Genomic DNA, 254797 nt, shown 5'->3' with positions numbered 1-254797 from the left:
TTAACCGACTGAGCCACCCAGGCGTCCCAGGAAGTGACGCCTTTTAAAGAATCCCGGCTTTGAGGACAATCCATGCAGAGGCTGATTTTATAAAGAGGAAGGGGACCGCTGATCTGCATTCCTGCGGATTTTGTGGATTGTTGGAGCACAGCCCGCTTCACAGGCTCGGGGGTTTGGAGACCCAACCGCCTGTGCCTCCTGCAAGACATGTTGTGGGGAAAGAGCCTGTGACAGGTGGGCCACGGGGAGACCCAGGAGGGCGTCCATCTCCTCCCCAGTTAGTCTAGACTACACCGGGCCTCCCAGCATACTCCCAGGGTGACCTTGGAGTCCCTCCGGGAAGCGCAGACCCTTCACTCTCCATTCCTGCTCAAGGAAATGAGCTTGACACAGTGCTGTTAAAGGTAATGTCAGCCCTGAAGGTAGAGGAGCAGGTGAGGGGGTGAGGGGGGCGCCTCGGCGGCTCAGTTGGTTAAGCGTCCGACTCGTTTCAGCTCAGGTCATGACCTCAGGGTCGTGGGATCGAGCCCAGCGTCAGGCTCCCTGCTCATTGGGGAGCCTGCTTCTCTCTCTCCCCCGGCCCCTCCCCCTGCTTGTGCTCTGTCTCTCTCTCTCTCAGATAAATGAATAAAATCTTTAAAAAACTAAAATAAAATAAATCTTAAAAAAAAAATGCAGGAGGGGGACTCGTTCTTCGTGTGGCCCAGGGCTTCATTTTGTTCTTGATGTCGATGTATTGGACAGATTTTTCTAGACAGCAGATCAGATCCATGAGACCCAGTGGCGGTGGGGGCATGAAACACCATGCCAGTGAACTTCCCACTCGCCTCGGGGTCGACTTTGCCCACGGCTGTGGCCAGCGACCGCAGGGGTGAGCACGGGAGCCTGGTGTCCAGAGCTAGAAGCAGTGGTGCTGAATGTGGTCACGAGTCGCTCCACCTTGCCAAGTATGTCCTGGATGACCTTGGCCAGGGAGTGGACAGCGTCATGTGCTGTCCAGATCCTCCTTCACGGAAGGCCTTCTTGTCTGTGCTAGGGATGCAGTCCTCAGGCGGCCCTCAGCTGTCTGCCCCTTCAGGATGCCTTAGCTACAGAGCGCCACCTTGCCCGATGTCACACCCTTGCCCGGGTGCCCACATCCAGTGACTGGTCTGCACCGAGGTACAAAGGGCTGGCCATCTTGGTCCCAATTCGGGAACAAACTAGCTCTAAGGGTTACAGTGGGGTTGCCACAGGCTGTTTGGGGGCCCTCGTCACAGCTAGACATTTCCCTCTGTCCGATCCTCATTCCTTCTCCATCCTTCCATAGGCGTAGATACCAAGAGAACTCTTTAATATAAGTTCTGTTCATTACATTCTATTTCAGAGTCCGCTTCCCCCGGGAAAGCAGTCTGTAGTGTTGGGCCCGGGTGCGGTAGGAGATCACAGGTGCTGACCTGGGGTGCGGGGGCTGGATCACCCACTGCCCGGTTGGCAGTGGTCACCGACGGGAATCGGTGGTAGCAGGTGGAACAGAGAAACCCCCGGGTCAAAGAGAGGGGGCTTCCAGCGTTCGCATTTGCAGCAGAGGTGAGTGGGGATGGTACGCCGGTGGAAGGGGGTGCACTGGATGCTTTGTCCTATCGAGCTGGGAAAAAAAAAAATGCTAAATCTAAGAACTGGAACATAGAAAAGGAGGCTCGTGCATGTGCCCCCCGGGAAGATAAAACCTCAAGGCTAAGAGACTGATTTTCCTGATTTATAGAAGATTGATCGTGTTGCAATTTCCTTGGATGATGAGGTGTTGGTCAGAGGTTGTCCCATATCCACCGTGGGAAACTTTGCTAGAGGCGTGACCCAGAGGTGATGCAGGTCAGTTTGGTCTCACAAAGTGGGCTGAATGGACCTTTGTTTGTGTGGCTGGACTGGTTCCGTCTGCTCGGGGAATTTTCAGAGCTGGTGTCCGTCATGTGCTGTCCAGATCCTCCTTCACGGAAGGCCTTCTTGTCTGTGCTAGGGATGCAGTCCTCAGGCGTGTCCTCAATGTGACAGTCCTCATTGATTGTCACAGACCCTCGCTGAACTGTCCCCTCTTTATGTTCCCTGCCCATCAATACAACCTACCCAAACCTGTGACCCTACTCGCCTGCAGCTTGCTTGTCCTGAATTGCAATCCCTCTGCTATTCCTGAATAAAGTTACCCATTTTGAGCTTGCTTCCGTTTACTTCTTTATTTAGGGCAGCAAAGCATTTGAGAAAAGTGGCAGAGAGAATAAATCCTGGACAGTGGGACCGGGTGGCTATGGCTAAGCTTAATGGATGCTTTGGGGAAAGATAATAAAAAGCAGAGAGAAATTAGTTGCCAACAGAAGGCCAGATATGGGAGAGTATATGCATTTGGGACCACTCCCCTGCACTACAGGATTGTCACCCTGACAAGGACACCACGAGCCTGGCTCCTCTGAGCATGGGGTGTGCGAGGGGAGGAAAACCCTCTGGGGGGCCAGCAGGACACCCGAGGCCATCCCGTGAGAGGACACCAGCATCACTAGGAAGGTCAGTGTTGGCTCTCCTCTGCAGGCGGGGCAGAGCTAGGAAAACTTTTATAGATCTACATTTGATCATTCAGTCATTCAACAAACATTCACTGAGCACCTACCACGGGCCATAAAGGACTAGAACGGTCAGTGGCATCAGGATCCCCGTTTTATAGAAGGGAACCCTGAGGCCAGGGGGTGGGCTTCGGGGGTCTCTCTACAGGGATCTCTCCCACCTCCACAATCCGGGCTATAGTCTTCTGTTCACTGGCTACTTTGTCCACCAAAGATTCCATGAGCACCTGCTCAGTGCCTGGCTTGGTACTGGGTGACCGGGATGAACAGGAGAACACAGACCGATGGGAGATGGACAGACAGACCAACAGACGTCTAGAGAACGCATGATGTGGGACCAGGTCCTGGGACGCCTGCTCTGGTCCAGTTTCCATACATTTGGTTATTTATCCCATATGCATTTATGGGGCACTTACTGTATACCAGCCACTTAAGGACACAGACACAGAGAGACAGTTCCCCTTCATCTCTGTGGGGACCGTGACATACAACACAGGCCCCTCGGCAGTCACTTGGGGGGATTCTCATGACTGCCCCATGACACTCAGATGCAGGGGACTGTTCTCCAGTTTATCAGCACACACACATACACACACGGTTCTCTGAGAACAGTGGGGATGATAGGAGCCCCAAACGAGAGAGGCCGGGGGATGGCACTCAGTCATCAGGAGCCAGGGGGAAGCAGTCACTTAGCGTGCAGTGAGGTGGGGTGCACTGGCGGCCCCTGAATCGCAGGTTATATGGAGATAATGAATAGAATGTGGCATCCCCAGGGGCAAAAGAGATGGGCCACCAACAAGGGTCCTACTCAAAGAAGAAGTTAAGGATGATCAGGAGGCTTAAGTCAGTTGCCCCAATAGAATATCACAATCCGGGGACACCTGAGTGGCTCAGTGGGTTAAGCGTCTGCCTTCGGCTCAGGTCATGATCTCAGGGTCCTGGGATCGAGTCCCGTGTCCAGCTCCCTGCTCAGCGAGGAGTCTGCTTCCCCCTCTCCCTCTGCCCCTCCCCCACCCCTGCTCATGCACTCTCTCTCTCTCTCTCAAATAAAATCTTTTTAAAAAATAAAATATCACAATCCATCCCTTGGCCAATATATGGATCCAGAACTGACCAGCTGGAGACGAGGCCAGGTCTCCAGGGGGAGAAACTGACCACCCCAGGGCAGGTGCACATGCCCACGGTTCCCTAGTCTGTGTCCCAACGGACCTGCAGCCGCTTGGACTGTCCATGTTCCAGAAGCGCCAGAAGGGGCCAATTTCCCCGGGGGGCCTTGGTTAGAGAGCCTTCACTTTCTTGTCCTGTCCTGCCCCCTGGGGAACAAAGCCTGGAGACCCGGAGGCCAATGCTCAGCCCGGTGACAGAACACCACTTACGAGGGCTGCCCTAAATCACAGCGCGGGCAGAGTGATACCTGGTTGTCCTGGTGGATTTTTCAGCACCACAGTTACCAGGAGAATAAAGCAGAAATGCCAGGTGCCCTCGGGACACAGTTCCCTTCAAATCAATCCAAACAGCACTGCAGACTCAGGCTGCCAGAGACCCCCAGCCCAGGCCTAGAGTCATGTCTACACGTCCACGCCACCACGTAGGATCGACAGCCATGAAAAGATATACAAGATAAACAGGACAGCAAAGCGCCAGGAGGCTAGTTTTAGCACCAGGAGGTGGGTTCATGTTTCATCGTCCAAAGAAAAGTGTTTCCACGAACTTCCAATAAAATGCTAAATCTCAACCCCCAGAAGGAAGTAAGTACCTTGAGAATATATTGCTCTATCAGCCACAGGGATAGAAAAGTAACAACGTGTACTACCGGTTAAAATGTTTCTTGGGACGCCTGCATGGCTCAGTCGGTTGGGTGTCTGCCTTCGGCTCGGGTCGTGATCCTGGGGTCCTGGAATCGTGCCCCGCTTCGGGCTCCCTGCTCCACGGGAAGCCTGCTTCTCCCTCTGCCTCTGTGCTCTATCTGTCTCTCAAGTAAATAAATAAAATCTTAAAAATAAAAATAAAATAAAAATAAAATAAAATGTTTCTTAAGAGAAGCAGCATGCCATGTTTGAATGGAGTGACCATGGCCTTGGGAATCAGAAAGATCTAGATTGGAGTCCCTTGCTAGCTGTGGGGACTCCCATGATGTTCTTAACCTATCGACGTCCTTACTTTTCTCCTTCTGCGCAGCGGACACAGTACCTTTCATAGTGTTCTACTGGCTGCAACATTTACGACTGTGCGCTCTGGGGCCAGCACTGCCTGGGTTCGAATCTTGGCTTTCCACCGCTTCGGGCGAGTTGGTTGAGCTTTCTGTGCCTCAGTCTCCCCGTCTGTCAAATGAGCGCGGGGAAACCCCTACGTTGGGCAGGGTTGTCGGGAATAGTAAATGAGCTCAGTGAAGCCCACAGGTGGGTGTCCGGCGGGTGACACATGATTGTTTACTCTGAGACACCAGAACTGGCTCCAGTTATTTTTTTCCAGAGTCTAGCTGGAGAGCAGAGCCTCGCTCTCCTCCTCCCCCAACCCCTGCGGCCTCGGGTTATCTGTGTGGGGCAGAGGCGGGAGTGTGCGGCCTGCCGGGGACAGGGATGACGGGTGAGAATGTGCTGTCCCCTCCCCTGCTCCATGCCACCAAATATGTCCATGCTGTCCGATGCCTGGTCAACGGCCACCCCGGGCTGCTGTCCCCTGGCCAGACCTGGGGCTCACCGGCTAATTTTAGAAATGACTCGTTGGCTCAGCTGCTGCCATCAGATTGGCGCAGGGGGGAGGGGGAGGGAGGACGGGGAGGAGCAGTCAGGGAAGGGGATGTGTGTGAGGGTGTTCCTGACATTTCTCCTTCGCCCCTGCTGTCCGGGCTTGGTGGGGTCTCTGCGCTGCCCCCCGGGGAGATCTCTCGGGCCTGTGTGGCTCCCGTGACCTGTGGCCTCGTGCGCAGAAGGTACCGTGGGACCAGGTTTTACGAGGGGCACCTTGCGAGCTGATGGGTATCATTTTCCAGGATGTGCTTTTGGGGGCTGGGGTGGCGCGTGTCCCGACCTGCGGTCTGTCGTCTTGGGGCCTCTCTGGCTGGGCGGCCTCCGGCAGCCCATATGGCCCGCTTAGAAAACACGAGTCTTTCATGGAAGGATTTTTTAGAACAAAATGCTGGGGTGAGTGGACTCTTCTAAGGATCCCCTTTGTCTGTCGGGCCCCAGCCGTCTGCTAATCATTTTTAAAATTACGTGCAGAGTCATGGATACCCTCCAGGGTGGAATCTTAGCCGACCCATGTTCGGGGTTTGTATTTTTTCCTCCACTACCAGTGGTTTCTGCTTAACGGGGTGTCAGTTTGCGGTCAGGCCGCCGACTCTTCCTGTCGCCAAGTTCCCCACCCTGATGAGGACAAGTCTTCATGGTAATGGCCTTTTATTTTCAATAAGCAGGTGTGTGGTGGGGGAGGGGAACGCCGGGTTCACAGACAAAGCTTGGATTTCATGCGGCGCTGACTTGATCCTCCCTTGGTCCCAGGAGGTACCTTATCTGGCTCCCCAGTTACCAGGCGCCTGTTTGAATGGAGAGGTTTCACAGGCCGCCGTGGGTGGTGGGGACAGGGAGGGGGCCCGGCCCTCCCAGAGCCTCTGTGCAGGCTTTCTCCTAGAGGCGGCTGGGGGGTAGAAAGCCTGGCTGGTCCCACGCCGCCCCGTCTGGCCCTGACCCGGCAGAGGCCTGGGCTCCCATCCCACCGGGCCTGGAAACCTGGGCTCTGGCCTTTTCTTTGTGGCCGGCCAGGAAGACGCCCGCCCAGTTCGATGCACCAGCTCGCGGAGGCGGAGGGGCCCACGCGAGCTCCCCTGTGTCCCACCTGGTGGTGGTCTCTTTGAGTGTTGTGTTTGCTGCTGGCCCGAGCTGTGTTCTGTCTCTGGGAAATAGGTCAGGGTGGGCTCGGGGAGGGCCTGTGTCCAGTCGGCTGTAGATGAGTTCTCGAATATAACAGAAAGAGGAGGCCTGGGGGTGGGGAGAGAAGGACGAAGAGGAAAAGCAGAGGCTCTCAGTTGCCTGACTTCCGAGGGGCTGCCTGTCACCAATGAATAAATATTTGGTGCCACCTGCACGCAGGCCTGGTCACCTTGAGTAGCCCAGCTCGGGCTCTGCTGACTCTGTGACCTCAGACAAGTCCCTCCCCGGCTTCGGTGTCTCCTTCCAAACCTGAGGGGGGTGGGTGGCCCTATCCCGGAGCTGTCTTCCGGGACCCAACCTCCGGGGCGGCCTTTCTCCAAGTGGGGGGCATCAGCCTCCCCTGGGGGCCTTTCAAACTGCAGAGTCCCCGGCTCTCCTGAGACCTACGGAACAGTCTTGGGGGCAGGAGCCCAGAAACCCACAGATTTCAAACCTCACGGGCAGTTCCGGTGCCCACCAAAGCTGGAGACCCACCTTTCCTCGGGTGCGAGCCAAGAAAACACAGAGGGGGCTGCTCAGGCCTGATTATTGCAAAATATCCGAAGGCCGGTGTCACCCAGGGGAGAAAGACCAAGCCCTTCTGGCAGCATTTTGGGATGAGAACAGAAGGCCCCAAAGCCGAAGAGACTTCCTAACGGTGCCAAAAGAACAGGAACTCTAGCTGTTTCTACAGGCCATGATGAGACAGCCCTTCAGTGGGGCCTGGCTTACCTAGTAGATAAAAACAACTGTCTGAATGGTCCTTTTTTCTTTTTTTAAAAGATTGATTTATTTGTATATTTTAGAGAATGAGAGAGAGAGAGGGAGAGGGCATGAGCAGGAGACACAGAGGGAGAGGGAGAGAGAATCCCAAGCAGACTCCACACTGAGCACAGAGCCCGACATGGGGCTCGATCTCACGACCCTGAGATCACAATCTGAGCTGAAACCAAGAGTGGGACGCTTAACCGAGTGCACCACCGAGGCACCCCTGAATGGTCCATTTTAAGCAGGTGGTTAGTTGTTGTGGTATGTGGCCTCTCCTTGACTTTTTTTTTAGGTTTTTATTTTAATTCCAGTTAGTTAACATATAGTGTTATATTAATTTCAGTTAATTTTTTTTCGTTAATAAACTTTATTTTTTTAGAGCCATTTCAGGTTCATAGCGAAATTGAGGGACAGGTACAGAGATTTGCCATGTATCCCGTGTCCTCACACATGGATAGCCTCTCCCCACTATCCACATCCCAGGCCAGAGTGGGACATCTGGCCCAATGGATGAGCCTACATGACACATCATCATCACCCAGAGTCCATAGTTGACATTAGGGCTCATTCTTGGTGGTGGACATTCTAGGGGTTTGGGCAAATATGTAATGACATGGATCGATCATTGCCGTATCATGAAGAGCATCTTCACTGTCCTCCGTGCTCTGCCCGATCATCCCCCACTCCTCCCCGACCCCTGGCAACTGCTGATCTTTTTACTCTCTGCAGAGCTGTGCTTTTTCCAGAATGTTGTATACTTGGAATCATACAGCATGGAGGCTTTTCAGATTGGCTTCTTTCACTTAATGACATGGTTTATAGTTCCTCCATGTCTTTTCATGGTGCCCTTGTACTATGCGAAACTCTGTGAAATTGAGTTGTTCACAAAATAGAGAATGGTCAAAGTGTGTTTCAGACAAGTGGAGGGCCCCTGGGTGCTGTCAGATCCAATCGCATCTGTGGCACAGAGAGGGGAAGCAACTTGCTCAAGGACACACAGCTTTGCAGTGCCAGAGTGGGCTTAGAACAGCCCCTGCCCTCAAGGCTGGCATTGGGGACCAGCCTAGGGCTCCTCATTTTGTGAATAGTAGCCCTATTTTCCCTATAACCCCCACCCCAAAAGCCTTCTCCATCATCATCATGCAAGCCTCAAAGGAAAGGATTAAATCTTGGGTCTTGTGTCAACAGAGGCAAAAATATGATCTTTATTCACCAAACAAGGTCTTTGGGATGATAGCTTATGGCAGGTGGTGGAGGGGTATCACATAACTATCAAGGCAGATGTCTGTCTCTGTCTGTCTGTTTCTCACACACACAGACACACACACACACACACACACACACACACACACACACACACACACACCATTCAGTCTGAAGGATCCAGGGGCACCATCTGAATCATCTCCCCCCAGACCTGACTCACCCAGCTCCGTGATTTTCCTTTTCTGTCCTGCTTCGCACTGAACCTCTCCCTAATGCTTCATTCCCTTTAAGAACTACACTTTCTGGCAATGAAGCAAAGATCCTGGAGAATTGGCAAGGTGGGTTCACCAAATACCTGGCCAATACTCATGCTCAGGGAAACAGGAATTTCGGGGGCCGGGGTCCCAAGGGAATTTTTCTCAGCCCGTAAAAGACTGAATGCGTTTTCAGCTGTTTCGTGGGTACCAGCTGGGGCTTGAGTTTCAATTTCATGGAGGGCAACCGGATTAGCTGTTGAGTTGAGAGAGAGACAGTTGCTCAATGGGATTAAATGTCTCATTGGTGCTGGATATTCCTGTGAGTTGGGGCATGAGTTATTAGCCCCATTTTACAGATCAAGAAGTGAGATTTCGAGGCTTAAGTGCCCCCAACGTCATGCAGAATGAAATGAGACCAGGGTTCTACTTTTTTGAGTAGACTCTCTGGAGACTTTATCTTTAGTGTAATAAACAACAGGAGCTCAGCTAGTAAATTACGCCGTGCTGTTTCACACCTACGGATAACAAAGCCCATTCACACTCATGACCTCATTGAATCCATTGGTAATCCTTTGGAGGGGGGTATTTCAGTTTTACTGACGAGGAAACTGAGAATCAGAGAGGTTTAGTGACTGCCCAAGGGCACAGAGCTGCTAAATGGTGATGGATCCAGGAATTTCTTCTCTTCTTTGGTCAACAGTGGGTCAGCTCCTTTTCTCAGTTTTTTTTTTTTCCATTATTGTTCTTTGCTATTTATTATTCAAAGCAAGACTATTTTGCCCTTGTTTCTCCCTTAATGCTTCTCTCCATTCAATGTGGATTTTTTAGAGCAGGGTGTCTTGACCACCCCACTATTTACATTTGGGTCTGGATGATTCTTTGTTGTGTGTGGTACGGGGTGGGAGGGCTGTCCTATAGGATGTTTGGCAGCATCCCTGGCCTCCACCTGCTAGATGCCACTAGCAAACCCCCCCCCCCAACTCCAGTTGTGACAACCAAAAATATCTTCAGGCATTGCCAAACGTCCATTGATGGGCACAATCACACCTACTGAAAACCACGGATCTAATCCAATGTGATCCAATAGAACTTCGGCAATGATAGAAATATTCTGTATCTGTCCTGTCCACTATGGTAGCTGCTGGCCAAATGTGGCCGTTGAGCATTTGAAATATGGCTGGTGTGACCGAGAAGGTGATGTTTTAATTGAACTTCATTTAAAATCTTTTAAATAATTTAAATCACATGTGGCTAGGTGCTGCGCTATTCGACAGCATAGCTCTGGATAGCAACACAGCAGGGGTAGGAAGATAGCCCGTTGTGGGGTACTCAGACCCTTAAAGCAGTCAGGGGAGCCCCTGCAGCAGAAGTATGACCAGGTTCTTGCTTCACTGTGGCCAGCAGAACACCAGACGGCAAATGGCAAATACTTGGCAGAGGCACCACCCCTAACCCTTCCTGTGCTCACGGCAGGCATTACTAGTCAATCACCACATGCTTTTCCGCTAATGCGGAATCATTCTTAATGTAACACTCCAGGCAGTTCCCAACTGCAGATCAGCTGGTGCTGGCACGAGGGAGAAACAGTATTGGCCATCCCTGCATGAGGCCAGGAGGCCCATCTGTGAGGTCTAGCATCTCATCAGGCTCTACGGCGGCTGGCAGGGGCACGTGGCCAGCCCAGGTCAGTGGGGCAGCCACAGATATGGAGAGGGGAGTGGTGATGTGCTGGAGGGACCCAGACTTTTCTCTCATCATTTCTCCAAGAAACACTCACTGCTTGATTTGGGGATAGAGGCGAGGGATGGGGGGCCGGTGGGTGCTGGTTTGTCAGCCACTGAGGTGCAAACTTTTGCAGATTTTAATGGACCTGGGTGCCATGTTCAGATGACCAAAATATATTTCTCGGAAATATTTGGTTTTCATCCCATTGTTCAGAGCTCATAGCTCCCCAAACCCTTGGAATTCCCTAAGCGTGAGAGTGATAAAGGTGGCTTTTGTTATGTTAACACCATGAAACTTTTGAAACCATGTTCCGTTAACATCATGTTAACTTTTGAAAACCACCTAAGGGTGGGGGCTGGTCGCCAGTGGAGCCAACCATGGGATTAGCGGGTTGGAACCCACCCCTAACCCCTGAAACAGGAGAGGGGCGAGAGTCTGAGTTCAATCACCAATGGCCCATGATTTCATCAATCGTACCTATGTAATGAAGCCTCCATAAAAACCCAAAAGGATACTGTTTGGAGAGCTTCTGGGTTGGTGAACGTATGGAAATTTGGGGAGAGTGGTGCCCCTGGATCAGGCCTGGGAGCTCCCCACCCTTTCCCCATCCCCTGCCCTGAGCTTCTCTCCCATCTAGCTGTTCCTGACTTCTATCCCTTCATAATAAACACGTGATCGTCTGGGGAGTGAAATGTTTCTCAGAGTTCTGAGCTGTTCTAGCAAATGTATCAGACCCAAGATGGGGGTCATGGGAACCTCTGATTTATAGCCAGAGGTTGTCAGAAACACAGGTGAGAACTCGGGTTCGGGACTGTGTCTGAAGTGGAGGGTGGTCTTGTGGGACTGAGCCCTTTACCTGAAGAATGTCATGCTGTCTCCAGGTAGATGGTGTCAGAATTGTGTTGAATGGAGTTGATTCTTGATCACCCTGCTGGTGTTGAGAACAGCTTGGTGTTGTGTGGGGAACACCCCCGCTGTTGGAATTGGGTCCAGGAACCTGAAAGACTGGAACTTGACTGGGGACAATAGGAGACAGCGCTGCTGGGAAAGTCCTGGCTCGCAGGTGTACAGAGCATCCAGTACTCCCACCACTTTGCGAAGTGGACAAGAAAGGCCGGTGCCCCCACTTGACAGATGGGGCGCTGCAGCCCTAGGAGATTCAACAGAAGGCAGGTGGGGCCCAAGCTTAGCTGTGAGACCCCCAAAGCTGAGGTCAGCCCACTGAGGGATCAGAGGTCCGCTCTGTTCACCCCGGTCAGCCTTTGTGAATGGAAGTGTCCACTGTTGCAGAGAACCATCTAGAAAACTCCCAGGGGACAGTGGCCGGCATTCTGAAGGATCTGGGAGCCATGAGAAATTTCTCACCCGAGAAATGGTTGAAGGCTTCGGGTGAGAAAATGGGGGGAAGACCCCACACGTGTCACATGGAAAACCTTATCTGTTGCTCCAGAGAACAGAACTGGGGCCTGCGTGTGGCTGTCCTGACAAGGCAGCTCTGTGGGTAGGAAGAAAAAGTGGCAGACCCGCGGGAACAGGGAGATGAGGACCCTGGTTCTGTGCCGGGATCGGAGAAGGTGGGTTCTGTGGCCTCTGAGGGCTTTGTAGCTCTGGTTCCAAAGAAGAAAAGCACAATGAATGCCTTACTTAGTAGTGAGCTCCCCATTGCTGGGTATGACCAAGAAAGGACTCATTGATTTTCCATCCAGGAAATTCCTTGGAGCGGGGCTGGTCCTCTGAAGCTCTCTGACAGTGGACATTGCATTCTCCACCCCTGCCTCCCTGTCTTCTCCATCAGTGCCTCCCCTGCTGTTCCCTCACTACCTCTCTTTCCTACTGCTAACTTCCCTGCTCTTTTTTCTCATTCATCCCCTCCCCCACCACCCCCTTCTCATCTTCTAGGATAATGTGGGTTTTTGCAGGTGTGGCTGAATCCTCAGCTACTTGCTAGCTGTGGGCTTCCCTTGCTCTGATGAGGCGAGGGTGTCTCTGGATTGGGCAAAGTCTCTTTTCATTACTATGTGGCTCTTTGGCCATCAAACTCAAGGTCTGGGTGAGCTTGGCTGGATCATGCATGAATCATGAGAGTCACTTCGTCCATTAAACCTATAGCTGGCAAATAGGCAGCAATGGTGTATATTTCCCTCTTTCCACTCCCAGGGCAGACATTAATAATCAATCAGAGCATTCTTTTCCACCGAGCCCAGATAAAAGCTCAGCGTTGTTCCCATATAACACTCTGGGAGGCAACTGTCAGAGTTGATGCGTGAGTTGAAACCTCCTTGCCCCCTGGCTGTATTGGGCAGGGTCCTACTCGGAGACAGCACACCCAGCTGGTAATGTGGAGAGACTTCTTAATGAAGGAACACTTCCAAGAGTGTGTATGGGGTTAACGAAACCAACGAAGCAGGAGATGAGCAGTGGTGGGTTACTAGCCTTGGGCCTGATGCAAGGCAGAGAAGATTAATAGAGGAACATGAGGGCTAACTGCGGTCCGTCCCTGGAGAGGGACTGCTCCAAGGGACTTAGGGCTGTAGAAGGAGAAACACAGCCTTTGCCAAAACTGGGGCCCGAGATGGAGGAAGCAGGGCAGGCAGGGAGATAAATACCCTACCTCTAGTTCCTCCCATATGCAGGTCTCGTTCCAGAGCCTTCCACTGACCAAACTCAACAGGAGGCCAGAGAGCCAGGGAGCCCTGGGGACAGCAACCCTAGTGGTCAGCATCCCGGAGGACAGAGCAGGCTAAAGAAGGAAGCGGGGCATTAGGAAGCCCAGAAAGATGAACCAAGCCTCCACTCTTCCCTCCCCCAGCAACCTGCATAGACCTGGGGCCTTTCCATTTGGGAAATGGCCCCAGACCTGGGTGCTTGGGAAGAAGGGATGAGCAAGGAGAGCCTGAGGGCGGTCCTCAGAGAGCACGCGGCATGGATGTTGGAGCCTTGACCTCATCCTTCCCGATTTGGCCAGAACCAAATCCAGCTTTTGGCCTGGTTTAAAAAATAAAGTTGCGTTGAAACAGCCGCACCCCTTCATTTGCATATCACCCGGGGCCTCTTCCGGCATGCAAAGGCGGAGCTGAGTAGTTGCGAGGGAGAAGACCCTGTGCCCTCAGTGCTTGACTGGCTTCCTATCTGGCCCTTTCGAGGAAACTTTGCTGACCTCTCCTGAGTGCAGCATGCTGGGACCAGCAAGAGTAGGAGCCCTTCTTTCCTCCAGGACTGAAGAGGCAGAGGAGGGAGCCGCCGCCAGGACAGGAGAGGGGGCTTCGGGAGGGTAGCTTCGGTGGTGGGAGGCAGCCAACCCGTGGCCACCCAGCAGGGAGAGCCGAGAGCGCAGGTGCCCTCTGATCTCTGCCAGCGGGTGACTCCCGTGAGCTTGAACCCACCTGGAAGCCGGAAGGTGAAAGAGGTGGAGGATGGGTCTGAAGGGGCAAATGGACGATACCCAGCTCAGGGGCATCTTCCTCTCTCCTGCCCCACCCCCACCGCGTCTTCTGATCCCTGCATGCCGGGATGCTGTCATGGCCATGACCTCTGAGGTCAGATTGCGTGGGTCCAGCAGGCAGCTCTGTCACTTCCTGGCTGGAAGCAAGGCACTTGCCCTCCCTCTGATATGGGGTGGCTCACAGAACCCACCTTAGGATAGGGTGCCTGGTGGGAGTCAGTGACATGACCCCTCACGTTCTCAGCACAAAGCGGTGCCCAGACCTTTGCGGGGCTATCGTCAGTGGTCTAGCTTTTGGTTGCCTCCCTTCCAGGGTCGAAGGGCTGAGATCTCAGGCTTGAGCAGAAGGAGCAGGTTGGGCAACCAGGTCATCCACATTCCTTCCCGTGTGACCTTGAGCGAATTTGTTAATCCCCTTGATCCTCAAACTACGACAGACCCAGCACCGTGACTAACACCCAACAGATACTGACCAAATAGGAGAGCACACCCCGTGTTACCCGCGAATGTACCTATTTGAGCCAACTTCCTGGGCTTCCGCAACATGCTGCCAGGACATAGGGTGCCTCCAAGCCCCAACCTGGCAGCCCCAGACTGGCCCTTGCTTATCACCACCAGCATAGGGCTGAGATGAGAGCAGAGCATGGGTGGGAGGAGTGGGATGCCCCGGGGGGCAGATCTCAGCTTGACCTTTTTGCTGGGTGACCCTGGGCAAGTGCCTTAACCTCTCTGAGTCACTGTCTGCTCTATGGGAGGGATGCCAGCCACATGGTGCTGTTGTGGGAATGAACATGAAAACAACTTTTAAAATAAATAAATTCTAGGTCTGGTAGGAATTTAAGGGGAGCTGGAGGCAATTTGGGTGTAAGGATCTATCTCAGTGCTAGGCACATAGTAGGTTCTCCCTGAATGTTGGAGAATTATCCTGGGCTGGGCCCTGGGCTGGGTTCTGCAGGCCAGCCTTAACGCATGGAGTCCAATAAAAATGAAAATATGACTCAGAGCAGTTATTGGTGATCAAAAACATGCTCAGTATGGGGGTGTTCTAAACAAAAAACAGAATCTAAAGCATGATGGACAGTGAAATAGCCATAAATTGCGGTGGGGTTGGGGGAAGAACAGGATAAAATGATGGGCGATCCCTGGCTAGGGTGGGGTGGGAAGGATGGGAGCTATGCCTCAATTTAAACAGTGAAGCCAGGATCAGTGACAAGATGAATCTGAGCAAAGACTTACCGTGCAGAAGGAAAAGCATTCGGAGCAGAGGGAACAGAATGTGCAAAGACCCTGAGGTGGGAACCTGTGTAGAAGGTGCCTCCAGGAGGTCGGTGTCACTGCTGAGGAGGAGCAAGGGGCAGAGGCGTTAGGGCAGATGGTTGTGAGGGCCACGTGGGCCTCTATCAAGACAGGGGAAGTCACTGGAGGACTGACCGCTGCATCAGGACTGGACGTTTTGGGGGGTGAGAGGGAAAGCCTTGAGGGCTCTGTGGGGCCGCTCAGATCCAGCATGTGTTCATGAAAAACTGTTTCAAGCTGTCCCTGGCTTTGGGGATCACCTTTCCTTTCCCCAGCCTCCCCCACCCCTAAGCGGTGACCGAAGACGTTATACCATGAGTTCTGAGCATCTGGGGCCTCCTCATGGCTTACAACAGCAGCTGATGCAGCAGGTGCGTGTTTTAGGCCTGGAAAGGAACGTGGTGATAAGAACACCTACTTAAATTAAGGCTTGACAAAGCCTCCCCAGTGGCATTGGCTTCTGGCCCTGGGTCACTGGGACTGGCCTGGTGCCTCCAAGGGGCAGGACGCGGGGAGTGATGGCCCCACGCGGAGCTCCCTCTCGTTGTCCCCCTGTGCTGTGGGACCTCTGGGCAGGCCAGCAGCCCCGGCTGAGGACACCCCGCACTGACAGCCAGGTTTGTCCCTGGAGCCTTGAAGCTGAGGGTGATCCTTGGGAAGCAGCCGCTGGGCTGGCCAGGCCTGGGCTGGATGGGAAGGGGGGTGGGCTGTGGACAGGGCGGCTGCCTCCCATCAGGCCTATTCATAGCCTGGGCTCTACTTCCCAGGCGCGTAGCAGTGCTGACTCTGGCCATGAGCCACTTGGGGGCCTCCCCAGGGTCTCCCCTCCCCGCCATCCCCGCCGCCTCCCTCCCCCCCAGGGATCTCACCTTGTGCGCCCTCTCCAGCTTCCTCCGTCTCTGCGAGCTGGGGAGTCCACACGGTGGGGAGTTCTTCCTCAAGGCAAAGACTTGGCTGTTCGCACTGAGACATGTTCCCAGGGTCTCGTCATGGGCTCATGAGCTCATCAGAGCTGAAATGTCCTTTCTTGGATCTTTGGATCTTGAGATTACCTCTTGGCCAGGCCCCCCCAGGGGTGCTGGGGTCTCAGCCAGTCACATGCTGGTAAACACTTAACCGGGCAGCTCCTGGAACCAAAGCCCTGATCTGACGCATTTGCCGGTTTCTGGGGCATAAACACTCCCAGAGCCAACTTCTTGGCTGTTAAGGTGACGCCACAGAACACGGAGCTGGAAAAAGGTGGCCCCAGCGGGCTCCCATGAGATGGTGGGAGCCGGCTCCAGCGCAGCCCCGGCCCCCCTCCCCCCACCCCCCAAGGTCCGCCTCTCCAGCTTCTAAGATAGGCAGCGGGTGGGATCGCCTTGAACTCTGTGCAAGTCATCTTCTTATGGGTAAGTGCATAAGTCGCTGAAAGTGGCTACTCACAGGCCAGCCAGGCCTTTGGAAACTCTGGGATGATGGGGAAGGGGGGCATCTTCCAGCACGGAGCTGGGAGGGGTCGGGGAGGGACACCGCTCCGCGGGCAGGCCCAGCACAGAACTGAGAAAAGTCGGAAGAAGGAGAAGACACCCATCCCTTCACTCATGACCGCCTCCACCAAGACCTTGGTGTATTTCCTCCCCCTCTTCGCCTTCCGTGGAGTGTTTTGGGTTTTGCCCGGTTTTTTTTTTTAAGATTTTATTTCTTTATTTGACAGAGAGAGACACAGCGAGAGAGGGAACACAAGCGGGGGAGTGGGAGAGGGAGAAGCAGGCTTCCTGAGGAGCAGGGAGCCCGATGCGGGGCTCGATCCCAGGACCCTGGGGCCTAAGGCAGATGCTAATGACTGAGCCACCCAGGCGCCCCGGTTTTGCCCGTTCTGGGTGGTGTAGTGCGTGCAGGGTTGCGCTCTGCCTTCTGATCTTCACCAGACGACGCGAGCACCTTCCCGTGTTTCGGTGCCCGCTTCCCCAACAAGCCTCATACAGGTGCAGCCGCTTGGGAAAACAGCCTGGTGGTTTCTTAAAAAGTCAAACACGACGTGACCCCACGGCTTAGCAGTGCCACGCCTGGGGATCCACCTAAGAGAAATGGAAGCATATGGCCCACAAAGATTTATGGGACCGTTCAGGGCAGCGCTTCTCATCGGGACCCCCATAAACAAGACACGGGCTATGCGTGCGATGGCACGTCAGTTAGCAACAGAGAGGAATCAAGTGCTCCCGTACACAGCCATGCGGATGAGCCTCAAACACGGTCTGCAAAGTGGGAGAAGCCAGACACAAAAGATTGCAGATGCTGGATCCCATTTATAGCCAACGTCCAGAAAAAGCAATCGATAGCAATAGACAGAGATTTAGTGGTGGCCCGGCGCTGAGGGAGGGAACAGCTAGGGGCTGCAAATGGTCTGGAAGCGTCTTCTTGGGGTGATGGGATTGTGGTCTTGGTTGCAAAACTCTGTAAACTCATCTAGGGATGTCACGCTGTATGCTTACAAATGGGCGGATCTTACGGCTGGCCTTGGAAATGATAGCTCCGTGGAGCTGTTTCAGAATGTTTCCTAAATACCGTTCTTGATGGATTCATAGTGTTCCCTCAAGTTAGGTGGGCTGGGATTGATTTGACCTTGTCTAGTTACCACACACCGGGGTTGTGTCTCTGGTTTGGGTGCTATAAGGGACCCAGTGATAAAAGTTTCTGTTTTAGGATCACTTCCTCAAACTTGTTTTCCAGAAGAGGCCTTTCTAGGGCAAAAGTTATGAACGTTTGTCAAGACTTTCAATCTGATGCTGGGGATGTTGGGGGAGGTTGAGTTGGGGGATTCTTTTCTAAATTTTTTTTTGTACGTTGGGAACAGTGACAATAAATGAGCCCCCCCCCTTTTTTTAAAGATTTTATTTATTTATTTGACAGAGAGAGAGATAGCGAGAGCAGGAACACAAGCAGGGGGAATGGGAGAGGGAGAAGCAGGCTCCCTGCCGAGCAGGGAGCCCGATGTGGGGCTCGATCCCAGGACCCTGGGATCATGACCTGAGCTGAAGGCAGACGCTTAACAACTGAGCCACCCAGGCGCCCTAAATGAGCCCCCTTTATTAAAAAAAGACTCTCAGGATGATGCTAAACCTGCTAAATCGTTTCCCCCCCCAAAGCACTGGGCCAATGAATAGTTTTGGTTCCTGTCTTTTCCTAATGCGTGGTGTCAAATTGTGGTGTCAACTGCCCCCTCACAAAAGAAAACCACACTATTCTGTGGTATCAAAGTCAGGACAGCGGTTGTCCTCTGGGGGACAGTAACTTAAGAAGGGGGTGTGAGGGAGGGTCGGGGGGCTGGAATGTTTTGTTTATTTTTAAAATTATTTTTCGAAAGAGAGTATGTTTGAGCAGGAGTGGGGGTGGGGTGGGGAGGGAGGGGCAGAGGGAGAGGGAGAGAGAGAATCTCAAGCAGACTCCCCGCTAAGCACAACGCAGGGCTCGATCTCGCGACCCGTGAGATCATGACCTGAGCCGAAACCAAGGGTCGGACACTTAACCAACTGAGCCAGCCAGGTGCCCCTGTTTTGTTTATTTTTGAATTGAGCTGTGATTGCCATCCAGTGAATTAATTGTACAGCCGGGTGAACTTTTACATGTGATGCACTTGTGGGGCCCTCTCCCAGATCAAGATATAGAACATTTCCATCACCCCAGGAGGTTCCCTTGTGCCCCTTTCCAGCCCAAAGCTAACAGCTCCTCTGACCTTCAACACCATAGATTAGATTGGCCTGATCTTATAAATAAAGCGATGTTTTTTATTCTTCATCAGGGTGCTGGTTAAATAGATAAGGTCTTTGGGTGAGAGCCGCTGAGCTGTATACTTCTGTATTTTCTGACATATGTTATATCTCAATGACAAGTCAAAGTGTGGGGTCAAAGGGAAAAGGATTTAGGGGCACTGTCCACCCGGCCACCAGCGGCCTCCATGCTGACTGGGGTCCTCCCCGTGGGCTGCGCCTAGCCGTGTGACCTTGGTCTGTGGCGCTGGTGGGGGGTGGGTGGGAGGAGGGCTGTGTCCAAGAGCTAACCTGTATCTCTCTTCTCTCCCCCGCCCCACCCATGTCTCCATCTGTCCGTCTCGTGTGCTGTGTGCATCCATAAAGCCACATTTCGTGCTGTCCAGCAGAGAGCTCTGTGTCATCCCGTCTCAGCCCTGATACCGCCTCAGCATGGCCATCTCATCACGCCTCGCCCTGTGGGAGCAGAAGGAAAGTAACGTTCAGGGCTCAGGCTACAGCCCTGGGGCCGACCGCCAAGTCAGAGGACAAGTCAGAGCATGGGTGGCCCAGGCTGTCCCCTCCCACTTCAGGCGAGGAGTCTGGCATCCAGCGCCTCCCTGTGACGTGTCCAGGCACCCCCTCCATGCCCTCTCAGCCAGCTCTGGCTAGCCACAGCCTCTCCAACCCAGTTCATGATCCCCTTGAGCTCCTCCCATGACTGCCGGGTCTCTTCCGGTTCCTCAGTAGGCGGTGGGGGAATGAGGGTAGACCAGCTGTCCTGTCCGTATCGTCATGGCCACTCCCATGAGCATTGGGCTTGTGTGGGCGGTGGGGCAGAGACAGAGCTGTTGGCTGCCAGACTTCTGCCTTGAGGATGTGTTTCCGTGGCTCCTGCCTTCTGTCACCGTGGAGAACTGGAAACGGGCCCTTCTTCCCAGTTATTCTTTTCCCCTTTTGTATTTTCTCACAAGATACCACGAAGGGCCGTCTCTTTCTCTGATGCCTCCTGTCTCCACCGCACATCCCACCCTCATGTGTGGTTTGATGCACGGGAGGCTGAGGGGTGGGTGGTTGAGAAGTTCTCTCTGGCTCCCTCCTGGTTGCCTTTGTTCTCCCGGGCTGATCTGGGTGTAGCGTTGTGAATAATGCTGCAGGAAGAAGAGGCTGACACCTGCTGAGTGGGCCTTCAGCTTCACTCTGTCTTATGACATGGCTTTCAGTCCCCATCGAGAGGGAGAGGCGTGGGGTCCACGGGAGCCCAGCCTCGCATGCTCCCTGCTTCTCTCTCCCTGGATAGAGGTCTGCATTAACCGGCCTTAACCCCTGGCCTCTGCTTTGTCTCCTGGTCTCTCCTATCTCCTTTGGATTCCCCTTCTATCAGCTGGGCTGCAGAGATCAAGTCTTTGCCAGCCACACATGAGGACCTTGATAAGGAGCTTATTTTAACCAGTGTGTGGCTCTGCCGTAGAAAGCCCTGCAGATTTATTTTTTCCCCCTCATGGGTGGTCACAGTGATGCTGGTTAAAGATACAGCCCATTGGCAAGAGCAGGTCCCATTGCCTCAATCCCTAGGTTGTTGTGGTCCAAGCAGGAGTCTCAGCTACACGCCAACTCCAGCCAGCTTGGGTTGAGGCCATGCTTCTAGTGTAAAATGCCAGATTCCAGCCTGCCAGCCTTAGGATCCAGTGTGGGGAGCCCCTGGCTGCCCGGATCCTTGTTTAAGGACCATCAAGAAGCCACAGGCCTGGGTCAGTGGAGTAGGCTGTTGCCAGAGGGTTGGACTTTTATATAAACCATTCCTTACCCTCCCATGTTCTTGGCATGCCATAGGTGAGTAACTGACTAATCTGTTATTTTAACTGCAAGCTGAGGCAGAGAATGTGCATGGTTCCCTGGGGTCCATCCCCTTTTGGAAAAGCTCCTTACAGACCAGGTCCTCCCAGAGTCTGTTCCATGCCAAGGAAGGGAACCGATGGGCCAAACTCACATTATGAGGAAATTCGTTCTAGGCAGAAATCACATTGACAGGTCGGCCTCTGCGGCTCAGGCATTCCATTTCCATGTGCTGCCTCAAGGTGTCCCAGAGCCCCGCCCAACCTCATCTGCTTCGCCGCGGCCTCTCATACATGCGCTTGGTCATGTATGTCCTCCTCAGCCTCCTCCCAGGCTCCACTGCAAACTTTTCAAAGGTCCGCTTGCTCCCACTGGTTCACTCACTGAGCTTTCTCTTTCTTTGCTTCCGCAAAAACAGATTCGGGAGGAGGACAAGAGCCCTCCACCGTCTTCGCCCCCTCCCCTTTTCTCTGTCATCCCAGGGGGCTTCATTAAGCAACTGGTCCGGGAGACTGAGAAAGAGTCCAAGGAAGCAAGGCTGAAGAAAGAGGCAGTGCTCGCCTCTCCAGAACAAGAGGTAAGTGGCCCTCCAGGAAGGGGACTGGGTGCCAGTCAACACCTACCGTCCTGTCCTATGGACCCCCTGAGTCACTCACCATCTTGCCTTTTCTCCTGCTCTCCTGGCTTGGAGGAATGTCGTTTCTTCAGCTGATCTACCAAACTCCTATGCCTCCTTCAAAACCCAGCCCAAAAAGTACATGTCTGAAAAGCTCTGCCATTGCCTTCCGTCCTCCGACTCCCACAGCACCCTCCGTGTCTGCCTTAATTGTGGTTGGCATAGTTAAATATTTGGAGCGCCTCCTGTAGAACTTGGCCCAGAGTGAGTGCTCAGCAAATGTTTGTTTAATGAATGAATGAAGGACATCAGCTCATGTGCAATTATGGGGATCTTTTTACCCCTACTTTTGCAGAAAGAGGAACCTAGATGTTAGCTAAGGACGTGGAGTTGGCTTACTTTACATGGAAAAGATATTGAGTGACTGGTTATGTTCAGTTGTTGGTGATAGGTGTATTGGTTGTTAAAATATCAAAACCTCTCCATACCAGGGGGCAAACAGGTGTGACCCCAGGCCCCCCCAGCGCCCTCCAGCTGCCCCTCCCCTGAGTCCCTCAGAATGGCCACATGCCAATAATTAAAGGGTTAATGCTTGGCACAAGTAGGGACCTCAGTACCCGGCTCCAGTTGGCATCATTTTTGATGGGTCGGTGTCCGCTAAATCCCCTAATTATTCTGAATAGTGCCGTGGGATTGAAGTCCTTGGACAAGATACACCCCCTGTGCTTTAAGGACTTGCAAATTTATCCCTGATGGTGGCCAGTGCTTGCCTCCGTCCTTTCCCCCAGGTCCTTAGCCAGGGAACCCCGGGCAAGATGATGAGGCTGGACACCAGGCAGGTGGGCTTGGGTGTTAGCACTTTTAGATAGACAGGGCACCTCCTTGTGTCTCTCCAGCGCCCCCTTGCGGTGGAGCAAATACTGCAGTGATTGGGCTGAGTGATCTGGTGGCCCCTGGGGCCTGGAGTTGGCTTGGGCCTGGTGAGCAGCCAGGCTCTGCCTCCCACCGCCCTTCAGCTGTTGTTTGCCTGTCCGGTCCCCCGCGGGCCCGCCCCTGTCCAGTTACAATGGTTTCACTGCATAATGGCAGCAATTGTAGAAACATCCCGGCCAAGTCTTCTGGGGGAGGATTACGGGGAGAATGGACTGTGTCCCCACCCCTGCCGGAGCCGGGCGTAAGTGGGGGCCAAAGTCAACCTCCAGAGGCTGTGGTTAGGTCATGATGCTATGTGAGCGTGTGCTGTTTATTACTAGACGAGGTCCACTTTGCTGCTCACAGGCTCCCTTGAGCTCCTCTGCAGCCATGGGGTAGATGGGATTATACCCACTTCTCAGAGGTGGAGACTGAGGTTTAGAGAGGTCAAAGCAACTTGCTCAAGGTCAATGAGGCCAGATAGAGGCTGAGGCAGGGCAAGTGTCTGTGTGTTCTCTGCTCTGGTGAGCTGCCTCGGGAAGGGCCAGTCTGGGGAGCAAGGTGGCTGATGTGGCCACAGAGGCCTGGGCAGGAAAGTGTTCCACAAGGCTGCAGACCACGTCAGTGTCACGGGGCACAAGTTAAGAAGCAGAGCTGAGCACAGGATGGGGACAAACTGTCACCCCAGGGCCTAGGCAGAGACTCAAAGCCAAGCCACAGGATGGACAGGCCTCAGACCACAACAGGTGTCTGGACCATGGGCCAAGATGTTCCTGGGGCGGGAGCACGGCAGCCTCGGGACATGTTTCTGCGAGGCAGTGAGCCCTGGCTGGTTCTTGCCAATTTAATTTTCTTGTCCCAATCGGTAAATAACTGGATTCTCTCCTTAACCCAGCACAAGGTCCTCGTGTAATCCTTGCAAGGAGCCATTAGACTCTGTCACCAGTTTGCAGGGAGTTAAAACGAGGCTCAGAGAGGTGACTTGGTTTTCCGAAGGCCAGGCAGCCGGTGAGACAGGGAGAGGCTGGGACAACCCTGGGGCAGAAAGGGGCCCATATCGAATGTCAGGAGAGCTGGGTTCCAGGCCCCATCACTCTGTGTGGTCCAGGCCTTGGTGTGCTCATCTGTAAAATGGACGTGTGGGAGTTGCCTCTTGGCCTCAGTGATTCTAGAGGTAACTCCTCCCCCGTCTACCGAGAAGGCCACAGAGCGGACTGGGGCTTTGGTGACTAAGAAAATCCAAAGGAGGAGAGTCCATGGGTGGGAGGGAGGGAGGGTAGAGTTGGGTTATCTTGTTTGGCTCAGATCCATGTTACTGTCTCTGCTATGGTGGTTTGGTTAAAAATAAGGCACTGACTCACTTTTCAAAAATGGTACAGACAGTGGTGATGTTTGCCAAGTGCAGCCAAGCCCCTTTCCAAGGCTAGGTCCTGCTTGGCTCCTGGTCAGACTGAGCCACTAAGCCGTGGGCCCTGGAGCTGGGGTTCTGAGTCCTGGCTACACAGGGGAAGCACCTGGTGAGGGCGCCACAACCCAGATCAACTCCATCCGACTCTCTGGGACCGGGACCAGAGCATCAGTATTTCTGTAAAGCTCCTAGGAGATCCTGGTGAGTCCTAGGGACAAGTAAGGCTGTTAATATGCATCAGTTAAGGGCACTGACTTTAGCGCCACAGACACCTGCCTGACTGTACATTCTGACTTTGTCTCTTGGGCCACCTGATATCCTTGTGTTCCCTTCTTTATCTGTAGAACGGTGGGGGGGCCATTCAGAACCTACCTCACTGGGTCCTTACTGGGGTTAAGTAGGATATGATGGCGATGTAGGGCCCTTTGCAAAAGGGATCTGTGTGTGGTGGCTATTATGACTATCATCATCATCATCATCATTACAAAGCTGTAGATAGAGACTGTGTCCTTGAGGCATCCACCACCTGAAATGGGACAGAAACACATATCGAAGCTCGAATGGGGCGCAGACTGTGATCATCGCTGCGGACGGTGCCCCGGGGCCTCCGGGGTGCGTGAGACAGGTTCTGACTGAGGTCTGCAGGCGGAGATTTGCGGAGGGGATGGCATTTGAGCTGGGTGTGGAAAGATGAGTGGAGCACGGGCTGGTGAAGGCAGAAGGAGCATTCCAGGCAGCAAGCTAACGGGAACAGAAGCGCGGAAGCAGAGAACTGCCAGGTGTGGTAGGAGATGCCCCCATGTGGCTCAGGCATGGGGACAAGCAGGGACAATAAGACCAAATGGAGGGTGGTGACTCCTTGTTGAGGGCTTTGGATGGCAGAGGATGGTATGGAATCATTTTCCCGTAGGCTAGGGGCCGCTGCCAAAATCTTTTGAGCGGGTTTAAAATAGTTGGCAGCAAATCGAAGGGACAGCAGTCCAGACTATGACAACAGCCCAGGTGAGTGTGGAGCCAGGCTTGGGAAGGGAGACACAGGGGTGAAGCCATGCAGGGTGGAACCAACATGGTCCTGGGGCTTTGGGTGCAAGAGGAGGGTGAGAACCCAGACCCCCAGGTCCAGGTGTGTGGGAGGCCAGGGTCAGTATGGTCCCTGATTGCAGAACCCAGACTCAGGCAGGGGGTGAAGCCAGGCATCAGGGCAGACCTGCCCCCCGGGGTTCTTTCTCTAATCGGGGCGGGAGGACCTACTCTGTGCTGGGCTCAGTTTCCTATATTGTCATGAATCATAATGCTCGCCCTTTGAGGTGGGCCATGATGATCCTCATTTTATTGAGAAGGAAACAGGCTCAGAGAGGGGAAGTAATTTACCTAAAGCCACACAGCTAACCAATGGCAGAGTGAGGAGCTGAATTTGGGTCTGTTGGGCTCCAAAGTCTACTCTCCTTCCACTCTTGTCACTTGGTCTTGAGACGCCAGGCCAAGGTCCAGGGTGTTGGGGCTTGGCTCGCTGCCTGGCCCAGTGCCTGTCAGGTATCAGTGCTTGAAGGTCTTTGGATGGATGAATGGCTGGGTGGACAAAGGAATGAGTGAGTGAGTGAGTGAGTGACCGAATGGCAAAGCCGGCTGGTCAGCAAGCAGCTAAGTGTGGTTGTGGCCTCTCTCCTAGACCCCAGAAATTTCCACTAGCCAACCCAAGAGCAAGTCCAACAGTGACACCAAATCTGGAAATCAGCAAATTTGCCAAGGCAACCAGTCAAGCTCTCCGCAGAACTCAAACATTCCAGGCAAGGAGAGCAAGGGGGCCGGCCCCACAGACCCCGTGCTGATGACCAGCATCAATGGTGAGAAGCCCCAGGAATCAGGCCCCAGTGGGACACCAGCCAAAAAACCCCTGCCCTTCAAGAGAGGTGTGAGACGGGGTGACGTGTTGCTGATGGTAGCCAAGCTGGACCCAGACTCAGCCAAGCCGGAGCAGAGGACCCAGCCCCATGATGCCCCTGCCTGCAAAACCCCACCCCCAGCCACAGACCCTGGAGGGGAAAAAAAGGGGGGGACTCCAGGGACTGCTCGTGGCCTTCAGGCCGGCACTAAGGACACAGCCCCAAAGGCTGAGAAGACGCAGACTGAGGGTGTTGCGGACCCAGGAATGGTGCTACCAACAAAAGAAGGTGCAGGGGGGAAAGGGGGCAGGGCCCCCCAGACCAAAGGGCTGCAAGGGGGTGGGCTCCAGGGTAGAGAGGGGCCAGGTGAAGGGGGGTGGCAGGAGACAGCAGAGAAGGGGGAAGGGGACCCCCCAAACACGACGGCGAAGGGGAATCTCTCCAAGGATGCAGGTGAAGGGAAGTGGGCTGGGGCCCAAATCCAAGTGAGAAAGTGGGGAGGCTCCCTGGGCAGAAGGAGCAAGTGGGACGGTCCCCAGAGTAAGAAGGACAAAGAAGGGATGCTCCCAAGTAAGGCAGAGAAGTCAGAGGACCCGCAGATCAAGGCGGAGAAGGTGAGCAAAGGGCAGGGGAAGCCCGGGAAGGTGGGAGAAGTTCCCGGACAGGTAGAGAAAGCAGGGGAGCTTCAGAGTGTGCCTGGGAAGGCAGGTGAGCCCCAGGCTAAGGTAGGCAAGGAAGGGCAACCTCAGGGTGAGTCCGTGGAGGCAGGTAAAGCTGGGGGAAAGACAGAGAAGGGCTGTAAAGGCCCTGAGGAGGTGGGTGCACGCAGGGAGACCCCAGCAGCTGCTGGGAAGGAGGGCTGGCCAGACAGCAGAGGGCAGAAAGCTGGGGAGCCCTGTGCAGAAGCAGATGATGGAGCCGAGGCCCCGGAGACGGAGCTGGAAGGACGCAGACCACCTGCTCTGGAGGGCCAGGCAGAAAGGTCTCAGACTCGGAAGGAGAGTGAAGAGGGGCCAGCCCTGCCAGAGGGGAGCAAAGGAGGAAAGAGCAAAGACTCGGATCAGGTGAGGGGCTGCAGCCCCGGGAGTGGGATAGGGCAAGAGGGACCCTCCAGAGAGGGAGGGATGGGACAGACTTGCCCCTGGGGGTGAATAAGGCAGGATAGGAGATGGACAGGGAATCGGAGAGGGATGGCCAGCTCGAGAAGAGGGCATAGCACTTCCTCCTCGATATGCTGGGGTCTGGAGGCCCCCACTGCCCCTGTCCCGGGTTAAGATTCTCCACAGCATGAGGGAGGTCCCAATAATGGGAGATGTCCTCTCATGGTTCAGCTTACTCACCCTGTCACGTGCTAGTTCTCAAACTTGCATAACTAGATTGCTCAAAATGCAGATTCCCGGGCCCCACCTTGGAGCCTTCATTCAAAAGGTCAGGGGTGGGGCCAAGGCATCTGCATGTAAATAAGCACCCCCTCCTTGCTCTCCCTTGGGGAAATTCTGATTTCAGTGGTCCTGGATCACACTGTGAGAAGCTCCCATGTAAAGGGTTTGCAGCTGACTCAGGGTGGGGTGGGGGTGGGGCTGGGGTGGGGCTGGGTCCTCTTGGTCTGATTTATGTGATCTTTGCTCTCAGGCTCCTGAGGACAGATGGTACGAGGCAGAGAAAGTCTGGCTGGTTCAGAAGGATGGATTCACTCTTGGTAATTAAGGGTGTTAGCACCTAAGTAGGGGAGGGTCTAAGTATTTTCCTCTCGCGCCCCCTCCACTGCTAGTCGTATTTGCCAGATCACAGTTTGCGGCAGGGGGAAGGTGAGGGGCAAGGAGCAGCTGAGTCTAGGGTGGGAGTCTGTGGCTTTTGGACTGGGAAGAGTTGAGAATCATTTGACCCATGGCAGCTGGTCTACTGGGGACTGTTTCCAAAGGCAATTACGCCTTGGTAACTAACGAAGTTCATGAATGCATGGAGCATTGGTGGGCTCGAGTGTTCTTTAAGAAAATGAAGTGTAGTGCAAATGGGCAAATAGATTTCATCTCACGAGTCCACTTCTGTCAGTTAGTTGGGACCACCCTCTACTGAGAAGCAATTATGAGTCCCCATCAGAACGCAGCTGGGAAGAGTGATTGATTAGTGATGTCTGCCACGGACCCTGGAATGGGAAGTGGCAGCTGGTGTAGCATTATCTGCCATCCCAGGTCTAGATATGAGACGGGTCAGTGCACCCAAACATCAGGGTGCCTGCCCTGTGCCTGGCACTGGGCCTGATGATTAAAGCCCAAGGTGAGTCAGACCCAGCTCCTGTCCTCAAAGATTTTGGGGTCACAATTCAGAACCCTCCATGCGAGTAGACCCCCAAGGGGAGACAGTGCTGCCCCTTTCTGACCCGAACCAGGATCTTCTTTAAGCTCCCTGGTCTGGCTGCTCAGCTTAGAGCCTGTCTTTTCTCTTTGTCTCTCTCTCTCTCTCTGGGCTGTCACCAGCAACTGTGCTGAAGCCAGATGAGGGGACAGCTGACCTGCCGGCAGGAAGGGTACGACTTTGCATCGATGCTGACAAAACCATCACCGAGGTGGATGAGGAGCATGTTCATAGGGTGAGCCCTCTGTCCCCCTCCCCACCTGCTCCGCACCTTCTTTCCCCACCCCTGCAAGAGAGGTCCTTGTACCTGACTGCACATACTGGAGGGAGTTGTAAGGAAGACCATCACTGATCTCATTGTTCTGCTGGTGTTATATTGTCAGGGGGCTTTGCTCTATCCCAGTGTTCTCTTCGTAGGACACATGAACAGACGTGTGTCAGAACTGGGAGTTCTGCTTGATCCAAGGAAGTGCTGGCTTTTCATTTTATGGACATTGCAAATCATGCTACAGAGCATGTTTCCCTTTTCACCCTGGCTGCCAGGGAACTCAGAGCCAAATTTGCAGCTTGCCATTAGCTATAGCTTAGGTTTCAATGGCCGATTACTTGGGGTATTAACTTTTCTTTTGGTTGATAAGCCCAATTGTGTTTTGCATAATTTTTGTAGCACACATGAATCTTTTTGAGATTTAGAGTCTAATGATGGGAAAAATGGTCCTGTCCTGATCCTTTTCCACCTCTCACAGCATACTAATCAAGGTGTTTCTTCCAGGAGCTCCTTGTGGGTCTCATTCATCATTCCTCCTTCTCTACCTTCTGCCTGCCCCAGGCCCTCTACTCCTGCTGGTGTTCAGAGTTTGTAGTGAGCCCCTGTCCTTAAAAAAAAGGCTGACCCATGAGGAGCCTAAGCTTGACCCAAACCGCATAGCATCAGGTCCAGAAAACTCTTTGAAGCTGGAAAGAATAGCAGGAAGCTTTTTAGAATGGATGCCCCAAGGAGAAGCTGCAATCACCCCTTGCTTCTGGAAGAGTTTGGGCATATTTCCAAGGGATCAATGCATGATGGGCTATCAGAGAAACAGGGCTGTTTGGCCACTGGCCTTCATTCTCGAGTGCCATGGAACACCGGCAGGGCTCCCTGGTAAGACCCAGAGAGGGGGCAACAGGCATGGACACTTGCTCACTCTGGGCCACCACCCTTCCTGTGGTGTCTGAGACACAGGAACCTCTCCGAATCTTGCTGTGTCTCTCCGGAGCATCTCCCCTCCCAGGGCAGTGAGTGCAGGAGGGAGGACCAGCGGGAAGAGACAGGTGGCTCTCAGGATGTACAAAGGGCAAAGGAGCAGGGGTGTCCTTATTTCATTTGTAGGGTTCTGTCTCTCTCTCTCCAGAGTCTTCGCGTTCTGTCCTGGTCTGCGGCAAACAGCTCTCCAGGGACGGGGTCACGGGGGCTCTGTGTGTGTGCGTGCGCGTGTGTGTGCGCGCGCATGTAGGGCCGGGGGTGGTGGTATGGAGGCCCGAGGACACTTTGTGTGATGCTTCACAGACTAACCCCCCTGAGCTGGACCAGGCTGAGGACCTGGCCTCCCTGGTCAGCGTCAACGAATCAAGTGTCCTGAACACGCTTCTACGCCGCTACCGGGCACAGCTGCCCCACACCTTCAAGGGGCCAGACCTGATCGTCCTCCAGCCCCCAGGGCCCCCAGCGCCCTCCGCAGGCAAGGTGAGCGGGGTCATGGGGACAGGGCCAGGGACAGGTGCCTGACGGGCAGGGTGGGGTGGGGTCCCCTCTGCATCTCAGGGGAGAGCAGGGCAGCCAGAAGCCCCCTGCAAACCCGTCTGTGAGTAGCATCCTGCCAGATAGAAGATCCGGGGCATTGTGGGCATCATGGGCATCGAGGACCGCCTGAGCCCCCCTCCGTAGAGGGGAACGATGGGTCACGGCTGGAAACAACGGGGGCGTTAGAGACTGTAATAATGACAGAAAATATCGAACAAATATCAGCTCCGTGCCAGGCACTGCTTCAAGCACCTACCTAGTGTCTCAGCTAATGCTCATGCACACCTGCAAAGACAGGACCTGCTCACGCACACCTGCAAAGACAGGACCTTCACCAGCTGCCTGTGGCAGATGCAACCTGCGGGGTCGACCCTCAAGTTCCGCAAGGGGTAAGACCCAGGCCGCCAGCCTTTCTGTGCTCCGGACTCCACGCTGCACATTCAAGAGTCCCAGACACCCACATAAATCAGGAACCAGAAGCCTCGATTCTGCTTTTACTTGTTTTTTTTTTTTTTATCCTGCAAAGTGTAGAAATGGCCGGGTTTTGGCAAGACAGTCTCAGCAAAGGCAAGTTCTCAGCGCCCCCTTGTGGCGATGCCCGCAGCCACACCCGAGCCATCTGAGCCCGATGCCCTCCTGGTCCCACAGGCGGATTGAGATACTGAGGGAGGGTCTCTGATGCCGGGCGTGGGGGAAAAGAGCAGGGAAGAAGCCAGAGAAGCCTGCCCTTGTGGGGCTTCCATTCTCGAGGGGGAAGACAGGCTAGACTAGCAAAGACAACAGTGGGTAGAGCGGCTGAGTGTGGGGGAGACAGTGGGGAGGCGGGGACCAGCGGGGACTGGGTCACAGCAGGTCTTACCCGAAGTCATAAGGATTCCGGCTTTTGCCCTGAGTGTGATGCCAGCTTCTGGGGGTCTTCAGCAGAGACGTGAGATACCGCGGGTTATCAAAGACTCCCCTCGGCTGCTGGGTGGAGGGTAGGTGGAAACGGGATGAAGTGCAGGCAGGACACCTGCTGGAGGTCTTACCTGGGCGCTGTGATGAGGACTTCACAGTTGGGGAAGGCGCAAGCCTCTAGCACAGCCGCTAATGCCCCCCACCCCGGGGTGACTTGGAAAGATCACAACCTCTCTTTGGCCTCGTTGTTCTCATCTGTTAATTGGGGATGAAAAGCTGCATCTTGCCCCCTGGTGTACCATGGGACAAATCTATCCATAGCCCTCAAATGATGCTAAAGTCCATTAAAAAAAGGGCCACTGGCTCTGAACCTCCCTCCAAGACTCCTCTTCTCTAGTACACACCACCCCACCCCGTCAGGTGCTCCCCAGCCCCGCCCCCGCCCAGCCCTGTTGTCTGTGCACCTGTGCACTCTCACCTCCCTTGCTGTGAGGCCTGTGCTCCTGCTAGTACAGCCCCAGGCCTCCGAGCCTTCCAAGAAGCTGTGTGGTTCCGCTTGCTCCTTAGAAGCCCCTGGGAGATTTCGTACAGGCCCCTACAGTGAGCCAGATTCTTGCTGACCATTCTGGACTGAAGCATCCTTTGCAGAGCCTGGGCCAAGAAGCCTAAAAGTGTAGGCATGGGAACAATGCTCCGTAAGGAGGAGTTTGAGTTAGGTGATGCCCCAGAATCCTGTAACCCTGGGATGGGAGCGGGCCCCCCTCAATGGTCCAGCTTCCCAAACCCGAACCCGAAACCCCCTTCTATACTTTGGCTGAGTCACGTCTGGTTCCTCAAATGGCCACCAGGTGGGAGCACAGACCTGCGGTGAGCCTGGGCCTGGGGCCACCTTGCAGATGGGCTTGGTGGAGCCTGGGGTGGGGCTGGGGGGGCCTTTCTCACTGGGGGCGGCTGGGAGCTGAGTGTGTGCCTGGGGGTGCAGGGGTGCGTGGGTGTGAGCATGGGTGTGAATGTGCGCAGTGTGGACGGGTTCAGCTCCGTGTAACGGTGGCCTCTACCATTGTTGGGTGCGTGTGCCCGTGAGCACCATGCAAGGCACGTGAGCATGCGTGCACCTGTGTGTGTACACGGGGGCCTGGATTGGGAGGATCCTCCCTTTGCCCTTCCAGCGCCCCTCCCGCCCCCAAGGGGGCTGACAGGTAGGATAGCCTGTCCCTTGAACTTCAGCGTTCCCCGAATGCGAGGTGGCTTCGGGGCTCAGACCCCAGGGCCCTCTGCCTGCTGCATGCCCGAAGGCCATGTCCAGCCAGTGCGGGGGCGTGTCCCACCTTTGCCAGCTTTGGGGATCCTGTTGAGCCCTGGGTTTTGTGTCAGGACAGGGACTCATTATTGCGTTTGGGTGTCTTGGGCAGGGAAGGCCAGCACAGGATTGGGGCCCAAAGGTCCAGGCGAGGGGAAGAGCTGCCATACTGGCGTTTGTGCCCCTGGTCCTGCTAAGGCAGTGGAGAAGGCAGATGGGGTCTCACTGGGCCCCGGGGTCGCCTACATGTTAGGCCAGGCTTCGGATGACCTCCTCCAGCCAGGCCCGCTGCCCTGCCCATTTTGGTGCCTTTCCACTGACCACTCTGCCTCCCATCGGCCTCTTGCTTTCCACCCAAAGGCCACGCTAAGCAGACTTCTGTCAAGGTCACCAGTGGTTTCCCTGCTGCCCAAACCCATTGCCAGATGCTCAAGTCTCTGGTTTCCCCTTACTTGGCCCCCAGCAGCATTTGGCATGGCCAAGCCCCCCCCTTCCTGCAGACGCTCCCTTCCCGAGCCCCAGGACTGCCCTGTCCTGGTTTTCCTTCTGTCCCACTGGCCCTCCTCCTCAGCCTCCTTCACCCGCTGGTCTCCCTGACCTCCCCAAGGCCAGGTGCCCTGTGCCTGTCCCCCCACCTCTTGTCTCCTCCTCCTTAAACGCCCACTTCCTTGGTGATCTCATTCAGGCTCATGGCTTTAAAATGTCTCCCATGAGATCTAGTTTAATTCTTTGTTTTGTTTATCATCTGTCTCTTCCCAGCAGAAAGCAAGCTCCACAGGGCAGGGCTGTTTTGTTTTAAGTCAGATTTATTAAAGTATAATTTACATACGGTTCAATTCAGCCTTTCCAGCCTATAGTCCTGGAAGTTTCCAACACACGCAGATGGTTGTGTGACCAACTCTGCCACCAATTACAGGACAGTTCCTAGTTCTCTGGACCCTGTATCGTCCCCGTCCACTCCCATGTCCTGCCCTTGGCTGCCACTGATCTGGGTTGTTTTTTGTTTTTTTTTTTGGTCCCTAGAGTTGGGCCTTTTCTGAAAAGTCATATAATTGGAATGGTGCAGCCCATCACCTTTGAATTGGCTTCTTCTACTTCCCACGATGCATTTCACGTTCAGCCATGTGGCCCGTGGTTCTTGTACTGTGCGTGCCCTGGCCTATCCGCTCACCGGGCGACCAGTTGTCCCAGTTTCCCCAGGATGGAGGGGTTTTCCGGGACAGGGGACTTTCAGTGGTCAAACCTCGATGGCAGCTTACCTTCATTCCCTCGTTCAAAGGCACTTGGGTTGTTTCTAGTTTCCAGTGACTTCAAATATATATCCAATAAAACTGGTGCCATTGAGGGGTGCCGAATTTCATTTTGGTTGGATGATGAGCGTACATCTCACTCTTTCCCAGAGTGACTGTATCATTTAACCTTCCTACCGGCATCGTATGAGACTTCCAGTCGCTCTGTATCTTCACCAGAACTTGGTAGTGGGTGTTAAAAAAATTTTTAAGCTTTTTTTTTAAAGACATTCTAATAGGTATATAGATTTTCTTTACCCATTTTGCGTAGCGCTGTGCCCCCCCAGTGCCTGGAACAGTGCCTGCCACATAGTCGACACTCCATATATATATATTTTTAATGAAGAGTAAATGAATGGCCAAATGGATGGCTGAATGGAGTGGAGGACCTCAGGTATTACCTAAAACTGTTATGACAAATACATGGCATACATACCACCAGCTACCCCACGCCTCATTCTGTTTCCGTGGCAGACATCAGTAATCAATCTTGCCATTTTATCCAGCTGCCTCATTCTGGGCAAGTACTAGCCAATAATGAGCTAACACGAGCCTCCGGGGAGCTAGAGAGGAGACCCAGACTCGGAGTAGGCTCAAAGGCTGCTGAAGGACTCACAGTGGGTCAGGGGCAAGACTAGACCCCAAGGCTGGGCTTTTGCCAGTAAAATTCAAGACTCCTCTGACAAGGCTGGGGTAGGATGACAGGCAGGGATATGGATCTGGGTTCGAGGCTGGGTTGGGGCACTGTCTTGGAGTGCTCCCTGGGCACTGGCTGGGGTGGGAAGACTGATGTGTAGGATATCTTCCTGCAGGTGCCCAGGGGCCGCCGGGATGGCCTGCCAGCCCACCTTGGCTCCCTGGCACAGCGGGCATACTGGGCACTACTGAGCCAACGGAGAGACCAGAGCATCGTGGCCCTGGGCCGCAGTGGTGCTGGGAAGACCACCTGCTGCGAGCAGGTCCTGGAGCACCTGGTGGCAATGGCGGGCAGTGTGGATGGCAGGGTCTCAGGTACAGTGGTCTCCAGATAACATGTGTTGGGGTGGGTTGTAGGGGAGGGTGGGGAGAGTTGGAGGGGGCACTGGGTTGCTCCTCCTTATGTCCATTCAGCTAGCATTCACTGAGCACCATGTTTGCTTCTGGGGAGGGCCACCTGTGGTCTATTGGACACCCCTGTGCAAATTAGAAAAAGGTACTCCTTCCTCAAGACATTCACAGCTATCTGCAGAACAATCATCATACACTGACATTGTTAGAACCAAAAGCTTGCCTGCCATGTGCTGGGAAACCATCCTAATAAATATACAAACCTATGATTGTATGATGTAAATGACGTGCCCCTTGGAAAAGGTGTCCTTGTACAGTGCACAACCTGCTCAACTGTACAGAGGACCCAATAAGTAAAGACAGAAGGGCAGGACCTATGCTCATGAGGAGTTGACAGCCGGAAGGGAAACCGAATTTCATATATGTTCCAAACTTGAATGCTCTGCACAAAGTGCTGGCAGAGCTGGTTAGGAGAGAGGTAGGGGCAACCCAGAGGAGAGGGGAGTGGGGGTTTCCTTGAGGAAATGATGTTTCTGCTAGGTTTTAAAGAGAGAGTACCAATTAATAATAATAATAATTTTTATAATATTAATAATAACTGTAGTAAACATTTGCTGTGGACTTACGTGCCCGGTCCTATTCCAAGTATATTAACTTATTTATTATTTAAAGCAGCTTTATGAGGTAGATATTATTCTTCAAATATTATAGATGAGGCCATTAAGACTCAGAGAGGTTAACTATCTTGCCCAAGGCCACACAGCTAATACATCTTAGAGCTGAGAGTCAAACCCAGACATTCTGGCTCCAGAGCTATAGCTCTTGGGCCCGTGTTCTCGATGTTTCTTTCATTGTTGCACCCCTAAGGAGCCTTTTAAGACCTTTTTTCCCCCCAATCTTCCCCTACCAAGAAATGTTAATGCCACAGATATACCATGACCTCTTCGTGCAGTGTTTGCTTATCTGTGCTTTATGCGTTAGAAAGTAAAATTCTCCCCACCTGCAAGACTCAGCTTTTGCCCTCTTGGGGGCAATATCCTCTCCGCTGAGAAGTCACGGCCCAGGCCATGTTGCTTTTCTAGTCGTCACAATTATAATACTAGCCACACCACCTTTGGAGCATGTTCTAAACACTTCATATTATTAAAATCTTTTAGGCTGCGTGACAACTGCATGATGTAGGTACTATTATTATCCCCATCTTCAGATGAGGTATCAGAGGCATAGAGAGGCCGATTTGCCCCTAATTAGGTAACTAAGCCGAGGCAGAGCCCATATTCAAATCCCCTTAAGTACTGTGTGTGCTACTGCCTATTGGGGTTATCCCAAAGTTTAGCCATCAGCGGCTCTTCACCTGGCCCATAGTAGGGGCTGGGGATAAAATGGGGAGAGGCACCAGTCTTGGCACTCTCAAAATGTAGTTCTGCTGTGAGTGCGTGCGTTGGAGGGTGGGAGTCAGGATAGGCTGTATCCAGGTGCCTGCACAGTGCCTAGCGCATAGTAGGTGCCCAATAACTAGTTGTGGAGAGGCTGCAGGGCTTTTCAAGACTGCTGCTACCCCGTGAGCTCCCTCAGAGCAGGTCTGAGAATGTTCAGGCCCTGCACTCCTGCCTCAGGCTCAGAAGGCCCCTGTCATCGGACTGTATCTGTCCTGGCCCCGTGTGTCTCCCCTTCTTGACTCAGTCTTGCTGCCCCTGCATCCTGCTTGCAGGACACAGCGGGGCAGCAGTGAAATGTGTGTAGTTTAGTGCTGAGCTGGGGAGGTGGTGGAGAGCCTGCTGGGGCTTGGGCCCAGATGGGCCTGGACCGGTGCAGCCTCCAGTGGGGAAGGTCATCCTGTGAGAGGTGGGGTGGCAGCTCCTGGGTCATGGGTGATGCCCTGCCTCATGCCTCCAACAGTGGAGAAGATCCGAGCTACCTTCACCATCCTCCGGGCTTTTGGTTCCGTGTCCACGGGCCACAGCTGCAATGCCACCCGGGTCACCATGGTGATGTCACTGGACTTCAATGCCACGGGGCGAGTCATGGCCGCTCAGCTCCAGGTGGGTGCTCTGGGCGGATGGGAGCGGAAGGCCCTTGGGGCTGCAGTGTCCCCAGTCCCACCCAGCAGAGGCCACGCCTCCACCTGGGACCCTGGAATGTATCTCAATGGTTGTGGCCCCCAGCTCCTCCCCACCTCGCTCAGCACCCCGGAGCATCACCGGCCTGTCTGCACCTCCGAATGTCGCAGGGATGAAATATTCATGGGTAAATATGTAACTCAGCCTCTCATTAGCTGGGTCTTAAAAGCGTAAGCTGAAATTAAACAGACGCTCGCCAGCCTTCTGCGGCCCCGCTGCGTGTAACCAACACATGGCCTGTTTGTTCCTATCTCCATGATCACCCGTGCCTCTCTCCCCTTCCCACCTCAAACATGCTGTTTGAGCAGAAAATAGGATTAGTTTATTAGAAGGGTGGTTTGTACGCCGAGCTGGGATAATATCCAGGCTCAAAGAAAACTCATCAGTGCCAAATAAGTCCCTTTTCTGTCCTGGCCCTGCCATTCCCCCATTAATCACCACTTGGGTCAGGTTAGTAAGCTTCTGTTAAATATGAATATGTTGGAGATTGGCTCCATTTAATTATTATTATTTTTGGATGCTTTCATCGGAAAGAGTCTATTGCAGTAGTTGAGTCCCTGGACGGGCTCTGAATCAGTGGGATAAAGGACGGTGCAGGTTCTATACGGAGGTGTCCGATGGAGTGCGGACCTGAGCTGTTGCCCCCAAGAGTGCATTGGGACAGAGGGGCGCCCCGACGGGGCCGCCAGCAGGTGTACCCCGGGGGCTGATCATGTCCCGTCTGTTCCCGTTGCAGACGATGCTTTTGGAGAAGAGCCGCGTGGCCCGGCAGCCAGAAGGGGAAGGCAATTTTGAGATTTTCTCCCAGATGCTAGCGGGGTTGGACCTGGATCTCAGGTGAGTGACAGAACTAAGCAGACGGCAAGGACTCATTCAGGTCGGCTGTTCAGATATGACCGTGGAGTACGTTCGCGCAGAGGGCCTGGAGTAACACCCGCTCCCCTGGGTGTATGTAGTGATTCTTCGTGCCAGGGTTTCCTGGCATTTAGGAAGGGTCACGGAAGGGCAGGGAGTGCAGAATATTCCAGAAATGGGACTAGGGCCTGGGGCAGGCGCTGGGGCCATCCGGGCCATGGCGGGGAGCCCTCTGCCATGAGGACCACATGCTCTGCCAGGCCTCTGGTGTGGGCAGCCCCTCCCTGACTTCCAGTCTCTTCTCTGCTTCCAGGACAGAGCTATACCTGCACCAGATGGCAGACAGCAGCTCCTTCGGCATGGGTGTATGGCCTAAGGTAAGGGGGGGTCCTTCGGGGGGGTGTGCGGATGTCTGTGTCCCCACGGCCAGGATGGGAGCGTGATGGAGGGGCTCCCTGTGTGACTCTTCTCCTTTGCCAGTGGGGTACATGGTTGGCAAGGACGGGTCGTGTGGGGGCCTGGGCTGGTAGGGTAACTGACTTGTACACATAAGGGGGACCAGAAGGCGGTATATGGAGAGGTAAGCATGCGCGCTCTGGGCTCAAACCCTGGCTCTGACACTTATTAAATACATGTTCCAACCTCTCTGAACACTTGTCTCCTCTTCAGTCAAATAATGCGAATGGTAGTATCTGTCTCATCGGGTCGGGGTGAAGGGTAAATGAAATGATGTGCATGAAGTGCGGAGCACGGGGCTTGGCCTAGATCCATCAATCAGGTACTCTTAGTAGATATTATTGGTGACTCACATGGGTAGGGGCAGTCAGAGCTTGCTTCCTGGAAAATGTGCTCTGTGAGTAGGACCTGGAGAGATGGTGGTCACTTGTTTAAAAAAAAGTAAGGTGTTGACTTGTTTGTTTATTCTTTTATTCATTTGTTTATATCTTAACAATTTTTTTTCTGAGTCGCCCCCCACCCTACTACATCCACCAGCTCCTGTGCCAAGCTTGTGCCAAGTGCTGGGATTATGGTCTCCGTTCATGAATTTTTACTCTATCCGGAGAGATGGATGCACGTATTAATGCAGTCGTGTGAGATACAAATATGCCAGATGTTGCCCAAGATGCTGTGGGCACCAGAGGGTAGTTGAAAGAGCTACTTGGTCTCAGTCAGAGAAGGGACATTTGATGGGGTTTTGAGGAATGAATAGGAGTTCACCACATAGGGGAGGTTAGATAATTTCCACGCCAAAGCCTTTTTAACAAAGATACGATCTGGGAAATAAATAGTGCTGGAATAATGGGGAATCCTCATGTCAAAAATGGATTTCAATCCACAACCTCACACCAAACACAGAAGTGAACAAAGAATGGATTGTAGGGCCAAATGTAAAACTTAAAGCCATACAATTTCTAGAAGAAAACAAGGGGAAATTTTCTCTAGCTTTGTTTCGGGTAAAGGTTTCTTAAATATGCCACCAAATACACAGTCCATAAGAAGACAAATAGATAAACTGTATTTCATCAAAATTAAGAACTTCTGTTCTTTGAAAGGTACAGTTAATATGAAAATACAAGCCACGAACTGGGAATAAATATTTTGAAATCACACAGCTGATACAGTATTTGAATCCAGAATATGAGAGATGACTGTCTAAACACATAGATACAACCTGATAAAAAAGATGGGCAAAAGATTTCAATGTACATTTTGCCAAAGAAGACACACGGATGGTCGATACGCACATGGAAATAGGCTCTACGTTACTAGTCGTTAAAGGAATTCAAACTAAAACCACGATACGCTGCCGCTGCACAATCATGAGAATGTGTGCATTTTAAAAGATTGATCATACCAAGTGCTGGTGAGAATTTGGGGCAGCTGGTACTCTCCCACATTGCTGGTGGGGCTGTGAAAAGTATCACTGTTTAGGAAAACAGTCTCTTAAAAAAGCAAAACCTACACTTTCTGCACAATGCACTAGTCTACTCCTAGGTATTTATGCAGGAAAATAAAAGTGCGTGTCCAGACGAAGGTTTTGACGCGAGAGTTCTTGGCAGTTTTATTTGTAGCAGCCCAAACCTAGCAATGCCTAATAACCGGTGAGGGGCTGCTGGGTGTCGATGAAGATAGTAGACGAGTCAGCCATAAAAATGAATGTGCAACTGGCATATCTGAGAACATGCCGGCTCTCAAAATAATTATGCTGAGTGAAAAATCTCCAGTGAGGGGCACCTGGGTGGCTCAGTCGGTTAAGCATCATGATCCCGGGGTCCTAGGATCGAGTCCCACATCAGGCTCTCTGCTCGGCGGGGAGCCTGCTTCTCCCTCTGCCTGCCCCTCCCCCCTGCTTGTGCTCCCTTGCTCTCACGAATAAGTGGATAAAATCTTTTTAAAAGAAAAATCTCCGATGAAAGAGAGAATAACTGTATGATCCCATGTATGTGAAACTCTACGAATTGCAGACTGACCAGCAGTGATAGAAAATAGGGCAGTGGTTGCCTGGGCATTGGATGGGGGCAGGAGGAGGGGAGAAGGGATGATAAAAGGGAACTTTTGGGGGGGGTGATGGATATGTTCACCATCTTTATTGTGGTTATAGTTTCATGCGTATCAGATTATACCTTTTAAAGATGAGTAGTTTATCCTTTGTCAATTACATGTTAATGAAGCTGTCTACACACACACACACACACACACACACACACACACACACACACTGCTGGGTACTCTCCACAGAGTTAAGGATTCAGCAGGTCTGGGGCAGGGACTGAGAACCTGTATTCCTCCCAAGTTCCCAGGTGATGCTCCTGCAGCTGCTGGTTCAGGGACCCCCCACCACCACCACCAAGGACCGCTGACATGGAGCTGATTTTTGCAGTAGGAGTAAGATGATGCAGCTATTCTATCTTTAAATTCTGGGGGCTAATCCACTCTTCTTCCAACACCCCGTTTCGCTGGCAGGCATCCACAATATGGTTTTCTTCCAGACCCTTTCTCCCTATGACTGGACCCCTGACTTTGACCGTGACCTCACGGGATGAGAGACTATCCCAAGCACTGGGCTTTCCCGTTGGTGTTAATGAAGTCTGGCCAACTGTATCCATTTGAGTGTGCGAGAGGATTGTTTTTGAGGAGAAGAGCCCCAGCCTGTTCCTTGTGAGCTTTCCCCAGCCTGACTTTTTGTTAACAGTCTGCACACAGGAATGGGTCACAGCGGGAATCCGTGTCAGGCAGGCTTTTGAAGTAGATTTCTTTTTGTGTGTGTGTTTCTGGGGGGTGTTTTCTTGAGACCAGTTGATTTGTGGGGAACTGGTAGGGTGTTCCTTTGTTCTCTCTCTGCTATTTGGCAGGTATCCAGGGAAACTTTCCTCAGTGTTCTAAGAACAAAAATAAAGTCTGAAAGCTCACTGCTCTTTGATCCCAGCCTGGGGTAGTTTTCTGGGGCTGGGTGGTCCCAGTACTGTCTCAGTAAGGGCATGTGGTGGTCCGGAAATACCCCCAAGAATGGGAGTTGCTAAATACAAGCTCCCCAAGTTCCCAGATTGAGCACACAAACGTACAGGATGCCCAGAACTTCATCTTGTAAGGGATCTAATGTACAGCATGGTGACTATAGTTCATAATTGTGTTTATCGCATACGTCAAATTTCTTAGGAGAGTGGATCTTAAGTGTTCTCACCACACAACAAAAAATAGTAACTGTGAAGTGACAGATGTCTTAATTAACTTCATTGTGGCAGTCATTTCAGAACGTGTACCTAGATCAAATCATCACATTGTTGTACACCCAAAATATACAATTTTTATCTGTCAATAATAACTCAGTAAAACTAAAAAAAAATACCCCACAGGATGACTGGTTAAATTTGAATTTCAGATAAACATGGAATAATTTTTTAAGTATAATTATGCCCCAAATATTGCATGGGGAGGCATGGAGGGTTGGAGTCATATCAGAGAAGGCTGCCTGGAGGAGGTGAGCTGGACAGTGAAGTTGGACAGGGGCAGTGAGGCCAGCATTCCTGCTCTACCAGATATTGCAGGGAAATATACTAAAACGTTACCCATCGTTTATCAGAGATTCAAATTGAACTATATGTCCTGCATTTCGTCTGGCAATTCTACGGCCCAGTTCATCCCTGGCTGAGCCTTCCTCCTCCTCCTAGCCAGTCCTGCTGACTTGGATCAGTTCTGCTCTGACTTCATCTGTAAACGTGGCTTTCATTGTTCCCTGAGAATTCACGGATGACGGTGGTTAAGAAATGGGTTCTGGAGTCTGACAAATCCAGGTTCAAATTCCAGTACCAGATGGGAGGCCTTAAGCAGGGTGACTTCATTTGCCTGGGCCTCGGTTTCCTCAAAGGTAAAACTGGGATGCTAATAGCCCCCCCTTGCCCCCAAGTTAAATGAAATGAAACCCACCAAGTGCTTGGACACTCAGCTCTTATTATCATGATTATGATAATGACTCATTATTGCCTTGTATGACAGCATGGGACTTTTGTCTCATTAGTCTTTACTCTATCCTCTAGTTTATATTCTTAATATTTATTTTTAGGGGCACCTCCATGGCTCAGTTGGTGGAGCATGTGACTCTTGATCTCGGGGTCATGAGTTTGAGCCCCACGCTGGGTGTAGAGATTACTTTAAAAATATATATACACACTATATACATACACAGCAATATCCTATATATATAAAATATATATAATTTATTTTTTAAAAATTCATTAATGCATACTTCCTGTGGAAAAAATCAGAAAAAAAGCATACAGACAAAACCAAAATGAAATCACATACACTCACACAAACCAAAACACAGGCGTTTGTAACTTCGCCTTCTGGAGACATCCATTGGTAACATGTTTACAGATCTGCTCTCAGCATTTTTTCTATGAGTATTTTATACAGTTTGTAACAAACTGGATGTCACGAAAACTTTCACAAACAATATATTTAATGACCAGACAGACATTCAGACGGGAGTCAGGATTCCCCGCACCATTTCCCTAATGTTGTCCATTTACTGAAAAGGTTCTAAACCCTTTTTGTAGTTCTTAATAATGAGATGATAAATATCTTTGTGCATCCATCCTGGGCCTCTGTACCAGTGTTACCATCCCCTGCTTCCCAGCCCCTTGTCCAGGGAGAGACCTCCTGTTAATGCTTGTGTGTGTGTGTGTGTGTGTATGTGTGTGTGTGATCTTGTTGATAACAATCTCTCATCCTGTTTCACAATGTTTGCTTGCTTATTGTCTGTCTCCCCACCATCCTAAGGTTCTGTGTTCTCTTCCCTGCTTGTGTATTTTACAAGGCCTAGCACTGAGCCGGGCACACAGCAATGAACGTTTGTTGAGTGAATAAACGAACGAGCAGGCCCCACTCACCACCACTTGGCTAAAATCTCATCTTTTCAATTTTCTCAATTTTGCGGCCGTGGTAGGCAGAACTATATTAATTGCACCTTAATTTATCCCGCTGTGTCATCAAAGGCATTTCCTGGGGCTTTGGGGATCTCGTGTCTCTCTTTGGATCCATTGCCTGCGTCCTGGGAGCTGGGGTGGTTGCTGGGAATCCCAGAGGAGCCGGGAGAAGGGAATTCGAGAGTTTGGGGGTCTCCTTCCTCAGCCAGCCTGGCTCTGGGGTCCTGGAGCATGGGATTAGTAGCACCATGGGCCTGGCGCAGTGGGTGGATAAACTCTACCTCAGCGTCAATGGCTCTGATTCAGGGACACTAACCGGCAGCTCGTTGACATTGACTCATCAGTGGATATTTATTGATCTCATCGCGTCCCAGGCACTGCCACAGAGTTTTGGAGGCGGGTGGGAGCCGCCACGGCCACATCTTTGAAGCAGATCCTTCGAAGTCAGAATGACAAGTGCTGGAATCAGAGGTGTGTGTCAGTTGAGGCCAGGCTGGGAGGGGTAGAGGTGTATCAAGGAAGGCTGCCTGGAGGAGGTGAGCATGAGCTGGTCTGTTGGTGCACTGAGTGAGGTCGGACAGGGGCAATGAGGCCAGCATTCCTGCTCCACTGAGCGCCTGAGGCAAAGGGGAAGGTGGAGTGTGGCTGCAGAGCCCAGGATGAGGCCCGGGGCCATCAGCTGGAGCAGGGCCCTGGGCCGGAAGCACTGAGCCCTGAGGGATGGTGCTGCCCCCCGGTGGCTGCCTCCGCTCACTGACTGTCAGTCCCAGCTCCTGGTCCCTGCCCTGTGCCCTTGCTGCCTTCCACTTTCAGCTTTTAAATGGGACTTATTTGAGATCTGTCAGGGCACCGGGACACATTTGAAATCACAAAGCTTTCATATTATTTTCTTCTTCTCTGTAATTTATTTTTCTGCAACCTAGCCTGATTTTTTTTTTTAAGTGCCCAGCAGCAGTGATAATAATCATCATCTTTGCCTCCCAGCAGTTTGCTTCTGGCTTTTACCTTCCAGGCTTTGACCCGAGGCACATTTATTTTTTATGACCCAGTTGTCAACTGTGGAGGAATGATCTCCAAATGGGAAGATGGGGGATCCATGCATTCTTGCTGGGGGCTCTGCCCAGAGCCTTCGCTTCCTTAATCCTCCTAATGGTCCTCTGAGCAAAGGGATTTTTATCACATCTGGTTTTCAGGAGCAGTAACCAGGCTCAGAGAGGTGAAGTCACTTGCCTAAGAGCACACAGCTTGGAAGTGGTAGAGGCAGGGCTGGACCTGTCCCCAAATCTGGCACTATAGCCCGTCCCCCTCTGTCACCTCAATCCAGTGTTGTGGCTGAAGACCATGTGCTCTGGGGTTCACTGTGCACTCTGGGGTCATTTATCCTCTCTTGGACTCAGTGTTCGCACCTGCGGAATGGGTAGAGCCACACCCAGCTCCCTGGTCTGCTCCTAGCAGTGGGGGCCCAGTAGAGTATCTGGCAAGCAGTGAATTTTCTCCTCCCCAGTTGGGTGACTTTGGACAAGGGCCTAACCCTCTCTGAGCCTCAGTTTCCTCCTCTGTCAGCAGGAGACACCCACACCTACCTCACAGAGTATAAGTACCTAGTGCAGTGTAGCAAGTGCTCAATTCATGTTTCCTCTTCTCCCTCCTTAAATGGACTCCCAGTGCCCAGGGAGGATGTGAGCATGGGGCAGAACGGCTCAGGTATGGGGAGCTCCAGGCTGACACCTGTCCTGCCCTCCCCACGTTCTCTAGGAGGTTCACCCACCTGTGTGGGCACCGATATTTCTTGTGCAAGTGAACTGAGCCCACTTTCAGCATTTTCCTCCTAGAGCCCGCCTCAGGGAGAAGGTGCTCATGTGCCGCTTTCTCTCGGCCAGGGAGGCCTCCAGTAGCCACAGCTCCCTCAGAGAGCAGCTCCCAGCTGCAAACCGGGGCTCCCCACTGCCCGTCTTTCGGGGGGAGACGGGCCTGCACGACCCACCTGAGGGTTCTCGGCACCCAAGCACCACGCTCCCTCCCCCCAGCCCCGTGCCCTTCTGCTTGGAGACTCTTCCTGTCCTGCCCCCCCCAGTCCCCATGTCCCCTGGCTTATTCTGTTTGCTTCATGCACCACTACTTCCAGGAAGCCTCTGACTCTCCCCAGAGTCTCCCGCCCGTCCATCCCCCTGCAGTCACTCCGGCTGTCATTCGGTTTGCACATCTGTCCCCCTCATTGGCCTGGGAGCCTCTCAAGGGCAGGACCATGCCCAGTTCACATTCCATGGGGTGCTGGGCGTGCACTTGGGCAGCAGTGGGGGAGGGTGTCCAGGAAAGCAGAACAGCCTGGGTCAAGGCACCACGGGAGAGACGCAGCGGTGCACCGGGACCAGCATTTATTAGGCACCACTGTGTGCCGGGGCACTATGCTGGGTGCTTTACATGACTCATTTATTCTCACAGTGGCCCTGGGAGGACGGTGGGCTACGGTTTCTGTTCTACAGAAGTGGAAACTGAGCCCCAGGGCAAGGGCCAGAGATCTGTACAAAGTCACTCTGCTGGGAGCAGAGAGTCCAGGGGACGGCCAGCTCTGTCTGACTCCAAATCCAAACCTGGCCACTCTCTGCATTGAAGGAATCTCCTGGGCACTCTAAGCACAGCCAGGTCTAATGTGGAGAGGGCATTCTGGATTTTTTTTTTCCCCCTCACTAAATTACCTGCAGTCTTTGGTTGACCTTGAGTCTTTGCCTCAGATAAACTCTGGGCATGGTGTGAGTTGGCTTTCTTTTTTCATTATTTTATTTTATTTTTATTTATATATTTGAGAGAGAGAGAGAGAAAGCACAAGCAGGAGGAGGGACAGAGGGAGAGAGGGAGAGGGAGAAGCAGACTCCCCACCCAGCAGGGAGCCCGACCCAGGGCTCGATCTCAGGACCCTGGAATCATGACCTGAGTCAAAGGCAGATGCTTAACAGATTGAGCCACCGAGGCGCCCCTAATTTTTTTTTAATTGAGGTGAGACATAAAGTGTATAAAGCACACAAATTTTAAGCCTCCAACTCAGCGATGATTATCTTCTTAACCACACCTGTAGCCACACCCCAGATCGACACCTAGAACATTCCTCATTCTGACAAAGGCTCCATCGAGTCTCTCTGCCGGCAGGTGTGTCCCTCCCGTCCCAGAGTCATCACCTGACTTGTCTTACCAGAGGCTAGTTTGGCCCGTGTTGAACCTCGCAGAGATGGGAGTCCCAGGGTGCAGAGTCTTTGGTATCTGGCTCCTCTGGCTCAGCCCGGGTCTGTGGGATTCAGGCGTGTGGTCGCACCCACCAGCGGCTCATTCTCGTTCATTGCTGAGTGATCCTCCAACACCGTGCCCCGGCTACACGGCCCTTTGTTTATTCCTTCTCCTGTGCATAGACATTTGGGCTGTGACTTGACGTAGTCCACTAATTTCACTGATCTCTCCGTGCGCCACTGGGATGCAAGGAGTGGCTTGCACCCCAGCACTGGGCAGAGGTGTTTGGTTCCCTGGAAATTCAAGGAACTGTAAACATCTTCCTGATCCTAATGGTTCGGATCAGAAACATAGACATTTGTCTCTCTCTATTTTCTGTTGCAACAGAGCCGTGGGTGGGGGAGGGGGCAGGGAGGGGGGGCAGGGAGAGGAAGAGAAACAGATGAAGCTTTAGGGGAAGTTTCTCCTTCTCTTCACATGAGCTCAGTGGCAGATGATGGAGTCCGCCTGTAATTTAAAGTCAAATGCTCAGAGCTGACAGTGGGAACGATAGTAAATGTGTTGCCACTGTCCTTTTGGTGTCCTTTCACTGCTACTTTGAAATCTCATAAATAACTGAGAACATGTTGGTCAGATGCCCTCCCTCCCTCCGTGGGCTCCAACGGAGCAGCGGCCGTTGCTAGGCTGAGCTCCTGGTTGCTAGGGATTTTGTGGTCCTGTGGTGGCCCAGAAATATGATGGATCAGTGGCACATGCTTTTGCTATTAATTGAAATATTTTCACAGCGAATTTCTCAATGTCACCGCCTGCTTTGACACCGTCCCAATTGGTCGCTGATCCTTGCAGGCTTCTTTCCTGGTTAGAAGTGGCTTGAATGGAAGGGGACAAGCAGAAAGGACTGGAAATCAGAAAAGCCTGATTCCAGCTCTGCATCTGATACTAATTTGCTGTGTGACCTTGGGCCAGTGTTCTCCCCTCTCTGGGCATACTGGATTCTGCAAAATTCAAGGACCTGCCAGCTTTAACAGCCTACCGTTCATCGCCCACGCTCTGTAAGAGGGCCAAGTGCAAACCAGCTCCTCATTATCTGTTGGTGGATTAGTGACAAAAGAATTCTTGTCCCCAGCTCACTTCCTCTCAGCCCAGCAGGTTTCTGGGCTGAGTCTTCTTGGCCAGATGGTGTGTGCAGGAGTTTCAGACTCATTTTAATATTCAATCCCAAACATAATTGGGATCATAAATCTGAAAAAGAAAAAAACAACACCCTACAACCCATAAACATCAGAACATGTCACTTTCTCGTTCCTCCCGCTTAAAAATCTTGGGTAGTTTCCCATCACTTGCACTGGGAATAGCGAACGGTTGGTTTCCCCTTCAGTTGCTGGGGCAGATCAGTTGGTGTCGGCTGCAAGGGGTGGTGTCCTGAGAAGAATCGGGGACTCACTGGCTTGCAGCGGGCTCTTGATTGATTACTGATGCCTGCCACAGGTGCAGGAGTGTAGACAGGGGTGTGCGTTTGCCAGTCGTGGTTGGCATTTAAAGCCCGTGCCCTTAACATCATGGGTGAGGCCTTCACAATTGGCACCTGCAACCTGCTCAAGCTCTCTCTCTTCTCTGTCAGCCCCGCCTCCAAAAAGATCTGCTTCTGCACCCGCATTCAGAGGCTCACCTGTTGTCTCCTCAGATCTCCTTTGGTCATGTCGTTCCCTCTGCTCATCGGGACTTATTGCATTAAATTGGTCAAATGATGCCTATTCATCTTCCAAATTCAATCTCGGGTTTGTTTCGCCTTCTGTGACCATCTATTTGCCGCTTTTGGGTGGGATTCATTAGCGCCTTCCTGCCTCTGAGATCCCACTGTTCGCCACTCATACCTGGCCCCCGGTTATGTCTCCTTCCACTGCTCCCTTGAGAGGCCCCCCAAGTCAAGTGCTGGGCTTCCTTCGGCTTTGCATCCTCAGGGCCCAGTACCGAGCAGAGCCTCAAAAAAAAAAAAAAAAAAAAAACAACAAATCTCCCGAATGAACACATGGATGAATAAAAATCGCAGCGCATTCCAAAGTCGGATAGAAACGATTTCTAGAACTTTCCCTACAGTTGGAGCCCTGGGTGTCAAGCAAGCACAGCCTAGTTGTGAGTCATTTACTGCGCTAATAAAGCGACCGCACGTTTCCCCCAAGGGTGAGCCCTGAGTCAGTGCTTCGCCTTTTCTCCACCCTCACGGCCTCTTCCTCTCTCCCTTCGCTCTCAGCCTGAAGACAAGCAGAAGGCGGCGGCCGCCTTTGCCCAACTCCGCTGCGCCATGGAGACACTGGGCATTTCAGAGGGCGAGCAGCGAGCCATTTGGAGGGTGTTGGCAGCCATCTACCACCTCGGCGCGGCGGGGGCCTGCAAAGGTACGTGCTTCCTGCCCAGCTCACCTGTGCCAGCAGCTGTCTGCGGCGGCAGCTGCCACCACGAGGAGGGACAGGATCAATCTGTCATCTGCGTCGCTGGGCCTGTTCTCTGGGAGGCTGCAGGACCGGGTGCAGTGAGATGGAAATGGGGCCGGGGTTTTTCAAGGAAACCTTGTAGACGGAGATATTCTCCATCTGTGCGGTCCCGAACCAGCCCCGAGCAGCATGGGGCTATTGAGCCCCTGACATGCAGCTAGCGCAACTGAGGGGTGGAATGTTTAATTGCATTACATTTTCATTAACATGAATTTAAATAGCCGTATGTAACTGGCAGCCACAGCGTTGAGCATGGAAGCTCCAGAACACCTGAGAGATAGCTGGGTGCAAGCAATAAAGGTGCTGTGTTTCTACCTAGGCATCTTGGAGATGCTCCCCCACCTTACGTGCTGAAGCTTACGCAGCCATCCTTCTCCTCCTGAGTCTGCTCCCTGCCCTGAGTTGTCTGTTTACTGAGCATCCCTACTTCAGCTTGGTTTCCCAAGTGGTTCTGGTCTTCCCTCTTGCCCTCACCCCTCCCTAGCCGATCATTATTCATCTTGCCCTGTAGAGGATCTCTGTGACATTTCTGTCCTTGTTCCTTGTTTCTCTAGTCTTACTGTTCGCCAGTCTTTTTTTTTTTTTTTTTGCTTGGACTGTTACAGTAGTCTCATTGCTAATGTCTACATTCTTCCCTCAGTCCATCTTCGTTGTGACCCCTGGGCTCTTTTCTAAAAACTATAGGCCTATTGTGCCATCCCCTGCTTAGAATCTTCCCGAGGCTCTCTCTTGCCTGCTAACTCAACTAAAATTCCTTGACTCGGCATTCAAGTCTCCTCACTTCCCTAACCACTTTCTTTGGTCTCTTTTGGCGCCGTAAAAGGTCCCAGGGAGACATCAAGAGTAGCATGGCTCCTGCCTTCATGAGGATCATGGTGTCTTGTATCGCGATTGGGTCCTTGTCTAGCTCTTTCTAGTAGGGAGTGAATTCCTTGCGGCCTGGGACATGGAGTTGGGATTTACGTGTTGAATGAATATGTGTGAATTGAGGTCTGTCCTCTGGGGCTGTGTGCCGACTCTGGCTGACATTCTGGGTCATCTGTATGCGGGCAGCAGACTTCTGGAATATGCTGGCACATCATTCCTGCCATCCCCACACTCCTGGGCCTTGGGGTCTATTCTTTCAATTCTCGTACATGTGAGCTGCATGTATTGGCCCACTGATTTGATTTTGGAAATTTCTAGAAGTTATGCTGAGTCAGAAATAAGTAAGGTAGGGATCCCCCAGTTGGTCCAAATAAGGACAGACATGATTGACTCGGCAAAGGCGAAAAATCAAATGCCACTTGCCTTTCCAAAAATCAGTTGTGGGCCATGCTCAACACGTTGCCTACTAGGGCATCACTACCATTTTGCCTGTGGGACTGTAGGGTCTCTCTCTCAGCTTCCTTGTCACCAAGACCAACGTGGGTCATGCACACCGTAGTGTGAGAACATGGCCCCATCTCCAACCTGAGCTGCCTTTCTTTCCCTACAAAACTCTAATCATCTAGTAAAATCTCTACCTCTGCAATTGGCTTTGTCCCCAGGAAGGGTCAGCAAACTATGGCTTATAGGGCTAAATTCAGTCTGCTGTCTGCTTTTGGACAGCAATAAGCTAAAAATAGTTTTTATATTTCAATTAGATGAATATCTATCTATCTATCTATCTATCTATCTATCTATCTATCCATCTTCTACCTACCTATCTGTAAAATTTGGGGGTGTGTGAAAATTCTATGGTATTCAAATTAGAGTATCCATAATTAAAATTTTATTGGAACATGGTCATGCCCCTCATTTACATGTCTCTGGCTACATTCCTGCCACAATGGCTGAGTTGAGGAGTTGAGACAAAGATGGTGTGGCCTGCAAAGCCTCAAATAATTACTATTATATAGCCCTTTACAGAAGAAGCTCACCCAGCCCAATCCTGCACCAACCCATGCAAGATCACAGCAACTGGGGGGCTTCGTGCCTCCGAAGTGCCTAAATGTTTGATTTGCTCTGAAAAAACTCCTCCATCCCCCTTAGACCCGGCCATGCCAGAGCGAGGATGTTAGGAATCTGTCCCTGCCCCCAACTTGATGTGTGACCTTAAGCAAGTCACCTCTGCCTCTGGTCACAGTTTTATCAGATGTGACATTCTGCTATTGAGCCAGATTCGAGGTTCTTAATCTAGCAAATTTGTTTTCTGACAGTTCTGGAGGCTGAAAGTTCAAGGTCAAGGTGCCGGCAGGGTTGGTTTTGCCTGAGGCCTCTGTCCTGGGCTTGCAGAGGCTTGCCTTCCCGCCGTGTCCTCACTCATGTGTGTGTCTGCGTCCTGATCTCCTCTTCTGATTAGGACAACAATCACATTGGATTAGGGCCCACCCCCAGGACCTCATTTTACCTTAATTATCATGTTAAAGCCTTGATCAACAAATACAGTCACAATTTGAAGTCCTGGGAGTTAGCACTTTAACATACGGATTGGGGAAGACATAATTCAGCCCATAACACATCCCCATCCCTGAGATGAGCCAACATCTACTTTGTGCCCAGACCTGGAAGAGGGAGGGATATGAGGGGCTGTGAAAATTGGGCCCCTTCTTGTGAATTTATCATCTCATAAGGAGACATGAGGCTTCCTACCTGGGACCATCAGCCAGCTTTGTGAGCTGACTGGGTCGAGGGTGGGATTGCAGAGGTCAGAGCAGGAAAGCCATGAAGGTTCAGAGTTGGGACATCCGTGGGCTGGGGATGAGTTGAAGGAAACAAGCCTGTTTTACAGAATGGAAAGCTGAGGCTCTTGGTGCAATTAACCAGGATTGAACACCAGACTCGTCTGAGCTTCGGTGATCTCCTCTTTCAATGGGCAGAGAATGGGATTGATGGGAGGATCAAATGGAATACGGGTGAGGAAGCTAAACTGGACTGGGTCCCCTAAAGCAGACCCTGAGACAAAGATTTGGGTACACGTGTCCTTCTGGGAGGGGATCAGCAGTAGGGGAGGGAGATAGGGAAGGGAAGGCAGGTGGTACTTTAATGAGCACATCACCTCTGGGCAACTGGAAGCCCAGTTCCACTAGGGACCTCTGGGCGATTCTGAGGAACATGGCTCCCAATGGTATTACCCAGGAGACAAGGGAGCCGGGGTATTTATCCACCGCCTCCTCCTTCTCCCTGGTCGAAGGTTGCTCCTGGGAGGCATTAACGCCCGCACTTCCAGCCTGTCCCGAGCTTGAGCTGAGCATGTGCCTGCAGCCAGAGACAGCAGGGACGCACAGACAGGTACCCGCAGTGCCAGACCAGGGACATGCATGGGGTGGCAGGTCTGGGATGGCCAAGGCAAGGGATGGTGGATCGGTCATCAGAAGAGGCTAGCTCGAGGCAATCCTTCAGTAGAAGGCGAGTCTAGGATTTTGTTGTCGAGCCCAGCATAGGTGACTCTCCTCGGGTGGCCCAGCTGGTTGCCTCTCGGCTGCACTGAGCTGACACAGGATTGCCCCCCCCCCCCGCCCCCCTAGACACTCTGCAAGGTCTGCAGATGTGTGGGATCTGCCTCCCGATTTCCACCGTCAACTTCAACCCTCTCTACCTCCAATGCCACAAAACAGGCTAGCAGAGTCCCCTGGCCCACTGACGGGTCACCAGAGGAGTTCGGTACATGGGGTTTCTCTCCCATAGGGCACGTGGGAGGCCCCCTCTGATGTGGGCTCGGGGACCTGCCCCATACGTGGAGCTGCCTGTAACACTAAAAGGGAAAGTCACATTTATAAATATTTTATTAATACATGATTATGGCAATAATTTCTCCCAGCCTCCCCCCCACCCCACCTTATAAATTATTTTAAGAGGAGCTGCCGTCAGTCTGCCTGGGAGGCCTGCCCGATGATTTACTTACTATATATTCTGCTCTGGAAGATTTCATAATAGGTTGCTCTAAAATCAGCTATTAAGAATTTCAAAGTCATATATAAATGTCTTTGCTTTGTGTCATAACAGATCATTTTGAAATATATTAAGAATCATTTCCATTAATCAGGGTTTTTTTTTTTTTTCTCATTAAAATGATGTTCTCCTCTCAGCGCGCCTGGCTTCCTTATTTTGAGAGCCCTGATCTTATTTTTTAAAAACCAGTATCAGTCCCTGTGGGAGATTTTGGGGCTCATAACCGGACTCAGGGTTTCTGAAATGTTAGGGCAACGACAAGAGCCGCCACGAATTATCCGTTTAGTATCTGACCGTTTCAGAATCACTTGTACTTTGATCGTGCCTTTTGATCGGATTCGATTCACGCGGTAATCTGGTGAGGACCAACAGCGCCATGGGCAGGAGTCCGGAGCCAGCCTGCTGGGTGCAAGCTTGGGCTTGGGCTCCCCGAACCTCAGTTTTCCGCTCTATAAAATGGAGCCAATAGAGGCCCTGGCTTGCAGGCTCGTTGTGAGGATTAACTGAGTCAGTGCCCGAAAGTGCGGGGTATAGGACTTGGCTGGTCAAGTGTGGGCTCAGAAGTGTTCGCTGCCATGCATCTCCCTCTGTTGGATTAAAGAACAGAGACTCAGAGAAAGTCTGTATTTTACCTGACATTGCACAGCGAGTATGTGCCAGAGTACTCGGCAGGTCAGGCTCCCTGCAAATATCCCTCCGCTGTCCTCGCCTTTGCAACAGGCCGTGAGGGTTGTCTCCTAATGCGGAACGGATTTGTTTTTCTGGACCCTGGGCTGAGAGCTTCTAGACGTGGTCACTGCAGCCTTAGAACAGCCTGGGAGGGGTGAGGTCTATTATGGTGCCCATCTAACAGATGACGTTGGCCGGAGCTTCGTCCCTATCCCCCAGGGCACACAACTAAAGTCAGAGGTGGGATTTGGACCCAGGTCTGCCCAAGCTCCGAGCCCAAACTTGGGGGACCACACATCTTGCCTCTTGCCTCATGCATTGCTGCCTCTGTCCTCACAGGCTCCCAGAGGGCTGGTGGGGTCACTTTCTCAGCCGGGCTCTCTGAATTGCCTCTGAAGCCAAATGTGGGGGGCTTTCCTTAGGCCAAACAATTCTCTGATTCTCCAGACACCACCTGGGTGTCCCACAATTCAATTCAATTCAATGCTGATGCTGGAGTCCGTGCAGACCTCACAGGTTAAGGGCTCAGTCCCACAGGCCTGCCCGACTTCAGACCCCCGGACCACACATTTGGGCCACCTGTACTTCTGACCGACCAGCTATAAAGCTGGGGGCTTCCCGCCACCCCCTCGGGTTTGATGATTTGCCAGAAAAGCTCACAGAACCCAGGAAGGCACTTTACTTACCTTTATCCATTTATTATAAAGGATACAACCCAGGAACAGCCAAATGCAAGAGATGTGTAGGGCAAGGCATGGGGGAGGGGTTCCTTGCCCTCTCTGGTACGACCCCCACCCCCACCCCCAGCTCCTCAATGTGTTTACCAACCCGGAAGCTCTCAGAATTCTGTAGTTTGGGGTTTTTACAGTGGTTTTATTATTTAGGCATGATTGATGAAGTCCTTGGCCACTGGTGATTGATTACTCAGCCCCCAGCCCCTCTCCCCTCCTCGGATGTCAGGGGGCGAGGCTGAAAGTTCTAAATTTCTAATCATGCCTTGGTCTTCTCAGCGACCAGCCCCTGTCCTGAAGCTACTGAGGAACCCCCCCCACCCCTCCCACCAGACCCCAGCCATTCATTAGTGTGCAAAAAAAGCCCTCCTCACTTCAGAGATGCCAAGGGTTTTAGGAGTTGTGTGCCAGGGACTGGGGACAAAGACCAAATGTGTATTTATCCCAGGTACCAAGCCCGTGCCGCAGCCCCAGACCTGGTGGCCCCATGAAAGACCACTGAGCCCGTGTGGATGGTCCCAGGCTGATGGGGCCCCCGCCCTCAGATCACCACGGGGTCCCACCGTACTCATGGCCTCTGCTTTGTTTGAGCCTTCGGCACCTACATCATACACAGCCCCAGCATCACTCCTTCGGACTACTCTGAGCTTCCTCCTTTGGGGGGGGGGTCATATCCTGTTCTTCCTGAAGCCCCCTCAGGCCCCCTCAGGCCCCTGTGTTCCTGTAGAGCTCTCCCACCATGCCTCTCCCCCACCCCCTTCTCAATCCCGTTGGCCCCTGTGACATGGCACCCTTTATCCTGGGAGGCTGGCTGCCTGTGGGGTGGGGGACCGCCCTGTCACCAGCTGTGCCCTGGGCAGCCTGGAAGTCAGAGGCTTGCCTTCCCCCAGGATGTGGAGGGGAAAGGACACGGGAGTTTTGCCGTCAGCCAGTCCTGGTTCAGATTTCAGCTTGGCCTTTTATCAGCGGGGTGTGACCTTGGCCAAGTTATGGAACCTGCCTGAGCCTCGGATGAGGGAGGGGGAGGGAAGGAGGGAGAAAGGATGTCCTAGAGCTGTCTGGAGGCTCCCTGAAGGTTGTGATGCTAATATGCCCTGACTCTGGGCCACCTCCCGTGGACAGGCAAGGTGGCTGCTGGCTCGGTCAGTTCGTTATAAAGTGACTTGTTTGAAGAAGTCAAACCCAGCTGGCTGTGGGGTCTTAGGAAATGTGTTTTTCTGGTGGCAGAGGGGAGCTCCCCCACTCTGCACCGCATCTCCACCCCCCTTCTGTCTCTCTGCTTGCTGTCCCCTAATGGTCCTTTGGGAAGGCAGTGGGAGGACGTTCTGGGGCTGCCTCCACTTGGCAGCCAGAAAACCCTGGGTGATTCGACATCACGGTTGGTTTGCTGTTAACCAAGGCTCATGGCCTGGGCCATCCCTCGGGAGCCATCAGGAAACCATTCATCCCACCTCGTGTTTTTTCCTTTGGCAAAAAGTGGCCCATGGAACAATTAGCCGGTGCCCGTGTGTTTCGTATGGCAGCAAATGGAGGCTCTCTGGAGCTCACTTGATAAGGACAAAGTGAGGCACAAGGGAAGAGCAGGGGCCCCGGCTTTGAATCCTGGCCTCCCCACCTCCTGGCTGTGGGATTTAACTTGTGCAGTGATTTCCCCTCTCTGGCCTCAGTTTCTGTGTCTGTAAAATGGTAATAAATCCACCTACCTTCTACAGGCATTCGATAGTCAGAGACTGCACGTGTAAGACGTGGCACATGGGAGACGTTCAGCCAACTATGACTTGCTTCTCTGTGCCAAGTACTTGTGTTGCTCGGCGGTCTCTGTTGGCATTTAAGCCGGCCCGTGAGGTGGGCTGGGTGGTAGGTGAGAGCCCCTTTGGTGGGTGAAAAACATAAGCCTTTAAGAGGAGATGCTCCTCGCCAAGGGCTCACAGTGAGCCGTCTGTGCTAATGAAGGGCAGGTTCTGAACCAGAATCCAGGTCTGAACTCACAGTCCGGTGCTCTCTCCACAGCTTAGCAGAAGGTCCTGAGGGCCAAGGACAGTGCAGGCCAGTGCTCAGAGCAGCCAGGAATAATGCAGACCTGGGCTCGCATCTAAGTGGGGACTCCATCCCTTGTTAGCTTGGGGGACTGGCCCGGGTACCGTGCTGCGTAACAAATCAGCCCCAAGCCCCCACGCCTTACACACGGTCATTTTATTATCTCCCGAGGCTTCGGTGGGTCTGCAGTTTGGAGGGGCTCAGCTGGCAGCTCTGGCTGGAGGTCTGTCCCGTGGTTGCAGTCTCATGGTGGCCGGCCCGGAAAGAACAGGGGCTGGAGGAGGCGGGGACTGGCTGGGCATCCCTCTCCTGTGTGGTCTCCGGTCTCCCCACATGGGCTCGTTTGGGCTTCCTCTTGGCATGGCAGCTTCAAGTGCAAGTTCCCAGTGAGCATCCTGGAAGCTGCATCCCCTTTTCGGAGCTGGCCTCAGATATCATGCAGCATCCCTCTGCCATGTTCTATGGGTGATAAGCCTTCGGCAACTTCAAGGGCCAGGGGAACCAGACTCCACCCTTGGAGGGGGGCAGCAACAAGGTTCTAGAACGTGTAGGCGGAGAGATACGGGTGTGGCCCTGTTTTGCCACAGTGGCTTTGAGCAAGTCACTAGCTTTCTGAGGCTCAGTTTTCTGGCCTGTACAATGGGACTGAAAAGAGCAGTGACCTCACAGGTCCGCCATACAGATGGACAGAGATGCTGTATGTCAGGGGCTGAGCCCAGAGCCGGGCACATGGTAAGTTCTGGCTGTTGGAAGTTAGGATACCACAGAGCTTATAGAATCCCACAGCCAAGGCTTCCTAGCTCCCTGCTGAGGTGGCAAGAAGACAGTTCTGCTCCCTATGACTGAGCCACCCAGGCACCCTCTGCTCCCTATTTTTGTTACATCCGCCTCTCCCCTATGAGCTCCTTCTCAGCTCCATCTAATTTCTATCTGTATCTCTGTCCAACCTCCACTCCCTGTCCCTCCATCTGGAAGGTTACCCCGTTAAGCAGAATCAAGGTTGGAGAGCTCAGAATTGAGGCTAAAGGCGTGGGCTCTGGGACCAGGCTGATCCGTGTTCAATCCCTGTTTTCCTGTGTGATCTTGGCCACTCCCTTGACCTCCGAGACTCAGTGTCCTCATCTGTAAATTCGGAATAATAATGGGGCTTACGTCCCAGGGTTCTTGTGAGGCTCACGTCACTTAATCTGAATCTGTGAAGCTCCATCATCGTGGTTATTAATGCTAGTATGATTATTAATGGAAAGTCTGTCCACTTCTGGCAGGGGATGCCGGGTTCCCCAGCAAAGCTAGAGTTCGCAAGGCTGACGTGGGCTCTTCTTTCAGGATCGCTGTGGTCCTGCCACGGTAAGAGATGATGTGCACTCTCCCTAGAAAGCCCGAGACTGTCACTCTACCTGCCGTCCCTCATTACTTCACAAAAGCGACAATCATGTTCAGAATCCAAAATAGCCACAGGATGAGTGATGGCTGCCTGGATGGCCCCATTGCCTTGCTCTCCTTTTCCTCTGAAGGCCAATGGGAGGTTTAATTTATTATTCTTTCACTAAATTTGCCAGTCTACTTGCTGCTGACCCCTCTGCCTAATAGATGACACCGTCAGGCCCGTATACAACCCGAGGAGGGGCCTCGTAATAGGGTGATGATAGCCCACTGTAATAAAGACGCCAGTCCCGGAACGGATGGGGTCATAACTCGGGGAGCCCCGGTGAAGGGAGGAGCACAGGAAAGAGAGACAATAGTCGTAATGATGGAGGCCCAGCCCCCCGCCTTCTGCTGGGAAGCCTTGACTTCCAGCAGCCAGGGCAGCCCATCCAAAGATCAGAGGAGGGGGCCAGATGCTCCCCGACGCTAGGGCGAGACCCTGCGTGCAGAAGGCCGGTGGGAGTCGTAAAAGGGAATCCCATCAACCCAAAGCTGGGACTATGTGAAGTGCTTTACTGGTTTGGGTTCATAAACGACCACACACATCATACCGTGAAGCTGTCTTCCTTTGAGAAATGGAAACCACGCAGAAGAATAGAGAGGAACAAAGGTCCCTCTGCCCCCCAAGGTGATCACTGGTAATGGTGTAAAGGTGACGTTAATCACAATGGATGCGTCTAGACGGACACGCCGTTATTAACCCAAGTCCAGGGTTTCCATTCGGGCTCACTCGTGCTCCTGTGCCTTCTGTGGGTTGTGACAAATGTGTACCATCATGTTCCACCGTGACAGCATCCTACACGACAGCTCGCTGCCCTCGAAGGCTGAGATTTGTTGTTGTTGTTGTTGTTTTCTCAAACTTTTCGATTTGAAGTCATGATAGACTCACAGGAGGTTAGGGCAGGAACACACAGTCCTGTGAGCCTCCTCCAGCCACGGCACGGTCCGCAGTGGCGGGGACCAGCAACTGGGTCATCAGGATGTCCTGAACTCTCTTTGTTGACTGCAGGGACCTGCCCGTTATTGGGGGTGGGGGCTCCATATGTGTAGCCGCTCTCCTGTGGGTTGTTCAGGTTGCTTTCTGCATGTTGGTGTTCTAGACATGCTGGTAGGCAGAGCTGGTGCCTGGGAGCGAGCATTTTGGAGGCCTGGTCTCCTGGACACGGAACTGCCGGATGGAAGGGTGTGTTCAGGGCTTGACATTTGAACACGCATGGCCCGGTTAGCATCCCCTGGGCGTTACCCGGGTTGGCTCATCGAACCCTCTCGAGCCTGTGGCGTAGGCACTTCTGTTTTCATTTCCATTTGCAGGTGGGTAAGTCAAGGCTCCGAGAGGTGAAGTCACTAGCTCAGGATCACACAGCTCTAAGTGGCATGAAGTTGGACCTTCTGTCTGTTGATCCCTGTGTCCCCGGAGGGCAGAGGGAGGCTTGGTGTTTCAAAATGGACCTACTGCCTCCACTCTGGGGACACTTCCTCTGTCCACCACTCCAGTCCTCTCTGTGCTCGTCTGCGCTCACTTCTGTTTCCGTAGGTGAAGCACGCCGGGCTCAGGGCAGCCAGGCCAGGCCCCTATCTGCAGTGCCAGCTCCCTGCCCCGCTCCCCTCCCCCGACAGCAGCTTTTCCCTGCCTGGTCCACAGCCCCCACTCCCTCCTGCCCCCAAGAAGACAAGCCGCACACTTGTAACAAGGTGTTCAGAGCTCAGCGTCCAGGCGCCCCCTCTATATTTTCCCCGACAGGGATTCGGGTTGGCGTTTGGGCCCCAGGTGGCTGGAACCAGGGCTGTTCATTTCTTCAGGCTCTGGGCGAAGGGCCATAACGTCACTGAGTCGGGAGGAGCAGGACAACTGCAGTCCGGGCCTATATGGTTTCTCCCTGCAGAGAGCCTCAGACGGCAAGCTTGGCCTCTCATAGCCGGATCTGCCCCAGCTGAAGCCAGGGAGGGCATCCCACCTGCCTGGCTCTGTGAACACCCTGCAAGGGGCTGGGGGGTAAGCTACCTGCCTAGAAGGCGCTATGATCATGCCAGGCCTGAGCCCCTCTTTGGATCGGGCAGGGACGGAGGATCAGAGAGGAGAAGGGCCTTGTTCAGGGTCACACAGTGAGGCTGTGGGAGAGGTGGGACTAGAATCCGAGTCTCTGGGCTCCTGGGCCATTTCTGAGTTCATTTTGCTCGGCCCCTCCTTCTCTCCTCCCTCTGTCCTCCTCCTCCTTCTCCCCTCCTCCTTTCCTGTCTTCTCCTCTATGCCTTGGCTGCCCTGGGACACTACCCTCACTTTCCAAGACAAAATTTCAGTCTGATCAAGGGAGACCGACCCAGACAAGTGCACGGAAGATGCCCAGAGAACACTGTAGGCAGGGGACACTAAGTTCAAAGTGGTCAGCCCCACCCAAGGGGTCCTACCATCCCAGGGGACCCTTGAGCTGAATCTCCAAAACTGAGAAGAAAGTAGGGAGGGTGCTCTAGGCAGAGGACCCTCACCCAGTGAAGGCGCAGTGGCTCGAGCAAAGCCTGGGGCCTCTGTATTCTCCCCACAAGGTACCAGCCTAAGGGGCGATACTGGGTTGACACAGGGCTCTGATTAAGAGGCGACTGGGCTCTACAATCTAGGGTTTGCACTGATCTGTCCTTGGACCCAGCATCCCCCAGGCCTGTCCCCTCCTGGGCCCGTCCCACCCGCCTGCCTTTGTGCAGACACAGACCCCGCATCTCAGGCCTGCCCCAGCTGGTGGCTTGGCTCCCTGCCCGACAGCTGGTACAGCCGGGCCTATTCTGGGCCACAGGCGAGGATTTATTCTGCGTTTTCTGAGCATATTGAATTCATTCATTAAGCTGAAATGGCTGCTCGGGGATGTAAACAATTATAGTTTTTAAAAAGCCCGGCAAAACCCTGAAGTGGCTGGGGCTAGAAGGCGCTGCTCGCCGGGGGCCCACGCCTTGGGAGGCCAGAGTAGGGAGGCTGGAACGCCTGGGCAACCAGGTTTCGCAGAGGCTGAGCCACTTGCTTGCTGGGTGGCCTTGCCAAGGCCTCTCCCCCCCTTCTTAGCCTCTGTTTCCCGTAAACAATAACAGCAGCTGATATTTATCCCCTGCTTACTATGTGCAGGGCACTACTCTAAGAGCTTTGGCCATCTCAACAATTCCACAGAGTGAGTGCTATGACCCCATTTTACAGATACAGAAACTGAGGCTCAGAGAAGGAAAGGACTTGCTTCATGGGGGTAGACCAGATGCTCTCTGGGCTCTCTTTAAGCTTTGATCACCAGAGACCCTACTAACCTGTTATTGGGGAAGGCGGAGGGCAGGGGTGGGAGGAGGTGGGGGGCGGGGGGGGGGGGGGAAGAGCACTATGACTCCATTGCGCATGCCCCGACTCGCCATTCCGAGACAGCGTGCAACAATACGGAGGATAACAACCATGACCACCACGATGGACTTGTTCACTATTACTATTTACTGAGAATCCACTCTCTGCCAGGCCTGATTTACGTGCTGGTTATTCCATTAAATCTTCATAGCCCTAGATGGTAGGTTATACCCATTTTATGGATGAGTCAGTGGAGGCTCAGAGAAGTAAAGTAAGTTATCTAAGGTCGTGGATTTGGGAAGGGGAGGAGCCCAATTTTGGTCTGAGGACTTCCATCCTTGAAGCCTTCCTTCCTATTCTTTAGGCCACGTGATGTCTAGTAGTCCGTGGCGTCATCAGTAAATGCAAATCGTAATGAGACCTCTTCACACGGTTGGTGCGTTGATGAGATCACGTGCTTACTCAGCACAGGGCCGGGCACGCGGTGAGCACTCGGGAAGCACCCGCAGTTGTTGGGCTCTCCTTGGGCCCCAGGAAGCAGCCCCAGAGGGGACAGTATGATAGGTTGAACGACCCGTTCTTCTTGTCTTGCGGAGGGACACTTGACTGTAGAAACAGCATTTGACTTGGGGCCAGCCAGGGCTGCTTTGGTCCCGACTTCTGCCTCACTAGCTGTGTGGTTCAGGCAAGTGGCTCAGGCACCTGCTGCTGGCCCCGCCCCCGAGCCTTCGCTCCTAGTGTCCTCCTAGGGTGACCAGTCATGCCTTCCACCTGCCCTGCGCCTTAGCTCAGATCACCGGCTCTGGGGACATTCTCAGCCAGCTTCACATCCAGTGTCTCATTTCATCCTTCAAACAGCCCTCTGGGAGAGGAGCCACCCATTTCACAGATGCAAAACTGATGCTCAGAGAGAGGACATCTCCTACTCAAGATCGCACAGCCAGGCTGAATCTGTCTTTGGATGTCCAGCCTCTGCTTCTTTCCATAGTTCCCACCACCCCAGAGATGCCTTTTTGTCTGCTTTTTCCCTCTTGATCATAATAGCTCGGGAGACTCGTCCCCATGCCCTCTTCTCTTGTAAATTCCCGGTGCCCATCGGCATACTCTAGGTTCTGGGAAGTCCTGTGGGAATGCAGCTGCATTTTCCTTGGTTTAATCTGATGCTGCCCCAAGTGATTTGTCTGGTGAGACTTCTTTTTCCAAAACACCTGCTCGTACTCCCCAGAGCACTGGGAGTGGTCTGTGCCTTGTCTTTCAGCCATTAGTGTGTGAACAGTGACTCCAGTTGGGTGATGAGTGATTCCAGTTGGGTTATAGATGGCTTATTGGCCAGGCCTTGCAGGGAGCACTGGTTGGGCAGACAGGCAAAGGTCCTGGGGCAGATGGCAACTTTCTCCAAAGCCAGATAGGTGGAACAATAGGTCCAGGTGGGGAGGACAGGGGGACAGCAGGGACATGCAGGAACAGCCATAAGAAGCAGGAAGGGCAGGGGTGCCTGGGTGGCTCAGTGGGTTAAGCGTCCGCCTTTGGCTCAGGTCATGATCTCAGGATCCTGGGATCGAGCCCCACATCGGGCTTCCTGCTCAGTGGAGAGTCTGCTTCTCCCCCTGCCCCTCTCCCTGCTCATGCTCCCACGCACTCTCACTCTCCCAAATAAATAAATAAAAATCTTAAAAAAAAAAAAAAAAGGCAGGAAGGGCTTTGAAGTTCCAGCTTGTAAGAGGGTTGCATTTTCCATGGTCCCAACATTAGGACTTTGCCGGGCACCCTGGGTGGGGAGCTGCAGCTACGTGCATTGAGTTGGCTCCCGGAGTTTCTCTTGGTGACCCATTTGTCCCCTTTTAAGGGCAGAAATCTCAGAGTGTGATTGTCATCATAGGAGCGGACAGCTCTTGAACAGACCTCTTACTAAGCGACCTGCAAGTTGTAACCTCACTGAGGCTTCCCAAGAAGTTCATGGGGGTAGATTCCCATTTTACAGAAGAGGAAGTGGAGGCTCTAGGAGGCGGCAGGACCTCCCTGACATCACGGGGCTTTAGGCGGGAGAGGTGGGATTCGAACCCAGGCAGTCTGTCTGCCGAGCACTACTGCTTTTTCTTCTAGCGTCTATAGACTTTTAGGCTTATCTCTTCCCTGCAGGTGGCCTCCTTCTTTGCAGACATTCGAATTGGAAACCTCTGTGTGAGGAAATGTGACCCAGATGCACCAGCGTTATAAATAAGTCACATAATGCTCAGTAATTCAGCAACAGCACGGCTATTGTTGGAAGTTGTTGAAAGGAGAAATAACTTGGTTATTAATAAATGCAGGAGGCCACAGTAATTGATAGCAGTTGAACTCATGGTGCACGTGGGAAAGCAGTCGTGTTATTATTTTTTCTCTCTCTCTCGGTTTTTTTTTGGTACTGAACATAAAGGGAAAAACCTGCCTTTGCAGGTGGATTTGAGCACCTCGGAAACTGGTCCCAATACATCCCTTTCCTCCTTCCTTTCTTCTGTCTCTCATTTGCTCCTTTGTGCATCCTCTCTATTCAAATTCCAGCCTGCCTCTTACCAGCAGAGTGACCCTGGGTAAGAGACTCAGGTAAGGCAATTTGTCCAGGGTCACCTGGTTAATTGAGGGCTCTTCCTACTAAACCAGTGTTTCCTAAACTAATGTCTCATGGGGACATTAGACCTGCAAGATGCTCCTGAAAGCATTCTGAGGTCAAATTAGTCTGAACAGAATGTCCCCTTCTTGGAGATTCATCAGATATACTTTAAAGGCTCTGAGAAGTCCCGCAGTTAAGAAACTTCTTTCACCAAGCAATAACCAACTTGATACGATACAGGATTCTTCTCTGCCCACTGGCACTGATGAACATTCCATGGAACGACGGCTGTGAGGAGCCCCTTCGGGGAACTGAGCCCCAGCTGTGTGGCTGCTCTGCCCTGTTCCGTACCACTCTGCCACATGGAGAGTTTCTGACTCAGCCCTGTCCTTGGTGGTACACTGGCTGGAGCCAGGCCTCACCCCGGGTGTGCAAATGGCTTCAGAGGAACAGACAGACACAAAGAAATAACAGCCTATCAAGCCTTGGGTCCCTTTCAGAGAACCTTCCTTTGGCCTCAGTAATTGAAGGGAAATCCAAACCAAACTTGGTTAAGTGTGATCAGCCTCTCAAGCCCTCTCTGAGTCTTAGCACCTGACATGGGTCCAGCTGCTGACGCAAGCGTTCCAGGCCAAGACGGTTCCCGTGGGAGGTGATCCCAGGAAGTACTGGCAGGAAGTGGGGAAGGAAGGCTGCCACCGAGGGTGTGAGCCTCCACTGTGGGCAACTGGGGCTCAGTCCCGCCAGAGACCTCTGGGGGGCAGCATAGAGCTCGCACCCAGAGTCATCCCACTCAAAGGGTGTCACCCGCAGTCATTGGTTGAGGGCTGAGGATTTTAATTCCATGGCCCTTCCAGCCTCCCCTTGCATGAGCAAGTGCCATTAAGAGAGAACACCCTCGTCAGAAGGGAGCGCAGTAAGCCCCAGGGGTATGGCGGATCTGTCACAGCTCTGCGGCAGGCCCTCCCCCCAACCCCCATGTTGCCATCTGAAGTCTGTCCCTGTTTCCTTTTTGACTTGACCTACATATAGCCCATGTGTATGCTCCAGCTAGATCTAAAGTGGGATATGTGGCGGTACCAGAACCGCCCCTAACCCCATGCCACTGACCTGGGAGTTGGGGACCTGGACTCAAGTTCTAGGTCACCCACTTCCATGCTGGGTGACTTAGGGCAGTCCAGTATCCCTTTCTGTGTCTCAGTAGCTTCTACTATAAAATCAGGCTTAACAACACCCAGCCTGCAGACCTTGCAAGGCAGTTGAGAGATCAGCCAAGGTCACACAACTGTCCCCTCCCTCAGTGTACACGCACTCGGGTGTGCGTCCTCCAGGCCATGGTGAGATGCATGGACCATTTGTCACTAAGAATAAGAACAGACTTGGCATTTGCAAATGATTTTTTTTAATAGAGAACAGATTCAAGGGTGGGTGGTTCCTATCATACATGTGTTGTATTTATGTAAATCCAATGATGCGTGCAAAGCAAATGCGAGGCTGGAGGTTACAGGTATGTATCTTTTTGTAAGTCATGGCCCCCAAAGGCAAGCCGCCCATTTCCTTGTTCGGCCGGAGGGAAAGCTTGCTGTGCTGGACTTGTGAAGATAAGCTATAGTACTGTACGGTACGGGAAATTTGATTCTCAAGGGGGATTTTAAGGGTACTGGAGTTTTTGCCTTACTCTCTGACTTGAGATTGATACTCATTATGAGAAAAGACCCCTCTGCACAACACCACGCTTAGAATATTGAGCGCTGGGGTCAGCAGACCTGAATTCAAATCCTGCCTCTGCCCCTTACCAGCTTCATGGCCTTGGAAGGTCAGCCTGAGGTTCAGTTTTCTCATAATTCAAGGGGTGATGTTACTATTGACTTCCCAGGGCCGCGGGGAGGATTAAATGAGGCAGCAGGGTTTAGCGCTCAGCCCAGCGCCCGGCATGGGGTGGGTGTAGAGTACGTGCTGCTGGCTGATGTTGTGATATTAAGTTCGCCTTTGTCATACTGTCGAACATTTGCATTCTGATTTCTTTTTCCTGGGTGGCTGAGACAGAGGAGGGGTGACAGGTGGGCTGCCCTGGAGTGTTTGCTACTGCCCATCCCATGTCCTGTGCAGTGCTTGCAGAATAGGGAGAGGATCCCTACATAATGTGTGCGGAAGCCAGACTGTGCTTCTACCTGCCACGGGGTCCTGGTTCCCACCAGTGACTAGCAGGATGGCTGGCAGCCAAATCCACCAGCCTGAACTGATCTCTGCATTTAGCTTTGGCATCATTCTGGGCACAGGCTCCTCGTCTCCTGGTGGGTGGTGGGAAAGCACCTGGATTGAGTGTGTGATCCCCTTTGGAGGGGGCTAGAGGCAGGGGGAAATCCACAAACCCGCCCCATAAAGAGCGCCCTCCGAGCCGGCTCCATCCTGTCTCTCTGTTTCCGTATCTGTCTCTCTACCTCTCTCACTTTTGTTTCATCTTGTATTTGATCTTTCCAGTTAGAAAAGGCCATCTCTAAGTTTCAGATGGCAGGTGCCATGGGGAGAGGAGAACAGAGATTCTCTCTCCCCGGTCTTTTGAAAAGCAGGGAGGGAAAGTAGGCAGGGCTGGCCACTATCGAGAAACGTGCATTCCTTTCTTGATTCCTTTCATCATTTAATCACCCACTTGACAAATGTTTATTGAGCACTTCCTGGCTCCGGCTCTGATCCAGATAGAGCAGTGAGCATACAGACTGTGAACGAGCAGATCAGCAGGCGGCTGCTGCTCGGTCTGAGATCCGCACACGAGCCTGGGAATCCCGCTCGGCCCCTACTCCCTGTACTGCCTTGGACCAGAAGCTAGGCCTTGCTGGGTCTGTTCCCCACCTTTGAATTATCTCAGAGACTTTTGATGAGAGTAAAGGAGAAGAGGCAGAGGAAGCACCCAGCACAGTGCCCGGCACATGGCACTTGCCGATGCTTGATGGCTGTCCTTGTTCATCAAGTGATGGCTTCTTGGGAGAGGGAGCGATCGAGTACATGAGCATCACTTGGACGGGAATCTCCAACCCCAGCGGCATTCCGAGGACAGCTTTGTCCTTGGCTTTGGAATAGGTTGGTGGGAGGTGCTGAGCCAACATGTGTCCGCCTTTCCGTGGAGTTGGCTCAGAATCCCTGGGGCGTGGCCCACATCTGGAGCGCGCCGATTCATCATCCATCCCCCAAATCCTCTCTCGAAGCCACGTATAGAAAGATCTGCAGAAGGAGTCCCTGTGGCCACCAGAACGAAGCAATCCCTGTTGGGTGAGTTGTGCCCTCTTGGGTTTCACAGGTAGAGAAGGGACTAGAAAGTTATTGAAAGCCTTCTCGGGGCCAAGCACTCTGTTGGGTATCTTCCATGTAAATGTAAACACATCACCCCATCCCTTTAGCCGTATGAAGAAGTGCTTGGGGTTTTATGATTCCATTTTACAGATGACGAAACTGAGGCTCAGAAAGGTGGGGCAACTTGCCCAAAGACTGGAGCTGGGAATGGTAAGCAGGAAAGGGACTCAGATTCTGTCTGGTCCAGTGTCCATGTTCCTGTCCCTGCCTCAGGGGCCACCTTTCTCAGGCCCCATTGAAGAGGCTTTGGCTTCCACCCATGTCTGAACAAAGATAGAGGAACCCATGGGGTTGGATCTTGTGCACCAACCAGCCTTCAGGGAACTGGAAGCAAAAAGTGCATTTTCCTGGCAGAGCTCCCTGTGTGCTCCCTGGATTTCCCCAGCAAGATGCTGCTCAGCGAGCACACTGGGAAGTATCCCCCTTGTCAGGCAGGATTTAGAGTCAGGTTGAGGCCGTTCACTGCTCCTCTTTTCAGAGCCATTGCCAATTCCCTTCCTGACTTCTCCCCAGCTCAGTGAGGTACAGAAGATCACTGTAGGTGGAGGGTGGGAGGAATATTTTGGACAGTGGTGGAAGAAGGTTGACAGGTCAGGAGAGCGACAGGACATCGCCCATCTAGAACATTATCTCTTATTTAATTCCCTTCCAACCCCCAACACAGGAAGAAAGAAGTCTCATTCAGGGCTAGCCGTCTTTAAAATCTCTAATACTCTCTAATCTTGCATTTTGACAAAGAGAGGGCAGACATGGCCTGGGTGCTCAGTCGTTAAGCGTCTGCCTTCGGCTTAGGTCATGGTCCCAGGGTCCTGGGATTGAACCCTACATCGGGCTCCCTGCTCCACGGAAAGCCTGCTTCTCCCTCTCCCACTCCCCCCGCTTGTGTTCCCTCTCTGTCTCTCTCTCTGTCGAATGAATAAATAAAATCTTTAAAAAAAACACAAAAAGTGAGAGGGCAGACCTCCTGCTCCCAGATAACTGTATCTAATTAGAATCTAAAGATACTTTTGTGCTCATATTGCATTTATTTCTCCTTTCTGTTTGTGACAAGTGATAATGGTGTTGGTTTGCAAACTGGCCCCCCCTCATGGAGGGAAAGGGGAGGTCAAACGCAGACCACTCCAGATCGGTAGGCAGCAGATGTAATAAGCAAGGAAACTTACATATGAACCCTGCCTCCACTGGCCAGCCCTGTACATTTCCGCACCCACCCACAATCTTAAAAGCTTACACAGAGTCACGTAGTCAGTCCAGATGGTCTCAACAACATCTTCCTCACTCAACGATCCCTACTTGAAGATGGCTCCTGCTGGGCAAACTTGGGCAGAATGTCCGTTTCACACGGGACGGGGTGAGGAGACACCTGTTGTCCTGGGGCCAGCCTGAAGGTCAATGGGCGGTCACATTCTCTCAATGGCTCCCTCCAACAGTTGGGTTCTCATTTAAGATAATGCTACAACATTTCCTTTCACAACGTATTTAGTTAAGTAAAAAAGATAAGTCCATTTTAAAGAAAGTCTGATCTAGGGTCACAAAGATACGGCAAATGTCCTAAAAATGGTATTTGACGGGTTGATTTTGGTGAAATAGTAGTTCTAGTACTTAGTGTCCATCTGATTTCTGGTGATGTCTCTTAAGTCCATTTTCTCATCTGTAAATTGGGAATGACAAGACTGCTTTCTAGGACCTTTGTGAAGATTTCATGATGATGATGATGATGATGATGATAAGAAGTAATCACATGCAGCTACCATGCATGTACTGATTTTTTCACCTGTCACACCTGGGACTTGGATGCAGGCTTTCTGACTCCAGAAGCTATGAGCTGCACAAAGGTGACATGTTGAATAAAATAGGGTCAGTGAGTGGTGACTGCTTTCATTACCGCCATCATCACGTTCTTCATCATTTTTGCAAGTGGCAGCAGTTTTTATTAACTGTGTTACCTCCCCGAGACTCAGTGTTATCATCTGTAAAATGGGAAGCCTCTCTTGTGAGATCAGTGCTGAGTACCTGGCACCGAGGAGGATGTCAATAAGCATGGCAATTTGTGGACCCTCAGTAACCCTGGGGCCAGAGCTCCTTTCCCTTGAGTAGCGAGTCCCACATAAAGTCTTTGTCCAAATGTCCAATTTTGCCTTAAACGAGGCTGCTTCTTCAAGATATCTTCTTGAAGAACCGGGCCCTTATGACCTCTTTCTGTTGGATTGAGAAATCTGTTGGCAGTTGTGATTTTTATTTCAAAGAAGGAAACACATTTATGGGAAGATAAACAATGGGAGGAAATTCTTTAAGGATAGCACTGTTACTTGTTTTAATCAGCCATTAATTTTTTATTTGGATTACAAAATTAAGACACCATCCCTGCAGAAAATTTAGAAAATACAAAATCCCCTTACCTAGCTAGGACTGTTAATATTTGGATATATTTCCTTTTTACTATTTTAGTTATTTACTTATTTATTTAAGAGAGAGAGAGCGAGGTGGGGGTCAGAGGGAGAGAGAGAGAATCTTAAGCAGACTCCACACTCAGTGTGGAGCCCAGTGAGGGGCTCGATCTCACAACCCTGAGATCATGACCTGAGCTGAGATCAAGAGTTGGACGTTCAACCGACTGAGCCACCCAGGCGCCCCTTAGTATTTTATTTTACAACACTTTAGAATGATTTACACAGTTGGCATGATACTCTAGTACAGTTTTCTAAAGCTCTTCCTTGGTTCTTTAGGTAGCCACCTCCTTCTCACCTTTCATAACCCAGTTCAGATATCACATACTCAGATAGAGCCCTCTCTGACAACCATGGATCCACAGGGATGCTCTCAGTTTCCCTTGACCTCATCTCTTGTTTTTATCTTCTCCTTAAGGGGAAAAACTTGATAATATTATCACCTGAATTTATCTTATTCATCCGTTTGTTTACTTGTTTATTGTCTTACTCTAACCTCAATAGATCGTAAGCTCCATGAGGACAGGCACCTTGTCTGTCTTGCTCATCATTGATTTCCCAGTGGCGCAGTTCCTGTCACATAGTAGGAGCTCAACAAGCGTGTTTTGAATAAATGGGTGGGTGGTGAGATGGTTGGATGAGTGGCTGGGTGGGTAGTTGAATGGATAGGTGGGTGGGCAGCAAGGGGTAGTGGATGGGTGGATGGATAGGTAGGTGGATACGTGAGTGGACAGATTACACTTTTACTATCAGTTCCACAATTCCACATTTAGAGGGTCCACGTGATCATTTTAATTGTTCTGAAAAAGTGAACAATGCAAATTACGAGGAAGTAGGATAAGCATGTCTCTTGGGAAACCTGACCCCTGCCCAGGCCGGGTGTTGCGGCTCCCTGCTGAGGGGGGGTAGTCCAGAGGGTGGGCAGTGGTGAGACCCCTGAGGTCCTCTTGGGAGCCCACCCACTCCATTCCCAGGACTTCACCACCATACTTCTGCTGTGTCCCTCTTGCAGTGGGCCGGAAGCAGTTCATGCGGTTTGAGTGGGCAAACCACGCAGCTGAGGCCTTGGGCTGTGAGTACGAGGAGCTGAACACGGCCACCTTCAAGCACCACTTGCGACAGATCATCGAGCAAGTGACATCTGGGCCGAGCCGACGGGGCCTTGAGGAAGAGGAGACCAGCTCAGGTGCTGCTTCTCTGGGTGGGCTGGGTTCCCCCCTGGGCCAGGCCATCAGACGCTCCAACACGCCTTCACCTACTCATCAGGACCTGCTATATGTAGACCTTCTAGGTGCAAGGGAGGCCCCTGTGGGCAGAAGTGGACTTGGTTCCTACCTGCACAGGGCTTGTGGCCAGCTGGCGCTGTCCAGGGTCCGCAAGGTTCTGCTGAAACCTGGGAGGGCACCCTGTGCTATGGAGAGGGGACACTGTGAGCAGTGCCAAGGCGCCAACACTTTTCCATTGTTGAGCCCCTATCTTGTCCAAGGATGGCTGGCCTTCCAGTTTGAGGCACAGAAATAAGGCTGGATGGCTAGAGGGGCTGGGAGGCTAGTAGATGAGGCCAGTAGATGAGGGGTGGAGGGTGGTCAGCTCATGTAGGACTCTGCAAACTAGAGTTTTTATGCTCAGACCCATGAGAAACCATGCAAAGGCATAGGCAGGGAATGCCATGATTTGACTTATTCTTCGAATGGCTTAGCTAAGGGGAAGCCTGGGGAATGGGTGGGAGAAGGGAGGCCACGCAGGAACCTACACAGGTTGCCTAGTGAGATACTGGTTGTTGCACAAGGATGTGGTGGTGGAGCTGGGATGGGAGGGACATGTTCAAGGTCTGCTTCACATGTAGAGATGATAGCATGGGCCTGGGGGGGGGTGGATGGGAAAAGAGGGATCAGGACAGCTTCTAGGATTTTAGCCTAGGTGGCTGGAGGAACAGGAGTGCTTTGAATTGATGTGGGGGGAAGCCAAAGGGCTTTGTATGGCACCCGCTGGAGTGTGATCTGCCGGGTCCCAAATCTGCAGCCGCCACCAGCTAGATGCTTTGGCTGCAGGAGGTGAGGGCAGAGGGACCTCCCGGAGCCCCAGGAGTCTCTGAGAACGAAGAGTGATTGTCCCAGAGACTGCAGAGTCTGGCATTAGTCGCAGTGTTTTGAACCGTGGTTTTGGGGCTCATCTCTTAGAGGCCCCTGAGGTCCACAGAGCTGCTCCACTCTAGGGATCTCAGCTTGGTGGCTAATGTCGCTGGGAAGCCACTAGCCTTTTGTTTGCTTCTAGGTCCAGGTATGAGCTGTAGTCGGCTTACAGTTCCCCCTCCTCTCTGAAACACACGCACACGCCCCACAATCAGACACATAGAACACACACACCACATGCCCACGGACACTACACACCACACAGGCACACACTGCAGGAGACACACAGACGTGCACAGATAAATGAGCATACGTGCACTCACATTCAGATATTAACACTAATTACCTCTCAGGCCAAGGTATCAAGGGTAGTTGAGAAGCAGACAGGGGACCAGCAGGCTTAGGAGAGATGCTGAGAGGCTGTGGGTTGCCTAGCAACCGCCCAGGTTGGGGGTGGAGCTACCAGAGGGAGGGGAAGTGCTATGGGGCCGCAGGGGGCTGCCTGGAATGTACAAGCAGGACTGTGTCTCCAGCCCCACTGAAGATGTGAAAATCATGTTTCTGATTCTGGGGATGGAACCAGCACCAAAGGGTCAGGATTTCCGATCTGACCCGCCCCTCCCAAATTCTCACTCTGCTTTGTTCCATGCACCCTCATCAAGGCTGGCTATTTTAAGGGGCCGTGTGTGTGTGTGTTTAAACAAAACTGAGACCATGACTATATTAATCGTTTGTGAAGCATTTTTATTCCTCCTAACGTGACAGGTAGGCGCTTTCCCCCCGCTCATTCAGTATGCGTCTATGCCTGGCTTTAAGCGCTCCTTTGTACGGACTACAAATTATCTAACCCATTTGCTATTGTTGGATATTCAGGTTGTTTAAAAAAAAAAAAAAAGTGATTTTCATCCAATTTAATCAACAATCAGGAGAACATATGTACCCAGAAATCTTTGTTTCTCTGAATATTTCATTAGGATAAAAGCCCAAGAATGAAATTATTAAATCCAAGCATACGAACATTTTATAGCTTCTGACACAGAACTGCCAAATTTCCCTCCAGAAAGGGGGAAGAACAAACATTATCTGAGTGCCTACTATGTGTCAGGCATTGGGGGTTTGGGAGCCCATGGTCCCCATCCTCGGGTTGTTCCCAGCCTGGCGCCAGTTCGGGGTGGGGGCTGTTGTTAACAGCTAACTGCACAAGTAAAAATATACTGAGCTCAGTGCTGTAAAGGCAGGGAGGCTTTGTCCTGTGTCTGGCCTGTTTCACGTAGCCTAACGTTCTCTGTGTTCATCCACATTGTAGGGAATGGCTGGATTTTCTTTTTTACGACTGAATGGTCTACTTCATGTCCCCATTTATATGTGGGATCTAAAATAGTCACACTCATAGAAGCAGAGAGCAGAGCGGTGTTGCCCAGGGCTGAGGGGAGGGGGAAAATGGGAGAGAATGATGGAAGGGCACATAGTTTCTTTTGTGCAAGATGAATAAACCCTAGAACACCAATGAATAAGTAGACGAATAAGACAACCAGTGGATGAGTATGTCCACTGTGCAGCATAGAGCTGCTGGTTACCATCCTGTATTGTACACTGAAAATTCTTTTTAGAGGGTAGATCTTATGTGAAGTGTTCTAATCACACACTTAGGCACAAAGAAGGAGGGAGGAAACTCTTAGAGTTGACAGGCTTAGGGTATTGTTCCAGTGACCTATACTTATCTTCAAGCTCATCAGGATGTATACATTAAATAGGTAGGTACGGCTTTTGGTATGTCAGTCATACTTTAGTCAAAAACTAATTAAAGAAAAAGGAGCAAGGTAGGACTGGGAATTGGCTTAATGGGGGTGGTAATCAGGGCAGGCTCCCCTGAGGAGGTGACATTGGATTGATCCCTGAGGGATGAGCCGGAGCGCTCGTTGGAGAAGAGGTAGGGCCAGGTGACACAGAACCCGGTCAGTCCTGATAAGACACTTGAACTTGATTCTAAGAGCGTGGGTACATAATTTCAGCAGTGGAGGGATGTATGGAGGGAGGGGGTTTCTCTGAGGCCAGCAGCGATGCCTGGGGAGTGTTGTCCTTGGCCCCAGGCAAGGTCCTGACCACCAATATCCACCCTTCCCTCTCTCCCTCTCCAGGGCTCAAGATGACGGGCACAGAGTGTGTGGAGGGGATGGCCTCGGGCTTGTACCAAGAGGTCTTTGCAGTTATTGTCTCACTCATCAACAGGTATGGACTCTTCTGCAGATATACAAATGAGCCCAAGCACTGGGCACTTTAGCACAGTGGGGTTTTGGGGGGGCCGGGGAAGAGTGAGCTTTTGAGCCGGGTCGTAGTGCTGGGTTTAAATTCCCCCTTTGGCAGCCCAAGGCAAATCAGTTCAGCTCTCTGACCTCCCCTTCTGCACCTGCAAAATAGCTCTGTCCCCCAGGGCCATGGTGAGAGATTAAAAGAGATGATGTATATAAACAATTCTTCCTGATAGCAATCATAAACCACTGACAATGAAAGCGAACAATTTGGGGGTCCCCCCGCTAAAGTAAAACAATGGCTGGTGCTCCTGGTTTCACTGGTCTTGCATCATTGACTCTGCACATCAGCCCATTTTACAGCTGAGCTAACGGAGGCGCAGAGAGGTGGGGCTGGAAGGCAGCCATAGTGCTGGGCTCCCACCTCACACCTTCATGTTTGCCTGAATAACCTGCCACACCGCTCTGGTCCATTTCTTTTTAAAATTTTCTGCGGAGGGTGGGGTGCAGCCAGGGTCTGGTTCTGGAGGGAGCCAGGACGTGTCTCTGAAATGCACCTACCAGGCTGCAGCGGCCGGGAGCTGGGTGTCTATCACCGTAAGGGCTTCCCACCCTCCTCCCCAAAGGCCGGAGGCATCATGAGGCTTCCGACATCCTGTTAGCCGGGCTGAGGCTGGTGCGGAGCGACAGGGCAGCTGGGGCTCTCGGATGACCCTGGGACACGGAATCTGCCTGCTCTCCTATCACTGGAGCAATTACCATCTGAGGCCACAGACACCGCGTCTAGAAACGAAGGGGGTCATGCGTGCTTAGAGGAAGGCGTACCGGGGGTGGGAAATGAACCGCTGGCAAAAGAAGCTGCCTCAGCCCACAGAGGGCGGCTGCTTCATCGCATCCTTTAAACTGCATCTCGCTGATGCCGAACCCACTCTCCCAGCACCTACGAGCCTCTCGTAGACGCCTGGCTTTCTGAGCATTAACTGACAGTTTTCACGCATGCATGTGTGGTGGCTGATCTTCTTGGCCCCATGATACAGAAGGAAAACCTCGGCAGGTCGTGCAGAAGAGCGAAGGTTGAAATAAGCAGCCTGCAGAGCATAGGGCCGATCGTGATAATAATCATAATATCAGGCCACCTTTACTGAGCACGAACCCCACCGCCAACCTGGCCCTCGGAGCCTGGATGTCTCATCACCTCCAGCCCTCCTGGCAACCTTCTGGGTTGTGGCCATCCTTGACCCTTTCCCGGCTGAGGCCCAGAGAGGTTGGGTAGCTCTCCCAAGACACACAGGCCCTCTGTTGCAGAGGGAGGGTCGGAGCCCTCGTGGGATCGTCTCCAACAGCTCTCAACTCCTGCATGTTGATGCCAATAATCCCTTCTCTCTCCACTCTGACAGATTCATCAAAATGATGCAAGGCGGTGGGGGCTTGAAAGAATCCTCATTTAACAGTTGGGGAAACCTTAGCTCAGAGAGGTTGAGTAACTTGCCCCAGGCCACACAGCCCGTAAGTGGTGAGCCTCATTTTGGCACCAGATCTACTGGATCACCACACCCACCTGGCGTGCGGCCTCAGTTTCGCCGTATCCGCGATGGTGGGGTGGGAGGCTTGGGCCAGCTGGGCTCTAAGATTCCACGTGGTCTTGAGGCCTCCCCCATCTCTCCCCAGGTCCTTCTCTTCCCACCACCTCTCCATGGCCTCCATCATGGTGGTGGACTCTCCGGGCTTCCAGAACCCACGGCACCAGTGCAAGGACCGGGCTGCCACCTTCGAGGAGCTGGGCCACAATTATGCTCATGAGCGCCTGCAGCTGCTTTTCTACCAGCGGACTTTCGTGTCCACCCTGGAGCGGTACCGGCAGGTAGGCCTGGGCTCCGTGGAGGGCGGGAGGCTGGCTGGCGGGGGTCGGGGGGCGGGGAATGGTCAGGTCCTTCAGTCACCCTTGGCTTCATCCCGTTTGGCCCGCCACTGAACGAAACCCTAACTCCAGGCTCCCCAGCTCTCTGCTGCTCCCCTGCCTCCATACACGGCTCCCTACAGTTCTCCCAGGGAACTTGGGGCTCCCCAGGCCTCGCTCCCCCGGCTGTCCCCTCATTGGGGTGACCTGTCCCTCCTCGCCCACTTTGCCCCAGCTGAATGCTCCTCCTCCCACGTGGCTCGCATCTTCCCCGTGGAAAGCCCTTCATGCTCTGGGGGTGGGTGAAAATTCTGGATGGGAGGGTTTGCCTGGCCTTTGGATCCTGGGGTGGCAATCCTAACAAAGCCCTAGATGCACTTCTCTCCTAGGAGCTACCCTCCAGACACTGGGAGCACGAACCAGGAAACACGGGTAGACACGTTCCAGCCTTCTCTTGTTTTAAAAAAACTTAAATGGAAATATTACACTTGCCCAGAAAATGCACACACCAGTAGTGTACAGCCCAATGAATTTATCCAAATGAACATACTCACGCACCTGCCCCCCCAGGGGAAAAGTGGAATGCTGCCAGCACCCAGGACGGCCCCATCCTACCTACTCCCTTCTTTCTCTCTGAAGGGGGCTGCTTTGACTCCAGCAAGATGTTGGAAATGGTCATCTTGTTTATCAAGAAGATAATGGGTATTGAAATTATGGTCTTTTCTTTTTTTTTTTTTTTTTGGTTAGAGCTTGCACAGCAAGAAACATGAAAGCATCAACGTGGATAAATCTCAAACAAGTGACATTGATGATGAGTCCTGGGGTCCGACTTTAACTGTATCACTTATTGGCTGTGTGGCCTCAGGAAAGTCACTCACCCTCTCTGATCCCTGATTCCGTCACATGTAAAATAGAAATAGCAATATTCCTGTATCATCTATCAATTGCCACAATAATGCTAGATACTGAAGTACCCCAAAACATAGTGGCTTTAGATATTACCTTTTGTTATTGCTTACATTGGGTTGTCTGGGCAGTTCTCTGGGCTTGGCTGAGCCAGCTCTTGTGTCTGTGGGCAGATTCAGGGCGGGTAGGTGGTTCTGATGGTGCCGGCTGGCTCTCGCCTGTGTCTGGGGGTCAGCTGGCCATGAGTGGATCCAGGCAGGCCTTGGCTGGGATGACTCATCTGTGCACCAGGACTCTCCTATCCTCTAGCAGACTAGCCCAGGCTGTTCTCCTGGGGCTGGGCAGGTCTCCAAGAGACGAGCAGGAGCGTGTGGGGCCCCTTGAGTCCTAGACTTGGAACTGGTGATGTCCCTTCTGTATTCAGTGGGTCTGACAAGTCCAGGGCTGAGCCCTGACTCAAGGGGTGGGGAAATAGGTTCCACTTTTTGATGGGAGAAATTGCAAGAGTGAGAAAAAACAGAAGGGGAGAGAATGTTTTCTTTTTGGTTGTTTTTAGAAAGGGAGAGAAAGAGAGGTGGGAGAGGGGCAGAAGGAGAGAGAATCTTAAGCAGGCTCCAAACCCAGCGCAGAGCCTGACGTGGGGCTCGGTCCTCAGACCCTGAGATCATGACCTGAACCGAAACCAAGAGTCAGGCGCTTAACTAACTTCACCACCCAGATGCCCCTATTTCGCTTATTTCTGATGTTCAAAGCAATACATGTTCTCTATTAAAAAACTGGAAAGTAGGGGTGCCTGGGTGGCTCGGTCATTAGGCGTTTGCCTTTGGCTCAGGTCATGATCCCGGGGTCCTGGGATCGAGCCCCGCATCGGGCTCCCTGCTCAGCGGGAAGCCTGCTTCTCCCTCTCCCACTCCCTCTGCTTGTCTTCCCTCTCTCGCTGTGTCTCTGTCAAATAAATAAATAAAATCTTAAAAAAAAAAACTGGAAAGTACATAGAAACATCCATAAGCAGAAAACATAACCTCCTTTAGCCCCACCGCCCACAGGCAAGCACTGTGACTGCTGTCTGTACCTTATACCACTTAACTGTCCATATATTGTCTTCTCTGCAGATTTCCGATCCTTTCCTACACACGATTTTGTTGTCTACTGTTTTCCTCACAGCATCATGCTATTCCCGTGTTCTCATTCCACTGGCAACTTTTAGTAACCGTTCATTTCACGGGTTACCTCCGATGCTGTCTCAACCCTCCTTTGCACATTTGGGTGATTTCCACGATTACACTCTTGTAAACAGCACTGTGACGGACATCTCCATGCATAGCCTTGCCTGGACATTTCTGATGACTTTTGGATGGCGACTGTCATTAACCATAGCTTGTGCTTGCTGCCTCCAGCAGCCAGTGCTCAGCCCAGCCCTCATTAGTTACTCAGTAAATACAAGCTAAGTTTGGACTGAATGGTTGTTAGTTCCTGACAAAGCTCTCACCACGATTGCTGATGAGCCTGCAGGATGAGCGACGTCAGGATGTTATTGGAATGTTGGTCCGTACCCTCATCCAAAGGCTAAGGGGTGATGATACAAATAGACTAACAAATAGCCTGATTGGGAAAAAGGCAAAGGATTTGAATATAGATTTTTTTTCCAAAAAAGATAGACAAATGGCCAATAAGCACTGGAAATTTAGGGAAATACAAATCAAAACATTGAGATACCACTTCATACCCTGTAGAATGGTGATGATAAAAAAACAAAACAAAAAAAAAAAAAAACAACCCAGAAAACAGCAAGCATTGGCGGGGATGTGGAGAAATTGGAACCCGTGTGCCTTGCCGGTGGGAATATAAAACAGTGCAGCCGCTATGAAAAACAGTATGCTGTTTGTCTGAAAAAAGAAAAATAGAATTACCCTATGATCCAGCAATCTTACCTCTGGGTATCTCCCCGAAAGAGTTGAAAGCCGGGTCTTGTACACCCACGCTCATGGCAGCATTACTCACAATAGCCAAAGGGTAGAAGCGACCTGAGCGTCCATTGGGGGGATGCGAGTGTAAACAGATGTGATCTGTCCACACAACAAGCTATTATTCGGCCATAAAGAGGAGGAAATTCTGACCCATCCGCACCGTGGATGAACCTCGAGGACGTTGTAGGGAGTGCAATAGCCAGTCACAAAAGGATGAACCCTATATGACTCCACTCACATGAGACACTTAAGAGCAGCCAAATTCATAGAGACAGAAAGTGGAACGGTGGTTGCCAGGGGCTGGAGGAGGAGGAGGGGAACGGGGAGTCCGTGTGTAATGGGGACAGAGTTTCAGTGTTGCAAGGCAGACAAGTTCTGGAAGTGGGGGAGTGGTGACAGGTGCACAGCATGTGAGTGAATTTAATGCTACTAACTGCATGACGCATAAAAAGGTAGATTTTTATGCCGTGGGTATTTTACCACAATTAAAATAACATGGGGCGCCTGGCTGGCTCAGTCAATGGAGCGTGCCACTCTTGATCTCGGGGTCGTGAGTTCGAGCCTCACGCTGGGGGTAGAGCTTACTTAAAAGAATATTTTAAAAATGATAATAATAAAAAAGAAGGTTAAGGGGAGGTGAAAGTCCTCGCTTCTCTTTTCTCCTCCGAAAGTTTTCCACCCTGTTCAGCTCATGGAAGGAACTAATCTGGAACTTCTATGACTTTCCAGGAAGGTATTCCCGTGCCCTTTGATCTCCCGGAGCCTTCCCCGGGGACCACGGTGGCTGTGGTGGACCAGAACCCTTCCCAGGTAATGTGGGACCCAGCAAACCCAGGCTCTCAGACACCACAAGGCTTTGCTTTGACATCCCAGATGTCTTAAGCTGCAAGTTGTCAGTGCTCTCTGCCCTTGGAATCACCCAGGGATTGTTAAAGACCCTGAAGCTGGTGATCCGCTCCCAGCCTGATCCAAGGGTGTGGCCTGGGCAATGAATCTCCAAACCCCCTCAGGTTGACAACCCCCTCCATGCCTGATGTCCGAGACTGGCTTAACAGGCACCCCACCTGGCAGCCCACGGTGAGCTGAGGGGGCTCGGGGCCAGTGCCCAGTGCTATCTTGCCTGGGAAGGTCAGGCGTTCAGACGCAGATGCTATGTCCGCAGAGACTGGGAGAATAGGGGCCACTGGGGGATGGAGAATGGGGGGTGGTGGGGGGATCCACGCATTTACGGGCTTTAGTGTGGGGGGATACCCGAGTCTTTACTTTCCCCATCCCAAGAATCCACTGGGCCGACCCCAGACCTGCACCTCTGCTCAGCCGTCTCTCAGGACGGCCCTGAACCATTTTCCTTGACTTGCCAGGTTCAGGTCTAATGTCGGTGACTTTGAGCACATCCCTTCACCTCTCTCGGTCTTGTTTTTTTCCCGTCTCTAAAGTGGGAACGATAGCATGCCCTGGGATGGTTGTGAATGTTTACAAGATCTGGCACCCAGAGCACGGGGCATGGTGCTTGGTCCACAGGTCACATTTTTTTCCTGCCATGGGATACCCCAGGCTGCCACTTTTCTCATTCTTTGTCTCCTGTCGGCCACCCTTGGCCATCTCTTCCGAGCCTTCTCTTGGCTCCTAGAGGCCTGCACCTGTCCCTGCAAAGCTGCCTTGCCCGTGAGCCCTGCCGGTCATTGCCTGTTTATGCTTCTCCTTGGCACCCCCTCCCTGTCATGCTTCCTGACCCAGAAGAGGCAGCTGGAAGGGACGACCTGGGCAATGGGAGGATGGAAGGGCCATGGGGTCCCCTGGATGCCTGGGCAGTGGCTGGGAAGAGCTACCTTCTGAGGATGGGCTGGCTGTCAGTGTCAACCCCATAAAGAAAGGCAAGGTGAAGCCTCAGGATATCTGGGATCCGGTCCCCGTTCTGCCCCTGTGTCTCTCCATGTGACCCTGTATGTGTCCCTTGTCTTCTCTGGGCCTCTGAGGGGGGTGGGCCAATATTTCCCAGTTAGGGTGCCCAACTATTCTGGGTTGCCAAGGAACTTTGCTGCCTTCAGAGCTGAAATCCTCATGTCCTGGGAAGTCCCTGAGTCCCCGTCACCAAGGGACAGCTGGCCACCCCATGCACCACACACATTTCCTCCATAAACACTTGGTGCCATTTTGGGTGATGCCAACTCCCTGTGGGCCCTTGGACGAGCCACTTAGCTTCTCCAGGCCTCTCTGGTTGCCAGAAACAAAACTTCAGGGTTACCTAGATGGTTTCTAAAGCTCGTGGCTAGATTTCAAATTCCGTGCCTGCGCTATTGAACCAAGTTCACCTTCTCCTCTAAAACATTCTTTGGGCACTCTCCCCTCCCACCTTAAGATCTTAGTTTAAAAAAACATAGACTTCTAAGAAGTGATGCGGATGAACTCACTCCTTTGATGTTTAGCTGTGTACAAATACACACAGCCTGGGGTGTGTAGCTAGAATGTGTAATTTACAGAGTGCTTTCCCTTGTTAATTCCCCACTACCTGAGGAAGGTATTGTCAGTCTGCATTTTACATAAAAGGAAATGAGGCTCCTAGTGGTGCAGTAAGTTACCCAAGGTCACACAGGATGTGAGGACAGAGGCTGGGTTCGGACCTCCTAAACTGAGGGGTTGTAACAGTTCTGGGGTTTCCACACTGGGAGTCTGGGGGTGCGTTGGGAGCATGGCTTCGGGCTGGCGTGTCTGAGTCGTGATGCCGGGGACTCAGATGCCCCGACTCCCAGAGGTGGGAAGAGAAGCCCAGGACTGGCCTCGGTCGGGGATCAGGGCTCCACAGTGATCCTGGATTTTCTGCCAGGTCCGCTTACCAGCCGTTGGAGGTGCAGAGGACGCCAGGGGCCTTTTCTGGCTCTTGGACGAGGAGGTCCGGGTGGAGGGTTCCAGTGATAGCGTGGTCCTCGAGCGTCTCCGTGCGGCCTTTGAGAAGAAAGGCGCTGGGGCCGAAGGTAAGGGAGTCAGGTTGAAGGACGAAGGGAGAAGAGTGCTGAGTCCAGCCTGGGAGGTGGAATCTGTCCTTGTCTGCTGCAGAGAAAGCCCTGACAAGGCCTGCAAGAGGCCGGGGGGGGGGGGGGTCTGACAGATGTCTGTGCATATACCTGTGTGTGCTTTCATTCATTTACCAGCGAATGAAATTTATCAATCAATTTAATCAACTAATCAGTTATTTACTAATCATCAATCAATCATTTATTGATCGATGATCAATGTAGTCAACAAATGTATTGACAGGCTACTGTGTGCCGGGCACCATGCTACGCAGGGGCGAGCCAGCCGGATGGGGCTCACGTGCTTGTCGGGGGAGGACGTGGGGAGAGTGTGGACAAGCTAACAGATGAGCCCGTCTGTGTTTGACCCCAAGATGACAGACCCTGGCGCTTGACGGTGCGTCAGGCAGACCGAATTCCTCCGGGAGCCAGGGGGCCTGGGGGAGGGGCGTGCAGGGAAGTGTGCCAGAGAAGAGGAGACGCAGTGCGGGACATCAAAGTCGGAGATGTTGTCTGGGCGCAAACCGCCGAAGGCCCACTTGTGGGCCACACGAAAAAACATTTGTTTCAACCCTAGAGCTCTGAGAAGTCATGAAGGATTCTAGGCAGCAGGAGGCATGGTCAGATTCACGTTCTGGAAAGTTCCTGCAGGCGGTGGTGAGGAAGGTGGTCCGGGAGGTGAGAGAGGAGGTGGCCGGACTCCGGGAGTATGCACCCACAGCACTTGGCGATGGGCTGGACTGGGGGGAGGGGGCATCGAGAGGAGAGATGGAGACATCCGGATGGAACCACGAGGTTGGAGGTCCTGGGCTTTGGCTTCGTTGAGCTCCAAGTTCAAGTCCGGCTATCTGTGCTTCACCAATGGCGACGCTGAGCAAACCTCGAGTAGCCCCAGGTGGAGCGCTCACACAATGCGGGGGGGGGGGGGCTACACTGATCATCGATCAATAAATGATTGATTGATGATTTCGCCAGGATTTCCATGACAATGATTGGGTGAGAGAGGTATCAGCTTTGTTATCGGCTGCGGAGTGTCATGAGGGCTGATCGATGAGCACAGGGCTGTTGATGGCGATGAAGAATATTGTCCCCATCAGTTAAGGGGTTGGAGGAATGCTGTCCATTCTCCACACTTGGCACTGAGCTCAGAGCTTCATGTACGCTGTCTAATCGAATTCTGTCACCTGTCTGGTGGTTGGTATTCTTACCCCCCAAGGTGAGGACACTGAGCTCCAGAAAGATGCTTGTAGAGAGGTCTAAGATCACCCAGAGGGTGTCAGCAGGCAGATACAAAACAATCTCTATCTGGATTAGAATCTCTTGTGACCCACCCCCGGCTGCCCAACTCCACTCAGATGCCCTGAGGCTTCTCCGAAGGCAGATTTCGCTTTGAGATCTTCTAGGTCCCCGCTGGTGTGGCTCATTCATTCAGCAGTATTTATTGAGCACCTAACATGGCAACTGCTGTCTTGGGCCACGAGATACATCCCGAACAAGACAAATATCTCCGCCTCCGTGGGGCTGACATTCTAGCAAAGGAGATGGATGATAAAATGAGGAAATCTGTAAGAAGGTTGGGGTCCACAATTCTGGTTGAGATCACTCAGGGAATCCAGGCTGGCAGAGACAATGGCCCAGCAGTCAGCCCCGGGGCATTCCAATGTCAAGGCCCAGGGATGAGGCCAGTGACCAGGAAATGCAACCGAGGAGGGGCGGCCAGGGGGGTAGGAAGGAAGCCACAAGCGGAGGGAGGGTACCGGCCTCCCTGACCTCTCAGGTGAGGCGTGGCTGAGAAGTAGCCATTGATTTGGACATGAAGAGGTTAGTGGCAGCTGAGATGAGTGCCATTTTGATGGAATATTTGGGGCAAACGTCCACTTGGAGTAGTGTACGGGAAACTGGGAGAAGATGTGGAGAAAGACGCATGATGGCTCTCTTTGCTGCTGTCCGCTGGGCTGGCGATGGCAAAAGCCTGTACCCCAAAGGGACCTGCCAAGGCCTCTGTCCGGGACATTCACGGGGCCTTCCTGCACTCGCATCAGGACCAGATTTTCGGAGCAGAAGCAGTGGAAGCATCCGAGGGTTCCGGCCGCTTTCCCTGGAGCAAGCTCAGGGCACTGGTAGCCAAATTAGTCCCAGAGGATTTGGCCCTGCAGTGGCTGGCCCAGGGCCAACTTCGCCACGCCCAGCGCTTTTAGGGGCCCATGCAACTGTTTTAATTTTTGTTACAAGCAGAGAAAAAAATGAACTTTCAGGTCAAATACGATATATATGTATACCTGTCTATATATGTACGTGCGTATGGATGTTTATACATACGTATGTATGAATGTTCTGGGCTGACTTGGATCCCACCTCAAATCCACATGTTGCAGTCCTGGCCTCCAGAAGTTCAGAATGTGACTGCGTTTGTATTTGGAGAGAGGGTCTTTAGAACGGTCATTAAGGTTAGGCGAGGTCATTGTGGTGCGTCCTAATTTCATACGACTGGTGTCCTTACCAGAAGACATCAGGACTCAGACGTGCGCAGAGCAAAAAGGCGGGGAGAAGGCAGCCAGCTCCAAGCCCAGGAGGGAGGCCTCACAGGAGACCAGCCCTGCCCACACCTTGACCTCGGGCTTCCAGCCTCCAGAACTTTAAGAAAATACATTTCTGTTGTTTAAGCCGCCCCCCCAAGCTAGGGGACCCCCAGGTATGGCAGCCATAGCAGACTAATAGAGTGTACTTAAGTATTACTAATATTATTTGCCCGGATACCAATATCATCATGAAATATAACTTTTTTTAATCCATATATGTTTGAACGGAAGAAGGGGCCCATGAAGGCAGAAGGGCCGAGGGCCCAGGCAGGTCACGATGCAGCCCTGGACTGCCCTCACCCTGCAGGGTCCTCATGCTTGACTGGCTCCTGGCCACGATCACCTCTGTTCTCCCAAGGTCACCTCTGTTCTCTGAAATACATCTGCCTCTTGGCCGGCTGGTGAACGAGGAGGGAGGAGCAGAGAGAATGGCTCTCAGTGGAGCTCTTAGTCTGAGCCTCGGATTGTGGGTTCTACTGCACCCCACCCACAGTGGGGTCCCTGAGAAGCCAGGTGGCTTATCGGCCCTGGAGGCACCTGAGAACAGAGCCAGTGCCGAGACTGGGAGTCCTCTCCGCACAGGCCACGCAGACCCACCACCCTTCTCTGGGCTCTGAACGTGGGCCCTGTATTCAGAGCATGACCCCAGGGCGTGGGAGTGGCTTTGTGGGGCCGAGGAAGAGCGTCCCTCAGATTCACGCGACGCCAGGAGACAGAGCTATGAAAAGCTTACCCAGGCTTTGGACCCCAGAGATCTGGGCTGCATCCCAGTCCCACTGCTTAAGTGCAAGGCCTGTGGCTTCTGGGAAGTCACCTCCCCCGTCTGTAAAATGGTAATAATGGTAACACCTCCCTCAGGGGGCTTGTGTGAGGACGGATGAGCTAATGTGTGGACGCACGTCCGAGTCCTCCTCCCTCACCTTGGTGCGCAGAGGGCTCCTCCTCAGAGACCTTGCGGACCCCTGTCTGAAGCTGTCCCCTCTGCAGCCCTGCGGACCCATCCCGACTCCCTCGTTACTTCCTTCAGGGGCCTCTCGGGCTCTGGAACGTTTGGTTATCCACTTGCCTCTTCCCCGTCCCCCCGACTGCCCTGTGTGACCACGGAGGGCGCCGGGCAGGCCTCTGTCTCCTTCTCTGCTCTCTCCCCTGTGCCTGGGCATAGCCAGGCCTCCGTGGACGTCTGCCGTTTGCCCTTCCTCTCTCCTCCCTCGCTCTGTTCCAGTCACTGTTCCAGTCACACTGCTCTCTTGGCCGCTCCTCAAACCCACTGAGCATGCTCCCGCCTCAGGGCCCTCACACTGGCAGTTCCCTCTGCCTGGAATGCTCTTCTGCCACGTTTCCGCATGACTGGCTCCCTCACTGCCTTTGGGTCTCGGGAGCCTGCCTGACCACCTAGTGAAAAATAATGCCTTCTTCCGACCCGCACCTCCTTCTCCCTTACCCCTGCTTTTCCCGCCTCCCCTGCAGCCCTCACGCCGGACGGCACGTGTGTGTCCTCACGGGAACATCTGCTCGTGAGGGCAGCGCTGGCTGCCCCCCACCCCCTCCGCCCCACAATGCTCTGGTCTGGAGAAGGCTCCAGTTCATCCTTGATACAGAATAGATGAATATGGGAAAACCCCATGATCCAGAATCAAACGAAATGGATTTCTCGGACGGAATGTTTCCTGGATCCTGACTTAGGCAAATGACACAGGAGGCTCAGAAGGAGAAGGCATCAGGGAGGGCGTGGTTGGGGCAGGAGGGGGTCCGGCGAGATCCGTGTCTCCCTCTTCTCCTTCTCCTGTGAGGCCCGACCTGCCAATCCCAGACACCCTGAGAGGGATGCTCTGACGTCCGTTCCCAGGAGAGAGACCGTGATATCCTTTGTCCTGGCCCGACAGAGAGAGACCCGTTAATTCAGATATTTTGGTTAAAAAAAAAGATCTTTTGTCTCTAGGGCTTTCTGATTAGCTCTGAGTTAATGAGAATGTTCCATCAGGCAGAACATGAGGGGCTTTCTGGCGACCCCAGTGCTTGCTGTTACTTCTCCACTAAGTGTCTCTGCTGGGCCGGCGGGCCGCTCCCGAGGGACCCAGGCCCAGTGGACAGGCAGGCGACAGGCATCTGCAGGGCAGACGTAGAGGGGGGTTGCCGGGGTCACTGGGGCCCCAGAAGCCCCTACCCCCATCTGGGGGTGTCAGGCTCCTGGGAGAGGTGATGATGCAGAGTCACGAGAGAGGAATACTGGGTCAGGCTCTGTCTTCGAGCTGTTTCCATGGGGCTCCTGAGAGCAAACGTTGTCCGTGAAATGCTTGGATGAACAAAACTGTGGTTGAAACCACCTCCCGAAGAAAGGGGAGCGCAAGAGGGCCGAGCAGACCCCCTGGGAGCCTGGGAATGGTCTCCCCGGGCTGTTCCTGGGAAATGGGACGCCTCCGTGTATCGGGCCACCACCGGGGATGAACACAGGCTTCGGGTCGGCAGACCTGTGTGCTCATTCCGGCTCTGTCCCTGTATGCTATGCCACTTCAGCCAAGGGGGCTCATCTCCGAAGCTCAGTGTCACCTTCTAGAAAACCAGCCCACAGACACTCACTTCACAGACCAGAGCGGGATCAGGGGACCTCAGGCATGGCCGTGTGTCCAGCAGAGGCCGGCTGGGGCTTAGCCCACATGGACGTCCTTTCTTCTCTCTTGCCTTCGGTCCCCCCTCCCCAAATGCTCCCAGGGTCCTCATTCAGAGCCCAGCTCTGTGCTGGCTGCAAGACATAATGATGCAGGAACATGGTCGCTGCCCTCAAGCTGCTTCTAATCCAGGGCAGGGAGGCAGCCATGCAAACAGCGCAGACATCGTGTGGGCAGCGTGGACGGACGTGCCAAGGCAGGCGGCCACTTTGTCACCTTGCTTTCGTTGGAAGGTGGCCCTTTGAGGGCGGGGACTGTGGGCTCCGAAGGCCTCATGGAAGAGCTGGACAAAGGGATACTTTACTTCACCAGAAGTGTCCCTTGCTGGTAACTTCGGTCAGCCCTGGGTATTGACCACAAAGGACCTCCAAGAAGCCACACACATGGCAGGACCCATGTCCCTCACGCACCGGAAGCCCACAGACTCCCAGATGGCATTTGCTGTGTACGGAGTTCCAAGAAATGCGGCTTTCTGGTCTCCGGACTCCCTGCAGCAGAGAGGTGGCAAATTCGCATTTGAGGGAAGGACTCAGGACCCTAGGACGCGCTGGTGCGTTGACAGTAGGAAGATGGGAACTCATAGAATTGCAGAAGACAGACAAGAACCAAAACAATACTACCGCTCCCGAGAGTAATTGGTCTGGGGCCATTACTCAACCCGAGAGCATCACTGCAATTAGAGTGATGTGATTAATGACCAGGATTCCTCTCTTCCTTCCTCCCTTCCTTCCCTCCCTTCCACAAGCACTTCCAGACTCCATTCGTGTACCAGGCACCGTGCTGGTGTTAGGGATACGGACATAAACGTTTGTGGCTCCAGACACCAGCACAAGGTTGAATGCAAGAAAAGACCGTGACGCCCACTCAGGCTTACTGAGTGACAACCAAGGGTCTGGGCACTACACTAGCATATTTTACGCACATTATCTCCTTTAAGTTTTGTACCACCCTGGGAGGTACGTATAATTCACATTTTACAGAGGAAGAGACTGAGGGTCAGAGATGGAAGAGGCTTGGCCCCTGCCACACAGGGGTAAGTGGTGGTGTCAGGATTTGAACACAGGCCTGCTCTCGAAGCTCCAAGCCCCTTCTTTTCTCCTGTCCTGTCCCTTGTAGCCGAGTGTGTGTCGGAGGCTCCCAAGAGTGTGCTGTGCATTTATTTATTTATTTATTTATTTATTTATAAAAATGATTTTATTTATTTGAGAGAGAGAGAGACAGAGAGAGAGAAAGAGAGACCACGAGCAGGGGGAGGGACAGAGAGAGAAGCAGACTCCACGCCGAGCAGGGAGCCTGATGTGGGGCTAGATCCCGGGACCCTGAGATCATGACCTGAGCCGAAGGCAGACGCTTAACCAACTGAGCCGCCCAGGCGCCCTTTTTTTTTTTTTTTTCATTTTATGTCTTTTAATAATAAAAACTTACACAACTGACAAATTGAACAAAGTAAAAGTAACTTTTTCTGGCTATCTAGTAATTTAGACATGGTTTAAAAGCTTTCGCCCATCAATTAGTGTCAGCTCACAGAGCTCTGGAAAAATAAACAATCTTTGAGGAAAAGACTCATGTTCTATGCAATTAATAACCTCTCAATTTCTCCAAAGCCAGTATCATAATCCATTAAGGAAAATAATTCTCTTTTCTTTATGCCTTAAAATTTAAAGCTTATTTTCAACGATATTCTTAATAAGATTCTCATTGTGTACCAGCAATGGTAGTTCCTTAAAACACAATTTTTAAATACTTGCTTCTTTTCTGCCCATAACACAGATACCGTATTTATACGGTACCATTCAAGACAATTTTTGGTGGCACACAAATATTTGCAAAATATTTAATGATTATGTATTTATTTCCACGAGTATTGGAAAATACAGCATGCACACCCAACCTACCATGACACGCTTCTTTATAAATGGATCTTACCTGTTGGTAAGTGTTTGTCGATTTAAAAAAATATTAAGTAAGTAACAACCCAGGTGGTACTTGGGTATGGCAAAAATCGTGAAGATCGTTGCACTGATGGTATGTGGGGAAAACAGGTATCCTGTGTTTAAGAAAGCAAGGAGGACTCGGTTCTGTGTTGGAAATGATGCTCAGACATGCGTACAGGGAAGAGAGGTAGGTGCCCAGAACTGTTAGCTTTGGATCTCTGGAAACATATTTAAGTGGAAAAAGTGTGTTTTTGGCGATGCCAAGCGATTATGGAGTGTCCCTCCATGTACCCCAACACTTACATGCTATGTCCGCTTTCAGGGACCTCTGCCCTCCGGTCCTGTGAGCAGCCCCTCCAGTTCGAGATCTTCCACCAGCTGGGACAGGACCCCGTGCGCTACGACCTCACGGGCTGGCTCCACAGAGCCAAGCCCAACCTCTCGGCCCTGGACGCCCCCCAGGTGCTGCAGCAGTCAAAAAGGTGAGCCTGGCCTGAGATAGGGACCGGCCCCCCCACCGGGGCCACGCCATCCCAATGACTCAGCGAGGGAGGGTCCGCCCAGCAGCCCCATCCCTCAGATCCGATGGGTCCCTGGGGCCAGCGCAGCACAAACGCCAAAAAGCCAAGACTTCTTAACTTTGGCTGCTTGCCTTTCATTAAGTATCTGGAAGATGATGTGACTGGAACGATTTTATGGACATCCTAGGACTAGGGGGTCATAAAACGAAAGCGATAACATTTTGTGGTGTCAAAAAAAAAAAAAGCACACTGCTTTCTCTGACGGCTCTGCTCAGAAAGTGCTAGCAGCAAGCACGGCTTGTGGGCCACAGCTCCCGGAAAATGCTTCTGTGGGTGTATGCACTGATCCTCCCTGCTTCGCTGCTGGAACCATGCAGGGGCAGAGCTAGGACACCAGAGAGAAGCTGAGAGCACCAGGGAGGAGCTGGGGGGCGTGGGAAGGGGGAGGAGACACTTACTGACCACCCACGGCAGTGTGCCCATCGTCAGGATAAACGCTCTGTAAGTATCTTGCTAATCCTTACAACAACACCGCCTCCTTAGCACCATTTCACAGATGGGAACACTGAGGCCCCAGTTGGTGAAGTGGCCCTCCTTTGATCACACAGCAAAAGAGTAGCAGGACTGGGATCCATTTGGGTCTACGTACGTGGTCCTTACCGAAGTTCTCGGCACATGATGGTCCGAGTCGATAGGAAAGCCCGTATGCAGGAGGGTTCAAGGGTATACAGCTCCTGAAAGGAGATCAAGCAGGGGGGTGGGGCCGAAGGAAGGTCCACGAGCACAGAGAGGAGAGCGTGGAGAGCCAGGGGACCTGAGTCAAGTCCCAGCCCTGCCCCTCCTCACCTGGGTGACTGTGGGCAGTCTCTTTCTCTCCCTTGGTTTTGTTGGCTTGTTTGGCTTCCTTCACCATAAAATAAGTGTGTGTTGGACCAGGCTGCAAGATCGGGTGGATACTGCACAGCTTTGGAGTCAGGCAAATGTTCAGCTTCTCCTTTTACCGCCTTTAAGCTGCGAGATGTGGGCCTCAGTTTCACATTCGGAGAAGTGGGAATGATGGGGCCAGGCTTCCATGTTTGCTGTGAGGCTTTGGTGGTATAACGTAGTGGAAGGCTTATGATGGAGCCTGGTTCAGAGCAGGCCCTCACCGCACACCTGTGGTCTCATGCATCCTTGGGCTCTAACGTCCCATGGCTCCAGTCCTCTGGGCAAGAGGTGGAGGGGCAGGAGAAGGGGAGGTCAAGCCTTGTTGACCCGATGCTCTGGCGAGTGAGGGACATTCGGGGAAGAAGGAACAGCATGTATAAGGTCGTGGCCCATGGGAGTGAAAGAACACGGCAGGATTGAGGGTAAATTCCATTAGGATGTCTTGCGTGCTTGAGAGCCAAGCATTGGTGATTTTTGAAAGCAAACGGTGCTGTTTTAAAGGTGTAGTTTTACCCCCAGGAGTGCCAGATTCACCAGATTCACTGCTGGTCTAACATTCCAATTTCTGGGTCCCACCCGATCTTTTTGGGGACTTGCTTTGTCCATAGGCTTCCCTGGAGGTGCTTATGCACACTCAAGTTTCACTGCTTTGGTCCAACCCCTCTGTTCCATATGTATCAAGCTGAGACCCAAAGCAGACATGACCTGCCCAAGGGCACACCTTCCACTGAAAACCGCCAAGTCAGATCTACCCACCCCAGGGCTGGGGCAGTCCACAGATGGGGGTCAGGGCTATGGGCACAGCCTCTTCTCCCTGTACCAGGGGGTGGTGCCCACCTCCCCCACGGCCCTGACCTCTCCTCTCAGAGCTCCTGCTTCTGGGGTGGGGGCCTCCCCCAGATCCTCCCCAGCTTTTTATTTCAATACCAGTGTAGTCAAGCCATTGTGAATCTTTGTGCTCTGCCAAGCATTTAACCACTTGAAATACCTTTGGATCGTTTGGACGACGATCCTTAATAGTTTGGATAGTCTGGTGAGGCATAGAAGGAGGCAGATAGCAGGGTGGCCTGGATTGCAGAGAGTGATGGAAATTGCTTGCGTGCTTTCACTGGAGGGGGAGGGGGCCGATGGGACCCCGGAGGCACGAGGCCTTCTCTGGCTCCCAGCCCCATTCAAGGGCACCGCAGGGTCTTCCCGGCCTTCTTCGTCCTTATTGGCCCAAACAAGAAGGCAAGGCAGCTCAGATTCCTCAGAACAGACGCGGAGCCCTGGCCCTACAGCTGTGCGTTACAGGGGTGCCGAGGGAAGGCCCTGTCTGCCGCTGGGCATCAGGCCGGGCATTTCACTGATGCTATCTTGCAGGGCCAGAAACCGCCTCTTCAGCCCATGAGCTGTCCATTCTTGCATGAACTGTATAGTCTAAGCACCTACTATGTGCTGGACCCAGGGACCTACTATGTGCTGGGCCTGTTCTGGGGAGAACCAAGGTGGCTTTGCTCCCTAAGAAAGTGCAGGCTCAGTGGGATTCCCGCAGGCCCATCAGTGACGAGGATAGCCAGTAGGTCTTCTCGCTGCTCTTGCTACTCGAAAATCAGGGGAGGGAGAGGCCCGGAGAAAGAAGCTGGCATTTGCCACAGAGCAAAGGGACTGTGGATTAAAGTGTAGCAGCTAGGAGGTGTGTTTCAAGGGGCGGGTTCAGGAAGCAGGTTCGCAAGAAGCGAGGTGGGCCCATTCCCCGTGAGCCCCTAAAGTCCCTCTCTCTTTCCCCTCCTCCCTGCCAGGGAGGAGGTGAGGAGCCTGTTCCAGCCCCGGGCCAAGCTGCCCCCCGTGTGCCGGGCCGTGGCCGGCCTGGAGGGCACTTCCCAGCAGGCCCTGCAGAGGAGCTGCGCAGTGAGGAGGGCGTTTGCCAGCAACTTTGCCGCTGTGAAGAGGAAAGCCCCGTGCTCCCAGATCAAGCTACAGATGGTGAGTGGGAGCCCTGTCCCCATGGAGCCGGGGCCTCCACTGCCCCGCTCCCCACCCTCTTCCAGGATGAGTTATCAGCCCGCATCATCTCTCACCTCCTCAGCAAGCCTGGAGGGGCAGGTCTCACCCTGCGCTCCACAGAGGAGGGAGCTGAGGCTCGGAGCAGCACAGAAACGTCCACCATCCCGTCCCTGATCTATCCAAATCTGAGGCCAAAGGGTGGGCTCCTCCGTGTTGCCTTGAGCAGCTGTGGCAAGTTCCCAGGATCCACGAATACCCTCTTGACCCGGGTGACAAATATCACAGCCAATCCAGCGCCACCTGAGCTTTCTCAGCTGTCCAATGCCTCATTTTCACCACGAGGCTCTTGTTGGGGGCAGGCGGCAGGATCTAGCACCGGCTGCAAATAGGTCACCGAGACACATCAATAACAAATGAGAACGCTGTGATTGGTCAGCGGTCAGGCTGAGTCCAGAAGGTGGGACATGGGAAGGGCAAGTTTTGAAAAAAGAAAATCTCATAGCATATTATACCGGAAAAGCCTCTAGGCCTGGGTCCTGGGTTCTAGCCCGCCTCTTCTGCGAGGGGTCTGTGTGACCTGGGGCCCTCTGGCTTGCCCTCAGTCGGTTACAAGGGCTGTTATAAAGTTCCCCTTTTTCTCTTGAGTGCGAATCAGGCCATAGATAGGCAGTCCTTGGTATAGGACTTGGGGACCCCCAGAGATGCCCAGGCTAGGCTGAGTGTACGTTTGGGGAGCATCCCTGTCCGTCTCACCCCAGGGCAGCGGGCCTTGACCCCGTCTGTCTCCTCTTGGTCCTAGGATGCGCTGACCAGCGTGATCAGACGGTCTCAGATACACTTCATCCATTGCCTTGTGCCGGGCCCGGCGGTGAAGAGCAGGGGCGGGCAGGGGTCTCTGACCCCAGCGCAGCCCGGCGGAGATAAGCCGGGGACAGGCGGGCCTCTGTCCTTGGACATCCCGGCATTGAGGGTGCAGCTTGCGGGGTCCCACATCCTGGAGGCACTGCGTCTGCACAGGACAGGTAAGAGACAGCCAGGGAGCAAGCACTTTGTGTCTGAGTCCTTGACATGCCCACCAACTGGTAGCAACAAATGGACGGGAGCACCAGCTACGTGCCTGAGCGTTCCACGCAGCATCCCGTTTTATTCTGTAAAATAGTGAGCCCGTGAAAGGGAAGCTATGATTACAGATGGGAAAATGGAAGCTCCGAGAGGTGTTAGGACATGCTCAGGGTCATGTAGTGGTTGGACAGGGCAGAGTTAAAGCCCATCTTATCTCCTGAATGACATGTGCACTCCTGGAAAGCTAGGGCTGTGTCTGGCTCACCTTCCTTTCAACAGCAGATGTCCAGGGAGCTTCTACCTTGGGATGGCGAGTGGGATTCCCACAGTGAGCAATACCTTGATCTTAAGATGCTCAGCCTGGTTTGGGAGCTCAGGTGGGAACACGTAACAGGCGTACATCGTCACCCGGGGATGCAGGAAGTACCAGATGCGTAGAGAGGAGGGAGCTCCGTGCTCTCCCTGGGGAGACTGGGGCAAACCTCCGGGAGGAGGTAACGTCTTACTTGGGTCATGATACAAAGTAAGCGGCTCATGTCTGGGAGGTAGAATGCGAGGCAGATAGATCAGCATATGCAAAAGCCCAGAGGCAGGGGAGAGCCTGGGTTTTTGGGGACTGGGGGGGTTCAAGATGCGCAGGGCAGTTGCGGCTGATGAGGCGGGCCGTCCGCTTTTGGAGGTTTGGTTTTCAGCGGGTCAAGCTGAGGAGATAAAGAGGGTGGCTGGGGGAAGACAGGAGTTGAATCAGAGGAATAAGTCTTTAGGTCTATATTTTAGAAAGCAAGCATGTGGCTGAGATTTCCACATAGCTCATCTTAGATGCTGAGTTGGCTCCGAATCCTTCTGATTCCTTTCTGCCTCTCAGACCCCAGAGGCCACCATGTGGATTCCCCTCCATGACGTTAGAAAGGGCTCAGGCATGTCATTGTCTCTGCAGAGGATGGGGTGGGGAGCCTGGCGAGGTGGGCACCTGTTCATTGAACTTTGTGGTCACTGGTGCCTGGCTTGTGGCCGTGGCCCTGTGTCCTGCCACCCCGTTAAGAGCCAGCACCAGGAGCACCAGGAATTTGACAGAGAAGCTGGAAACAACTGGAAGCAAAGAAGAGACCCTTCTCGGAGAGTCTCATTGATTTTTCCTCCTGCTTGCATACCCATGGGCAAGGGGTGACAGATAATGTCACAGGGGAAGAGCAGAATGGCCACAGTGGTGGCCGGTCGCTTCTGTCCGGCTGGCTGGCTGGCAGGAGGCGCTGGGCCTTTGCAGATACTCTGGACTACCCTGTTAGAGCCCCCGTGTGCATGCTTGGTCAGCCGTCTCCATCCTCGGCCTGGGGTCCTCACCGCGGTGTCTGCCCTCTGCATTCTCAGGGCAGTTGCCTGGGGCAGGACGAAGTTTTCCAACCAAGTAAAGATTTGATGTCTCATGGTAGAACTTTCCACTTTCTGCCTCCCAGGCCTGGTCAGTTCCCCAATTTTTTTCTGCTCCAAGTGGCTCCTGTGTCTCTTACACCGTATAAGAAATCCATGTGTGCACACGTGGATACACACACCTATCAAATATTTATGATTTTGAATTTGTGCACATCTGTGCGTGTACCCACGTGCACACAGAATGCATACACGTATGTGCAGGGTACTGAGTGCCTACAGTATGCTAGCCCTGTGTCAAGACGTATAAGGACTGATGTCATTCTCACCAAGCCCTTAGCACAGCGCCTGGCGTATAGCAAATGCGCATTAAACATCACACATTGTGCAGCCTGGTGGGCGTGGCTCAGACCCTGGAGCCGGTCGGCCTGGGCTTGGCTGTGGCCAACACCGGGCAAGTCCCTCGATCATGCCTCTTTCCTCTGCCCTAATAGCTCAGGTCTCAGGGAGCTGATGAGCTGTTTGATGAGTCAGTAAGAGACTAACAGAGAAGAGTTGCCCGGATGTGGGAAAACCTCAATGCATGTTAGCATCTTATACACATCCATCATCAGAGTCAATCCTTATAGTGACCCCGTGACCAGATCCTGTTATTCTCAGCTGACAAGTGAAGAACTTGAATTTCAAAGAGATGGGGTCATTCGTGATAGGTCAGAGGGCTAATAAGGGCAGAAATGGGATGGGAACCCAGATCAGTCTGACTCGAAAGGGCACGCTTGTAATCTCCCAGCCCCCGTCTCTGTGTGGTCAGCATCCTGTGAACCTGGCCTAAGACTTCTTCACCCAAGGAGGCTTCCTGGATTCACCACATGAACCCACCACCATCACTCTGCCTCACGGTTCATGCATTTGGCTTCTTGTGAAGTCTCAAAGTGGAGTCAGATTTTACCAGACCTTCTGCACCTTCTCCCATCCAGCCAGTGGAGGGGTCTTTTTGAGCCAACTGAGGGTCTACCATGCCCCTTGCATCCAGGACCAAGTCCAAACCTTGAGGCTTGGAATTTGACTTCAATTTCCTCTGGGATCTGGTCCCTGCTCGTCTATGACCTCATTGTTGGCTACTCTCCACTGGATTAGTTACAGTTACTGTCTGGGTCTGAATCCCAGCTGGGGGAGTTACTTATCCTTGCCACTTTGGGCTAGGTGACTTGAACTCTCTGGGCCTCAATTTCCACATCTATAAAATGGGTCCAATGATGGAGGTCCCTGAGTGTCTATAACACAAGGAAGTTGTTAATCTAGCATCTGGTACACAGAAGTGCTAAGTAAATGCTGGTTTCTGCTATGATTAAGGAGCCAGCCTTGGGTTTCCCCTCTCTGGTTCCCTCTGCCAAGATATCCCTTCCACACCCAATCCTGTGGCAAACTCTTACGGCTCCTTCAGAGGCCTGCTCTAATGTCACCTTCTCTAGGGAGCTTCCTACGTGCCTCTGCCCGGTCTCCCCACAGAAGGGTACACCCATGTCCATCCTACATGCTATATTTTTAAAAAACCCTTGAAAATATCCAGTGCAGCATTTCCCACATGCAGCTTGTGGGGTGGTCATAAATGTTGGACCAAAAAATTTTCTTCCCATGGTCCAATGGGTTTTAAGCAAAGCCAATCTGGCATCTTCCCTGCAGTGGTCCAAGGAGCCTTTTGGCACTGATGCTGCTACACAGTGTGACCCTCCAGAGGACAGAGGAAAGTGCCGTTTTTTCAAACATTCAGTGGAGAATTTTATAGGGTTTGTGTTCTGGGGAGCATGTTTGGGAAATGCTGATTGAACCCAATCACTTAAGTTGACAAGTGGGGAAATTGAGGCCCCAGGAAGTGGGTCCACCCAGCAAGGTCGCTGCAGGCGGGAAGCAGGGCAGGGGCTGCCTGCGAGTCCAGGCCCCAGGCTGGTCTTCTCACTTGGACTCCTTGTTCTTTTGCTTGCTCCGGCCCCGCCCCCACCTCCCCTCCGCTCCCCCCAGGCTACGCTGACCACATGGGGCTCGCTCAGTTTCGCCGGCGATTCCAGGTGCTGGACCCTCTCCTCATGAATAAGCTCACGTTGGCCTCCGAGGGAATAGACGAGAGGAAGGTATGTGGGACAAGAGAGGGTGGAGGCCCTGGGTGGCTTCTGTTCCAGAGGGGATTGCCCCCCGGGGGGGGCATCTGGACCAGCAGGGATCGGAGACCCAGAGCAACCGTCTTAGAGCATCACCATGAAAGCTTCCTCAGGGCCTTTGCACTAACAGTTCCCTCTGCCTGGAACCCTCCTTCCCAATTTTGTTGTGGCTTTTGTTGCTATTCAGATGCTGGCTCAGAGCTCCTCACATGATCCTGTCCTAATGTGTGTATAGCACTTCCTTTCTCTGAAATTATGTACATTTCCTCTGTGTTTTCTGGCTTATAGCAAAAGGGCTCAATAAATTGTCTGTTGAATGAATGGATGAATGAATGAACGAATGAATGAATACAAATGCCTAACCTTGTATTTCTGCCCCTGTGTGTCTCCTTTCTCCAACTCCACCATAAACTCCTATGGCCAGAACCTTGTCTTTATCCCCGTGTCAAACCATCGATAGATATTTCTGCCGAGAATGGCCACTGGTCTGTCGATGATCACAAAGCCCTTTAGAATTTGCAAAGCCCTGCATCCTCCCGACAGCTCTGCAAACCGAGAGCCATTGCATCCCTCTTACAGATGAGAAAAGGGAACCTCAGGGAGATGAATTGCCTCCCCTGAGGCCACACAGCCAAGCATTTGTGGGTTTTGTCCGTGAACCCAAGTTTGTTGCTTCCAGGGAGGGCGGCTGAGAAGAGCAGGGTCAAACAGCTGCGATTGGCTCCCAGCTGGGGCTGCGTGAACCTAAGCGAGCTATGGCATCTTTCTGCCTCAGTCTTCTCCTCTGTAAAGTGGGCACGACAATAATGCCTCCCCCCAGAAAGGGTTTAGAGGATTACATGCAGGGGTGGAGTTCATGGGCTTGACATCGCTACATCATAAGGGCTCAGCGTACGTGAACTACCATCATCAGCCTGAACGTCAGTACTGGCGTTGGCATCCTCTTGCAAGGTCAGAGGGATGGCAACCGAGCCACCCAGACCCCATGTTCGCAACCACGTTGAGACTCCACCTCTAGGGGAGTGTGCCCACATGTGTCTGAGATCATCCGCACTGGAATCCTCAATCGGGGAGTCACGAGGCAAGAAGAGTAAACGGAGTCACAATTCTTAGGTCCTTTATGGCTTTTCACTGCAGTAGGGATCAGGGTACAGGTCCCCTCCTGCAGACAAGGCAGCACCTTCGACGTAGCCCTGGGGAGGGGATATCAGACCCGACTGGTGTGGTGCAGGGAAATCCCCTCCCTTGGTGGCAGCCCCTTTAGGAAGTCCTGAAACTGCTTGGCTTGATGCCACCAGCCAGTCTGTACCAATCTTCACGTGGGGTTCCTTGTCCTTGGTCAACCCAAACTTGATCTGTGTTTCGAGCATCTGGAATGGGGCCATAGAAAAGGTCTTGGGCTCTTCTGCAGTTGAAAACAACACCGAGGTGGGGTGTGGGGGAGTTTTCTGCGGGGGCAATAGGTAGAGCATATGGTAGGATGCTATTCTGGACGACGCAGCAGTCCTCTGTTGTAGCCAAACCAAAACCACCTCCACACACATGCTGGAGGGCCTCGGAAAATGGAAAATTACAAGTGGAATGGACTTGGCTGGTAGTTTTTCGCTTCTTCTCATTCTCTTTTTATTTGCTCACAAATTTCATTTGCTACAGCATAGAATTTCGATAGCAACAAAAGGAAACACCACCCTGCTTCTTATGAAAAAGCTGATAAATATTCATTTGCCAGGCAACGTGATGCCCCATGAATTATACATGAACACGTGCTTGGGTGGGCAAACTGTCAGCCTCTGTGTGCAAAGCAGTTAAGACCTTAGGATTGAAGAAGACAAGTTTGACAGCTGGGAGAGGTCAATATTGTCCTCAGACGCTAGATGGCAGCAGAGAGAATTCATTGTCAGGGTGTGAAAGGGGCCCTGATGAGGTCCCCTGTGTGCCGGATACGTGGTACCCCACCAGGACTCTTTCCCAATAATGCACACTCATTTGGTGGGCACCTGCTAGATACTTTGTGTTCCTCGGACAAAAAAAGCACGTGCCTTTTACCACATATGCGCAAACTCTCATCGCAAAATCGGTGATGGAGCTGGGATTTGAACTTGGGATCTCAGATTCTGCACGCAGGGCTTTTTTTTCTTTTTTTTCTTTTTTTTTACTATTGTGGGACAGTACACACGCATCAAATTTATCATCTTAACCATTTTTAAATGTACAGTTCAGTGGGATTGAGCATTCATTATGTTGTGCAACCATCACCACCGTCCGTCTCCAGCACCTCCGTCAATCTCCTAAAACTGAAACTCTGCCCCCATTAAACACGGACTCCCCATTCTCCCCTCTCCTCCAGCCCCTGGTAACCACCATTCCACTTTCTGTCTCTATGAAGTGGATGGCTTTACCTCATGTAAGTAGAATCACACAGTACTTGTCCTTTTGTGTCTGGCTGATTGCACTTAGCAGAATTCCTCAAGATTCATCCACAGCTTAGCATGGGTCAGAACCTCCTTCCTTTTAAGGATGAGTGGTATTCCATTGTGTGTATATACACAGCATTTTGCTTATCCATCTGTCAGTGGACACTTGAGTTCTTCCGCCTCTTGGCTGTTGTGGAAAATGCTGCTATGTACATGCATGTACAGCTAGCTCTTTGAGACCCTGCTTTCATCTCTTTTGGGGTATATACCCAGATGTGGGGTTGCTGGATCATATGGTAATCCCGTGTTTAATTTTTTTTGAGAAAATGCCACACTGTTCTCCACAGTGGCCGCACCGTTTTATATTCCAACCAACAGTGCACATGGGTTCCACTTTCTCCACATCCTTGCCAACACTGGTCATTTTCTGTTGTTTTTGTTTTTGTTTTGATGGGAGCCATCTGAAGGGGTGTGAAGTGGCATCCCACTGTGGTTTTGATTTGCATTTCCTTGAAGATCCGTGATGTTGAGCATCTTTTCGTGTTCACATAAGACTTTTGAATGGGAGCCCTTTGAGGATAGACAGGGTGACTGGTGAATTTCTGTACAAAATGTGCCATCCATGATATGTTAATTTAAAATCATTATCCTTGATTCCGTTCAGCTTTCACCCAGTGTCTGCTTTGCATCAGGCCTTGTGCTGGGTGCCAGAGATACAGGGATGGACAGAACATGATCTCACTGGGTGAGGGAAAGACTAATGCTCTTTCCATGCAGAGGGATGGCTTTGGGACACCCCAGGGAATGCCCCTAAAATGTTTGATGTTTGCAGTCGAGGTGAGGCTGGGGCATTTAGGGAAGACTCATCAGAGGAGGTGATGATTGAGTTGAGCCCTATGGGACAATTTGGAGGAATTAGGTAAGGGAAAGAGTGAAGGGCAATCCATACTGTGTATAGCATATGCAAAGGTCCAGTGGCAAGGTTGCATGGCTAGTTTAGTGTGACTGGAGCACAAAGGATGCCATGCGTCAAGAATAGGGACAGAGGGTGTTGTCAGGGGCTGGGCCATGGGTCCTTGTTGGCAGGATAAGAGAGTCTGGGCTTTATCAGGTGGTCAGTGATGGTCAACTGAGAAGTTATTGGCAGGGGCATGGCCTAGAAACCTGACCTTCATTTTTGAACTGGCTTAAGCAAAATCATGAAGGAAGTCCAGTCCACTCTGTCCTTCCATGGTCCTGTCTAGGGAGCAGTATCCTCACCCTGATCTCCAGCTGTTCAAGATGCCCCCGTCCCATCTAGATACCCAGGCACATGCTCGGTTCTCCAGAATGACCCTGTCCCCTGCTCTGATCCCCTTGGGTCCCATTCCTCTCCCCCAGGTTATCCTGTCTAGCTAAGATTATGCATCTACCTGCACTGAAGCCCACCCAGAATGACCACAAATGGTGGACTCTCAGGCAGGTCATTCGAGGGGTTCTGTCAGCTCACCTTGGCCATGTCCCAGATTCTGGTCTCTTCGATCTCTCTGCTGTTCAGGCAGGACTTGCCAAGTCTCCCCGATCGATGTGAGGAAACCCTAAGGCCTGCCCTCTTCTCCTCAGAGAGCCTAAGTGTTGATTGATTTTAGCCAACAAAATCTGTCCCAGCAGACTTGATCTGAAGAACACAATTAAGGGATGTCAATCTGTCTTCTCGAAGGCAGACCCTTGTGGACACCCCCAGTTTCCTCTGAATTTGTCTGAGGCCCTTTCTGCTAGGGAGGGGCCCCTAGGAGCCCAAGGCTGGGGGGAGCTGTCCACTGTACAGTGCTGAACCATTATTCAGGGGTTATCCCATGGCCTTAGCCCCTTCAATGTATTCACCATTCTTTTCTTGCTCACCTTACTGACTTCCTCCAGTTGGGGTTTACTGTTTTAATAATTGTACACATTTTCCATTCAGAGTTTTTTTTTTTAAGATTTTGTTTATTTAGTTGAGAGAGAGAGTGAAAGAGAGAGAAGCAGGGAGCCCAATGTGGGACTTGATCCTGAGACTCCGGGATTATGACCTGAGCCAAAGGCAGATGCTCAACCAACTGAGCTACCCAGGTGCCCCTCCATTCAGTGTTAACCAACCCAATTTGTGTGTGTGTGTGTTCATACAGCATTTTATATACAGTTCTGAGCATATGGAGTTAAATAACAGAGACATAGTCCCACCTTTATGGGTTGATTTGATCAGTGCTCCAGTGGTTGAAAGCATGTGGTTTAGAATCAGACAGACTTGTATTCAAATCCTCATTTCTGCCATCTCTCCATTAATCCACACCCCTTGATATCTGATAGCTGCATGAACACGGGCAACACTCATAGGGCATAGCAAAGTGCCTGGCACCTAGCAGATATACAACAGATGGCAGCCATTGGGCCATGGTGGCCATTGGGTCATGGTGTGGGTTTCAGGAAAGAGGTGCTGTTCTCACAGCAGCCAAATGGCTCCCTGAATGAGCATTCAATTCCACAGACACAGAATCTTCACACCACACTACATGCTGAGGAGTGATCTGGGGAAGAATTCCCTTCCATGGCTCTCCATTATTCCTGGAGTCTCTCATTGCCTGTCTGGCATGTTCAGCTTAATGTGAGATGTCAGATCACATGCTTATTGGGTGCATCCTTGTTGAACATCAGAGAGAACACTCTTTGCAAAGTTCTAGGACACAAAGGGCCTCTGTAAGTGGAGGCATGAGCTGGTCTTCTCCCAGGTGATTCAACAACTCGTAATTTGAGCCTGGGAGGGTGGAGGTAAAGGGTGTGTCATCACTCTACAGAGCCCAAGAGGGCCTGATAATCTCCGAACCTCTATCAGCTATTAGGACTTACTGACATGTAGCATGAGCCAGGCACGAGAGTAAGCACTCTGTGCATTATGATAGCTGCTTGGTGGTCTGTGTTAAGCCCCACATCAAAGCCCACAAAGGGTTTCTACTGACTGATTTTTTGTTTTGTTTTCTAGAGAGTATAGGTCACCACTTTCCAGTTTCTTTGTATGTCTTGTATATTTTGGTTTTTTGGCTGAAAACTGGACATTTTAGATAATAAATAATAGCATCTCCAGATTCTGATCTTTTCCCCAATTATTTAGTAATATACGTGGACTAGATTTACGGAGTCTGTCTCCCCCATGGTATGAGGTTACTGATGTCTCTGTTTGGGTTTTTCATTCCTGTTTTTATTATAAATCCTGGATTCTCAGGGCCTGCCCCTTTGTCAGCAGAGCTTAGCACAGGTTGTAATCAAACACCGTGAATCTGCGAGCCTTTGTAATCAAACACCGTGATTCAGTGGAGCTACGTGTGGGTTGGGAACTGTAGTCAATGTTCAGACACTCACTATTGTGCCACAGATTTGACTCTGGCTCTTTCACAGATTTTCTGTCTGTGTACATGGCCTTACGTTTAGATGGGGATGTGTAGATAGCTGGGGGCTCTCTCAGTCTCTCCTGGGCCTGCGTGTAACCTCGAGCCTGTGTGCAGCCCTCCAGATGACCAGGCACATGTGGGGGCTTGTCAAGGCCCACAGGGCTGTCCATTCCCTATGTCCCTTCATCAAGTTTCGGGCTAGTCAATGTCTATTGCTTGCCCCAGTCCATATAACAATCTTACGCTAGCTGTGCTATTGACCTTCTCCATTTCTTCGCTGCCAAGATCACTACTGTTTTTGACAATGATCTTGGGCGTGGAATTTTCCTGTACTTTGCTCCGTCTAAGTGAGCCCCCTCTCCCAGCAATACCACTGGTTTTTACAGCTTGCCTCTCCCTGTAGGATTATCACAGTGCCAGAGATTGGTGGGGGACTGGAACAGCCCTGGTCAAGATGGTTGCAATCTCCCACTGTTCTTACCTGAGATTCAGTAGTTTTTTTTTGTTTTGTTTTGTTTTTTTTAGCAAATGCTTCTCCATTTGTTGTATCCCCTTGCTCAATTTCCAGAGTATTGAACTTGTTGCTTTCAAAATTTGTATCCATTTTTATCACTGCTTTTTTGGGAGGAGCAGAGGATTTCTCAAGCTCCTTCCTCCACCATTCTGTAAGTCTCACTCCCACGTGTTACCTCTGTGACCTCATTAAAGCTCCACTCCATCCTTGGAGGATGGACATGATTACCCCATCTTGTAGCATAGGACATGGGGGATCAGAGAGGAGGTATGGCGTGCTCAGGATCACACAGCCAATGAGTAGTGGAACTGGACAGGATCCCAGCATCAGAAGGCAGAGAACAAGCTCAAGAATCTGATTCCCTGGGGTTGGATCTCCCTCCACCATTTCCTAGCATGTGATTTCATTACACCGGCCTTCACTTTCTTTGTAAAACAGGCATCAAGTCGTACCTGTTGCAGAGGTTTGAAAATAAAATGAGTTATGTGGCAAGCACCGAGAGCCATGCTCAGACTCAAAAGCACAAGAGCAAACTGTTTTCTTGGAGCAAAATGGCCATCGTTTTATTCCGTATTCCATGTGGGGAGGGATAAACCTCAAATATCTGGATAATTAGGGTGGAATAGCTGATTCCTTAAAGATGCGGGACAGGGAAGAAATCTGTTACAGTAATCCCAATTCTTGCCTGTCTTCCATCAACTGGTTGCTGGACAGTGATTGACATTGTGTAGAAAAAAATCTGATCACTGGTTAATTGACCTAAACAAGTGCCAATTTCATATGGTTCAATCTAAGGGTAATATTTGTTATGATAATAAGAGCAATCAAGTGCAACATTGCTTACAAAGACCTTTACACATCTTCTCCGTTCATCATGCCAACACCGGTATGGTCGATGTAGGGCACATTAGCGACATTTTGCAGGCGAGGAAAATGAGGGCAAGAAGCATAGTTCAATGCCTGCAGCCACCCGTTGGCTCTATCCTTTGGGACGTAAGCTTTCTTGTCTGTAAAATGAGATCAACAGGACAGAATGTCTTTGTTAGGCTTGATCTTGGCTACACAGACATCTACAGGGCTCTAAGAAAGTGGGGAGATGGGAAAGAATCCTCAGATATCGGGTGTTTGGGGGCATACTCGAGAAAAGGAGGCTCAGTTTATGTTCTGTAGCACCTCTACCAAGTTTTGACCAAGCCTGAACCAGCAGGACTCATTCAAGGACTTTAGTAGGACTAACTCCTCATGTCTATTGAGCGCTTACTATATGGCAGGTGCAGCATGGTGTCTTCTGCAAGAACAACCACAGAATCTTCCAGAATAGATGCTGTTATTGCTCCCTCATGTTTCTGAAGAGGAGCCCAGAGCTCAGAGTAAAGGGCTTGTCCAAGGTCACACAGTTATGAGTGGTAAAACCAGGCAGGATCTCAGCCCAGGTGGATCTACCTTCTCCAAATCCTGATTTTTACCCCCCAAACATCTACTCTGGGTGTTAACACCAAGGTCGACTTAGAAAAATTTCGTTGGCTGTAGGTTTCATTTATTTTTCATTCATCCGTCTTATTTGCAACCAATTTTTATTTTGTTTTGCTCTTGTACAGAGAGAAAAGATGCTGTGTTTTGGGTATATTGGTTTTTATGCATTCTGCTGCCTACAACTCCCTGGGAACATTTTTGGCTAAAATGTAATAAGTAAAACCACTGAGTTTGGGGGAGGGACATTATGGAATGTTCTTCCAGGAGGTCAGAGGAGGAAAATTGCTCCTAGATGAAAGTCTTGGACCAGACTTTTAAAAAGGGTTTTTTTTTTTTAAAGTATCTTAGGAAATTTCCTGTGGTGCCAATGACCCATGGAACTGAAACTTATCTAGTAAATTACACCAGACCTGAAATACCTTTTGTTTGTTGCGTGTGGCAATTACTTTTCTGACAGTTTATTCCAAAAATAGACTGTGCTTTTCAGTGAATGGAAGGTCCATGAGGGTTGGTGTGGAGGTGGAGTGGGAGGCGAATCACAGGCACCATGGAAGCAGGTGTTACCTGTATCTTCCTGAGGGTACACATCCCCGGCAGGGCTGTTTCAGAGCCCACAGACCTTGATGACAAAGGAAAATCCCATGACATGGCTGTGATTTGGCCAAGGCTGCGTTCAGGAAATGTCTTTGAGTGCATTTAGGTCTCCTGCCTGGGTCTGCCCTTCTCCTTCCGCCCCACCCCCCACACTTCCACCTCCTTTGGATCGCTTGTTCGTTTGTTCGCTCTGTCATCGTATTTATTGAGCTCCTACTGTGTGCCTAGAACAGTACCAGGTGCAGCAGAGGAACTAAGAAATGAAGCAAACACCGGCTCCCCCCGCCCATACTCTGGGTCGGGCACACATGCCATTTATTCAGGAAATATTTGTGAAGGTGAGGTCGTCTCTGGCAGGTACAATGGGGGAAGAACAGAGTGAAGGGGAGGCTGTCACAGCAAACTTCAGGGACACAGCAGGTGACGTTCCTAGTGGCCTAGGGGCCTCTGGAGCTATCCTGGGCACTCGAGGTGGTTAAATCATAGATGGTGCAGTGTGACCCAACAGACCTCGATTCTAATCTGGCTCTGCCCCCATGTGACTTATAACCTTGGAGAAATGCCTTCATTTGTTGTTGTTGTGGTTGTTTTAATTGTGGTGAAATACACATAACATAAAATTTATCACTTTAACTATTTTTTAAAGTATTTTATTTATTTGTTTGAGGGAGAGAGAGAGTGTGAGTGAGAGAACGTGAGTTGGGAGGACAGGCAGAGGGAGAGGGAGAAGCAGGCTCCCCGCTGAGCAGGGAGCCGGACCTGGGGTACCATCCAAGGACCCTGGGATCATGACCTGAGCCGAAGGCAGACGCTTAACTGACTGAGCCACCCAGGCGCCCCTATCATTTTAACTATTTTTAAGTGTGCAGTTCAGCAGCCTTAAGCATATTCGTACTGCCCTGCAACCATCACCACCATCCATCTCCAGAACACTTCATCTTACAAAACTGGAACTCTGTCCCCATTAAACACTAACTCCCCCTTCCCCCTCCCCAGCCCCTGGCACCCACCATTCTACTCTCTGTCTCCATGAGTTTGCTTAGTCTAAGTACCTCATATAAGGATTTGTCTTTGTGTGACTGGTTTATTTCACTTAGCATTGGGTTCATCCATGTTGTAGCATGGCTCAGAATTTTCTTCCCTTTATTTTTTTTAAAGATTTTATTTATTTATTTATTTATATTTTAGAGAGCGTGCAAGTGGGGGGTGGGAGGGAGGTGCAGAGGGAGAGAATTCCAAGCAGACTCCCCATTGAGCACAGAGCCCAATGTGGGGCTCAATCTCACGACCCTGAGATCATGACCTGAGCCGAAATCAAAAGTCAGATGCTTAACCGACTGTGCCACCCGGGCGCCCCAATTTCCTTCACTTTTAAAACTGATTAATATCCTCTTGGGTGTATATCTTATGTTTTATGTATCTATTCATCTGTGGACAGACCCTGGGTTGCTTCCACCTCTCGGCTGTTGTGAATAACCCTGTTACGAACATGGGCATCCCACTATCTGTTCAAGTCCCTGCTTTCACTTCGTTTGGGTATACACCCAAAAGAAGAATTGCAGGATCCTACGGTAATCCTATGTTTAATTGTTAAAGGAACTGCCATACTGTCTTCCATAGCAGACACATCCTTCATTGACTTTTGCATCTTTGGGTTTTTATTTTTTCCTCTGTAAATGGGCGTGGTGGTGTGAGGACCCACCTCTGGTTGCCATGGTGATATAAGGAGATGTGTCTGTGAGGGTCCCAGCAGAGTGGATGGCACACGGGAGGTGCTCAGTACATGCTCATCTTCTGCACTTGTCCGGGTGAGGCGGGGTTCTGTTGCTCAGACTCTCAGACACATGGAGTCATCCTCTCTTTCCCGATGCCTCAGCCAGCCAGCCAGCCTGACCTCCCATGGGGGACTGTCTCATTCTGTCTCTCTTTAACTCTCCTCTTCTCCCCAGGCTGTGGAGGAGCTCCTGCAGACCCTGGATCTGGAGAAGAAGGCAGTGGTCGTTGGGCACAGCCAAGTGAGTAGAGTTTCTTTCTCAGGTCACTCCATTCATCCCATCGAGGACCCAGATGAGCCCCGATTCTTGTCCTTCTTCATCGTCCGCTGGCTCTGTGGGCCTCCTTTTCAGCACACTGAAGACAGGGCTGGTGATTTTCTGCCCTGCCTATCTGACAAGGCCAGGAATATAACATGTTAAAATATGGGAGGAAATAACATTGGGAAGTATCATTTGTTAGAGGTTCGTTACCCTCCCAGGGACCAAAGCGGTCTGGAATCATTAACATCTTGCACCTCAGTATGACTTTCTGAGCCTCGGGAAGAGCTGCCTTGGAACCCGAAAAGAAACACTCATCTTCACTCAGAGCCTTTTAACTTTTACTTTGCAACCAACACTAACCCAACTATAGTCCTGGCTGATTAGCAGCAGTAAGTGAAAGGTTAGGGCTCCACGAGAAGGCATGTGATTTTAATATTGAGAGAGAGCTTTTCCCAAACTGGTGTTGAGCCAAAAGCCTTTCCCATAATATTTCAACATTTAGAGAAGAATTTCACAGAGTCCTGACATGCCCATATATCCTCTCAGTTTTCAAGAAGGAAAATATTGAATTTAGGGCTTCCCAAACTCTTTGACCATGGGATTTCCACCCTTTTGTCTTTGTGGAAGACCTCTTACCATCTCCCAGAACTAGTGTTCCATGGGTTCTAGTTTGGGAAGTAGGGTACGGAGATGGTAAACTCAAGGGTCATGTGGGTCAAAGTTCAGAAGTAGAAACTGGAGAGAGAATAAACCAAAGGAAAAATTGCTGCATTCCCTTCCCCACTCATCTGCTGATTGACTAACACCAACCCATAAACCTTTGTTGATCACCTCCACCTCCAGCCGTCATGTGAGGTGCTGGGGGAGGGGCCCTGGTCTCCAGAAGCCCACTGTGGTGGCATCTCTGGCCATTAGTCATTCTTGGAACCCTGAGTAGCCTGTCCCATCAAACCCGCTTCCTTAGAGAGCTCACAGTCTTTCATACAGTCCCTGCCCCATAGACCCACAAGCCTCTCCCCACAGGCCTCTTGCTCTTGCTAAAATGTGTGGCGGGAGCTGTACTTTACTGTGGCCTCAACCTGATTTATCCAGCTAGGAGTTGGCAGTGACTGGACCTTTGCAGACCTTTCCAGTAGAGGGAACAAACCTGTGGGTCCCTGGGCTACCGCCCGTGGCCAGGAGCAATGCCAGGCCCTTCACGTATTGTTCCTCGTTTCCCTCGAAACTTCTTTTTTTTTTTTTTTTTTTAAAGATTTTATTTATTTATTTGACACAGAGAGAGAGAGAGGAATCACAAGCAGGCAGAGTGGCAGGGAGCGGCAGAGGGAGAAGCAGGCTTCCCGCGGAGCAGGGAGCCCGATGTGGGACTCGATCCCAGGACTCTGGGATCGTGACCTGAGCCGAAGGCAGACGCTTAACGACTGAGCCACCCAGGCGCCCCTTCCCTCGAAACTTCTTGTGAGATAATTAGCAAATCCCTTCTTTACTGTGCCTCTGGGAAGTAAGCCCCTTTTCAAGGCCTTCCAGTTACCTAGGAGTACAGTTATAGCTCCCATGAAAACCAATATCGCGTGGAATCCCAGGGTCTTTTCAACACACTGTGAGTTCTGCTATTTATTAGTGGAAATGTATCACATAGTCTTTACCTGTACACAGGTCTTCATGGCCCAGTTTCAGAGCGCTTGCTCTTTAGCTCCAAGAACGTCATCCCCGTGGACCAGCAGTTCTCAGAATATGGTCTCTGGACCAGCCGCCACAGCAGCATCCCCTGAGAGCTTGCTAGAAACATCAACGCTCAGGTGCCCCCACCCCAGACCTAGTGAATCGGAAACTCCGGGGGGGGCGGGACCCAGAAGTCTGGGTTGTAACAAGTCCTCTAGGGGATCCCAGCACATGTTCAAGTTTGAAAACCACTGGTCTGGATAATTACTCAGTTTTTTTTTTTTCCATGAATATAAAAATCAGTCTCTATCATCCCAGCAGCTTTTGTAGAGCAGGGAAGAAAACAGAGGAGGAGAAGTCTTCATACACATTTTCACACGGCGAGGGCAAGAAATCTAGAAGCCAAAACATCCCAATAACAACAACAACAACAAAAGCCATTGTTCTCGAGTAATACTTGGTATTCATTAAGAAACAGTCAAGAGCAAATTAAAGTCAACATATCCTTTGGAAGCCAGGCTAGCCTGTGATCTTTCAGGGGAGATGAAAGTCTTAGGCATGGCAGGATCAGACACTTCATAGGTGGGAAGGTCCTGAAGAGGAGGAAAGGACAGGTAGATCTGGTCCATACCCCGGCTCTGCTGCTTCCTAACTGTGAATCCTGAGTGAGTCAATGGTCCTCTCTGAACCTCTGTCCCCTCATCTGTAAAACGGAGCCACTGCTTCCTACCCCCCAAATGAGCTGTGGAAATCAGGCGATTGTCATTTACTGGTGGAATGCATTTGTCAGTGGGGCGAGACGTTTATCAAATAGGCTAACATTGTCATGTTTGAAGAATGAATCTCCTCTAATCTGGAAAATGACTAGGACAGGAGCTAATTCCTTAGCAGTCCCAGATATGGGAGCTGTTGTCTTATCAGATTTTTTTAAACCGTGACCTTCAGCATTTTTAGAGGAAAAACAGCTTGCATGAACAGTGGCCCCCACAGATTCCTTAAATGTGGGCTGTCGGGATGTTGCACTCTGCTTGGGTCCGATAAGCCACTGGACCCACGAAAAGCTAATAATTTAGATGTTTCTTTGTGATTCTCAGCCCCTGGGGACTTATCAAGGCCTGTGCTGAGGGCCATGACATTTATGGTAAAGGTGGAAAGCCACGTACTGTTGGCTCTGTGGTTGGCAAGATGTTCTTTAAAAGGAAAAAAAAAATGAAGATAAGATTCTGCACAGCCGATGACTTATTCCCGCTCTGTGTGTGGTCGTTTCCAATTATCTTTTTAATGAAAGCTTCATACTTAATCAATAGTGGCTTTGGCAGCACCTGCCACCTTTTGTAATATACGAACTAGAGCTGTCATCATTTTGATCATTGATTTTTTTTTTTAATAGCAGCTTTTGGGACTCGCTAGCTTGTGAAATTAATACAGTCATTATTGAGGCAATCTGATAGGTAATGAGTCAATCGTGTCTTTATTTCAATGAGGCTAATTGCCTTGGTGGCTCTGGCTGATAAGAAGTGTTCCGTAAGGCCAGAGAAGGTTGCAAAACAGAGTTCGTACCGATTGGGTGTGCAAATTCTCATTGTCCCGTCGCTGTGGGTTCACTGTGGGATAGGCGGGGTGGTCTCCCTTACAGTAAATAAGTTTAAAGGAATGGCCAATTGATGGAGACCCTTTGTTCTACCTGAGATCAAACTGCAATTCAACCCCAAACTTCAGACGTTGGTGTCGTAGCGAAGGAGGAAATGAAGCTTCGTGTTGACAATGAGAATGGGGTGCTGGTGGAGACCTTGGCTTTGGGGCTCGTCAGCCACGGGAACTGGAGTCAGTTACATAAAATCTCCCTGGGCCAAGAGATTTCTCATAAGGTTGCTCTTTATTAAAATGGGACATAGGAGAAAGAGCTTTGAAAAACCTAGATGCCATGCAAATGTTAATTACATTCAGTGGTAACTGTAGTCGGGCCTGGAGTCAGGCGGAGGGAGATAGTCCTGCTGTCACCGCTTGCTGGTGGAGGGTCATGGGGGGGATGCCATTTTTAGCCTTAGTTTCTCCTTCCATAAAATGGGGGGATTGCCATAACTACCATATAGGATGATGCATGTGAAGTACTTTCCCTGCATATATCAAGGGTTTGGGGTTCCGATCCACAACGTTGATGGATAACGTGCCTGATTACTTGATAATATCACTGATTAAGATTATTGGCACTGATTAAGATAATGTCACTGATGGATCCAGGGCCCCTGGAGACATTGAACATCTTTGGGGGTGATAAGCCACATTTGGCAAAGAAACATGCTGGGCTGGTCATAGAAATTAGCAGCAGATGGGCATCTGGGAAGTGACCCATGCTCCTGTCACTGACTCAGCTCCCCAGCCATTAGGGCGTCTTTGCTTTGCCTCTGGGAGCTGAGGCTGACTGGCTACCCTACCACGGCTGGCCGGAGCCGGCCTGGCCCCAAAGCGTCAGGTTCTCTGAAAATCCTTGTGTGCCCTGCAGTCAACGGGAGATGGCCCTGCGGGGTGCCAAGGAGGCATCGATCACTTTGCTGAAGAGGGGCCTCCATCCATTATTGATGAGCAGAGGCCTGGGAATCGTGGGCCGCCCACGGTTTTTCCGTTAGATGCCTGAGCACCTTCTGTGGGTGGCACCAGCCCGGCTCCCCCTCTCCTGGCCAAGGAGGGCTGCCCTCACTCCCCCCCAGCATTCTCTGCTCCTCCTTATAGGGCAGGACTGAGTATTTCCAGGGTACTGCTTCTCTCAGGTGGCCAGCGGCCCTTACCAGAAAGAATGCACATTCCCGGGCTTGACCCTAAACCCGTGCATTCCACCTTTCCTGGGGCGAAGCCTGGGAATCTGTGTTTCCCACGCTCTCCTGGCCATTGTGGTGCACAGAGCTATTTAGGCGAGGGCCCTCCTAGCTGTGGTTTTTCAAGCGAATGTGTGCCTGGGTCCCCTGCAGATCATGTTAAAATGTTGCTCTGATTCAGCAGGCTTGGGGTGGGGTCCCAGATTCTGCATTTCTAACAAGCTCCCCGGTGGTGGCAATACCACTCATGGGGGCCACATTCTGAGCATCCAGGGGCTAGAAGAAGGGAAAGAGGAACCATCAAGGGGCAAGATGCTTTGATCATTTAGACCCTCCATCTAAATGCACCTGCCAACAGATATCTCGGGTGGAGGCAAGAGAATTGGCTTCTCAGTGGCAACCGTCTTGCACTCCAGATTCAGCTCAATAGGAGTCACCTGCCACCTTCTCTCCTTCCAGGTTTTCCTCAAGGCAGGCGTGGTCTCTAGGCTTGAGAGGCAGCGGGAGAAGCTGACGTCTCACAGGATACTTTTATTCCAGGCGGCTTGTAAGGGCTTTCTGTCTCGGCAGGAATTCAAGAAGCTGAAGGTATGGCAGCCACCGTGCCTCGTCAGCCCTGCAGAGGTGCGAGGTCCTGGCAAAGCAGCATCTGAGCTGATTTGGGGGCTGTGATCGCGCACGCGTGCGCGTGCATGTCTCACACTCATGCTCGTGCAGGAAACCCTGCGGGATATTAACATCCGGTGGGTCTGGGGTGAGCACGGGGCTCTGCAGGTCTCCCATGATGGTGCCACTCCTGCTGGCCTGTGGGCTCACCCTGAATGTCGGAACTTTAAAAAGTGACACTTTGCAAGATGTTAAGATTGTTTCTAGGACATTGACATCAAATTACCAACGATGTCAGACTTGATCTAGATTATCATGGGGTGGTCCAAGCCCCCTGGGTCGGTTACGGTTTCCACCTGTCCCATCGCTGGAGAACTTGGCTTTCATGGGTCAGCAGGCAGGGCGTGACAGGACCTGGCCACTGAGGCTTTAGGGACCAAAGGGCCAGTTGGGAGTCCGCAGTCCTGAGCCACCCTGGGCCACTATCGTCGGAGACCTTGGGAGACTGAGTTTCCTCTCTGTAGCTTGGACAATGGAGAAAAGGCAGCACAGCTCTGGAGACGCACAAGGACTATGCTTGACTCTCGCATCCGGCGCTTAGTAGCTGGGTCAAGGTGAAATGGGGTCCTGTGCGCTTAGCATGGCACGTGCCATCGAGCAGCTGTTCTATAAACACTAGCTGCTCCTCCCTTAGTATCCTCATTATTAAGTACTACAGCTAGCACGCAGTCTCATTACATGCGCCTCGAGTTCACGTAAATCTGTAAATTCAAGTATACACACTTGGCAAAAGCAGGCAAAGGCAAGAACATTAATAATTAAAATTTTGTGGGCAACTCCACTGGCCCACTGCTCTCCAGTAGCTTATGCCCTTGGAATGACTTAGAGTAGAGGTTAATGAACACCCCGGATTCTGTCTGCACCCAGGCTGCAGGGGTGCAAAATCCCAACCCCACCATCAAGCAGCGGTGTGGTGCTGAGCACATGACTGGGCTGCTCTGTGCCTCAGTTTCCCCACCTGTAAAATGGAAATGAGAGTAACGCCTACATTTCCGGGGCTGCAGCGAGGACTGAGCTAAGTCTGTAAGGTGCCCAGCGCCCTGCCTGGCCTGCAGGGAGAACCGTACCACCTGGACAAGCATTGGCTTTTGTGATGGTGATGACGGGGACGGATCTCCTGGCTTGGTAGTCAGCATGTTTCCCGCCTCAGACCACGTGTGGCTGGTGGTCCTCCAGGGGTGGTCCCCAGGCCAACAGCATCCGTGTCAACGGGGCGTCTGTCAACCATGCAAATTCTCGGGCCCTGCCCTGATTTACCGAATCAGACCCTGTGGGGGTGGAGCCCAGCATCTGTGCTTTAACTAGCTCTCCCGGTGCTTGTGATGCACTCTCAGGTTTGAGAAGCATGGAATTCATGTTTACATTCACTTAAAGTGATACCTGGCCCCTAAATATCAACTTGTGACATAATCATGGCCATTGTGTCTTCCGGGCGATTTCGGGGTTGTTCAAGGATTTGCCTTTCACAGTGGCTTTTGAATCTAAGCCCCACACAAGATGTGACCCTGTTGTATCATATTTTCGACTCCTCTTCCTCTTCTTCTTCCTGGGTCATGCAAGATTGAATTGGAGCATAATGTCTGATGCCCAGAGCCCGACCCGATGAAAAGAGGCTTTCAAAAAAATTTTTTAGGGCGCCTGGGTGGCTCAGATGGTTAAGCGTCTGCCTTCGGCTCAGGTCATGATCTCAGGGTCCTGGGATCAAGCCCCGCATCGGGCTCCTTGCTCAGCGGGGAGCCTGCTTCTCCCTCTGCCTCTCTCTCTCTCTCTGTCTCTCATGAATAAATAAATAAAATCTTTAAAAAAAATTTTTCTTTTTAAATTTAACAATATGTTTTATTTATTTACTTTTTTTTTTGAGTAGAGTTGATACCCAGTGTTACATTAGTTTCAGGCATACAACATAGTGATTGAAGTCTATACGTTACGCTGGGCTCACAATGCAGTTACTGCTTGTCACCATACAGTGCTATTACAAAACCATTGAAAAGAAGTTTAAAAAAAAAAAAAAGATTATTTATTTATTTATTTTTGTGAGAGAGAGAGAGAGGGAGGGAGCATGCACATGCACAAGCAGGGGGATGGGCAGAGGGAGACACATACTGCCCCCCGCTGAGCAGGGAGCCCAGTGCAGGGCTCCATCCCAGGACCCGGGGACCACGACCCAAGCCGCAGGCAGACGCCTAACCAACTGAGCCACCCAGGCCCCCGAAAAGAAGCTTTTTTAATTTTTAAGTTAGCCAATCTCTTCCATTAGCTATGAACCCACTTTTTCCATCCCTTTTGCCACCACCTCCTTGCTCTCTTTCCTTCACCTTCCCTGGGTTGGGAAGGACCCTTCGAGTTCCTGGTCTCTTTTCCCTGCAGATTCGCCGCCTGGCCGCTCAGTGCATCCAGAAGAACATGGCTGTGTTCCTGGCGGTCAAGCACTGGTCGTGGTGGCAGCTCTTTGGTTCCCTCCGGCCCCTGCTGAGCGCCACCATCGGGGACGAGCAGCTCCGTGCCAAGGAGGTCAGTACAGGTGGCAGGAAGGGTGGGGGGGTGGCTGCTACCTCTTCACATCCCCACGTTAGTGCTTACATCCAGACTCAGTGCCCCCACCCTGTAGATTCTTGATCTAGAAATGCTCTGCCCAGCCGCCCCCTTCCAGATATCCCTCTGCTCCCGTCAACACAGACACAGACCACCCTCCCTCCTGTGTCCAGCTACACGTTAGGCTTGTGGCTGCTAGGCAGATACCCCATTACTCCTGAGGGGCACACGAACACTTACAGTCCATCCCAGAGAGACTCAAGTGGTGGAATCTTTGAGTCCTTGATCTCTTTGCCTCTCAGAGAACACTCCTCTTGCTTTGCTTTTACCCTGGTAGTGCCCACCTTTTACAAGTAACCATTTTGATTGGTTTCTGTTTTATCTTTGCTGTTGTTTTTTCTTGCAAAATTAGCCAATTCACACATGCACACAGAGTTCCTTTCTCTCCCACACCAAAGGTAGCATACTGTTTATATTCCTCTGACACTGGTGTTTTGCACTTAGAAATGTATTTTGAGAGTCACGCCATGTCCAGTTTCACAGAAGTCTTCCCGGTTCTCTCTCCACAACAGCCCAGTGCTCCTTTCTGTGTGCATTCTGTAGTTCATCCCAGAGTCTGCTGTGGGTGGGCATTTGGGCTCCTCCTGATGGTGGTACTATAAGCATAACACTGAGCCACGGGCAGGATGGTGGTCTCGGGGAGGATGAAGGGCCAAGCACACCCATCTCGCTCAGACATCTCCAGTCAAGCAATGGACTCATTCTGAGGAATTGCATTTGGCCCCTAGACTGGGATGTTGATATTTAGAAATGGGGAAAGAAAAAAACCCCTTGTAGGAATTTAGCATTTGGGCATCATTACAGATGGGTTGGCAGAATCACTCACTCTATTCCCCAGACACTCTTACCCCATGTGGAACCTCTGCCTCTGGGCCAGGCTTCTGTTAAGGTGTTTGCTTTTGTAGGAGGAGCTTACAATGCTGAGACAGAAGCTAGAAAAATCGGAGAAGTCACGGAATGAACTCCGGCAGAATGCAGACCTGCTAGAGAGCAAGGTACCCCATCCCTCCTGTGTGGGGTCCCTGTGGGGGGTGAGGTCTGTTGATGGGGGAGGTGATGATGCACCTGACACTGTGCTAAGTGCTTTACAAGCCTCCTCAAAATAACCCTGTGGGGGTATGCTGTCCTTGTCCCCATTTTGCAGAGGAGACCGAGGCTCTGAGATATTAGGTCTCTTCCCAAGGTCACACAACTAGCATGTGTAGCACTGAGATTCAAACCCATATCATTTGACTCCAAAAGGAAGAATTTCTAACATAAGTCACAAAAGTACAAATCACGAGGAAAAAATTGACAAATTTGACTATATTAAAGTAATCAACTTCTGTTTATCAAAGCATAAAATGAAGAGACACCACATACTGGGCCGTGAAATTTGCAACACATATAACTGGCAAAGAGTATTTGGACATGTAAAGAAAAACCCTCCAGTAGGAAAAAAAAAATGGGCAAAAAGAGGAATCGGCAAGTCCCAAGAGGGGAACTCTTGTTTCAAGAGTTCCAATGTCCAGGAATTCAAATGGCCAGGAGACTCATGAAAAGATGCTCAAATTAACTAGCAATCAGGAAATGCAAATTAACACCACAATAGGTACCGTTTCGCACCTCGAATTGGCAAGATCCAAGTCTGAGGTAGCCATGTGTTGGCAAGAATGTATAGCAGCAGGAATTCATATGCTGTTGTGGAGATGTAAATTGATCTCTTCACTCTTGAGCAACTTAACCGTGTCTCTGAAAGTTGATCCTGTCCGTACACTGTGCTCTAGCAATTCCATTTTGGGTATATATGCTAGAGAATCTGTCTCACTTACGTAAGAAAAGGTGAGAAGAAGTATAGAGGAGTGGCCTTGTCATGTTGAAAAAAATGTAAATACATGGGAGTCTATCAATAAGAGAATGGATGAACACATTTTGTTAGATTAAAAATCGAGTTGCCAAAAGTAAAAATGAATACAGAGGCAGGAAAACTATGGCCCACAGGCCGAACCCCATTGACCACCTGTTTTGTTTTTTGTAAATAAAGTTTTATTGGCACACAGCCATGCCCTTTTATTCATATGTAGTCCCTGGTAGTTTTCATGCTACCCTGGCAGAGCTGAGTAGTTGTCACAGAGACTCTATGATCTACAAAGACTAAAAATATTTACTGTCTGGCTCTTTATAGAAAACATGTCCTGGCTCTTTAACTAGAGATACATGAATGTACATGGATTGCCCTCGAAAACGTAACACTGAAGAAAAATGATTTAAGTTACGAAAGAATCCTTACAATATGTTATTGGATATATTACCTTTTAAGTATGCAGGACAGTACTGACTATGGAGTGGGGCATCTGCTGTGTGGTTATGGTGTGAAGATATTTCATGGGAATCATAACACCAAGTTCGGGGTGGTGGTCCCCTCTGGGGGTGGAAAGGACACGTGATTGGAGATTATATCGGGGGGCGAGAGTATGACCACTTTGCTAATATCTTCTGTCCTTAGTTGGGTATTGAGTTCACAAGCTGGGGATGAGGACAGAAGCCAGACGGTCCCTGCCCCCAAGGGAACTACTGCAAATTCCAGATTCCTAAACAAATTCATAGAGTATAACATGGTGGGGGAACTGTGGGTAGATCAAGGAAGAGCTGTTCACAGAAACTTGCTGTTCCCCTTAGTTTTTCAGGGCTGGGACTCTAGTAAGTCACTCGTGTAGGGCATGAAATTTAAAGGGGTGCCAAAAACTCAGCAAGATAAATCATATTTCAATGCAGGATCTTTTAAAATGTAAATTGATGCAAAAAAAAAATCCATGATGAGCCAAATATCAAAATTTCAAATAAACGCAGGACTGGTGGGCCAGGATTAAGGTGAGGCAAGTAAGGCAATCGGCACAGTGGGATCCTGTCTTTATTTAAATTTTTGATGTTTTATTCATCGTGGATTTTTGGCATTAATTTTGACTTTCTTAAATATTTCATTAGAATGTTATTTATCTTGGTTTCTGAGTTTCTTGGCACTCCCTGAAATTTTGCGCCCAGGGTGAGTGCTGTGCCCATCTCATCCTTAGTCCCAGCTGTCATTCAGAGCCCTGGGTAGCTCACAGGGTCCTGCTGAAGCTCAAAGGAAGCCCAGTTATTCACCCAGTCAATAAATACAGATGAGCACCTCCCATGTACCAGGCATTCAGCTGGCCACCTCGAATCCAGCTAGGGAGAAGGCAAAATCCCTGTCCTCACAAGGTCCCCGGGCCAATCAAGGGAGACAGACCACAAGTAAATAACCAAGCAAACTACTTTTGGATGGTCAAGTGCTATAGATATTAAGCAGAGGGAGGTGACAGTCGGGGGCGGGGGGCCATTTTTTGCCTAAGTGGTCCAGGAAGGCTTCCATGAATTGAGATGTTTGTCTAGTGGTGAATCATTTGGCGTCGCCATCTATGTGCAGATCTGGGGAAAAAGAGTAGAAGTGGCAAGTGCAAAGGTCCTGAGGCAACATGGGATAATATTTGTCAGTTTAGAGCAAAACTGGAGCTTTCCACACCTGTGAGCCCATGGTGCTATTATTACCAGTAATATTGCTTGGTTTTATATGAGGGTAGTGGTGGCTATAATTGAGTTCATGATCAAGCCAACAGAACAAATTCTCCTTCCTCTGTTGACAGCCCAAGCTGAGCCTGGTTGGCTCATGTGGGGACATGGAATGAAGTTTGGGGTGGGGGCTATCTCTTTTCCACCCCTTCTCATTCCCCTTATAGTTGTGTCCACTCTCCCCACCAGAGGTTCTCTGTCCAACTCCCATGGACAAGGAAGAGGCAGTGACTCCTGGAAGGGACAGTCACAGCACATAGAGTTAGGTGAGGCTGGCGGAAAGGCTTCACCATGGGTCTATGCCCTCTTGGGGAAAATACTGTAAAGAGGAAAGGAAATAACACTCAAGTACCGCCCCCCCATCCCCCAGTCTCATTCAAGTCTCTAGAGAGCATGCAGCCTGACCTGTCTTGCAGGACATAGCAATGGTAGAGCAATAGAAGCGAGAAATCAGAGAGCTGTGCGTGGGTTGGGAATATCGGTGACTTCCCCGTAGAAACTCCTTCCCACTGAGCTGACATTTGATACAGTAATTCATCACCAACTGTCAAGTCAGACTTGGGGACTTGGGGTGCCTCAGCTGCCAGGGGAGACTGGAGAGAGTAATGAGGTGAACATCATTAGCATCTAGTGCTACAGCTTACACAGCACTGGGAGAAGGAAGGGAGGGGGCCGGGCTTCTGAGACTCGAACCAAGCATTCAAAGTGTCAGCACCCACAGAATATTCTACTCAGGTTCTTTGTGTCTCTGTATTGTACATGGTTATGAAAAGACGTACGGGGCCTGGTAAAAATAAGATAAAATTTAAAAAGCTAAGAAAGTCAGAGCAATGGAAAATAAGAGTTGAAGAGCATATCAGACCAGAGGAAGACTTAGGAAATAGAAATTTACCGTGAGCCTTAGACTCACTCTCACTTCACAGACTTTGCATGGGCTGTGCCTGCCACCGTTCTCACCTGATTAATGCCTGGTCATCCCTTTTCACCCAGTTTAGGTGGTACTTCTTCCAAGAAGCCTCTGTTAACAGTTTGTAACCCTTAGCTTCATTAAGGATGGGTCGGGCCCATCCTTGTGCTTCCTGTCACTGGGCCTTGTGCTTCCTTGTGCTTCCTGTCACTGCACTGATGGGTGTGTCCTAACCCCGCCCTGGTGTGCCTGTGTCCCAGCTAGAGGGCGAGGCCCTAAGGGCAGGGGTGTGTCTTTGCTCATCACAGTGGCCCAGCCCCTGGCACAGAAAAGGCACCGGATGGGTGAATGGAGCCGTGAGAGGTAAACTGAAATGTTGACACTGAGCTTCCTAGCAACCAAAGCAAAGAGGGAAGCAAGATATTCCAAAGACATGTTGTCCCCAGGTTAAACACACTCATGCATGCACATGCATGCGCACACACACACACACACACACACACCTGTTGCTTGAGATAATACTAATTTTCTCTGGTATTGAGATATTAGAGAAGTTTCTTGTAGGAGTCCACATGAAAAGGGGCACTAAGTAACCTGGCAAAGTACAACCTCAGTAATGTGTATATAGTAAATAGAAGAGGAGATCTATAGGAATGCTTTTGCAGACATCGTCTTGAACTGCAAGGCAAGGGCATGATATCAATTCCCTAAAAAATTCAACTAGTAGGCAAAGCAGAGCTTTATTCAGGAATCACATTTAGGTGGACTGAGTGTTATGGTTTCTTCTTCCTTCTACCCGGGTTCTCTCCCCACCCCTTCTTCTTCCTTCTTTTTAAACTTTATATTAAGGTCCAACATACAAAAAAGTGCACACCTCGTAAGTATACAGCTCAATGAATTTTCACAAATTGAACACACCAAAGCAATCAACACCCGTATGGAGACACAGAACATTCCCAGCTCCTTCCAAAGCCCCCCTCGTGGCCCTTTCAGCCACTACCCTCCAAGGATAACCACAAAACAGACTTCTAGCAATATAGATTAGGTATTTTTTTTTTTCCTATTTTTGAACTTTTCCTAGATGCAGTCAAATGTGTGTAGCTATTTGTGTGGTTTCTTTCATGTGACATTGTTTGTGACAATCATCCATGATGTGGGTGGTTGTGGCTTGTTCATTGTCAACTGCTATATACTATGCCATCATGTATATGGAGCACTATTGATCCATTCTACTCTAAATGAGCATTTGGTTGTTTCTGGCTTTGAACCGTCATGAATAAGCCTGCTGTGAACATCCTTCCACCTGCGTTTTGGTGCACATACCATACACTTTCTATTAGGAATGCACTCGGGGTGGCTGGGTGATGGACACTGGGGAGGGTATGTGCTATGGTGAGCGCTGAGAATTGTGTAAGACTGATGAATCACAGACCTGTACCCCTGAAACAAATAATATATGTTAACTAAAAAAAAAGGAATGCACTCAGAATGGAATTGCTAGGTTTTGAGTTCTTTCTATATTGGGTTTTAATTGATACCGTCAAATACTTCACTCAACTTTATGTATCAGTTGACCCTCCCACAGCAGTGGGTGAGCATTCCAGTTGCTCCACACCCTTACCAGCACGTGGTATTGTCCTTTCCATTTAACGATTTTGTTGGGCGTGCGTTAATCCCACATGGTGATTTTAATTTGTGCCTTTTCACATGTGTTTGGCTATTTGTTATCCTCTTTGGTCAAAGAGGTCTTTCAAGCCTTTTGGCCATTTTCTACTGCTTTTCTTATTGATCTGTAACAACTCTTTATATACTGTGGATATAAGTTCAGTTGTTGGGTATATGTGGCACAGGTCTCTTCCTCTCCTCTGTGGCTTGCCCTTTTGGATGCAGTAATTGGAAGATTTATTTTTTGAAGTCCCGAGTCTCTTCAGACCTGCCAGAGCACTAAGAAGAGGTCAAAGGACTCCAGAACTCCCAAACCTATATCTATGGCAATAGATAGACTTCTTTGGTTTCATTCTGTATTTTACTGATTCCCAGATGCACACTATTTCCCACCTGTCTGCATCTCTGTAATTGTGATGCATCTTGACAATCACTGGCATCTTACACTAAAAATTAGTAGCACTTTCTTTTCTTATGTTCCATAATGGATCATCTTATCATCAGAGGCTGCTGAGATTTGGTGAAATGTAGCAACCTGGGGCCCAAGTAAGATTTTATTTGAAGAAAGGTCTTTAATTCTTTCCCCTCCACCAAAAAAGCTACTTTGATTTTTCTTTTTTTTTTCTTTTTACCAGTTGCTTTTATACGTTATAGAGCATCCGAATCACCTGTAGGGAGCCATATACCATGTAGCTTCCCCATCCCATCTCCTGAGGATTTGACCCAGGAAGGAATCTTGGGGGAGGGGCAACCTTCACTGTTTCTTTTTAACGAGCCCGGAGGTGAATCCGATGCAGAGTAATGCCACGTAAGAGCAGTGGTTCTCATACTCGAAAGTGTGTCGCAATCCCCTGGAGGATGTGTTAGAATAGAGTGTGCTGCTCCCCAGCCCTAGAGATTCTGAGTCAGTAGGTGTGGGGAGGCCCTGGAGGTTCAGAATTTCTCCTGAGCTGCCAGGTGATACGGAACCTGCTGGTCTGGGAACCACACGTTAAGGAACAGGTAGAAGGTATGCGGTTTCTCCTTTCATTCGGTTCTACTTTCTTAGAAGAGTTTCTGTTGGCAGCTGGGAGGCAGACAGTCCTTCGGGCCATGTATCATGAAGACACCCCTAGCCCCTTTCATAGCCTCTGCACCCCACCCACTGTCTCTGTAGGAGGGGGGAAACAATTGATAGAAATGTTGCTAAAACATGTTGTGCCTCATCAGTGGAAACTCCATTTGACTAGGCTTATTAAAAAGACAACATTATTGCAAAATGATTTAAGTGCTTCATTTGCGAAGGAGCAGAAGAGATGAGACGCCTCCAGGAAGCTGGCTATAAATATTCTTCAAGCGTGCAAAATCTGCCTGGATGCAAAGTGGAGTTTTTTATTTTCACCGGAAAGCAGGTCTCTCTTCTTATAGGGATTTCCTATAAGGCTGTGGGAGCACATGGAGAAAAATGAGAATGGGGTGTTTTCTTCCCTCTCTGGAATATCTTCTGGGTTTTCCCGAAGACTTTATTTATAGCAAAAGACAGTCCTCTGGATGTCTGGTCTCATTAGCTTGAAAAGTTTCGTTTTTTTGGTAAGGAATGGCTGAGAGAGAATCCACTGGGATCCAGCAGGACACGGTTTAGGTTGGAAAGTGTATTTGCAAAGAGCTGGGGAGTTTGGCCCTGGCTAGTCATGAGCGTGGCCAGCAGGAGCTTATCTCTAGGAGGGAAGGGAAGTAACTTGCCAGGGGTGATGTGGTCAAGTGGTGACTGAGTCTAGATCATATACTAGACTCAGTCTTCTGACTCTTAGTTCCCTGCACAGCACTGTGCCTCTGGGGACTGGATGTGGCGGCTCTGTCATCCCCAGGAGAGTAGGACAGCCTGGGTGCCTCGGGATATTAGGGTCTCTTGAGCCTTAGCTTCTGGGACATGCTGGGGAGAGTGTACTTCCAGCAGAAAGCTAGCTGCCGAGGTTCTGTGGCCAAAGTGTGGGCATAGTCACAGATGACCACCGTGGGCTTAGCTAAGACCCCACAAAGGAGTGCACAGCTGGAATGTTCTGCATGCCTCAGTTTCTCCATATAAAAATGGGGCCATCATGTCTTCTCTGCCTATTTTGTAATGCAGATGAAAAAGCTAGTGGAACTGGACGAGTTAAGGGATGGATATGTTGACCTGACCTGGTGTGTCTGGTGCGGGAGCAGAGGGTGGATCAGGGCGGCTGGCTTGGGCCCTCGCTGCCACAGGACGGTGGGCCAGTTCTTCCAGTGTCTGAGCTTCCGTGTCATTAATAGGGACATGGTGACCGTGATGGTTCCATACTCTTTTTTTTTTTTTAAAGATTTTATTTATTTATTTGACAGAGAGAGCAGGGACACAAGCAGGGGAGTGGGAGAGGGAGAAGCAGGCTTCCCGCCGAGCAGGGAGCCCGATGTGGGACTCGATCCCAGGACCCTGGGACCATGACCTGAGCCGAAGGCAGACGCTTAATGACTGAGCCACCCAGGCACCCTCCATACTCTTCTCCACAGGGTGGTATGAAGGCTGCATATAAAGTCTCATACACAGCACGTCTTCACACATCACCACCACCACTAACATATATGTGATTGCATCTTAGCTCTTTCTGTACCCCTCAAAGCACTCAATGCCAACGAAAGGAAGAAATGAAATCACGTTGGATTGAGTAGTTAAAGTACTATTTAATGAGCAACGTGTTTGTGCCGGGTGTCGCGACGCATCCCCTTTACCTGCTTTGTCTCATTTTACCTTCCCATCAAACTGCCAGGAAGGTATGATTAGTACCCCTGTGCTCTAGAGGGGGACAGTGAGGACCCAGAGAGGGGAAGTGATTTGTTCAATATCACACAGCTGGTGAGTAGCAGTGCTGGGCTTTGACCCTGGGTCCGGGCTGACTACAAACAGGCAGTGAGAGATGAGCAACAGTTCCTCGGACTGGGAATCAGGTCAGGGAGTGGCTCATCCTTCAAGCTGAGGTGGAGCCAGCCAGGTGACTTAAGGAGACATTCCAGGTGGAGGGCACAGCAAGAACAGGGACAGAGGGCGGGGACCTGGGCTGGCCCCTGCAGTCCTGGTGGTTGGAGGGTCTCATGTGCACGGGGAGGTTATGGAGTGGGGTCAGTCCCTGAAGCTGGCCCAGATCACAGGAGCTGGGAGCATCTTGGTAGAGGTTTGAATGCTATCCTGAAGGGGGGGCGGCTGGACCAAAACACATTTTCAAGATGGGATATGTGGGGGCCAGCATCCGAGGGGTTATTTCCTCTTTAGGGGGCTGCTATGGCACTTCGAAGACCCCTTCCAAAGCTCATGGAAGCCCGTCTCCCCCCAAGGCCAGTCGGTGAGGTGTCATCCCCATGTGTCCTGCTCTGAGGCATGACATTGCTCCCAGCGTGGCCCTGTGGCCCGTTCCCACTGACACGCCAGAGGCTGTCGATTCTCCCTTCCTCCTTGGCTCCCGCATACATTATTATGTATTCTTTGAGCCCCCAAGAGGCATTTTGACTGTCTCTGGAGCCAGGCTGCCTCGGTTCACATCGAGCTCTGCTGCTGGCTGGCGGGGCGTCGGCACCCTGGTGCCTCAGTACCTACCTCTCCGTGTTTCTCGGAAGGTTCTGTGTGTTACCCTCTGCCAGGCCCGTGGGTGAGCACTTTCTGAGTAGTGACGATTAAGGTAACAATTACCATCACTTAGTAGCAGGTGCTGGGAGAGAAATACACAGGGTGGTGCTTGAACTGGTGCCCAGAATGAGTCTCTGGGGAACCCTGGAGCCCACCACTAAGCTAGAGAGTTGTTCTGAATTTCCCCTAATGACCGAGGCAGCTCTGAGGGCAGATGCCGTGAGATTGAAGCCATGGCTTAATGTCCTTGACAAGCAAACAGCATACCAGCCAACCGGCTCTGCAGTCGGACACACCCTTTGCCTATTGATTTATGCACCCCCCCTTTTTCTGATTTTATTTTCCATTTTCTCTCTTAATCACCCAGGTTGCAAGGATGGGGCTTCCCTTCCACCAGGGGTCCATAAAGCTCCCTTTGGGCATGGCCCCGCAGGTTGTTGTTCATCTTGCCTTTGAGCCCCATGCATCTGGCTCTTTCACTCCCCCTCCCCCACCCATTACTTCCAGGTCTGCTCCCAGGTGCACTGCTGACCTCCAGGGGCCTGGGGTGGGGGATGGAGTCAGATGGTGGACGTGGGGACAGGACGGCGCTGTAATTATGAGTCAGGACCTGGGATTCAGGCTGTCCGAGCTGGACTCCCCATAGGACCTATCCACCGTGACCTTGAACAAAATCATTTCACGACTCAATGCCTCAGTTTTCTGTTCTGTGAACAGGGAATGACAAAAATGTCTCTCCCCAGCATTCAGTGAGCTTTTTCTTCTGCAAGGGCTTATAATGAACCAATTCTTTTCGTCAAATTGAAACGTACTGGGAAGACCATGAAAGGCCACTGCTTGCTCTCTGTAGATAAGATCATTTGGGGAGTTTTGAGAGCTCTTGAATATAAGAGCCAAGGACAAGGTTGAGCTAAGACACATGGGTGCTCTACATGTGGTTTTATCTCCCCAGCTCAGCAGGGGGATCCTGGAAGGCAGGGCCTCGCACACAGTTGGTGCTCACGTAATGAATGACAAGTGACAGTGACAGCCCAGAGGGTCCCATGTGTGCTCAGCATTTAATGTCCATCAACATTACTTGTGACCCACTGTTTCTCTCAAACTGCAAATGATGCCAGTGAGCAGGATAGATATTATTTCTATTTGACTCCATGCAAAATGTACCGCAAATTCATTCATTTCTATCCCCTTCTCTTTGACAGATCTTTGGAGTCATTGTCCCTAAGGAGAAAGAGAATTTCTGATGATTTGGCTTAGGTGGTGGATCTAGGGAGGTTTTCGGAATAATTTCTAGTTAATTGGTCCTTGAGTAATCTGCAAGGATCCTTCTGGGTTTGCCAACCAGGCTCTCCTCTCGTTAAATTGGTTTTCGTTTTATATTCACCTAATAGCTCTGGGCATGGTGCCCACCCCTCACCTCTATGGATAAAGCCCGTGGGCCCCGAAATGTAGGAAGGGAGAGGGGTTGGTGGGGACAGGGACAGATCGGGGGCTACTTGTCTCTGTGAAAAGCATCTGTCATGTCCCTAATTTGAAAGCATTAATTATCCTTTGGGCTCTAGACTTGGGTTGTGTAGAACTCAAAATTAATGCATTAAATTAATTTTGTGCTCCCTTTGCTCAGGCTGATTAGCACAGATTAAATTTCACACTAATTGGCTAAGGCAGGGAGAACACAATCCTGCTGATCTCGGGGATGGGGAGGCGGGGGGTGAGGGGCGTGATCTGGGGCGTCCCTGGATTGCTCCAGCCCGTATTCATGCCCACCGCAAATGATCATTCCCCCAGAGGCAGTGTTGCTGTGTACCTATAAGTAAGCCAGTCTAACCCATCTCAAGCCAAGCGGGAAGCCAAGATTAGGAAGAGATTCTGGCAATTTCTAGGGCAGTAATTCTTAAACTTGGTTGCGCTTATGAATAACCATGGAGTGTGTTGAAATTCAGATCCCTGGGTCCCACCGAAGATTACGGTGGTGTGGGCATTCTGGGAATCCTGGGCTCCACATTTTAACGACCATCCCAGGGGACTGCAAAAGTGTTTCCCCAGAGCACATTAAAGGTACCAGCATAAGGAACAGCAACAGGAAGCCCCATCCCAGAGACCGCCAGGACCGCCCTGGGAGAGAGAGCCCCTGGTTTGTGAAGTGGCGACCGTTACCTGGACAGGAGGCATCTGGGTTCAAGTCCCAGTTCTGTCACTCACTTGCTATGTGACTTTGGAATGCTCCCCCCTAAGCCTCCTGTTTTTCCCTGTTTCAATTGAAATGCGCATTTCGGTCTGAGCCCTCACTGGTGTGTTCACCAAGATGGGTAGCCAATGGGCTGGAGGAGGGGCAAAAAAAATGTGGGCGGCATAGAATGTTCTAGAGCAACAACCCTTGTTTTTGTAGCTCAATTTTGGGGGTCTGTTTTTAAAAGATATTTATTTGGTTTTGTGTTTTGCCGATGACGAAAGTGGTTAAAAAATCAACAGTACAGAAATGCATCACAAGGAAATTGGAATCCCCTGTGAGCCCACCCTTCTAGGAAAAAAAAAATCCCTATTAACAGTCTGGGAGTGCCTTTTTCTGTGCAAGTACAAACAAAACAAAAATGGGAACATGCCAGACATTCTATTCTGCAACTTTGCTTTTTTCCCCCCGCCCTGTTAGCAATATATCTTGGGGACTTTTTTTTTTATCACATCAAAATGTATAGATCTTCATTCTCCTTCTTCATGGGGCAGAGGAATGATTTTTGAGACCGCCTGTGACCAGCTCGGGAGGACAGCTGGATTCCATGCCGGAAGGACCACTTAGCGTCTGTGACAACACTCCCCAGTCGCTTCTCAGTACCACGCACTGGGTCTGATGGGAAAGGGAAGTGTTTAGGCATCTTCATGCACAACATCTATGGCATGAGATGGGAATGCCAGAAGGACAATAGACCTTCCCTGATGCAGTACATTTTACAGCTCAGGTGACCACAGCCCCAGAAAGGAAGAGATTCGTCCGAGGTCACAGAATATGTTAGTGGTTGTGTTTGGACTTGAACTCTGTACCTTCTATTTTTTTTTTTTTTTTTCTTTTCCTTCCCTGTATCTTAACCACTGCCCTCCACGGAGGGAGGCTCCGTTTCCCGAACGACCCTTCTGTGTCAGGTCATTTCTGAGCCTCTTAGTCATAAACAGTCCACGTATATCTGTTTCTCTCCTCACTTGCTTTGGCATATCCTTGAACCTGGAAGGCTGCACTTTGGAAAAATTACAGCCCAGAAGCCTTGACCCATCTGGTATCTGTAGTTGGTTGTTGAGTCAGTGCAAGTGGGAATTCATTAAAAGAGAGGTGTTTTTATTTTTTGCCTCGAAACAGGACTGCCTTAACTCACTGTATTTCTGAGGTAGGAGCACAGCCTGTAGAGTGTGAGCACCTGACTCCAGACCCACTTCTTCCTTTCTTAAACCATGCCCCTAACGCATGACTACGTGATTTCCACTTTTGATCTCATTAAAGCAGAACAAATGGCAAAGTAGTTTGATTACAGAAGCCTAATTTTTTATTGTTTTTTTCCTATAGTTTTGTGACCTGCAACTATTTGAAAAATAAATGTATTTGAATTAGAATTTTAAGAGTTTTTTTTTTTTTAAAGATTTTATTTATTTGACCGAGAGCGAGACAGCGAGAGAGGGAACACAAGCAGGGGGAGGGGGAGAGGGAGAAGCAGGCTTCCCGCTGAGCAGGGAGCCCGATGCGGGGCTCGATCCTGGAACTCCAGGATCATGACCTGAGCCAAAGGCAGATGCTCAACCAACTGAGCCACCCAGGCGCCCCCACAGAGAGGTTTTCTAGCTGAGGGCATTCCTATGTGGTGGGCACCTGTGTGTCTTACTGAGGGGAGCCTGCTGGGAGCAAAATGGCTCGCTTAGGTAAGGAGAGTTTCTGCTAGAACAACTTTCTAAATTGAGTACTTACTCTGTGCCAGCCCTGTGCTAAGCTTTATGTGGATGATCTCCTTTAATTCTCAAAACAATTCTATTAAGTTATCCCCTACCCTCTAAAGTTGAGAAAACTAAGGATCAGGTGGGCATCCTGCCGGGTGCACAGTCACACAGCTGGTGAGTGATGGGCCAAGAATTCTAGCACATCAGGACCAGTAAAAATCTGACATCCACGCTCTTAACCACCTCATCACACCGAGAGCTGATGATTTGTCCACGGGTGGTCCTGTGGAGGGGGCCTGGGGGGAGAAGGGTTGGCGGCCCCCCACGAGTGACCCTGTTGTAACTCCAGATTGCTGAGTTGACCACAGAGCTTGCCGACGAGCACTTCAAAGGGGACGTGGCCTGCCAGGTGCTGGAGAGTGAGCGGGCAGAGCGGCTACGCGCCTTCCGGGAGGTCCAGGAGCTGAAGGTGAGTGGTCCCCATGGGGTTGCGGGGGTGTGTGGCTTTGGCTGAGCAGGGTGGCTGGGAGTGGTTGGGCCTGCCCCCCTCCCCATCTGCTCGCATGTGGGAGCAGTAAGCCTAAGCAAGATGCGCTGGTTTACAGACTCCCATGTTCAAGGTCCTGGAGGACATTTGGGTCTTCCTAAGGCTTGGCCTTGGAGGTGCCCTGAATGAGCACTATGCAAGGGCTAGACAGTCCCTGGCTCTGGGGGCACCACGGGGCGGAGGGGGTGGACGGTGAGGCCCAGGCTCTGTCAAGCTCCAGCTTGACACGTCAAGGCCTTTCTTCCAGAGCAAGTATGAGCAAGTCCAGAAGAATTTGGGAGAAGTGCAGAAGCAGTTGGAAGAAGCCCAGCAGAAAATTCAGTTGAATGACTTGGAAAGGAGCCACACTGGAGGAGGTGAGCAGATTGGGATTCTTGCAGTTAGACGTGGGTGGAAAATGCCTTTTGTTCCATTCATTCATTCATTCATTCATTCATATACACTGAGCCCTTACTATGCTCTAGACACTGCTTTAACGGCTGACACTTCGGCAGAGCACACGGGCACAGCCCTTCCCTCCCAGAGCTTCCGATCTAGTGCAGACATGGAGCAGAGAACCCAACAGTAGTCCGAATAGCAAATTATCAACATGACAGGTACACTTTAGTAAGAACGCAAAGAATGATTAAAAAAAAAAAAGGCTCTGGGGCAAGGCACCTTTATAATTATATGAATATTTTTCATATAAATTTTGAGCAAGGCATTTCACTATTTAAAAGCAGAATCGATGAAATTGCATTGCTGGGTTTGAATCTAGACTCCGTCTCTTACCAGGTGGGTGGCTTTGGGCCAAGAAATGTGCGCCTCAGTTTGCTCATCTTTGGAATGGATGTTGTCAGAGGTGATTGATGGGAAGTGTTTAGCCATGTTCACGGCAACCTTACTGTTACTCCTAATAGTAGTAATAGCGGGGTCGTTATCTGGGTTCGTAAACTCTGGAGCAGAGACTACTACCGTCCCCATTTAAAAGTGGTGTCCGGCACTCAGTAGTTACTGGAGAGAAGGCGAGGCCCCTGAGTCGCTCAGCGATAGGTACGCTCCAGAGAGCTGGGGCTTTCCGGTGATGCCCGGCTCACACAGTTGCCTGGAGACCCACATCTCATAGGTTCCAGCTGCATGGTGACATCTCTGTCAACTCCTCTCCCCAGCCTAAGTGAGTCAGGTGAGAAGAATGTCCAGAGCGTCTGTCAGCTTTTGTACAACGTTGACATCGTTCCTTCGGTGCCCCCAGGGGATTCGTGCCCTAGAAACGTCAGGGACACTCAAAGAAATGGAAGTCAGGAGGCGGTGAAGAGGCAAAGTGCATTGGCTTTTTGCTCTGCTCTTGCTTCCCCTCATCCTGGCTACCCCCAGGGCGGGCATTCACCAGGGGAGCTTGGGATTCTCTGGGACGCGGCACCCAACGAAGGAAGGTAGAGGCAGCGAGGGGGAAATGGGTTCACCCAGACCCGGGGGGGGTGGGACAGCCCAGCTTCCCCAGGGACCGTGGGTCCCAGTTCCATCCTGATGTAATTGATGGCCCAGTTTGTTTCTCTCTGGGAAGAGCTGGGAGCTGAAAGGGAGCGGGGAGGTGTGCTTAGCTCCTGAGCACTATTAGTCACAATGCTAGATAGGCTCTCAGCCCTGGATGCTCATTCCAGGAAGCCAAATCCACAAATATTTTGTTTTCCATTATGAAAGCAATACATACTCATTACAGAAAATTTCTAAAATATAGGAAAGTTGAAAGGAGCCATAAAACACTTTAATCACACCACAGCAAGGCCACCACGACCTCCTCGATGGCTCAAGCTGGAGTATCAATTATTAAAAACATGGCTGTTTTTCCACCATGCATGGTTAAGTGTTTGGAGAGGACCTTTTATGGTATGCAGCCAGCACTGTTGGGCCCTGCATTCCAGAAATTTGCAGTAGACATGGGGAGGTCAGATAAATCCAGGAAAAATGGATAATGAAGGGCTGAATTATATGTATGGATTAAGACTGCCCCCCACCCCGGGGAGGGGCATTGGAGGTGGAAATCAGCCTCGAAGAACGGAGAACGGTTTCCTCATCTGCTCATGCTAACCACTCCTACCCCTTGCTGTGTGGCACATCATAGTGCAGAATACGTGTAAAGCTGCACAAATGCTTTCTGCTTTCTCTTCCTTTTGTAGATGCTTGCTATTTGAGGTTTTTTTTTTTTTTTTCCTGGCGGGGAGACAGGATCCTTTTTCTGCCACAATATGATTTATCTTGGTGGAAACTTGAACAAGCTCTAACTCCTTACAATTTTATCATCCTCTTTGGGTTTGTTATGTGGGAATTCCTCTTGGGGTCACCTCCTCTAAGACTTCAGTCCTACCATCTATGTAAGCATTCATCCACCTTCCTTCCATCCATCCATGTACCCAACTTTCCATCCATCCATCCATCCATCCTTCCTTCCATCCATCCACCCATCCATCCTTCCATCCATCCATCCATCCATCCATCCATCCATCCATCCATCCTTCCATCCATCCATATACCCACCTTATCCTTCCATCCATCCCTCCACCTATCCAGTGAAAGTTATGAAGCATTTATGATATACCGGGCATTGTAGTAAGTCCCTCAGACACAATCATGAACAAAAACGTTTCCTGTTTTTATGAGTTTGGGTTCTCTTCTGGATTTCCATAGCTTCCTTTATGAGAGCTCTGATCATCCTAGGTTGGGGCTGTCTTTTTTTATGTTTGTCTTCCGTACTAGATTCTGCTGGAAGAGTGGTCCCAGTGCGTGGTATGCAGTAGTGTGCTCAGTGGGCATTTCAGTGCATGGGAGATGGAACAATGTATGACGGATGGGTGGATGGAGAGATGGAGGGATGTATGGATAGATGGAGGGATGTATGGATGAAGAGATGGATGGATGGAGAGATGGATGGATAGATGGAGAGATAGATGGATAGATGGAGAGATAGATGGATGGAGATGGATGGATGGATGGATGGATGGATGGAGAGAGGAATGAAGTGGATGGTCACTATCTTCAGTTGCCCACATGTTTCCCACAGCTCCATGACCTTAAGGGACATTGTAATAGAGTAATCTAAAGATATCATAACCTGGTCTAGCCCATTCTATTCAGTCATATAGTTTTCATCACACCAGCAAGTGATTTTTTCTATTTTTACTGAATCAAGGGATTGTTCTTTTATCTCATAGAGATATCTTGGGACCAATGTTTCTGTTGCTATGCATTCAGTAGACCCTTTAATTATTGTTCATTGATTTATTTGTTAATTAATTTAGCCAGCAGTCACTGCTTACGTACTGTCACCCAATGTAGTTGGCCAGTAAGATGATTCTAGTTGGTGAACTTGTTTCAACATGTATGGGGGAAACTTCTGTGTGTAGTGGATGCTTCTAGAGGGTATTGAGGATCTACAAATGACTGAAACAGCTCTCCTGACCTAGAAGGTTATGGAATTTCCTTGGAAAAAGAAAAGTATGTATATGCTTGTAGAGAAATTAAACTGTATAAGGCAACCGAGCTTCGAATAGTGAGCAGCCAATAATTTAGACAGCTAGAGGTGGTCAAGACAGGCTGCCTGGAAGAAGTGTTTGTTTGTTTGTTTTTAATTTGGACTTAAAGCAGAATTTCTTAACCTGAAGTCCAAGGTCAGGCCTCAGGAGCTCCATATTGAGAAATTGTGTGCAAAGAGCTAAGAAAGTGTGAGAGAACCACCCTCATTCACCTCGCCTCTCCTCCTGGTTCCCCCACCCCCGACTTTGTTAAATAGCAGATGAATGGCAAATTCACTTCGACTGTGCTCAGATGGAGAACGAGTTCCTCAGGAAGCGTCTGCAGCAATTCGAGGAGAGGTTGGACTCAGAGCTGACATCCAGGAAAGAGCTGGAGCAGAAGGTAAGAGGTTGTAGCTAGTCTGGGTCCCCAAAGTGTCAGATTGGTCAGGTTCTTGGCAGCACTGTTCAAAGTATTGGCCAAATCTGGGGAGGGAGAAGGAGGGCACCCCCATTTCATGTTTTTCCACCTCCACTGTGGGAGATGGGAAACAGTTTGTCTACATGTGGGTGTTGTACACGGGGAAAGAATACTCTGGAATAAAGAGTCTTGGGTCTTGGACCTCAGATCTTTCTCCTCTGTAAAATGATTGCAATATGCCCTTAGGATTGTCCAATCTCATCCATCCCCTTTGCCTCTAATCTGCCACCTCCAACTCTCATCTAGACCAGAGCAACAGCCTCCTACTTGGTCTCCTTGCCTTCAGCCTCTCCCCTCACCCACCTGCCACACTGCAGCTAAGAGATCTTCCAGTCTCTTTCAGACCGTGTTGTTACTGCAAGTTTCCTTGAGTGCTTTGTAAATTTTGATTGTGAGTTCATCTTTAACACAACCCTCTTACTCCTGCACTACGGGAGCCCCAGGTAGTCTGTGTGGTGGAATGTTCCTTTTTCTTCCTCTGACTCTTTTTTTTTCTCATTAAACTTCTGTTTTAATGGGTCTCAAAATTCTGTGACAGATTTTTGATCAAGTTGTTTCCATTAAAAAGTACTGATTTTAAAAAGTAATAACTTAAAACTGCACACACACACACACAAAACAAATGGTCCACAAAACATTCTCCTTTCCTTCTGAAAGTTTTACGATGCATTGTTATCATTAACCAGTCTTTTACTATTAAACTTAAGTGGCCAATTGACACAAACAGTTCTGAGAGCATCCTTCCACCACTGATTGAGACTGGGGTGGCCGTTGTTGATATGGTTCCTTCCTCTGACTCTTATGGTGAATTTAGTTATTTTTGTGTCAATTGCTCTTACTTTTAAATTTTAAAAAACTTTGTATTGATTTTCATGGCAGTTCTATGTTTATAGGTTTGTGGGTGTTTGTCTCTAGAAGGAGCATTTTTGCACTATCTTCTACAGCAGCCCCTGAGATTATGCAAAATTCTCTCCACTGCAGATTTTTGCAACATGAGCAAAGTGCCAATTCAAGCTCTCAACCCACCTGATACACAGACCTAGGGTTTTGATTTCTTATGGGAATACGTTCTCCTCCACTCAGAGCCAGCCTGGCACCAGGATTTCTGACCCCCTTCCAGGCTGGTGGGTAGAGCTTTTCCTACCCCCTCACTCCAAAGTGCAACACTTTGAGGGTCCTGACTTAATGCAGGGGTCTTCTCTCCAACCCCCACCTTCCATAGTCCCAAGGCTTTGTCTCTCTCAGGGCATTCAAACACAGCCATAATCCTTAGTGATATTTCTGGATCTTTCGGCTGCTCCTCTTCTCCCCCACCCTGGCTGCCAGAGCATCAGCATCTGCCATCATGGCTCTTGTTTTGTGTCCTTTGCATTTTGGATATCCTGAAATTTTCCTTCCTTTCTTGAAAGTGCAGCTGAACATTACAAAAATCAGGTATTTGTATCTAGATTCATCATTTTCTAGATGAATGTAGGCATAGTTTGGCCTTTGCCTGTTTTGCATGGTCTCCAACTACGCCTAGACTACATCTAACAAGCCTACACTCCAGCTAGTGGTGTGTTGGTAACTGGGCCTCTAAAAATAAACACCCCGATGTCCAGCATTTGCCAATTGCCAATTTCCACGGTGTAAATGTTTCCACTGGGGTCAATGTCAGCTTACCATTGTGAGAGTACAGGGTGTGGAATTAGGAAGAGAATCAGCTCTCATAACTGAGTGTACTGGCCCTAGCATGCTGAATCCAACCACACTCACTTGTTTAAAGCTCACAGCGAAATAGAGAGGAAGGTACCTTCCTACACATCCCCTGCTTAGACTATACACATGCATAGCCTCCCTCATCGTCAACACCCCCCACTGGAGTGACCCCCTCAATACAATGGCTGAACCTCTGTTAATGCATCATTATTACCCAAAGTCTATAGTTTACATTAGGGTTCACTCTTGGTGTTGTACATTCCATGGGTTTAGACAAATGTATAATGACATGATTCCTCCATTATAGTTTTATAGAAGAGTTTTGCTACCCTAAAAATCCTCTCTGCCTCAGCAGTTCATCCCTCCATCCTTTTGCTTTTCCAGAATTTCATATACTTGGAATCATATGCTTTGTTGCCTTTTCAGATCGGCTTCTTTCACTTAGTTATAGACATTGAAGTTGCCTCTACATCTTTTCATGGCTTGATAGCTCATTTCTCTTGAGTGCTGAATAATATTCCATTTCCTGGATGGAACACAGTGTATCCACTCACCTACTGAAGACCATCTTGGTTGCTTCCATGTTTTGGCAATTGTTGAGTAAAGCTGAACTAAACATCCACGTGCAGGTTTTCATGTGGACAGAAACTTTCAACTCCTCTGGGTCAATCCCAAGGAGAACAATTGCTGGATCATATGGGAAGAGTGTGTTTAGTTTTGAAGAAACTGCTAAACTGTCTCGCACTGTGGCTGTCCCATTTTGCATCCCCACCAGCACTGAGAGCTCCTGTTGCTTCACGTCCTTGGCAGCATTTGGTGTTGTCTGTGTTCCCGATTTTGGCCAGTCTCATAGGTGCGTGGTGGTGTCTTGTTTTAATTCACAATTCCCTGATGCCCTATGACGTGGAGCACCTTTTCAGACTCTTATTCACTGTCTTTCTTCTTTGGTGAGCTGTCTTTTAAGGTCTTTGGCCCATTTTTTAATTGAGTTGTTTTCTTGTTGGGTTTTAAACATTCTTTGTATATTTTGGATAACAGTCCTCTATCAAATATGTTTTTTGCAAAAATTTTCTCCCAGTCCATGGCTGGCCTTTTCCTTTTCTTTCTTTCTTTTTTTAAAGATTTTATTTATTTGAGAGAGTGAGAGAAAGCACAAGCGGGGTGGCGGGGAGGGATAGGGAGAAGCAGGCTCCCCACTGAGCAGGGACCCCCCCAATGTGGGGCTCAATCCCAGGACCCTGGAATCATGATCTGAGCCGAAGGCTGATGTTTAACTGACTGAGCCACCCAGGCACCCCTGTCTTTTCATTTTCTTGATAGTGTCTTTTGTGGGGCAGAAATTTTTAACTTTTAATGAAGTCCACCTTCTAAACTCTTTCTTTCATGGGTCATGCCTTTGGTGTATTTCTAAAAAGTCATTGCCAAACCCAAGGTCATGTAGGTTTTCACCCACATTATCTTCTGGGAGCTTCATAGTTTTGCATTTTACATATAGGTCTGTGGTCCATTTTAATTTAATTTTTGTGAAGGGCGTAAGGTCTGTGTGAAGATTCTTTTTTTTTTTTTTGCATGTGGTTGACCAGTTGTCTCAGCATCATTTGTGGAAAAGACTATTTTGCTCATTGTATCACCTTTATCCCTTTGTGAAAGATCAAATGTCTATATCTCAGTGAGTCTATTTCTGGGCTCTCTGTCCTCTTCCCTTGCACTGCCTTAGTCTTCATCACCTCTGGGCCTTTGCACATACTGTTACCTTTTCCTAGAATATTCTCTCTCCCCGACCTGGATACCTCCAACTATCCTTACGATCTGAGCTTACGTGTCCTTCCCTCCAGAAAGTCTCCCCTGATACAGACTGGTTGGGTGCCCCTGAATTGTGTCCCCAAGTATAAACCTCATCATGATGTATTATAACATCTGCTTACTTCTTGGTCCCCCACCCCCATTAGTGATGAGCACCTTGAGAATTGAGGTCATATTTGCCTGTCCTACTGTTATACATATCTCCTCACTGCGAGAGAAAAGCATTGCATGACCACCTTGCAGAGGGGGGTCAGGGTGAGGTCACATGGGGTTTTATAAACAACGGAAGCTCAGGATCCTCCCTGGCAATGATGGTTTTAGTGGTCACTTCTAAGATGGACATTATTTTGTGATCCTCAAAAGCATCTGAGCTGTAGATAAACCCAACTGCAAGGAAACAGCAGAGTTCTTTAGTAACAAATTATAAAGGCGGGTCAGTTTCCCCCAAGGAAGGGGGGAGCTATGCATGCTGCATTAAAAAGTAATAAAGCTGCAACCTTTCTGAGCCGCAGAATCTAAGAAAACATCCCATTTGCCTTCAAATACTGAATTTAGAATTACAGGCTTCATTAACTCAGAGTTTTGCTTATTTAAAGAAATTCTTTAATGAGGCCATTTCTTCAAAGCAAGTGTGCTGAGTTGTTCTCTCTCCCAGATTTAAACTAGGACATTTGGGAGGGTTTTTTGCCTTGAGGAAGAGGCGAGAGGCTTTGCTTTTCTGTGTGTTTACGGTTATGTGTATTGCTGTGTCATTCGGCCCGTCGATGCCATTTGGCCCGTCGAAAGTGCCATTTATGGCCCTAAGCTTCAGAGCCTGTCTCGTGGGCAGATCCTCAAGATGCGCCATTTTGGCTGCTTCATGGCTAATCCCCACATGGCTCGGACATGTGATGCCCGCAGATGGGGCTATTAATTACACAGGACCCACGGTGCTGTCGTGTTGAGGCAGGACATGTAAAGAATCTGTGGGCGCCTTAGCAGGACTATTATGGAGGCAAATTAAACACGACCCCAAGAGATGGATGGAATGGCCTCCATCTCCCCACTGAGCAGACAGGGTCAGAGAAGTCGCTTCCTCACGGTGACACGGGCAGAAAGCGGTCCAGTCCGGGTCTCTCCGGCTCCAGCACCTTCTCTCTCTCCGCCATGCTCACCTCAGGGATGGCACAGCTGCCTTAGAAGTAAAAAGTAGGAAGCCCGTTCAAGTGGCGACCGAGCCGGGTAATTCATTCTGTGACTCCCACAGCTCGGGGAGCTGCAGAGTGCTTACGAGGGGGCCAAGAAAATGGCCCATCAGCTGAAAAGGAAGTGCCACCATCTGACCTGTGACCTGGAGGACACCCGCCTCCAGCTGGAGAACCAGCAGAGCCGAAATCACGAGCTTGAGAAGAAGCAGAAGAAGTGAGTTACAGGTCACACTTGTCGCCCGGGGTTCTGGGGTGGGCTGCGTTGGCGCGGGGGACTTCTGGGGTCTCCAGGTTGTCCTCCTCAGCCCCCCTCACTTCTGTCAGGGCCCCTCATCCACGAGGCCTAACCCTCTTGTCCGGCCCCTAATATCCTCCCCACCCCTCGTACCTTATTCCTGTAAGGTTCTCCCACGTCTACAGCAAGAAGTGATTCCTTCCTGTTACCCAATCGGCCGTGTGACCTCGGGGAGCTTTCTTGGCCTCTCTGGGCCTCAGCATCCCCGTTTATCAAGTGAAGAGTTGGTTATGGAGGGCAAGGACACCCTATCATGGTGGTTGGGGGAGCAAGCGCTGATGTCAAACCACCCCAGTTCGAGGTAGGCCCAATGGACTGACGTCTGATTCCTAGCCCCATTGTGGACCACAGAATGGGGAGGCCAAAAATCTACTCATTGCTCTTGACATTTAGGGCTTAGACTCTCAGATCATGTGAGCAGCTCTGGCACGGACGGACGGGGCCTTTTGCATTATCACGATGCCATTCTTGGAGCTGCACTCTGGTTCCCATGCTCCCCAAATGGTAGAGCCTAGACTGGGACCCAGAAGCTTCCATCTGCAAAACCTTGGAGCCCTTGGAGCTGGTTTATCTGTGGACACCCTGGTTTTGTCGGAAGCCCTTTAGCTTGCTTGGTGAGGGTAGTTAGGGGTGTTCAGGGTCCCGTTTTGAGTCAGATGACCTCCAATGGAGACTTGATAGGAGACAAAGTGATGAGATACAGCGTCTTTTAGTTAGACAGTCTGGGATAAAAATGTTATGAGAGGTGCAAAAGGTGGCACACTGATTTATATTTTCATGGGAGTGGCATAGATTTGGAACTTGGTCTGCATAATTAAATATTGTTTCTCTCACTTGGAGCCTTTCTGAGCTGGCTTTTTCTTGTGGGGGAAAAAAAAGTCTTTGGGGGGTTGTTAGCATGCCCTCTCAAAACAAGAGAGGTTTCTTTAATCTTTTATTGATATCTGACTCTGTTTCCTTTTTCACCTTCCTGGGGACTCTGGCTGAACCTTGTCCTTGCGGTGGGGAAAATGGCTTTGTCTTACCTTGGCCATTTCCTGTGTGACCTTGTCAAATGATAGTGCCTCTCTGGGCCAGAGAAAGGCTGAGTTCCGAAGGAGTTCTTGGACTTATTCCTGAAGAATAGCTCCTATAGGGGCACCTGGGTGGCTCAGTTGGTTAAGCGTCTTCCTTCGGCTCAGGTCATGATCCCAGCGTCCTGGGATCGAGTCCCATGTTGGGCTCCCTGCTCAGCGGGGAGCCTGCTTCTCCCTCTCCCTGTACCTGCCACTCTGCCTACTTGTACTCTCTCTCTGTCTCTCTGTCAAATAAACAAAATTTAAAAAAAAGTAGCTCCTACAGACCCCATCTGTAAAACCAAGATGTGGTGACTCCAGCCTCCCCCTGGGGTTTCTGCCATCTATGACAATCTTGGCCTTCATCTGTGGGTTCTGCTGCTGTTCTTCTTTTTTTTTTTTAAAGATTTTATTTATTTGAGAGAGAGAAAGAGAGAGAACGAGCAGGGGTGAGTGGCAGAGGGAGAGGGAGAAGCAGACTCCCTGCTGAGCAGGGAACCTGATGCGGGGCTCGATCCCAGGACCCTGGGATCATGACCTGAGCTGAAGGCAGATGCCTAACTGACTGAGCCGCCCAGGTGCCCCTCTGCTTCTGTTCTGAGGGTTTATATGGAAGGTTTCTGCTCTCTGATGGGGCTGGGGCTGTCCATGGAGTTTATGCAACCAGAAAATTCCATCTCTCTGGTCTTTCCCTGACACCTCTTGGGCAGAATCCTCCATTCTGGGCACTCAAGACCTTCCCAGTAGGGCTCCCCTGAGAAAGTCCCCATTTCTTCATACTTACATTGCTTCCCCCCAAGACTTACCTGTCCTGTGATGCTCCCTACCCCTCTACATCTCCTCATAGACATTAATTCATGTTCTGAAGCTCATTGCAAACGGCAGCCATTATCTTTCTAGGTGGACCAGTATTTTAGCGGGGGGCCTATGGACGATAGAAACCTCACTCTAATGATGGGAAATCAGGCAAAATGACTGTAGTGGGGAAGGATCTAGAAGGGAGCAACACTTCCTCATAGCTCTCTAAGTCTAATCAAAGTGTAGATGTAGCCGCCTCCTCGGTTTGCTGGGCCCCGGGTGGACTGATGTCTCCACGCCCATAGTTTCCCTGCTCCCACTGTGGCTTCTAAGTTCACAGCGGCCCGAAGTGGTTCCATCTGGGCTTGGCTTCCTGTTGCCACGGTTACCCCACAGGTCACAGAGCTCAGTTCCGGGGGCTGATGGAACTCCCAGCCTGCTTCCTTGCGGTGAGGCCTGTGCTGGGCTCAGACTCCCACACTCGCTGGAGGTTAGACCCCAGGGCTACTTCGGGTGGGGTGAAGCAGGTGTGTGAATCCATCTGGCCTCAGGCAGTTGGTCGGTCCGTGTGTTCCAGAAGTTCGGGTCTCCGTAGGAGCCATTCTTTGGCATCAGGTGGCCTGTTAGGTCAGGGACTCCTCGGAACCCTCTGTCACTGCCTGTCCCCACAGTGTGCCCCGACCTGTGCCAGGTAGATGGGGGGCTAGCTAAGACAGCAGAGAAGCTGGATGCCGGCTGGCATTTGGGGCCGAATCACTCTGCCTCTCTGAACTTCAGCTTCCTCTTCTGTAAAACGGGTATCATTACCATGTTTCTTGTTGAATTGTTACTACACGAACCCCACGGCAGAGCCCAGAACCCGGCACTCTGCGACCCTGGAGCATTATTACCCATAGGATGGTTCCCTTTCTAGGCGGCCAGTGGTGCCTCTTGAATGATGTCACCATCAGCCAATCAGAAAGCTCCTGGGCTCTTCCAACAGGAGAACTCCCTCATGTGACTCATGATGGGCTCTCTCGGGAATCTGAGGCTTTGAATGACCATCTAGTGTTAAGATACATTGGATAGTCTTGTAACAGGGGAGACTTTCTTCTCACCGGGGCCCAGGCCCCATGCCCAGCTCAGCCATTCTGACCATGCCCAGTTCCCTGGAGCTGTGGGGCTTTCTGTGTAGGCCGAGGGCAAGTGACCAAGGGCAAGTGACCACGGTCACATCTTATTGAGCCTTGGTAGAGCCTCCTCTACTGGTTTCCTCATCTGGGAGAGGGGTAGAAGCGCAAGGAACTGCATGGAATGATGTCACATCCTGGAGGTGTTTCTCACTCAGCGGTCACCATTGTGGAGGGGTAGATGGACCCCAAATGAGGCATTTCCTGATTCCCGGGACAGCCCCCAAGAGGACTGTCGAGTCTCTGTGTTTTTTGCTGGGGAAACAAATGAAGGCAAGACTGAATGTATTAATGTCCAGCCTTTTATCAATAATCACTGGGCTCTAACATAGCTGATGAGTGCAGGAGCAAGGTGATATCCTGTAGGAGACGCAGTGTAGACTCTCTCGTTTGTGCAGATATATACCTCCATTCCTTCACCGATCAGTGACTGTTAGACCCCAAACCTGGGCCTTGTAGATTTAAAGAGTCTTCGCATATATGGGCAAACCAGATAGATGAGATTTTTCTGTGATTCTATATGTTTTTTTCTTCTTTCTGCATCTGTATATGGTTTTATTCTACTCTGGTTTTCACCTCTGTATTTAATCGTGTTTTATATAAGTCTCCATTATTTTTGTGGAAACTCTATTTGAGCCCTAAAAGTTGCTCTCTGACATTCTAGATTCCTCCTGCATATCCACAACCTTACATAAAAGCACCGTGCGAAACCTTCCATCTCTCTGTCCCTCCCTCTCTTTCTCTCTCTCTGTCTCTTTGTCGTGCTTGCCAGCAGGCTCACTGCTTCTCTCCAGCCCTTGTTCCCCCCCAAGCCCCAGGGCCCCCCCACAGTGCTGTGACATATGCTCTGCTTAAACAGGTTTGATATGCAGCTGGCCCAGGCCCTGGGGGAGTCCGTGTTTGAGAAGGGTCTTCGAGAGAAAGTGACCCAGGAGAACACCAGCGTCCGGTGGGAACTAGGCCAGCTTCAGCAACAGTTGAAGGTAAGGGATGGGGAGGGAATGGAGCCCTCTAGGCTCTTAGTTGCTGGCTTCCAGGAAACCCCCCTGTGCACCCAAGGTAAATAGTGACAGGGAGAGAACTCTGGAGGGGGTTGGGGGCAGGGGTATGCTAGTCCCCGCCAACCAGCTGAAGTCATGGGTCCCAGGGTGCCTTAATACAACAAACAGTGGTTGGAAGAGTGATCATCAGATGATCTGAACACTTTCAAGGTACCCACCTGGGAGGTAGGAGAGGCTGGGCAAAGAATGAGTTACTGTCACCCCATCCAGGGTCAGTGCCCCGTCCCATGCGGGCTCTAGTGCAGAGGGATTTTATTAAAATATGACACGGGCACTTTACTCAATAGCTCCCCGTCCTTCTGTGGCTCCCTGCTACCCCCAAGAGAGATCTCAGCCTGGCATTCAGCAATTTCTTGATCTAGCCCAAAGTTCTTTGACCCTGGAGCTGACTTTCTAACCTGGACGAGTCATTTCTGGACACCTTGCCTCACTGCCCCAGTGTCTCAATCCCTTCCTCGGCAGATGCCCGGCTTACAAATGGGCAAACACTCCCTTTATGTGCTTTGAGGTCTAACTCTGGGGGCCGTGGTGTTGCTCCCCACAAAGGCCCCCACCCCTGCTTGTGTGAACTGTCCCAGGGAGCAGCCCTCTGTGTCGGCCAGGGTTTCCAGGCCGAGGTAGGGATGACAGGTTGTTCCCTGGTGATGGGACCTGTGGTCACACGACTCTGGATCTCCGCTCCCTTGATCTCTGTAGCAAAAGGAGCAGGAAACCTCGCAGCTGAAGCAGGAGGTGGAGACTCTGCAGGCCCATAAGCGGGAGCTGTTGGGGTTGTCCTCTCTGGGAGAGAACTGTGTAGCTGGCTTGAAGGAGAGGCTCTGGAAGCTGGAATCTAGCGCCCTCGAGCAACAGAAAATCCAGAACCAACAAGAGAACACCATCAAGCAGCTGCAGCAGGTAGGAGATCTCGGTCCCAGGTCCCATACTGGCTCTGGTGCGGAAGGGGGTTATTGAAATGCAACACCAGCACCTCACCTTGCTCAGCGTCTCCTTATTCTGCTGTGGCTCCCTATCAACCCCGAGATCCTCTTAACCTCCACGCCTGGCATTTAGATCCTTCCTGATCTAGCCCACTCCTGCCGTCCTGCGAGGGCCAGACACCAGTATGATCCCCTCTTCATAGAGGTGGAAGCTGAGGCTCGGAGACCCAGAGGGGGTGCCAGGGATGGATCTGGAGCTCGTGACATCTGAGTCCAGATCACCTGCTGCATGCACAGCGCTGTGCACAACCTCCAGGAAGATTGGGGCACTAATCTTTGGGAAACACAAAACCACTAAGGGAAATAAGGCAGGAATAGCGACTCCGCTAATACCAGCACCCTTAATGAAGTTTCCGATGAAGATTTTCTTTGTAGACTCCTTTGTTGACGTGCCCGCCTCATTCCACAAAGAATATAGAATGTATGCATCCTAAAACAGAAAAATTATAATAAAACAATCCAAGCCAGAAAAACATACACTAAAATAGACACCAAGGAGGTTTGGGGATGGCGGATACACAAAACATGTGATCTTATACCCTTAATGGTTTCAGCTCTGAAATTCCTGGTGGCCAGAGAGAAAAAGGAAATGTGAGTTGCGTGTTCTTTGCTATCCCAAGGTAAAAACAAACCAGATTTTCAAGTGGAAACAAAGCCTTTTCCTGAGACTTAGCTGGAAAGAAATTTCTCATGTGGCATTTCACAAGTGGCAATGATTTTGAAGTGGTTATAAGGCGGGGACCCCCTTTCCGAGAAAATCTGACTAGGTAGCATGAATATGTAGAGCAGATGAACTCTGAGCAGCTCTGGTTCAGTGGGGTGAGGGAGTGGGAAGGCAGGGGTGCCTGCCCTGGCTTCTCAGTTACTCTCACTCCACTGGCAAGGAACCTCCTAAGTACTGAGACCGGGTGTGGCGGGCATGGAGGGACAGAGTCTGAAGCAGTTCAGAAAACTGAGCTCCTTTAGCTCACTCAGGCTACGAGAATTTGTCAAGCGCCTACTTTGCATCATGTAAGGTGTGGATGCTAAGGATGCAGGTGTAAACAAGACATGGGCGCCTGGGTGGCTCAGTCAGTTAAGCATCTGACTCTTGATTTTGGCTCAGGGCATGGTCTCAGGGTCGTGTGATCGAGCCCTGCGTCAGGCTCCATGCTCAGTGTGGACCTACTTGGGATTCTCTTTCTCCCTCTCCCTCAGTCCCTCCCCACCACTCTCTCTGTCTCTCTAAAAACAAAACAAAACAAGGCAGATGTGCCCTCTGCCTTCTGGAAGTTTATAGTCATGCTGAGTATCTTGAGAAAGTTTAATTTGCATCTCTGGTCTTGGGAGCAAGGTTGGGGGAACAATCAGGGAAGACTTCCTGGAGGAAGTGACATTTACTGAAGGATGAGTCCAAGTTGGCACCAAGAGAGTTCCATGCAGGAGGAATAGCCCATGCAAAGGCCTGGGGGGAGGAAAGTCCTGTGGCATTCAAGGAGCTGAAATATGGTCACATCCACATGGGGTCCTCCAGGCAGCTCAGTCTCTATGACCTTAAGCAAGCCCCCCTGTCTTCTCTAGACTTCAGTCTCCTCCTCTGTACAGAGAAAACTGGAGCCTCGTCAATCCCCTGGCTTCCCCCAGATCCAGCTAGGAATCCACGGAGGTTCATGAAGGAGGTGGAGTATCTTCGTAGATCGTTTTAAGGAACGTGGAGAATGGCGCAGTTCGTATAGCAATCCAGAGTCAAGAATAAAGCGAGCATTTTGGAAAATTCTGAGTTCTTTAAGATACCACCAGGGGACCCCTCGGTGCTCAGGAGCAGAAATGTACTCCTGTGACCTCAGGGACTGGGAAGTTAATGCGTCCTTCCTAATTTTCAACCCTCAGCATACACAGAAGGCGAGGCTGACGCAACACTTGAATCCGTCTTTAGCTTCGCCCAGAACCTCACGCCACACTGTGTCCTTGTAGACATCGGGAGATATTTATTGATCACAGTATAGCACTTTTTCCAGGGAATTTTACGTTAACTCATATAAGCTTGACATAAATTGTATTGCAGATGTCAGGAGTGTCCAAGAGGCTAGAAAAAAAATGAAAAAGAAATATTATATTTACTTGCTTAAGCTCCTCGTTTTGGATTATCTTCCCATAACCTCTGTCATTTTAAAGGAGGCGAGGAAGGAGGTTGACATTTAAAGTGAGCCTGTTTTATGCCAGGAACTGTAATAGGGGCTCTGTGGTACGCTACCTTTTGCCTCTCCACCATGGTCCTGCATGGTGGAGAATATTGTGAACATTTTAAAAGACCAAGATTGTTTTTTCCCAATTTAATTTCCATGTGAGGGACAGCAATTGTAACCTTCCAAAGGCTTGGTAGGGGGCTCTGGGTGGTGTGGTAAGTGATCATAGTTTCTACATTGTAACCCATCTAAGGTATTGGGTTCCAAATGCTGCTCCATGACCAACGGCATTAGAGTACAGATAAATGGAAGCTTGGAAGTATAAATTCTTGGAGCCCGTACTCCAGAGATTCTGATCCGGTAGGTCTAGGGTGAAGCCCTGAAATGTAAATTTTTAAAAATAGCTTTATGTAATGCTAACACACCACGGAATTTGAGAAGCAAGAGCTTGGGTCAGTCCCTCAATTACAAAGATCAAGAAAGGAGCGTCTCGAACCGCCACAGGAACCCATGACATCTGCTTCCAATTCTAGAACCTTCTATACAATGTCACACAGTTTAAACATCCTGCACCGCAGGTGGCTCTTTGTTGGCTCTGAGCAAATTTTGGAGGTTCTCATTTAAAAGGGACACAGCTTTTAATTTTGTCTTCCAGAAAGGGAGAAGGGCAGTCCTTCCTGTCTGCTTTCAAAAGAGAAAGTCATAATCGTGTGCCAGACGATGTGCTAGATACTTAAGGCGGGCGATCTCACCGAATTCTCGTAAAGCATCCTGAGGTGGTGGTTTTCCACAGAGTAATCAGAGGCAAAGTGAATTGTCTAAGGTGACATTTTGGGCAAACGTTCTCCCTCTGCAGCCTTGTTTTCATGCATAAACTTTTGTTCTACCATCCATCCACCCACCTAGCCATCCATCCAAAAAACCCTCACTGATGCTTGCTCCAGGGATGACACATTTGTTTTGTGTTGAAAGTGTTGAGAAGGATCCTGAAGGAGTCTTCTGTCTAAAGTCAATGGGAAAAAGTGTGATTGATTAGTGATGCTTGTAATGACTGCAGGAAGGGATAGAGGCAGCACCTGGGCTATTTATCCATCATTTCTGACCTTCCTGGGTACCTGGGGGATGACTTGACTCTCCTCCCCGCACTCCAGAAATGAAAAACACAGGAGGGGGGATAACCAGTCTGACATGATTGGTGTGGGTCACCCTCATGTGCCTCTGTCCTTGCTGTCCGCCCCCCCCAGCTCCGCCAGAGGTTTGAGCTGGAGATCGAGCGGATGAAGCAGATGCACCAGAAGGATCGTGAGGACCAGGAAGAGGAGCTGGAAGATGTCCGCCAGTCGTGCCAGAAGCGGGTATGTGAACAGAAAGCAGAACTGTGCCCTTGGACCCTGGCAGGTCTGGTCCTGGTGCCATCTTCCTTTGCGTGGGAGGCGGGGAGAGGGGTGGATTCTAGGGCCTGGGGACAAACTGTTCCTGCAACCACCTAAGACCTTAGCTGTCAGGGGTGCTAGAGCAGAAATACCTATCTTAAATATGGTCCTAGAACTTCCAGAAGCTACTGGAACTGTCATGCATCAGCACCCCAAGATGTCTGCCAAAAGCCCATAATGCCATGTAATTTTATACCTTGAGGAAGGACTTAACAGGTTTCAAGGAGGGGACTAGTCTCTTGTGGCTATTTCCTTTGCAAATAATTTCTTACACTTCATCCAAGCTCCTGCAGACATTTCAAACAGTGGGTAAGAAAGCAATAAATCCTTGCAATCGTACCACCTAGAAACCATCATTATTACTATTTTAAAAGTCATTTCATAGCTCTCTGTCGTTGTACACACACGCATACATATTTATTGAGATATCATTTTCCCTAAATGGGGTCATGCTTTCTTGACGCCTGCTATTTCCCTCAGCGGTGTGTCCTGGGCCTTTTTCCATGTCAGTAAATACAGATCTAACTTACATATTTAAGAGCTTTAAAAGCAGTCCACCTTAGGCACGTGCTGTAATCTCTTCAACAAGTCCCCTGTGGTTGGGAATTGAGGATTTTCGGATTTTCTGTTACTCTAACCAATGCTGAGATAAACATTCTTACAGATGCATTGATTGATATGAATAGAAGATGCATCTCTTAAGTGGGATGGCTGGAAAGCTGTGGATTATGGCTCAGTGAACAGGTTTTCTCGCTGTGGGACCCCTCCAGGTCCTTCATCATCTCGTGGGCAGTTGGATCTCCAAGAAGGGGTGGAGTAGCATTTTCCAAAGCTGATTCCTGTTATAGGCTCCCTCGGTGGTCTGTCTGCAGAGGCCTCTAGGCTGTAGGGCTTGAGGGCCTGGGTGTTGGAATTCCCAGACTCTTGGTTTGGATCTCTGCCCTTCCACCTTAACAATGGTGCCATCTTGGGAAAGTGATTTAAAAGCCTTCACTGCTACTTAAGTCCATGCTCTTCCTGGACTCCTTGCTCTGTATCCAGCGCTGGTCACTCAGAGCCCGTTTATAAGACACACAAGAAAGCCAATGTCACTGCTTTTCATTGGAGTCATGGAGTCAAGTCATGCTTGGGTCAGGTCTCAATGTCATCAGCTACCAAGTGTGGGGCTATTTATTGGAGGAACCACACAACCTTACTAATAAGCTTCACTGTTCTCATCTGTAAGATAGGATAATGTGACTACTTGCAGGGTCACAGTGAAGACTCAGGGAGATCTCAGATGGGGAAACATTGCAGCAGTTTTGTAATGGAATCCTTGTTTGTTGGAAACTTACAAGCAATAGTGGATTTCCAGCAGTGGGCCCTGCAGAAGAGCCAATGAACCAGCCGGGTGGTTCCCTTGCTCCTGGATGTGATTCGTCCATCCAAGAGAAGGAGGGCATGGGGCCTTGGCGCCCTGCAGAGCCCACAGCCAAGCATCCTCCTGGGCAGGACTGAAGGGCGTCTTGGTGATTGTCAGAACCTCGGCAGGAGATGGGAGTCTCGCTGAGCACATCCTCAGGCAGATCAGACTGCCTTGGTACCCTGCCCTTACTCCAGGGAAGTGTTTGAGAGCTGAGCCCAATCTTCACCCCCCCAGTGGTGGATGCTGCTGCATCTGCTGCCTGTCCTGCTCTTCAAATACTCCTTTTGGGGTCCCCCTAAAGCTCAGTCCCTCTGGGGCTTTACATGGATTCATCCCGAGGAATCAAGCGCATTCCTTCCCAAACTCCCCAGGGTTGGAAAGAAAGTCAACGATTTTGGACTCATCCAGACCTGTGTGTCCCTGAGTTAAGTCTCAGAACTTCCCTGAGACTCTATTTTCTGATCTAAGACATACAAGCAATGATAGAAAATATTCTGCCCTCCTCTGCTATTGTGAAGAGGAGATAAAAGAATGGGCAGTAGCTTGTAAACTGTAAAGTGCTGGGAGTTTGCATCAAGGGGTCAGTTTCTGCTTTTTCTCCATTCTTACATATCTGGGAGAAATGAATGGGATTCTTTGAACACCCAGTGAGCACCGTGCACCCAGATGGGTTCTTGTTGTCCGTCAGCTTTCTTGCTCCTCTGAAGGATTCTGTGAGGTTTGTGGTCCTGGTTCACAGATGAGAAAACCAGAGTTCAAAATGGTGAAGTGAGTTGCCCAAAGTTACCTAGCGGGGAAGTAGCCAAGCTAGGACTTGAAGCTTAGGTCTGTCTCACTCCCAAGCCCAGTCTCTTACTGAAAATGCTAGATTTAAATTCTTTTTCTTTTGCAAATGTTTGGACCGTGGAAGGCCATTTTAGGAAGCATTGATAGAAGTCAGCCTTGGGCAATGCCGCATCCTAGTGCTTCCTGCACATGAATTTGCCAAAGGCTCTGATAAGTCTTGCACTGAAGAACCCGTTAACTCAGTGGTTCCCACACTCATTCTAGCATGGACTTTCCTCCACCTACGTACCCATCACGCCATGGGGAGCCATCCTGCAGAACACACTCCAGAAAACTTTGCCTGGCTTGATACAGAGTCTTTATTATTTTGTGTATTTTTCAAAATGTGTTTTAGCTTTACCAGCCTCCACTCTAAAAGCAGATATGAGCAGAGGGCCTTGTGTCTCTCACTCTTAAATGGACTTGCTTTTTACATAAGTGGCCATCAATCACTAGTTTGCCCTCCATGGGCCAGGAGATGGAAGCCCTCTGTCCCTGCCCCTATGCCCTTGTGTGAAGGTTGCACAACTTCTGGTGCATTCTAAAAGTGTCTCAAAGCATCATGAGTGCCCTGAGCCAGGGCCCCGATGAAGTGGAGATGTGACCCCGGCCTTCCTGAGGCTTTTGCGTGGACAGATTTATAAAGGGAGAGAGCAAGGTCAGAGAAAGGTACTTTTCTCTTGATGGCAGACACTTGGACTTCATCTAGTGCCTGCTCTGCTCCATCTATCTTTCACTGTGGCAGGAAATCAATTGTTTTAGCGACCTGGGTGGGAATGGTGATGGCTGTCTGGGGTGGCAGAAGAGCTGGTGTCGGAGGTAGAACGCTAACTGCTCTTAGCGGCAACCGACTTAGGAGTAGGGGCCTTAGAACGTCTCTCTGACTCAGTTTGCCCACCTATGCAATAGGGTCATTAATACAGCATGGAAAGGGAGGAAGAAGGGGTGGGCAAGGCAGCATATAGGAGAAGGGCTGGCGGGGAAGAGGGTGTGCAAAGGGGTTATCGTGGGGTATTCACTTTAGTGGAGAACACCTGCCTTTGCTGGGTGATTAGAGAAATCAGAGCCAATGAAATGAAATGAGTTGCCCGGAGCCAAATGTCTTAGTCTGTTTGGACGGCTATAACAGAGTATCACAGACCAGGGGCTGAGAGGACAAACATTCATTTCTCGCAGTTCTGGACATTGGGGAGTCCAAGATCAAGGTGCCAGCAGATTGGGCCTCTGGTGAGGGCCCTCCTCCTGGCTTGCACACAGCTGCCTTCTTGCTGTGTCCTCAGGTGGTGGAGAGAGACAGAAGAAGCAAGCTCTCTACGATCTCTTCTTAGAAAGGCCCTGATCCCAGTATGGGGGCTCCACTCCCCCGGACCTCACCTAAACCCAGTTATCTCCCAAAGCCTGCGTCTTCAGATAATACTGCGCAGGGGGGTTTAGAATTTCAACATAGGTATTTGGGAGAGACCCGAACATGTAATCCATAACACCGAGTAATGGCAAATGCAAACTTCTTCCTCTTTTTTTTTTTTTAATGGAGTCACAGTCTATTTGATAAAGAAGGTGGCTACATTTTAATATGTTGGGTATAATGTTGCCCAGAGCCTTAAAAAGTCAGAGTGCCAAGATTTGCAGCTATTCAGTCAAGGTCATGGCATAGTAAGGAAACAGCTGTTGGGGAGTGGGCAAGGAACTGTGGGGCGAGGGTTTCACAGTGAGTGGCGGGGGCTCCCCATCGTTGGCCAGCTATCCCCAAGTTCTTAGGCTCCTGAGTTCTCCAACAGAGACACCCACTTCCTAATCGCTAGGGCGGCCTTTGTGAAACAGGGCAAGGGGCTGCGAGCTTCACATCCCGCGCCCCCCAGATGGTCTCCCTGCCTTGTGGGTTTTGTCCGGATAGAGCTCATTTAGCCTATGTCTGCATCTGCCCTTTGTGCCCGCAGCTCCGCCAGCTCGAAATGCAGCTGGAGCAAGAATACGAGGAGAAGCAGATGGTCCTCCACGAGAAGCAGGATCTGGAAGGCCTGATTGGAACCCTCTGTGATCAGGTAAGAGGGAAGCCCCAGCAGGCGTTTGGGAGAACACATTCCCTGCCTCTAGGCCCTGTTCAGAGAGATGGATCCAAGGGGGAGGACAGCTCATTAAGTCCTCAGGAAAAGCCAGAGGCCAGTCGGTTCAGCCAGCCTCCACCAGCTCCTCTCAAGTGCCCTCTGGCCCATCAATTCCAATCCTGTCCACACTCACTGCTCTTCAAAGGAGACCTTCTGGGGTCCACACACAGCAGGGTTCTTGGAAGGACCACGAGAATAAACAGAGTGCGCCTAGCCAGAAGGGACAGACGAGGTCGCCTTGCCTTCAGCAACTGTCGGGGAGGGAGGGTAAGCAGCCCTAGCTTTAAGGGGGTGAATGTGAATGGCGACTGTGTTCACAGCTGGCCTCGTGAGAACAAGACTTCTGCTAGAGGCAGTCAGGCTCAGAGTCGGGCAAATGTAGCTTGAAACCCTCGCTGGGGCCACTTCTGTCTACATGGCTTTGGGTGAGCTAATGAACTGCTCTGAGCTTCTGGAGGGCAGAGCCCCGTGGGGAGGTTGCCATGGCTGTATACCAAGGTTTTCAACTGCGGCACTGTGGACATTTCAAGCCACATCGTCCTTTGCTGTGGGGAGGCGGTCCCATGCCCCCTAGGATGCTGAGCAGCATCCCTGGCCTCCACCTACCAAATACCAGCAACATACCATCCCCCCTTCGTTGTGACAACCAGAAATGTCTATAGCCATGACCAACTGTCCCCTGAGCACAAAATCAACCTCCGTCTTTGCAAAAAATTCACAGCTGTAAATAAAGGAGCCCACAGAGCCCAGCACCAGCTCTTGATTTCCCAGGTGAGAGGAAGCGCTCCTCCATCGCCCAGATATTCCTTGCCCTGCCTGTGCTGCCACTACATGAAACCCCAACATCGGAGAGATGCCTGCGGCTTCGATAATTTCTTTTAAAGTCGCACAGGAGTGTATTTTAAGGTCTTTGCTTAACGGGCATGCACTGTCTTTTAATTAGCAATGATCTCACTGTCTATCAGCAGAGTTATTCTTTCTGGTCACCAAGGAATGTGGACCCTTCTTCAAGCCATCACCCTAGCGATTAGACAAATAGGTGCTCATTATGTATTTTTAAAAATATTTTATTAATTTATTTGACAGAGAGAGAGAGAGACAGCACAAGCAGGGGGAACAGGAGAGGGAGAAGCAGACTCCCTGTGAGCAGGGAGCCTGATGCGGGGTTCAATCCCAGGACCCCGGGATCATGACCTGAGCTGAAGGTAGATGCTTAACCAACTGAGCCACCTAGGCACCCCTGTATTTCTTTTTTAATTGATTGAGTGAATCTTAGAGCAGGACCACCATAGCATTGAGTGTCTGGGTTGGAAGCTGAAGGAATCCACAGGAAAGCTTTATCATCTTCCTGCTCTGAATTTTCTAGTATCTCAGCCAAGCAAACCAGGCCATTGAGTGCAAAGCCATTGGGGTTACTCTTTCTTTAGCATTAGTGCAAGAGAGCCCAGCCCAATATTTGATTCTAGAATGATAGTGGGAAGTCACCAGGAGAAGGTGGCATTCTATTCAGCATGGTCCACTGGAGGAAACAAAGTAGGTAATCCAGTAAAGAAAGGTTTTTATAGATATTGCTGAAATGAAACATTTTCTGTGGAAACAGAAGGTGACTTGAAATGAATAAAATGCTAATTTTATGTTAGCCACCAAGCTGGAAACTTTAAATAAATGATCACATTTGGTAGTTTTTAATGTTTTATTAAGACATTTGCCAAACACAAGGAAAAGTAGAATGAATAATATAATCAATGCTTATGCACCAAGCACCCAGGGTTCACATAAATTAAAAATCTGTGGTATCAGATTCAGATACTTTTAAGGAAAGAAAACATACTTAAATGTTTGTTTAACATTTGAGTGCCTGGGTGGCTCAGTCGTTAAGCGTCTGCCTTTGGCTCAGGTCCTGATCCCAGGGTCCTGGGATCGAGTCCCACATCAGCTCCCTGCCCTGCGGGAAGCCTGCTTTTCCCTCTCCCACTCCTCCTGCTTGTGTTCCTGCTCTCGCTATGTTGGCGGCTTTGTTTCCATTCCTAAAGCTCCCACTCCTTCCTCCTTCCTTCTTCCTTGCTCCCTAGAGGAGACTATCATCCTGTGGTTGGAGTATGGAATTCCCTGGCATATGTATTTGAACTTTAACCACATATAGTAACATGATTCTGCAACTTACTTTGTTGCCTTTTGTACCATGTTTGGAGACCACTCCATGATAATATGTGGAGCTCTAATTCATTCATCTTTTTTTTTAAAGATTTTATTTATTTATTTGACAGAGAGAGACACAGCAAGAGAGGGAACACAAGCAGGGGGAGTGGGAGAGGGAGAAGCAAGCTTCCCGCGGAGCAGGGAGCCCGACGCGGGGCTCAATCCCAGGACGCTGGGATCATGACCTGAACCAAAGGCAGATGCTTAACGACTGAGCCACCCAGGCACCCCTAATTCATTCATCTTAACTGCTACACAATATTCTTTTTATTTTTTATTTTTTATTTTTTTAAAGATTTTATTTATTTATTTGAGAGAGAGAGAGACAGCGAGAGAGGGAACAGAAGCGGGGGGAGTGGGAGAGGGAGAAGCAGACTTCCCGCGGAGCAGGGAGCCCGATGCGGGGCTCGATCCCAGGACCCTGGGATCATGACCTGAGCCAAAGGCAGACGCTTAACGACTGAGCCACCCAGGCACCCTATTCTTTTTATTTTTAATTCCATTCTTCTGCTGGTGGATATTTAGTTGTTTCTGTTCTAAGACATAAAACTGCCTTGCCTATTCTTACGTATGTCTCACTGTGCACATGGGCAAGAGTTTCTCCAGAGCATGTATATATTTTGAGATTATGTTTTTAGGTGCATCTAAGTTTATTATTGTTTTATTTCCTTAGCAGATTGTTCCTTTGATTATGATATGGTCCCTCTTTTCTCCATGAATGATTTTTGCCTTATTTTATTTTTCTTGATTTCTTTTTTTTTAAAGATTTTATTTATTTATTTGACACAGAGAGACATAGCGAGAGCAGGAACACAAGCAGGAGGAGTGGGAGAGGGAGAAGCAGGCTTCCCGCAGAGCAGGGAGCCCGATGCGGGGCTCGATCCCAGGACTCTGGGATCATGACCTGAGCCGAAGGCAGATGCTTAACAACTGAGCCACCCAGGCACCCTTGCTTGATTTCTTTTAGTTGGTTTGCCTGCAAGACCTTATTTATTTATTTATATATTTTTAAAAGATTTTATTGATTTATTTGAGAGAGTGAGAGAGTGCATGAGCACAAGAGGGGAAAGGGGCAGAGGGAGAGGGAGAAGCAGACTCCCCGCTGAGCAAGGAGCCCAACATGGAGCTCGATCTCCCAACCCTGAGATCGTGACCTGAGCCGAAGGCAGACACTTAACCTACTGAGCCACCCAGGCACCCCTGGCAAGACCTTTTTTAAATCCCTTCATGTTCAACCTTTCCAAATGTATGTGTGTGTGTGTGTGTGTGTGTGTGTGTGTGTGTGTGTGTGTGTGTGTTGTTCAGTGTGTTAGTCTCAAATTTTTTTTTTTTTTTAGAATTTATTTATTTGACAGAGAGAGAGTGAGAGAACAAACTGGGAGACAGAGGGAGAGAGAGAAGCAGGCTCTCTGCTGAGCAGGGAGCCCAATGTGGGACTCAATCCCAGGACCCTGGGATCATGACCTGAGCTGAAGGCAGCCGCTTAACCGACTGAACCACTCAGGCACCCCAGTCTCAAACTTTTTATAGGAGAATCTAATTCATTTACATTTAGTGGAATGACTGATATATGTGAAGTTATTTATATTCTCTTATTTTGTGTTCAGTATTTGTTGGCTTATTGTCCCCTTTCTTTTCTTCTTCTTTTATTCCTTTCTTGTTTTTGAAGTTTTTTTAGTATTAAAGATTTTTATTTATTTATTTGAGAGAGAGAGTAAGAAAGAGAGAGAGTGCACAAGCTGGGGGAGGAGCAGAGGGAGAGAGAGAGAATCTCAAGCAGACTCTGTGCTGAGCACAGAGCCCAGTGTGGGACTCAGTCCCAGAACCCTGAGATCGTAACGAGCTGAAACCAAGAGTCGGATCCTTAACTGGCTGAGCCACCTAGGTGCCCCATAGATAACTATTTAATTGTAGTTTTTTGTTACATACTGTATTTGATTTTTACAACAATTCTGTGGGAAAGGTATTATTAGTTCCTTCTTATAAGTGATAGAATTGAGGCTCAAAAGCTAAAGCAAATTGCTCAAGATCATATAGCTTGTTAGTGGCCTAAGTGGATTTGTAATGGAGTCTGTATTATTTGAAAGCCTGTATTTTTAAAATCTAGCACTGTGCTGCTTAAAAATGGTTAAGGTCCAGTTAATTAGAAACAACGTTTTTTTGACCATGTTGATTTTTTTCAGAATGTTATCCATTCTCTCTCTTAGCCTCAATCTCCCCATCTATAAAGTGGTTGATTATCCTTACCAGCATTTCAAGATTATATTTTTAAAGTGCTCAGAGAGATCCTTGACAACAGACATTTAACAACTGCCCCAGACAATTTGGCTTTATGATAAATGGTGAAACAGTTGAGATTTGAATACGGTTGCCCACAACAACACTAAACATCATTTAGATTTATTGGTTAATTATTCTCCAGCTTTATCCAAATTTGGATCTTTGTGCTACAGAATGCAAACTTGCGGAATGACATTTATTTCCCATTAACCTAATGAGCTCTCCCTCTCTCTCTCTTTTCTGCTCTCCTTTCCTGTACCAATTCATTATGAAGGGGAGGGTGACTTGTCTGAGGTTTTTGTTGTGAGTTGGGTTTGCAAAGATCCCTCTGGAAAGGAGACGGGTGGCAGCATTTTCAGGGTCTTCCTGGCAGGGATGGTGGTAATATCTGAGCCGTGGTCAGTGCCAACATCAAGGAATGTCCCTGATGCCAACCTGCCCTGCAGGAGAATGAATGCTCTTTCTACTCTGGGATGTGTAAAGAGCAAGAACAGATAAAAAAGAAAAAAATAAGAGAGATGCTGAGTATGCTGCTTGAATGCAATCATGGTAACGAACCTGGGCTCGAATTAGTGAATCATGATTCAGGTTCCCCTAAGGCACTACGGTGCATGGTTAAAGACTTTGCATTCTAATGCTGAGCTGCCTGGGTTCAAATCCCCGCTGCATAGCCACGCCATCACCTTGAGTAGATCACTTACTCTATGTCAATTTCACCAGCTCTACCTCCATTTTCCCATGACGGTACATAAGAGTCTCACCTTGCTCACAAGACATGAGCTGGCCCCAGGTAACTTCTCTTGCTCTGCGATCTGCCCCACCTCCATGTTTTATGCCCTCATGCTAATCACTGGAACCAGAGGCACCAGACTTTCTCAGCCCTCTGTCTTTGCTCATGGCATGGCTTCTTCTTGGAATGTTCTTCCCATACCTCACCTGGCTCCCACTTACCTAAGATTCTTCCTGATCCCATCTAAGCCTGAGCTGGCTGATGTTCCTCTCTGTTTCCATAACACCTTCCCTTAAATTAAAGAGCAAAACTACCTCTTTTATCATCCATTTCACTGAAATCACGTCTTTCCAGTCAGGACAACTGGATTCCTATCATCCGAACTCTGCCACTCAGTGGAGGCGGGATCTTGGGCCAATTACTTCCCCCTCTGTAGGCTTCAGCTTCATCATCTGTAAAATGGGAACTGTAATACTACACACCTCATAGATTCTTCATGAGGACCAAACGTGTTAACTCCCATAAAGGGTTTAGAACAGTGTCTGACACTTAGAAAGCTCTCTATAAATGTAAGCTGTTTCTGCTTTTATAAAGGCAATAGAAATTATAATGTCTATTTTTAAGAGATTGTCACAGGAGTTAAATGTAATAACATGTGACAAAGGGCCTGGCACAATGTCCAGTTCTGATCTCAGCTCAGCAGGTGAGATTATGTTATATATATATGTATATATGTATACACACACAAACACACACACACACACACACACACACACACACACACACACACACACATATATATATAGGACCAACATTTAAAACTTAAAGCAATACCTTTGAGAACAAAGAGGCTAGATCTGAAGAACCAACTCATTTTTCAAAGAATTCCGAACTGGGAACAGAGAAATAGTAATGCAGAATCTAGAGGAGTGCGTTCTAGGTCATCAGACAATACTCATAATTCTTTATATTTATAAAGCGCTTGACAGCGTACGAAGTGTTCTCTGGTCCATTATCATGCCTGATCCTTGTCTTATCTCAACATGGAGGATAGAGTTTTTATTTTTTTTACCTTATTTTTATAGATGAGTTGCCTTGGGTTCAGGGAGGTGACCCAATGCAGCCATACACCCCTCTGCTAGCAAATGGCGAGCCAGGGTTTAGAACCTGGGCCACCCCGTTCCAAACCCCACCTTCTTTCTAGAATATTCCAGGGCATTGGGAGCATCCCAGGAAATGGTTCTGGAAAGGCACAGGTATCCAGGTGTGTAGAAATTGGGTCCTACGGCTGACACACCTACACCGCGTTTTCTTGAAAACTCCCCATCTGATCGACGGTGCCGTGTTCTCTCCGCTGGTCTCCTGAGGAGGCCAAGAAGGGGGCTGTTCGTTTCTTTCTGAGTTTCAGAGATGCTCCGATGGTGTTTTTCCCATCAGCGCCATTTCTAGGGGAGACCACGGGCTGTCAGTGTTTCGTGTCGGGCCTCTGGGGTAATCTTGCACCTGACTCCGTTCACCTCAGCCTGTACTGGCAGCCCCTGGGGGTTGTCGCCCTCCTGGCGCCAAGTCTAGAATGTGGCTTCTGCAGGAGCCACTGGACAGCTACCCACTTGGGAGGGCCTGCACATTCAGGATGCTGGGGGAAGGAAGGCGCTCGCTTCTGGGTTGCATCCCTCTGCAGAAAATGGCCTCGCGCCTTAACCTGGCAAAGGAGACCAGCTCAAGGGACAGAAAAACTTGATTTAGACCTCCAGAAACAGCACAGCTATTTTTAATACTATTTACTGAGGTGCAACATACATGCTGGGAAGCATAGTGTACCCCACTCTACGGCTCAATGAATTTGCATGAACTCAGAGATGCAGCACCCACAGGAAGAGCATGAATAGTCCCTCGGGAGTCTCCGGCCCTATCCAGTCTCAGCCCCGGCTGGGTAATTGCTGTCCTCACTTCGGTCACCAGAGGGCCTCGCCCGACCTGTAGGCTCTTACAAAGTGAGGAGAGGCCATATGGATGACTCGGGTGCAAAAGGTGAGACCCAGTGACTTTGGATGTCTCCAGGCTGTGAAGACAGCAGTGAGCGCAGCTCATATTCGTGTGCCTTTACTATGAGTCAAGCCTTCGGCTAAACACCAACTTAATTCCCATAGCAGTCCCGTGTGGTTGATGCCATTCCCATTTTGCAGATGTGGAAACTGAGTCTCAGGGAGGAGAAGGGTCTTGTCCAGGGTCCCACAGTGTGAGAGGCAGGGGCAGGATTTGAAGCCAGGGAAGCCTAGTTCTGGAGAACTCGGACCCTGTCCAATGCTCTGCCGTCTTAGCTCACAAGAGCCTTCCCTTGGCTTCCAGATCGGCCATCGAGACTTTGACGTGGAGAAGCGTCTTCGGAGGGACCTCAGAAGGACTCATGCGCTATTGTCAGACGTGCAGCTCCTTCTGGGGAGCATGGAGGATAGCAAGACGTCGGTCAGCAAGGAGGAGCTGGAAAAAGTGCACAGCCAGGTGGGTGTCATGGGGGCCCCTTAGGACCAGGCTGGGGGGCATGCTGCAGCCGGCCAGGGGATGGTGGCTCTCGGTCCCAGGTATGGGTGTGGCCACATCACCGACTTTCACAGACCTGCATGGAGATGGGAGACACCGAGGGGCTGGGCGGGTCACACGGAGGTGGTCGATGAGGAGCAGGGGTTTATAAGGGATGGACGAGTTCAGTTCCCTTCCTCAGGGCTGAGGCAGAATGCATCTCAAGGACGTGGGCAGATCGGGGGCCTGGGGCAGGATGGCTGCGTGCGGCGCATGAGCGTGTGTGCGCGCATGGCTGTGTGTGGTGGCTGCCTAGGCTGAGTATGAAACAAACAGTAATCGTGTCTTAAAGCAGAGCTCGAACCACCACCACCACCAACAGCACCGATTAGAACGGTAATGATGTTGATCTCTGGCTGTCACCTTCAGGAGCGCCCACCATGTCCCACTTATGCTATACAGGATGGCCCATCGAGTTCCCCGGAGAGCCGAGGGAGACGGCAGAGAGGGGAGGAGACCCACCCAGAGTCACACAGCTAGAAAGTGTCAGAGCCAGGATTCGAACTCAGGGCTCCACCCTCCCCGGCTGCCTCAGAGGAGGACCGGAGGCAGGTGGGCGGTGAGGCCAGGCAGAAGCCGAGGACCTCCGGAGGCGGGACGGGCTCGGGCTGGGCCAAGTGCTGACGGCGCGGCCCAGGGCGGCAGGTGTTGAGAGATGTGAATGGGTCCGATCCAGCAGCGGGGTGGGGGACCTGGGGAGCGAGGTCTCAGAGCGGGGACTCAGGACTTGTTTCCTGTGCTCGCGGGGAGCTGGAAACAATGCAGGGAAGCTCAGAGCCCCAGTGGGGATGTTGCTCACATGCTTCTAACGCATGCCTCCTGCGGATAAAACCATTTGCACCAAAGCCAGGTGTGGGGAGATGGAAGGCATTTCCCGCTGCCTTCACCGCCTCACCTTCTCAGAGTGTTGCCTTCCCTTCTTCCTCAATCTCCGGCCTTCTCTCATGAGGCCTCAGGCCTGCCACGTGGGCTGTGCATGTGTATCTTCACAGAGATTATCCCCAGAAGCTCGGATGGGTTATCTGTACTTTTTGTACTCTCAGGCAAAACTGTATACTTCCTGATGGCAAAACTATGCTTTATTTGTGTCTCATGATGCCTGTCCAGTTCACTGCGCATAATAAATACTGAATAAATGCCTGCCTGTTGAATTCAGTGGACTCATTCACCTAATGAGGAAATGAAGGAACAGAGAGGGTGAGAGATTTGCCTGAGGTCACACAGCCAGTGAAAGGCAAAGCTGGGCCTTGAACCCACATTCCCTAACTCGCCTGGGTGGCTCAGTCGTTAAGCGTCTGCCTTCGGCTCAGGACATGATCCCAGAGTCCTGGGATCAAGTCCCATGTTGGGCTCCCCGCTCTTCGGGAAGCGGGAGGCAGCAGAGTCTAGAAACTGGATCTAGAGGCTTCTTCACTTCCTGTCTCTGGTGTCAGTTTCCCATCTGTAAAATGAAAGATTGCAGGTAGAGATTATAGCCTATGGGAGAAACCCCCTCCTTTTTTTTTTTCCAAACTAAATTCTAGGCTTGATTCAGATTTTGTGAGTTTCTCCATTAATTCTTTTTCCTGTTCCGGGACCCAACCCAGGGCATGACCCTGTGTTTGCTTGTCCTGCCTGCCCAGTCTCCTCTGGTCTGGGACAGTTTCCCAGTCCTGCCTTGCTTTTCATGACCTTGACAGGTTTGAGGAGTACTGGCCAGGTATCCTGGAGAGCGTCCCCCTAATCTGGGTTTGTGTGGTGCTTTTCTCATGATTGGACCAAGTTGGTGGGTTTTTGGAGAGAATAGCCCAGAAGCTCAGAGGGGCTCTTCTCTCTCCATCGTTTTCTGATTTTTAGCAGTTCCTTTGTTTAGCGGCCATGCTCTGCTAGGGTGACCGACCATCCTGGCTTGTCCTTGATGGTCCCGGTTTTAGGGCTGAAAGTCCCATGTCCTGGGTAAGCCCTAGACAAACCAGGACAGTTGATCACTCTGTTCTCTTCATGGCCATGTCAGGAAACTAGAATCACCTGGGCTTCAGTGCGTCCCCTCACTCAATCCTCATACCCTCTCATATGTGCCCATTTTACAGATGGGGAAATCCTGTTGAGAGCTGGAAAGTGACGTGCGCCAAGGCAGCACAGCAGCTGAGTGGCAGAGCTGGGATTCGCATCCAGGGCTCATGATTCTAAGTGTAGAATCTAGGGGTTCTTTTGCCTGTCTGTTTGGCTGTCCACGTGTATGGAAGACCCTTAGCCTTTTGACTTGCCTCATGTGGGCAGAGTTATCGGAGCCCCTGATCAGGGGCCAGGCCTCTTGGGTTCACGCAGCCCCCTTGCTCTTCCTGCCTCCCCCCAAATGTTCCTAGTGCCACAGCCTCCCAGCATCCCCCTCCCTACAGGTGATTGTTCTTGAAAAGGAACCATGATGGTTTTGTTGCTTCTTCTTCTTCCTTTTTTAAGTATTCATGAGAAACCTCCCTCTGCAGGGTTAAAATGTGTGTTCTTGAAAAATAGTGGTATTTAATGAAGGCGCCTCGAGCTGAATCAAAGAGCTTCATTCTTCTGAAAGTCCTTCTTCCCCATCTCTGCATCCGGCTCCTATCAAAGGGAATTCACAACCTTGGCTTTCTGTTGCTGTTGTCATGGAAATCGTTATAAGGATGGGATCGCATGGACCAGAGGTCAGGGTACAGTTGCTTCGGCTGCCAGGACACGTGTCCCGGATGCCGGAGTCAGAGCTAATCAAATAAAGCGGTGATGACATTGGGCATCACTGTGTTTTCTCTCCCAGCGAAGGTATTTGTCCTTTACCTGAAGGCTCCAGGGACAGAGGCGGGGAGAGCAGACAGGAGGGGACAGGGAGAGGGAGCTAACTTTGCTGCCATCTGTGCCCTAAGTGCTGGGTCGGACACTGAACAACTTCATACATTCCTTCCTTCCTTCACTCATTCATGATTCATGAGGCACTTACGGTATGTCAGGTGATGTGCTCCATCTAGTTGTGTAATGGTTAGTCAGACAGGTACCCTCCCTCGTGAAACTTACATCTTTTTTTTTTAAAGATTTTGTTTATTTATTTGACAGAGAGAGACACAGTGAGAGAGGGAGCACAAGCAGGGGGAGCGGGAGAGGGAGAAGCAGGCTTCCCGCTGAGCAGGGAGCCCGATGCGGGGCTTGATCCCAGGACCCTGTGATCATGACCTGAGCCGAAGGCAGATGCTTAACCGACTGAGCCACCCAGGCGCCCCGAAACTTATATCTGATGGCAAAGAAGACAAGTGAACAGTGATACAAATACGTAGAAACATCCCACACCTTAATATGGGTATTAAAGGAAATAAACAAGGTTCTGGAATAAGGACTTGCAAGGGGTCTCATGTAGCTTGGGTGGTCAGCTAAACTACCTTGGGAGAAGAAGAAGAAGGCAGGGACCCAAATGTATAGGACCCAAAAGGTTTGGATTTTATTCCAAGGGCCATGCGAAGCCATTAGGAGGTTTCGAACAGAGAGTGACATAATCTGATTGATGATTTAGAGGATCGCTTGTCTGTGTGGAGAATGGCTGGGGAGGGGATGATGATGCCATTAGGAGGCAATGGACCCTTCCAGGCTGGAGGAAATGGTCATCTGGGTTAAGTGGTGAGGATGCTGGCTAGAAGGGACAAACTTGGGGTTGGTTTGAAGGCTATGGGACTTGTGGATGTCTGGTGGCAACAGTAAGTGCTCACCATCACTGCAGGAGGGGTATTTCTATTTTTGACTCATTTAACCAATAAAGAAACCATCTGAGTAACTTACCCAAGGGCACCCAGCAATGTATGTCTGAAAGCTTCAGATGCCAACAGTTTTGCACCTGCGCAACTTGGTTGGTATAATCCCTATTAGTCCTATTAACATTTGGACCTATTATGTTAACATAACACCCTACTATGTACAGGGTTTTCCTTGGTGTCTTGGGATCCCCAAACTTGGCTGTACATCAGATAACTTAAGCACCGTTTAAAAATCACAGGTTCCGGATCCCACTCGCAAATAGTCTTTTCTTTCTTTTTCATTAAGTCTGGGTTGGCACCCGGTGTCTATCTTTCTAAACCATCCTATCAGAGGATTCAGATGCTGGTCTTGGGACCAGCAATTGGGAATCGAGGGCCTCATTTATCTCTCAAAACTCCCTTTCAAGTTCGGTGGCAGCGTGTCCATTTTGCAGATGAGAAAACTGACAGCGAGTTTATATTAGTGTGACGGATCTTTGTTCTGCAGTTCTAAAATGAATTAAATTTGAGTCCAGAGGACTGGACCTGGCACTTGCTAATCTTGTGACTTTTGGTGTGTGACGTGACCTCCCAGAGACTTTTTCTCAAAGTGGAGAGTTCTCCTGCTGGCCCAGTGCTTGTGGGGGGCTGTTGAGGTCAGGCCAGCGACGGTCTTCAGGAACAGTGAACACTCCCAGCAGCCCTTGCAGCTCGCTAACCTCGGTGCTGGAGAACCCAGAGGAAGGTTTCCTCTCTCAAGGCACGGATGAGGGAATTGTTTGAATGCCCCTGTTAAAGAACTATTTGCATTCAGCAGATACTGATACGGTCCCCACTCTGGGACAGATTGGAGGCCAGGCTGTGGGGATAAGGAGTAGACCATACGGTCCCTTCCCTCAAGGAGGCTCCCTCCCAGTCTGCAAGAGGCAGACCGAGGAGCAGACTCTTGCCAAGCAGACTGATAAGCTCCTTACTGGGGGGAAGGGGGAGGCGGCGGTTAGCTAAAGAGGATGCCTGGAAGCTGGTGGCTTCTGCTGTCTCTTTAAAGGTGGAAATGAATTGCTGGTTGGGGGGAGGATGCCAAAGAGCAGGGATAGAGGCACGTGGAGACAGGGAGTATATGCCTCCTGGCAGGGTATTGCTGGAGAATCAAGTGTGCGGGGGTAAGAGCAGAGAGGGTGATGTTGGTAGTTGAGACTGGAGCTGGCTCAGGAATGGTTTGGTGATGGGGAGCCATGGAGAGTTACAGAGCAGAGATGGGTGTGGTCAGAAGTGCTTGTAAGACATGGCAGGATTCCAGGTCCCAGCTGAAGCCCTGATGTACCCGGTGCCAGGCTGAACCAGCAGCATGGGAGAGTTCCCTTAGACAGAGTATCTTCCAGAATCTCTGGATGCTGCCCTTACGGACAGGCATCCTCTCTGCCCCTTGCCCCACCATCTAGAACCCCAAGGGAATTATTTGGCTCTTTCCACCCAGTTTCCCTCCATGGGGAGCCTTGGCTATATCTCAGATTACACCTGCAGTTGGAGACCCTTGTAATAAAACATGGAATACGCCTAGAGGCAAGGTAGACCCTCTAGGATCCAAATCCTGCCTCCGTGACCTAATTAGCTGTGTGATTTTCAGCAAACCACCCTGCTTTTCAGCCTCCTTTGCCTCACGAGAAAAGGGACATGATCTCCCCAGTTATGGGGCTGGTAGAAAGAACACTAGGCCACGGACTTGAAAGAATTCTCTCCATTAGAAACTCGAAGACAATGATTTTTAAAACGGAGAGCTCCCCACTAGCTCCCGTGTCCCCCATCACAGGTGTTGGCTGATGGAAGACAGGTTTCTGGGCACACAGTTTCACAAGACCTCGCGGAACAGGTAGACAAGGCAACGTGTGGGGTTGCTCGGATGACACCTATTCTTTAGGAGCCAATTACTAATTAATTCCCATGGAATGTTTCCACTGGAAACACACTAATCTGGAGACAGAGGCAATCCCAACAACGAAGATCTGTAATTGAGATAATCGCCGTGCATAAATAACATCTGCGAGAAGCAGATACACGCACCTGACTCCCGACGGGAAAGTGGAAAAGGATGTTGTCACCAGGGCGGTGGTTGCTTTTTTTTTTTCCTTTCATTTGATTCATGCCTTTGACCTTTGTCTCTTCCCCAAAGGAAATATGGTATTCGCTTTTTGTTAAATGGAGGCCCCTTCCCCCGCTCAGCTCTTGCATTTACTTACTTAAAGCCGGGGGGGGGGGGGGGGGGGGGGGGGGGGGGGGCGTGCTCACACCTTCCTGCGGAGCACAAAGCTCTCACCTAGTCTTCATACCCCTAAATAACTCCTCAGTCTGTCCCCTCCCTTCTCCCCCTTATCAGCCAACACCTGGAGCTCTCATTTGGGGTTCTGTCATGTCTGCTGGCCTCTGGCCTTGTCCAAGCCATCTTAACTGCCACCTGATCTTTGGAGAGAGAATTTGGGGGTGAGGAGGGGCAAAGGGAGAGAGAGGATCCCAAGCAAGTTCCACGCACAACCCTGAGATCATGACCTGAGCCAAAATCAAGTGTCGGACGCGCAAACGACTGAGCCACCCAGGTGCCCCTGGAGAGAGAATTTTTTAAATTCATGTACAGTCTTGGCTCTTTGTGGTCAGGATCCACCAGTGGCTTCCCATTGCCCTCAGAATACAGTGCGGGTTCCTCAAGGTGACCTTTATGGATGCAGAGTCTGACTCCCGTGCTCCTGACACTCCTGACCAGCCGCTAAGAGACAGTTTGGGGTCCCTCACACCTGTCCCACCTGTCCCACCTTTGCCCAAGCTGTGCCCTCTTGCTTCTGCCCTCTGAAACCTCTTTGCCTGCTAAAGATCTAGTTCTCTTCTGAGCTTGGGTTTGGGTATTGTCTCTGGGAGCCATCTCTGACCCCCACAGGGGCTGCGTGAGGCCCACTTCCCTTGTCTCACTGTCTCCTGGGTTTAGATCTAGAACAGTACACATCAGTCTCTCACAATCACTGCCTTTGCTTGCCTGGGTCCCCCATTTACCTTCCAGCTCCTTTAAAGGCAGGGACCGGACTAAGTACAAGTACCAAGAGGCTTGTACAAAGTCACAAAGGCATTAAGAGATGAAGGTGGGAGTTGAACCCACAGACTTCAGTAGCTATGAGTTTAGTATGTGCTACGTCAGACCACGAATGTATCTCCTGTTGGCCCTCTGTCCCCTCTGGGCCCTCACGTCCCTTTGGAAAGCCCTGGATGCTCCTGTAGGCTCAGCTTCTGTGTTCCTTCTGGTTGGCCCATTGGGCCTGGTGTGTCGTCTACATGATGAACTCCCAGCCGTGGTCAGGCAACAGCCCGAGCTCCCACTGCTAGTGCTCGGAAGACTGATAACACTTGCCTCCTCCCCAGTGCCTTTAGGCGGGACGTTTGTCACCCCGTGTCACCCATACTTCCATGAGACATTGAAAATAATGGATCCGGGGGCGCCTGGGTGGCTCAGTTGGTTAAGCGACTGCCTTCGGCTCAGGTCATGATCCTGGAGTCCCGGGATCGAGTCCCACATCAGGCTCCCTCCTCAGCAGGGAGTCTGCTTCTCCCTCTGACCCTCCCCCCTCTCATGCTCTCTGTCTGTCATTCTCTCTCTCGCAAATAAATAAAATCTTAAAAAAAAAAAAAAAAAGAAAAGAAAAGAAAAGAATGGATCCGCTCTGGGAAGATGACTCTGATGGGAGTCTTTTGTGTGAGTGAGCACCTTTGGAACGCTTCTCTCCAGCCAGGAACCACAGGACAGGTGGCCTGGGTATTTTATTTGAAGACTATTTTTTTTTTTCCTTTTCAAAGATGATGTGGGAGTGAATTGATTCAATATTAGCATAACCTCCTGTCAGAGGAGATAAAAACCGAAGTGTAATTGGGTGAGAACATGGTTATCGAGGGCCTGTTCACCCCACAAATATTGACACTTCCAGTGCTGTTATAAATGAAGTGGGGGATGGCTGGTTTCACTATAGGCAGGGAGTGATGTCTATACGTCTCCCCAAAAGGACCTGTTACCATTGAGCGCTGTGGAGGGCCAGGCCCTAGAGCAGCCAGCCATCCACCAGGGTGATCATAGTCATCTTAACAATGAGGATATTGGGGTGCCTGGGTGGCTCAGTTGGTTAGGCGTCTGCCTTCGGCTCAGGTCATGATCCCAGGGTCCTGGGATCGAGCCCCGCATCGAGCTCCCTGCTCAGTGGAGAGCCTGCTTCTCCCTCTGCCTCTGCCCCTCTCCCTGCTCATGCACTCTCTGTCTCTCTCTCTCTCACTGTCAAATAAATAAATAAAATCTTAAAAAAAAAAACAATGAGGATATTGATGGCAAGCAACCGTTGTTTACACTGTACCAGACATGAGGCCAAGCACTTAGATGCCATGACTTAATTTAAGCCCCTCAACCACTTGAATGTAGTGAACACCGCGTGAGCATGGCCTTTTCTATTTGGGGCCAGAGTGTAGGAGTGGGTCTGCATACCGCACGTGCTCTGCGGATGAGTAGGGACTCACAGGATGGGCCCTGAATCTCCCTGGGAAGCAGCTAATGTTATGCTCCTTTTATGTAGGAGGAAGCTCAGCATACAGGAGACTTGCCCAAAGTCACAGGGTTGGGGAGGAACTGTTTTTTTTTTTTTTTTTTTTAAATAACGTATTTTGAAAGAATTTCAAACTTAAAGTGGCAAGAATAGTTCAGAGGATCCGTGTTTAGCCTTCATTTAGATTCATCAGTCTGTAACATTTTACTGCATTTGCTTTATCATCCTCTCTCCAAATTATCTTTTTCTGAATTATCGGGAAAAGACTTACAAACATGATGCCCTTTTGCTCTAATCAAAATGGGAAATTTCGCACTGATAACATGTTTTCTAATCCGGGGGTCAATGAACTATGGCCCACAGGCCAAATCCAGCTCAAACCAACAGCCTGTTTCTTGTTGTCTGTTTTTGGTTTTGTTTTAATCACAGCCTGAGAGCTCAGAATTGTTCTCATATTTTTAAGTGGCTACATTTTAAAGTGGTTAGGTAAATATAGTACCTACCTATATATATGTATCTATCCTTCATTTTTTTTCTCTTGGCCTGCAAAGCCAAACGTATTTATTCTCTGGTCCCTGAAGAAAAAGCTTGCCGACTCCCAATCTTATCTGCCGATGACGCAGATGTTCCCTATTACCCGAATAATGTTCTTCGTAGCGGTTTTTCTCCATGTTCAGGATCCAACCCGGGATGCAAAAGTGCTTGCATTCAGTTTTCGCGATGCTGTCGATCCTCAGTCTCTCTTTCTCTGTATTTTCAGATGCTGACATTTTGGGAGGGTTCAGGCCAGTTGTGTTTGCTTTTCCATTCGGGGAAACTGGAATTTTAACCCCTTGTCTTTGTAATTCCAGAAACTTTGGATGTTGTGCAGGTCTGAGGGTGTTCCCAGGACATAGGACTTCTGATTTTAAAACCAGAAAAGTCCCAGACAAACGGGGGGGAGTGGCCCATCGTAGGATCAGCGTTGCTAGCCCTGAGTAATTGGGAGGAAGATCAAGGAAGGTGCCCATAGGTTTAGGGGAGAAGGTGATGAGCCAGATGCTAGCTTGAGTGCCTTTTCTCGATTATCTGCTCATGTTGCTTCTCAAATGAATTCTTACCAACCACTTGTTCTGGCCTGGGCCTTGCCTTTTTTTTTCTCCATTGATGCATACAAGACTTACTGATATTATCGTTAAGTAGTAGCTGGTCATCTTCCTTGCTATTTCTGAGACTATGTCATGATTGAGCCATTTTGCTGTTGATGGACACGTAGGTTGTGCCTAGATTTTGGTGATTAGGAATACAGCTACGGTGCACGTTTTCTTCCCCGTGTGATTTTATTTGGGAGGGAGGCGTGCGTGTGTGCCTCTCTGTAGGGTATAGACCTAGAAGTGTAGTATCTCTGGGTCACGGTACACATGTTCTTTAACTGTGGTGGAGGTAGCCACATGGTTCTGCCAACTGTCTGTAGACGCTTTTACTCCAGCCAGCAGGGTATGCGGCCCACCGGTGTCCCATTCCAGTCAGCCCCTGGGTTTGTTCGTTACTCACATCTTAGCCATTCTGCAGGAGGAGGCGTCTTGAGGTTCCATTTTGCCTCTCCCTGACGAGTGAAGAGGTGGATCACCTTTTCAAAGTAGATCGGCCATTTGGAGAGCTACTTCTGCCTGATGAAGCCGTATGTTCGTCTTTCAAACTGTAGGCTATTTTTCTTAGTGATTTGTAGGCTATTCTGGGTGTAAGCTCTTTGCTAGTTATGTATCTTGCAAATACTTTGTCTTGCTTTGGGGACAAACTTTGGGGTATACGTCTGCCTTCTCTTAGCTGTGTCATTTTATGAACAGAAGCTCTTAAGAGTAAGGTAACCCACTTGGTCAGTCTCAGTTAGATATCTTGGAATCCAAATTTAAAATCACTTGGTCAGGCTGAGAGTGTTCTGGTTAGCTGCATGTTCTAGTTAAGGGAGCGTGGTGGCACAGGATGGCAAGAAGCTCAGCCCCCCTACCGGAGGCTCAACCCTGGACTCAAGATCCAGCTCCTGGAGGTTTGCTGAATGAGTCTGAATGAGAGTGGTCACTCTCCCTAGCTGCTTCATTTCCTCTGGCAGGGGAGGGTCTGCCCACGTGGCCTGCCCCTTGTCCTTCCTGTGGAGCTGGCTGTCTGGACACTGGCCAATGTCTGGGTCAGAGACCTGTGCTCGGGAGGAGCCGGGGAGTGACCAGGCATCGGGTGGCTTCCCCTCCAAGGGGGTGTTCGGGGCTGGCTCAGGTAGCGTGGGCAGCCCCCCCGACCGGGACATGTTAGTGATTCGCTGAGCTGACCCTTTTCCCCTGGATCCCTCAGTGTTATGTGCGTGGAGCCCTTACCATGTGAGGACCCAGAGCAAGCCCCAGGTGGCCTCTGGGCGCCTGCCGTCTAGCAAGAAGACAGACAGGGAGGCACTCAGACACTGCGCTATTTAGGGGAGCCATGGGGCACTGGGGCAACGGGGTGTTGGAAATATGATAAAAATTGGGGCGTGGTAGAATGGGAACAGGGAGGGTGTTTTATGTGTATTTTATCCTGCTTTTCCAAGGTTTGTTTTTGTTTGTTTATTTGTTTTTCTTTCTCTCTTTGGAGAACTTCAGTATACTCCAAATCCACTGCCACCAGAGGGAAGCCAGGAAGGAAATTCTTAAAGTCAGTTCAGTCACGTAGTACCTGAGCAGTCCTGAGATCCTGTAAGACAAAATTAGGAAGTACTCTTTTTTAAATTGCATTTTTATTGACGTAGAGTTGACATACAATATTAGTATATTATGTTAGTATATATGTTAGTATCCTGTGTTAGTTTCAGGTGTACAACGTAGCAATTCGACAATTCGTGCGTCATGAAAGGCTCACTATAGTAAGTGTAGTTACCGTCTGTCACCGAGGAAGGACTCTTAAACCCTCAAAGAAAGAGACTGAAAACAAGTAAAAGAAGGTCTGTTTTACTCAGCAGGTGGGAAGCCCATGCCACAGGGCTTGCAAGAAAAAGCGGTGGATTTAAAATTCAGTTCGGGTCCTGGCCCCATTCACCACTGAGAAGCTGTGTGATCTTGACAAGTTCACTAACCTTTCTGAGCCTCAATTTCTTCATCGATAAAACGGTGATGAAAGTACCTATGTCACAGAGTTGTTACATGTTGCAAATAACATATTCATGGCAAACATCCAGAGAGTAGTTACGATTATCCCGCTACTGATAATGATTATTTTTACTCTGAAGAAGATGGAAACAGTAAATACTCAGAAAGCATTTCGATGCATCAATAAATAATGATCCTCTAGCACAATGTAAGGAAAATGATGGAATGGTTAATAGATGCTCAAATGGTTTCATCAAGGCCACAGAGAGTAAGCGCCAGATGGTCTTAGGAAATTTCCCCTTGGGGTCACTGTCATCAGACTTCTGAGCCGGATAGACCATTGGTGGACCTGGCCTGACATTTTTAATATGTTTGCATTTAATAAGTTTGTTCGATATCAGGACCCTCTGTAGTTTGAGATGCTGGTAATTCCCTTCAGGGAAGGCCCTCCTACTGAAAGTTAATTCTTCTGAGTGCCCTGATGGGATGTTAAGGACTGGAATGTGTTGAGATTAGCCCGCCAGTGACACCATTTCTTAGAATGCTTCCCCATGGCATTTGTGATGACGGGTCCTTAAATCCTCCGTGTTGTTCAGCCAGACCCAGAAATCAGCGTTCTAATCGCTCCGCTGAAATACCAGCATTTTCCCTCTCCCCGCCTCATTCCATATGTCTAGCCCACTCATCTAGTAGCTTAGTAAGTCCAAAGCAAACATTTTCGCCAGGTATTTAAAGCAGGCAGATGGCTTTGCATGGGAAAGTAATGCTATTCATCGGGTTGTAGTTGATGTCTATGTGATGGGAATCTCAATTGCCCTCCGGGGGAATGAGCGGAGGGGGATGGTGCAGAGAGAATGAACTCAGCAGGAGGGAAAGACTTGTGTGCAGAGTGGGCTGTGTGGGGGCCCAGGAAGAGCAAGGGCTCAGAGTCCCATTGACTTGAAGGGCAAGTCCCTTCCCCTGCCCGGCATACAGTTTCCTCTTTTGTACCATGACGTGGGCTGATTCCTGCCGTGCAGGGCTGCTGTGGGCCACAGTGATTATGAACATTGAGTGACCCCCACAGTGCCTCATAGAGTCGGTGTGGGAGAACTCTCATTTCCTCCTCTTTTTCCCATTGAACAATCAGGAAGGGGCAATATTTATCCCCCTATGGGGAGGGATGCATACACAGAATAGATAAAGAATGAATGATTGTGATTCTACGGCAGGATTTTGGATGGAGCTACATTGATCCAACATCTTTGGCAGGATAGGATCAAGGAACACTATCACCTGTGGTTTCGAGTGTTTACTCTGTGGCTGACACTGTGCATGTCCTATCTCCTCTAACTTGTTCACTCATTCTGTATCTGGCTCCTGGCCACCCAGTTCCAACCGGCTCAAGTGGGGAAAGGGAAGTTATTGGCCAAAATATCTGAAAAGTTCTGAGGCGAAAACTGCCTTCAGGCTTGGCTGGATCTAGGTGCTCCAACCATGTCATTGAGAATGTGTTTCCTGCCTGAGCACCTTTGGTGTCACCTTCTAGTTTAGGCAGTCTTTTCTTTCTTGCTAGAGAGAGCCACCAGACACTCTAAGCTAATCCTGCAACACAAAGAACAAACTTTGTTTCTGTAGTCCTAGCAAAATTCCTGGCATCAGCCAGGCTATTATCCCACCACGAAGCCCTCTGGCCAACAGGAAGTGGTGCTCTGATTGGCTAGGCGGAGTCACATGCCCTTCTCAAAGCTTGATAGTTGTGTGTGTGTGTGTCGGGGGGGGTCAGCTCCATCAGAAGCACATGGACATTTGGGGGATGGACATTTTTTTGCAGGGAAGATGGGGTGCCACTATCAAAAGAAGGGAGAGTCGATGCTGTGCAGACACATCACAAAATTTCCCGTATAAAGCATCTGCCATGGGCACCCCTACTCTAGAATGCAGCATAATGGCTCAGAGTGGGATTCATATCCCAGGTCTGAAGCTTAGTACTTGTGAGACCCTCAGTAAGTCACTCGACCTCTCTATCCTCAGCACCATGTCAGGCCTGGAAATAGATAGAAATCACCAGAGACTTATCCCCCTAACCCTCTCCACCCTGTGTCTTGGAGGTCCAACAAGGACCCCGGGAATGCTCATCCATGCGGATGGATGGTGACTTGGAGCTGAAAGACGTGAGGCGCCCCTGCCCCCCTCCCCAGGATCCTCATGGCCACACTGGCTATGAGGATGGGAGAGCAGACCCCAATAACCCTTCCCAAGGGGAGTCCCTGCTGCCCTGTTCCCTTCTGCTCTCTGACCGCCCCGCTTGGAGTGCCCCCCTGAAGGGAAGGTGTTTGCCGAGAGGTGGTGGGCCGGGTCACTCCCCTGAAGAGTCTGATCTCAGCCCCAGCATGACTTGCCACCCGACTTCATAAAATTGTCACTCAAACAGTCCCCATATGGAAATAACGTGCGGTGAATTATTCTTACGGAGGGTCATCCATAATGGAAAATCAGCCCGAGATGGCCCTGTATTTCTTCCCACTCCCTAAAGTGTAATAAATTGAAATTTTTAAAGCTCGGCATTTAGATGGCTTGTCAGCAGCAGCCCAGAGCCTGCCCAGTGGAAACCTGGGGCTGCAGTGGGAGGGAGAGTGGGGGGGGGGGGGTTCTGGCCTTGCCTGACCAGATCCTACTGGCTTGTGAGCCTCCGGGGTTGGCATCCTCCCCCTCCCACCCCAGTCTGCCAGGAAGCCTGGAACTCCTCCTTGAGATGGTGGGAGCCGAGACCCTGCCTCATCCTGGTGGTAGGAGGTTGACGGCTCATCCGGCTGCCATTTCCTTTCATTCTCCTGGCCTCTACAATGGGGTTAACCCCCACACTTAGGCCATTAAGGGAAGGAAAGGGACAAACAGCATTGACAACCGCCATCACTTTTCTAGGGCTTTCTCAGTGCCAGGCACAGTGTTGAGCCCTGTCCTGATACCACTCACACACTATGCAGGATCCCATAGATCCTATGGTGGTGACACTCCCCCATTTTACAGATGAGGATACTGAGGCGTGAGGTTAAGAGACCTGCTGAGAGAGGCCGATCCTCCAGGTCTGGCTCCATGCCCAGGCTCCAACCCCTACACGTGGTGGGATTTGGCACTCAGCAAGTGTCAGTGAGTGTTGGTTTCCGCATCATCCTCGTCCCTTGGGGATAAACTTGTTTATTGGGGATGATGCGCGTGTCCTTGGCACCACCACATTGATTCATTGATTCAACCTCTGAGTTCTGTCCATTGTCTCCGATTGCTCCACCTCACATTCTGCAGCCCCCATCCTGGTCCCGGACCTCAGGACACTTCCCCGGGGGGCTCCCGAGATAGCACCAAGCCACTGAGCTAACCATTCGCTCTGCAACTGAGCTTTCTCTTTATCATAATCTGTCCTCCCCATGTGGTCCAGACTTGCCAGAGAGTGGCTTTCCAGGAGGGGCAGTGGAGCCCAGCAGGAAAGAGCCTGGACTCTGGAGTTGGACCAGCCAGGCTTCTCCGCGGACCAGCTGCATGACCGTGGGCAAGTCCTTTCCCCTCTGTGAGCCCCGGTGTCCTCCTATATCAGGTGGTCCTAAAGGTGGTGCCCTGCTCCCAAGAGGTCTTGTGGGGCTTTTATGAAGCAAGATGGAGAGAGCACAGTGTCCTGGAAATGGTCCCCAAATGACAGTAGCGGGTGCAACTGTTAATGCCAAGACCCATCAGGGCCAAGATAATCCTATCCCTACCCCAGAAGGAGCTAAGAATAACACCAACAGCCATGTCCATCTCTGCCCGGAGATGAATCATCCCGCTCTCAGCTTGCTCCAGGGAGATTGGGGAAAGGAAGGAGCATTTCTTAATCATGCATCTTATACCACCTGGAAAATGGAGATACAAACAGAATCTTCTCGCTCCAGGGAGGCTCTGGGGACCAGGGCATCATGTTGCCAAAACCCTCAGCCCACAGAGGAGCTCGGCAGATGGGAAGTGCTGTCCTCGTATTTGGGGCTGCACTGTTCAGTTCCTGACAGGGGTTCTCGCTTGCCTCTTGGCCATGGGCCCGGCAGCTTGGCCTGGCAGTGGGGGCCTGTAAGATGCCTCCTTTCCACTGTTAGTTACCTGACCTCACCTCCCACGATGGCCCACCTGCTCCTGCCCGCCAAACGTTTTCTTCTTGGCACACCCTACAGTGTGTCCTCACTGGCTGCCCCATTTCCAGGGTTGTTCCCTAAAGCCCATCCTCCCCACAGCAGCCAGGGGTAGGTCATTCTACTCCTCCTCCTCCTCCTCCATCAACGGTTTCCCTACAGACTGAAAAATGAAGTTGCACTTTGCTCACTAGCCTCAGTAATGTGCTCCCCCACCCCATCCACTCCTTCAGCATCCTCCCCACCTTCCCCTCCCTGTCCAGCAGTCCAGCCACACTGGCTACCTTTCTGTCCCTCAGCGCCACTTTCACTTTTGTTCTTGTTCCTGCCTCAGGACCTTTGCACCAGCTGCTGCCTCCACTCAGGGCACTGTTTCTTCCTCCTCAAATTGTACATGGCTGTCTCCTTGCATCTTTCCTTGCATCTTAGCTTAAATGCCTCTCCTTAGTCAGGCCTCTGCCTGCAGGGAGTCCTCCTTGCCACCCCCCTGCCTTGCCAGAGGCCCTGGGGTCACCAGCGGGAAGATAAGACTGTGCCTGACTTCTCATTCGCCCTGTCCATGATGCTCCCCCAGCTCCGCAGCACTCTCCGTGTGTCTCAGCCCCCACACTGAGGGAATGGGCTGAGTTCGCTGCAGGAATACATTGTTCTCGGGGGCTTGGAAAATGGGGTGGGGGGAGGGGTTTGTGGATCATGGCTGCGGCAGTGAAGTGGGGCTGGAACGAGAGGTTAGTGTGAGAAAGCTGTGGGAGAAGGTTAGGGGCTCGATTTCCCCATGTGTAAAATGGGGATATTAGCAGCTCTCAAAGATGAGGATTACAGGTCAAAATGAAAGCAGAACCTTTCCCTCCGCACTTTACAGGAGATATTCGAATTGGTGGTGACCCCCATTCTCCCCACCTTCCATTGTCATTATTATTACTCTAACATCTGGGCTGAGCTCCTGATATTCTGGGGAAGACATTCTCTGCCCAGTTTGGAAGGAGATGAAAATGATCCCAAGGTGGGCTCTACCCACAGAGCATCCCCCCCACCTTGGCCAGTTGTCCTGGGGTGGCCTCCACCTTGGCTCAATTATTTTCCTTTTATAGATCAATGGGGCCCCTCACTTGCTCGGTGGCCTCAGGCACCAGAGATTGTATGCGTGTCATTTCACAGGGACACTAGCTTGCTTTTTTTTTTTCTTGTCTGGAAGCACCAACATTACTATTATTAACTGTTTTGGAGGGGCAGTGGCCTGACAGTGAGAAGGTCTGCTAGTCTGGACAATACAAGGGGCTGTCTTCACTCCTTGCAGCTGTGTGACTTCAGGCAAGGCACTGTCCCTCTCTGAGCCCTGAGCATTTTCCTTAGGCGATTTCTGAGGCTGTTTTCTGCTCAGAGATTCTAGGGTTTGGAAATCAAGGGGAAACTGCCAATTGCAGAATGGACTTAGGGATTGTGCCCGGATGTGGTTTTCTCCAGCAGGGAATGTCTGTCTTCTGGGGCCATGGAGGTACTTGGACCTATTAGATGGCCCCACTTTGCTAAGCTAGAAGGCCTGCTGTGTGCAGGCGGGTGAATGGATGAGAAAGAAAAGAGTGAGAAAGAGAAACTTTATTTAGGTCAGTGGCTCTTAATCTTCCAGAAAATGCTCACATGGCAAATAGTTTACATACCATTTAAAGGGGGTGTACAACCCTGAAACCTGGTTAAGAAATGTCTATATGAGGGCATTTGGGTGGCTCAGTCTGATTTTGGCTCACATCATGATCTCAGGGTCCTGGGATCGAGCCCAGCTTCGGGCTACCCGCTCCCCGCTCAGATGGGAGTCTGTTTGTCCCTCTTTCTCTCCCTCTCTTTCTCCCCCAGCTTGTGCTCTCTCTCTCTCTCTCAAATAAATAAAATCTTTTTAAAAAATAAATAAATAAATAAAAGAAACGGCTACTTGGCGAGTTCCCACTGACTTTCAAGCACCTCCTCCAGGAAGCCTTCCCTGACTTCATCCTGTGTTCCCAGTGGCTCCATGCCTTCCTTCCTGTGCTGCTCAAGGAGGCTGTCCCTGCCTGTCTCCCCCTCTCCAGGCTGACTGTTCCCTGCATGCATTAAGTGGGTGTCAGCAAATATTTGCTGAGCGGAGCTGGGGCCTAGCTCCTGGCACCAAAGCAGACTAGCCTTATTTCATGGGACAGTGCCTGTTCAATTTTGAGTTAGCTCACAACCTGGCCGCCTCAGATGCAAACACAGCCGCTTCCCCTCGTTGTGGCTTGATGAATAGTTGCGAAGACATGGGAATCGTCTGTAAATTATTCTGCCACCCGAGAGGGGCCGAGCCGGAGGGGAAGGGCATTCAAGGAGGCGGCCTCACGAGGCTCTTCTCTTCTCATCCTCCTGCCTGGTGCAGCTGGAGCAGAGTGAAGCCCAGTGTGAGGATGCTTTGAAGACACAGAAGGCACTGACCGCGGACCTGGAGAACATGCACAGCGAGCTGGAGAACATGACCCGGAGCAAGAGCCTGGTACCTGTCCCTTCCTGGAGCTGGGGGGCCCCGGGCCAGCGCAGGGCTCTGGGGACTTGCGTAGGCCCACTCTGTGCTCAGCGCTGTAAGAGGGAAAAAGGGCACTTATTGGGGACTTCCTGGGTCAATACTCTGAGAGCACAGACATCCTCCTATGAGCTGAGCATTATAAAGGTATAAGGGCATACGTGAGGGCCAACTATGTGTTCACCTCTGCAAAGGTAGACCTAACGTGTGCTCAGCACTGTGGGGATGCATTCAGTAGGGGCCTATTGTTTGCTCAGCACCCTACCTGGGAACAAAAATGTCTATAGTCTGCCCACAGTGTGCTCACTGCTGTAAGTGGTCCCCAGGCACCTGTTGTAGTCCTACTGTGTGCTCACCCCCATAACAGGGGACTTGGTCGTTATAATTGGGCTAGTGTATGTTTGTTCTTACAAGTGGAGACAAGGGTGTCCCTCATGGGCCCACTTAGACTCACTCCTATAAGGGACCCAGCCATCTATTATGAACCTACTATGTGCTCGCCACTGAAGGGGGGGAAATGAACATATATCATGAATCTTATATACTGGTGAAAATTGGGTGTGTGTTTCTAAGTCACCTGTCTGAGCATACAGGGTGGGCTTAAATTTTTACCCCACATGTGAAATCCTAAAGTTTAGGTATAGGCATGGACTTACAGGGAAACGCTTGTCTCTAGATCCCTACTGGACCTTTTGTTCCAGATTTTGTTGGCACCAGATTAAGAGGAACTTGCCGACAAACATTCACACGCGCGCGCACGCACACACACACACACACAAAAGAATGCACACACTCACCTACAAAATCACCAGACACACAAATAAATGCCCTCCTAGGTAAAATATGCATCTAATTTTGTCCATCCACCCAAGACATATTTACTGAGCACCTGCTGTCTGCAGGCTTCGTACTGGGGTTATATCCGTGAACAGAACAGAGTCCCGCTTCTCAGGGAGATTCCGGGGGTTTGTACTCACGCGCGTGTCCCAGGCACATTTCAAATGAACATGAAATGTGAGCCCATGTGGGCTTACACAAACATCTATCCATTCACATGCACACATGCTGCATTCACACAGCCACATGTGTGCTCTGAAACACACACACACACACACCCCATGCACTGATACACCCATGACCTCCTTTCAGGTACGTGGTCACTCATCTGACACACTCACAGGTGAGCCCCTCCCCCCACTTTGCTCTTCATCAGGCCCCTGCTGTCCCCTCCCACCCACCCTTCTGCCCCCCCCCCCACCCTTGTCCTGCCTCCTGCCAGGTGGACGAGCAGCTGTACCGGCTACAGTTTGAGAGAGCAGATCTGCTGAAGCGCATCGACGAGGACCAGGATGACCTGAACGACCTCATGCAGAAGCACAAGGACCTCATTGCTCAGGTATTGATGGAGAGTGGAAGAAGGCGTGGCGGCCTTGGGCCCGGCAAGTGGGGGATGTTGAGAAGGTGTTGGGCCGCTCTCTGGTCTTAGGACCTGGGAGGGATAAATGCCACAGTGATAGATAGGAATGGTGAAATTTCATGTCCTAATGGAGGAGGGTGTCACCTTCAGATGGGTGTGCATTCCTGGAAGACATCTCCACTAGGAAAAATTTTGATTTATGTATGCATATATCTACACGTCCATCCTCCCATATACCCTTCTAACTACCCATCAAAATATTCATCCATCCACCATTCATTTGCTCATCTGTCCACCCATTCACTTATCCTCATTTTTTATCCACCCATCTACCCATTATTCCACCTGTCCTCCCACCCATCCACCCACCTACCTAGCCACTCACCTATCCATCCATCTATCCATCCATCCTTCCACCCACTTATCCATTCATCCATCTGTCCTTCCATCTATCTATCCACCTCTCCATACATCTATGTCTATATCCATTCATTTATTTAATATTTACTGTGCCTCCACCATGTGTTAGGTACTGTGTGAAATGCCAAGGATACTGGGTTAAGAAAAGCACGTCCCATCCCTGCGTTCACGTGCGGTTTCATGGGCTGAGCAGACCTTCTCACATAATCACCCAGAACAGAGGGGGCACTTGCAGAATGAGCTTAGAGTCCAGAGAGGAAATGAACACGGTTCTGCGAATCTTGACCTAGGTTGGAGGTCAGGGAGGGCTTCCTTGGGAAGGTGGCTCTCAGAAGGAGATCTGAATGAGGAACAGGAGTTAATTAGGTTGGGTGGAATAGTGAAGGTTGCAGGAAATGTTCCAGGCAGATGGAACAGCATGTGTAAAGGGCCTAAGGTGGCACATTTGAGAAGCTGGAAGGAGGCCAGTGAGGAGTGTGGGCCCAAGATGAACTCAGCGAGGCCAGCAGAGCAGGGCCAGATCAGGGGCTCATAGGCTGAGAGGAGTTTGGATTTTATTTTATGTGTGATGGGAATTACTGGCAAGTTTCTTAGGGGTCAGAGCAGGAGGGAGAAGGGTCAGCCGGCTTGTACCGGGGAGGTAGAGTGGACATGGGTGGGTGGACGGACCCAGGATACAGTCAGGAGGCACAGTGGTAAGATGGGGTGCAGCAGAGGCTTTGGGGTAGAACAGGCAGATGAGTGATGGGGATCCCTGGCAGGTTTCTGATAACGGGGGAGAGCAGCTCCCTCCAGGAGTAAGGAGCATCTTCCCCACGTTATACCCCAGACGGGATCCATGGTACATTGCCTGCCAGACTTCAGATGCATTCTACCGAGATAAGATCTGACGTAATTTCTGCCAAACAAGGAATAATGATAACAAAAATAACCAACTATTGGGGCGCCTGGGTGGCTCAGTCGTTAAGCGTCTGCCTTTGGCTCAGGTCATGGTCCCAGGGTCCGGGGATCGAGCCCCACGTCGGGCTCCCTGCTTGGCAGAAGGCCTGCTTCTCTCTCTCCCACTCCCCCTGCTTGTGTTCCTTCTCTCGCTGTGTCTCTCTCCATCAAATAAATAAATAAAATCTTAAAAAAAAATAACCAACTATGTCCTCGACTCTAGAACAGCCACCACAGAAATAGCCTATGCCATCTTCTGCCTTTGTGACTCACACTTATTTTGGGTCAAAGGGAAATTTCTGCATTTGATCAATTATAAAAACAGTATATTCATATATGTGTTATAAATAATTTAAATAAATGGGGCGCCTGGGTGGCTCAGGCATTAATCAGCTGCCTTTGGCTCAGGTCATGATCCCAGGGTCCTGGGATCGAGCCCCAAGTCGGGCTCTCTGCTCTCGCTGTCTCTCTCTGTTTGTCAAATAAATAAATAAAATCTTTAAAAATAAATAAATAAATAAATAAATAAATAAATAAATAAATAATTCAAATAATAAAGACATGTGGAAAATAGAAAGTGAAGGACCCTCCCGCCCCCTGAAATTCCTCTCTTCCAAGATAATCACACTTAACAGTTTGGTTCTACTTTTTTTAAGGACATTTATAGTCTCCACTGCCTCATTTCATCTCTGAACAAACTCTGTGTAGAGGAGCTAAGCAGAGACTCTCAGCTCATTTTACAGATGGGGATACTGAGGGACAGAGAGGCCAAGGCCAGTATCCAAGTCTAGAATCCCAGTCACCTGACACTCGGGAATTCTCTTCCCTCCGAATCTGACCCTGGTGCTGTGGCCAGCCCATTTCTGTCTGGGCTCTCAAGAGTGTCTGATAGTGTGCTGGGCGGTTGACCAAAGCCATGGGCTTATATAACGGGAGTGACTCAGCAGACACGGAGATGGACGATGTGGGGAGGATGTGAGCAGTAACTGTTTGGAACGAGCTCTTGTCACGGAAGCTCTGAGAGTCTTAGACATCTGGGAGTGGGGGTGGGGAGAAGGGCTTGCCATCGGTAGTTTCCCAGCAAAGTCTCAAGGTGACATTTTTTTTTTTTGGTCTCACTAGTCTGCTACTGACATTGGGCAGATCCAAGAACTGCAGCTACAGCTGGAGGAAGCCAAGAAGGAGAAGCACAAACTTCAAGAACAAGTACGTGCTCAGAGCTGCTCTCGTGGCAGGGAGGAAGGGAAGGGGTCTCTCTGGGACCTCCCCGTTTGGATCCTGGAAAACTGTCCCTCATCCATCCATCCATCCATCCATCCCCACTCACTCAACTTCACTTGTGCACCAAATGAATTGAGAACAATCCCAGCAGACACACACACACACACACACACACACACACACACACACACACACACAGACTTTTGCTCTTGCTAGTTCAGCCTCCACACATGCCCTGTGCAGCAAAACTCATCAGCCATTCTGTGCAAGATTTTCCTCCTCTGAGAAATCTTTCCAAGGAGAAAGGGATGGTCGGGGCGAGACAGGATCCTCGTCTTTTGTGAAATCTTCCTTTGAAGCCATGGTTCTTCCAAACACCCCTGGATTTCACTCATCAGCTAGAGGGTTGCTCTTATCCATGCAATTCTCAAAGCCCTTCTAGAATTGTTGCATGTGCCTGCTTAGGGTTTCTGCCTACATGATGGTGCCTCGAGCAAATGTCCATAGGCATAACACCAACAACACAAAAATAATAGTAGCATGGGGCCTCTGCTGGGTACTTATTATATACCAGGGACTAATTGCCGTCAATCCTCACACACACAAAAGTGAAAGAATGAGCTCAAGGAGGGGAACTGGCCTGCCCAGGTGCCTCCTGCTGGAAAGTGGCAGAGCCTGGCTTTGAACTCTGATGCATGTGCTTGGCTCCCAAGCCCACTCTTGGTTGCATCCTGGGATGCCGAAGCTTGCTGATTGAAAGTCTTGTGTTGGATGCTGAAGACACACAGGAAACATGACCTCCAGCTTCTGCGGCCCAGGGGCAGGGGCTGGTGGGAGGGTACCGGCAGTCTGTGCTTGTCCCTTGAACGTGTACTACCAGAGCCAGAAGGAGGCGGTGTGGATGCGCCTGGGGCTGAGTCCTGCATGTGTCTCAATGCTGGGACTCGGGGCCAGCAGGTGGCCAATGGACGTCTCGGGTTGGCCCGCAGCTGCAGGTGGCTCAGATGCGCATCGAGTACCTGGAGCAGTCCACCGTGGACCGAGCCATTGTCAGCAGGCAGGAGGCAGTCATCTGTGACCTGGAGAACAAGACGGAGTTCCAGAAAGTGCAGATTAAGAGATTCGAGGTATTTGTGGATGTGTAAATATTATTCAGGCCGAGAGCAGTGGGGCTTTTGTGTAAGCCCTGTCCGTCCTCCGACCATCCCTCCATCCGCTCATGCCTTTCTCTGGATCCGTATTCCTCCTCCATCTCCCATCCGTGTTCCTCCTCTCTGCTCCCTACTTTCTGCCTGCCTTCAACCGCAAGGTCTCATAGGTACCTATCCGTCCAGCCTACCCACCTCCGTCCACCTCCGTCCCCCTCCATCCATCATCCCCCTTCTCTCTCTTCTTCCTTCCTTTCTCCAGTTTCTTCTCTTCCTCTGATCTTTCCCTTTCTTCAGACCTTGACCCCTCTGTCTGTCCACCTTTTTATCCACTGATCCTGTTCTGCCCATCTCCATCCACCCACTCATGCACTTACGCACATGACACTCGCTTTGAGCAGAAATCCATTTTGCACTAAGTGTGTACCAGGCTCTGGTTTAGGCACATGGGAGACAGATGTACAAAAAAGCAGATTCTGCTTTCCAGAAACATAGAGTTTTGTAGGAGATGTGGGTGAAATATGTACATGAAGACCCATAATACGGAGAGAGGGCTGGGAGGTTTGGGAGATGGTGTTCTTTTCAAGCTGGGGAATCAGGGAGGCTTCCAGGAGAAGGTGGCATTACTGCTGGACCTTGAGAAGGGCAGGTAAGACATAGATGGGCTGGGGCAGGGTTCAATGATTACATTGACCTTTAGCTCTGCGGGCCAGTGACACGAGCCACCGCCCAGTGGACGTCACCACTGTCAAAGCTGTTTCTCATTAGCCACTCCCCTGGAAGTTCGTGTACATAATGGCGGGCTCTATCAGATTTTTCATTTGTTTTTTTATTTTTTAACTTGATTCTAGCATAGTCAAGTGATAGCAGAGAAGAAAATAAAATTATGATTAAAAAAAAACTTTCAGTGGCAGATTCTATGTCCAAATTCACTTCCCCCCTCTGCCATCATGATTTGAATTTCATAGACTCCCAGGTCCTTGAGATGAGGTGCCTTGGGGACACCGTTTGAGAACTGCTTTTCTTCCTTTTAACCCCCCTGCTGCCCTTTGAAATTGTTGCTAAACTCCGTTTGAAAGGCGAAGGGCAATTGAAGAGTAAAGCTTTTCTTTTAGACCATTATTCAGCCTGTGATCTGGAGAGGGGCTCCGCATCCGTCATGAGCAAGGCCCTAAAATATTCATGCAGGCTCGGGTTTAGGTCAACACTCAAGTATTTGCCCATCAGAATCGATTGGCTCCGGGCTTGTTGGCCAACTAATGAATTCTGCAGAACAGCATTTGGGTTTGTTTTCTGTAGCAATGGTGATGCCCACAGCTTCTTCCTCTCTACTGTTTCATTGTGTCCTCTTGGCTTCTCCCCCCCAGAAAAGGGAAAATGCCATAAAGCTTTAGAGCTGAGGCTCATTCATGGAAGATTTTCTGATCAAACCTCCTTGTTTTACAAATCAGGAACCCAAAACCCATACTGGGGAAGGGGTTTTGATTTCCCAACGTGGTGTGCTCCCCACTGCACAGCTTCATAGAACGATGAGGGCTGCTATAAATATTAATAATTCCCAACCGTTGTCTAGAATGTTCGATGTGCCAGGCACTGAGCTAAGCCTTCTGCGGAACTTAACGTTTCCAATTCTGACAGCATCCCTGGGACATAAATACTGTCATCATCCCTGTCTCTCAGAGAGGTTAAATAACCTGCCCAAGGGCACACAGCCAGAAAGAGGTAGTGGTGAGGACTGAACCTAGAGCGTATTCAAAAGCCAGGGTGCTCATGCAGATGCTAGGCTGTCTCTCGGTATAGCAGTTATCATTGGCTAGGTTTTTAAAGTAAGTTCATTTCTGTATCAGAAATCAGGATTATCATCCTGATGACCTTATACAAATGCACAGAGACTCAGCACAGGATTTCCCTCCCCAGAGCCCCCTGTCTCCTGCCCCTGGCCTCTATTAACAAGATGGATGTGTGCTCCCCGCTCCGACTCCAGGTCCTGGTGATCCGGCTTCGGGATAGCCTGATCAAGATGGGCGAGGAGCTCACTCAGGCGGCCAAGTCCGAGTCCCAGCAACGGGAGAGCAGTGAGTATTACCAGCGGCGCCTGGAGGAGCTGAAGGCGGACATGGAAGAGCTGGTGCAACGCGAGGCGGAGGCCAGCCGCAGGTGCATGGAGCTGGTGAGTGCTGTCCCCAACGCTGGCTCTCATCTGATGGAGGATTTCGGGTGCAGGAGTGCCCTCCTGCTTTCTGAATGGGAGCCCCCTCCAGGGCTGCTCTCGGGGGCCTTTGGGAAGCAGGGAGAAACCAGAAGGGGATGGGCAGAGAAACGACGCTGCCATTGGCTGCGGACTCTGGGGGCGGGCCCAAAGTGGACCAATGGCATTCACTGCTGCTGGATGTCCACCCAGCACGTGTGCATTTCAGATTCCAGAATTTCTTCTCCTGCCTCGCACATTCCACTCCAAGGGCAGGTCAGCCTCGTGGGAAGAGGAAGGAACCAACGTTGATTAAATGTCCACCTTGCATGGAGGCTTACCATCCATATCATAAAATCCTCCTAAGGACCCTGTAAAGTCAGAATATTATCCCCGTTTTTCAGATGGGGAAACTGAGGCAAGGGGCCATCAACATGCCAAATCAAGGCTCGGAGTGGTACATTCACTTGCCCAAGGCTACACACTAGTAAGAATTTAAACCCAGGCCCATCCAACACTGTAGTCTGTGCTTTTATTGACTAAACCATGCTTTGCTCCCACTGTGGTCCAAGCAACACTTAAAAATCTCTTTCCCATCAGGATGGGGGAAAAAAAAGAAAGAAAGTATAATAATAAAAAAATAAAAATCCGTAAAATGTAGAGTTTGGCATTTTACTAAATTTCATAGGGAAGAAAAAGGGGGGAAAAGATAAAAATGTGTTTCCTGTCCAGCGGGAAGTTCTCTCCCGTCATGCACTGTATTTTTCTGAGCAGAGTTTCCTGCAGGAATCACAGGGCCTCTGAGAGAGCTGGCTCCTCCTTTTCCCCATGAGGTCCGATATCCCTAAGACTCCAGGTTTCTGCTTCTGGGACCTGGGAGACATCTGGCACCCCCTTTGCCCAGCATCAGAGAGCCTTCACTGAGACAACCCAGCACCTGCCAAGACTTGGCCAGAAGGTCCCTAAATCACCGTCTTTATCTCCTTCCCGCCCTGTCCACTCTGGTTTTGTGACAGGTCTCACCAACTTGTCTGCCTACAGCAAGTATATTTCTCGGGCCACTGCCTGCCACCGCCGGGGTCCCTCTCATCAGCTTTGCCCTTGACAAGCCATCAGCGTGGCTGTCGTGTGGGGGGAGGTGAGGCTCTGCACAGAGACCCAGTTTCCCAGACAAAGTCCAAGGGCTAAGACTGGCAGTTCTTCACCTCCCATGGCCAGGGAGAGAGAAAGGCTCTTTCCTCCAGTTGACAGGATGACTTCCTCATTCACCAGCCCTGTTTCTCATGCAGCTGAGGTCCCCTCCCGCCCACTCTGGCTGGTAGCGAGAGAAAATCCCAGCCTGTCTGTCTCCTCTGATGTCTTCTTTAACTGGCCAGACACCCAGGCGTGCCGGCCAGATCAAACAGTGGCTTTCTTCCTCTTTTCTTTGTTCTTTTCTCCCTCTCTCTCCGCGCCTTCCTCCCCTTCTCCCTTTCCTTTCCCTATCCCCACTTTCAGGGACAGGTTAAGATCTTTAAAGGCCCTGGAATACTGAAAAGATTATAGAGCAACCCCCATATATGAATAAAAAAAAAAACTGTAAAGCACGATGCTTGTGTGTATGCTGACACAAGACCTGCATCATTCTCTATTTTCTGATGGCAAGATGCTGCATAAGTTTACCAAGACTGAAATCTTCCCCTTATTTTGGCATATCTGTGGTTGGGTGGTGTATTTTCTAGGGCTGCCTTAACAAAGTAGCAAAAACTGGATGGCTTAAAACAACAGAAATTTATTCTCTCACAGAATAAATTTGACTGAAGGTCAAAAGTCTGAAATCAAGGTGTGGGCAGCAACACACTCCCACGGAAGTTTCCAGGGGAGAATCCTTCTCTGTCCTTCCAATTCTGGTAGCTTCCAGTATTCCTTGGTTTGTGGTCTTATCTCTCCAGTATCTCCCATTGTCTTCATATGGTTGTTGTCTCTGTGTCTGTGTGTCTCAAATACTCCTCTGCTTTTTCTTATAAGGGCACCTATAATTGAATTTAGGGTTCACCCTGAATCCAGGTGGATTTTATCTTGAGATCCTTACCTTAATTATATCCATAAAGACATGTTTTTTTTTTTTCCCCAAATAAGTTCACATCGGCAAGTTCTAGGAGGATTTTTGGTTTTAGGGGCCACCCTTCAACCCGCCACAAGAAAGGAGAGCATGTTCTTGCCTAGCTGGTGTTCTGCAGTGATCATGCACCTCTTGTTTCTTCAGGGATTCTGTGGATTAGCAAGGCTCAGAAGGACGATGTCAGGCTGGCCGACCCTTCCTAATAGTGGATATCCCACACTCACCAACCTATTTGCCCTCAAGTATACCCCTTGCCTAAGGGCCTGGGATATTTCCACTGGGAGAAGAGAGGATACCCTCTTTTCTTGTATAACTTATTCACTAATTCATTCAACATTTGTCTATTCAGCACCAACTATGGGCATGGCGCAGCAGTGGGCATTGGTGGGGAGTGGCAAGGAATCATAAAGCCCCTGCTTTGTAGAAACTCAGTGTGGATAAAACGCAGCTCAGTTGCTGAGCCCCCCCACATCCCCCATCAGTGTGGCATCCTGGTACTTCCCCAGGCTTCTCCGGGTTCACGTCCATGCCACCAATCTGCTCTCTTCCGTCCCCTGTAAGACAAAGGGACAGCTGCCCCATGCCATGCATTCTCTAATAAATTTTATCAAAAGCCTGCAAGGCAGTCAGCATTCTGGTCCTTTCCTTCGTGAGCTAGGTAGCCTCAGTTTTTCCCACGGGCCATGCCCGGTGCTCAGTGTTGGGGATCCAGCGGGGAACAAGACACATCTTTGCCCTCAAGGAGCTCACATTGAATGGAGAGATATCGCAAAGGCCATTATTCGTGTATTTTATACATTCACTTTCCATGCTTTAAGTTCAAATCTCCCTGGGAGGGATAGAATGAATTTTCTAACTCCCCAGTCCAAGCATGCATGCATGCATGCATTCGTTCATTCATTTGTTCATTCATTCATTCATGCTAAGCTTAGGCCCTTTGCAGATGTGGTTTTCTTTCACGTTTCCACCAAGCCCAGCAGGTGGAGAATGTGTGTGTGGGGGGGGGGGCAGACACATGAGGCGCTTGGCCCAGGGCTGCAGTGTTGGGAGTGGGGGAGGTGGGAATGGGCGTCCCCATGTGTCCAGCTCTAAAGCTGGCACCGTGACCCCACCCTGCCGTTTCAGCCCAATCCTGCTGAGAAATGGCTCTGCCATGGGAGACCCCCGAAAAGATCCCCCCCACTGGGCCCCGGTGAGAAGCGGGAAGGATGGTGATGGATCTCCGTTTTGTGTTCCCTCCGCCTGTCCCAGACTGCGCCATTTGTCACTGTTGGTGTTGGTTTAAAGGGCTGCGAGTTGTTTCGTGTGAATGATTTACGCTCCTAGCTGGCTCACCGGCACGTCCAGATCAGGATCAATTACCCCGCCGATGGAACTTCTCTTCCCGGAAAAAAGAAAAATGAGATTTTGCCATTAATTTTAGTAAATGTACTATTCCTGGTGACTCCAGGAGCCATTATGGAGAAAAAGAATATTCTGGCTCTAAATCATTCAAGTCCCTTTGTCATGGGAGCGATGAGACAGCTCATCTGTGGATTTATGTCCTGTTGTTTTTCAATAGTTACAGAGCCCAGGGGAAACCACCTCAATCCCGGGGCAGGGTAACCGAGGGAGGTCAAGGGCAGCTGGAAGGGCTGATGGTGACAGGAAGGCCTACCCTCTGCCTGCTTTCTGCCAGATGCACCTGTTCTGGAGGCCGCACCTGTTGGGTTTACCCTCCAGCACCTTGGCCTCACTCCCTAACCTCAACTTTCCTCTGAGCCAGGTGTCTTTTTCAAAAACTTCCCAGGCCTTGGAAAACATAGATTAGACTTCTGCTTACTCTTAGCGCACCACCCGGTGACCCACACCAGAAATTCCAGTGGCCTGTCCCTCTCTGGCTTACACAGATTAATGGCCAGGCCTGCTGTTTTACTCTCTTTGGGTATTTTAAAAATCCATCCCCTCCCATCTTCCTCCCATCCTTGCTTCCACTGTGTTTAATTAAGCCCCATCCCCTCTGGTCTGGGGCTCTATAGTTACCTTCCAACCTGTTTCCCCACTTTCCCTCCACTCTGGCTCATCCCTGCAGAAGATCTTTCCAGAAGGGACACGTCTTACTGGGTTGCTCTTCAAGCTAAGAAATCTTCCGTGGCTCTCCACTGCCTTCAGAACCACATCCCAGCTCCTTCCCAGAGCCTCTGAGATCTAGCCTCTGTGGATCCTTCTGCCTTTGGTTGCCTGCTTCTTATCACCTTGCATGCTCTACTCAAGCATGAAAGGCCCCAGCGCCATGTTGTTTCTTGACTCACCATCTTTGTTCCCATGCATCCCTCTGCTGCCTACTCAACCTTCAAACTCAAGTCAGGTCCCACCTCCAGGAAGTCCTTACTGTTATCCCCACCCCTTACTAGGGATGGGGGAGAGCACCTCCTCTCTCTTCCCACCTCTCCCTGTGTTCACCCCATCATGCAGACATGAATGGCCCAGGAACTGTGCCCTTGGAGATCTCAAGATCAAGAGGAGGAGATGCAGGCACCCCTAAATTGTTCTGATACAAGACAGGACGTGTGGGCAGAGGAGGAAGTGGGTTGGTATAACCAGGAGACGCAGAGAAGAGTGCGTGGAGGATACACCACGTGGGTATCTCGAACGATGAGGTGTTATTAGTTGTCGGCTTTGGAAGAACAGTTGTCCGATGCTGTTCATCGTGGCCTCTTCACACCTGCATTCAGGAAGTGTCTACTGAATGCCTGCTGTGTGTTAGGCAATGTCTGGGTTTCCAGAAGGGCAGAGACACACCACAGTCAGGGACATAAACCCCGACTCTGTTCACCTCCTCTTCCTTTCTCTCTTTTCCTTCTTTCTCATTGCAGCTCCTCTGTTGAATGCCAGCTACAGAATCCCTTCCTCCCACCCCTACACCTGCTCTCCTCTGCTGCTGCCCTTGCTCTTCTTCAGCTCTCACCTGTCCACCACGTGTGTAGGTGCAGACACGTCACCTCTGTCTCTCTTTCTTTCTCATCCCCCCAAATAATTGCTTTGACTTGTGTGTGTGGGTGGAGCAAGGATGCACAGCTCCTTGGGGCTACCATAATGAATTACCAAAAACTGGTTGTCTTAAAACAACGTAAATTTATTATTTCGCAGTTCTGGAGGCCAGGGTCTGAAATCAAGGTGTTGGCAGGACCCACAGTCCTTCCGAAGGCCGTAGGGGAGAATCCGTTCTTCCTCCTACAATTTCTGGTGGCTCCGGGTGTTCTTTGGCTGTGGCAATATAACTTGAACCTCGGCCTCTGTGTCCATGTGGCCTTCTTTCCCTTCTCTGCCTCTGTGTCCTCTCCTCTTCTTATAAGGGCACCAGTCATTGGATTTAGGACCCCCCCAATCCCATATGACCTCATCTTGACTAATTACATCTGCAAAGACCCTGTTTATAACAAAGTCACATTCTGAGGTTCCCAGTGGACATGAATTTTGGGGAGACACTCTTCAGCTCACTTACAGGACATTAGAAAGAGCACTGGACTTGGAGTCAGAGAGCTTGGGCAGCTAAGTTAACATGGCAGGACCTCAGTTTCACCAGCTATACAATGCGGGGGGGTGGTGGATATAATGCAGCCGATCTCATTGGTTGGTATTGAGGCTCAAATGAGATGATTTATCTAAAGGTGCCCAATGATAGCACACAGTAGGGACTTAATAGATATCACAGTTTTCTTTCTTCTTTCATCTCTCACTCTTCCTCTAACTCTGATTCTTCTTCTACTTAAACTTTATCCTAAATCTACTGGCTCTACTTCCCCATCCCATCCCATGCCCATGATGGTGGATGGTTAGTGATGTTGGGGGGAGCTAGTGCTTGTTTATTACTTACTGCATGCTGGGCCTTGGGCTAAGCACTTACATGGGTTCTCTCATTCCAACCTCTCCTTTTGAGCAAATTATCCCTATTTTACCAAAAAAGGAACTAAGAGCCAGAGAGCCTAAGCACTTTCGCCAAAGTCACATTCCCAGCAAGTGGCAGAGTCAGAATCTGACCAACTCAAACCCATTCTCCTACTCAGTAAGTTTTAGACACACAGTATTTCCTCATTCGAGTATATATATATTTTAAATTGAGTCATAAAAAGTAATATTTGGTTCTGATTCTGTAGTCTAGACTTTATTGACTTTGGGGTTTGGATAATTGTCTGTTGGGGGGGCTGGCCCGTGCCTTGTAGGATATTTCGCAACCTCCCCACTTCTACCCACTGGATGCCAACCGCTCCCCCAACTCTAAGTCATCACAATCAGAAATATCTCCAGACATTGCCAATGTGCCCTGGGAAGCAAAAGCATCCCCATTGAGATCACTGCTCTTACGTGACCCTCACAGTAACTCTGAAGGCAAGACTCATGATACTCCCCGCTTTACAGATGACCCAATAGGCTTAGCGGGGTGATGGGATGTACCCGAGGTCACAGAAAAACCGGAAGGGGCATGCACATCGGGAGGAGAGGAATTCACGGACAGGAGGAGGAGGGCAGCTTAACACCCTACACTCAGAGGGAAAGGACAGGAGTGATGCCTGTAAAACCCAGTCCCAAATTTAGGCCTGCCCCCGAGGTGACTTCACAGCAGAACCTAATTCTGAGCAGAATGGAAGGCCTTGCAGACTGTGGACTTTTAATAATGTTTAAATAAAACATGGGAGCATGGGTGTGATCTCCTCACTGAGCCTGGCTTGTCAGCCACCCGGGCAAAATCATAAATAGTTAATAGACAACCACTTACGGCTCTACTTCTGTTAAATCCAACATCAATTATATATGGCCCATGAATTATTTATTGGGTGTTACTTGGGGGTGTATTTTCCACCTTTGGGGTGGGGGAGAAGTGGAAAGAAGGTGAGGCCTGAAACAGACGATGGGCTAGCCATGAGGGTCTTGGCTCTCTTCTGAACTGGGGTGGGGGGGTTTCCCTACTCCCCATAAGGAGGAGACCTCCCCTTGATGTGATCGAGAGGTTGGAGTGAATTTGGGTCTGGGAAGGCGCTCCCAGGAGAAAAGCTTGGGCCAGTCATGTGCTAGCAAGAGTTTAACAATCAGCTCTCCAGAGCAGGTGACTCCTGGTGTGTAGTGTTCTCAAATCCCCCACCAGGGCTGACTGCAAGCTAACAACATGACGTCACTGAACGCAGAATTGGGAGGCCACCCTCCATGTAGGATAGAGACCAAACACTTTAAAAGCACGGATGATAGTAAAATGGTGCTAAAATAATTAGGAAGCAATGCATTTTGAGTGTGTGGTTTCCTTTGTTTTTAATATGATTTATTGACATAAGTTTGTACTGTTTAATTCTTAATGGTAGCTGTGTTGGACAACCGGCCTGCAGAGTTCTGGAAAATTTAACAGTTGGCTCATGCATGCTGGTAGGAGCCCCTTCCTGCACACCAGTTGCTTGGAGTCTCCCTGGGGTGGGGTCACCATGCCCCAGTTAGGTTATGGTGTCGAGTGGAAAGAGGGTAGCTTTGGGGTCCAAGGGCTCTTAAATCAAACCTCATCATTCACGGACTCTTTTTTTAAGCGAAATGACTTCACTGTCAGAACTCTGTCATCGGAAGGTCTTTTCCTTAGTGTATCAAACAGGTATGACCCCATCTACTCTTTTCTGAGTGGTTCACCCCATGTTCTCACTCTGTCCATCACACGAGCTCCTTTATCTTTCCCTCTTGTCCGCCTCCTCCTGTCTTCTGAGAATCTGGCCACATCTGGTAAGGACCTTAGTTTCATGTTCGTTCTCGGTTTCTCTCGTTGGGTTTTCTTGGCCACCCAAAGACCCATATTTCCAAACTGTAGTTTGGAAACACAGCCCTCTCTCACCGCTTTGCCGGGAGGCATTCACCAAAGCCCGATTTAAGGGTTTCCTTTAAAAAATAAAACAAAAACAAAACAAAACAAAAACAAAAAAACCTCTCTGTGTTTTCCTCCTGCAAATGACCGGGAACTTCAGAGCATAAAGATGAATTATTTTGGCTGGGAACTGAAGTATTTAAAAAGGCATTCCATATGGAGGGCATTTGGGGCCATGAGCAGGGTGTAAATAATACCTCTTATGGCTCTCCTGATAGGGAGATAGCTCTCCTAATTACTGCCCTGTTATTTCAGTGTGATCCAAAATGGCCCAACACGTTTATAAACTCCCTGTTCAGACTGCTTCACTTCCCACCCATCATGGCCTCCTGCATTCTCAGTGAGCTAGCAAGGAGAGATTGTGGGTATTTATATCATTGCCTCCTTCCGGGCACCATGGGCTCCTGTCTGTCTCCCCACAAAGGTTTCTCTACAAAAGAAACTTGGTCCTGAAAAGGATGTGGGACCCCATGCCACTAGCCTCAGACACGTTTCTGGGATGGAATTCTTCCAAGCTATCTTTATCCCAAATGATGAATGTGCTTGTCTCAATTCAAGAGGTGGTATCATCTAATGAAATGAGTTCCTTTGTGTCTGCCTCCGAGATGAGATATCTTGATAATAAAATCTATTACAGAAAGCCTACCTAGGAATAATTGGGTCTATTACTCCCCAACTTGTGGCTTTGTTTCTGCATTGAGAACAGGCTCTCCTGTAATTAATCAGAATTTAAAGTTGCTAATACCAATTACAAATAATGCATGGAGTGTTGAGATGGTAAACCGAAGAGTAGATACTAATCTTGTCCCCTGAGACTTCACCGATTGAACTTTTGTCACTTCAGACTTGCTGGAAATTAGAGTAACTTAACTGTGCAAAGTTAATTATTTTAAGAAGGAAGGGGGGGCAGGTATTGATTGAATGTTGCAGGTGTACATTAAATTATTCAAATAAATCCAATTCAAATTGTTTAGATGAGATTATGCTTCACTTAATTGCATGTCAGAGAGGCTCGGGAAGGTTAATCTTCATGATCGAAAGCAGGATCACTGGCACGGTTAGACATCTTCAGAAGATAGTGGTCCCAAGGAAATCGAGGGGGTCCCAAATCAGACTCGATGTTCTGATTGCACACACTGATTTGGTTGGAAGGGTGATTCATCTCTTTTGGATGCCCTTTTTTATTTTGGCTGAGCTTAAACAATGAGAACGCAGAAGGAGACCTCAAAACTTGAGGATAGGCACAAGAAGTGGGAAAGAAAATGGCTTTTACTGGGAGAAATGGCTGGTTTGGAATTGCAAGTGTAATGTAGCAGGAAAGGATGAGCAAACTGGTCTAAATTATGGCGCTTTGGGTTGTAAGTGGCAAACAAAATTCCAATTGGCTTAAGCGAAAGGGAATGTATTGGTTCATCAAATGGAAAATCTAGTGACCTCTGATTTCAGGTCCAGTGGAATTCAGGGGCTCAGATGATGTTGACGGGTTGAATGCAGTGTATTAGGGCCAATTCACCCCAGCTCACCAGAGCTAATTGTGCACATCTTTTCCTAACTGTGTGCTTGAGGATGTCAGGTTGGAAGATTGACATTAGCGATTGAAGGAGAATTTATACCATGGAAATTGGTAAATGCTCCAAACCAGGGCTTCCTCCATTCCCACCCAGCCAGTTTTAAATATTCACCGGAACACCACTGGCTGAACCCTCCTCTCCATCCACATTCTCAGGAAGGCTTTTCTTTCCTAGGGGCAGCAGTCAGGCTGAAAAATGATCAGCAAATTAACCTCAGTGATAAGACGGTTCCTTGTACCCAGCATCTCAGACAGAAGTCCAGAAATGGCATCTCACTGATTCTGATGGGCCTGGCTTGGGGTTCCTGACCATCCCTAAAGCGAGCACCAGGGCCGGAAGGGGGTAGTCTCTGGTTGGATGGTTCTGGAAGATGTGCCCAGCCCTGCATCCGGGGGTAGAGTCAGCCCTATCCTAACCATGCTGATGGAGATTAGGGGAAGAAGAGTTCCCTCAAGGAAAACTGGAAGGACGAGGAATGGATTCCAGAGAGAAGCCCTTGGAGGCCCACTGCCGAGGCCCTGTCTGTGTGCCTTGCTTGACCTTCACAGGCTTTCCTCTGCTCTGCCCCAGGTTCTCTTTATGTTTTCTCTTCTCTACTTATTCTCTTGTCTCTCCCTCGACTTTTCTCCCCTTTCTGTCTTACATCTTTTCTGTGGCTCTTGCAGCTGGGAGGTCCCATAAGTAGGACAGATCAAAGAAAGGGGAAAGGAATCCAGAAGGGGAGCAGCCTGATTTTCCTTTCCCTGCTCCCCAAGGGAACAGCTCCTCTAATGGGAGGAGCTTGCCTGGAAGCCGGGGGGCCTGGATTCAGGAATCCCACTTGTGCCTTTTACTGGCTGTGTGACCTGGGGTCAGGCCTCTCCCTGAGCAGGCCCTCCCTTTCTCTCTTTCTGTAAAATGGATCGGTTCATCTCTAAGGCCCTTGCTGCTGAGACAGTGTGCAAGGCTAGAATTCGGTGGTCATGGAGCTGTGAGGTTTGGGTGGGTCATGGTGGCAGCCTCCTCTGGAAGGAGCACACCCCTGCACCCCATGACCTCTGCACAGGGTCGCAGCATCTCAAACCGGAAGCTATTTAGGCTCCTTTATCCCATCTGAGGCTTTTCCAGCCTCAGACTCAGACCAGTAGAAATTCCATGTCTGGTTAAGCAAACTGCAGTGCTGAGAAATCACTCCTTCCGCAGGCGACAGAATCCCTGTGGAACCCTCCCTCTCTCTGGTGCCCTCCAGGTGGATTCTGTACCTACCACAGATTCCAGATGTGGATTCCAGATGTGTCACCTTATCTCTGGGGAGATGCAGAGAGGCACCCTTTTGCTTCTCTCAGCTGGGAGACAGCAAGGAGTGTCCGGAGGGTACCGCGTTGTTGTTGTTGTTGTTGTTTTAATAGCCCATGTCCCACCCCCTTTTAAAACCATAGCTAAAGCAGATTTGTGGTAAATCAAAGAAGAGCCCTCCCATCAGGCTTCCCCCATTCTTACCCTGGCCCCTGAGGCCACATCACAAAACTCCGCTTGCCATCCCATGATCCAGACCAGAGGTCAGCAAACTGTAATCTGCAGGCCAAATCTGGCCTGTCTTCCGTTTTTGTTTTGTTTTGTAAATAAAGCTTTATTAGAACATAGTCACCACTTTTTATGTACTGTCTATGGCTGTTTTCACACTCCAGTGGCAGAGGTGACTGAGACAGAGATCACTCAGCCCATAAAATCTCAAATATTTATTATCTGGCCCTCTACAGAAAAAAAAAAAATGTGCTCACCTTTGTCCTAGAACATTGCTGGGCACATACAAGGCATGAAAAAAAAATGCATGTTGAATGAAGAAAGAGCTTGCCAGAGGGCAAGATAAGGAAGTAAGGAGATCTAGACGCAAATCTTAGTCCTATCATTTCCCTCCTGTGTGACTTTGGTCAAGACACTCACCTTCTCTGTGTCTCTGTTCTCTTATAAAATGGGGATAGTCACTGCAACTCCTTCAGAACATTGGGAGGAAGATTTAATGAGACAATGTGTTTAAATGCTTGTCATGGTGGCTGGTGCAAAGCAAACTTAACTGTCATCACCATGAACACTCTCTTAGTCCATTTGGGCTACTATAACAAAATATTACAGATGAGGTGGCATTTAGCCAAAAGAAATTTAGTGTTGACAGCACTGGAGGCTGGGAAGTTCAAGATCGAGGCATCGTCATGGTCGTGTTTTAGTAAGGGCCCTCTTCCTAGTTTGTAGCTGGCACCTTCTTGTTGTGTCCTCACATGGTGGAAGAGGTTAGGGAGCTCTCTGGAGCCTCTTTTATAAAAGCAGTAATTCCATTCATGAGGGCTCCACCCTCGTGACCTAATCACCTCTTAAAGCTACTAATACCTTCACCTTGGGGGTTAGGATTTCATCATAAGAATTTGGGGTGGGGGAGACACAAACATTCAGACCATAGCAATCATCATCACTGCTACCACCATCACCATTGTTATCATCGTCATCATCATCACTATTTTTATCACTAACCACCACCATCACCTCGTCATCATTACCACCACCGCTATCCCCCCATTATCGTCAACATCACTGCCCCATCATTACCACTACCATCATGATCCTCATCACCCCTACCACCACCGTCATCATGATGTTCCCAGTTATCGTTGCCGCTACCACCACCACGACCACCACCATTATCATCATCACCACCATAATGACCATCACCACCAGCACAATCAACATCATAATGGCCATCATCATGACCACCATGACCACCACCATCATCACTACCATGATTATCATCATGACCATCACCATCACCATCATCATCATCACTATCATCATCATCACCCCAAGAATGAGACCCAGAGCAGACAGCACCTCAGAGACCCTTTGAGAGCAGGCCAACTCTGAGTTTCAGAACAGAGGTAGAAGCCTAGGCCAGTGGTCGGATGATTTCCAGTTTGACAATTCTGAGAAACTTGTCCCCCATGTGCCGTCCTCCCTTGTAACCGTGGGTTCATGGATGCCTCCTTATTTGTGTTCAGTGTCCTGGGCACTGGCTTCATTGAAATTCTGCCCTTTCCCCAGCCTTGCCTTGGCTGCATTCCAGGTAAATGATGCAGAGCCCATACTGCCGCTAGTCACCTCGGCCGCCCGCTCAGATAATTAGAATCAACACATCCATTTCCCTAACGGCATTCTCATCTTCCCCCCCCGAAAAGTTTTCAAATAGAAAAAGAAAGGCAAAAACAAGCTACATCTGTTCTTGTTTAGGCAATTTGCAGCTCTCCACAGCTGACATCCACCCAGCTGGGCGGCAGAGCTAGGTTTCCCGTATGTTTTTGGTGGGAGATGACGTGGTCGATGCTGTTATTAAGTTTGGCAGTGATTTGGAGACAAAGCGTCCCGCTGGAGAGAGGCTTATAAACAAATACTCATGGGGGGAATCCTTTAGGCTCCAGCCTTGGCTGGTGGGTGGAGAGAAAAAAAGAAGACTGATGTCACTTCTCAGCAAACAAAAGAAAGGAATTCAGGAAATAAGATGGCTTTCACCTCTCCCTGAGAGCCTGGCAAAACCTCCCGAGGTTGTGCCCAGGTAGCAATTGGATGCTCTTTGCCAGGGATCAGCAAATGTTTTCTGTAAAGGGCCAGGGAGTAAACATTTTAGACTTTGCAGCCTATACACTTTGTCACAAAACTCTGCACATTGTTATGCAAAAGCAGCCAAAAATAGTACACGAATGAATGGGCATGTGTGTTCCAATAAAAGTTTATTTAAAAAAAAACAAACAGTGGGCCACATTTGGCCCACAGGCTGTGGTTTGCTGACTCCTGTTCTAAGCTCTATTGGTAGGAAAAGTGGAATAGGAGACAGATGGCAGAGCTAAACTTAAATCCTGGCTCTAGCCTTTCCAGACTATGGGGCATGTCACCTATCTTCTCTGAGTCTTAGCTTCCTCATCTATAAAATGGGTTATAAGGTAGTCAGGAGATTAAAGAGTGTCTTGCACATTTTAAAGGGAAATAAATAATAGGTCTCCCTAGTATCCACTTCCTCACCCCTGCTAAAAAACGTGCGGGAGTAAAGAAGGCTGTCTGAAGGCTTTCCTTTGGCCCCAGCCACGGTGATGGGTTCTGTGACACACATCTTTTTGTAGCTCATTTGAGAGTGTATCCACTCTCAGTTTCCCAGGGATGGTCCTGCTGTCATCTGTTTCTATCAGAGCCCTCCCACCCCCAAATGCCTTCCCTGGCTCAGCCCACCCCACGTTCATCATAAAGCACTGCCTTGGCTGGAAAACCCCAAGTATACACATCTACAGTCTGTGTACACACTTCCGTTGTTAGAGGGAGCAGTTTACATTGTGGCTTAATGTCGGGCCATCATGAAAGACTGCAAGTCAAGGATACTGCATTTAGAGTCTAATAATTATGTTTGCATTTTAACTGGTATGATTTTCAGACAGGATCTTCGGGAGAATTCCGACATTTTTGTGATGATGCTAATAGTTAAGACGTACTTAACCAGAGGGGGAAAAAGATTGCTCTTCATAGAAAAAGTATAAGTAGAATGTTGATTTGTGATCCCATGGGTTGTTGTTGTTGTTTTCCATTATGGATTTTAGGTGGAGGTTGATTTTCTTTTAAGATTTTATTTATTTATTTGAGAGAGAGAGCAAGCAGGAGCAGAGAGGAGAAGCGGAAGGAGAGGGAGAAACAGGCTCCCCACTGACCAGGGAGCCCTATGCGGGGCTCGATCCCAGGACCCCAGGATAATGCTCTGAGCCGAAGGCAGGCACTTAACCGACTGAGCCACCCAGGCGCCCCTGGAGGTTGATTTTAAGTTGGGTTGTATATAGTTCATATTTACTTACTGTTTTTTTTTTTTTACGGTTATTATTTATGTAACAGCCTACCATTTATGCCTTATGTTAGCTAATTCTCCCAAATTCCCTGTGACCTACTACCTGCTTTTCAAAGCGTGATTCACAGACCAGCAGCCATGGCTGCAGAAATGCCGACTCCCAGGCCCCACTCCACACCTTTGAGTCATGACCTGCACGTTAGCAAGACTCTCAGGTGATGCACGTGGACACAGGAGTCCTGATGTAGACACTGCATCGTGGCTATATTACAGATGGGGAGATAGAGGCTAGGAGAGATGAGAGACAGCGTTTCTTCCCAGCCACACTCTAACCACACAGTCAGCTGCCCTATTTAGCTTATGGTTCCTGCCTCTGTACTAGGGATGTTGTTACTCTGCTTCTATACCCTTTTTCCCCAGCTACGCCATGTACTTCCTCCTGTTAGGCATCACTTTCTTCCTGACTCTGCCATTGTGGGGCCCAAAAGTTAACCACACATCCGGTAGGTGCTCAAATATCTTCTGCGCAGTTGAGTTGACTCCATGAATCATTTGCATATGCAAAACTGAGAGCCTGCTATTTTAAAAACTGAGGGTGGGGGCTGCCAGTAGTGATCAGTAGGGTTTCTTGGGCACATCTGCCGTTCAGTACTTTGAGTCTTTAGAATATAGAATAATAACCCTCTTGGAAGGTTAGAATCATAGAAACTTTGAACCCAAGGGCTCTTAGAAACTTGGAGTTTCTCTTGTTTTCTCTCCAGCAGTCAGGACAGGTGAAGCACGGTGGTTTCCCAGATGTTCAGATTCTTTTCTTTTCTTCTTCTTTTTTTAAAATTTTTGTAAAAGTAATCTTTATGCCCAATGTGGGGCTTGAACTCCTGACCCCGAGATCAAGAGTCAGCCGGGCACCCCTAGATTATTTTCTATCTCACTACAACATATATGAATCCTCTGGAGTGGTGCTGTCCAATGTGGTAGCCACCCGCCTCATGGAGCTATTTAAATGTAAGTTAATTAAAATTAAATACAATTAGGAATTCAGCTGCTCACTTTGCACTGGCCACATATCAAATGCTCAATAGCCACCTATTGGTGGACCGCAGGTGTAATCTCATGCCAACATAACCATTTGGTGTGTAATCTGAATCTCCCCCTTTGTTCCCATCTTATTCCCAGTTCCTCCCAGGCTTCTTCCCCAGGATGGAGCCGCCCAGGCCACATGCCACTTCCTTTCTGATTCCCTCTTTATGCACTTATGGCTCTTCTCGTTGCCATAAGGAGGGGGAGTGCAGTACGTCCCCCGTCTAGCCTCTATGGGCTGTGGTTAACATGTTTCCCTGGCACTGGGAGAGAGGCAAAGAACCACGTGCCTGCATCGAGAAGGACCAGTGAGGCCTGCCTTCCAGTGCCGGCAGCCCCGTGAGCCAAGCCCCTCAACGAGAGGCTCGAGCTGACCCTGAGAGCCGGAGAGGGCAGGATGGCTGGAGCTGGCAAGAGCCGGTGGGTCCCAGCTGCGAGGTGGATTTGATGAGGCTGTTCATCCGAGAGGCACATGCCACCGGGCCATAACCTTGAGATGTGGAGGGCACGAGAGAGAGCGCACACCGCCTAGGAGTTGTTTTTCTTTCCTGCTGAGTCAATAAATGAATAAATGGACCGTGAGTGGCCAAGTGGCTGATATAATTTTAGACTCCATCAAAAGGAAGATCACAAAAGTGTATGGAGGGAGCTTCCCCGGGGTCTGTGTTCCCCCGCTGGGAGCCCGGGCTTCCTAATGTTATAGTCTGGGAGGCATCTCAAAGGAGGAGGGGGCAGTCTGGAAACATTTACTGCCTGTCTGCTACAGGGCCGACACGGGACAAAGTGCTTTCCATGCTCTCCATGATTTGTCTAATTAAAGCTGCACTTTCGACCTTATGAGTGAGGTAATATTTTTTCCTCTATTTTACACAATTTTTTAAAAAAAGCTTAGAGAGATGAAGTGACTTGCCCAAGGCTAAAGAAGTAGGAAAGATTAGCACTGGGACATGTAATCAGTCTCCTGGACTCTGAAATGTAAGCTCCTGATCACAATGCTGGCATTTCTCGAACGAACGTCACGTGCACGCAGATCACCTGGGGATGTGGTTAAAATGCAGATCCTGCATCAGCAGATCTGGGACATTCCTAATGTCCTAGCAGATCTGCATTCCTAACCAGCAACCAAGTGATGCTGCCGGCCCAAGCACCTCCCTTGGGGTGGCTGGCACTGTATTATACTCTCTCCTTATTCCAGACCCCCTGAAGTCATGGAAGGGGGAGGTTGATTTTTTTAAGATGAGGTACACAGCAAGAAGTGGTTTGTTCAGGATTCAAATTCACATCTGTCTCATTCAGAGTCTGTGTCTTTTCCAAAATGATGTCTCCTGCCTGCCCTTCTGCCTTTAGCTTGGCTTTCAGCTGTATTGGATTTTGCCACTCAGGGAATATTTTGCAGTATCTGGAGACGTTTCTGATGGCACAACTTGGGGACAGGGTTGCTCCTGGTATCTACCGGGTCAGGGCCAAGGATGCTGATGTTCATCCTGAAATGCATAGGACAGCCACATTCCTCGCACCCCGAGCAAAGAATGATCTCCCTCCCCATGTCCATGTCAATTGTCAATTGATGTCAATACGTCAATAATGTCAGTAACACTTCTTTCTAGCAGAGTCCTCTTCAGTCCAGACAACAAAAATCCACCCAGAACCCCTGTCTGGAGGCCACATCGTGCCCTTGAATTAGAGGAGTCAGTGAAAACTTGAAACTATCCCCCACCCCCAGAAGTAGCACAAGGAAATGAGAGTCATAACAACCAACCAAACAAACAAAAAAAGCCGAGTTCCCAATCAATAAGTGTAACTTTCCACTGCTTCAAGATGAGGCCAGGGTGTTGGCGTCTCTGGAACATCCTCTTGCCTCAGCAGATGGAAGCCAATCAAGTCCGGAAATCATTGTCTTAATCTCTGGTCATTATCACGCCTGGCTGCACGCTGTTTATCGGCATCTTTAGCTGTTAATGTCACACGCATTGTTTTTTCTGACAGTAGCTCCCACCTCCACCCATTTCTCAGCCAGACAGCATTGACCGTGGTCCAAGCACGGGGAGGGCCAGGATCTGGCATTGATCACCAGTACCCGCAGCTCCAGTCCACGTCCTGTCTGATCACTTCTTGAGCGGGGGGATGCGTCTAAGAACACAAGACGATTAATGAAGGTTGATGTACCTGGGAGGGTCTGTTTCTGTTTACTCGGGTTCATGCGTGGTGGTTCTTGGGCTTGTTGGGAACGCCGGCTGGGGCTTCAGTCATTACGAAGCGATCGGATGTGCCTGAAGAGAAGTGGATCTCTGGAGAGGGGAAGAGGCTGTGCGATAAATAATGATCTCGTGTGCATGCAGCTCTTCACAGTTTACGAAGCACATGGACGTGATCGGGGCCTCACAACGGTCTCGACTGCAGACAGGGAGGGACTGATGCCTACTGCGGAGGGGACAGACACTAGCATGGGTTCCTGGCTGCTGGGGAGTCAGGGCGGAGGCGGGACCCGTGTCCAGCTCTCGGGTCTGGTGTGTTTCTCAATCTCACTGCTGTGCAGCCTCTCCCTGGCTGTGAGCAACTGTTGGGGTACAATCATTTCAGTCACTGCTGGCCTGGATGACTTTATCTGGGGGGCCGTGTTCCTGGACTCATAGGCAGTGTCTGTAATCCTGAGCCAAGGCCCCCCTGGGATGCTCCGGACACATAAAGATGCTAACAAGGACGAGACTTAACCTGAGGGTAGGTGGGGTGGGGGTTAGCATGTTGGCAATAATGATTTTATCTGATTCTTCAGCATGTTTGCATGACTCATGAGCTGATGGTGAGGAAATGGGACAAAGAGGAGCATATTTTGGTGGAGAAGGGGACAAGGGGGATTTGGGGGACCAGGTCTGGGGCTTTAAATCAGTACGGCTAGTGGGGTGCAGGGTTGAGTGGCCTGGATGCCTAAATGAGGAGCACGAGAGGGCCGGGGAGGTGGGGGGGAATGTGAGAAAGCATCACAATAGCAGAGCCCCTGTCAACCTGTCACACTTCACAGGCTGTCACCCGGCCGTTCTGGGAACAAGAAAGAGGGCTGATGTTTATGGAGTACTTGCTACATTGTATGCGGTATAGCAAGCACCTTCCACCCGTGAGCCCCCAGCGAGTCCCACAGCACAGCCATGCTGAAGTCATTCCCACTTTATAGATGAGGAAACTGAGGGTAGGGTAGGTGGGGGACAAGACTGGCCTGGGGTCAGACTGTAGGTGATGGAGAAGACATCATGGAGGAAGTGACTATGAAATGGGTCTTGAAGGATGAGTAGGAGTTCACTTATCGACAGGGAAGAGCATTCCAAATGGAGAAACAGTAGATGCAAAAGCACAGAGGCAGGAAGGAACGTGGCATGTTTGGGAGCTCTAAGACCGTGGGAGTTCCCAAGAAGTGGGGTGTAGAGCGTGGGCAGGAGAAAGAGAAGACCCTCAGAAGGTGGGCTGGGGGACTATGAAGGGCACTCTAGGCTTAACCACACAGTTTGGACTGTGAGAAATGAGGAGGAACAGGAGCCTTTTAAGCAGGAAAGGACATTATCAGATTACAGAGATTCTCCCTTGGGTGATTTCTGGGAGACAGTACGGACAGGGGGCTGGGTGGAAGAGAGGGACAGCAGTTTAAGACAGCAAGAGAACGCTTAGGGGATGACGATGGACACCATCTCTAGGACCATGAATAGAGAGCAGAAGAAAGATGCAGGAGATTAGCCCATTGTATCGATGAGTTACTTGAGGCCCAGAGTAGGGACCTGGGGGTATGGGATAAATCGTTCTCACGCTACCCTCTCTGGGTACAGAACCCAGTGGACACCTGAGAAATTTCAAAGTCCAGTTTCCCTATTTCTGCAATCACATGGACTAGTGGGCTGAGAAGACATATGAGCTTCATTTCCATTTAAATTGAAATAAGACATGTCAAAGGTGGCTTGGTGATTACCACCCTGAACAATGGCTCTCTGATGCAGGAAGGATAGAGTCGGTGTATGTAGCACAGATAATTTTTGCATTGGAGACTTAATTATGTTGATATAATTATTCCTCTGTCAGGAAAATTGGGTGGCACAGATATGTCATATTTGCATTTGAGCAGAAAAAATGAAATGCCTCCTTCTTTTTTTTTTTTTTTTTCCAGGAAGCAGTTGGGTGGGTGACTCTGGGGAGTCAGGGGTGGGGTGTTTGGAAGCTCACTCCAGGTCAGGATGGCTGTGTGTGGCTGGCAGGGCTTTGTGAAGGCCCTGCAGGTGTCAGCCTTGAGAGGGGTGGGCAGTCCTTCTTTGCCCCGGTCTAAAGGTACTACATCAGAAGTCCCAGCCTGGGGGGCAGTTTTAGGGCTGGGAAAGCTCTGAGCTCTGAATAGCTAGAGCTGTAAGGAAGTTTGGAGTTGGGTTTATTTTATTTTATTTCACTTTATTCTATTCTATTCTGTTCTGTTTAAATTTGAATTTAATTTAACTTGCAAACCTTGTGATTCACTCATAGCAAGTTGCACCCTCCTGCCTCGAAGCCTGATCACCTCCCTCCCCCTGGCTGTCCCCTTCCCATTGGTCTGAGAGAACCTCAACCACATTCCTTGTACAGGGGTCTAGGGCCTGCCCGAGGAGTCTGTGCCCCCTTGCCACTCCCCACCCATTGGGGAAAACTCAGGACCACAAGAATCACAAAGCCCCCTCCTCATCATTGGCACCATGGCACCATTAATTGCTCAAGTGGTGGGGGCCGGGGGTTTAGGCAAAAATGGCTCATGATCCAAAGTGTGTGAAACAGAAATCGTAAAGAGAGGAGCTCACTTTCCAGCGGAGAGAGGACCTAGGTTCTAGTTCTGCCTCGGTCACCCAGGGAGTGGCCCAGCAACCTCGGCCAGGTGGCCTCCTGCTCTGGCCTGGTATATGGTGTGTGTGTCCAGGGCTGCATCAGTGATGTGTGCAAGCGCATGGCAAGTACGCACAGCTAGACCTTCCGCAGGCCAGATCTTCACCAGCTCGATGTTGAACAGCCCAAGCTGCCTAAAATGTTCATTTTCCAGAATGCTGTAAGAGCCTTCAGGTGATAGCTGGGGGCATTTTAAAACAATTAGTTAAGAAAACGAGCAGGGAGAAGGAGGGCTGCAAGCAGGTGTCTGGAGTCCCAAGCTCTTCTGTCTCAAGATAATGGGCAATCCTGGGCAAGCCAGACTGGTAAGATGGGGATCCCGGGCTTCCCTGCTTGTCTGCATGGCTAACTCCATTCTGCCTTTAACATAAAACCATTTTATCTGAATGGGTGTTATATAGATGTATCTAGACACACGTGTGGAAATGAACACAGGATGGAACTACACCAACTTGGTCATTAAGAGTAATAGACTTAAGGGCAATTTTTAATGGGTTTTTTTTTTGCCACTTTATTTTCTAAATTCTCCATAGGGAACCCTGTCGGAACTAGAAAAGAAAAGCAATGGCGTTTCAAAGAAAAAGAAAAGATCAGATGGTGTTATATCCGTGTGCTAGGGCTGCCGGATCAAAGTGCCCCACACTGAGTGGCTTAGAAAAACAGAATTGTTTCCCAGCTCTGGAGGCCAGAAGTGTGAAATCAGGGTGTTGGCAGGGCTGTGCTCCCCCATAGCTGTTGGAGAAGGAAGGGCTCCATGCATCTCTCTTAGCTTCTGGTGGTTTGCTGGCTATCTGTGATGTTCGTTGGCTTGGACATGCATCATTGCAATCTCCTGTCTACACGTGGCACCTCTCCCTGTGTGTCTTCACGTGGTTTTGCCTCTGTGCCCCTGTGTCTTTTTCCACATTTCTCGTCTTTTTATAAGGACGCCAGTCATATTGGCTTAGGGCCCACTGATAAACTTATTTTGATTTGATTACCTCTGTAAAGACCCTGTCTCCAAATACAGGGGTACTGGGGATTAGGATTTCAACTTATTTTGAGAGGCGGGGGGGGACACAATTCAACCTATAAACAGATGTGTTTCTAGAAATGGGAGGAAGTTCAGGATGGCTATGGTGTTTTCCTTTGTGGGTGGTAGAGTCCATTGAGATGGGGCCTATACGTGAAGAACGGCCAGTGTTACTGTGTTCGTCAGCTTCCAAGATGGTGCCCGATGATCCCCCACCTCTCGAATTCACCTCCCTGCATAGCCTCCTCCCATATTGTACCAGACTTGATCTGTGTGACCAACAGATGGTCAGTAGTGAGGACACAGGAGGCATGTCCAGGAGGGTTGAGTAAATTGTGGCAGTGTTGGGAGTTGGGGTTAATGCTGGTAGATGGACCACTGGATGAAGTGCTTAGCTTGGGGATGCCTGGGTGGCTCAGTTGGTTAAGCGTCTGCCTTTGGCTCAGGTCATGATCCTGAAGTTCCAGGTTCGAGCCCCGCATCAGGCTCCCTGCTCAGCAGGGAGGCCTGCTTCTCCCTCCTTCTCCCTCTGCTCCAACCCCCACTCATGCTCTTTGTCTCTCTCTCTCACACACAAATAAATAAATAAAATCTTTAAATAAAAAAAAGAAGTGCTTAGCTTGATAGTTCATGCAGTGGACTCTGGCCCTAGAGTGCCTGGGTCTATGCAGTGATCGATTGGACATGCCTGCCACTGGTGTAGTAAAAAGGGTGGGAGGAGTTGTGAGGTATTGACTGACCCTTTGGAAACAGGCAGGCCTGAGCTTGGATCTGTGTGTCACTTACTGGCTGTGTAACTTGGGATCTTTGATGAGTCTCTCTGTGTCTCTTAACCACATGATAAACATAGAATCAAACAATTAATTTGCAGGAGGGTTATGAGGAAAGGACCTTGCATGGTGATGACCACCTTCTCGCTAGTCCCTTTTTTGTTGAAGGTTGGGCTCTTTTGTCATCTTAAATAAGAGAATCTAATGCATAATCTTGGGTTTTCTACTGGGTACACCAAGTCTTTCCTTTCCCAGATGGAGACTGAACACTCATGTTAGTGCTTGCTCCATTGCCAATATGGCCTTGAACTCTGGCCAGGACACAGTTCACAGGGCTTTTTATTCCCCCACAGCCTCACTTCTCCCAGGCAAGTGACCCTGGGACAATTTGAATGAAACAGTGGCAGTTCCTCATCATCTCCTCATTTCTTTCTGGGCAAACTGCCCCTACCTCTGGAGACACAAGCATCCTTGGATAAAGCAGGAGCGATTTGAGGCAAAGTAGAAAAGAGCTGTGGGCTGGGGTCAGGACACCTGGGTCTGGCTGCAGATCACTGTGTCTTGACTGCACAACCGTAGGCAAGTGATTTGACCTTTTTGAGGCTCAGCCTGTTCATCTGTAAAATGGGGATAATGAGGCTGCCGTGGGAGGCACTGACCAGGTGGTCCAGGGGATTGTTCCTGACAGGGTAGACAGAAGTAAAATCCTATATTTTTTAACTTTCTGATCAGGAAAGTCATCCATATCCTTTGCAGAAGGTCTGGACAAGTATAAAAAGGGAAACAAAAATCACCTGATATCTCACCACTCAGAGATAATAACACTGCTATTACTTTGTTGTAATGTTCTTGAGTTACTTTTATGTTTTTGTATTGCACTTTTTTTTTAAAGATTTTATTTACTTATTTGACAGATAGAGACACAGCGAGATAGGGAACACAAGCAGGGGGAGTGGGAGAGGGAGAAGCAGGTTTCCCGCCGAGCGGGGAGCCCGATGCGGGGCTCGATCCCAGGACCCTGGGACCATGACCTGAGCCGAAGGCAGACGCTTAACGACTGAGCCACCCAGGCGCCCTGTATTGCACTTGACTGAGGGCTTATAAAGACCATGTGAGATGAGACATTTCATACATTTAGCAGAGGACCTGCCCATGTGAGAAAATAGAAATAAATATATTCATGTAATAATTTAATAAATATCAATTAAGTATATGTGCGTGTCAGACCAGGACTGTTCATGCATATGTATCTGAATAGACACACGTGCACACATGTTCGTGTGTATTTATATGTATTTATACTAGCAAATGTATTTGTGTGTAAGGTTTTTTTTTAGTGCTGGCCTCTGTAACATGAAGTTTCTATATATTTTTAGTGAATCAGAAGAAAATGACAAAGTGAGTTTTCATCAGGTTTCGGGGGTGTTTCAGATAGTCTGATCTATAATATGAACGACATGAAATTAATTTTCTTGGGTACACCTCGAAAGGATGGAGCGTCCTGTGCATTTGCAGACAAGAGACCATTGTCCCCTAAAGATGCCCTAGGCAAAGAAAACAAACAGTAGTTTTAAGTATTAGCCTCTAATTGAACATCATAAAAGGAGACGATTTTAATTGCAGCCACTAATTATGGTATGAACGACCTCCCATGGGCAGCTCTACGTGGCGTGCTCCAGGGGGAATAGCTTGGGAGTTTAACAAGGGTTAATGATTCTCTTAAGCAACGCTGGGGAGGTCAGAAGTACACACACTACTTTCGCTGTATTTATCTCTGTATGCATGGTGTGTATTATGTATGCATTCGTGAATGTAAGACCCAGGTCCCTCCTTCATTCACCATGTATAGTCATGCAGTGACACCACTCATTCGATCCCCAAATATAGATTGAGTGCTTGCTACGTTCTAAACACCAGCAATACAGAGAGATTAGGTCCCTGTAAGAATGTAAGCTCCAGAGAAGTTGGGACTTCATCTGCATGACCTGTGTGTAGGTTGGTGCTGGCACGTAGTAGGTGCTCAGTAGATGTTTATTGAGTGAGTGAATGGCATATGAATATATGTCTACGTGTAATGAACATATAATATATATAGTAATATGTTGTGTGTCATTACAATGGGTGTATCACCATTACTCTAGTTATAGATTAACATGGGAATGTGCTGTATTTATTAGTGGGTTTCTGCTGTATACATCTTACTATCTGAATAGTTTCATATCCTAAATTCTCCCCCAACTTCTTCATGCTTCAAGTCTCTAAAGAGAGAATAACAGAGGAGACCAGCTTCACACGTGGCCTCAAAACGCAAGCCTGTTCGCATATGGCAGCCCTGATTCAAACCCAAGCATTGTTAGTCACATGTCTTGAGGGTGGAAGAAAGCCCCAGACTCCCAGACCGGAGAGCGGGCACCTCCCTTGTGTTCCCTTCTCCTTGTGGACCTCCTCTGTGTTGCCTGAGCTGTCTCTGGCCGCGGCCTTGTTTGGTCTGCCCCAGGGACAGTTTGGGGCACCATATGCATTCCCCTAATGACTTGGTCTCTGCAATCAGCAGACTTTGCTTTTCAAGTTGAAGCAGAAAAGGTTAGCTGATTGCTGATTGCACAGACTTTAGATTTCCCCAATCCATCTCCTTGAGGTGTTCCTGCTGGACCTGATCTGAGTCCCCTGGGCCCCGTCCTTGGTCCATACACCCTCATCTATGGATGGTATTCTTGCTCACAGCTCTCCTCACTCTGTCTAATTAACTCATCCCCTACGCTGCCCTTGGTTGCATCCATGTCTTTCCTCTGAGGGGCACTGAAAAACCTTTGGAGCCAGAGTCCTTATTCGCCTGTGACCTTGGCAAACCTCAGTGATACACTGCTTCTCACCCTAGTTGCTCCTCACTCTCCTCTGAAGAAATGACATGGTAGCAATGGTGGCCAAGCCTTTCCTCTCTGGCGGTCAGAGAGGTTGAGTAACTTGCTATGGGTCACACAGCCAGTAAGGGGCAGAGCTGGGATTTGAACCCAGGCATGCTACTTTGTCTTTCACAATATTACAGATTTGACTTGTCTCAGCCTCCCCTTTCCTCTGCCCCTCTGCTTCGTCCCAGCCCAGAGCCAACCATCCCTGAGACACAGTGCCTGTCCCCGGTGGTCCTGTCCTCTGCCCACCAGGCGGCTCCATGAGGGCTAAGACTTTAGGCCCTTGTTGCTGTCTCTGCATGACATTGCATGGGCAAAGCTCCGCCAGGCACAACTGGGAGGGGACAATGGTGCTCTTTTCTCATCCCTGGGCTCAGGAGGCATAAAGAGTTGTTACCCAAGAACCCAAGATCTGGCCGCGCATCCGAGCTCTGTGCTCTCCCGGCCGCATGACCTCACACAGGCCATTCTGCTGCTCTGCTCTCGCTTTCTTCAGCTCCAAAATAAACATTCACCGCATGCCTAAAACGGCCCGGACGTGAACTTCAGCCAGCATCTCCGTGTCTTACAAAGACGCAGGTGCCCCATCTCCTGGGAGACTGTGGTCGATTCTGTCGCCCTAGGAAGGAGCTGAGCTCAGACAAGTGCTCCTCTAAGCTACTGGGGATTTTGCACCAAGCCATTTTTCTAGGTGTCTTTAGGAGCTGACATGCCAGTGTCCAGAGGCAAGCGCCTCCCCAGCCATCCCCCGGTGTGTGTTATTTCCTGTGACAGCCCACTGGCCTCCTGCCCCGGGGGCCCCGCCTTGGACCAGCTCTCACCTTGTCAGCACCAAGATGAGGATTTCACAGCTGGTAACTTCAATCAGCCACAGCACACTCTGCCAGCTCCTCGTCACCCCCTGCCTCTCTCCACGCTGCTGCTTCTCAGCTCCACTCAGCCCTGAGCCTTCTCACTCTTTGCTCGCTCTCTCTCTCTCATTAAAATTGGGAAACCTCAAAATCAGATGAAAGGCACAGACCCACAATACCACGAATAGACAAGCCATTCCGCAAGGGAGAGCTGTGCGTGTCCCCGTAATGGGGAGCAGCCCTAGTCCTCCCTGACTTTCGTTGGGGGGTGTGCACACGTTGCCCCAGAAAGATCACTGGCAAGACCGGTCTTTAAATCCAGGCTCTGCACGTTACTGCCCCGAATGACTTCACTGGCCTCCACTTCTTCATCTGCAACAGAAAGAAAACAAGCCCAGGTTGCACAGCTAGGGATTTAAATGGGCAGCTGGGAATGGCGCTTAGATCTGACCCTAAATCTTTATATTTTCACCCTTCCACACTCTCGGCAGTTGGTATATGTGTGTTCCTTAAAGCAACAGTTAACAGGGGCGCCTCGGTGGCTCAGTCAGTTAAGCGTCCGACTCTTGATCTCAGCCCAGGTCTTGATCTCAGGGTCGTGAATTCAAGCCCCATCTTGGGCTCCATGCTGAATGTGGAGCCTACTTTAAAATAAATAAATAAAAACAGTCAACAAGTAATCCTTACGTAATTAGAATGGCTTAAAAGAAAAATTTTATCCATAATCCCCCCCTTCTTCCTCATCTATAAATATCACCAGCTTCCTAAGTGTTTTTCCAATTGTATGTGTGTTATTTGCAGATAGATAGGGGCATGATATTTCCTGTTCTATTCCGTTTGCTTAACATTATTCCACAGAAGCATTCCACGCTGCTGCAATCCTTACTTCAAATGTTAATGTCTGCCTAATGGCATCAAAGAGACACGCTGTGATCCCCCTAAGTATTCCCAGTTGCTGGATGATGAGGCTGCTTTCAGCTTCTCCCTGTCCTCCATCCCACCGCTCCAAGCATCCTCTGGTACAGACCTTACTCTGCCTTTTGATTGCTTCCCTGTAGGATTAATTCCCAGCAGGTGGGATTCTAGGTTTAAGCTGAGGTTTCTCAGACTGGGCACTACGGACATTTGGGTGAGGCCATTCTCTGTGGAGGGGGCCGTCCTGTGCATTGTAGGATGTCGGGCACCATTCCTGCCTCTACCTGCAGCACACCCCGCCCCCCGACAAACTGTGACAACAAAAAATGTCTCTAGGCATTGCTCAGTGTCTCCTGGGCTGGGGAGGGGGGGCTGGCAAAATCACCCTCAGTTGATAATCATTGTGATAAAGGGTGGGGGTGGATGACATATGCTGCAAATGGAAATCAGAGGTTTTCCAGAGTCTGGACAGAATCCAATTAGGACAAGATCAGAGGAGAGAGGGATGAAACCTCAGAGGGTAGTCAGAAGCACCAAGCTGGAGTGCCAACACCACCATTAAGCCTTTGCTTCCCCGGGGCCTCAGTGTCTCATCTACAAAATGGGAGTAATAATAGTGACCCTTCTGCCAAGCTTTCGAGCAGTGAGGGAGGTCATCAGGGTAAGACGCTCAACACAGTGCCAGGTACAGAAAGATCTTGGTAAATGGCAGTGACCTGTTTGCTCTGGGAGGAGCCCTCTGGCTTGTCCATCTTTGCCTTTGCTGCCTCTGAGGATTCAAAGTTAGGGGAGTCAGCATGCAGAGTTAAAAGGGAACCATTCTTGTCTGCCTCCCCCCCATACCCAACTGATCTCCACTCCAGATCCATCTGTGAGGCAGACGAAGCTTCCAGAACCAGCCTCTGTGACTGTTCTGGGAAACAGTAATTGGTCCGTACATTTACTCATCCGTCCAAGGTGTACTGCCTGGTGCAAAGTGGGTGGTGCAGGTTCAGAGCATAGCTCTGGGGTCAGACACACTGGGCTGAGACCTCCCAGTGTGGGTGAGGGAGCTCTGTCTGTGGGCCATGCCCTCCTGGCCCCCAAAACATCCATATCCTCTATAAAATTCAAAACATCTGTCTGAGGGTCTGTAAGCCCATCTGTATAGAGAGGATACCTCAAGGGGTGCCCTCTACATACTAGGTGCTCAGTGAACACTAGGCTCAGCCTAGGGTGTGTCTCCTCCCCAGAAGCTCTGGCAGGTGGGTGAGTTCTTGTCCAAGGCCAATGTGTGCTTGTGGTCTCTGCCTCCAGGAGAAGTACGTGGAGGAGCTCGCAGCGGTGAGACAGACCCTCCAGACAGACCTGGAGACGTCCATCCGGCGGATTGCCGACCTGCAGGCAGCCTTAGAGGAGGTGGCGTCCAGCGACAGTGACACGGAGAGGTAACCTACGGGGGCCAGGTGCGGCTGGGTGCAGCAGGTGGACTCTGCCCTGGAGCATTCTACGGTCTTTGGTGGACAGAACTCCCGCTCTTGGGTCTGGGGGCCACATCTGCGGGGAGACCCAGATGTGTTTAGTGGTAGGACGGATAACTGGCTGGCTTGCATGAGGAGGGACAGGACGTTTGCTTCCCCTCTGGTGTCAGCATCTCCTTGTTGCCACTAAAAACACCTAGCCTAGCTCTCCGAGCCTTTGGGGAGGCAGTTGGGGGAGTGCTTGCAAAGTGAGCTGCCGATTGTGATTGTGGGCAAGTTACATGTCCGATCTGGGTCCAATTCCCTCACATACAAAGCGGACCTAATACTTTGGACCAACCACAACAAACTGCTCTATTTTGACTTTGGATGTGCAGATTGACCTTTCGTGTGCTCAACCCACTGCCTACCTCGTAGGGTTGTCAGTAAGAGTCAAATGAGGTACCAGATGGACACCACTTAGAACAGTGCCGGGAGTGCACATGAGCTGTCAGGATGTAAGCTGTGTTTGTGCACATAATGGGTATCTCTTCACAGAGGCAAGAGCTGATTCAGAGATACAAGATTAGACAGCTGGTGATGGGCCAGACCACTCAAATTCAATGTCAGGGCTTCTCTCCTTTCTCAGAAGACAGGTTGCTTCCTACCATCTCCACTCAAGTCTCGAGCTGCCACAGGCCATGGGTGGGCTGCTCACCTGGAGGGAGTTTGAGGCGTCACAGGTGGGCACATGGGCCCGGGCTGTCCAACCCCTGCAGGTGGCCCATAGTCCTGTTCCCCAGAGCTGCCTTTGTAACCTTGGCATGTTACTTCTCTGGAAACCACAGCTGTCTGTCTGGCTGCAGTTCTCTGTCCCCATCCCAGCCTCTGCCATGAAGCCCAGGCAGCAGGGAGAGCATTGCTTTGGTAAGAAACAGGGTGCCTTAACCTAACCTTCAGATGTGGCTCTGTCCCTACAAACACCTGCGTGGGCTGCATCGGCCACCGCTCCCTCTTGGTCTTTGTCTCTGTGCGGGATGATTCGTGTTGCAGCCAGAAGAGTCCAATATCAGACCATGAGTGCAACCCTCTCCACTTCCACGAGGACCCTGAGAGAGGTTCAAGGCCACATAGCAAATTAGCATCGGGTGCACCGGGTGAGAACCCAGGGCTGCTGAGTTTCCTACCCTAGACCTTTGCCTGTCACACCCCCTTAATAAGGTGAAGAAGGGGCCAGCTGCTGACATGCAAGAGGCGTGGGCTGGAGATGGGCGGTGAGGGAAATAGTGTTGCAGGTTAGCTGTGGGTTAGCCAGTGGGAAGAACGGGTAGAGCTGACCATGCCTGGTCAAGGAAAAAAAGCCTGGAAGGAAACACACCAACATTCTAATACCGATGGAAGGCATTACTGCTGACCTAAATTTTTGTTTTCTTCAAGCTTATATATTTTATAAGCTCTATATATTCTAAAATTTCTGCAGTGAACATACACACACAGTCCTAGCTACACTAGGGTCCTCTTTAGGATATTTTGCTCATATAAGTTATGGACTTTATTTTTTAATTTTTTTTAAGATAATTTATTTCAGAGAGAGAAAGTGAACAGGGTGAAGGGGCAGGGGGAGAGGGAGAGAGAGAGTCCTAAGCAGACTCTGCACTAAGGGTTGAGCCCAATGTGGGGCTCGATGTCATGACCCCGAGATCACAACCTGAGCTGAAGCCAGAGTCAGTCACTTAACTGACTGAGCCACCCACAGGTGCCCCTAAGTTATGGACTTTAGACCCCTGATTTTATAATGTAAACACATCCTTTCCTTGATGCGGTTCTGGGCTGGTCATAAGTTGCTCAGAGATGTGTAACCTCAAACTTTCCTGTGAAGATGTTCATGCTCAGCATCAGTCAGATGGAGACCCAGTGGGCTCTCCATGTCCTTGCCTTCAAACAAAGGGCTTCATCTAAGAAATCTCAGTTTGTGCAAAAATAGCTTCCATGCACAATTCTAAGTACCGCCACCATGCCCTGCTAATTTGCACGGCGACCAAATTTTGGTGAAATGGCAAATACTGGTGTTGCACCTGCTTCCTGGCTCATGATTACATTTAGGATGTCCCGTGTGCCGCCCTCCCTGCAGTCTTATTAGAGTCCTGACAGAACTCACATCTGTAATTATAAACCCTATTTTCAATATTACCCACTTGATGCTGGGGCTGGATCTTCCATTATTAAAGACATTAGCACTTTTGCATTAATTATAGTGAGAATTAATGGTTATATATACTCGTATTTTTTTTTTTTAACCGATGAGCAAAACTTTGGAACCATTTTTATTTGCATAGCCAGAGATTGCTTTTCTTTTCCTTTTTTTTTAGAGAGAGAGCCCAAGCTGGGAGGGGGAGGGGCAGAGGGAGAGAGAGAAACTTAAGCAGGCTCCATGTTCAGCGCGGAGCCTGATGCAGGGCTCAATCCCGCGACCCTGAGATCATGACCTGAGCCAAAACCAAGAGTCAGACATTTAACCAACTGAGCCATCCATGTGCCCAGCTTTTCTTTTTTTTTCTTCAAGTTTTTATTTTAATTCCAGTATTGTTAACATACAGTGTTATATTAGTTTCCAGTGTACAATACCGTGATTGAACGATTCTATACATTATTCAGTGCTCATCATGATAAGTGTACTCTTAATCCCTATTTCAGCCATCCCCCTGCCCTCCTCCCCTCTGGTAGCCATTTGTTCTCTAGAGGTAAGAGTCTGTTTCTTGGTTTGCCTCTCTCTCTTCTTTTTTCCATTTGCTCATTTGTTTTGTTTTTTCAATTCCACGTATGAGTGAGATCATATGGTATTTGTCTTTCTTTGGCTGACTTATTTCACTTAGCGTAATACTCTCTAGCTCCATCCACATCATTGCAAATGGCAAAATTTCATTCTTTTTGATGGCTGAGTAATATTCCTGTGTGTGTTGTGTGTATGTGTGTGTGTGTGTGTGTGTACTAAATCTTCTTTATCCATTGTCTATTGATGGACACTTGGGTTACTTCCAGAATTTGGCTATTGTAGATAATGCTGCCATAAACATAGGGGTGCATGTATCCCTTCGAATTGATGTTTTCATATTCTTTGGGTAAATACCCAGTAGGGAGATTACTGGATCATAGGGTAGTTCTAGTTTTAATTTTTTGAGGACCCTCCATACTGTTTTCCACGGTGGCTGCACCAACAGTGCACAAGGATTCCTTTTTCTCCACATCCTTGCCAACACTTGTTTCTTGTGCTTTTGATTTTAGCCATTGTGACAGGTGTGAGATGATAGCTCATTGCAGTCTTGATTTGCATTTCCTGATGCTGAGTGATGTTGAGCATCTTTTCATGTGTCTGTTGGCCATTTGTATGTCTTCTCTGGAGAAATGTCTGTTCATGTCTTCTGCCTACTTTTAATTGGATTCTTTGTTTTGGGGGTGTTCAGATTGCTTTTCTGATACATGAAAGTTATCAGTGAAATAAATGAAAGTTATCAAAATAACAAAATAGGAAAGAGGCAGAGGACCTGTGCTTGGAGGTGTGGATAGAGGCTGGAGAGAAGGTGTGACAGGAGCAGGGAGCGCATTCTCGCCCGGAAAGTGAGGTCCCAGTGGTGGGGTCACAGAGGGTTATAGGTATCACTCCAGTCTCAGCTCATAGGGGCTCCTCTAGAGCCTTAAAGGGACCCGCCTCACCCTCACCTCTCGGTAGGAGGTACTTTCTCTCTTTCCGCTCTGTGCATACCCATCCACCTTTTCTGAGCTCCATACCCTGGATCCCCGGGAATCCCCTCTGAACCCCAGCTTCCTGTCTGCATTTTCATGATCTTCTGTCCCAGTAGGACTTGGTCCTGACTCTCTGCCCTGTTACTTGGGTTTGAAAGAGAGGCAGAGCCGAGATTTCACCTATAGCACAGGAATAGCGGGGAGACCAGGGGGAGAATTGCCCACAAAGAAGTCTCGACACATTTCGAAGAATTAATATTGCACAAACCTTGTTCTCTGGTCACGCTGCAATTAAACTGATTATCAGCAATAAAAGGAAATGCATGCCTTGCTAGGCCACAGAGACGCCGTCCGGAGCAGAGCCCCAGGTCCTACCCCGGTACCACCCTGTCCTCTTCCCCTCTTGACGTCTCTGCACTGTACTTCCTGCTTAATTGTCTCATCACCTGGGGTACGTCCGCGGTTTGGATGGGAGCCCGAGGGATTTGGCTTGGTACCTCTCCAAACTGAGCTCTCAATTAGGATTCACACCCACCCTGAGGGGAGAGAGAGAGAGAGTGTGTGTGTGTGGTGCTTCTGCTGGAGGTAAGGTTCTTTAAGAGGCTTGTTCAAATTATGAAAAGTCGCATTTCCCCATGTTGGGAATTAGATCCGAGCGTAACAGGCCTTCCAAGGCTGGAATCGCGGTTACGTGCTCAGAAAGCCAGGTGGCCCGGGCGGCGGCATTTAAACACGTGCCATCCTGCACTCGGGCTCTGTGTTGTGCCTTAGATCATGGCGTCAACCTTCACAGATTAATGGGGAAATGCTTTAAGCTGGTCCCCCGGGGTCCGGAGCACACTCATTACTCATGGAGGGAGGGATGCATCAGCTGACAGCCCCATCTACTCCTGGCCCAGGGTCTGCAGCTGCTCTGCCTGTCACCTTTCTGGGGGTTTGGGGTGCGGGGAAGGGGGAATGTGTGGAGAGGTCAATGGACAACCTCTGACTCCTAGGTCAGCGGAGAGTGTATCAATTCCAGCTGGCCTGGTCAGAGACGAATGCTCTAGAAAGGTGTCTTCTGTCAGTGTTGCGTGTAAGTTGTATGTTTCTCAACATACCTCCTGTTAACTGGGCTAAAATTAGGCTGCAGTAGGATAAGTAGGAAGATGTGGGCCTCACTACACGTGGCAGTTGCCACGTCATTCTGAGTTGATTTATTTAGCAGTAGGCCCAGGTTCTGGCCAGACTGTAAAGCTTCTTGCTACATAGGAAGGCAGGCTTTGGAACTGCTCACATTCCCTTTCCTAAAACTCCCTACCTTCTAATTTGCACCCTGTGAGCTCCCTCCCGCCCCCTTGAGTAATAAGCATGCCCCAGGCCTGGGGGGAACAGCTTAAAGCATCTCTCCATTATTCTAGAAGGTTGATGCCCCATTCCCAATGACAAAATGGGGCCCTGGTGCAGGATAGCACACGTTTAAATGACATCCCAGAAGCCATCTGGCTTTCCAAGGGTCCTTCCAGCTTGGGAGGCCTGGATACCCAGCTAATGGGGTTCATGGGGAGTCAGGGCTCCAGCCTGTTTTATCCACTCTTGCCTTGTGGGAAATGATGGTGATTGGGATGAGAGGTACTCCCTGCTGAGGACTGACTTGGTGCCAGGCTACGCAACCTACTTGTTTTGCAGACGTTGTTCTCACAACTTTTGAGGTTGGTACCCATTTTATGGACCAGGACACTAGAGTCAGAGAAGTCACGGAGCTGGCTTGGGTTCACCCAGCAAGTGATGGGGCCATGATGGTCTCCAGGCCGACCCCACCTCCCACACTTCCAATGAGCAGGCTCTGCTGTCATGTCCCATGGACCCCTACTTCCCCCTTTCTCTTGTGAAGGTCTTCATTCTCCACCAAGTAGTTAACTGGCCTGTCACGCTGGAGCACATGTGTCCGTCACTGTGATGGGGGCCAGCGCATTCTTGTTACTTCCCAGGCAATGTGTGCATTTAGATTGGAATTTTCTGACAAAGACTCGTGCTAAAAGAATACAACAGAAGACATCTAATTAATTACCTTGCCTGTCAGCAAGCCCCTGTCCACCAATGCCTGGCACAAGTTCTTTCAAAGCCACATGCACCAAAAGTGAGAGAAAGAACCACTGATAGGTCAGGAGACAGGGTTCTGTCCTGGCTGCACCAACCAATAGATCTGGACCAGGTCATCTGTCCTTCCTGGGCCTCTGCTGGCCCAGCCAACACATTAAAATCCTCATCATTGCCACCACCATCATCACCATTGATATTTACCTTCCATGTTTTGTTTTTAAATATTTTATTTATTTATTTATTTAAGAGAGAGAGAGAGAGCATGAGTGGGTGAAGGGAAGAGGGAGGAAGCAGGCTCCCCACTGAGCAGGGAGCCCGATGTGGGACTCGATCCCAAGACTCCGGGATCATGACCTGAGCTGAAGGCAGACGCTTAACCGACTGAGCCACCCAGGTGCCCTTTCAACTTCCATGTTCAGACAGGAGGTAACAGTAAGAAATAGGCAAACATGGAGCTTGCAGCCCAGAGACTCTTTCTTCATAGGGTAAGAGGGTCAGTGGATTTTGAATTCCCTCTTAAGTGGAATCCCCCCCCCTTTTTTTTTACATCAGCACAAACTCCTATAGAAAAGTTTAGCTTAGGATGGAGTGCAGAGATGAAGGTTCAGGGTCAAGTCTCCCTACTCCCTACTCCGGCTCTCTTCCTGACCCCTTGGGAACCCCTGTGAGGTCTCCCATTTGGTTCAATGAGTCCCAGGACCACACAGAGAAAAACTCCTGCTTCTGCCTGAAAGCCTTTCCCCTCCCCCTACCTCCAAGGTGCAGACCACTGCAGGGTGAAGCCGTTAAGTGCCTTGTGCAATTTCTCAGACCGTAAAGTTTCCAGAAGCTCTCCTCAACCCAGCCTCTTTATTTTAAACATACTCTGTTTTGTTGAGACCTTCTAAGATGGAGGGTAGTATGGGGCGCAGACCGGACACCCCCCCTTGGCCTGGATGGTAATTGATCAGAAGTTGACAAGCAGAATGCGTAGCAGACCTTGACTTTAACCTCAGCAGTTCTGTGAAAATTCAGTGACATGGGTTCACAGGCGAAAGCAACCAGTGCACAGATTAAAATGCCTATAAAAATACAGGATTATTTTCAATAAGCATCCATACCGGTATCTTTTTATTTCTTATGGCTGGTTCTCCTCCGGAGTCATGGGCTTGGAAGGTACTTATAAGGATTGCTGATAATCTTATGCTCTTACAAGATTGCTTCTTTAGATTCTTCACCATTTTTTCCCCCACATGGTGATAAAGGGTATAATTGTCGTTGATACAGCGGTGATGGGTCACGCCTGCTGCCTGCTTATTTCTCATTTAAAAAAAACAAACATTGGCTCGGAAAACCCAGTGCTTTCTGTTAAGGCAGAAACCAGCACTGAGATTAGCTATTGTAATAGTCAGAGTCTGGCAGGAGCCTGAGGCTCGTCCCAAAGGAGGGAGTCTAATAGAGGGACTATTTGCAGAGATATGGGCCCTGTGTAGGGAAGCACCAGGGATGGTACAGCACCCAGGGGCTCGTAGTCATGCCTGGGAGCATATAGGGAGGGCTGCCAGGCAGGAGAAGCTCTGGCTTTTGGTTGAGGGCTGGAGCCAATGCCAGGAGAAGCAGTAGGGAGAATTCTAAGAGAATAAATACTCCAGCTTCCTCTCTTCCTTCCTCCCCTCCAGTGGCCATCTGAGTCCCCTAGTGGCCACACCCAAGGGGAAGCCACGGGGCAGGGAGCCCATGGATGTGGCCTGTCTAGATCAGCCTTCAGGGCACACAGCAGGGTGGACAGCATGAAGTGGAGAAGGAATGGAGAGAAGACGTCTCGAAGTAAATGCCTCTTTAGTCTGGGTTGAGGGGAGAGTCCTTTCAGAACGGGACAGATTTAAATGCTCACTTCAGCCATGGGGCTCACACACATGGAATCGGCAAGGGTAACTAGTGGTCACGAATGAACACCAGCACGTGTTTTGATTAGTGATCTTCTCCTATAAAGACTTTCCTGGGCTGGGTTCCATTAAAGATTGTTGTTCAGTCAAATGAAGTATGTCAGAGAGAACTTGTTTCCTGCAGAGCTCAAGGCAAGTTGCCTTAGGATTATGAAGATGTTAGGTTGCCTGGACACCCTCTAGGACCTGTGAGCGCAGCCTCTTTTAATCCAGAGTCCTGGAATCCTGGGGTGGGAAATGGGCCTGAAGCACTCCCCCACACAACATGCCCCAAATCCCACCCCTGCTGCAGCCAGGCTTTGCCTATCCTCCCAGCCTGTGGCCGTGAGGAAACTTGTTTCGAGTATAACTAAGCCTCTCTATTATGACACACCATTTACAACTCAATGGCTTGGGCCACAGGTGTCTTCAGGTTTTTTGTTTTTTGTTTTCTTTCAATCAACATTCTAGAAGATTTAACCTTATTCCCTGGAACCCGTCTGCTTCTGAGGTTGCCTTGTCTACCACATCCTTAGCTTCTCTGGCTTCACTGGAACCAGTGTCCTTAGCCTGGGTCCTGTGTACCAGGAGTTCAAGGGAGGGGTTGTCCAGGCCTGAGGTCTAGATGATACCGTGAATTCTCAGGTATTGGGCTAAAGTTTGAGTCAGTGCTTGTTCATTCGGAGAAGCAGAAGTGGAAGTTCTATAGTCTTTATTAAAGATTCTCAGAAATAAGCCCCAGGACTCCTGCTTTAACCACAAGTGCACCCTTTCCAGTGTATATAATCATCAAGTATCTAAGCTGGACCAGGCCTCAGCTCACTGGCCCAAACTCCATTAGTTCACAGATGGGGAAACTGAGATCCCAGGCAGGGAAGGGGGGCGGGGTCAGGCCACCCAGCGAGGCCTCTAGGATTTGGTTGCCTTTTCTCTCCGTCTCTTATTCTATCCACAACCCTTGCCCAGCAGAGCCATAGAAAGACTCAGGACTCTAGCAGGATTAGAGTTTGATCTACTCGTGGACCGCTTCAGTTCACAAAGTGGTGTTTTTAAGTAGTTGGTTAAAAGCTACATCAACACTTTGTATATAGATCCCCAAGTAGATTCAGGGTCACTCACCAAAGACACTTTTGTCCTATTGTGGGTTTTTTTTTTTTTATTGGCACCATAGCAAGTGGTTACAAACTTCATGTCTTAAACCAACACAGATTTTATTATCTTATAGTTCTGTCGATTAGAAGCCCAAGGAGGATCTCCCTGGCCTAATTAAGGTGTCAGAAGGGCTGTGTTCCTTCTGGAGCCTCTAGGGGGAGCATGCATTTCCTTCCCTTTTCCCATTGGTGGAGGGTACTAACACACCTTGGCTTGTGATACTTCTATCATCAGAGCCAGCCCCAGGGACCTAAGGATCTTGGGATCGAGGATTAGGACATTGACATCTCTGGGGGTTGCTATTCTTCCTCTCCTAGGGTCATTCACAAAAGCTGCTCTCGTGACACTGGAGAAGTCACAGCAGACTTTTCTTTAAAAGCCTAGAGAGTAAGTATGTTAGGCTTTGGGGGCCCCCTGATCTTTCTTGCCACTACTCTGCTAGTGTAGAGCAAAAACCGTCATGGGCAAAATGGAAATGAGTCAGTGTGGCTGTGTTTTAATAAAACTTTATTTATAAAAGAAACATCTGTAGGTTGGATTTGGTCAATGACTGAAGTTCATTGAATTCACAAAGCATTGTCTGAGAGAATTTCTGGTCTGGCCTGAGCCCTGGGGCCAAAGGGATGAATAAGACATGTTCTTGGTTCATGAGGGGCTCTTGCGGTCCTGGTGGAGACAGACAGGTGTGAATAGAAGCCCCCAGACTGACTGGCCCTTGAGGGTAGGGACCAAGGAGCCAGAGGTACATCCCTCGGAGAAGCGACCCGGTTTTCTAAGGAAGGAATTTCCCAGATTCCACACAAAGAATAAAGCTGGGAGGCCCTGGCCTGTGAACCCAGGGTTTAAATAGGGTCTCAGATATCTGGGGTCATGGTTTGGCTGTCTACACCCGCACACTGGGCAACCACCTTCTGGTTACGAGCATGAGGTTAATAGCTCTTACAGATCTGGGACTCAGTGCTGCGTGACCTTGAACAAGGGTGCCAGTTTCCTTATTCACTAAATGGACCTAGGCGGGATGGTTAGATGAGATCGCATGGAAAGCGTACTTGTTGAATGAAGGGATCCTCCCTCCAGAATAGCTACTCCTGTAATTAGTCTCGGAGTTTCCCAGAATGCCCTGGAAAGCTGGCCTCCTGCCCTCTTGTCTGATTCACAAGCACTCACAAAGAACATAAAACAAACGCATTTCCATTGACAGTAATGACGCTGTTAATAATAGCAGTACCAGTTGTCCTAAAGCAAGAGCAGTGATAATGGTTGTTGCCTTTTAAGCAACACTATTTATTTGTCAAGAACCATGCCGAGATCTTGATAGGGGTTATCTCGCTTCACAGGAAGCATCTGCTCCACCACTCAGCCCCGTTCGTAACCACATTTTACAAAGGAGCACGGGAGGGTTGGAGAAGGCAAGCGACTTGCCTGAGCTCACACAGCGGCAAAGGAAGTGGGACTCAAACCCAAGTTGGTCTGACACCAAAGACCACATTCTTCCCCTGGTAGCACAAGGATGACAGGCTCTTTCTTGTGTCTCCTTTAGTGTCCAGACAGCAGTGGACTGCAGCAGTGGCAGAAAAGAGACGTAAGTTAACCCCGAGAACGCTGAGCAGTTGACGTTGAAGTCAAGAACCAGCCCTTGGCTCTGTGTCCAGTCTGCAGAGGGAACATCCACACCCCCTTGGAGACTTACTAGCAATGCCCATGATTGCTTGGACTCCATGGTCATAACACATGGCACTGGGGACATGTTATTGAATGGTGCAACTTCTTTTAGACAGAGAGAAGCCCATGACTTATCATGCCACCATCCCCCTCAAATACCTTCAGTGGTTCCCTATTGCCTCAGAGCAGACTTTTTAGACTGACATTTGAGCCCCACACATATCTGACTCTTACCTCCCTCTCTACCTGGGACTCCTACTTTTCATATCATCTGTGCCCTGCCCCTTTCCAACTCCATACCTATGTGTATGCTGTTCCTTCCAGCTCAAATTCCTTTCTCCAGGCCCTGCATGGTCAAGCCTTAACCTTCAAACACATTGTGGCTCAACTATCATTACTTAATGCCTTCCCTTATGTCTCCAAGAAGCAAAGCAATGCTCCTTCCTTATTCTCCTCTACTTTCTGTCCCTTTCTATGGCATTGATAATTTTCTCCTTTATTTTGTGGTTATTTCTATAGATGCATACTCTGCTAAGACAGAGTCTTGAGGATAGGATCAATGTTGGGTTCATGTTTATAGCTCATTCTCATGGTTCCTGGCATAGAGTATTCTATAAACAAGCAAATGAATTTATAGACAGACACAAATATGGATAGATATAGATACAGATATCAATATTGATATAGATATCAATAGATACAGTTGAATGAGTATAAACCTGCAAGTAAAATAATCATTGAGTACCTACATCAATGACAGGCCCACACAAGGCCTAATTTCAGAATTAGGGGACATAAAAGTAAAGTCTATGTCTACAAAGATGTTCTGGTTAAGGCAGGCAAAGAGTTAAGACCTTCACACTTGACATATTTCATGGACATATCATTTGGTATAAAATTCAGTGCCAAATTTTACTCTCAAATCAGAGTTGCCTCAACATCTGTATCAGAGTATTTACCTCCCCAAAGAAGGCCAAAGGTTAGTAGCATGGGCATTGGAATCAGAGAGACCTGGGTTTGCATCCCAACTTCATGACTGACTAAGTGGGTGACCTTGGCAAGAACCAAGTTGGCCTCCTCAAATCCCATTACTCTCATCTATATAATGGGGACGGCACTGGCTTCCATCTCTCAGGGATGCTATTGTGAGCACTGATTGAGGTTATGCATGTATAGCACTCAGCACAAGCCTGGCTTATGCTTAGGGGTGAATATCTAGTTATTGCTGTTACTGTGGTTGTCATCGTGCTGATAGCATCCTGTCTTCTGGTTCTAGAGATAACATCTCCCTCCTCAGCTCCCAGCCAGAAGGCAGTGTGCAGTCCTGGTTGAGCTGTACTCTGTCCCTGGCCACAGATACTATGAGGACCCCTTCTCGACAGTCAGCCAGCAGCAGCCACATCCTCAGCTCCAGGTAAGAGTATGTCCCTGCTGCCTCTGGAATGCCGGTAGCTTGAAGAATCTCATACTTTGAAGGTTGTTGTTCACGTCTTCCATTTTCTCCAGCTAAGGCAAGGTCAAGCATGGCCTTGGACAGTGTGAGCTATGACCCTGCCACTTCTTAGCTGAACGACTTTAGACAGGTCAGTTGTCTTCTCTGAGCCTTCATTTCCTCATCTGTGCAACAGGAAATATAATTCTGTTTACTGCTCTGAACAGTTGAAATGATGAGGCTCTAATGCAGCCCTCCCTAAAGCATGGTTCTCCAGATGATTTTTAAATAGCATGTGGTGAACATTTTTAAAATAACTATGGATTTATTATAGTTGCCTTCTATCTAAAGCAAGTCCTACTTGTCTCCCACTTATAGATTGTTCTGGATTTAAATGTTTCTTTTGTAAACATATTCACTTAGGCATTTCTGTATTTGGGGGTTTTTTTAATGGTGAATCAGTATCGAGACAGTTAGGCTGGATGATTTCTCCCTCAGAGGTTTTAGCTTTGTTCTGAATGTCAAGGTTTTATATTTTCCCCACCACGGAGAGAGATGGATTCAGTTACAGCCTGAGATGAAACTCTTGCAAATCTGTAGGATTGCCAACAATAGGTTCCTCTGACAACCGGGCCTTGGGATCCACTCTTAGTTTAGGATTTAAATCCATCTTCGCTCTTGTTTTTCAGCCAGCTTCGTTTCTCTCAGCTCATTTCATTTTCCTTTTCAAGGGCGGCCCTCTTGTAATTAGGAGCTAATGGCCATAAATCAGAAATTATGGATTAAGCAGATGCGTAATTAAGATGAAATGCACACTGCTTTTGTGATAACAGAAGAACCAATGTGATAAAGAAAAGTCCCAGACTCAAGGGGCAAACTCAGACAACCCCTTCCTGACTTGAAATGTGTTTGCTCTGAAGGGGCGGGGCGTGGAAACATCTCTACAAAAAGAAGGGGGTGGAAGTTCACGCTAACCTTTTGGGCATATTCAGCAAATGGCAAATGTCTGACACATGCCTGCAGATAATCTTAGGCTGAAAAATTTGATGTTGAAAATATCAAAGAGAGACTCCAAGAGTGGGGATGCATTGGGGAGTTAATTAAAGCAAGATTATCTGATTACTGCTCTTAATTAAAAACAAAGACCTGTATGGAGAAAGAGCCACCTCCTCTGTGAACCCCAAAGGATGAGGACTTTTTCTTTCCTGATAAATACATACCCCTGTTTTTCCCCATCAGCCAGTGTAGAAGGCCGCAAAAACAGCACTGGTGGTGGCCATAGCACGATGGGAATGCTCATTAACATAAAATCTGAGTTTCGTAATTAACAATTGGACAGGCATACCTCGCTGTATTGTGTTCACCGTAGTGTACGGACAGAGAGTGCGTTTCTTAAAAATCGGAGGTTTGTCAAGCAAGTCGATCAGTGTCATTTATCCAACAGCATTTGCTCTGTCTTTCTGTGTCACATCTTGGTAATTCTTGCAATATTTCAAACTTTCTCCTTACTATTATATTTGTTATGGTGACCTGTGATCAATGATCTTTGATGGTACTATTGTCATTATTCTGGGGCACCACGGATAACATGTCCATGTAAGACAGTGAACTTAATCCACAAATGTGTGTGTTATGAATGCTCCACTGACCAGCCATTCCCCCGTCTCTCTCCCTCTCCTCCTGCCTCTCTATTCCCTGAGTCATAACAATATTGAAATTAGGCCCATTAATAACCCTACAGTGGCCTCTAAGTGTCCAAGGAAAAGGAAAAGTCACACGCCACTCATTTTAAATCAAAAGCTAGAAACGATTCAGCGTAGTGAGGAAGGCACATTGAAAGCTCAGAGGGGCTAAAACCTGGGCCCCTTGTGCCAAACACTTAGCCACATCGTGGACACAAAGCAAGAGATCTTGAAGGAAATGACAAGTGCTACTCCAGGGAACACATGAATGATAAGGAAAGAAAACAGCCTTCTTGCTGATCTGGAGAAAATATGCGTGGTCTGGATGGAAGGTCAAACCTGGCACAACACTCCCTGAAGCCAGAGCCGAACCCAGAGCAAGGCCCTAACTCCCTTCCATTCTGTGAAGGCTGAATGGTGAGGTGAGGAGGCTGCAGAAGGAATGTCTGAAACTAGCCGAGGTTGGTTCACGAGGTTTAAGGAAAGAAGCCATCTCCATAACACAGAAGTGCAAGGTGAAGCAGCAGGTGCTCGTGTAGAAGCTGCAGCAAGTTCTCCAGAAGACCCAGCTAAGCTCATCCATGAAGGTGGCTACATCAAACAATGATTTTCAGGGTTGATGTAAGAACCTACTATCGGAGGACTTTCATAGCTACAGAGGAAAAGTCAATGCCTGGCTTCAAAGCTTCAAAGGATAGGCTGACTCTCTTGTGAGGGGCTAATGCAGCTGGTGTCTCTGAGTGGAAGCCACTTACCATTCTGAAAATCCTAGGGCCCTGAAGCATGATCCTAAATCTACTCCGCCCGTGCTCTGTAAATGGGATAACAAAGCCTGGGTGACAACACATCTGTTTACATCACAAGTTTACTGAAGATCTTAGGCCCACTGTTGAGACCTGCTGCTCAGAAAAAAAGAGATGCCTTTCAGAATATCGCTGCTCATTGGCAGTGCACCTGGTCATCCAGGAGCTTGGATGGCGTGGAGATGTTCGAGATTAATGTTGTTTTCATGGCTGCTAACACAGCATCCAGTCTGCCGCCCAGGGACCAAGGAGTCATTTCAACTTTCAGGTCTTATTATTTAAGAAATACATTTGAAAGGCTCGAGCTGCCGTAGATAGTGCGTCCTCTGATGGGTCTGGGCAAAGTAAATTGGAAAGCTTCTGGAAAGGGTTAACCATTCTAGATAACGCTAAGAACATTCCTGATTCACGGGAGAGGTCAAAATAGCAATGTTAACAGAGTGTGGAAGAGGTCGACCCAACCTTCGTGGAGGACTTGGAGGGGTTCAAGACTTCGGTGGAGGAAGTAGCTGCAGATGGGGTGGGAACAGCAAGAGAACTAGAATTAGACGTGGAGCCTGAAGATGGGACTGAATTGCTAGAAACTCGTGATAAAACTTGAACCGATGAGGCGTTGCTTCTCGTGGATGAGCAGAGAAAGTGGTGTCTGGAGATGGAATCTACTCCTGGTGAGGATGCTGTGAAGACTGTTGACATGATGACAAAGCGTTCAGAACATTCCATACACTTAGTCGATAAAGCAGCAGCAAGGTTTGAGAGGATGGACTCCAATTTTGAAAGAAGTTCTGCAGTGGGTAAAATGCTATCCCGCACCATCGCCTTACCCTGCTCTTATAGCTGTGCCTCAAGCAGAGTCTGTCCTCGGCATCCCCAGGCACCCTGGCCAGAGCCTAGCCCCCCTACCTTCCTTTTTCCCTTCCAAGTCCTCAGGCTTGGCCCAGCACAGCTCAGAGCAGTGGTGCCTGCACTAAGGACAGTGATGTGGCAGGAGGCAAGGAGGGACCATAAGCTCCTTGTCTATTTTCTTTAAGTCTGCATCCCTGGGGCTGGCACACAGTTGGTGCTCAATAAATGTTTGTTGAGGGGGCGCCTGGGTGGCTCTGTCGGTTAAGCGTCCGATGAGATTTTTGGCTCAGGTCAGGATCTCAGGGTCATGAGATCAAGCCCTGCATTGGGTTTCTGGGTGTGGAGCCTACTTGAGATTCTCTCTCTCCCTCTCCCTCTTCCCCTCCCCCCCCCAACTCGCATGCACACAATCTCTCTCTCAAAAAAAAAAGAAAAATAGTAAATGATTGTTGAGTGAATAACTAACCATGACATCAAGGCGGGAGCAGAAATACTAACCCTACTTGGTCATATCTCAGCACGAACTGTGACTCACAGAGGTCGGTAATTGATCAATGTCCCATAGCAAGTAAGTAGAAGAGCCAGTCTTTGAACCCAGCTTTGAATCCCTCCAAAGCCTGTATTTGTATTTCCTGCACTACCATGGCTCTCTGACATTTATCTGGAGGTGGGGGGAGGAAGTGCAGATCACTCATCTGCAAAATTCACTGGCAAACAACCATTCTTAATATTAAAACTGCATAAGGATTATCATTCAACACTCAGCTTCGATCCAAAAGATGCCTACTGAGTGCTAGATCCCATGGCAGTGAGCCCTGAAATTCTTGAGCACTGTCCTTGGAACATGTTTACAGTTTAGAGATTCAAGAACTTCTGAGTTGGAAAGAACCACTGGGATTAACTGACCCGCTTTGCTCATTATGCAGATGGGGAACACAGAGGTCTATAGAGGGAAGTATCTTACCCAAATTTATAGTAAAGTCTGGGCTTAGAGCTCAGGTGCCTTCCAGCTCTTTGTAACTGCACAAGTAATCTATAAATTCTTCCTCCCTTCAAGAATTTAAAATAGAACAGAAAAGGCTAAAATCTTGTTTTTTTTTTAGAGAGAGAGAGAGTGCACACACATGCGGGTGGGGTGGGGGTGAGGGGCAGAGAGGGAGGGAGAGAGAATCTTAAGCAGGCTCCACGACCAGCACAGAGCCTGACACAGGGCTCAGTCTCACCACCCTGAGATCATGACCTGAGCAGAAATCAAGAGCCGGTCGCTTTACCGACTGAGTCACCCAGGTGTCCCTAAAGCTAAAATCCTCTTAACCATGCCCCCAATCTCAGCTCCCTTCCCAACCACCTTCAGTTCGGTGCTCCCCCTTCCACATCTTTCTCTGTGGATTTTTAAACATATACGTACCCATGACAAATATAGAACATATTTGTGGGCTTTTAAAAGACATAAATGATACGACGCTCTATGATGTACCTTATGCGTTACATAAATTCTTACTATGTGCTTCTTTCCCTCTACAATATATTTCGGCAATCTTTCCTTATCAGTACGCCTACGCCAGTCTCATTTTTTTCCAGTCCTGCAAAAGATCTTCAAGTCATGCCACAGTTTCCTTCATTAAAGTCTTCTTTTTTCTCTTTCAGCTGTTTTCCGGGTATTTGCTCTAAGCCTATAAGCCCTTAAACACACACACACACACACACACACACACACACACATTCTTATACATGTGGGCAAATGATTCGGTGAGTCCAAGGGCGTTTGCATGTTAAATTTGACTGGTTACTAGCAGATCATCCCAGTGTCCTTTCTGCTAGGAGACTGGACAGTAGGAGAGGACAGCACACCCGTATCCCCAGCCGCATGCTACCTGGCACCTCATAGAGCTCAATAAATGAGTCTCTTGGACGTTTCGAATTTGACGGAGAAAGGTCACTTTAAAAACAGAAGAGAGAGACAAAGCAGTCTTCCACCAAAAAAATAAAAGCATTCCCTGCATTACTTATAAGGGGCCGTCAACCCAAGAGAAATACACCTAAAGCCTTATGATTTACAGTCCAGGAACCATGCAGCTGCTGCTGATAAATGCAAGAGCTTCTGGAAATGGAGACACTAAATTACCTTCGTGGCCCCCAGAGAGGAAATTTATGGGCTTGGTGGTGGCACTCATACTTGGCTTAGGAATCTCTCTTAACCTCTGGCTGCAAGTGGTGCCAGGGCCGTCCAGGGACGGGTGTGCTCACCTTGGCCCCCGCCATGTGCCTGACCTCTCCTGGCTCTGACCTTGCTGGAAGAGTGTGAAAGTGGGGGGGCCTCTCCCCACCTCCTTCTTATCTTCACAGTATGTCAGGCTTTCCCTACTTCACTCTAGACCCTCCTCCTCACCCTGAAGCCCACTGAGGTCTTCCTTTTCCTGCCCTTTGGAGCCAGGCTTCTCCAAAGTGGGGCTCCACACGCACCATCTGCTCTCACACGCCTCCCATTTCTGCCACCCAGGGCCTGGCCCTCACCACGCATTGCAACTTTCCTCACTATTCAGCGGCTTCCAAAGGGACAAATCGGGGGACGTTCTCCAGTATTGATCTTTTTCTGGACTGAGAAGTTGGCAAACTGTTGAACACTTCTCTGTTCACTCAGCCTCATAGAGTTTCTGCTCCTTGGAGCTCCTCAAACTTCTCTTTTCTGGTCTTTTCCTTCCCAACCCCAGCCCCCAAATATGGGGGGTCATGGGGTAATGCCCTCACCTGGCTGTTTTGCTCTCTACCGGATCGCAGATGATTTGTGATTTTATTCCCCTACTGTAAGTGGGCAACCCCCACATCTAGACCTCCAGCTCTTATGTCCCCCCAGGTTTTAAATGGAGACATTGTATTTAATCCCTGCACTGAGAAGATGACCTCTCCCTGGTGTCTTAACCCAGCATATCCAGGAGGCATCTCCTGCCTCCCTGTCCGCTCTGTGTTATCAGTATCATTTGGTAGTTCTCTCATTCATAAAGCCGCCCAAACTGGGTCTTCTCAGACTACCATCCCCTCTCCTTCATCCTCATATTCAACAGATCCCTAGATCTTATTTATTCTTCCCCCCAACCCCCCAACACTCTTTGCTCTCTCTGCTTCTCTCCATCCTCACTGCCAACACCTGTAAGTCAGGCTACCGTCATTTCTGTCCTTGATGTTGACAAAGAGCTTCCAGTACCATCCTCCCTTGGTCCATCCTCTACACTTCAGCCAATATGATCCCTTTAAAGTGAAAGTCTGGCTGCAGTAGCTTCCCCTTTCCTACCACAGGAGTCAGCAGACTCTTGCCTACAGGCCAAATCTGGCCCTCGATCTGTTTTTGTAAATAAAGTTTTATTGGAACCCAGCCATGCCCACTTTTTTGTTTTTGATTTTATGTATTGTTTATGATTGTTTCTGCACCGTGATGACAGAACTGAGCAGTTGCAACAGAGACCAGATGGCCTCTAGGCCAAAAATTATTGCCATCTGCCCTTTACAGGAAAACTTTGGTGATCTCTGCCCTCCAGGATAGAACAGGGTGGAATTCAAGCACATTAGCAGGCTTACAGTGCCCTATGTGATTTGGCTTTTACCTGCCTTTCTGGTCTCATTCCCTCCACCCAGGGATTCAAAAATGATCATGGGGATTTGATCCCTCAGCAGCCTCTCTGCCCTACTGTTTTCTACATTAGCTTTTTTCTGAGGTAGGAAGATGGCGGCCCAGATCTTCCAGCTCATGCCTGTACCACTCAGAGTCCAAAAGTAAAGAGGACTTCTCTCTTCTAAACAGTTCCACAAAAATGCTGAGCTTGACTTTCATTGGCCCAAAGGGAGTCACATGTCTATTCTGAACCAGTCAGAATGGATAAGGGGAATGAAGGAATCTCTTACCATAGGCTCAAGTTGGTGTTCTCACCTGGTTCTGGGAGATATTCCCGCCCAAACCACAGGAACACTGGGGGAGGAAGGGTTTCCCCAAAAGATAAGGGGGTGCCTTACCTGAAGCAGAATAATAGTGAGTAGATAAAAAACAAATAAACAAAGCAAATGCTTTCCACCAAGGGGAAGGTTGAATTATGGAAGTGGACAAAATTATGCAGACAGAGTCGAGGGATGGGGGGCATGGAGAAGGGAAAGGAAAGGACAGTAAGAAAAGAGAAAACGTATTCATGTGTTTAAGGTCCTCACTGAGTAGCCTTGGGAAGCCCAAATAAAATTGTGTGTGTCCTGGTCAGAGACTTTATTTATCCCTAAATTTCAATGACCAATCTATCACCACATAATTAGTGATGCTGTGATTTGAATTTATTACCAAACATGGCTCTCCACTGTTGCTATTGGACTTGTACCATATTGCAATGTGAGCATGGAGATTATTGTATAAATTATTCTCACTCACATAATCATCGTGATTTTAATTACTGTGTAATCTTCGCTAATTACTGTTGTATGTATCATTTGCTTTGGTGCCGAATTAACACAACCGCTGTTCGTTTGGCTAAACGATGGCATTACAACTTTTCCTTTTACTGGGGGAAAATTTGCTTTCTGTAAACATTTGCAGCCCCATACTCTCGGCTTGCTGTTCTTGGTTTAAAAAAGAACAAGATTTAGACATCAACTTCCTTTTGCCCCCGTTGATTTTTATGTGGGACGAGGCTGGCTTGAATTAGTAAAAAGGTCTAAATTACAGGGTATTGTTTTTAAAATAAAGTTGTATTCCTTTCAAGAAAGTGCAATTAGTCTACTACAGAAGCGAAGGCAAGGATGGGTCACATGAGACCTGCTTAAATGATTAGATAAGATGTGTTTGTAATTAGTTCATTAATTATGTAAATGTGAATGGATGGTACAGGTCGTTCTCAAAGTAGGTTAAGCATTCACTAGTAATCTTATTTCAATAGTACATTTATTTACTGGTCTCTGCATTCTTAGAACCGGAGCTTAGGATCATTTTAATCCACCCTGAAGATACTTAATGAACAGGCCTCTCATGAATATGGTTTTATGTCTTCCTGGGACAAAGGGGTGCTATTCAGTTTTCTCAGTCTTAAGAAGATTAGTAGAAACTGAAAGCATGGAAATGTCAGTGCAAACACATTTACCACAGACCCCAGGCCTGAGCAAGTGGAACCAGAAGTCTGGCTCTGTCCAAGATTCAGCCTTGGAGCCAACATGACTCTTGGACAGGCTTCCATGGGAAGGAGGGCTGTTTTCTACCTAAAACTCCAGGCCTTGGATGGTAGATCTGCGGATCTCTCAGGAATTTTGAGGCTCATCTAATTTAGCAGCAAGTTTGTGTAAAAACCATTTGGATTAAATGTTGATGGTTTAGGACATTCTTTTAGAATCTCTGGTTCTCTGGTTGAGCTCTATTTTGATGAAGTAGACCTATCACTGAAATACACATCCAGGAAAGTGCATCTTTATGAAATTTTCAAAAATTGGTCCTACTTATGTAATTACTACCAAAAGCAAAACCAGATCATCGCAGGTGCCCCTAAAACCTTTTTGCCCCTGTTCAGGTCATGACCTCGCTCCTTCCTCGAAGGTAACCACCATCCTGACTTCCAATGCTATGAATTAGATATGACTTTTTTTTTAAATTCTGTGTAAGAGGAAGTATCCAGTAGTATTCTTTGGCATCCGTCTTCTTTCTTTTAATATTATGTGGGGTATTTTTAAAAATTTATTTGTTGTATTTGAAAGAGAGAGAGAGAGAGAGCATGAGCACGAGGGGCAGAGGGAGCAGGAGAGAGATTCCCAAGCAGACGCCTCACTGGACTTGGAGATCACGACCTGAGCTGAAACCAAGAGTCAGATGCTTTACCGACTGCACCACCCAGGCACCCCTTTTAATATTATGTTTATGAGCTTCATTCACATTGTTGCATTTAGGGGTAATTCCCTTGTTTTCTTTGCTCTATAGTCCATAACTGTGGTTTTCAACTGGGGGCAATTTTGCACCCCCCTCTCTGCCAGGAGATAGTTGATAATGTCTGGAGATATTTTTGGTCAGCATAACAGAGATAGACCAGGATGCTGCTATACATCCTACAGGACTGGCCCCACAGAATTATCTGGTCCAAAATGTCAGTTATGTCACCATTGAGAAAACCTGGTCTATAATGCTCCATTGTAGGAATATATAATAATGATTTATTCATTCTGTTAATAAGAGACATTTTCGGTTGTTTCTAGTTTTTTTAAGATTTGTTTGAGAGAGAGAAAGAGAGAGAGAGAGAGAGAGAGAACAGGGGAGTGGGGGCAGGGGCAGAGGGAGAGAATCTTCAAGCAGACTCCTCAATGAATGCAGAGCCCAAAGCGGGGCTCGATCTCACAACCTATGAAATCATGACCTGAGCCAAAATCACGAGTCAGATGCTTAACCGACTGAGCCACCCAGGCGCCCCTAGGTTGTTTCTAGTTTAACACTATTATGGATGGCACTACTGTGGGCCATCTTGTACACATCTTTTGTTGCATGGATTTAGATTTCTGTTGGGTGTATGCCCAGGAGTAAAATTGCTGGGCCATAGGTGTATTTTCAACTTTAATAAATATTGTCAAGACGGTGGTACCAATTTACATTCTCACCAGCGGTGAATGGGGGTTCCAGTTGCTCTGCATTTTTGCTAACACTTGGTTTTGTCATTTTTTTTTTTAAATGTTAGCTATTCTGGTGGCTATTGGTAGGGTCACATTTTTGGTTTTAACTTGCACATTCCTGATAAAGAAAACTTTTCATGTGCTTATATGTTCACTGAGATATCCTTTCTGATGAAATGTCTGATCGAGTCTTTTGCCAATTATGTTTTTTCTTTTGCATTGTCTCTTCTTTATTAATTTGCAGGAGTCCTTAATATATTCTAGATGTAAGTTCTTTCTTGAGTAAGTGGAGCCACTCCATTTGATGGAATGCCTTTTTTACTCTCTTACAGTCTATGTTAACAGACAGAAGTTCTTAATTTTAATGTAACTGAACTTAGAATATTTTTCCTTTATGGCTGGCGCTTTTTCTATTCCATTGAAGTTTTATTTGCCTACTCCCAAATTATGAAAACATCCCTCTATGTTTTTTTTACAAACACTGTATTGATTTAACTTTTATATCTAGATATACAATTCATCAGGAATTAATATTTATGGTGTGAGGTAGGGTTAGTTAAGATTCATTGGCATATGAATATCCGACTGGCCTTGTGTATGTATTTTAAAAGAAGTCATATTTTTCACATTTTACCACCATTATCATCTTCAATGAAATCAAGTGATTTTATATATATCCTAGGCCCTGTTCTATTCCATTTTTCTACTTGTCCATCGTTGAGCTGATTTAACATTGCCTTAATTAATGTAGCTTTGTATGTAAGTCTTGATATCTGAGTGTGTACGTTCCTTGGATTAGTTCTTCTTCCTCAAGATCAGCAAATGACTCCAGAGGAAAAATGCCACAGTACTGGGCTCATCTCAACATACGTCCCTCTTTCCAAAATTTGACCCTTCAAGTCCTGGTTGCTTTGGTGCCCTCCAATGCCTGTAAATTTAAAGTTAATTTTTCTAGTTTTTCTAAGTGGAAATTTCCTCTGGAAAATCTAGTCTATCATATCCGGAAAAGCTAATCTATCATAGCCAGAAGTTGAATGCTGAACTGGACTTTTTACTCCCTTTGCTAAGTAAACATTTCTTCCGTAGTCTTCATGCCTAAGAGGATATGAAGGTTCACTCAAATTTCCTTCCAGTCATAACTTGGTGAATCTCCTTTCCCTTTCAGACTTTAAGCTTCTGTACTGCAAGGGCTATTGATCTTTTTATTGATGGCATCTGGGATCATGGATTCAGTAAATGACTCTGGATGGATGTAAGGAGGGGTGGCTGGATGGCTGGTTGGATAATTTCCATTCACTTAAAACTGCATTTTCATGAGGAACTGGTGCTTTTATGACTAAGTCTGAGATTTTTTTATGGTTATTTTCATTGCACCACATTCCACTGAGGCAATGTCTGTGAAAAGTGAAGGAATGCATCGAAAATTCATTTAAATATGTTGAACCCAAGTTGAATCTCCAATCCAATTAGAGATTTTAATCCCTTTACATATCCAGTTGGTTCTTTCAAAACACAGTGGAAATTTTATCAGAAGGTAAAGAAGTATAGGAGCGCCTGGGTCGCTCACTCAGTTAAGCATCTGACCCTTGATTTCAGCTCAGGTCATGGTCTCAGGGCTGTGAGATCGAGCCCCATGTCAGGCTCTGTGCTCAGCGGGGAGTCTGCTTGAGATTCTCTCTTAAAAAAAAGAAAAGAAAAAAAGAAGAAGGTAAAAGTATAGAATCAGTACTTTCACTGTCTCATCAGTGTATGACCTAAGATATTCTCTTTCCTTCGCTGTTGTTCCAGGTGTAGAATGAGGTGTTCAAGCCAGCTGGGGTTTCAGCTCCCTTTCCATTCTGATATTCTAGAAGTTGACGGAATTCTGTAGCAATGAAACCAGGCTTTTGGCTTGGGTGTAGACATGAAGCATTCACTCCAGATTGTGTGCCGGAAGTTGGCTTGGAATCTATTGTTTTTAAACTCGGAGATGTGGGATTGGCTGGCTAAGAAGCAGGGCTGCTGGGGTCTGAATGAACCAGCCAGAGGAGTCAGATGGAGCCCTTTGTTCATTCTTTCTATGTTTCCACATGCCCCACCCCTACCCCTCCATTCCTTCATTCTTTCCATCCCATAAACTTTCCTTCTAGATACCGGGGATTCATAGAAGAACAATACAATCTAGTTCATAACAGCAATTGCAGTACACAGTTATGGGGGAGCCCAGGGGCTGTGGAAGCCAAAGGAGACACCTCACCCGCCTGGGAGGTGGGGGAAGGCTTTCTGGAGGAGGCTACAGTTGGGCTGAGCATTGAAGGATGAGTAAAAGTGTTTGCTTTTTTTTTTTTTTTTTTTTGGTAATCTAGAACAGTGGTTCTTCCAAATCACCCATAAATGTCACTTCCCCTCTCCCTCTGTCCTTCTTCCCTTCTTTCTTCTTCTTACATTTTTCTACTCCAGAATTATCTAGGCACCATCCATTCTATGAGCCTCCACCTTAATACAACAATGACCAGCGTTTTGCATATCGACTTCATTTCTCTTTAGCTCCTTTTCTACTTCTATCCACATCGAAACATTTTTTTTTTTTTTTTTTTTTGCTGAACAATGTGAAAGTAAGTTGAAAACACCATGACAGTCCTCCTTAAAATAGTTTCCCATCTTTCTCCTAAGAAGAAGGACATTTCCTGGGCGCCTGGGTGGCTCAGTTGGTTAAGCAACTGCCTTCGGCTCAAGTCATGATCCCAGGGTCCTGGGATCGAGTCCCACATCAGGCTCCCCCTGCTCTGCGGGGAGCCTGCTTCTCCCTTTGCCTCTGCCTGCCACTCCTCCTGCTTGTGCTCTCTCTCTCTGTCAAGTAAATAAATAAAATCTTAAAACAAAAAAAAAGAAGAAGAAGAAGGAGAAGGACATTTCCTAACTGACAGAGCACTAGCTCACCAAAGAAAATCAACACACCCATAAGATCATCCAAGATCCCAAAATCCGGATTACCCCCAATATCCTAAAATTGTATCCCTGTATCCTCTTAAAGATATTCATTGCATTTGGTTGTTCTGTTTCTTTAATCTCTCTCTTTAAAAAAAATTAGTAGAGTTTATTTTGGGGGGAAATTTTTAGAAGGATTACAGAAAAATTAAGCAGAAAGTACCCGTATACCCCCTCTCTTCCCACACAGTTTTCCCTCTTTTATTCACATCTTTGGTTAACCTTTATTCCCTCTGATACTAGAATGGTCCCCTCACCTCCCCTTCATCACACTGAAATGTGTGTGTGTATGTTTAGTAGAGTTTCCAGGGTGCTTTTGATGGGCTGCATTCAAAAACTACTGGTCCTAGTACCTAGGACCTATGACCCAGTACCTAGGACCTAGGATCCAGTAGAATGTATGAGTGAGGCAATGGAAAAGTCTGCTGATGCACAGAAGGTAGGTGGACAGGTGTCTACTGAGGGTGGGTCATTGGATTGGTTTTGCCCAGGTGTCAAGGACTCAGCACCCACTTAAGGTCAGAGCAAACAGCAAGGAAGACTTGGGAGTTATTTTGTCTCATAGAAACCATTATATTATCAAGAATATATTTACAGCGTCTGTTTCCTGACTCAAGTCTTTGTACCTTCTGGCCAACAGTAACCAGGCTCACTGTAGTTGAGCATGCTTCTTTGGTTATCCCACCCCATGGCTTCCTCCTTGCTTCAAGTCTTCCAGATGAATGGCCTTTCTCAGCCTTGGTTTTCTTGCCTGTGAGATTTAGATGATCAGCCCTTGCTTGCCAAGGGTTTGGAGATTGAATAAGCTCATAACTGGCAGGGGGTTGGGCGGGGAGGGATGGGGATCTCCTCCTGGTGCTTGGGGTGTCTTCTTCGACATCCCTGCCCAAACCCTACCCCCCTTCCAAAAGCCTCACTCAACCCCACCAACGTCCTCCAGAAAGGCCAAGCACTCAGGCTCTGGTACTTGTCTCCCTTGCCAACCTCCTGCTGCACTTAGTCTGAGGCTCAGTTTACCCAGAACTTTTTGCCCTGCTGACCCTTCTTCATGGGTTTATTCAGTCTCCACTCCTACTGTGTGCTCTCCAGGAGGGGAAAGCGGCACATCTTCTGCTCCCTGGAGCTCAGTCTGGCATCGTATATGGTCAGACCAAGAGGAGAGCCTCAGCAAGCCCATGTGCCTCTACAAAGCCTTGGTTTCCTCATTTGTAAAATAGGACAGTAAAGGGCAGGAGAGCAGAGCAGTTAGGGGGCATGGATCCCAGAGGTGGACTCCTTGGCCTAAATCCATGTTCTCCCATTGATTACACGGCAAATTACGTGTCCTTCTGAGCCTCATTTGTGAAACAGGAAGATTACGATATTGGATTATAATAGAGGACTATTGTGAAGATAAAATCAAGGTGTGTCTACAAAGCCTAAAGGCACAATACACAGCAGTGATTATGTAGAATTCAGCTGCACCCTATAGGCGCTTAATAAATGTCTCACGTTCCTACCACATCTTGCACAGTCTCAGGCACCGTATCAACGTTTATCACAGATTATCCATTGTTGTGTTGGCCTTGGTCACAAAACCTTCAGGTCATCTTAAAAGCACATCTGGTTTCCCATCCTGGGCCTCACCAGTATTAGAACATCCATACATTTTTAATTTCCTCTTGAATTTCAAGGTGCGGATGAAGAATGGGGGTGACAGCACATCTTGGGGGATGATTCATGGTGTCATTAAGTCTGCGTCGAGTTTCCTGCAGCTACTGGTTGTCCAGGCTCTGCCCAGACTCAGACATGGGAATTATTTTTGCTGTGTAATTATGTTGAATGCCGGTGAATCCCATGTCTCTCCTTGACTTGGACCTCACTTTTTTTGTTCATTATGTCTCAGTGGGTATTGAAATATATAGACATGTAGATAGGAGTTCAACCCGTTGAGGTTTCCACTCACCTTTCTACCTGGAAAGTGTAGGATGTTGTGGAAGGGAAAAGCGTGTGGTTCAGATATGACCCACCAGGGTTCAAATCCAGGCTCTGCCACTTAGCAGTGTGACCTTGAGACAATGGCTTTTCACGAGTGAGACTGTTTCCTCATCCCCAAGATGGGGCAAGGATCTGATCCTGATGAGATTGTGCATACACATTGCGTGTGTGTAGAGGTGGCTTTTTCATTCTTCACCTGATATTCATGGAGCATCTACTCATGTGGTAAAATGATGGAGCCGCATTCACAGGACAGCCTGGCAGGGGCAGGATGTGGTCCATACTAAGACACGTGTCTTGGCAGCTGGCTCATTCTGCAGCCCAACAGACTGCTTCAATATCCTCGTCCTTTTCATGTGCTTCTCAGAGCAGGGTCATATATAGCAACTGCGTATTCTTGAACCTCTGCCCTCAGTCTGGGGCCTTCTCTAGCATGATGGGCAGAGCCGTTAAAAAAAAAACAAAAAAACAAATGAGCATTAGGATTTTTAAACATACATTTGCTAGGAGCAGTGTTTCGAAGGGAGTAAATAATACATGCACGGTGAAGCGTACCACCGTTGTTGGCCTTGCATGAAGTGTTGGGGGCAGTGGAGGTGGACATGGGTGACATTCGCAGGAACTGACTATACCGAACACACACGCCCTCTCTAATTCCTCACAGATCCCTGTGAGATAGGGCATTATTGTCCCCACTCCTCCAGCTGAGCAAGTTCCAGCTCTACCAGGGACCTGGCTGGGCCCAAACAGAGCCAGGATTTGAACCTCGACCTGTTTGCCTCTGAAACCTATTTTCCTAGCCTGGGGGGTTAGAAAGTGCAAATTCCTGTATTTCTGGATGTTCGTATCCAGATCTCCCTAATAAACCTTCAGAAAGTTAAGTCACCAATACTTAGAGTGTTTTCATGTTTATTCTCTTCTTCATCAATTCGCTTAATAAACATCAGCTGGGTACCTACTGGGTGGCAGGCACTAGAGCTTCACCCACTCATCCAACACACCCTAACTGAGTACCTACTGGCTGCCAGGGCACTGAACTTCATTCATTGAGCACATGTTTGTGGAGCAGCTGCTTTGTGCTAGGACGCTGTTTTTGGCGCCGGCGTATGGCAGTGAACGTGACAGACAAACCCCCTGCCCCTTGGAGCTCTTACCTCCACAACGTTGCAAGGTTGACCTGGTTTCCCCCCATTTCACAGCTGAGGACACTGAGGCAAAGAGACAGGTGACTGCCCCAAGGCCATGTAGCTGGTGAGTGGCAGAAGCAGACCAAGCTTCAAGTGACAAATGTTACCTGGACAAGGTGACATAGGAAATACTGTTAATTCTGTGTCACATCGCAGGGCTCAAAGGAAAGTCTACAGAGGCTGGTGCTACTGGCTGGGGGTTGGAACCCTACCTCTGTTACTTCCACCCGTGTGTGCTTGTGGAGGTCGCCCCACGCCCCCTTGCAGTGCTGGGGGGTCATAATTCCTACCCACGGAGTTGCTGTAAAGATTATGAATGAACGTGGCTGTCAGCTCCGTGAGGGCAGGAAGCCCATCAGCTTGGTCTCCCTTGTAGGCATGGCACCCAGCACTGTGCCTGGCACCCAGTAGGTGCCCAGCCTAGGGGTAGCTGTTTCAATGACAACTGACTAGCCCCTCCACTCAGTTATGGGACCAGCCCAGTGCTGCTATGGCTAGATGCTCAGGACCCGCTGGCTCCTTTCAGCAGGTATGCTAGAGAGTTCTTCTTCTTCAGATAGACTAAAGGCCAGACAGACAGCAGCAGTTCCCAAGATGTTGCTGGAGTCTCTCCTTAGAGAAGCAGGGTGCCCCGCCTAGTGTTTGTACGTACCCGTCTCCCAGTGACTCGGAGAAACTTCTATCCATGAGCGCTCTCCCTGGCCAAGGTTCTGGGAGGCAGGCACGGGGACATCTTGATTATCTGCCAGCCATCCATCATGCGATGCTCAGAGTTCCATCTGAGTCAAGCTGTCCAGTAAGGACAGCTGGGGGGAAAAAAATGAGTCTTCCCAGGCCCCTGAATGAGAACAGCAGGCTGGTTTGAAATGTCCAAAGCCGGGTCAGGAACGGAGAAGATCATTTCCCTCCAAGGGCAGAACAGGGACCCTCCCTTGGAAGCCTGCAAGAGGGTGTCTGCATTCACATGAAATTCTGCAGTCTGCACACAGAAAGGAATGGATGCAAGCAACTTTGTACTTGGAGTGGAAGCGCCGGCGTTGCAGAGATGGGGGTGGATTTCTGAATGGCAAATCCTGGAGGCAGCACTCAGCCACGACTCCTTTCGTTCTCTCCTACTGCCCTGCCCCTCCCTTCCCCATGTCTCCTGCTTCCCTTCTCTCTCTACTCCCCCCTTCTCCTCCTCCTCCTCCTCCTCCTCCTCCTCCGTCCTGTCGGCTCTCCAGGAGTCTACACAGCTTGGTTTGTGCTCCTATTTCAAGCCCAGCAGCTGAGGCTCTGAACGCACCAGACAACTCCAGGAAGGTGGGACCCCGCACCCCCCCCCAAACACCAGGCCCTTGGGCCCCTCGGTGGAGCTCAGTGACCACCAGGCTGGGGCATTTTGGCTTGTACCTCTTATGGAAGGTGCTGCTTCGGGCAGGCCTCCGGGAAGGCAGTCAGATCTGCCGGGTCTAGTGGAGCGGGGGTGGGGGGGTGGGGGGGCAGGGCTTGGTCCCAGTGAGCCTGTGCCCTGTGTCGTGGACACCAGCTCTCGCCGCCGGGGGTCTCCAGACCCCCACTCCTGGGCTGCTGATGGCTTCCCATGCCCCCTCCCCAGCCCATCCCACCTTGGGTCAGAGATCCTCCACCACCAGCCTGTGCCCCTTCCACGCCAACCCCTCTACCCGCCTTTGCCCCCAGACACCCTCCTCCTTCCCCTCTCCATCAGCCCATCTCTTCTCCCCTGCTCTCCAGCCCCCATCCCCTCACTGCAGCTGCTCACTTGCCTGCCTCTTCTTCCCGCCTCCCTCTGCTCCTCCTCCCCTTCCCCCCCCCCCCCCCCCGTTCTTCTAGGTCCTCTTCCTCGTGAACCTATTTCCAAGCTAGACTTGACTCAGTTCAACAAAATTTACTGAGCAGCTGCTGTGTGCTGGGTTCCATGCCAAGTCAGAGGGGGCAGGGATGAGAGCCTGCACGGTCTCGACAGCAGGGTTGGGGGGCAGCCGTTCCCCCACCTCCTCTCCTTCTGCCTTTTTCTACTTCCTCTTCCTCCCCTCCTCCCCTTCCTCCTCCTCCCTCTCCTCTTCCCCCTCCTCCCCCTTTCCTCTGCCCCACCTTCCTCCATCTCCCCTCTTCCTGCTCCTAACTTCTCTTCCCTCCCTCTCCCTATGCCCTGTCCTGGCACCCACAGCCAGCACTGACGATGGGAGCTGGGGTGACCGGGATGGCAGCATCCCAGGAGACTCAGTGACGGGAGCCCCGACGCCACCATCCCCACATGGCAGGTGATGGATGCGACTGAGCACCTGAGACACATTCATCGCACCCACCTCCCTTCGGGACCAAGGCAGGGCGGAAATGACTTTTGTTGGCTCTGGGAGCAACCCACTTCCCCTGGCAGCTCTGAGCTGTTTATTTAAAAAAAAAAAAAAAAGGAAAAAAAATCAAAGATAAAGCAAAGCACGGGAAGGCCACCTTGCCGTGTGCTCAGAGAAGGATTCCAAGGCAATGATATTGACAGCACACCTTGAGGTCCTCATAAAGGAGGCTCTCCAGCCCACGTCCAGCGGTGACAGAGATGGAAGGTAACAGCCTAGCAACGGGAAAGGAGGCAGAGTCTCTGGGCAAATTGTGTGGCTGCCATCTTAGCACATGGGGAACCAAGCTTTCTCCGAAGGATGAGCCGCCAGGTCACCTGCTCACTCATTCTTCTGCTCCTCCCTGCTGGAGCTTGAACTGAGGCATTTGTGGGGTCCAGCAGTGGGTTAGGCTCAAGATGCAGAGATTCCTAGGAGTATTCCAGATCACCATGGACTGTTAGTTATCAAGGATGCACATCTGTTAGTTATAGGTCCTTAATTCTTCATCTCACCGCTGTTATTTGAGGAGCTAGGTGCTGGGCCCTGTGCCCCGGGCTTTTCTTTCATTCCTGTGACTTCCCCACATGTCAGCACGGTGACCAGGTGCTTCTCTTCCATGCCGGAAGCTGGAAGGGCTCGGCACTGGGAGACCCCGGGCAGCTGGGGCACAGTGAGCAAGAGGGGAGCTCAAGGCAGGAGGCTGGGAAGGGAATGGGGAGCGTGCGCCCACAAAAGAAGGACCGAAGATGGGGAAGAGTGTGGGTGATGGAGGTAGCTTGCCTACACCACAACCTCAACCCTGTTGTCCCTCCCCCAACCCCCCCACCGTGACGGCAGACCCTCCACCTAGCTGACCAAGGGAAGAAGGAGAAGCAGATGAACACAGCCAGCCCTGTGCCTATCACTCATGGAACTCTTTAACAGAGCATCATTGCCATGGCGACCTCCCACAGATCCAGGGTCCGGGGAGGCTCCTGCCAACCCCAGAAGAGAGAGGCATACGGGATGGTTGAAGCTTTGACCTCAGGAGCTCAGGAAGGCAGGGTCTAGGTCCCTACCCATGTCCTTAGAAAAGACCCTGATTCCCCCTCACCTGTCTGTACCTTCCTCCCGCTCTGGGTATCTCCTTCGGGTACCATTGACTTGGCTTCCGTAACAGATTCGAAAGCCCTTTGGGTCACTGTGGTCCTCTCTTTTCCTTCTAAACTGTCCCATGTGGTCGGGGTGGAAATGGTGCTATCACACCTCAGTGGGCAAGAAGCTTTCCTCAGAGTCTTGTACCAGAATCCCCAACCCCCCCTTATGTAAAGGAGACTGAATCCCATTGTCAGTTGGAGCAACAGTGTAGAGAAGCAGAATAATGACTAGAAACCTGCATAAACGTGGCCCTTGGCCATATTCAGCCTCCAGCCGCTGGCTTTGTCTGCCTGCCAAGGCTCTGACGTTCATACCCCTTTCGCTTTTTCATAAATTATAACTTTGCCATGGGTGGGCAGGGGGTCGTTTCTCTTAGGGGGAGGACAAATAGATTTTATTTATTAAAGGAACGGTTGATGGACTCTGGTCTCTCTCCTGTAAAGATGCCCTTTATTTTATAGCCTATAATTTCGCCTCGCTGCGAGGCTCCTACTTTTCAGAGGGGGAGTGTTTTTGGCTCAGCTGCTATAAAATGCCTCTGCATGAAAGCCAAGCCTGGTATAGTCCCGGAATAGAAACCGTCTGTCCTCTTGTGTATAGACTTGGTTTCATGTTGATTTTATGAAAATCTTTCCCTTTGGGCGGGGGGTAGGGGGTGGAACCAGGTTTTTCCTCTACCCCATAAACCAATCAAGGGTGCCATAGAGCATCCCACTGAGACATATTTGGGTCACTGACTCTCAGAAGCCCTGCTTGGTGGGACCCTCCTCTGGGCTTGGCCCTAAATAAATAAATAATCCCCCGCAGGTCCCCCTCAAGTCTCCAAGAAGCAAGCAACTTATTTCGCAGCAGGCCCTGGGATGGTAGGTCCTATCATGTCAGATACGATGGCTCATAAATCTAAGTCACCCGACCTAACTGCCGTTTTAATCCACTCACACGTACTTAGCTGGGTTTAATTATAGGCAGAAATTGCATTTCAGAAAGCAACAAGAAATCATTTACATGGCTTGAATTTGTGCGTTAAGTCCTTCGGTTTATTTGAGAGTCCGGTAGGGATGGTGTGTCCAAAGAAAAATGGTATTAGGGCCTGTGCTTAGCGGCTCTCACACCAACTGTGTGAATTCAACACAGACCGTGTGAATTGCATGGTTTCTACTGACCGCGTGTGTCTTCTTGGTGCAGGATGAACAACGAGGCCAGAGACGCAGAGAGGTCCCAGCCGGCGTCGGCCCTGAGCAGAGCCCAGACCGTGCAGAGCCAGACCTCAGGGGACAAGTCTGTTTCTCCCCTCTGCCTCCGACGGCAAAAGTACTACCATCTGGGGGACGGGGACGAGTGCGGCAGGCAGAGAAAACCCACAGAGAGATTGGGGGTGCAGTCTTCTTCCCCGGCTTCTCGGAGTACAGACGTGTCCCCAGTGTCCAGGGAAAAGCTGCCCAGTCCCTCGGCGGCCCTGTCGGAGTTTGTGGAAGGTCTCCGGAGGAAGAGAGCTCAGAGGGGCCAGGGGTCCCCGCTGGGCCTGGAGGACTGGCCCACACTCCCCATTTACCAGACCACTGGGGCTTCCGCGCTGCGGAGGGCCAGGGCGGGCAGCGACAAGGGAGACCTCTCCCTGGGGTTTGGGACAAAGTCAGCCCTGGAACCGGAGGGCGCCTGTGGGACGTCGTCCGGACTCCTGCGTTCCACCAGCCTGAAATGCATCTCCTCCCAGAGCGCCAGGGGCACCACCCTGCTGCCTGAGAAGCTGAAGACCCGGTTCAGCTCCTGCGAGTCCCTCTTCGAATCGGGGCAGAGCTCCGGGAGAAAACTGAGCTCCCCAAGCTCATCCAGGTCCATGCTCTTGTCGCCCACGCTGCGGCCTCGGAGGCGCTGTCTGGAGTCCTCCCTCGATGATGCAGGCTGTCCAGACCTCGGGAAGGAGCCCCTGGTCTTCCAGAACCGCCAGTTTGCCCACCTCATGGAAGAACCCCTGGACAGCGATCCGTTCACCTGGAAGGTCCCAAGCCTCAACTATGAACGCAAGACCAAAGTGGATTTCGATGACTTCCTCCCAGCCATCCGGAAGCCTGAGTCTCCCGTGTCCTTGGCCAGAGCAGCCAAAGAGGGTCAAGACAGTTCGCGGCATTCACGCATCCACTTTGAGATGGAGGAGGCCGACCGGACCTTTCTCTCGGGGATCAAGACCATTTTGAAAAAGAGTCCGGAGTCCAAGGAGGACCCCGCTCACCTCTCTGACTCGTCCTCCTCCTCCAGCTCCATCGTGTCCTTCAAAAGCGCGGATAGCATCAAGAGCCGACCGCGAATCCCACGGCTGGAGGGTGATGGCGGCGAGCGAACGTCCCCCGAGCACAGGGAGCCGGGGGCAGGGAGCAAAGACGAGGATGTGGAGAGCATAATGAAGAAGTATCTCCAGAAGTAGGAGCCAGTGCAGGTAAAAGCAGCAGGCGGGGACTGTTCTTGGGGAATGAAAACCAGATAGTCCCCCAGGTCTGGCAGCCCGGAGAAAACCTGTTGCTGCCGCTCCTTCCACGCCGTGAGTGATTTCTCTACAGACGACGGGTTTTAGAGGTTTTTGCGGAAATAATGAGGTGCCAGATGCAAAGCCTTCTGCTAGGTACCATTGGTTCCTTAGCACTTGAGGATGCGGACCCATCGGAAAACCAGAGGGTCCGGTAGGGAAATGCCAGGTAAGGTGCTGGGCTTTTGGTTTCCCCACTCTTGTCTTTCCGGGGCTCCATTCCACCTGGAGCCGGAGGAGGCGTGGTGGCCTTCTGTCCACGAAATGACGGCAGATCTTGTGGGGTGGGCTCAGGCCAGGGTAGAAAGGGCTTTGCGAAGAGTGGAGTCCAACTCGTGCCTTAGATACCCAGAGAGAAATGGAGGCCCCAGGTGGGGGGAGGGCAAATGCAAAGGTCCCAGAGCAGCAGTGGGAGAAGAGAAGTGGGGCTTCCCTCTGCCTTCTCTCCTACCCCAGTGCTAATCCTAGAACTTCTCCAGACTGAAGGTAGGAAGAGGAATCCATTGCTCATAACGGATTATATTTGGTGGGCGTACATGTCAAGTTGGTAGCCACAGGAACCCCAAAAGGCGGTTAAGAGGATTGATTCCCATTTTACAGGTTGGCAAAACAGAGTCAGAGAGGTTAAGTCACTCGTACGAAGTCACCCAGGCAGAATGGTGTTCGAAACTCCGGAATCCCTACTTGTGTCCGTAATACTTCTCCTTGGGTACCCGTTCCGAGCACACACAGGAATAAACTCAGAGTCTCCTCTGTGACGGAGCTGGATCTTTAAAGAGGTTGCCCCCCTTGGCATCCCCATACTGAGGTTGGCATCCCAACCATCTACTCTTAAAGGGATGTTGGAATTCCCGGACTCCAACCTCACTGGTAAAACAAACGAGGGAGCCCTCAAGATCAAGCCCTCCCCTTCCAGGGATTCTGCCGCCAACCCAGCCACCTTGACTCCCAGTTCAGTGCTCTTTGCCCTGAGGCAGGGCTGACCACCTGACAACCCCTCCCTGAGCAGCACGTTTCAAGCCTTAGGGTGCTGGGCATTCCACTCGGTGGCTCCGGCTGAAAGGCGAAGCCAGTTAGGGGAGGCTGGGCGTCAGCCAGGGAGGTGTAAGCACCCGCCTCCGGGTTCAGACACAAGGCAACCCCACTGCCCAGTAATAACAGCACGCAGCCTCCATGAATCTCTTAGCCGCCGAACTTGAAGCAGCTCAGGCTCCAGCAGAGTGGGGCAGCCACACGCAGGTGCACAGCCGGGGCCTGGCCTTGGTCCCCAGCCCTCCTTCCAGAGGCCTCCTGGACCCAAACGAGCCACCCGGCCTCCACTTCCATAGACCTGCTACTTCGAGAGGCACCCTCAGCCCATCAAAAAGCGATTGCCCCTTCCGAGGAAATGGGCTTGGACTGTATCAGAGCAAATTAATTTGACTTAACATGGCCTTCTCTCTGCTCTCAATTACCGGGAAGAGATGTGATATTCATTTACATTATTATGCTCTCAGGGACACAGAAAGCAGTTTCAAAGGCCAAGTAAAGGGCACACGTCCATAAGGAGAACAGTTCTTAGCAGAAGTCATCACAGAACATCTTGTCTCTGCCATTTTTTTTTTAATTCAAGTTTTTCCCCCTCCCAGCAGCGCTCACCGTGGTAACCGAGCATCTGCCAAAAAAATAATCTTCCACGCTGACATCCACGCTGGAGGTTTGAGCTGAACAACACAGCCCCGCCCCCTGCGAGGCAAATGTATTAGGGGGTTCAGAACCAAGCAAGCCCCCCAAAGCTCGTTTCTCCTTGTAACTAACTGGCCATGAGACCTGGGGCAAGTCGTGGGACCTGGTCAAGCCTCTGTGTCCACAGCTCGAAAACGGGGCTGATAATACCACCCCCCAAAGTAACACCGTGAGTTTGATGTGAACACCAGAGACCCCTAGCTAGGGCCGGCACCTGCCACAAGCAGGAAGCGTCAGGTTGCCCTGCACTCTGCCCTTTGGCCCTTCGGGAGCTCCGTCCCACTCATTCTCCTTCTGCTGCCTACGATCCTTCATTCCTTTGGATGGTGTCTCTGCAGGAATGCCACCCAGGGATATGGAATATCAGGGCCTCCGCCCCCCAAACACATTTCCTGCATCCTGTTGATCCACTCTGACCTGTGTTTGTTTCCAGCCTCCTGAGATGTACTGCCCTCCAAGACTTCCGGACTCCACGACTCTGGAGAAAGAGAGAGACCGGCCAGGCCTTCCCAGGGGCCCTCAGTCCAGAGCCAGCCAGCGTGGCTGTGCTTGAGAGGCCAGAGGGGTCCAGCAGGAGGCAAATCCCTCGGGCATGGGGATCCCAGCACGCTTGGTCTGTACAAAATAAAGCAGTGGCTCCTTGGCATCCGTGCTTCCTCTCTGTTCTGTAATCAGAGGACCCTGGAGGTTTGATGGGGGCAGCCCGGGGAGAAGGGCTCCAAGGAATGGGATCAGCCTGAAATGTTTGTAGTTTCAAGTGCACACTGTTATTTCTCTGCCCCCATAAAACTCCACGCAATGGCTTTGCTCCTCTTCACTTGGCCTCGTCAACTCAAATGCCACCTCCTCTGGGAAGTCTTCCCTGATACATCGAACGGAAAGAAATGCTCGTTCTCCATTCTCCTTTAATTCTCCTATTTACCTCTATCGTAGTTCCCTTGTCTGTCTAGTGATCTACCTTGTGTACATATGTGTAGGCAAGCGTTCAAGAAATTTGGATGGATGAATAAATGAACAAGCTCCTGAGAAAGTTAATGAACCTACACACCTTGAATGCATGTGACATACTGACACAAATGCGTCTCCACCCACGTGCACCCATATCAACATCCAAGCACCCATGAACATCTGCTCACAGCCCCCCCCATACACCTGCTTGCGTACACAGCCCTGCCATGCCCACGCAAATACGCACCTGCACGGCAGCCTACACCTGCCTAGCCACGTCTGGAGCTGGGATACCTGCTGCTTCAAACACCCTGGAAGTATTAGACTAAAACTGTAGGCTAATGTTTATTACTCACTCACATGCTACGTTGGACACCGTGCTAAGCATTTCACGTGGAGCATCGCACCACGACTTTAGAAAAAGTCCTGAGAGATAAATGCACTCATTATTCCCTATTTACAAAGGCGGTGCTAGCGTATGCCCACATGGAGGACGCCAGTGCTGCCCCTGTTTATATTCCCACCAGCAGAGACTCTGTCCTGCCCCAAATGTGCCTCTGTCCCTAGGCCCCCCCCCCAGGATAGCCAATCAGAGCTCCCTCTGTGTGTTAGCTTGCTAGGGCTGCCGTAACAAAGCACCACAAATGGGGGGCTTAAACCCCAAATGTATCGCCTTTTGGTTCTGGAGGCTAGAAGCCCAAGACTGAGGAGGTGTCGGTAGGCCTGGTTTCTTAGGAGGTCGCTCCTTGGCTCGTAGATGGCTGCCTTCTCCCTGGGCGTTCCCATGGCCTTTCCTCTCTGCGCGCATCCCTGCTTGTCTCCCCGTGTGTCCAGATTTCCTCTTATAAGGACACCAGTCAGATTGGATCGGGGCAATCCAAAGGGATTCGCTTTAACACAATCACCCCTTTAAAGACCCCATCTGCAAATACAGTCACATTCGAAGCAGTGGGCCTTAGGGCTTCCCCATGCACATTTTGTAGAGATCATAATTCAGCTCATAACACGTGCTATGCAAAAGTAGGTGGTAATTTAATTTGCTAATTGTGAGCATTATTCATGTAGTGATCAGGTAAATACGTCCCAAGCTCCCACCTTGGTCCCCAAGTGAAAGCAGTTACAGAACTCGAGAAAAGATTCTCACTGCCTTCTTGGCGTTGGAGATTTGCAGACATTTTTAGGGCCTGGAACCTGTGAGTTTCCAGGAGCTTCTCCTGTGCCAGCAGGATTCCTCATTCAGCCAATATTTGTGGAGCACCTGCTAAGCACCAGGCTCTGTTCCCCACGTGGGGGATCCAAGACGAGCAGGCAGAACCCCTCCTGCTTTTCTAGAGGGAATATCCTACCTGGGAAGACAGACAGTAAGCAAGAAAATAAATATGTTATCAGAGAATGAGGAGCGCGATAAGGAAAAATAAAGATGAAATTATCTTGTGAGTTCCCGGTTAAAAATTTACTGGACATTTATGTTATGAAGTACATTTCGGTGAAGGAGAAACCTGTCATTATTCTTCAATGATGTGCAAGCAGTACATCCAAAAAGGCTAAAATCAAGTCATAACAGCAAAGCTTCCCTCCCCGTTGTGCAGGAAGCAGAAACCCCGAAGACTCTAGAAGTCAGTTTAACATCCCGGAAGATGACAACTCTCCCCTTGCCCCTCAGATCCCCCAACTCAGCACAGCCTGATGCAGAAGGTAGTGACCCAGCTTGGCCCTCCTCCTTGCGAGCCAACTGCAGAAATCCCCCGAGGGACCCTGGTGTCACTTCAGCATCTAGCTCAGCCCAGGTCCCGGGGCGATAAGCCCCACCCAAGCTACCACTTTGCCACACGGGTATCAAGATGGCTCAAGCCTTGTGCTCTGCCATCCCCTCCCTGTGTGACCTCAGCCAGTTTCCTTCTTTCTGGGCCCTCCTTCCCTCCTCTGTGCAATGGGTCTGGGACTCATACCAGCCTGCCAGCATCTTGTGAGGTCCACACTCTCCCGAAGCGCTGAGCACGGTGCCCGGCACGTAGTCAGCTCACAGTCAATGGTGGCTCCGTTGATCTTTGGGCTCAGAAGCACGGCTCCCCGATGCCCAAGGCCGAGGTTCCATCTGCACTGCCCTGCCCTTCGGTGGCTTCCCTGCCCCCAGAACCAAAGTTATTTGAGAGATGAGAGTGTTGGAAGTTATGGATCCAAGTGGGTTAAGTAGCCATCCCTAAATGTCTCCTCCAGTTTCCGTGCCCTGAGGCCATGGTTAACAGCGTGACTGGGTCTTAAAAGAACCCTAGAGTCTCAGGACGGAGAAGAAAGACTTGAGGTCATTTTACAGGAAAAGAAGATGAGACTCGGAGAGGGAAAAATGTGTCCAAAGGCAGATCGGAGTTTAAGAACCGGTTAACATTTTTTCATTCTGTAAATATTTATGGGCCCTCCCACCACCCCACGTGCTGGGCCATGTTGCAGCTGAGGCTGGGGCGGGCAGAGGGTTACCTTCGTGACGCTATGGCTTACGACAGGAGACAGGTAATAAACTTGGAGTTACACGCATCGGCCCTGCCCAAGTCACCGGATGCCCTGTCCGTCAACTGCCTGCAACGGGTCATCCTCCTGTGTCTTCACCATCCATCCCTGCCCAGACCCTCTGCAGGCCACCAGAGACCCAAGGCCCCTGGCCGACTGCACACTTTAGGGCTGAGGAATGGAGGATTTGTATTCGTTCCAAATCCCAAGGATCGTTAGGTGCGAAGAACAAGAGAAGGAAGACATTGCAGCTGGGAGAGGCAGATGCCAGAGGATGTTGGAGATAGCCATGGAAGGCTCTAGATGTGATTAATGGCTTAGCCAAGTTCCCGCTGTTGTCTTCCGGAAATGATGGGCAGCCGAGGCTCTGTTCCCACTCCTCAGTCCCGGTTGCTTATTCACCTGTCAGCATGGGCAGCTACCTTCAGAGCACGGTGACAGATGTTAAGCATTGGCCCTGGTGACAAGGTGAGGTGGCGACCCTGTCACCCTCTGGCAAGAACCACCAATAGCTCCCACTCCTTGTCTGTCGGCAAGGAGCTAGGTGCTGTGCTCGGTGATATTTAAGCATCGCTTCTAAGAGGCAGGTGTTGGGGATCCACTGCCTTATCAATCACCCCGTGCTTTCTATACATGCAAGAAAAAATAAAAAATGACTCACATGCTGCTTTATAACTAGCTTCATGAAGGCCCAGTAGCCCGCTTCTGAGCTCTGATAAAATTGTGCTCAGACCATGTGCCTTCAGCTTGTAGAGCTCAGTGGAGTGGCTTATGTCAACCCTCCCCATCTCCCATCTCCTGTAATCGAAAGTTTGTGGTCTTCCTGCTCGGGCTGGCCACAAAGGGTAGGGGGAGACACAGCTGTGTTTGCTGAAAGCCCTTGGCCTTACCTTGTCCCCAGCTGTCCTTGCGAGGGTCTATAGCAGGAGGAGGAAGGATGCCGGGGCATGCAATCCTTTAAGGCACAGTGGCCTTGTCCCCTGGTAAACTGAGTCCAGGGACTACGGCTGGCTCTCACTGATTAAATGCTCAGTGCGTGGGGAGAGGGAAAGGAACAAGGGGTCTGGAAGAAGGTGAAAATCAGAAGAGAGGGTTTGAGGGTCCTCACTCCAAATCAGACATTGAGGTTCAGAAAGATGAGAATGGACAAGTGAAGCTGTGATTTGAACCCAAGGCCCTGAATCCTAAGCCCGGAGTTCTTGGTGATCATACCACGGGACAAGCAGTGTAGACCGTGCATTCCTGCAAAGTCAGCTGGTAGAACGGGCTTATGGAGCATATCGCTTCACCTTCTGCCATCTCTCTTTGGCCAAAGTCAGCCCTGCCTGCTCCGTCTGGAGGTCATGCACCCAGACGCTAGATATGGGTTCGGGTTTATTCCCGTCTTTGCCATTTTTTTAAGCTAGGACCTCAAGCAGTTTACTAAACCCCTCTAGGCCTTGGATAATAAGCAGTGGGAGAGGAAACCCTGGTTTTGGAGCTTGCCTCTTCCACAGAAGCACCAGCACAAGGATCACTGAGCCTATTTTACAGATGAGAAAACTGAGGCTCAGGAAGCCCAAGTGACTGACTGAGTTAGCAGCAAAGGAGCTGGGATCAGAGTTCAGAGCTCCCTTGCTCGGTGCTCCCTGGTCTCCCCCAGTCTCATGGCCTCGTCTTCTGGCCCGTGTGGGGAGAGGCTGCAAGGGTGTCCTGGCTCTGACCCAGGCAGAGACCCCCTAAGCGAAGACCCAGTGTGAGCAGCCGTTCACCTCTATTGTCAGTTCTGATCTCAAGCACCTCCCTTGAAGGTGGCATGGGATGGGGGGCTCTATGGGGGCCCCACCGGCCCTCCTGACTTCGAAGGAATCCAGTTTCTTGCCTAATGGGTGGAGTGGCTTATCCCCAATTGCCACAGCATGAGAAGCCTCCAGATAGATTTAAAGGTGTCCTTTCCAGAAGAGAGAGGGAACCGAAATCATTCCTGCTGCTGGTGGCTCATCAGGTGCCTCAGGTCGGAGCGAGGTGGGTGCCTCGGCTCATGGTCCCTGGACTGCTGCCCCCCATAGCTATGCACCGAAGTCCCCGAGGGGAGTTGTCATGGCAGAGAGAGCGGGGTAGGGGAGGGGGCAGGCAGGGACGTTCTCTGGCTGCCGAGCAGACGGTGTGGGCAGACCCCTGTCTTCTTGCCCTTCTCCCTCCCGTTCTCAGCCTTCCCTGGCTTCCAGGTGGGCTTGGGGGGGCGGGGGGAGCTCTGCCTCAGGCTCCACACCCCTGTGTCTCCCTCTGCAATTACAGCCCGGCTCGCAGCCTCCGTGTGCGCACTGCTCTCCCCCATCTAACTGGGAGCCTGGGGACCCAACTCATGGGTGATGCTAAGGCAATTCATTCACTCAACCAGGATTCATAAAACACGTGCTGTGTGTTGTTTTATAAAGCACTGTTCCAGCCCCAGAGATACAGCAGTGATGAAGGTAGAAAGACATTCGTGCCCTCGTGGAATTTATATTCTAGTCGGGGGTAGGGGCAAATGGTAGACAAGAGAAGAAAGTAACATATGTAATGTGTTAGATAATGAAAAGTGTGGGGAAGAAAAAAAATGAAGCAGGGGCGAGGTCTGGGAGGCGTTGAGAGGGATGTGGAGAATATTTTAGGTGGAATGAGCAGAGCAAGGCTCCTTGAGAAAGACATATTTAAGCAAAGACCTGACAGGATGAGGGAGTCAATCATAAAATGGGGAAGAACATTCTAGGCAGAAGGGACAGCCAGTGCAAAGGCCCTGGGGTGGCAACATGAATGCAAACAGGTGACACGCCCAGCCCCCTGGATGGGATGAGAAGCAGGTGCGTTTCTGCCTTCCCTGGGGCTCCTCTCAGCCTCACCTCTTCCTAGATGGGAGGGCAAGGCATGGACCCCTTTCTACACATGAGGAAATTAAAGCTCAGAAAGCGCCGTGACCCTGGGCACCCAGCAAGCGAGAGTCAGAGTTAGGACGACACCTGGGATCAGGCAGGCTTGGGTTTCAATGCCAACCCCAGCAGAGCGTAACTCACCTGGGACACTTCTGAGCCCCCATGTGCTCATCTGTGAAATGGAGACAGTGACCCTTGTTGGCTTCATCATCACGAGGAGTAAAGGAAACAATGCCGTGGGGACATGTAGTGGGCCTCGATGCTGCCAGCTTCTCTTTCTTTCCTGGGATCCTTCTCCCAGCCTCCGGAGTGAGTTAAAGGACATTCTTAAGGAATGTTTTTGGGAGCCCAGCAGAGCCATTCTGTTCAGCCGAGTGGGGAATATTTACATCTTCTCTTCTAAAGGCAAATGATTTTCTTGAGATGCTGAATTAGTTCCCAAGCAGCCTCTAGGCTGTCTTATAAATACATAGATATGAGTGTTAACGGAGACCCCGTTTGTCCAGCAAACTGGAACAGAGAGGCTGGAGGGCTGTAAATATCAGAAACTGTTTCTCCCAGCTCCGCTTTCGAAAGCCAGACATTCCTTCCGCTATTGCTCTCTCCCTCTGCAAACACTCGCTCGCTTGTTCATTCATGAATTTATTCAACAGATATTCACTGAGCATCTATTTGGTGCCAGGCACTGTGCCGGGCACTGGTGAGCCAAGCAAGAACAAGCAGGACAGCGTCCTGC

General features: G+C 50.0%; 1 protein-coding gene across 1 annotated transcript; it reads left to right on the top strand.

The window, feature by feature from the left end:
• Positions 1-21050: 21050 nt before the first annotated feature.
• On the top strand, positions 21051-248360 carry MYO18B (myosin XVIIIB). The gene is made up of 43 exons (XM_078060114.1): positions 21051-21113; positions 21176-21334; positions 25363-26640; positions 27209-27275; positions 28054-28166; positions 29478-29654; positions 34010-34208; positions 36144-36286; positions 37101-37201; positions 37533-37596; positions 48116-48260; positions 69838-70011; positions 73096-73186; positions 74875-75067; positions 78706-78786; positions 80801-80948; positions 88489-88648; positions 91396-91579; positions 92400-92622; positions 96050-96159; positions 106532-106597; positions 111553-111681; positions 114127-114270; positions 115257-115346; positions 128380-128499; positions 128825-128933; positions 132344-132468; positions 137294-137448; positions 141411-141534; positions 142309-142509; positions 146002-146112; positions 150358-150462; positions 158084-158236; positions 176219-176332; positions 177639-177755; positions 180258-180341; positions 181346-181483; positions 183489-183674; positions 211803-211933; positions 222365-222406; positions 223763-223900; positions 244657-245905; positions 248151-248360. The coding sequence occupies exons 1-42, from the start codon at positions 21051-21053 to the stop codon at positions 245891-245893; spliced, it is 7692 nt and encodes a 2563-aa protein (XP_077916240.1). The 3' UTR covers positions 245894-245905; positions 248151-248360.
• Positions 248361-254797: the final 6437 nt, after the last annotated feature.

The sequence above is a fragment of the Halichoerus grypus genome, chromosome 13, assembly GCF_964656455.1.
Source record: "Halichoerus grypus chromosome 13, mHalGry1.hap1.1, whole genome shotgun sequence".
NCBI lineage: Eukaryota > Metazoa > Chordata > Mammalia > Carnivora > Phocidae > Halichoerus > Halichoerus grypus.
Note: the sequence above shows the minus strand (reverse complement) of the source record. Positions and strands in the feature narration are given on the sequence as shown.

Excerpts from the sequence above, each read along its gene's own strand:
- MYO18B (XM_078060114.1), top strand. The coding sequence starts at position 21,051 with ATGCGCTTGGTCATGTATGTCCTCCTCAGCCTCCTCCCAGGCTCCACT. Across the intron at positions 92,623-96,049 it reads ACTGCGTCTGCACAGGACAG|GCTACGCTGACCACATGGGG; the intron begins GTAAGAGACAGC and ends CGCTCCCCCCAG. Across the intron at positions 158,237-176,218 it reads TGGAAAAAGTGCACAGCCAG|CTGGAGCAGAGTGAAGCCCA; the intron begins GTGGGTGTCATG and ends TGCCTGGTGCAG.